The following is a 288,358-nucleotide window of genomic DNA, read 5'->3' on the forward strand; positions in this document are numbered from 1 at the left end:
GTCCTAGAAATATTGAACACCCTAATGATTACTGGAATGGAATGTCCTACGCATCTAGTTCCAACTACTATTCCATGTTTAGTCTGTTAATTCCCATTGTGTGGCCATAATTACATCAGAAACCATATCACATGAATTACCTGAGTACAAACAGCAGCTCACCAATGCACGGCCCTTTTATACCTTATGTACATGATACCACTGCCATCTGTACATGCGCATATTGCTATCCCATGACTTTTGTCACCTCAGTGTATGTTGGACAGTGAACCAATCCATTCTATTTATTTCCCTCCCCCTCTAAATGTTTTTTTCCTTAGGCACTAACATCGATGTTCGATAATTTGTGTATGAATGAAAAGGAAGGGCCTGTTTTTGTTATTGAGGTTGTTGTACCTACTACTACTGAATGTGGAATCCCAAAGGCACCCCTTACTGCAAGCAAGTAGTTAGCAGTACCCACTACTATCGCATGTGGAATCCCAAAGGTACCCCTTACTGCAAGTAAAGCCTGTTTAATGGGTATGATAGTACAGACTATCAGAGCTATTATCACTGGTGTCAGCAATATGGCAAAATTGAGCCTAAACCATTCCTGAGTCTGTCCACTTGGAATGCCATGGTATGCTGTCACTGTGTGCAACCAGCTCAAACAATATTTGAGGATTGAGTATTGTTTCTAATCCAGGTAACGCTTAACATGAAGAGCTTTTTTTTTGAAGGTTGACACCATGGGGACAAAATTTGCTCATACCTTTGTCACGTTTTGTACAATCCTACATTAATTTTTATGGTGAATATTTAATTGGTCATACCCAGGGAAGATTCCAATTTTTCCTTTCATACCTATGGAAGATACACATGAAAAGCTTCCTTTGTCACTGTAGATACCTCACTGGCATTTCATATAACAGTTTTAATGAATAGATTGTTTGTCTGCTGCAATGCATTGAATAGCTGAACAATGAATTGCCTTATATTTTTTTCCATCGAAAATGATTGAATTGATTTGCTTATTTTTATGAAGAAGAATTTCATCATTTTTGCACATGATGAATGTAACTGAATTAATCAGAGCAAATGTGAACCTGTATACATATGGTTTATTTGAGACCTTCAGCTGCATTGTTCATCTATACTATCATAGATAAGATGAATGACTTCTTTCTGTAATCACTGTACAACAACTTTAATGTTAAAAGTTTGTTGGAATAGAATTCGAATCATTGTCTGACTAATTTGGTATCAAGGTGAACATGATTTGCATAAATCATGACAATATATTGGCAAACTTAAGGCAAACAGTACCATTGATTGATTGATATCGTGCCTCCATTTGCATATTAGTTCATATGACCTCTGGGTAATTTAATATCTAGTGGGGATCATAGTTTCTTTAGATTATGTTTTGTTGTTGTTGTTTTTTGTCTGTCTGAGGTATTCCTTTTGGGTTTTGAGCAATGAAGAGATTGTTTGAGCTGTGCTTGACATCACCCACAAGTACTGGAAAGAGATGACTGCACCATATGCTGCTCTAAGGTGTATTGGTGACCCAAATGTCTGATGGACAAGAATATCAACAAATTTAAGGATTCCTTGTACGTTCATGTTAAGAGCATGTGTGTAAAATGCAATGAGAGTGAGTTGTATAAAGATTGAAGACTAAATAGTGTTCTATCCACAAGTTCTTGAGTTGCTCCTTCAGTAGAATTATTAATAACTACTGTAACGGGTAACTAATGAGATGTTATCGGGAGTCCATCAACTTTCACTGCAACAGAAGAGTCTGATAGACATGGATTCTTGCAAAGTTAAAATACCCATGGTCAGAGCATGCCATACATTGCATATGTGTTACATTGCATGAAACTCTGGAAAATATCATGAAAAACTTGGTCATTCCATGCCAATGTAAAAATTAGATTTTCATGAAAAGCAAAAAAGTTTTACATATTAGATTCTTACAAAGCAAACCATTCATTAACTGACACAACTGACAAATGTGTTAATTGACATTTATATAAAAATTAACTTAAATACTCTGGAGTAACAAAATAATGAATTTTAAACAAAATTTGATTTCTTATAGCTTCAAAAAGTACTCATTGATAATATCTTCAAACACCACATTGAGACAAACTTATTTCGTAGATTTTTATAAAAATTTGTGTAGGATATTACAACAAACATCTCAAGAGTGAAATATATGAAAAAAACATATGGCAAGTAAGTACGTGTACATATTTACATCTATACATGTGATGTAAAGCAAATCGGTGAAAGCTCAAGCATCTCAGCTGACATGGTGCAAAAATTTTTATAAATTATGATTAGTGAATGAGTACTGTACCTACTTTTATACTCATTCACTGATCATATTTGTGCAGTATGTCAACTGATAATTGAAAAATTCATTAGTAATTTATCATTTGCATTGCATCACATCTCTTAAGTCACATGGACACAATAACTTGAACCTTTAACAAAGCATGCAAAATATATGTAGTTAAATGTCTTTACAATATAAACTTTAGTCACATTTTGTGAGTATTTGACTTACAAAAACAGGTTACTTTACTTTTTGCCCTCTCTTTCCTGTAAGTCTGGATTTCTCTGTTTTTATTCCATGTTTAGTTCACAAGATAGTTTCACCTCAAATTTGTATCCATACATACCTAAAACAGTTCCATTTCTGAGTTAATAGTTGAGTACTGGCATGTATAAATGTCTTTGAGTTCCAGAGTGGCCTTGCATTAATATACAAAATTAGATAGAGAATCTACTGCTGAAAGTTTCCCTAAGACATAAATACTGAATGACACAAAGTAGAAGTTTCAAAATTTTTGCAACACAGAGAAATTTCACTGTGAGAAACATAATTACCCTACTTCAGTTTTAACCTAATAATCATTTGCTTATACTAACAGCAGCAATTTACTCTGAAGAATAGAAATATTATACAACCTATATCATTTTTAACCCAACAGTGATGGTTATTTTTCATCAGATTAGACCATGTCTCATTTACAGAGAGTAACAGGTAAGATTTAGGATTAAAGATTCACCTGATTTTTACGTTATTGGATAAGCCTTGGATAAATCTAAACCACACTAAATATTTATTTGGCAAACAACAGAGGAACAAAGTGGCTTGAAGGTTCCAGTGAAAAAGAAGGGCATCTTATAATATGTCATGCCAGTTCTGCTGCCTCGAAGAAAAATTGTATTCTGATCCAAATTGAAAACCGACTCTGATACCATTCTGAAATGAATGCAGAAACATTTTGAGAATGATCTGAGAATCAGCTGTTATCTTATTTGCATCTTGGCCCTGCAATAGTTATTCTTGATAGGCCTCCCACTACAAGCACAAGTAAAGGTGATATTCTTTCAAGGATGTGAAGTAATAATATATGGCACAATTAAACACAAACAAGAGCAGAGCTGTTGGACCTTGTTAAGATTTTAAAAGGCAGCAGTAAAAGAATATGAAACTGACTATAGCTGTCCAACTTGGTCACAGAGTGATACAAGTATTATCTTATCATTGCCATTATAATCCAATAGAACTGGTTTGGGCACAGGTAAAGAGGTATGTGGCAGACAAAAATACTACATTTAAAGTAGCCAACATTGAAAGACTAATCCATGAAGCAATAGACAAAATCATTGTCACTGACTGGGAATCATGTGTACATCACACTGACAAACTGTAAGAAGAAGATTACTAGATAGGAGTTGTTAGAGATGAAATAATGGATTCATTAATTGTCGATCTGGCACCCGAATCCAGTGATTCGAGTTCTGAAGGCAGTGGCAATGAAACATCTCAATATAAGGGTATGTGAATGGAATTTAAATTTATTTTGTAATTTTGACACAACATTTACTTTCTTGTCAAGCTGTCTGTGCAGTAGAAAGCATTCAGAGCGTAATCTGCTATACTTATTTCGCTTTTCTGACTACAATGCAATGTAGTTTAAGATGCTTTTTCTCCTGCTGTGAATACTTTAGAACTGATTGTTTCATTAATAAAATAAGAGGAAGCAGAAGGTATAATCCATTTTTTAAAGTACGGTTTATTATAGAATCCATTCTGCAGTGTGAGAAACTGTACCACTCATTTCTCTTCATGTCATTATGGCTGGAAAAGATTGAATAAATATTCCATTCTCTAATGTGTATCTCATACTTACTGGTTACACTTAGTACATTTATTACAAAATGGTTTTTAGTACACTATGAAGCAGACAGTATCGACCTAGGTTAAGCTTCCACTATTGCAGATATCTATGTGCTTTCAACTGAGTTAACAATGCAGTATTTCCTGTCAGCTGCATGGTTAGAGGCCATTAACACTGTCGCTGACTTTAAATGAAACAGTGGAGTGAAATCTGGATGAAACAGTGCTTGTGACTGAACTAAATGTATCTTTATTCTGTGAATTCCTTCTTGCAATACGCGTACCAGTTTCATGGAAGATTCAATTTTAATCATGTTAATAATAATAAATTTAATTTTAATAATGCATTGAGCAATGCACCACATTACAAAAACCTACCATTCTTTAATAGGACTCGAGTTTCTTTTCATTTGATGGTTCTGCACAAAATGTAATCACATCTAATCTACGTGGGCCAGGTCAGATTCCTATTGTATTTAAAATGTGTCCCAAAAATTTTTCTGCATTTATACCAAATTGCAATTTTGATCATTTAATTGTAATGCCTTGTGAAAATAGACTAGGAAAAAGTCATCTAGAGTTTGAAGATGTTCACTCCATGGTACAGATAAAAGTATTATGTCATCAACATAAATTAAAACTTTCTCTCTTAACTCGTTGCCTATGGCTCAGTCTAAAGTTCTTATAAACACTGACACTGATACATTTAGTCCAAAAGGCAATACTTGAAACTGGTACGATCTACTCTCAGATAGAAAGACTGCATACTTTCTGGAATTCTTAGCAAGAGCTACTTACCAGGTCGAGAGATCCTTTGTGATAATGTATTTGGTCCCTAGAAATTTCATTAACATTTCTTTTGTTATAGAGGGTCCATCTGTCTCAGGATCAATTATTTTATTAACAGCTCTTGTGCTTAGTACCAGTCTCACTGACCAGTCTGATTTCTTAACAACTACTACTGAGCTGCTGTAAGAATTGACAGAGGGCTCAATGTTATTCCCTTTAATCATTTTGTCAGTCTCTTTTTCAAATGATACTCTCTTAGTTACTGGTATTGAGTATGGTCTTGACATAGAATGGATCATTTGGCTTAATTTTTAGAGTACAATTAAATTCTTTATTTATTCCAGGTTTTATTTAGAAAACATCTCTGTTTCCAGAATGAGATTTTCACTCTGCAGTGGAGTATGCGCTGATATGAAACTTCCTGGCAGATTAAAACTGTGTGCCGGACCGAGACTCGAACTCGGGACCTTTGCCTTTTGCGGGCAAGTGCTCTACCATCTGAGCTACCCAAGCACGACTCACGCTCTGTCCTCGCAGCTTTACTTCTGCCAATACCTCGTCTCCTACCTTCCAAACTTTACAAAAGCTGTCCTGCGACCTTGCAGGACTAGCACTCTTGAAAGAAAGGACATTGTGGAGACATGGCTTAGCTACAACCTTGGGGATGTTTCCAGAATGAGATTTTTACTCTGCAGCGGAGTGTGCGCTGATATGAAACTTCCTGGCACATTAAAACTGTGTGCCGGACCGAGACTCGAACTCGAGACCTTTGCCTTTCGCAGGCAAGTGCTCTACCATCTGAGCAGCCCAAACACGACTCACGCCCTGTCCTCACAGCTTTACTTCTGCCAGTACCTCATCTCCTACCTTCCAAACTTTACAGAAGCTCTCTTGCGACCTTGCAGGACTAGCACTCCTGAAAGAAAGAATATTGCGGAGACATGGCTTAGGTACTGGCTTCAATTCTGCCAGTACCTCCTCTCCTACCTTCCAAATTTCACAGAAGCTCTTCTGTGAGACTTGCAGAACTGGTGAAGTTTGGAAGGTAGGAGACAAGGTACTGGCAGAATTGAAGCTGTAAGGACGGGTTGTGAGTCGTGCTTGGGTAGCTCAGTTGGTAGAGCTCTTGCCCACGAAGAGGCAAAAGTCCCGAGTTTGAGTCTTAGTCCGGCACACAGTTTTAATCTGCCAGGAAGTTTCATATCAGTGCACACTCCGCTGCAGAGTGAAAATCTCATTCTGGAAAGTAATCCACATGTTTCAGTTGCTGAACTAGGCTCACACTATCAGCATTCCAAAGATACTTGAATGGGTTTAAGGTAAGTCTCCAATGCCTTTATTCGTTTCCATACCCTCTCTGTTGTAGAATGTCTTGTCAGAACCTGAGGCCACTGAGCATAGAAATGTTCGTTACTGCCCGGCCCACCACCGGCAACACATGGAATTATGGGTTTCATACCTTCACAAAAGGTTCATAGCACACTTACAGTTGTTAGTTCACATATGCAGTCCTGGAAAACATCTTCAGCTTTACATTGCATCATATACATAGCTTTTACATTTCATCATTGTTACGATAACCTAAGTATTTACATTTTAAAATATATTAACACCCCAGGTTTATGTATTTCTTACTCTGTATACATACACATTTTCACATAACAATTACATTTCTTTACATAAATATTGTGCAAAAAATTAAAAAAAAACACTGTACAGAAATTATGCATACAAGACAGTTAATATTACATACATTTCTTGTGATTTTATGTCATGTAATATTTTTCAGTTTTTAAATTATGATTTTTATCACATTTTGCTCTTGGGCATTACCCTTTTGAATGTCCATTTGTGAAGTCTGTATTCACAGTCTCATCTTAATTTAAATTACATAGGTTGTCATTTTTTCAATCTCATTTTCCAGTACTGACAAAATATTTGCTGTCAACATTATCACATGATGTGCATGAGTTGTGTGTTCATACATCACACCTGAAGCAAATATCCATAATTACAGAAACTGACAAAAGAAAGCTTCATAACACAGAATTGCGATAATCCTACATAACTATACTGAAGAGCCAAAGAAACTGGGACACCTGCCTAATATCATATAGGGCCCCGTGAGCATGCAGAAGTGCCAGAACACAGTGTGGCATGGACTCCACTAATGTCTGAAGTAGTGCTGGAGGGAGCTGACACCATGAATCCTGCAGGGCTGTCCATAAATCCATAAGAATACGAGGGGGTAGAAATCTCTTCTGAACAGAACGTTGTAAGGCATCCCAATTATACTCAATAATGTTCATGTCTGGGGAGTTTGGTGGCCAGTGGAAGTGTTTAAATTGAGAAGAGTGTTCCTAAGGTCACTGTGTAGCAATTCTGGACGTGTGGGGTGTCACATTGTCCTGCTGGAGTTGCCCAAATCTGTCGGAATGCACAATGAACATGAATGGAGGCAGGTGATCTGATAGGATGCTTACATGCATGTCACCTGTCAGAGTTGTATCTAGATGTATCAGGGATCCCATATCACTCCAACTACACATGCCCCACACCATTACAGAGCCTCCACCAGCTTGAACAGTTCCGAGCTGAAATGCAGGGTCTATGGATTCCAGAGGTTGTAAAGTCCATCCGTGCAATAAAATTTGAAATGAGACTTGTCTGACCAGGCAACACGTTTCCAGTTGTCAATAGTCCAATGTCAGTGTTTATGGGCCCAGGTGAGATGTAAAGCTTTGTGTTGTGCAGTCATCAAGGGAACACAAGTGGGCCTTCGGCTCCGAAAGCCCATATTGATGATGTTTCGTTGAATGGTTCGCGCGCAAACACTTGTCCAGCATTGAAATTTGCAGCAGTCTGTGGAAGGGTTGCACTTCTGTCACACTGAACGATTCTCTTCAGTCGTCATTGGTCCCGTTCTTGCAGGATCTTTTTCAGCTACAGCGATGTCAGACATTTGATGTTTTACTTGATTCCTGTTATTCACAGTACACTTGTGAAATCGTTCTATGGGAAAATCTCCACTTCCTCAGAGATGTGTTGCCTCATTGCTCATGTACCAACTATAGCATCTCTTTCAAACTCACTTAAATCTTGATAATCTGCCATTGTAGCAGCAGTAACTGATCTAACAACTGCATCAGACACTTGTAGTCTTATGTAGGTGTTGCCGACCACAGTGCCATATTCTACCTGTTTACATATCTCTTTATTTGAATATGCATGCCTATACAGTCTCTTTGGCACTTCAGTCTATGTTTAGCTATGCCTCTGACAAGTTTAGTTGGATTGTGTCTGCTAGCCTACAGAAAATCTTATGGACAGAAAGAAGCATTATTTTTTGCTCTACTACTGCAGTCCTTCATTCAACATGAGAGAACTATTGAGTACATCATTTCATAACTATCTACTCATGTTAATCTACTTACTTCAGGTTACTATCTACTGGTACATTCTGACAGTACAATATTGTGTTATAGAAGTATCATCATTAACTGTAAATGGTATACTTCAGGTCAGTGACTTTTATTTCCTTCTGCTACATGAAATCACTCTTGTGTATTCTGTTGTGCATAAAAATGGATTTATGAGAATTGTGCCAATGAACAAGTGTAAAACAATGTTGAGACAACTTTTGTGCTTGTGCAAATGTACTGTAATAACTCTTGCTTGGCACTCTTTTCAGTCACATGAACTCGTAATGCTTGGTCTGACCACTTCTCATTTGGTAGCACAAGGCCTAAGTTCAATCTTTTTATACACCTAATGTGCAGTAGCTTTTTCATACACATATTCACACCATCACACTCACACATATTTTTATACATATAATCATTTATATATTTTTATACATATACATATAATCATTTATGTCACCCTTACGCTTTGGTACCAAACACCTAGCTATTGTGTTCCCTATCTTACTAAGGCCATAACTCTGCATTGTTCACTGGAAGGACATTTAAATACTAACTTAATACTACGTGTGTAGTTGCTTGATGGATACTGATGCATTACACTTTCAATATTGATATATTCTATTTCTATCAGTATGCAGTTGATTCTTTATCAACTTTTTATGAGTGGTAAGTGTGCATTTGTTTGCAGTGTGGTTGTCATTTTGACTTACCTTTTTGCACCTGGAAAGGAAAGTGTTGTTGTAGGTGAGGCACAATCCCACCTCTCATAATAAGTTCAAGACCTAGTTTATATTACTTCACACCTCATTTAGATATCCCCTTTTGTGTAGCATGTAAATAGCCGCTTGTATAAATGTACACTCCTGGAAATGGAAAAAAGAACACATTGACACCGGTGTGTCAGACCCATCATACTTGCTCCAGACACTGCAAGAGGGCTGTACAAGCAATGATCACACGCACGGCACAGCGGACACACCAGGAACCGCGGTGTTGGCCGTCGAATGGCGCTAGCTGCGCAGCATTTGTGCACCGCCGCCGTCAGTGTCAGCCAGTTTGCCGTGGCATACGGAGCTCCATCGCAGTCTTTAACACTGGTAGCATGCCGCGACAGCGTGGACGTGAACCGTATGTGCAGCTGACGGACTTTGAGCGAGGGCGTATAGTGGGCATGCGGAAGGCCGGGTGGACGTACCGCCGAATTGCTCAACACGTGGGGTGTGAGGTCTCCACAGTACATCGATGTTGTCGCCAGTGGTCGGCGGAAGGTGCACGTGCCCGTCGACCTGGGACCGGACCGCAGCGACGCACGGATGCATGCCAAGACCGTAGGATCCTACGCAGTGCCGTAGGGGACCGCACCGCCACTTCCCAGCAAATTAGGGACACTGTTGCTCCCGGGGTATCGGCGAGGACCATTCGCAACCGTCTCCATGAAGCTGGGCTACGGTCCCGCACACCGTTAGGCCGTCTTCCGCTCACGCCCCAACATCGTGCAGCCCGCCTCCAGTGGTGTCGCGACATGCGTCAATGGAGGGACGAATGGAGACGTGTCGTCTTCAGCGATGAGAGTCGCTTGTGCCTTGGTGCCAATGATGGTCGTATGCGTGTTTGGCGCCGTGCAGGTGAGCGCCACAATCAGGACTGCATACGACCGAGGCACACAGGGCCAACACCCGGCATCATGGTGTGGGGAGCGATCTCCTACACTGGCCGTACACCACTGGTGATCGTCGAGGGGACACTGAATAGTGCACGGTACATCCAAACCGTCATCGAACCCATCGTTCTACCATTCCTAGACCGGCAAGGGAACTTGCTGTTCCAACAGGACAATGCACGTCCGCATGTATCCCGTGCCACCCAACGTGCTCTAGAAGGTGTAAGTCAACTACCCTGGCCAGCAAGATCTCTGGATCTGTCCCCCATTGAGCATGTTTGGGACTGGATGAAGCGTCGTCTCACGCGGTCTGCACGTCCAGCACGAACGCTGGTCCAACTGAGGCGCCAGGTGGAAATGGCATGGCAAGCCGTTCCACAGGACTACATCCAGCATCTCTACGATCGTCTCCATGGGAGAATAGCAGCCTGCATTACTGCGAAAGGTGGATATACACTGTACTAGTGCCGACATTGTGCATGCTCTGTTGCCTGTGTCTATGTGCCTGTGGTTCTGTCAGTGTGATCATGTGATGTATCTGACCCCAGGAATGTGTCAATAAAGTTTCCCCTTCCTGGGACAATGAAATCACCGTGTTCTTATTTCAATTTCCAGGAGTGTATATAGCTTGTACATAGTATCATAGTATGTAGCTAATTTTCTGTAGTTAGTGTTTACTTCTTGTTTATTCCTTAGCTTAGTTCTTCCTAATTTCGTAACCTTAGTTTAGTTCTGTAATGCAAAAGTTTTACTTTCTTAGTAGTCAACTCATATTATAAAGTTTTTCTCGTAGTGTAGATTGCTTGGCGTTTCTTTGCTAAGCTGCAATTGTCATCTGGCAGCAATCCGTCAGCTTACACTGTGCTGTACCCATGCACACAGGTTGTCAACCTTAAAGCTAGCTAATCCGTATGCTCAGTTCTGTCCTCATTGCACTTTGCCACTTCCATGCACTGTGTCTCAGTTGCAAGCCTACTGCACCTTTAAACAGTACAGTGTCAAATTAAATAATTTCTTGCACTCAGTGAGGGTAATGTTTCCTGAGCGTCTCTGGCTCATAAACATATAACAAAAATCTAACATAACTAAAACTTACATCCTATTAAGGCAACACACATGGAATAGTCAAAATAAAATTCTCTTTAATACTCAACAGCAATTGCAACACACAAATCTTTCTGTGGGTAAAGCCTTTCTTCCTTACCACTGTCTAGGTATACTAACTTATAGGCTCCTGGGGGAGTTATTTTTTATATAACAAACAGCCTGCATACCACAGTTGCCACTTGTAATTCAACTTGCCATACTTCATTAGTTTTGGATTAGTCCTGAGGAGTGCTTGTTGTCCTACATGGTGCTCTACACTGTGTCCCAATTTCTTATCATACAACTGTTTTCCATACTCTGACTTTTCTTCAGTGCCAACCAGTGCCCGGCGTATTTTCTCCTCGTGCAATATTTCCTACCTAGGGCCATTGGGTAGAGGTTTTCCCCAATCATCTACTTGAATTTTGAAAAACAGAAATTCCATAGGTGTGCAGCCAGTTGAGCTAAGTGGGAGATTGTTAACATCTTGCTGAAATGCGGTAACATATTTGATCCTCTTTGTGTATTTGTGAGGGGTGTAAGTTTGGGTAAATCTGTTAAATTCCTTAAATATCGTCTTTACGGGACTAGCTTCTGGGTGAAACCTGGATACAAGTATATATTTAATGTTGTGAGTGTTCATGAAGTCTTTACATCGGTTGCCTGTAAAATATGACATTATCCATCATCAGTATTTCTGGCTTGCATACTCTGGATAGATAATCCATTGTAATTATTCAGATGATGATGCTCGCAATCACTGACCGCACAGAACACTATTTCACACACTTGGAGAAAAAATTGTATAGAGCAACAACATATCTTACACCTCCTTTCCCTTGTGGGTACGGTCCAGCAGTGTCCAAGGAATCTATCTCCAAGGTCTTTTATGCGATATCGGGTGTAGTTCAATTAGTTTTGACTTATTTGTGTGCTTAGCCTTCTGACACATTTTAATATTACATGCAGAACTTTTCGTCTTAACTTTCGATCATAACAATAAGTGCTTATCTTACTAAGGCATTTGGGTATGCCATAGTGGCCCCAAACATTGTGAGTGCGTAATATAAAGTTGTTAATGTGATTCTCTGGTAAAAAAAAATACACCACTGGCTCTGCTCTGAGTGATGTCAGTGAAACAATAAACCTTGGTAAACCATAAAAAAAATTTCAACTGGTCATCATTGTTCTGTGCATTTTTAGCCATACCTTTTGCCATCTGGGATCCTTCTGCTGTAGTTGGTCCTTGCTTTTACACATCTTAATGCAGTATGGCTGTCAGATTTTATCTTTAATCCACAAAACTTTGATTTCTCAATTGTTCTGCACAAATTCCTAGAATTTGTGTGACCTTGTGGAAGCCGCAATAAGGCATCAGCAATTACAATTTGATTACCTTGGATGTACATGATTTCAAAACCAAATTGCTGTAAATACAACCACCACCTAGCAATCCTCCTGTGTAAGAGTTTACTAGTGAGAAGGAAGGACAAAGACCATTGGTCGCTATACACCTTGGTATGCTTTCCCAACAGGTAATATTTGAAATTTTTGAACTTCCATATTACCACAAAAGCATCCAATTTGGTCACGTGCCCAGCTCTTGGAAGAATGTGCCTGCACAGACAAAAATCCTGGGTCATGTCAGGATGATGTAAGATGTTGGCATTCAAGAGAGCTGCTTTAATGTTGTCAAAATCAGTTTGGCACTGCTTGGTCCATAACCAGGGCTGGTTCTTCCGTAGAAGATTCAATAGAGCATCACGTTTTAAAATCTGCTGTGGTATAAATTTTCTGAAGAAGGAAAAATATCCCTTCAAGTGTTTCTTGTTTTGAGGTATAGGGCAGAGTCCGATAGCATTGAGCTTCTTAGGGTCTTTAAGTATGCCTTTAGCTGATATTATGTGTTCAAGGAATTTAATCCTTTTCTTTTCGAAATATGACTTCATTAGGTTGGCTGTGACTCCATATTCTGAAAACCTGTACAAGACTTGAGCCACGAGCCCTAAGTGTTCTGACCACAATCAGTAAATCATGAACTTACATAGTGGCTCTACTTAACAATTCAGGTCCTAAGACTTGATATAAAGCAAAAATAAATATGCCTGCACTGACATTTAAATCAAAAGGTTGAAATGGAACTCATAGCTTCTGCTCCCACATACAAAGGCTTCATGTAGTGTGATTTGCCAGTAGGAGGTCGAAGATCTATTACGGTGAGGTATTTAAAGTTATAGAATTTTAGAAGTTGTCCTTCCAGGTTGTAAGACCATGTCCTGGCAGCCATTGAGCACCATGTGGACACTACCATCTGACTTGCTAATGGCCAAAAGGGGGCTACAGTATGTAGACAAAGATAGTTGTATTATTTTCCAGTTTAGCATTCGATTGATCTCTTTCCTCAGAGCCTTCTTCTAGGTTCATGAAATGGGGTAAGAAGTTTAAATGTGGCCATACCTCCATTTTATATTTGTATCCTTTGATAATGCCAGGACGTCATTCAAAAACATGAGCACAATGTGTTAAAAGCTCCTGCAGTTCTTCCTTTTGTTCTTCTGTAAGACACACTAACTCACTCATCCTGGCGTGCCCGATCTCAGGACCAGTTTCTTTGCTCAATCCCGCGTGTATTTACCAACATGACAGAAGAACTGTATTCACACATCAGCAGTGTGTTTGGGTTTGCTTTCTCTGGCGCTTGACTTGACTAGGTCTACTGAATACTGTTGGTCGTCCACAATGAAATGACACTTCCCCTCACCAATGTCAATTTGTGCTTGTTCCTTCCTTGAGGTGCTGATATGGGGGCTTCTACTAGTCTTTCAGCCACAAGAAAAATGCATTGTAAAGAGAAACTATCAATCTGAATAGGAATCCATGCCTGCAGTTTTCTGTCTTTAGACTTACCTCCTACAGCTGATTGGATTTTACAGTTTTGGACAGGAACCGTCAGTACGGGTCCTCTTTTTTGTAATTGGGCAAATGGACCCTGTGAAATTATATTTGTGGAAGCTCCAGTGTCCAGTACCATGGGTACCCTCAAACCAAGTATTTTTGCATTGATTACTGCCTGTACTGTGTCTTCATTTTCATCTGCACATTTGGTAATATCTTCCTGACACGGGTCATCTTTGATATCACCACAGTTGTTGGCTGTAAGAAAACCACTTTTAACTGGTTCCACACCTCTACCTCTATTACTGGTCATCAGATGGGGGCCTATTGAGACCAGTTCGAGCTTTCTGAATTAACCCGAGCACTAACCTCCTCATTACAGGTAACCTCAACTACATGCACTGTGTGTGTCTGGTTCCGCCAGTTAGTACCTTGTACAGCTGTCGATTCGAAATTTTGTTGATCCTAGCTGCTATTCAAAATGTAATTTTGATTATACTTGTTATAGGCAGGTGGTGGTGGTGCATTATTTTGTTGCCCAGTTGCGTTCTGCACCTGCCAGTTGTCATTTGAGTCATTGCTCCCAGTTGGCAGCGCATTGTATGCTTGCTGACTAGAATCTCTCTTGCCATTAAATCCTGCCAGATTGGAATTCTGTCCTTGGTTATTTTTATATACCCATTTGAATTTTTGCCCCTTCCCTTTACCAAATTGGTTCATGTTGGTATTGTTGTGAGGGGAATATAGTTGCCAAGCATGTTGGTTGTTATTGCAATCACACCTTATTGTGCATTAGTTCTTGTGAGGGCTGCCTGTGCACTATCACTTTGTGGTTGTGCACATCTCTCTTCACAAATAAGATCAATGGAATCGAGAACTGAGAGGAAGTTCTCTATATTGTGCTCAGGAATGGCAACTGATTTCTCACATATGTTAGCCAATAGTTGGCTTTTCAAAATTTTTTGCACATCTACATGTGTTATTGGGTCTGTCCAGTAATGGGTTTTATTTAGATATTTCTTGAAGCATCTTCTGAGCCCACTGTGTTTATTGCTGAATGACACCAGGTTAAACTCTTCACGCCTCAGTGTCTCTTGTACTGCGATGGACCTGAACTTTTCTAGGAATGCCCTTTAAGACTGTTCGTAGGTGTGACATTCCTCTGCCTTGTCAGTGGCCCACAGGAAGACATCACCCTTTGCGCTTTGGTCTAATTCCTTGGCAAAACATTCCGGAAGGCTCTTGTTCGCTTACCTTTGGGAGAAAAAATCGGAAACTGCCTGTGTCGTAATTAAGTCTTCATCTGCGAGCAGTGCAAGGCATGTTGCACTGCCTGTTGCCAGAGTGGCATTGTTTTGATGTATCAGATTGTATTCCCAACACCTCTTTACAACAGGGACAGAAATCAGCAGCACCTGCTAGATGTTATAGTTGTGACCTATTTACCTGACGGGTTAGGGTTCGAGTGCAGATAGATGTTCAGATTATCTAACCTGTCTGTTGACACCTGACAGCTTGGGGTTGAATGCTTCCTTTCCTTTTCAGTGTTACTAACGATGTTAGTCTGCAATTTTTCCTCCACTGCTTTCAACCTCTGATCTATTTCAGCTCTTAGTTCTGCCTTCTGTACCTTTATTGCTTCCTCGATCACATACACATAACCCTTGTGTAACTAGACTACTTTGTGCATCAGAGTACTGCCTTGGTCTAGCATACATCCTTGGCTCTATCTTTTTTTCCCTTAATATCTTTATCTATTCTTTCTTGCTCCGTTCTCATGAACTGAGTATTTAAACTTATGCTACCTAGTTGCAATGACATGTCTTGCATTTGTTCAGGCAGACCTTTGTACGCTGTTTGCAACCCATAACGATACCTGCGAGTGTATTTATATTCGGGCACAATTGTGAACACTCCTGGTGCACTTTTGCCTGAGCCTTAGCTACCTCCTTCACATTTTCCACAAGGTGTTCTTGTGTCTCACCTACTGATGACACTTTTTGGCTTAAATTATTTATATCTTGTGACAAATCAGTGAGCAACTGTGTTTTTAGAGGTTTCCCCATATTTACAGGTTTGTCCAGTAATTCATTTGAAAGATCTGCATGCAAATCTTTTGTCAAGTCATTGAACTGTTGTGTTATGTTGCTTTTGAAAGCATCAAGACTTTGCTTTTGCTGTTCAAGTAATTTCTTTTGTGCATCTGCATGTTGTTTTGTAAAATCATTAAATTTTTCACCGATGCTTTGCTTAAGTGTTTGATTTTGCTCATTAAGATTTTTAAATTTTTTGGTTTGTTGTTATGAAAAATCCTTAAATTTTTCATCAGTACTTTGTTTGAGTGTTTGTTTTTGCTCTTCCTTAAACTTCTACTTGAAATCATTGAAGCTTTGTTCAATTAACCGTTGTAACATTTGCATCATGATCAGGTTTCCGATCTGCGCAGTGCACCCTGTCCAATAGCGTTTGCATTAGGTGTAAGTGTGGCAGGCAAAGAATGATTTAGGAAGTCCGTGCTATTGCACATTACATTTTCACCAGGGGAAAAACTACTCCCTGCAGAAAATTGTGACCCTGTCTCATCTACTGTCATCATTGTATCATTTTGAATGATAATGTTACTACCATCTGTGTTCATGTTAACTGAAAAATGTAATCGGTTGTCATCACTGTGACCAACATATTCAGTTTTGATTTCATTTGTTGCCACACCCATTTAGGCAACATCTTATGCCTGGCTATCCAGCAATGGACTGGCAACAATGTGCCTAACTTAAAAAAAAAAGAAAACAGATGAATACTTTTGAAAATGAAACACTGTATTTGTAATAGTGAAGATGCTACTACAAAACCTATTCAGTGTGCCTCGCTAACATGCGTCAAAATACATTGTTAGCGTAACTCAATTGTATGCACTCTCTTCTCTCCCTAAAATTAATTTTCTGTCTAAATGTCTTTGTAATTAAGAGAATGCTTCAATTTGGGAATTAGATTAGGAAAGGTACTATGATAACTATTGACAAAGACGCTACTAAGTGCAGTCGTGCATGCAATGGATCATGAATTTTCCTACCTTTTGGTTGGCTTTTTTGCTCCTTTTGGAATTAATTCTCCCATTGATTATGTGTAATCTTTTGCATATTGAGTGATTTCCATCCTCATTGCCATAATGTAGTAGCCGATTCATGAAACAGTTATTACAAACATGCTAAATCTCTCCTGATGTCGGCAGTGGTTAGCACACTGGACTCGCATTCGGGAGGACGACGGTTCAATCCCGCATCCGGCCATCCTGATTTAGGTTTTCCATGATTTCCCTAAAAATCTCTCCAGGCAAATGCCGGGATGGTTCCTTTGAAAGGGCACGGCCGACTTCCTTCCGCATCCTTCCCTAATCAGATGACCTCGCTGTTTGGTCTCTTCCCCCAAACAACCAACCAACCAACCATCTCCTGATGTCGATGTCCTGGTATAGGTCACCTGATATAGTGGTTAGAGAGAGAGATAATGTGAATTGTTCAGAGCTGACGTAGTTATGATAATGCATGTTTAGCCACAGCCCCGCAGTGTCTCTTTAAGCATCCCAAGGAGATGGAAGTCAGAGTGTGCTGGGTCTGGAGTGCTGTAGGGTGGATGAGGCAATGATGTCGTGACAGGATGTCCAGAGTGTGGCCAACCACGGAGCTCTGTTCCTACATTTCCTGAGGCTGTAAATTTCATTACCCGTCGCCAAACTGTACTCCTATTAACTGCAACATCACCATACACTGCACACAAACGTTTATGGATATTCATCATGGTTCTTTTTTTTCTGCACACAAGAATTCAATAACAGCATGCTCCTTATAATGTGATTCATATGTAGATGCCATGTTGACACTGTACTACAGCTCTGCCACTTGCCAGAACGGTCCGAAACTTCACTGGTGCACAGATCAAACATCAAATGTGAAGCACCAACAAGGACATTTATCTGTGTATATTAATGGCTTTTTAAAAAATGTGGGGCATTACTTATTGAACGACCTTTGTTTATAGTACTTATCAAAGTTTATCTCTATCTTTGTAAGGAGTTCGTAGTTTAGTCATTTCCATTAATACTTTTTGTTAGAGGATTGCGCCAAAAACAGGTGAGCAAAAGTTGGTTGGGTAGTTAGCACTTCTCAAAATTGCCGTGTTGTACAGCATATATTTTACATATTTGTGTAGGGTTATTCGAAAATGTGGACACAATTTAGCTGATTTGTATTTGATGAAGTATTAACTGTATTTGAAAACTCTACATACCAATAAAAGGAGGAAGTTTCAAAGCTGTTTTTAACACAGGTTATAAATGTTCAACGTATCTCCCCTCTGCTGCATGGCAAACGTCTAAGCAGTTGCCAAGCTCATCCCGCACATGAAGAATCAGGTCGTGTCTTGTGGAGTTCACTGCAGCAGTGACACGGTTCTGCAGGTTAGCCAGAGTTGTTGGTAGAGGTGGTATGTGAACTTCCTGAACATAGCCCCCACAAGAAAAAGTCACAGGGCGTGAGATCTTCATTGCCAGATCTTAATTCCCCACGCAACTTATCCTTGGCCAAGGACGGGAATCATTTATAAATCCTTGACATGATGCTGCCAATGGAGTGGAATTAAATCCTGTTGGGAAACGAAGTCTTCTGAATCTTCGCTAAGTTGAGGAAAAAGCCATTGTTTCATATCCAGGTATGTTATTCTACTTACAGTGCATTCCGCAAAAAAATAATCATCCATGAACTTTAATCTGTAATAGGGCACAGACCATGTTTAGCTTCACAGAGTCAGTCTCACGCTGCAGTGTTGAACAGGGATTTGCAGATCCCATATGCAAACATCGTGTCTATGTACTTTTGCAATAAGATGCAATGTAACTTAATCATTAAAAATTAAATGTGGTAGAAATGCGTAATTTTTCTATTTCTAGCATATCACCAAAACGTTAGGCATGCTGTCTTTATCGTTCTTAAGGAAAGCCTGCACAAGTTGCAAGCAGTAGGGATTTTACAGCAAAGGCCATTTCACAACTCACTGTACAGTTGGTTGAGGTATTCCTAGTTCCATACTAGCTCTGTTGTTTCACTTATACATAATATGAACAAAATTTTCTTGCCTTTTTCTAACATCATCCTTTCACACATGTGGTCAACCTGGGGAATTCTCATTTGGTGAGACATCAAGTATCTTGAAAATCCTTAAACCAACAGCTTATGCTTTCCTTAGTTGGTGGTTAAAGGCCAAATTGGAGATGAAATTCCTGCTGCACTGTTACTGCTGACTCTTCTTACAAACTCAAGAATGCAGAAAACCTCCTGCTACGTTGTAGCCATCTTACTCACAACTGCCTATTCGTTTAAACACCCTAGCAGCCGTTTACGCAACTATCACTGTCCTAGAAGCTGTTTACACTATTATTGGTTAACAAAACAAAGTTTTGGACCTCCTTCTTTTCTTTTGTATGAAGAATGTTCATGACCCATTTATATGTTATGAAATGCAAGTTAATTTAATTGAGTCCACCTTTTTGAATAACCCTGTGTTTACAATCTGTTCATACGATTTTGGTTGTCTAAAGAATACAAGTGTGTAAATGCAACTCGTAATAGCATATTTGTATTGATTTGAAAATAACATGGAGTAAAGTATAATTCTATTTTTTGGAAAAATGAAGATTTATTATTGCAATCTGGTATTAAAGCACATTTGTCAACTGCTGGAGGAAGATTGGTGTAAAAAAAAAAACTGGAAACAAGAGAAAGATAAGGACAGACACTGAGTAAAGTAATGCAACAGTCGTCAGTTGGTCGCAGTCTGGTCTCTGGTCATAGACAGTGGTCATGCATGTGTGAGTCGCGTGTGGGTGAATGTGTGCTTTTTCTAAGTAAGGAGGCGGCTTTTTGGCCGAAAGCTCACATACGTAGCAGCTTTTTTTTCTTGTGCCTGTCTACAATTCAACATCTCCTCTATATGGTGAGCAGCAATTGATTCTTTTCATACTATTGTCATTATTCTGTCTTGGATTTTCCAATGTTCAAGTAGAAGTTTTATTATTTTGTACAGTCTGTCTCACCCATGCATGTTAGTTGCACTGAAATAAGTGTTATTTCTTAAAAGTGTGCACTTAAAGCAAACGACAGTTTTAATTTTCATAACTGAACAATCATCATTTAAAAATTATGGCTGAAGCATTGGTTATGATGGGAACGTGAGGACAGCCTGGGAGTTATTGTTGCATGTGTTTTCTACCATTAACACTGCAACAAAAACAGATGCATTTGCAATGGTGCCACAACCAGGAAGCACAGACAGCTGATGGTGTCACAGTGCGTTCAGCAATGTATTGCAATTGCACATTACCCCAGATGACCATTGTCTGCAAGTGTGGCAGCGACATGGGGAGAAGTCGCATCCTTGTGATATTTTGGAGAGGCATTGCAATGTTATCACACACATCATGGTACAGGAAGCCATCAGGTATTATTTCAGATGATGACAGAGTATGACTGTTGCAACCCTGAGAGTACAAAGGTACATCACAGATATCCTGCGTCCTCACCTATTACTTCTTATGTAACAATATCATGGCGCCATTTTTCAACAGAACAATGCTCATCTACAAACGGCATGATCTGTCTTTGTGATGTTGAGGTACTACTGTGACCAACAAGATCTTCAGATCTGTCCCTGACTGAACATGTTTGTTTGGTTGGTGGATTGATTGATTTGGGATAGGGGACCAAACAGTTAGGTCATCGGTCCCATGATCTAGAATGGAGAAGGTGAGGGAGGAACAATACAAACATCACAGCCCAATCAAGGGGAAGGGATAAAGTGCAAACAAAGAGGGAAAAGGGACGTCGGGGCTGCCAGAAGAGGAAAGAACAGGGGGGGGACGAGTGGAAATGGGGAGAGCAGGGATGCGCCAGAAATGTTACATTTGGTGGGGCATCAGCATCACCATAAATGCGGGAAGAATCTTGCCAGTGTATGGGCAAGATCAAGACCTCTGTTGCCAACGCCTACACTGAGAGGGTCAAATATCAGACGAAAATTCAAGGACTTATAACAGAGTACAAACCACTTTCCTGAAGAAAACTGAGGGCAGACATAACCATGCAAGGGTCATTCGCTAACACCCACGGCAGGGAAGGTGGGAGGGCATATTTAATGTGAAGTGCCAAAAGGTGGGGGTAACCTAGAAACATATGGATCACCTTGAGGGGAGCCCTACAACTACGAAGGGGACTGCTCATTGTGGAGTAAAAAGCCAAAGGTCAACCTAGTATGGCCAACACAAAGATGGCAAAGGATGGTAGAATCCTGCCAGGAGAGACAGAGGGAAGAATGTCTCATGGTGGGTCTCCTTGATGACATGAAGTTTATTAGAAAGGGGAGTCAGCCCACGACTGAGCAAAGAGAGATATGACTAGACAACCACAGTCGAGACAAGACAGAATTAATGCCCAGTAAAGGCGGAGGATTTAACGATCTGCACCCCAAGAGGTGTGGGCAAGGAAGCAAAAAACACTAAATTTACAAAAACAGACAAACTTCATATGCCGGATGTGGAGCAACCAAGTAAGCTTGTTGTCAAAAAGATCCAAACAACAGAACTGGAGGACCATGGTCAGACACTGGGTGTCTAAGTAGAGCTCCAGACCAAGATGGACTGTAGTATGTCAACAGAAATGCACCACCCTCAATTTAAGGGGAAAGAATTGAAAACCATGTGTGTCCATACGTAAGCATGCCTGATGGCATCCTAGAGCCGTTGATCCACAAAGGCCACCACGTGGAATGTAGCCCAAATACAGAAATTACACACATACAGAGCAGGGGTGACCAACGGTCTGGCAGAGGTCACAAGTCCATTAATCGCAGTGAGAAAAAGAACACTTAATAAGGAGCCCTGCAAAATGCCATTCTCCTGGGACAACAGAGAACTGATAACAGTGTCAGCCTGGACTCGAATGACAGGATGTGGTGAACAAAAATTGTGAAGGGACCCCGAAGACCCCACTCATGGAGGATAACGAGAATGTGATGGCGCCAAGCCGTTGTAGGCCTGACAAAGAGCGAAGAAAATTGCGACAAGATGACGGCGCTAAGGAAAGTCCTGCTGAACTGCAGTTTCCAATTGAAGCAGATGACCAATTGGAGACCATCCTCCTGAAAGCAGCACTGGTAAGGAGATACAAAGTCCCGAGATTCAAGGACCCAACTGAGCCGACAAGCCAACATCCATTCCAAAAACTTCCAGGGGACATCGGTCAGGCTGATTGGTTGGTAACTATCAAGTGATGACGGATCCCAGCCAGGCTTAAGGATAGGAACCACAATTCTGTCTCTCCATTGAGAAGGGAAAATGCCCTGGAGCCAAGTACAGTTATGAAGCAATTGGTTATGGATGGAATCAGGGCCAGAAGCTGAATCGTGGGAAGAGAGGGCAGAAGCGCTCCCACTCAGTAAAAGTTTCAGTGTAGGATTCCACCTGACAAGGTAAAATGTAAGTGAGGAGCTTCAGCCAACTGTTTCTGGAGGAGAAAGATAGGTGGATAGGAGGCTGACGCCGATGCTGTCGCCTGAGAACTGATGGATCTGTATGAGGGCCATCTGAAAGGGCAAGGCCCAGAATGGAAGACTTCCACTGATAAACCTTGGTGGGTGCAGTGTTAGCCCACACTCACAACAAAGGGACAGAAGAACCTGTAGAAGAGAGAAAGCGTTAACAGGTGCCGCTTAAGATGTTGCAAGGCATGACAATGATCATGAATATAGGTGGCAATGGCTGTGCTCCACATCGGAGCTGAGTGACTAAACGGGGCCTGTCAAGCAGGGAACAGCAATGCTGGCAGTGAAGATTATCTTATTGAACAGATCGTGGACATGAACACAACCAAAGAAGGTGGAAAAACAACCTGGGAGGTATATAGAGGCCAATCAGCATGACGGAAAGCCCAGTGGGGTCATGAATGGAACTAGAGAATAAACGGGAAGTAGTCACTATAACAGAGGCCATCCCATGGCAACCAGTATAAAGAAGCAAGAAGGGGAGGAGAAGAGAGCGAAAAATCAATGGCAGAGAAAGTGCCGTATGCGGCACTAAAACAAGTAGGGGAACCTTCATAAGGAGGCACAGGTCATGGTCCGCAAAAAATTAGTCAATGAGTTGCAGCTGACTAGATGGCAAAGCACTGCCCCACAGAGGGTGATGGCATCAAAATTCTCGAGGAGGAGGGATTGCTGGAGGGCAGCAGATGTAGGTGGCCTGTCAGGAGGGAGACAGAGATTGCAAATTGTGACTGCAGGGTCCAAGTGGACCTGAACAGTAACTGCTTCCAATGGGGTACAAAATGGAAATCATGGACTAATAACAAATGTACAGACCACATGCAGACATCACCAGTAGTCCTCAAAGAGCAGATCCAGTTCCAACAGAAAGCATGAAACCTCCACACGGTCAATGAGCAAGCATCAGTAGAGCGAGATACCTGGAGAATAACACAAGTTGTCGAGTAAAAGGCAATAAGGGATTAAACTTTGGGAGGTGACAGTAGTATCCATTACAGTTCCATTGAATAAGCATGGGGTGGGTATCCAAATGGAAGGCGAATGAGCTGGAGCCAATCATGCCGCCAGGTCATTATCCATCACCAACGAGGATGGGTTGACATTCGTAAGTAAGAGGTCAGACACAGGTGGCATATGGCACCTCCAAGGGCATCAAGGGACCCTTGTCCTGGGACTTATATTTCTCCTCCAACTCTTCCTTAGAGTGAGAAGGGCAGGGTACACAGGGAGAGCAAGTTTCTGCAAGATGTGGATCCAATTGAGAGCAGCCTTGGGGAGCACAGGATGAATTCGGTGAAATTTCTGATGAGCCTCAGTGCAAGGTAAATGATCCAGGGACTTATACTCTAATAAGTTCTTTTCTTTCTTATAAGCCAGGCAATCTGGTGATCATGGAGTGTGATGATTGTGACAATTAACACACAGAGGTGCCAGAACACAGGAGCTCCTCTCATGATGGAGTGGGTATCCAGTCACCACACAGAAGGTCCACTGTAATTTGGGAAGAAGGTTGGGTTGGGTTGTTTGGGGGGAAGAGACCAAACAGCGAGGTCATAGGTCTCATCGGATTAGGGAAGGACAGGGAACGAAGTCGGCCGTGCCCTTTCAAAGGAACCATCCCGGCATTTGCATGGAGCGATTTAGGGAAATCACGGAAAACCTAAATCAGGATGGCCGGATGCGGGATTGAACTGTCGTCCTCCCGAATGCAAGTCATTGGGAAGATATGTTCCCAAAATGCAAATACTAAAAGCACCTCACAGGTGGCAGGACATACGCCTTCATGTCACATCAATAACACGTAACCTTAATCTTCTCTGAGAAGGTATCTCCTCAAAAGCCAGAATAAAGGTGCCAGTATTGCTACAATTTCCTTACGACCTTTCTGGACACATTTAACAAAATGATCATCCTGTCAGTCCAGAATGGCCAAGAGTTCATCAGTCTGAAGAATGAGGTCCCCATGAAAAATTACTCCCTGGACCTTATTCAAAGACTGGTGAGGTGTAATGGACACTGAGACGTCGCCACGATCAAAAGCATGAAGAGCTGCAGATTGGGCAGCAGAAGCAGTTTTGATCAACTGGGAACCTGACCACATCCTACTAAGGAACTCCACTTCACCAAACATGCCTTTGATCTTTTCCATAAAAAATAACAGTTTTGTTGCAGTGAATGTGTCCCCATCTATCCAGTACATACTAGGTAACACGGAAAGTGTTTCACCCCAAGTCGGTGACCCTGGTCCTCCTCCCATGGTTTAGCCAGAGATGGGAAGGCCAGTGTCATAAGATGCAGCATTCAACGATCCATAACCAAAGAGACAGCCATAGAAGAACAATCAGATTTTTGTAGCTTTATACATTCCATAAGCAAAGAATCTGCCCTGATACCACTCACTCCAATCAGGGGCTCTCCCCATGGGCACCACCCAGCCACAGCAACGGCTATCTGGCATAATGGCCATTGCCAGGAGTGCCGATGCTCTGGAATGACAAACAGCAACTTTTAGGCATACATGGGGAGGCAACAGTTCCTGTATCAGAAGTGTGATACCAGGGGGCTCCGCCAGATAGGTACACAACAGTCCCAGCACATTGACTGGCTACACGTGCTGGTGACCTAGCAGTGCAGAGGGGGCTACGAAGGAGAAGGAAGAGAAGCTGGAAAAGGGGAGAGGAATCCATGCCGTAGATGCTAGGGAGGGAGTTCTTCCCAAATAACTCTCAATACGCAGAGAAAATTTGGAAGAAGAGGTCATACGCCAAAAGGCGACAACAAATAAAGAATGAAAGAGAAAAGGCAAGGGCAACAAAATTGCAAGAGATACAGAGAAAGCAGGTGGAGAGCCAGGTCGACATAAGTAAGAACACCAAGATATGGGTAGTAGGGGGCAATGGGGAAGGAGAGAAGGTGGTGGCGGCGGGGGGAGGGCAGTGGAGAAGGAGTGAAGGTGGTGAGGGGGGGGAGTTGGGAAGGAGCGAAGGTGGTGAGGGGGGGGCAGTGGCGAAGGAGGTGGGGGGGGGCAGTCGCGAAGATGGTGAGGGGGGGGGGCAGTGGCGAAGGAGGGAAGGTGGTGAGGGGGGAAGTGGGGAAGGGGCGAAGGTGGCGCAGTGGGGAAGGAGCAAAGGTGGCGCAGTGGGGAAGGAGCAAAGGTGGCGCAGTGGGGAAGGAGCAAAGGTGGCGCAGTGGGGAAGGAGCAAAGGTGGCGCAGTGGGGAAGGAGCAAAGGTGGCGCAGTGGGGAAGGAGCAAAGGTGGCGCAGTGGGGAAGGAGCAAAGGTGGCGCAGTGGGGAAGGAGCAAAGGTGGCGCAGTGGGGAAGGAGCAAAGGTGGCGCAGTGGGGAAGGAGCAAAGGTGGCGCAGTGGGGAAGGAGCAAAGGTGGCGCAGTGGGGAAGGAGCAAAGGTGGCGCAGTGGGGAAGGAGCAAAGGTGGCGCAGTGGGGAAGGAGCAAAGGTGGCGCAGTGGGGAAGGAGCAAAGGTGGCACAGTGGGGAAGGAGCAAAGGTGGCACAGTGGGGAAGGAGCAAAGGTGGCGCAGTGGGGAAGGAGCAAAGGTGGCGCAGTGGGGAAGGAGCAAAGGTGGCGCAGTGGGGAAGGAGCAAAGGTGGCGCAGTGGGGAAGGAGCAAGGGTGGCGCAGTGGGGAAGGAGCAAGGGTGGCGCAGTGGGGAAGGAGCAAGGGTGGCGCAGTGGGGAAGGAGCAAGGGTGGCGCAGTGGGGAAGGAGCAAGGGAGGCGCAGTGGGGAAGGAGCAAGGGAGGCGCAGTGGGGAAGGAGCAAGGGAGGCGCAGTGGGGAAGGAGCAAGGGAGGCGCAGTGGGGAAGGAGCAAGGGAGGCGCAGTGGGGAAGGAGCAAGGGTGGCGCAGTGGGGAAGGAGCAAGGGTGGCGCAGTGGGGAAGGAGCAAGGGTGGCGCAGTGGGGAAGGAGCAAGGGTGGCGCAGTGGGGAAGGAGCAAGGGTGGCGCAGTGGGGAAGGAGCAAGGGTGGCGCAGTGGGGAAGGAGCAAGGGTGGCGCAGTGGGGAAGGAGCAAGGGTGGCGCAGTGGGGAAGGAGCAAGGGTGGCGCAGTGGGGAAGGAGCAAGGGTGGCGCAGTGGGGAAGGAGCAAGGGTGGCGCAGTGGGGAAGGAGCAAGGGTGGCGCAGTGGGGAAGGAGCAAAGGTGGCGCAGTGGGGAAGGAGCAAAGGTGGCGCAGTGGGGAAGGAGCAAAGGTGGCGCAGTGGGGAAGGAGCAAAGGTGGCGCAGTGGGGAAGGAGCAAAGGTGGCGCAGTGGGGAAGGAGCAAAGGTGGCGCAGTGGGGAAGGAGTAAAGGTGGCGCAGTGGGGAAGGAGCAAAGGTGGCGCAGTGGGGAAGGAGCAAAGGTGGCGCAGTGGGGAAGGAGCAAAGGTGGCGCAGTGGGGAAGGAGCAAGGGTGGCGCAGTGGGGAAGGAGCAAGGGTGGCGCAGTGGGGAAGGAGCAAGGGTGGCGCAGTGGGGAAGGAGCAAGGGAGGCGCAGTGGGGAAGGAGCAAGGGAGGCGCAGTGGGGAAGGAGCAAGGGAGGCGCAGTGGGGAAGGAGCAAGGGAGGCGCAGTGGGGAAGGAGCAAGGGAGGCGCAGTGGGGAAGGAGCAAGGGTGGCGCAGTGGGGAAGGAGCAAGGGTGGCGCAGTGGGGAAGGAGCAAGGGTGGCGCAGTGGGGAAGGAGCAAGGGTGGCGCAGTGGGGAAGGAGCAAGGGTGGCGCAGTGGGGAAGGAGCAAGGGTGGCGCAGTGGGGAAGGAGCAAGGGTGGCGCAGTGGGGAAGGAGCAAGGGTGGCGCAGTGGGGAAGGAGCAAGGGTGGCGCAGTGGGGAAGGAGCAAGGGTGGCGCAGTGGGGAAGGAGCAAGGGTGGCGCAGTGGGGAAGGAGCAAAGGTGGCGCAGTGGGGAAGGAGCAAAGGTGGCGCAGTGGGGAAGGAGCAAAGGTGGCGCAGTGGGGAAGGAGCAAAGGTGGCGCAGTGGGGAAGGAGCAAAGGTGGCGCAGTGGGGAAGGAGCAAAGGTGGCGCAGTGGGGAAGGAGCAAAGGTGGCGCAGTGGGGAAGGAGCAAAGGTGGCGCAGTGGGGAAGGAGTAAAGGTGGCGCAGTGGGGAAGGAGCAAAGGTGGCGCAGTGGGGAAGGAGCAAAGGTGGCGCAGTGGGGAAGGAGCAAAGGTGGCGCAGTGGGGAAGGAGCAAAGGTGGGAAAGGGGACAGTGGGGAAGGAGCAAAGGTGGGAAAGGGGACAGTGGGGAAGGAGCAAAGGTGGGAAAGGGGACAGTGGGGAAGGAGCAAAGGTGGGAAAGGGGACAGTGGGGAAGGAGCAAAGGTGGGAAAGGGGACAGTGGGGAAGGAGCAAAGGTGGGAAAGGGGACAGTGGGGAAGGAGCAAAGGTGGGAAAGGGGACAGTGGGGAAGGAGCAAAGGTGGGAAAGGGGACAGTGGGGAAGGAGCAAAGGTGGGAAAGGGGACAGTGGGGAAGGAGCAAAGGTGGGAAAGGGGACAGTGGGGAAGGAGCAAAGGTGGGAAAGGGGACAGAGGGGAAGGAGCAAAGGTGGGAAAGGGGGCAGTGGGGAAGGAGCAAAGGTGGGAGAGGGGCAGTGGGGAAGGAGCAAAGGTGGGAGAGGGGCAGTGGGGAAGGAGCAAAGGTGGGAAAGGGGGCAGTGGGGAAGAAGCAAAGATGGGGAGGGAAGGCCGGAGAAGGAAATACAGCCCTGGAAAGAAGAATAGGCTGCACTAGGTCTGGTATGAACTCATGAAAGAACTGCAAGCACCCTTGGGGAATAACATGTTTGGGACCAGCTCAGATATCAAATCAGTCCCAGTACCATATCAGGATATCAAGAGCCAGTTACAACAGCTGTTGGCCAGCTTGCCTTGGGAAAGGATACAATGGCTGTATTATGTCCTTCTTAACCAAATCAAAGAATACATCCAAGCCAGATGGGGTGCAAAGTCACACCAATAAGTGGGCTGATATTGCAAAGCCCTTTGCAAATTTGACTCAATTTTATAATCACTTTGATAACATCACATATCCTCTCAACCTGTGAAGTTTCATTTTGTTTCCTCCTCCTCCTTCAGGATGCTTCACTTTTTTGTCGGACGGTGTACTTAATTTCAACTATTTCAAGTCCCAGTTTTTTGAAGTTGTCTTAAATGTGGCATCAAATACTGCCTTCCTTTCTTTTCCTCTGGTAGTCATCTTTCTATGAATTACATCGACAACAATTTAGCTGCTGATAAAAACCGCAAGTTATTCAAACAGTTAAAGATATGTAAGATTGGAAGTCTTTCTGTGTGTGGTAAAAAACAGTAATTTCAACATTTTTTAAAAATATACTAGCTGTGCGTCATACTTGCTAGAATTTTTTACAGTGCATTTCCTTGTACCAAAGGCTGTGTCACAAATTTCAGGGTAGATTCTGACATGTTAGATTGCACCCTTATGCAAGATGAACAGGCCCATAGCAAAATATAGCCACTATACCAACTGAAGTTATCATTGCACGATGTTTGTGGAGTGTGGAAACAAGATCTTAACATTGAAGAATTATGTATAAATCAAGAATTTTAGTTGTGCATGTAAGTGGGATCACAATATTGAAGGAAAATGTCGAAATTCACAGTTTACAATCAAATATGTGTCACGAGCATGCCTGAGGAACAGAGAAACAAAATAGGCAATGCTCTTTCTAGGGAACTAGTCCAGCACTTGCCTCAAGCAAATCACAGGGAAATTACAGAGTACCTCATTTTTTTGCCTCCCACTTACCTCTTGTGAGTGAGAAAAGAACAAATACAACAGCTCCTTGATAAGGAAATAATGTAATTCTTTATATACATTAGCAGATAAAATCAAATACAAAAGCATAAACCAAAACAGAAATTATTTTGGCTCCAAATTTCATAAACATGCTCTGTAAATCTAACATGAAATACAAGTATTAATGAAAATTATTGTGAAATTGCAACAAAACTCAGTAATCCGTTATCACTTTACAAAAACTGTTAACATACAGAAACATTCATAAATTAACAACTCTATAAACAGGATACATTTTCTATCTGTATATAATTTATCTATTTATACACTTCTATAAAATAATATACACCCACTGTTTGAATGCAGATTAAATAAATGACATACAGAAAAAGTTACATGTCCAGCATGAACAAAGCTGCCAAAGATTAGCTGAATAAAAGTTAAATTTATTACCGTTAATGGATATAATCATTTGTTATACAAAGACAAATATATTAGAAAGAACAGAAAGGCAAGCATAAGAACAGCAGTTCTTTATGTCACATGTTGGGCGTGTTACATGAAAGCCCAGTACTGAAATGCCAGGAGTAAAATTACTTGAAGAATATACAATAATAATTACACATTTAATTTTCGGTGCTGCATCTGTAATTCAAATCGGCGGTTCAATCTTACTCCTTTCAAAATGTTGCGATTCTCCAGTCTTTCAGCCTCTCTGAAAATAAAACGTTAGCCATCAGTTTTACAAAATGAGAAAAACAGGTGCCTTTATATATCACATACACAAAATTTTATGCCTACTGACTGAAGGACAGACATTAAGAGGGCAAACTATTTACCTTCACTTTTCTTATAGTACGTTTTGTCTTTGGTACAAAGATAGAATTACACAATTCAGGAAGTTGAGACTTGTTAACTACCTCACATTCCTCTTGGCTGGATAAAAGCCAAAACATATCTGCACTCACCTAAAATTTATCTGTGGACTACAAATGGGGTACTATCCCATTGTGTATTCAACACAAGTGAAGATCAGAAAGGAAAATGATGAGTGTTATCATATTTTCCTGTGATGATTTGAGAATATGTGTATAGCCTATTTCCTTTTATGTAACCATGTAAATAAAGCTTAACAGAGATCATACAATGAAATTTGTTTGTGAACTTTTGATTTGGGTCTTTAAATATCAGCAGTCTGTCTTAATACAGCCATTAGTCATACTTGACTGTGCAATTATCACGTCTACTGTCAATAGTTACATAAGGAATGAGTGGGAAAAGTGGTTTTACTACTGGCTGAATCAATAAAAACAGAAAATTCTGAGCTTGAACAAGAGTATGTTATTTCAGTAACATGAGTTTTAATATGTTCAAGAACTTCCACAGCTTTTCAGCTGCACTGGCATTTTCGACCCATCTCCTTTCACGAAATGACATAGGTAAGGATGAAGATACAGTTACCTCAGTGCAGACAAATCACGAAATAAATAATAATTCTTTTAGTTCCTACTCAGAGCCATTCAAAAGTTTTAAATTCACATTTGGCTCGTCCACTGATAAATGAGGAAGAAGGGGAGGGGAGGAGGAAATGTTTTCCAAACCATGTTTGATATAATTTGATTGCTTATCGGGTATGAGCAGCTGGATGGCTCAAAGCTGGTCACTGTGTCACTACTGTGGCCACAGTAATGGGTTTACAGAATGAGATTTTCACTCTGCAGCGGAGTGTGCGCTGAGGTACTGGCCGAAGTGAAGCTGTGAGGACGGGGCGTGAGTCGTGCTTGGGTAGCTCAGATGGTAGAGCATTTGCCCACGAATGGTGAAGGTTCCGAGTTTGAGTCTCGGTCCGCCACATAGTTTTAATCTGCCAAGAAGTTTCAGTAATGGGTTTGTCCAAAAATGTCATCTCACAATTAAAAATGGCTTCTGAAGGTGGAACTGCTACAAAAAGGCATGCGGCTGGTTGTACACAGACCACCACACCACAAGAGAAGCAACACGTAGCCCTAGTGGCAAAAAGGAACAGACATTTCACTCCTAGGCAGATTGCTGCAGACTTTTCAGCCACTAACGGTGTAAGCTTCTCTGCCAGAACCATTTTATGGTGACTAAATCACGTGGCTTGTATGCTTGGAAACCTGTTAAATGCTTCCCACTTCAACCACACCACCACTGAGGAAGAGTTCATTGGTGTAACGAGTGCGTTTGTTGGTGTCACCAACAGTGGTCCTGAGTGATGTTTTCTGATGAATGTAGTTTCGATGTGGCATGTGATTCTGGCCACCAGTTAGTGCTGAGAGAGTTGGTAACACATTAAACACCACAGAATGTTCACGAGTGTCTTCGGTATTGTCGAAGCATTATGCACAATGGCCGAACACTACCACATATCTTGGTATGAGATACTGTTAAAGCACAGCAGTATTGCAGGAAGATTATTCTGTATCATTATATCTGATGTCACGTTCGATCACATCCAAGATGTGACTGATTGGGTACAGCTTTGACTAGTCAGGTGGGTGGGTGGGGGCAGCATATCAATCGGAACCTGCCAGTGTTCCTTGAACATCTCCGTTACACGCCTGGCCTTGTGACATGGTGCTTTATCTTGATGAAAAATGCTGCTTCTGTCGGGAAACATGATCACCACAAAGGGGTGCAAAAGGTCTAATTAGTTTACAATACTCCTTGGCCGTCTCGGTGTGTTATACCACCTCCACTGCATTCATGGATGCCCACGTGAATGTTCTCCAGAGTATAATGGAGCCGCCACCAGCTTGTTTTGTCCTACAGTACAGATGTCAAGGAGCTGTCCCCTGAAAGACAACGGATTTGCAGGCTCCCATCGCCATGATGAAGGTATTGCATTAATCGACCATGCAACTGTCATTGTGCGAAATTCCGGTGCTGATGGTCACGTGCCCATTTCAGTCGTAGTTGCCGAAGTCACTGTGTTAACATTGTCACATTCATGGGTCATCAGCTGCAACTGCGGAGGCCCATCATTAGTAGTGTTTGGTGCACTGCGTGTTCAGACACACTTGTACTCTGGCCAGCATTAGAGTCTGATGTTTGTTCCGACACGCTCTGCTGCTTGTCCTGTTTTAGCAGTGTGCTCAGCTTACAAAGTCCGAGATCTTTACTGAGGCCGCGCAACCCACAGTACATGGTTACGGTTTCACCTTGGTTTTGCTACTCACCACAGAACGCCTCAAACATCCAACAAGTCATGCAGTCTCCTAAATGCCCATGTCGAGTCTCTGGGTCATCACAATCTGCCCTCGATTGAACTTAGATAGATCGCGTGTATTAGCCATTCTACACACATACAGCGCTCTCTTTGATACTGCATACATCACTCACATGTGTGACTAGCAGTCATACCTTGCCAGGTGCCGGCCAGTGTGGCCGAGTGGTTCTAGGCGCTTCAGTCTGGAACCGTGCGACCACTACGGTTGCAGGTTTGAATCCTGCCTCGGGCACGGATGTGTGTGATGTCCTTAGGTTGGTTAGTTTTAAGTACTTCTAAGTTCTAGGTGACTGATGTCCTCAGATGTTAAGTTCCATAGTGCTCAAAGCCATTTGAACCTTGCCAGGAGATGCTGCTACCGCCTGGATTGGTTCACGTCGATACTACGTCATTGGTCATAATGTTGTGGCTGATCAGTGTAAATCTATGTATATGGCCATACATTTATGACAACTTTTATCGCAAACCTGTTCAAATACAACAAAAATTTGTAAGATGATAGAATTTAACGCTATGTTTCCCCTCATTAAACAAAACTGTCAATTTTTAAGGTAAGCATTAGATTGTTGCAGTTGCTAGTCATAGTTGTAAGATTGTTTGAGCAAGGTCAGTACCATATCGAGCGTTTCGGCATATCAGGAAATCTCCAGCCTATTCAAACGAAAGCATTGCTACGCCCTACTTTTTCGAATCTTCATAAGAAATCTGTAAGAAACCTCAAAACCAAAGCATCATTCGTAAATGTAAGACAACCTAAATGTTAATCAATCAAACACCATACAAAACATTGACCTCAACAGCAATAGTTTAATGTGGAAAATATAAGATGACACTGTATTTTTCAGATGATGAATTTGGGAAAAAACCTCATCTTATAACTGTGTAAATACGGTAGATCTCTTGAACAAAGAACCATGCCCAGTAGCTATAAGAAAGCACAGATTACACCTGTGTACAAGAAGTGTATCAGAAATGATCCACTAAACTACTTATGTCCTTGACATCAATTTGTCGTAGAACATATTCTTGGCTCAAACATAATGAGATATCTTGGACAGAATGACCACCTCCATGCCAACCAGCATGGATTCCGAAAACAATGATCATGTGAAACCCAACTTGCATTTTTCTGACATATCCTGGAAGGTGCAGATCAAAACAGCTAGGTATATGCAGTGTATCTCAATTTCTGAAAAGCACTTGACTCAATACCACACCCATACTTATTATCAAAATATGATCATAAGGGATATCAGGTGAAATATGTGAATGGACTCAGATTTTCTTGGTAGAGAGACAAAGCATGTTATCTTGGATGGAGAGTCATCTACATATGTAAAAGTAACTTCGGGTATATGCCAGGAAAGTGTATTCCTTTCCTTGCTTTTGATGTTATATATTAATGATCCTACAAACAATAATAATAGTAGCCTCAGACTTTATGCAGATGATGCATGTATCTATGAGGAAGTACAGTCTGAATGAAGCTGTACAAATATTCAGTCAGACATTGATAAGATTTCAAAGTGGTGTAATGATTGGCAACTTACTCTGAATGTTCAAAAATATAAAATTTTGCACCTCACAAAACAAAGGAACATAGTATGAATATAACTCAGTGAGTTGCAGCTGGAAACTTTGCAAACACTTGGGTAGTAGGGATATGAAGTGAAATGATCATATAGGCTCAGTCATGGATGGGTAAAGTAGGTAGCAGGCTTCAATTTCCTGGTAGAATACTAGGGAAATTCAGCCAGTACAAAGGAGACTGCTTGCCAATCACTCATGAAACCAATCCTAGACTACTGCTCAAATGTATTGGGCTTGTACCAAATAGGTCTAGCAGGGTCGGTTGGTTGTTGGTTGACTTTGAGGAGGGGACCAAACAGTGAGGCCATTGGTCCTATCAGATTAGAGAAGGATGCGAAAGAAAGTCTGCTATGACCTTTCGAAGGAACTATTCTGGCATTTGCCTGAAGCAATTTAGGGAAATCATGGAAAAGATAAAATCAGAATGGCCTGACACAGATTTGAATCATCATCCTCCCGAGTCCAATGTGCTAAACATTGTGCCACCTCACTTGATCTAGCAGGGTATATTGAATGTATACAGGGGAAGGGTAGCAAAAATGGTCACAGGTTTGTTTGACTCAGGGAGAGTGTCACTGAGATACTGAAGAAACTGAACTGGCCAATTTTTGAGGACAATGGAAACCATCCTGAGAAAATTTGCAAATGAAGTCTTAAGAAATGACTTTAAATGATGACTATACATATATACAAAAAATCTCTATAGACCACTTCCATAGTGATCATCAGGATAAGATTAGATTAATTAAAACATGTCCAGAGAGGCTTTTAAACAACCATTTTTCCTGCATTCCAAATGTGACGAACAGGAAAAACCTCTAGTAACTGGTACGTACCCACTGACAAGTGCCTCACAGTGGTTCAAATAGTATAGATGTAGATGCAGATGCAAGTGCCGGTGACCACAACGGTGAAACTATAGTCGAGTCATCCTAAGCTACCTGACAGTTACTGGCTGAGTACCAAAACTTCATGCAGCTACCTCAACAAATCAAATAATGCGATTTTGTAAATGTCTCTATGGCAACGCCTCAATGTTGTCACAGCTATGTAGATGAGTGAACTACAGTTTGAGAAGAATAAAATTAGAAACTCTTAGCAACTTGTGACAGTCATTTACAGCAAAATGTCTCTTATGAAAGCTGTGAAGCACAATTTTAGGAAGATTTTAAATATCAACCACTTTCTTAAGCATGCATTCAATTCAGTTGTGCTTCAAACCAGTTGTCATCGAACAGCATCCCACGGGCTGCATGTAACCTGAGTATTCATGTGGTCCCTGGTTCTGAAAAGTATTTTATCAAAACACGCAACTAGCGACATCGGAATCCAATTACATGAAGATCATTTTAAGAGTGTAGGTTCTCTGCACAGTAACAAACAAAAACTCTTACTATTCATCTTCCAGTGCTGATGACTCATGTGGGTGCGTATCTCACACCGATCAGCTGCTGTGGTTATAAATTTCATATGGAAGTAACATGGATTTGTGAATGCACATTACGGAGACATTCATCTTTACATGCGGTACGTATATGCAGCAAGGAACATGTAATTAAATTAAGGCTACTGTAACACAATGCAATGAGTAGAAGGAAAATGACATTCATAAGTTCTACCAAACATCTAAGATTGTGTCTGATATTGCATAATGGATTTAAATATAAGTACAGTACTGTTAGAAATCAGTTAATCATACACACACAGATAACCCAACACTTTGCCTGGCAATTACAGTGTCATAGCTTTGGGGTCGCTGAAGTTGGCAGCAAACTACATCTGTAAACCATCACTTTCACCCCTTTCCTGTTCCAGTGTTAAATAGTTCGTGGGAAGAATGGCACTATGTTATACTGGCATAGATGATTAAAGAATTGAGGAAATTTATCTTTTTGAGGGAACATTCTTAGCAAAAGCCTCAGATTTAGGATAAACAAAAAACTTATTGACAATATACTTGGTACTTTGAAGTTTCTGAATAAGTGAGCCTATGATGTTCCTTCAAAATTCAATTTTCCAGCTTGTCTGCATATTTTCTCAAACTATATTAACTTAACTTAATGATATGAAATAGTGACACCAGACATCGAAGTCAGTCTATAGTCATAAACAAAGTTAATGCCAAGGTCTTCTTTTACTTTTATGTTCACAGCATACAGCCATGATATACATCCGTCATGCACATTAAAACAATACTGAAGTCTGGAGAACAATCTAAAAATAAGTAATTTTTATGGTGTAGTTAAGGCGAAGCACACAAAAACTTTTAGGTGATGCTGTAACAATCAAGTACTATGAAATACTTATATAAAGTAATAAAACATGTACCGAAAAGAAATTTTATGATTTAGTGAAAATTAAAAGAAATATATGTGTTGGTCTTATTATGTATGATTACAGAGTACGTCTAGTTTTGCCAGTCTGTGTATTTTGTTTGCTATTTATTAATTTGATGGAGATCATACCTTTTAACAGCTGCCAAAGGTTTCTTGTTCTGTATTGTTGCTTTAGCTTGTTCATAAGTAATTCGCTGTGGCTTGAGGTTACTCAAAGGCTTTGGTCTAGAATTATTTCCCATTTTTGCAGAACTGGGCCTTGAATTGATTGTATGTGGTGCACTGAGACGTGCATCAAAATTCTTTTCTTTCAAGACATGGAAGCCGGCAACAGGAATGTGACTGCTGGACAATGCTCTTGGTGTCCCATGTCTGCTGGTGTTCTGTGGAGCCACAGGTATTCGACCTGTGGGTATAGTGCAAGTTACTAAACACACTTACTGCACATTACATAGAAAACTGAACAGGTACAAAACAAGTTTAATGAAATATAAAGTGCAGTGTTCCTGTTCAGTTTTATCAAAACATCTATCTACAGTAGCAAAATTTATTAAGTAAAGACTATAGGAAAAACATGCGAATGAATCAGGTAACAGAATGATGTAACACCGTATATACTCTAATAATCTGCGCACCCCAATTTTGAGGGGAGTGGGGGTGGGGAAAATGCTTTAATTTGTTTTATTTGAAAAAAAAAAAAAAAAAAAAAAAAAAAAAAATTGTTCCAACATTATGATGTGTTCAAAAGTATGTATAATAACTACTGGTTTGAAGCAAGGCTGCTGTACAGGTTGATACATCGTTAAAACGCAACCGATTCAGCGGCGTGCAGCTGGCCAGCTGGCGGGTGGGCGGCCGGGGAACATTATCACCACCAGCCGGGACTCTACGCTTACCTACAATAGCAAAAAAAGAAATGTGAATTATCTTGTTTAAGAATTTGTTAATACAGTATGGGCAATAAAATATTTTAGTCAATACCGGTACGTTTCCTCTCTTACCACTCTACTCATCACTTTCATCGTCATCACTAGCGGGAGAACCATTGTCGTCTTCACCATCTTCCCACAGAGCGTCGTCCTCTGTTCCATCCAGTGAATTTGTGATTCCACATTTTTTGAAGGATTTTTCCACCAGAGGTTGCAGAATGGAGTTCCATGCACTTTTCACTCATTCACAAATCTGGGACAAATCCGGCCGTTTGATTTTCTCACTAAGTGTGAACTTATGGTTTTCATCAGCCATACATTGTGTATATCGCTGTTTAAGTGCAGCTTTGACTGGCCGATTTATACACACATCTACTGGCTGTAGGATGGATTTAGGCCTCCAGGGATAATGATCAAGTCAGTTTTCCCTTTTTGTAATTTGTCTCGCACTTCCTTAGTTGTAAGTCCACGGAAGCTGTCCAGGACCAACATCTTGCGTAAATTCAGTAACGCACTGGGACGACGTTGCCAAACGTGTGTCACCCAGTCAATTGTAAGTTCATTGTCCATCCACCCTTTCGGATTCGCTCTCACTAATACCAGTATACCTTTTACTGATATTTTCGGAATAGTTTTCCCTTTAAATATCATGTAAGGTGGTAGCTTTCGTCCATCGCCAGTTACACACATCACCACTGTACATCTTTGTTTCTCACTGTCGCCAATTCGTATCATGATGCTGGATTCTCCTTTCCTGTTCACTGTATTGTCGAGCGGCATCTCAAAATAGACTGGCGTTTGATCCGCATTACCAATTTGCGATAGTATATAGGACTGTTTACGGCACAGATTTATCACATAACGATGAAAATTCACTATTTTTTCCTCGCAATCACCTGGAAGCCGCTGAGCGATAGTAGTTTTCCTCCGGAACCCTAAGCAATTTCGGTTGAAAAATCTTGATAGCCAGCCCCGGCTAGCTTTGAAACTGGTAATGCCTAGTTCTTTGGCTAAAGACAATGCTTTAAGTTGGCACATTTCACTTGTCACTGTGCATCCGTATGGTCGCTTCTCATCTACATAATCGCAGAGCCTTTTCTCGAGGTCCGAATGCTTCGCTTTTTGGCTGCGAAATGCCCGACGATTACTATTAGTTCCTTGAAGCTGCGTTTTATTTTTTTGCCAGTCGCGAATACAGCTCTCACTCACGTCGTACTTTCTTCCTGCTGCACGGTTTCCAATATTCTCAGCTTCTTCAATAATTTTCACTTTTTCTTTAGCAGTGTACGAGCGATAACGAGAACTTGTTGCCATAATTAACAAGTTTGAAGACGTTAATACTTCACTCCTAACGTGCTACTGATGTGTCACAGACTGAGGCCACAACAATGCAATAGTATAATGGGATGTATTGTTGGAGGCGAAGCAGTACCAACAATGTTTCGAATAATCCGCACACCCCAGTTTTTCGCCCTAAAATTCAGGAAAAAATGCGCAGATTATTCGAGTATATACGGTAATTGTGTCTGTAGCGATAATGAAATGGAGATTAATAGGACAGAGCCAGGTGAATGGATGATAGACAGACTGAGAAAGTTTTTTGCTGGATTGCAAGAAATGATAGACTGGGAGAACAACCTAATGCAAGTGGGGTGAAGACATTGGAAAACATGCCGGATTAGCTTAGATGCACATTGCTGATGATCAGGGAGCTGAAAAATTTGCATTTTTTGATAAATGCAAATAACTGATGAACTATTTTGTCAGAGATAGTTGCAAATACCTTTATTTTATGCATATAAATATCCGGGGGGGGGGGGGGGGGGGGAGGAGTAGCACCTCGTAAAAAAAAAAAAACCTGGGTCCATCTGGCTCCGGATGGAAGCACCCTGTGAGGGCCCCTGCATAGGGTAACATGCGAAGCCCCAAAATCCAGACACGTCTGCGTGGCAGCCACCGGTACTCTGGTCAGCGTCTGTTGGCTGTGTGAGCTCGGCTGTAAGTTAATCTTCTGGAACTCAAAACTCCAGTCGAAATTATGTGAGATCCTTCGTGATTTCACCACCAATACCTCAACCCAAACCAATAATCATGACAGAACAACGGGAGAGAATCCACTACCCTGGGCCCCAGTCAGTAAGACTGGGTAATAGACCTGATCATTGGATTCCAGGGGATCAGGCATGTCATGAAGAGAAGAATCGGAGCCTTTCAAAAACCCTCAAGATGAAGAAAGTATTTTACATGGGAACACTCAACACCAACACACTACTGAGGCCAGGTAAACTGAAACAATTAACAAATGCCATGGATAAATACAACATCAAAGTTATGGCAATACAGGAGACACGATTTGCAGATGAGAACCACTTTGATTCTGAAAATTACAGAATATATAAGGGGAAACCAGCCATAAACATCCCAGGAAGAAATCTCAAACTCTTCAGAAGTGGTTTTGTAATACATAAATCGATACTGGACTCCGTAATAGATTTCACCTCAAAAGCAGAAAAAATGTCGACACTCACGATAAGATCTGGAAACAAAGCCTATACATTAATCAATGGACATGCCCCCACAAACAATTATGACAAGAAGAACCCAGAGATGATAGAGGAATTCTGGGAAGATCTGGAAGAAACTACCAGCAAAATCCCCAAGAATCACATAAAAGTGTTGCTAGGAGACTTCAATGCCCAGTTAGGCAAGGAAAGAAAATTCCGAGACATGACAGGGAAACACACGGCCCACATGAAAACAAACAAAAATGGAGAGAACTTGATAAACTTCTGCAGGAATTTTGATCTGAATATCATGTCAATGCAATTCCAGAAACCACACACAAAACTTGTAACTTGGAAATCCCCCAACCATGCTCTAGGAGAATTTCAGATAGACCACGTAGCAATATCCACAAAAAACACCAGAGAAATAATGAATGTAAGAACAAGGAAAGGAGTTTTCGAATCTGATCATCACCTTATCCAAATTAAAGTAAAATTTATACCCAATAGACAAATCAAGAGAACGAACAGACCTTTCAGAACAGATCCACAGTACCTACAAATAAACAAGAAAGAAATAACAGAAGAAATTACGAAAATCAATAGCAACAACTGGACAGAACTGTCAGAAAAAATAAAAGAACTGATAAAATTGAGGCAGCCACCAAGAAAAAGGAAACACCGATGGTGGAACATGACATGTGACAGGGCCATAGAAGACAGAATACAAGCCTGGAAAAAATTTAACAGCCATAAAACACAAGAAAAATGGGAGGACTTCAACAGGATACAGAAAAACACTTCAAAAATAATCCGAAGAGAAAAAAGAGGTTACGAAAACAGCAGGTTGAAGGAGATAGAAGAAGACTTCACCAGAAACAACACACGAAATTTTTACAGAGTATTCCGAGAAAATATGACAGGATATCAGCCACCAAGCTTATGCTTCAAAAGACAAGATGGAACACTGGAGACAAATCCGAAGAAAAACTGTGAAATATTAGCCAGATACTTTGACATGTTACTTAACTGTGATAAACCAAAACAGAGATTACAGTTTACAAAACCAGAACCCAACCGGGACTCCGAACCCCCAACATATGATGAAATCGTGAAAATAATAAAATCATTGAAAAATAACAGAGCATCAGGTGAAGATGGACTGATTGCAGAAATCTGGAAATTAGACCATGAAAACATTACACCCAAAATTCATAGTACAATCAAAAACATCTGGGAAACAGAAAAGATACCAGAAGAATGGAAGTCAGCCCTAACACACCCCCTCCACAAGAAAGGAGACAAAACAGACCCTAATAACTATAGAGGAATTTCGTTACAGCCGGTGGCATACAAAATTCTATCAAAAGCTCTGTTAAACCACCTAGAACCTCAGATAGATCCACAGATCGGAGAATACCAAGGAGGGTTCAGGAAGAGAAGATCATGCAGTGAGCAGATCTGGTGTCTGAGAACATTATTAACAACGAGAAAGTCCAGAAACACCACAGTAACATTTGTTGATTTCAAGAAGGCTTACAATTCCACAGACAGAGAAACACTTTTTAATACACTAGAAGAAATGAAGGTAGACAATAAGACCAGAAAACTTATTCAGGAAACATTAACAAATACAAAGTCAAAAGTGAAGTTCATGGGCGAGATCTCAGAATCTTTCGAAATCAAGACAGGAGTAAGAGGGAGATGGCCTGTCACCCATTTTATTTAATGCTGTTTTAGAGAAAATAATCAGGACGTGGGACAAAGGAGTCAATGGGGTAAAGATGGGGAGAGAGAAAAATAGAACCGTCAACATGAAATGTCTGGCCTTTGCCGATGATATAGCCATCATTACAAATGACAGAAAAGAAGCCAGAGAAGCCCTAGAGATATTGCATGAAATCGCAGCCAGAACAGGACTACAAATATCATATGAAAAAACCCAGTACGTGGACACAAAATCTACAGACAGAAGCCCATTGATAACAAAGTACGGAAAGATAACACAAGTAGAAAGTTTCAAATATCTGGGAGAGATTATACAGAAAACAGGACTGAATTCAATAGCCAATGAAGAAAGGGTTACAAAACTACAAAAAGCATACAGACTTACATGTAACCATTACAATAAAAGAAATATTTCCGTCAATGCCAAATTAAGACATTACAAAACAGTCGTCTTACCTGAGGCCTTGTATGCCTCAAAAACAACAGTAATCAGAGGAAGAACTAAAATCAAGGAAATGGAAAAGCAAGAGAGGAAAATTCTGAGAAAGATCTATGGGCCAGTTCAGAGACAGGGGATCTGGATAAAGAGACCAACAAAGGAATTGTACAAACAGGCAGAGACAATTACAGACAATATCAGAAAAAAAAGGGCAAAATTGTATGGGCACATTCATAGGATGAATGAAAATAGGCTGACCAAGAAGATTTTTAACATAGTGGTGACGAATAAGGTGAAAACTAACTGGGTAAAGGAAACCATGGAAGATCTCAAAAATCTAAACATCTCCACAGAAGAAATATCAAAGAGAGGAAAATACAGAGAAAATATCAACAAACAGAAATTCGAAGAAACACCAAAAGAGAATAAATCAGGAAAGAAGTGGACAGAAGAAAGGAAGAAGAAACACAGTGAATTTATGAGAGGTTTTTGGGAAGAGAAAAGAAAGAGACAGAAAAAAGTGCCATGAATTTGAAATGTACCAATTTATGTACCATATCGTCATTGTGAATATTGATTGTGTTTTAACGCTCTCCTCAATGGGGAATTAACAATAATAATAATAATAATAATAATAATAATAATAATATTAATATTGAAAATGGAGCCAATTTTTTTATTACTGCTATCAGACATCATCTGGCTCAGTCCAATTTGGAAAGTATGTGCATAAGAGTGTGACTGTGGAATAGAAAGTGTGAGCACAATGATGTGTCAGTGGACTCGATGCTCTGCTGCCACACCAAATGTGGGTTGTGGCATGGAGTGGACAAGACAGATGCTGTGGAATGCAACTTAGTACTCAGATGTGGGACTTGACATCTTAGAACGAAGAAACACTTTTACTTGTCTGCTATCTAAAGTTTAAAAGTTGATGTAACGTGGCTGTTTGAGGTGGCAGGATTTTGAACTGTTGTTGCATCAAATACTGCTAGAGTTCACGCCTATTTACCATGTTTATAATGCTCAGCTTGTTTATAACGCTCAGCAAACAACTGCACAGTATTCATTCCCTTGCTCATAGTTTTCTTTTTTTATTTTGAAATGAGTGAAAAGACTAATTCTCGCCCATTACAGATTTCGATTACAACCTCCACAACACCAGAAGAAACTGGTGATCCTGGTGACCACGTGTCACTTCTGCTTTTGCAGAAACTGGTTGTCGGCTGTTGCTTTTAGAGAGCGAGGCTGCACTTCTTTCCCAGTACTACTCATGCGCCCTCTGGCGATCAGAATTTTAGGCTTTTTTTTTTTCTTCTGACCCCTGCTGGTGTCTGTCAACATATGGTGGCTGCACTATGCACTAAGGCGAATGGAAAACCAAACCTGTCAGCATATTTTGACAGTGCCAAAATTCTCCCCCCTACCATGTGGATAGTTATTTTTGTTTCTCCATCTACACTAAGTACCTTGCCTGCTCTGCCTGGAGCGTTGTCAAGTAACTATCAGCATTATTTAAGCTAAGGTTACCAATGTATCAGTAAAGAACCATTATTCTTTCCATGTATTTAGAAATTCTTTCACAGAACACAAAAATGCATTTTTTCCCTTTCTTTCAGAAATGCCTTTTGTTTTATAAGCATAATCCGTACCACTTCAGGTGGTGGAGGGGTTGGGGTTTATCTGCATAGTCTCGGATGGTATTGAATTTGGCAATTAAAGAGTAAGTAAGAAACACGTATTTATTTATTTATTTGTTTTCTCCAAAAAAAATTCCTGCCCCTAGATACAGGCCTTCAAACATGACACTGCGAAGATACGAATTTTGGATTTTTTTTTTTAAATGCTGTATCTCTAACAGTTCTAGATATTTTGTTACAGGTTTTTTTAAGACAATTGCTTTATGATTACAATGGTATCCTCCATTTGTACATATCTATCAAAGTTCTTTTACTGCTGCCTTTTGATTTTTTTTTAATATATTGTGGTCATCCAGTACTAATTTGTTTACTGAAGAGGCTTCTAAGAAATCTGAGACTATCCAGTGAATTCTGTGTTTTCATGAGGAATTTTCCAGTTGACACAGTTGCAGTGTGTTTTGTGAAAAGGACTGTTTGAAATATCGTCTGACTGGGGTCACAGGAGAGTGAAGTGGGCTGACTAACAGACTTTGTTCAGGTTGGGAATAAGTATTCTCATTTGAACACACTGTTTCAAAGTGAAGATGTTTCCAGTGACGACTTTTTGAGTTCTAAGTGTTTTGACAGTATAACAATCTGAACAGTATCTGAACAAGGTGAAGCCTCCCATGATGCAGATTTTGCATCAGTAGAGAAGAATTAAATACTATGAATCAGTCAACTACAAAGGTAGGTGTTAGTCATGTTAAGAAAGTGTGGTCAGTGAAGTTGAGTCATAAACTCTACACAACAAGAAAGTGCAGAGAAATTACTACAGCTATGGATGAATACAGTACAGCAAAACTGATCACACTCTTCAAAGTAGAAATTCCATCTTCAAAAGAAAATGAAGCAAAGCACTCTTGCACCTCTTGCCAGGAATTTTTCACAAATATCAATTCAGCTGTTGAATATTGTGCATCCTTGAATGAAAAGGTGCAAGTTGACATTTTCAAAGAATAAATTTGAATCGCGTTTCATCAGTATCAAAGTACATGGCAGGCAAATCAAGAAGTGTGAGGTCCATAAAAGGAGTCTTTAGAAGACCAGATCCCTATCAAGGTCACCCTGTAGAAGCAGCTCAAGTTCAAATAGTGCAGTCATTTAACTGGAAGATAAATGGGACTGTTCTTGCCAGAGTGCCAACAAAAAAGAACTATAATTGTAACAGCTGAAGGTAAAAAAGTTGCAAAAGTGAAGAGGTACACGACTCATAGTATTAAAGAAACTTTTGCAATTTATAAGAGCAACTATACAACTTCACATATTGGAAGATCAAAATTTTATGCACTACCACTTAAGTGGGTAGTTCCACACCCACCTAGAGATGTCTGTTTAAGTATGTACTGCAAAAATTTTGAACTTTGTGTGGTAACTTTGAAGAACTTACTGGAGCACGTGACACACAACATCTTGGTTGGGCTGTGAAGTCATTAGTACTCTGTGATGTAAAGTGAGAGACTTGTTTGTTTCAGGAATGTGGTGACAGCCCTGAAACAGAGGACTGTCTTTACAGACACTTGGCCTGGAAGACGTAATTGATACCTCTGCAGAAATTACATATGCGACATGGGAGGAAAATAAACTAATTAAGAAAACTGTTGCCTTTGACAGTTTCATTGATGAACTTGGTAAAAAGTCAGTGAAAGCAGTAACACATCAGCATCTGAAGAAATTGCAACACATTGCAGAAGTGAAAGGGTGTGTACAGGCTGAAGAACTATGTTTAGTACTTCACTGTGATTTTGCTGAGAACTGGTCTGTAATACGACCCCAAGAAGTACAGTGGTATCATTGGAGTAATGACCAGGTTTCACTTTTTACAGAACTGACACATTTTCAAAACAAGACCACAAGTGTTGCAGCTATAAGTGATGACACAGGACATGACTCAGCACATGCTTTGCTAGCAATGCACGAAATTCTTCAACTGCAAACGGGGACAGAGCAAGATCATCATTATTTCCGATGGTACTCCTAGTCATTTTAAAAACTGTTACCAGGTGTAAGTTACTTGTGCCAACTGACTGGGTATACAGTGCTACCGGTCACGGGAAGCGGCTTTGTGGTGGTGTACGAGGCCTGCTGAAGCACTATGTTACAAAACATAATCTTTCCAGACCAAATGTGATTCAGAATGCTGAGGATTTTATCAGAGTCGTGAAATCTTGCACATCCACAGCCCTCATTCTTTTGTCCAAAGACTAAATCGAAGAATTCCATGAGTAGAAAAAAGGAGAATGGTCCAAACAAACGACCCCTGTGAAAGGAATTCGGAAGAGACATTTCTGAACTCAAAGGGATGGGCGAACTCATATTGCACACACTTTAAAGAGCAAGAAAGAAGAAATTTCATTCATTCTGCCAACACCTCAGAAAGGGCAGGATAATATTCAGATTCACAACCTGAGGAGGGGGATGATTGTGGCGTGTGTGTATGATTGTAACTGGTGGATTGCAGAGATAATAGATACCAGTTAGGAGTTAAACGAAATTGTAGTGAACTTTATGCTACCACATGGACCAGCTGCTGGATATAGGTTTCCAGCTGAAGGACAAAAACAATGCCATCAGTGCTCACTTCTTGTTCACAATATTTTGAAGGTTGTAGGTGTTCCAGTTCCTATTGGTTCAACAGGAAGGCATCATTCTATATCAAAGGAAAATACTGAAACAGTGGAACACATTTTTAGTACATTAACTAATTTCAGTACAAAACAGAGTGCACAGGCGTTGTATAAATTGAAACCTTTAAGTCTTTGGACCTTTCACATATATTTTGGAACCATTTAAAATGCTTGAAAAATGAGTCTCTTACTCATATTTCAAAACTAAAATTATGTTAAATAAGGCTAAGTTTTGATTTTTATGAGCCTGTTATGTGATAAAGTGTTAATGTAACAGGTTTTATGTATGGCAAAAATTTCAATTGTTTATAAAACCTGTTCCAACTAAGAGTGGAAGCTCTCCTTTTCAGGGAATGCAGAACTATATGGTACTAATTAACAGAAAGAAAAAAAAAAAAATAAAATAAAAAAAGAAAAAAATAAAAAAATCAAAATTTTTATGGATTGGCATTTTTTAAAACAGGTTTTTTCCAAAAATTATTAAAAAGTTGAGAACGCTATAGTAAAAGAACTTTGACACATTAAGTCCAAATAGAGGATTTCTTTGTAATCATAAAGCAATTATCTTTCAAATAAATAATAATAATAAAAAAAACAACAAATATCTAGAACTTTTCTAGAGATAGAGCATTTGAAAATGTATTCCAAATTCGCATCCTCAAAATGGTATGTGCAGTGTCATCTTTGGAAGGCAGAAATTCGGAGCAGAAATTCTTTTGGAGGAAAAAATGTACATTCCTTACTTAATCCTTCATTTTAACATATGCTAAATTCAATAACATCCAAAACTACAAACGTAAGATTTTTTTTCCTAGCCTGCCTGAATTGATATGGACTATTGAATACTAAATAAGTTCTTCTGATACCTTACTGTGTTGGTGACAAAATTGAAGTATGGCCTTTTTCTGGTAGAATAACCCGGAAAAGTTTCAATACATTTCAGTATTTTTTTACATTCAAAAAGTGGTTTCTTCACTAATGTTTTTTGTCTTTATTGTGCATGTCTTGTATCATTTTACTGCAACAATGCTTTCCCTTTTTCATTGAAACAATTTCACGCATAGCTACTGAAAGGTGGTAAGAATTGGTCCACGTATTACTACTATCCGCCATGCTGGAATAGCACCACTAAGAGGTGGTAAAGATACAGGGAGCTCTTGTATAGAAGACCAGCAGAAGAGTGTTGCACTACTGAATTGTGTGGTTATCAACAACAAGTTATGGTGTACATTCCATTAAATATAATACCTGCTTCTCAATTTTCATATTACCATGATAGTGCTATCTGTACTACGAACTAATCATTTGCAAAGGCTGTCAAACTGCCTTTTTGACATCACAAAACTCGTGTCTCTTTCTGACCTACTAACATTTTTATGAACATAGAATATAAAATCTAATATTGATGCACTTACTGACAGCATTTCGTGACATTTTCTCCACTGGCTTGACAACTGCAAATGGCTTTAGTTGTACCTCTTTGTCGTTGCCATCAACTGCCTACAAATTGACAAAATAATTAGAATGGTATGTAACTTATTAAGTATAAGGTACATTTGTAATTTGGTTACCTAAAACCCCAAATGAATTAAAGAAGAAAAGCAAAATTGTAGTTCCATAAATGAATTATTTGGTTGATATGTAAGTCCATAGTGTTTTTCCATATTTTTAGTAAATACAACAGATACACAGAACAGAGACATTAGGCATCAATAATATATTCTCCTTCACTATTCACAACAGTCTTCCAATGCTGGGGTAACTTTTCAAATCTGCAACTGTAGAAATCGCGTGGTCTTCTACATCTACATCCATACTCCGCTAGCCACCTGACGGTGTGTGGCAGAGGGTACCTTGAGTACCTCTATTGGCTCTCCCTTCTATTCCAGTCTCATACTGTTCGTGGAAAGAAAGACTGTTGGTATGCCTCTGTGTTGGCTCTAATCTCTCTGATTTTATCCTCATGGTCTCCTCGCGAGATATACGTAGGAGGGAGCAATATACTGCTCGACTTCTCAGTGAAGTTATGTTCTTGAAACTTGAACAAAGCCCGTACCAAGCTACTGAGCGTATCTCTTGCAGAGTCTTCCACCGGAGTTTATTATCTCCGTAACGATTTCGTGATTACTAAATGATCCTGTGACGAAGCGCGGTGCTCTCCGTTGGATCTTCTCTATCTCTTCTATCAACCCTATCTGGTACGGATCCCACACAGGTAAACAGGATTCAAGCAGTGGGTAAACACGTGTACTGTAACCTACTTCCTTTGTTTTCGGATTGCATTTCCTTAGGATTCTTCCAATGAATCTCAGTCTGGCACCTGCTTTACCGACGATTAATTTTATATGGTCATTCCATTTTAAATCAGTCCTAATGCCTACTCCCAGATAATTTATGGAATTAACTGCTTCCAATTGCTGACCTGCTATACTGTAGCTAAATGATAAAACGATCTTTCTTTCTATGTATTTGCAGCACATTACACTTGTCTACATTGAGATTCAATTGCCATTCCCTGCACCATCCGTCAATTCGTTGCAGATCCTCCTGCATTTCAATACAATTTTCCATTGTTACAACCTCTCGATATACTACAGCATCATCCGCAAAAAGCCTCAGTGAACTTCTGATGTTATCCACAAGGTCATTTATATATATATATTGTGAACAGCAAAGGTCCTACGACACTCCCCTGCGGCACACCTGAAATCACTCTTACTTCAGAAGACTTCTCTCCATTGAGAATGACATGCTGTGTTCTGTCTAGGAACTCTTCAGTCCAATCACACAATTGGTCTGATAGTCCATATGCTCTAACATTGTTCATTAAACAACTGTGGGGAACTATATCAAAGTAAAGTGAAGAACTCATCGAGCCATGTTCAGAGCGCATTGTCATCCGGAAAGGAAATTCTTTCAACGTTATTTGACAGAGAGAGGAAAAGGTGAAAATTTGAGGGCATAAGATTCGGTGAATAAGCTGGGTGCAGAATGACTTCCCAACCCAACTTCTGTATAGTGTTTTTTGTCAGTTTAGTGGAACGCACATGAGTATTATCATGGAAAAGCATCACTTCATGCAGTCTTCCCAGTTGTCGTTCTTGAATTGCATCTGCAAGACATCTCAGTTGTTCACAATAAATCAGCAATGATGATTACACTTTAGCCAAGTAATTTGTAGTATACCACACTGTTTCTGTTCTACCAAATGCAGAACATTATTTTTTGTTGATGCGCTCAGGTCTTTTTAGGGGGAGCTGCTCCATTGTTTGGACACAACCATTCCTTTCTTTTCCTTATGCTACCATAAAAACACCATTTCTCATCATCAGTAACAATATATGACAGGAGCAGTTGAGACTGTTCATGAGCCAGCTGATGATGAGCAACAGACGCATGTATGGCCACCTGCTGATTTTTGTGATTTTGGCTTTGAGCATGCAGTAGCCGTGCACCTGATTTTTAAATCTTCTCCACTGCATGCAAATATCACACTATAGTGAAATGATCAGAGTTCATCACATTTGCCAGTTCTTGGGTACAATGATGCGAATTAATGCATTTAAACAATTTTCATCAAACTCCAATCATCATCTTGAACATGAGAAGTCACTGATGTTAAAATGATGCTCCTTAAAATGAGAAAACCATTTTCTTGCCATGCTCTATCCAATGGCGTTATCCTCACGCATGGCGCAACTGTTTCCAGTTGCCTCCACTGCTTTACTTCTCTACTGAATTCAAACAGAAGAATATGTTCCAATTTCTCAATCTGGCACTCCATTTTCTAGCTCCACTGACTATTTAATATGTGTGTGTTGGGGCTTATGGTCGCTCAACATCGAGGTCATCAGCGCCACTATTTAATAAATACACCCAAAGCAATCCGAATACCAACATGCAAAACAAAAATGCTACTAACCTACACACCAACCTATAGTATTTTTTCAATTTGAATTGTCACATTGCATACGAATAGCCAATAAGATTCAGATATTCATGACCATGAAAGTGGATGCTTTGTTTCCAATATGGCCATTCACAATGTAAACAAGAGCAGCATGGCTGCAGAGAACACTCCATTTGTGTTCAACTATCCTTAAGATATAAGCTGCAGAAATTTTGAGAAAATGAATAGTTTTCTTGGTGAATCAAATTTGAAGCACTACCAATCTACTCACAAGAAAAGAAGCCAGTGATGCTTTTCTTAGCCCTGCATCATCATGTAGCACATGGATATCCTACCCCAAAAAAAGAAAGACACCTATTGTCTTATATTTTCTACAACTTAGCATATTTGTTCCTTTCATGATACTAATTAAGGAACCAAAGTATTTCTGCTCCATCACAAACCATTTAGATTTTACAGCCTATTAAATTTTTTGGAATTTAACAAATTTTGGTTGCTGAGTGAAGGAAATACAGTATGTTAAAATATACAAAATAATGTTATTTCTTCCGTATTCACCCACAAATACTGATAAAAATGTTTACTATAAATCAATATGTAAAGAGTTCAGAGAAATGTGAATTAAAAAGTTATGAAATTTCTTCACACATCCAGGAAAAAATATTTAGCTGGAGTGTTCAAATTTTTTAAAACCAAATATGGAGACCCACACTAAGAGCAATATCATTGCAAGGGAAAAGTATAATAAAAAAACCATTTTTTATTCTTGTTCTAATCAATATACTTTATCAAACGAGAAAATGAAATGAATGGAATGTTTACTCCTTTGTTTTTATGTAATGCTTTGAATTGATTATCTATTGCTTTACCCGTATGAGTTTTGGAATCGAGTATGTTGCAGCTTTGCAGAAGTGCATAGCATCATACCACTGTTCCCTCATTTCCGCAAACTGCTGAACAACATTCATTTATACTGTGTACAGGCATGTATAGTTTAACTATTTTAGTAAGTAATTCTCCAGTTTCATATAGGAGTTGGTTGGTTGGTTTGGGGAAGGAGACCAGACAGCGTGGTCATCGGTCTCATCGGATTAGGGAAGGATGGGGAAGGAAGTCGGCCGTGCCCTTTCAGAGGAACCATCCCGGCATTTACCTGGAGTGATTTAGGGAAATCACGGAAAACCTAAATCTGGATGGCCGGACGCGGGATTGAACCGTCGTCCTCCCGAATGCGAGTCCAGTGTCTAACCACTGCGCCACCTAGCTCGGTCATATAGGAGAAAAAGATATATTAAAACAGTGTCGAAGTAGCTGTGAATGACATATTCCAACTGACAACTGAGCCCAGCCTCTAAATAATACAGTGGACAATAATTATTGTGATAAGCCTGACTAGTTACAGTGCTTTCAACACTTTATTTTATTTTGCTGTGTAATGGAGAAATGCAGTGTTGGGACAGCCATACAATCTACTGAACTGTCTGACATTAATTTAATTCTCTTAAAACTGAGAATGGAAGCGGGTGTAAAGTTAAAAACGTCTTCACCATCAATGTGTGCTTCTGAATAGTATATGGTTTTAAAAAAGGGGTTACTGCCACTCCATCAAGAAACATAAATTGTCAATTAAAAAAACACTTGGAATTATAACCAGATCACAGAGTAGACAAATTTCATCAAAGGGCTACAAAGTGAAAATAGGACAAAAACTTTACATCCTGCAAAAGGTGGGTGGGTGGGGGAGAAGCTTAATTCAGCGAAATTGGATGTTCCCCTATGGAACTGAATACCCTCGACAAACATAGTAGATTACCCTGTGGCAAAGAAAAATTAAAACGAGTGCGAGTGCATGAAAACATAAAACAAAAAATGTTAACTGTTCTTAAAGTTTATTTACCATGTCTGGGGGGGGAAAGAAAAGAGAGACTAGGAAATAAATGTGTCGGAAAAATCTGAAGGTATGGACAAGCTTGTTGATGTCACTAACAATGAATTATTCACTACATCACAAAACAAACAGCTTCAGATGCTGACAATTCCGGCTGCACTTAATTGGAGCTCAAAAACTATTCGAAGAGAAGTGTCTTTTAGCAGCATTTTAACACAGAAAATTTGAGTCCTGGAACTACCGAGTTAATAACTATGTTTTATCAGAATAATGAGCAGTACAGCACTTGCCTGGTACGAAAGACGCTGTGAGTATAGGAAGAAGCAATACAAAACAAAACAATTGATTTCATATAATCTTCATGGGCTCTACTCAGTTTTTTCGACTGGAATATCCTGACTTAAAAACTGGTTTTTCGAAATTTTGTTCTCTGACATTTAAGTTGCACATTTTGGTTGGCATCAATAGCACACACTTAGTGGCTTACACACAGTACATCAAAATGTTCTACTGATTCATGGAGCTATACAGGAATGAATTACAAAGACCTTATTTCATGCAATGTTTGTGAAGGAGCAGGAAGAAAATGTATGCTGAGGAATTGTGACAAGTGTCCATTAAAAGATTGTATTGTCAGTTTTCTCCACTCAAAATTCGAGGAAAATAATTCAGACATTAAATGAACAAGATTCTATACAGTGCAGTCAGTGGCTTTCAACTGACACAACTGAAATTATACGGTGCTGAAGGTCAGTTGGGGATTTCACTGATAAGTTAGTGTGGCAGCTGAACAAGTTAATACCACATTAAAACACAGCAAAGTCACAAACTTTTTTTTCCCAGTGATGGCTGAGGTGGCCAGTATAAAAATAAATATAATTTAATGAATCTGTGTTTGCATCAGAAAGAATTTCAGCTCGAAGCACAGAGGACAGTTTTTTTGCAATTAGTGATGGTAAAACAGAGTGAGGTATAGGTGGTACTATAAGACACTTAGGTAAGAAGGACTCCAGCGATGTCTGGACAGGCAGATAACAACAACAACAATAAATGGACTTCTCAAATTTTTCTAAGCCAATATTACAAATATTAACTTAAATCTTATCTCTAACATAATGTTTGATTCAACTTCCTGGCCTTTGCAGAATAGCATGAAAAACATTCAGACTGCTAACAACAGGAAAGAGTAATGACCCAGAAACAGCCAAATATTATAAAGCTACTGTGCTACATTAACAAAGGTTACCGTATTTACTAGAATCTAAGCCGCACTTTTTTTCTGGTTTTTGTAATCCAAAAAACCGCCTGCGGCTTAGAATCGAGTGCAAAGTAAGCGGAAGTTCTGAAAAATGTTGGTAGGTGCCGCCACAACTAACTTCTGTCGTCGAATAAATGTAGTGCTACACAGGCATGCTTTGCAGGCACAAAGATAAATACTGGCGCCAAAACCTCTGTGTCAGTAAATAAATTAAAAAAAGGTTAAAGACGAGCATTTTTCTCCGCCCCGAGTTTCGATCACTGCATTTTCATACATTATCCAACAAAGTAAATACAAATTAAGTATTGTTCATCTTCGAATTTAGCATCATTTCAATGTACTATGAAAATCCGACTGGCAAGACTGTTTGGGATGTTTGTCAATATGGCCAACTCTATGTTCTGAATGTTTTCTTACCTGTGAGAAGAGATGGTTGCTAATAGGAACTTTTATGAATTGTGAATCACATGCAATATTCTCTTCACCATAAGAATAATACGAATATAAACATTTTGCCACGTATTCTTTCGTGTTTGCTGCTATCTCATTTAAAATCTGTCTGCCTAATAAACTACGAAACTAGAGTGAGACAACAGCAAACGTGGAAGAATATACATATCATGTCATGTTTATATTCGTATTATTCTTGTGCCTAATAGTGATACAGTCAGAAATGAAGCACGGCAATTGACTAGATTTTTAAATCTAAGATGACTCTAATTTTTCTGTGCAGAATGTAATGTACTAAAGAGGCGTCTGCAAAAATTTTCAAACGGAGAAAAATTTTCGCTAAACTCTCGTTCAGAACATATTCATCATACGAATTCTATTATTTGGTTCCTGTTGATCATTATCAAAGAAAGCAGCAGTGTAAGTAACAACAAATAGCAGTCTCTTGCCATTGTTTCGCTAATGAGACGATTCCTCTCTTTTTTTTTCTTAATTGTAAGCGGTGGTAGCGTGCACAAAAGCAAGCCATGTCGCGAAGGTGAGAGGCCGTAAACACAGAATGCAACAAACAATGCATGACACAGTATAGTAATACATTTTTAGCTTAGAGTGACGTAAACACCTATAACAAAGAGAACGGCATTTATCATATCAAAGAAAAATAAGCAATCAATTCAAACCAGACAAGCATGTGAAAAAGGAAGGGTACCCGTATAAATACGCACGGAGTGCCTGACGCATAGCAATGGCTACCTGGTATAGCTTAACTGCTAAGCTTACGACTCTAACCTAACTACTGTAGCTGTATCGTCATTCATTCAACCTAAATTATGTCTCATATTACAATGGACCAACATTGTTTCGATTTGGAGGTGCGGCCTAAAACTTCTCTCTCCCCTTGAATTTCGAGTCTCAAATTTCAGGTGCGGCTTAGATTCGGGATATTTATGGGGAAAAGGTATCAGTCAAGAAGACGTGTAAAAATCAAATTTTAGGGCCAAATAGTTTTTGTGAAATCGAATGATGTGTGTGTCAAAGCAGTGGGAACACCATGTGTCTGCACAGGCGAGCAGTGCAGTGACGACAAAATCGCGCACAGCGCGGAATGCGGGGAGCACGTGTCTGCAGCAGCGAAAGGGTTAATGAAGAGACAAAGCACTAGAAATTTCGAAAAATTGCATTCAAACGAATTAAATTCGTTAAGCATGGCACTTCAATATTGTTTTTAAATAAAGAAAATATTATGTACCTCACAAGGATTGAACTCATAACCCTTCACATAGAAGCCGAACACCTTCACCATTACGCTAACGCAGCTCATTTGTATTCGCTACTCCTTGAGAAATATAACACGTTACGCAAAATACTGATAAACACCGTTGGTATATACACGCTTCGTCGAAGTACAATAGGAAATAAACAATTACCGCTGTTCTTTATTGTGAAAAAGCAGTTCGTGAGATTGATACAAACACCTTTCCTTGCTATCGCCTGAATTAGGAGTCTTATTGCTTGTTTTGTTTAATTAATTAATAGAATATGAAGCAGTTGGTATAAAGAATGCTTTTTCCAAACTTTCTATAAAAGAAAGTCTGCTATCAAGAAATTGCTTTTGTTCTATTACTTTATTTATTAGTGAAAGTTTCTAAAACTGAAGACACTCGTCCATGCTCTGCACTGCAGACGTCAGATGCGCAGAACGAACCTAAACTCGGCCGCCAACATAAATGACGCGCACTTCAGGAGAAAGGATGATCTACACTACTCAAGGTTAAATCTAACTTTAGCTCAGAAGGGGGTAAATTATGCTGCCACAAAAGTCATTGGTCACTTACCTAATAGCAAATTAAAAGAATTTATTAATGGCAACTCCTCCTACTCATTAGAGGAATTTTTGGATATAGGAAGTGGGTAATTTCCCAACCGCCCCCCCCTCCAAAATATATATATATATATATATATATATATATATACACTCCTGGAAATTGAAATAAGAACACCGTGAATTCAGTGTCCCAGGAAGGGGAAACTTTATTGACACATTCCTGGGGTCAGATACATCACATGATCACACTGACAGAACCACAGGCACATAGACACAGGCAACAGAGCATGCACAATGTCGGCACTAGTACAGTGTATATCCACCTTTCGCAGCAATGCAGGCTGCTATTCTCCCATGGAGACGATCGTAGAGATGCTGGATGTAGTCCTGTGGAACGGCTTGCCATGCCATTTCCACCTGGCGCCCCAGTTGGACCAGCGTTCGTGCTGGACGTGCAGACCGCGTGAGACGACGCTTCATCCAGTCCCAAACATGCTCAATGGGGGGCAGATCCAGAGATCTTGCTGGCCAGGGTAGTTGACTTACACCTTCTAGAGCACGTTGGGTGGCACGGGATACATGCGGACGTGCATTGTCCTGTTGGAACAGCAAGTTCCCTTGCCGGTCTAGGAATGGTAGAACGATGGGTTCGATGACGGTTTGGATGTACCGTGCACTATTCAGTGTCCCCTCGATGATCACCAGTGGTGTACGGCCAGTGTAGGAGATCGCTCCCCACACCATGATGCTGGGTGTTGGCCCTGTGTGCCTCGGTCGTATGCAGTCCTGATTGTGGCGCTCACCTGCACGGCGCCAAACACGCATACGACCATCATTGGCACCAAGGCAGAAGCGACTCTCATCGCTGAAGACGACACGTCTCCATTCGTCCCTCCATTCACGCCTGTCGCGACACCACTGGAGGCGGGCTGCACGATGTTGGGGCGTGAGCGGAAGACGGCCTAACGGTGTGCGGGACCGTAACCCAGCTTCATGGAGACTGTTGCGAATGGTCCTCGCCGATACCCCAGGAGCAACAGTGTCCCTAATTTGCTGGGAAGTGGCGGTGCGGTCCCCTACGGCACTGCGTAGGATCCTACGGTCTTGGCGTGCATCCGTGCGTCGCTGCGGTCCGGTCCCAGGTCGACGGGCACGTGCACCTTCCGCCGACCACTGGCGACAACATCGATGTACTGTGGAGACCTCACGCCCCACGTGTTGAGCAATTCGGCGGTACGTCCACCCGGCCTCCCGCATGCCCACTATACGCCCTCGCTCAAAGTCCGTCAACTGCACATACGGTTCACGTCCACGCTGTCGCGGCATGCTACCAGTGTTAAAGACTGCGATGGAGCTCCGTATGCCACGGCAAACTGGCTGACACTGACGGCGGCGGTGCACAAATGCTGCGCAGCTAGCGCCATTCGACGGCCAACACCGCGGTTCCTGGTGTGTCCGCTGTGCCGTGCGTGTGATCATTGCTTGTACAGCCCTCTCGCAGTGTCCGGAGCAAGTATGGTGGGTCCGACACACCGGTGTCAATGTGTTCTTTTTTCCATTTCCAGGAGTGTATATCAATATAATAGAGGGAAACATTCCACAAGGGAAAAATATATCTAAAAACAAAGATGATGTGACTTACCGAACGAAAGCGCTGGCAGGTCGATAGACACACAAACACACACACAAAATTCAAGCTTTCGCAACAAACTGTTGCCTCATCAGGAAAGAGGGAAGGAGAGGGAAAGACGAAAGGATGTGGGTTTTAGGGGAGAGGGTAAGGAGTCATTCCAATCCCGGGAGCGGAAGGACTTACCTGACTCCTTACCCTCTTCCCTAAAACCCACATCCTTTCGTCTTTCCCTCTCCTTCCCTCTTTCATGATGAGGCAACAGTTTGTTGCGAAAGCTTGAATTTTGTGTGTGTGTTTGTGTTTGTTTGTGTGTGTTTGTGTGTGTTTGTGTGTCTATCGACCTGCCAGCGCTTTCGTTCGGTAAGTCACATCATCTTTGTTTTTAGATATACAACCAATGTATAACCAGGAATAACTGGGGCTACAAGAATCAGTAGTGATGCAAAACCAGATCTAACATCCATTTTGCATAACAAGAGGCAAACTTTATTTGCAGAACTAAATGATTTATGTTCTGTGTTTTTTTTTACTTTTTACAGCTCACATTTTTGCCAAGTTATGGTATTTTCATATGGTTGGTGATATATACGGCAAAGAGAAAGATCTGCCTATAAAATTTCTACATCCTCATAGTCCATCAGACATTTTTCTGGTCTGAGAGAGAAGATTCATGTGTCCTGCATGTCACTACACTTGTGGACTCTCTGAACACAGTGAATAGGAGAACTTACAGTTTACTCAAGCATTCATGGCATATGTTTATATTCAATTTTCGAAAATACCGAAGGCACTTAAAGAACAATGACCTAGATTCTAGAATTATTATTTTTTAAATAATATTCCCTCAAGCAATATAATCAATCTTGTTTGAACTACTCAATACTGTTGACTCCTCAAGTTTTTAAAGCATAATGGATGTTGTTAAAGAAAACAATATGTAAATTCAGTACCTTGTAAGGAAGCATGTGAATTTTGTTAAGTAATAAACAGTGAAGGAGTGAAAAACCCATTAATTTTGTTTCTCATTTGGTTGAGTGCTTTGGAATAACAATAATAATAATAATAATAATAATAATAATAATAATAATAATAATGAACTGGTAAATAAGGATGATATAAATTAATTTATATATTTGAAAACATTTAGTTCCTCCACCTGACAAGCTACGGCTGTGAAATTCCAAAAACTTTAGCTGCCTGTAAAACACAAACCACTTGGAACAGAGCAAAAATATTTTAGGTTCTTACTTAAATCCATAAATGGAACAAATATGCGATAATATACCAAAATCTAAGACCATAGGTACCAAGGTGTGGTTGGAATGACCCACATATAAACTATTCACTGCAGCATGTAAATGGGAAATAAATAAATAAAAAATCAGAAATTTGTAACTGTCATACCTGATCTTCCAATTTTCTCACACACTTCTGGCGTCTGTGACTGAAGTCAACAATAGACTCCATCTTTTCAAACTGGGCTTTATGAATGCTGTTGAAATCTGGCATTTTGCGAGCTGAGCCTTTTCCTTTCAATGACGTATCCTTCGAACTGGAAGGAAACTTTTTACTGGATGAAGTTTTCAGAATACTGGCCGGACGCTTCTTGACTGAAGGATGTGGAGCTGTGAATCACAAGATTTTCAGTTCACATTCACTAATTAAGTGTCTTGTGATCATTCTTACATTATTGTTAGTATTTGTAGGCATTTTTCATCAGTTGCTGGTTTTCAATGCTGTCCATTGTTTGTAGAACACTATATCCTGTCTTTTACAACCGAATTTTATTTGGTTACTCAACAAATGTGTGAAGCCTCACAGCTTAGACTACTATTCAGTGGTGAACAATACTACTACTACTACTACTACTGCTGCTACTAGTATTCTAGAAGTCTATGCCTCTAGCAATTGAGAGAAACGTGTTATGTTAAGAAATAAAACTAATTTGTAACTGACGAGTAACAATTATTATTCTCTACAAAGGGAACAGCATTTGCAACAGGTTTTACATGATGCAAAGCAATTTTCCTCAGAAATAAATTATGCAGAACATGATTATAATTTTATCCTTAAAAACATATCAGAAACAGACCACATGTATATGATTCTCCCAAACAGAATATTGCTATATGTGTACAGCACAATTCTGTCTCGATTTTAAAAAGTCAAGTACTTTTTACATGTGCATGAATGTAAGTAAATAAAATTAGTCAGTTGGCTGTACTTCACAAGTCAACCTTTTACACATGCAAATAATAAAAACAAATCAACTAAGACAAGACTATATCAGTGTAAGTGATTAATGATGAGTGTAATGCAAAGTGGTATTAGCATTTAGTTATCAGAAAAAATTTCAATTCAGGTGTGCAACAATGTCCATAAATAAAAAGTTATATAACTGATTGATGCAATTCTAAGGTAAAATTTGTGTTATGGCTATGTAATGAAAATTTCTTATGTTCTTTAATTGACATCTTTACCAATGATCTGGCACTGAGCTGAGGACAGTGGGAAGACTTACTTCCTTTGTAGTGGCTGCTTCTCTGTTTACTATTCACTGAAACTGGAGTTGAAAATTTTGGAGTACTGTCCACAGAGCTAGAAAAAGATGCTGTTTCTACTGCAGCTGCAAACCTAACTGAACGTTTGCGAGCAGGTGTCTGAAGAATGGAATCTTGTTCAGCCACTTCAAATGTACTGTTCAGAATTTCGGCAATATCCTCCTCATTCTGATCAGTAATTGGCACTAAAAGTTCATCATTTCTTTCTATATTTTCTGTCATATGTGTAGAAGAAGTCCCACATTCTTGTAATGGCGGTGCAAGATCACTAACCTCTGAAACAGAAAATAAAGGAAACAAATAAAAGTGGCATGAAAAATTACATAAAAATGTAGAAAGAATAATACTGTAGCTTGGACCTGAATTGTTTCTATAATTAACATGTACAATAAAAATACTGGATATATGTGCCCTATCATGGTAGTTAAAATAAGAGTTCCATGACATCCAGCACGATTGTTTATACGCTGCAGATTTATTCTTGTTACTTGTGATGCAATAATATCAGACTGTAGTAAATAATTTGACAAAAGTTCGAACTACATGTCCTGCTACTTGTATTAAAATCTGAGACATTAAACACAGTAAACATTTCCTTGTGTGCAATTAGTGACATTCACATTAAACACATGTTAACTTTGTAAAAAGGAGAAATGAGAAAATTAAATCAGCTGCCAAAATATTCCACCAGTTACTACATTAAAAACAGACCTCCTCCTCCATAACTTACCATTTCACACAAATGTCCAACATTATATGAGAACTAATGAGACTAAATGAAACCAACATGCATGTTATTCTGAGGAGATCAGTAGTTCAATTAAAATCTAAAACCTTTATTGTAGCCTCTTTTAATGTATCTTTCATGAGCACTGCATAAGTGCCACAGAGAAAATTGCAAGTCAGTGGCATAACATTTTGCTAGTTTCCCTTTGTTGTTGGTATGTGCTTCCGATGAAATGTGATAGTGTCCAGGAGGTAAAAATTATAGTGTGCTCTATCAGCATTATATGGTGTAAAAGTGTCAAAATGCCCACCAAATTACAAGTATTGGGATACAAACATTGCAAAGGTATTAATATATTATTTACAGAAACCACAAATAAAGAAGAAAATAAAATTGGGCAAAAATCAAATCTCCTTGTGAACCAGACATTTTACTTCACCATCGGATTCAATTTTAGTTTTATGCTTATGGAATTAAACAGTTTTTGGGTCTGTAATAATTAAGTTAGGGCTGGAATGAGATTTTCAGTCTGCAGCAGTGTGTGCGCTGATACGAAACTTCCTGGCAGACTAAAGCTGTGTGCCGAACCGAGACTGGAACTCAGGATCTTTGTCTTTCATGGGCAAGTGCTCTACCATCTGAGCTAGCCAAGCACGACTCACGGCCCATCCTCACAGCTTTAATTCTGCCAGTACCTTGTCTCCTACCTTCCAAACTTCACCAGTTCTGCAAGTCTCACAAGAGAACTTCTGTGAAATTTGGAAGGTAGGAGACGAGGTACTGGCAGAATTAAAGCTTTGAGGATGGGTCGTGAGTCGTGCTTGGGTAGCTCAGATGGTAGAGCACTTGCCTGCGAAAGACAAAGGTCCAGAGTTCGAGTCTCGGACTGCTCGGTCCGGCACACAGTTTTAGTCTGCCAGGAAGTTTCAGCTTAGAGCTGCTTATGCTCAAATAATCTGTTCTACTATTTCTAGAAATTTACGATGATGTCTCTGAATATGGGTGCGATTACATTCTAACAAAAAATGAAAATTGAACACCAATTACAGTGAGAGCAGGAACGTAAAATATTTGTTGGTTTACAAAGCATCCACAGTGTAAAAACCAGTAAAGTATGGGTAATAAACAAGAGAGAAGAATATTATAACAGATGTAAATCACAATGCTAACAATAAGGCAACTATATAAACACATAGGGCATAGGCTTCTGCTGATATGCCAATTCAATTAAAATACTTTTGGCCATACTGTCATGTCACAACATAAAATTCTTATCACAATAAAGTGAATTGATGTATCAGCATTATTTTAGCAGACTTCTTCAGGGATAGACTTGTTGTTGGAAGTATGTACTTCTTATATTACATCAATACTGTTGTCGTACCACCACCACCACCAAAATTCAGTCTTTCTTGGCTCTAAAATATATTTTTTCCATTGTAGAACAGAGAGAGGGGGCTTATGGCAGAATATTTGTGACACTCAGGAGAAAGATGACTCTGTAATGCCAAGCACCAACCAGTGAGACAGTGGCTGTCAGACTTGGTATGGATTTTTTACACCTGTCCAGAAAAAATGAAACTACTGGTAAAGATACTAAAGCACTACTTTGAGCCATATCATTTCCTTTGTTGTTTTGTGGACGTCACATATGAAGTCTAGGATTATGACCCTCCATCAAGATGATAAATGCACAGAGACTTCATGTATTCCCTCCGAATGAAGCCCTATTACAGTCCTGAGGAGCAGATCAATGATAGTGAAGTTTCTACGGGACAGGTTACCTTCAACACTTGTCTCAGTGAATAGGATCTGCAAGGACTGCAATACAAAGGACCGATGACAAAATCTAGATCCAGAGTGCTGTAGTCAGCTGCAATGTGTACTTCTGAAACATGGGGTCACTGATCAGGAGAGGGAGCAATGCCAGGAGTTGGGCTGCATGTAGTGCCACACAGTGGTTAGAATTGTCAACTGGTGTGCCGTGCGTGGACAGGTTGAACTCAACCACCAGCAATAATTTGTTATTTAGTATTTATCATTTCTGTAAGATTTTAGAAATTTCTTGATTTGTCTAAATTGCAGCATCCATTTAGGAATCAAATTCTGTTCTGGCAGTATACTGGGACTCACACTAAACATGTTTTTGTGCTTTGTGTGGTACTTTACAGACAACCCTGCTTTTGAATTTAGACTTTATTGTCGATACACTGTATTAAGAAATGGAAAGGGGGGAGGGGGGGGAGGAGACACTCTACATTGGTGCATATTTGGTGCTCTATGCACTTCAGAAATTTGAAGTTTATTCAGGGGTGACCATTTCTGTGCAGCACTATGGGTTTTTGAGTTGGACAACATCATTGTAGGAGGTTAAATCCATTTTCATCCATCTCAATACAGATGGTACAGCTGCATTTTATGTTGACAAATTAAACTAACTTAAAATATTACTGTGAAAGTACACTTATAATGAATAAAATTTAAAGTAACGTATTTTTGAGTCTGTATGTCAGAAATATTTTTATACTTTAAAGAGAAGTGCACGACAAGATGTAAAAAACCCATCTCTCAGCTCCTTAGTTTTAATGATATTCAAGGAGACTTATGACACTAAATGAGGAGAGCTATTACCCAGGTTTATTGGCTTGCTTACATTGTATTGTTTACTATGCAAAGTTCTGAACAGTTACAAAGCAACAAAGACTGGGATTATAACAGGATGACATTGAGTGAAACTCATTTGTGGAAGCGATGACTCAGTTTCTTTGAAATGTGATAGAGACGTCATAAAATCTGTGTAAAAAATGTGAAAAGAGGTATATCGTACACTGACTGCAAGTGCTGGTACAACAGCAAATGTAAAAGTGAATCAGAAATATATAAAAGATGAACACAAGTGGATATGCAGTCATTGCGTAGTAAGTGCCACAAAAAATGATATAATGAACACACTAATTCCAAAAGAAAACAATGTGTGTGGTAACAGATAATTTAGAGACAGTGAATTCAAAATATCAAGAGCTTGTGAGGAAGTCAAGAGCCGGATATGAAATATAAAGCACTCTCAGGAACATCGCTTAGCACGAGACAACTTTGTTACTAACCAGTCATTCCGTACAGGAAACATGGTGTGTACCAAACAAAATGTGCAAATAACCTCCAACATGATAAGTACAGGCCCCAAAATAGTGCTGTCAAATTTTCAGCACTACACACTAACTATGGTAATAAAACCAATGTAGACAAACAGAAAAGCAACAACAAAAATTCTGAAAATAAAATTCTGAAATGAGCTTCTTGATGTGAAGATGCACTAAAGGACTACTCCTGTAAGCTGACAGTCATGAGAAAGACCCCTCCACAGGTTTTAGAGAGAGAGCAGACATTCAAAACATTAGATTTTCGTGAACATAAAACCAGATGTCAAGGTAAATGAAGTGGTAGAAATATGCCTGCCGCAGCCTTCGTCAAATCTCACCCATCCAGTGCTAACTTGGTAGTCCTACGGCAAACCCGGTACTTCGTTTCCCCTCACATCCTTTCTTCACCTGTCCTCCTCCTAGCATACAAACTACATATCCCACCCATTGGATTCTTTTGCTCTTCAGCTTCTGCAGTATTTTCGGTTGTTGCATCAAGAGGTAGATTTCCTTATTCTTTCTCCTTCTTCATTCTCCTTTATAGAAGATTGGTCTGCATATCTTCCCCATTAATTTTCTTTCAAATATTGATGGTTTATCCTTTTCTTGTTTAGTCATGCTCCAGGTTTCTGAACTGTACACGACTCCTGGGCATATTAAAGTATCATATTTTCATATTAGTATTTGCTGAAGTGTCTCACTGAGCACACCAATATCACAAGTATTTGAAGAGACAAACTCTCTTGAATGTCATGCCATCCATCTCAAGAAATTATTGCTGCTCTTGTTTTCTTCCTAAACGCATGAGCTCTGTTTTGCCTTGATTCACCTTTAGCCCAACCTCCTGTGCATAGTTTTACATTTTCTAATACATTTCCCTAACTCATTGTGGCGTCACAAGCACAGCACGCACCACCAGGCAGCACCACAACCATCATTAGTTTGACAAGCCACTGCAGAGAAGGCACACAGCCCAGCGACTTATGCACCAAGAAGTCTCTCAGCACTAGCGCCACCAGAGACGTGATATGCGCCAGCACCACAGCGGAGCGGGCAGTTACAAGTCAAGTGGCCACGAAAGCCGTAACAATTTTGTAGTTACAAGTCAGCTCGACTATCAAGAAGACTGCCTGTGTACTTTGCAACTCATCTGCTTCTAGCAAGTCCAAACCCACCTGACTTCAGTGAATATTTAGTGTGACAAGAACTGTTTATTATCAAGCCTTAGCTTCTGGAATAGTAGTTGAACTTCAGTATCTGCTGTCGGTGCCAATTTGTATTCGCAAATAAATGCGAGCGTTCTTGTCACTAATCATTATCACTGTTCTCCTCATTCTCCTCTCACAGCAATTCCCTCAACGCACTATAAGTAGTTGTGGGTGGTGACAAGTAAAATCTCCTCCTGTGGTTGTATCAAAAGTACAGTACACAAGATGGTACCGAGAAAGGAATGGATTTGCACAAGTTACATGATTAGTTTCTGGTTTTGTCCACCAACCAACCCTTATTACTTGTTATTTCCTTTTATATGTCTAGTATGTGGACTTTGGACGCGGGACAGACACTACTACAGAGACATGTGTGTTATTTTGTGTGTGGTGTCTAACCCAAATTCGTTACAGGCATGGCTTCTTCATCACAAGACATTTCTCCAATGTGTGTTATTCAGTTACAGGTTGGGCAAATCAAGCAGTTGCTGCAAGCTGTCATGCAGCTAACACAACAACAGCACAATCTACAAGTGACATAGCCGCCTCAGCTGCAGCCTCCATCAGCCATTCCACCATTCTGCAGTTTCAGCAAATTGCACAAGGACTGGTCAGAATACTTAGTTCAACTGTGAATCATATGGAGGTACATCAACTGTAGCATACAAACAACAAAGCATTTTTTCTTTCCATAGTGGACACAGAAGTTTACAGGCTCACAGTGACATTGTTTCCTGACAAACAACCAGAATGGTTAGTTTTTGAAACTTTAGTTAGCAAGTTAGCAACTTACTATGATGAACCAACACTCGTGGCTGCTGCAAGGTTCAAGTTTTTCCACCTTCAGTAGGCAGAAGGTCAAACTCAAACAGTGGATCACTGAATTACAGGGTTTAACTAGGCACTTCAAATTTTTGTGTTGTCATGGACAATCATACAGTGATGTCATGCTGCATGACACTATTAACTCAAAATATTTGTGACAATAGAATTTGTGCTGCTATTTTGAAATAACCTGATCTTTCTTTAGATGTAGTGTTACAATTAACTAAGGCTCAGGACATTAAGTGTGATACGCAGATATCAAATATTAACTAATTCCATAGTGTTAGTGTTAGTAATGCTATAGAATGTAAACAGTCCTAAACAGTCCCGTGCCCATTCTACCTGTGTGAAAAAGCATGTGACGTCACATACAGAGATTAACAGTGACATGCCACACTAACATAACACTGGTAGACAGAAAAACATTACAAAGTCTTGAGCAAAGTGCTTTAGTCGCCGTCAGCGTGCTCAGTGCTCAAGTTGCGATACTATCTGCCATATTTGTAAGACAAAAGGTCATGTTCTGTCAGTGTGAATGAAAAAGCTGCATGGACAGAAAATTCCAAGCAACAGGCCACTAAACAAGTTAAAATTCTTAACATTGTCATGGTGCAGCCATCCACGGAACAGTATGAACCATTTGCTGTAGTAAACGTTGTGAAAGGTTGCCCCAGAACAAAACATTGCGAGCACCAGTCAGGTGATTTTCATGTACCAAACAAGTCACGCCGACGCAAACACAGATCCACTACTAAATCTTTGTCCACTTCACCTGTTACATATTGTAGTAGCTCAAAGCAATGGATAGGAAGTGACAGTTCTCTCTTGAATATGGAATGTAGTTGGACAAGGTGTTTGTTACATTGACAGTAGCTAAGAAAGCTGTCAAATTGCAACTGGACACTGGTGCTTCAGTTACACTTCTGAACAAACTTACTTATGAACACTTAGGTTCACCAATAATGAGTCCAGCTGTGCTCGTGTTAGGTTATAACGAACAGGAAATTCTAGTTTTAGGAACTTTCCGTATGCCAGTTATGTTTCAGGTATAATGAAGACAGCTGTATTCACAGTGCTTTCTGCCAAGTCTTTGCAGAATTATTTTGGCTTAGATTCTTTTGACATTTTTGGATTGTCAGTCTATAAATCAGTGCCGCAAATTTCACCAGGTCTGCCTACATACAAGCTTCAAGACAGAACTTTTTAGCAATAGTCTGGGCTGTGCGCACAATTTTTTAGTGAGCTAAGCAAGTGCCCATGGCCATTAGGGAACAGGCCTATGAACAATTACGACGATGGGAAGCTGATGGAATCATGAGGCCAATCAGTGCAAGTCAGTGGCCTAACCCATTATTCATCCTTCACAAACCTTCAGGAAATCTTCGGCTTTATGTTTATTTTAAGTCGAGTGAACTCTCAGACAGTGACAGACACGTACCCTTTGTCTCGCCCAGAGGAACTGGTCGACAGACTATGAGAGGGACCTTGCGGGCTGAACTCTTGCGAGGTCGTTGGCATCGCACCCTGCTTCATACACTGTGCCCACCAACGAGGAGTACCACTTAGTACAAAGATTCTCACTTTCAGATCCAAGATCCAGGGCGCAGTACTATTCAGGGCCTTCCAGCCTGGACAGTGATGGCAAAGGGGGACCGTTTCATGTGCCACTGGACAACAAGTTCTTAGTTTCACCCATTAGTGTCACAGCTCAAAAGACACCAAAACCAGGTTCACTCTTTGACATTTCATGATTCAACCATTGTGTTTCGATTTACTGATTCAGCATGCAATTAGGCGCCAGGGTCGTAGCTGTCTGCTATGGACCAGATGGCATCTCAGCCCGAGGCGGTTCCCGTGGAGGTGGGCATGCCCTCATTCCTGATACCATCATCACAGCAGCCCATTTCACAGTGCGTGAAGCCTCTGCACTTTGCTGCCTTCCTCTTGAGGGGTGTCCTCCATCATTCGAGACTATGGCCCTGGACGTAGGAGGGCACCCTCCCTGCGGTTTGTCAGGCATTCATGTGGGTGCTCAGGGCGAGGCAGATGGGAGCCTGTCACCAGCTTCAGTTCCAGTTCCCGTACCATCTGCTGCACCTGCACCCAGGCCTCGCCCTTGCCGTCAGTTCTACTGCAATCATATGTGACCAGGGCCAGGAGATCTGAGGGGGACCATTGTGGTGTCGTAAGAACAGCATGCACCGCCAAGCAGCAGCACAGGCGTCGAGTTTGGTGACACCCCACTCCAGAGGTGGTGTATAGCCCAATGATTGTTGCACCAAGAAGTCGCAGCAGTGGCACTGCCAGAGAAATGATATGCGCCAGTGCCACGGCAGAGCAGGCAATTACAAGTCAGCTCGACTACTGAGAAAATCGCCTTCTACTTGTATAGTTCCTGCAGCATCATTTGCTTCTAGGGAGTCCATACCAGCCCGTCTTGAATGAACATTCTTGTGGGACAAGAGCTGTTTACCATCTAGCCTTAGCTTCTGGAATAGTAGTTGAACTTAAAGATCTGCTGCCTCAGCCGATTTGTACAAAGTAGAGTATTTGTCAATAAATGTGTGTGTGTTCTTGTCACTAACTACTATCAGTGTATAGCACTGGTCCCCTAAAGTGTAATCTATCTGACTGGCAGTTCTTCCATTTGGGGAGCACCAGGTTCTTTATGAATTCTCTTGTGTTTGAAGTTAAGTCAAACTTATTTCAGGTTCTTTCCGATAGCTAAGTTGATCATCCTCTGACCATTCTCACTGGTCTTGTCGTACAAACTGCATTCCTACAGTTGGTACATAGAGTAGTTCTTTTACTCCTTTTCCATTAAAACCTCCAGGAGCTATCTTGATATTTCTAGTTGATGTGCTCTCAATTGTTTGTTCTAGTTGGTAATAAAGTGTGATGTCTGACACTGTTTCCAAGAACTATGTAGGATGTTCTCTTGTCAACAGCTTTTAAGTCTTTAATCAGATTTGCTACTTTGTTATGTATTACAAAACCAGCTCTGAAGTTATATTTACCGTATTTACTCGAATCTAAGCCGCACTCTAATCTAAGCCGCACCTGAAAAATGAGACTCGAAATAAAGGGAAAAAAAATTTCCCGAATCTAAGCCGCACCTGACATTTGAGACTTGAAATTCAAGGGCGGGAGGGGGGGGGGGGGGGGAGGGGGCGCACCTCCAAATCGAAACAAAGTTGGTCCATTGTCATATGAGACACAATTTACGTCGAATGAATGACGATACAGCTATAGTAGTTTGGTTCGAGTTGTAAGCTTAGCAGTTAAGCTTTATCAGGTAGCCATTGCAATGCGTCACGCGCTCCGTCCGTATTTATACGAGTACCCTTCCTTTTTCACTTGCTTCATCTGGTTTGAATCGATTGCTGATTTTGCTTCGATCTGATAAGTGCCTTTTCTTTGTTATAGGTGTATACGTCACTCTAAGCTGAAAATGCATTTCTGTACTGTGTCATGCATTGTTCGTCCCATTCTGATAGTGCGTGTTTACGGCCTGTCGCCGCTAGCGGCATGGCTTGCTTTTGTACGCGCTACCACCGCTTACAATAAAAAGAAAGAGAGGAATTGTCTCATTAGCGAAACAATGGCAAAAGACTGCTATTTGTTGTTACTTACACTGCTGCTTTCTTTGATAATGATCAACAAGAACCAAATAATAGACTGCGTATGATAGAACATGTTCTGAACGAGAGTTAGGCGAAAATTTTTCTCCGTTTGAAAATCTTTGCGGCCGCTTCTTTAGTACATCAAATTCTGCACAGAAATTAGTCATCATCTTAGATTTATAAATCTAGTCAGTTGCTGTGCTTCATTTCTGACTGTATCACTACTAGGCATAAGAATAATACGAATATAAACATGACACGATACGTATATTCTTCGGCGTTTGCTGTTGTCTCACTCTAGTTTCGTAGTTTATTGGGCAGACAGGATTTAAATGAGATAGCAGCAAACACGAAAGAATACATGGCAAAATGTTTATATTCGTATTATTCTTATGGTGAAAAGAATACTGCATGTGATTCACATTTCATCAGGTTCCTACTAGGAACCATCTCTTCTCACAGGTAGGAAAAAATTCAGAACGTAGAGTTGGCCATATTGACAAACATCCCGAACAGTCTTGCCAGTCGGATTTTCGCAGTACATTGAAATTCTGCTACATTCAAAGATGAACAATACAGAATTTGTATTTACTTCGTTGGATAATGTATGAAAATGCAGTGGTCGAAACTCAGGGCGGAGAAAAAAAAGCCCGTCTTCCACCCCCCCCCCTTTTTTTTTTTTTTAATTTATTTACTGACGCAGAGGTTTTGGTGCCAGTATTTATCTTTGTGCCTACAAAGCATGCTTCTGTCGCGCTACATATATTCGACGGCAGAAGTTAGTTGTGGCGGCACCTACCAACATTTTTCAGAACTTCCACTTGCTTTGCACTCGATTCTAAGCCGCAGGCGGTTTTTCGGATTACAAAAAATGGAAAAAAAGTTCGGCTTAGATTCGAGTAAATACGGTATCTTCACATTCTCCATAAAATACTATACCTTCATCTTCTTTGGCAATATCCTCACCCAACCATCTCATCTCTTGTACTGCCATCAAGACCAGTTTATTTCCCATTTCTGGGACCATAGTCTGGATGATTCCTGGTCTATACAGACTTTGAATACTCCAAGATCCAAAATTAAAATTTCCAAATCATAGGCCATTTTTCCTTATCACTTTTCATCTTCCATTGTATCCAACTGTGCCCAAGGCAAATTTGTGTCAAGTAACAAAGACCTTTTTATGGGGATGGGCTGTTAGCCCAATGCCCAACCCCCTCTTTCATTCAGGCTTGGGACCAGTAGTGGCTGTTGCAAGGCAACGGACATATTGTCAAAGCTATTTAATAAAAATATTGTCATCACAACTCTGCCGGTGCAAGATGATCTGCTACAGTGGTCGTGTGTTAAAGAAGAACAATTCTACAGTTCTGAGCAAAAATAACTGTGTGACAAATTTAACTATGTATGCTTGCTAGACTCAAGTAAAATGAACTGAGATGAACACAGCGCATTTACACAGAACAGGAAAGGCCAATCTAGTTTCCTATTAAGTAACTGTGCGACAATTCCCTCGAAGAGGAGGATCCTATTGTCCTACATTACAACCATGTGACTTTTGTTACAATAAAGGACCATCACAGTAGGGTCCAGGGATGTAGGTCAAATGTGCCTGAGACCTGTTTACTTGACGAAATGACATGCTGTGAAATAAATGACCAATTACTGAAAAACTCTACTGGTACTACAGACACAGTTAATGCTATAGGTTATTGTAAAAAATGTAATATAAATAAATGTGATTCATGCAAAGTATTAAATAAACAAGAAGCACCCTTAATAATGATGCATTTAAATGTTAAATATCTCGTAAACAAACTCGATTTACTGTAAATATTCATATGTTGGTAATAACGACATCAGTGAAATAGTACTAATTTACCTCAGAATAAAATGACCCTAAATATAAGATGACCCCTTTTTTCAAGAGGCACCTTGAGAAAAAATTATTTTTAACGTATTCTGACAAATTAAAATTACAAACTTTTTATTAATGTAAGGAATCTGCCTCAAAATTAACATGACACCTATTCTAAATTCATGCAATTTATTGACTTATCTACATTTTGATAAACAAAGAGAAATAAAATAAAAGAGAAATTGTTTACATTAATTTTTATCTTAACTGCCCTTCTTGTTTACTTAATGTGTTATCTGTGGCATCACCATTTTTAATTGTCATAATGTTCATGATCATTATCATCCTAACAGCACAGCTGCAAAACGTATGGGCACTATTTTCACTGTCAGAAATCATTGTATGTTTCTTCCAAGCCAAGCATGTTGTGATTTCTGAGGTTGTGGTTACAGTGGGCCCTAAGAACCCCCCCCCCCCCCCCCCTCGAGCCAACTCAAATGCAGGTATTCCTTGTTAAGCCCTACCCTCCAGAATTGTTCAAACTAAATTTGTGCAGAATCTAAATAGCCAAAGCTTCATCTGACAATGTACGACAACCAAAACAATGCAAAAACGTTGACCTCAGCAGCAATACTCTAAAACTTTGAAGACCGGCAGCTTAGACACACTCTTGGTCCAGTGGACCGGCCATTTTTTGAAATGTCACTGGCAAGTTTCTATTTAAGATATCTTGAAACAGAAAACATATTATGAAAGAACAGTCTTTAAGGTTTATTTTAATTATATTGGTTGATGATAAAATTAATAACAACAAATACAAAATGTATGATTTCGGTTTCACAAAAAAGCGTGTTTTTTAGTTTTGTGTAAATTTACAGGTAATTAGCTTCAGTGTGGAAGATTTTGAAGCATTCTGGCATCCAGAGTGATACATTGCAGTCTGGACATCGCCAGCTAGTTTCCTTCCTAGCTGCTTTACCACTAGATTTTTTCGTTTTCTCAGAGCAAACTTTACACACTGTAGTTGGATGCTCCTTCTTCTCACTGGCTGGAATTTTTTCTGCAAAGTGTTGTCCTAGAAGTCTGCTGCTGTGAGTTTCACTAGGTACATTGTCTAGTGCCAAATTTGTACAGCTCTTTCTTTGAGCAGGAGTCCTGGCGTCCCAGTATAAGACAAATGCATTTGTTGCAGCCATTATAACATGTGGAAGAACAAGTTCTTCCACCACTTCATCTGTTTCCTCCTAAATGCATATTAAGAAATCATCTGATCACTCCTATCGACCCCGTTTTGTAAATATTATAGTCAAGAATGGTATCTGTTTTTGATTTTACTTTGCTACTTTCCTTTGTATGAACAGAAGTGTCAGAGCTGGTCATTTTGGCACAGTGGACAGGCATAGCACATCTCATGTGTCTTTCCACTTCAAACAAAGCAGATGATCCCTCCTCATTGACACAGACTCATATCTTTTCAGTTTTGTGGAACCAATTTCATTTGGTAGTTCTTTCCAGTTAGTCATGCATGTACCTACAGCTTTTGTTTTACGTTGCCACAGAAAATCGAATACTACTGGTGAACTGTAAAATCTGTCCATGTAAATAGTGTGGCCTTTTCCCAGGTAATCTCCTAGCAACCTCTCAAATAGTGGTATTATGGAGTTGTCTTGTGTTCCTTTCCTTGCATATACCTCCAATCTAAGAACATAACCAGTTTTGGAATCACACACAATAAACATCTAGATTCCACAATTATTAGGTTTATTTTTTATGTAAACCCGAAATACCACTCTTCCATTAAAATCACACATGCCTTCATGAATAGTGAGGTTTTCTGATGCGTAGAATGACTTTTGTGATTCTAATAGGAAATGATCCAGGTTTGGCCTGATTTTATGCATGGGGTCATGCCGCGGTTGACTTTTCGGAACGTAAGTTACATTGTCATCCAAATGCAGGTTTGATAATATTGCTCTGAATCTGTTTCTGGCCATAACAGAACCAAGGAAAGGGGTTGAAATATAGTTGTGGGTAGAACAGTAATCTGTCAGTTTTGGTTTTTTCACAAGACACATATGTATAAATATGCCAGAAAATAAATCCATTTCATGTAGCTTTACTCCCACCAACAAAGATCCAGGCAATCACAGAGGGTGAGATTATTGGTGGTTGGGAGCTCCAATGTTAGGTGCATAATGGGGCCCCTTAGGGATTGGCAGAGAAGAAGGGTAAGAAAACCAATGTGCACTCCATGTGCATGCCGGGTGGAGTCACTCCAGATGCGGAAAGGGTCCTACTGGATGCCACGAAGAGCACCGAGTGCAGCCAACTGCAGGTGGTTGCTCACGTAGGTAGCAATGATGTGTGTCACTTTGGTTCAGAAGAGATTCTCTCTGGTTTCGAGGGGCTAATAAAAGTGGTAAGGGCTGCCAGTCTTGCTTGTAAGATGAAAGCAGAGCTGACCATTTGCAGCATAGTCGACAGGACCGATTGCGGACCTCTGGTACAGAGCCGAGCGAAGGGTCTGAATCAGAGGCTCAGACGGTTCTACGACCGTGTAGGCTGTAGATTCCTCGACTTGCACCAAAGAGTGGTTGGGTTTCGGGTTCCGCTGAATAGGTCAGGTGTTCACTATATGCAGGAGGCGGCTACACAAGTAGTAGGGGCTGGTGGCATGGACTGGGCGGTTTTTTGGGTAGATGGTCTCGGGAAAACTCAAGAAGGGCTTCAGTCACAAAGTGTGCAGGCTGAACACAGGAAGAACGTAGATACAGGAACCATTGGTGTAACAGTGGTAAATTGCATTAGCTGTGTTTGGAAAGTACCAGAGCTCCAAGCGCTAAGAGAAAGCACTGATGTTCAAATCATTATAGGCACTGCTAAAGCCGGATATATGTTCAGCCAAAATTTTTTGAAGAACCTAACTGTGTTCCAAAAGGATAGGCTAAACACAGTTGGCGATGGCGTGTTTGTTGCTGTTAGAAGAAGTTCAACTTGTTGCAAAATTGAAGCAGATACTTCCTGTGAGTTAGTATGGACAGAGCTCATTGGCAACCGGAATAAAATAATAATTGGATCATTTCACCGACCTCCCAATACAGATGATACAGTTGCTGAAAGGTTTAAAGAAAACTTGAGTTTGATTTCAAACACGTACCCGAATCGTACGATAATAGTTGGTGGTGAGTTTAATTTACCCTCGATATGTTGGCGAAATTACATGTGTAATTCCGGAGGTATGCATAAAATATCATCCGAAATTGTGCTAAATGCATTCTCTGAAAATTATTCCGAACAGTTAGTTATGAGCCCATGCGAATAGTAAATGGTTGTGAAAACACTTCACCTCTTAGCAACAAATAATCCTGATTTAATAACGAGCATCAAAACCAATTCAGGGACTTATGAACACAGGGTTGTTGTAACGAGATTGAATATTGTAATCCCCAAATCCTCGAAAAATAAGCGAAAAATATACCTATTCAAAAACGCAGATAAAAATTCACTTGACGCCTTCCTGAGAAACTACCTCCACTCATTCCAAATTAATAATATAAATGTAGACCAGATGTGGCTTAAATTCAAAGAAATAGTATCAGCAGCAATTGAGAGATTTATACCAAATAAATTAACAAACGACGGAGCTGATCCTCCTTGGCTTCAAACGGGTTAGAACACTTGCAGAAACAACGAAACAAACATGCCAATTTAAACAGATGCAAAATCCTGAGATTGGCGATCTTTTACAGAAGCTAGAAATTTAGCACGGACTTCAATGCAAGTTGCTTACAACAGTTTCCACAACAAAACTTTGTCTCGAAACCTGCCAGAAAATCCAAAGAGATTCTGGTCGTATGTGAAGTATATTAGTGGCAAGAAACAATCAATGCCTTCTCTGCATGATAGCAATGGAGATACTATTGAAGACAGTGCTGCCAAAGCAGAGTTACTAAACACAGCCTTCCGAAATGCCTTCACAAAAGAAGACGAAGTAAATATTCCAGAATTCGAATTGAGAACAGCTGCCAACATGAGTAATGTAGAAGTAAATATCCTCGGAGTAGTGAAGCAACTTAAATCACTTAATAAAAACAAGTCTTCTGGTCCAGACTGTATACCAATTAGGTTCCTTTCGGAGTATGCTGATGCATTAGCTCCACGCTTAACAATCATATAAAACCATTCACTCGAAAGATCCGTACCCAAAGACTGAAAAGTTGCACAGGTCACACAGCTTGATAATAAATTCAACTGGGAAAAGCACACCGCAGAACTGCTGAAGCGTCTTAACAAATCTCTATTTGCAATGCGAATTGTGTCAGACATAGGGGATATAAAAATGAAAAAGCTGGCATACTATGCTCACTTTCATTCCATAGTGTCATATGGGATTATTTTTTGGGGCAATTCATCAAGCCAAGCTAAAGTTTTCCGTGCACAAAAACATGCAGTAAGAGTTATATGTGGTGTAAACTCAAGAACATCCTGCAGAAGCCTGTTTAGGGAACTAGGGATACTAACTACTGCTTCCCAATATATTTATCACTAAAAGTATATCACTTTTTCAAACCAACAGCTCAATTCATGGAATCAATACTAGAAATAAGAATAATCTTCACAAGGATTTAAAGTCACTTAGTCTTGTACAAAAAGGTGTGCATTATTCAGGAACACACATTTTCAATAACTTGCCAGCAGTCATAAAAAGCTTAACAGCCAATGAAATTCAGTTTAAGAGAAGCCTAAAGGATTTATTGGTGGCCAACTCCTTCTACTCCACTGATGAATTTCTCAGTAGAATCAAATGATTTGTGTGTGTGTATATGTGTATATAAAGTACAATATAACTTCTGTACAATTTCAGTTCAGTAATGTGTTCATTGTAAATAAGTATTCTAGTAGTTGTATTACACGTTTATTACCTTATAAATAAATAAAAAAAACTTTTTTATTTTAAATTCAGTGCATTAGTATTTGTAAAATGATTCTTTCATATAGTGTTCATAAAAAAAATGATGATCATTCCACTTGGGACCTGTGGAATGGTACATTAGCTTATTTGTTTGAGTTGTAAATATTTGTCATGTATTATTGTTTTTCTGACATGTTCTACATCCTGGAGGACCTCCTCACTACAGATCAATTGGAATGAAAGTAAATCCAATCTAATCTCTAAAACCAATATTCAAGAAAGGTAGAAGGAGTAATCCACTAAATTACAGGCCCATATCGTTAACGTCGATATGCAGCAGGATTTTGGAACATATATTGTGTTCAAACATTAAGAATCACCTCGAAGAAAACGGTCTATTGACACACAGTCAACATGGGTTTAGAAAACATCGTTCCTGTGAAACACAACTAGCTCTTTATTCACATGAAGTGTTGAGTGCTATTGACAAGGGATTTCCGTTCGATTCCGTATTTCTGGATTTCCGGTAGGCTTTTGACACTGTACCACACAAGCAGCTCGTAGTGAAATTACGTGCTTATGGAATATTGTCTCAGTTATGTGACTGGATTTGTGATTTCCTGCCAGAGTGGTCACAGTTCACAGCAATTGACGGAAAGTCATCGAGTAAAACAGAAGTGATTTCTGACGTTCCCCAAAGTAGTGTTATAGGTCCTTTGCTGTTCCTTATCTATATGAACGATTTGGGAGACAATATGAGCAGCTGTCTTCGCTTGTTTGCAGATGACGCTGTCGTTTATGGACTAATAAAGTCATCAGAAGATCAAAACAAAACTGCAAAATGATTTAGAAAAGATATCTGAATGGTGCAAAAAGTGGCAGTTGACCCTAAATAACGAAAAGTGTGAGGTCATCCACATGACTACTAAAAGGAACTCGTTAAACTTAGGTTACACGATAAATCAGTCTAATCTAAAAGCCGTAAATTCAACTAAATACCTAGGTATTACAATTACGAGCAACTTAAATTAGAAGAAACACATAGAAAATAATGTGGGGAAGGCTAACCAAACACTGCATTTTATTGGCAGGACACTTAGAAAATGTAACAGACCTACTGAGGCAACTGCACACACTACGCTTGTCCGTCCTCTTTTAGAATACTGCTGCGCAGTGTGGGATCCTTACCATATAGGACTGATGGAGTACATCGAAAAAGTTCAAAGGTCAGCATGTTTTGTATTATCGCGAAATATGGGAGAGAGTGTCACAGAAATGATACAGGATTTGGGCTGGACATCATTAAAAGAAAGGCGTTTTCCATTGTGACGGAATCTTCTCACGAAATTCGGATCACCAACTTTCTCCTCCGAATGCGAAAATATTTTGTTGACACCGACCTACATAGGGAGGAACGATCACCACAATAAAATAGGAAATCAGAGAGAGCTCCTACGGAAAGATATAGGTGTTCATTCTTTCTGCGCACTATACAAGATTGGAATAATAGAGAATTGTGAAGGTGGTTCAATGAACCCTCTACCAGGCACTTAAATGTGATTTGCAGAGTATCCATGTAGATGTAGAATTACAAAAGCTGTGCGGCTTTACCCTGGTAGCTGCTTTGAGTTTGCCATAAACAGACTTTGCCTATCTGTTTGTTTCCAATTTTGTGTGTTTCATTATGGAACCGGGGAAAAAGATGGAAAACACATTGAGAGAAGTGGAATTCTCATGAACAACTGCCATTACTCCACTTTTCTCTACAAATTGTGGCACAGTAGGCTGATCGTCAGCAAATTTCCAGCCTAATTCAGCATCAGTAGTTTTTTCTGTGAAATTTGTTGCCTCTTTGTTGGAGGTACAGAGAGCTGTGATGCAGAGGATGTACTTTGTTCAGTAAACACCGGCTGCACAGATGCAGGCTCATCAGATTTCTCTGCAAGATAGATGAGACGAACAGAAATAAATTTTAAGCTAACTGAAGCAACTCGAGCAATATAAGTCGTAATAATAACACTGAGGGAAAACTGCACTAGACGGCTCGTTACTTTTATCTGAATCCTATTCATTTTCTTCACATTCAGACATTTCCCATTCAGAACCAGAATCTTCAAATTCTTCTTCTAAGGCTTCTAAAAATTTCTTTCTCACTCAGAAAACGTGACATATTTGAGAGAAAAATTAATAAGAAACGGCAAACAGTAACGAGAATGTTTGAAACTCACGGCTACACCAATGTACAATGGCGCAGCGTGTCGCGGAAGCTGCTATATGTGTCTTGCCGTTTGTTTTGACGTAGTTGATCTTACCATATTTGGTAACTAAAACAGGTGTAAATTCAAATAGTACAATAAATCTGAAGCTTGCTGATGTATTAAGCTTTTATAATCTTGTAAAAATAACAAGCTCAGACACTAGTGTGACTGACATGTTACATTAGAAAAGATTTTAGCATAATCAGCAGAACTTTTATAGATAAGGCTAAATTATAATAGCCTAGACTTTCATCATTCTGATCAATTTTCCCAGGTGATAAGAGTACATAAATTCAGATGTGCCAAAAATAAGGAAGGTTATTCGGCACAAACGAACACTGAATAGATCGAACATTAATGCTTTTAAACATAAACTAGCAGAGGAGGAACAGGATCCTACACACCAGGTGAAAGGGTCTCATGATAAATGGAATGAGTTCTATTTAACCCTGTTGAGACATCGTGATTACTGATGCCAAAATGGAGGCAATCCTAGACCAAAGCTCCCACCAAGTCTGATCAGGCTCAGCCATAGTACAAATGATACAAATGTGCTTTATAAAGCTACTACTCTACAGATTTTTAACAAAAAATACATTCAGGTAAAGAAAACTCCTAAAACTGGAATTACTAACATTAGGGAGCAGATTAACCCATTAACTTAAAACCCGAAGTTCTCATTTTTATTATTTTGATAGAAACTTAAAATTCCGAGTATACTTGGCCAATTTATATAGGAATAAAAATTCAAAGAAGTTTATTTTTAGTTCAGTGGCAATTATAATGGAAACTCAGTGCTAACAAGATAGTTAGTTTAGGGTATGAGCGCAATACAGAAGGCTTCAAAAACATGCAGGTATTAAGAAGAGCAAAGATCAGGTTCAATGGAAAATGAGGAAATTTCTCTCAATGCCGCATTTATAAGTGTTAAAAAAAGGAGGTAAAATTAGGCAAGCATCTCGTAGCGCAGATAGTTCATATTTTTGTTCTTAATATAGTATTATCACGTTTGGACAGCCAGATGCAACTGAACAATGTTTAAGAAATATTTCCTACAAAACAATTTTACAATACTCCATTCAAAAATAAGATTGTGTAAGTAACAAAATAAAATAAAAAATTATAGGAAGTCATTCAGCCTCCACTGACAGTACATAACTTTTTGCTTTTAGAAAAATATGACAGTGCATAAAAGAGAAACTTTTGGTTACTTTATCGTGGACAGCTGCACACAACACGGCAAAAACATATAAAGACTCAGACTTCAGTATGCACAAACATTCTTTGAAATTGTTTCATATACAAAACAAACCACAGCTAACAAGTTCAGGGCTATGGGGTTTTGCACCCAAAAAATATAGTAACAAATTTGAAAGAAAGAATAACTGCAGATATAAGAATCTTAAAACGCATAATGTGTAGTGTTCATCCTTTGTATACGTATTGAGCTCCAAAACCTTATAATATATTTGACATGTGGTTCTGTATTAAAACGCACAACCATTCTGAAGCATTTCTCCAGCTACGCATTACCAATATTGTTTTCTCTCTTGTCAATTAGCCCATAAAAATGGCATTCGATAAAACAATGACATACCTGTCCCTTCATTGTGTTCCTCCAACTTGCTCCTCCTTTTATTCGTTTTTCTTTTACCTGATTTCCCGTCAGGAGAATCTTCAACCAAGTTACAGGGTATATCTGTAAAACGAAAAGAAAAAATATTAAGACTGTTATATTACACACAAAGAGAATACCGCAGCTTTCACGATATCTTTAACTCTGTAAATCACAATGTAACAGTCAATAGAAAAACTACAAGATAAAGTAAATGGGTGTTCAACTACAAGGCCAATCTGAACAGAATATTATTTTGCTGTGCACGGTCTTATTGGAGGGTGACTGCAATGCACTGAATTAGTATTCCATTTTCTGAATGTGCTGCCTTGCTACTACGATGGATAGAACATTCACCATTCAAGAGTATCCTGCTGAAGGTTGCCACGTTTCACACAGTCGGCGCAATGTTTTACACAGTACGTATATTTGGTTAAGCAGAAAAATAAGAAACACCAATTTTTTTATATTATTTTTAATGAACATAAGATCACTTACTCAAGAGTTCAGACACTCAAAGACCTAAGTTATATACTGAATTAATAAACAGTGAATCAATATTTTGAAAATATGAATAACATTTAACTACTATATCGAAGTCCTTGTGTATTTCTGATAGCAGCAACATTTTTTTCCCCCACAAAATTAAAAGATTTTAATCTTTTTCTTTTAGTTTCTTGCAATTAAGGAATATGTAAAGATGATACTGTCACTTTTCCTCTTGAATTTAGATGTAAATGCTGATACAGTCACTTTTCTACTTGAGTTAGGGTAGTGTTGGCTATTAGTGTGTGTTTCCAGAATGTGATTTTCACTCTGCAGCGGAGTGTGCACTGATGTGAAACTTCCTGGCAGATTAAAACTGTGTGTGTGTTTTAGAAATGTAGTCAAACTGTAGGTTTTGCCATGATAAAAAACTTAAAAAAATGCTATTAGTTCTCTTATTCACCTGCTCTGATAATTTTTGCCATGCTGTGTATTCTTTCTTGCCTTTATGATTTGGCAGAAATACCTACTTATGGGGACCAACAGTTCAATGCACAACCTGAATCATAGTGCAATCACATGCACAAACCACTCTTACATCAACATCGCCTTGAGCGAAGTTTTATTTCCCAAGACATGTAAGAAGTAGAATAGTTTATGTGTGAAATTGTTCTCTGAGGGCATTCTGAAGCTCAAGTTCCCAATTCTTCTTCAGGAATATTATTAATCTGCATCTCCAGTCATTTTACAAAACAGTTGTTCAAAAGGCTTACATACCTGGTTCGTCATTCTGCTCTTCCTTCCCTACACTTCTTTTAATATGGATAGATTTCCTTGTTGGAGTCTGTGTCATTTCTGTTGAAATAGTGGGGGTACCTGCTTAACAACAATAATATATAAATCTTTCATGAAAGTTCTTGTAGAACATAATTACTTTTGGATTAAAGGAGACTACTTATCGAAAAGCTGAAGCAATGAGCTGCTGACACATACATACAAAAGAAAAAGGCTTACATACCTGGTTTGTCATTCTGCTCTTCCTTTCCTACACTTCTTTTAATATGGATAGATTTCCTTGTTGGAGTCTGTGTCGTTTCTGTTGAAATAGTGGAGGTACCTGTTTAACAACAATAATATATAAATCTTGCATGAAAGTTCTTGTAGAACATAATTACTTTTGGATTAAAGGAGACCACTTATTGAAAAGCTGAAGCAATGAACTGCTGACACATACATACAAAAGAAAGCGCAAAGTTGCTAGCTTCCTGCATCCACACACGCACACATGCTCCTATGGCCCTCTACCTTCATCCAAAAGTAATATATAAATCTATAATGCTTCATATACAGACCAACTGAAAACAGTAAAGGAACAGTTGCCATAGCTATGAATATGAAAAATAAACATACAGTTTTTAAGGGCAACTATATTAATGTTATCGAAGAAAACTGATAATGTAAAAATTAGGTTCAATCTGAAATCCCTATCTGACATCTTACCAGACAGAAAGCAAGTCTGGTCCTACATGTGATGACATTTTCTCACATAATAAAGTAAGTAGCCATTAAAAATAAAGACCTAACGGGTAAGAGTCGGGTGCAGATGGCCTACCACCTAGTGGCAGAATGGGCAAAGCTGCGATTTTAGCAGACAGGTTATCCACTGGGGAGGAACAGCAATCATTCTGTTTTATTGTGGATCTGTGCATGCACAGCGGAAGGTGTCTATGTACAAATGCACAGAAAACATCATTTTGAGTGGGGTTTTTGTTTGTTATTGTTTTCCTTTGTGGTAAGCAAACGAGAAATGTGAGAGTTCTTGAGAACCCTTCTGGCTACTGCACAAGAGATTACACACATTTTCCAGGGAGTGATTTTTTCATAAATGCGGTAATACAATATATGAAAATTCTCTTTTTGTATTGCATTTAAAAAAAGTTGTGCATCTAATGACAGCTGCTTCTTGTAGAAATGGAACGAAACAAAGGAAGTATAAGCATAATTATCGAGACATACAGCAAAGAGAGGTATGATCCTTTAGCTATGCTGTACCATAATAAGGTACAATTACGGATGTTTATGTCTCAGTTTATATGTTTTATGTAAATCTGCATATAATTTTACTTTCAGGATGTGTACGTATCACCTTAATTAGTGAAAGTATTACATGTATTTGATTTGCTTGCACCTTTTGTATCATTTCAGCATGGCAGGAAGGATAGTGTCAAGAGAATAGCCACAAGAGTCAGAGCATTTGTGACGACCAAGACCAGTGAGGACTAAAAGCCATTTTGCATCTTAGTGGTCACACTATTGTGAATTAGCTTCCAAGATTAATGTCAGTTGTACGAATCATGTCATGTACAATCAACAGCAGCTTGTTAAAACTGTGCACATTCAATCTGACAAAATTCCTTAATTCCTGTGGGCCCTTGGGCCTCAACCCTTTTATTAACAGGAAGTACCGGGTGATCAAAAAGTCAGTATAAATTTGAAAACTTAATAAACCACGGAATAATGTAGATAGAGGTAAAAATTGACACACATACTTGGAATGACATGGGGTTTTATTAGGGGGGGAAAAGTTCACAAAATGTCCAACAGATGGCGCTGACAGCAAAACGTCAGTGACTGCGCATGACAATCGTGTATAAAAGGAGCTGTAATGATAGAGAGAATCAGATGCTCCAGCAGTCGCAGCATGTTGACGTTATCTGAAAAGGCGCTTTTAGTGAAGCTGTATTATCAGAATGGGGAATGTGCTAGTTCAGCGTTATGATACTATCGCCATAGGAGGGGATTCGAACGGGTAAAGGTCCGTTGACAAATGCAGCTGTGGCGAGAATGATTTCGAAGTTCGAAGCCACGGGTTGTTTAGACGATAGACCCCGTAGTGGGTGTAATGCTGCTGAGACAGTTCAGGAAGAAATGGAGACTGTAGCGGGTTCGTCTATGCCCAGGGACATCAGCGCTTGTGCAGTCGCACTGGCATTCCAGACACTATTGTTCGGTTGGCACTCAGGCGTACCCTCCGATGCTATCCATACAAAATCCATCGGCATCATGAACTGTTACCTGTTGATTTAGTGAAGCGGAGGGCATTTGGAGTGTGGGTGTTTCAAAAGATGGCAGAAGATGACGATTGGTTGAGTAATGTGTTGTGGACCGACAAAGCTCATTTCATGCTCCGATAGTCTGTCAACGCCCACAACTGCAGAATTTGGGCTACCGAAAATTCTAGAACTGTCGTGGAAACTCCATTGCACGACGAGAAAGTCACGGTATGGGTTTGATTTTCCACATCTACCGTTATCGGGCCTTTTTTCTGTGAGGAAATGTGCGATTCTGGTTTTGTAACTGCTACTGTGACGGGTGAGAGGTACGCCGATATGGTACAGAATCGCATCATCCCCAGCCTGGCTGATAAACACCATCTGGAACGCACGATGTTTATGCAGGATGGCGCGCTCCACCCCATATTGCTAGACATGTGAAAGATCTCCTGCCCGCATCGTTTGGTGATGATCGTGTGCTCAGCCGACAGTTTCGTCATGCTTGGCCTCCCAGGTCCCCAGACCTCAGTCCGTGCGATTATTGGCTTTGGGGTTACCTGAAGTCGCAAGTGTATTGTGATCGACCGACATATCTAGGGATGCTGAAAGACAACATCCGACGGCAATGCCTCACCATAACTCCGGACATGCTTTACACTGCTGTTCACAACATTATTCCTCGACTACAGCTATTGTTGTGGACATATTGAGCATTTCCTGTGAAGAACATCATCTTTGCTTTGTCTTACTTTGTTATGCTAATTACTGCTATTCTGATCAGATGAAGCGCCATCCATCAGACATTTTTTGAATTTCTGTATTTTTTTGGTTCTAATAAAACACCACGTCATTCCAAGCATGTGTGTCAATTTGTACCTCTCTATCTACATTATTCCATGATTTATTCAGTTTTCAAATTTATACTGACTTTTTGATCACCCAGTATATGTCCATGCCTTGACCCCTTCTTCCCAGCCAGTGTTGAAGTCATATCCTACTCCTGGTATTACGTTGTCATTCTGTCCTTCCCTTAATGACAATGGCGCTTGCCATGGCAAATGCCCAATAAATAATTGTGTCTGCTATTTTTAAAATGCTGTGAAATGTAAAAATAGATAATGATTTGTCTGTACCAGCATGACACAAAACAAACACTTTAATCCTTAATTCTGTATAATAATAATGTAATTTCTTACTAGCTGCAACCCTGCTGTTCCTTGGGGTGCTGGTGAAAATTAACAGGTTAAATGTATCGTCTAACAGGGCTAACAACAAAGATGACGGTTCCACACTTTTACACTTGGTCTACTGGTGCACACTGTATACAATAGGTGTGTCATGTAACACCAGCTTAAAAACACTTTAGACACTAGTTCAAAGCACTTTCACAAAATGATTGCAGAGGTTAAGAGACACCTTCTGCATCTATAGTCTACAAGCCACATTATGGTGTGTGGAAGGGATGCTTCTGATACCGCTATAAATGATGTAAATCTTATGCCACCATCCCCCTTACATCGTGAATGGCGCATACGAATAATGACTGTCAGCAGATATCCGCATTAGCTCAAATTTCTCTAATTTTCTTGATGCGGGCAATTCATGAGACATTTCTTTTTGGAGCATACTCTCTTGGTATTTCAATAGTAAACTTCTCCATGATGCACAAAGCTCCTATTGCAGTGTCTGACCTGGGATTTCTTTAACCTCAATGTAGCACTGTCACGCCAATTAAATGATCATGTGAGGAAACATATCACACTCCATTTTTTCTTTTATCTCTTTTCCATTAATCTGTACTGGTGAGGCTGCCAGACTTATGCACAATAAAAAAATTGGTGAATTTGTAAGCCATTTCTTTCCTGAATGAATTACACTTCAGTAAGACTTTCTATAAGCCTGAGCCTAGCATCTGCTTTTCCTACTATTTGCTTCATGTGCTCAATCCATCTGAGGTTGCTCTAGATGGTTAACTCCACATATTTTACTGTAGTTACTGTTTCCAGCAAATTTCTCACCAATAGCATAATTTTACAGTAGTGGACTTCTTCTGCTATCTATGTCCAAAATGTTACATTTATTTATATTCCAGTTCAAAGGCCAATCCCTGCACTATTCGTCAATCTGAAGCACGTCTCCCTGCAAATCGTCAGTCATCTGGCATTGCCACCTTCTTACTTACAATTTGCAAACAGCTTCAAGGAGCATCAAACATTATCCACCAGACCGCTCATACACTGATGTTTCAGCAGATATTTGCAAGTTCTCTTTTGCAGCATATTAACAGGAACAGTAAAACATGAAGCATGATCAATAATCTAGCAGTGCTTCCGCATGGCCGTAGCAGTCAGCGAGAGCCAGGGCAGGACTGCTGGAGTACTCGTTATTCTTCATGTTTTAGTTTCCCAGTTAATAAACATTGATGAAATAAATAATGCTCTGGACTAATTTGGAAATGCTCTATCGAATGGAGATACAAAATTCTGTTTTAAAAATAATTTTGTTTGTAACAGGAAATCAACCAATGCTAGGTAGGCACTGTATGAAAGACGTGATGAGCAGGATTTGTTTTGGCTGACTTCAGGTGCACATTACAAACATAAAATTACAAATAATTGCCGAAACGCAGTATACAGGGAATGTTGTGCTGAGAATTAACTGTAAAGGAAAAAAATTGATAATGTTGCACTGTTTCTGAATTAATTAGCACTGAAGTTAGTCAATCGGACAACTGTGCGTGGCCAGTCAGATATGGCATTACAAAACTTGTTCTTAGTTTAGTTACCTAAAACCGAACAAAACAATGATACAAAAATTGGACATGGGACATTAGTAAAGACTGAACCTGAACCAAAGGCTGAGCAGACTTGTGCTCTGTCATCTACAGTACGAGAACAACTGACACTAATCGTATCTGGTGGGCTGCTGGAATTTGTACATGCAGCAACTTGATTGATTAACTTCAATACCAATTAACTCTAAAACAGCGCAATGTATTGAATTTTTACCTCAACAATTATTTCTTAGTACAACCTATCATGCAACAACCTTACAAGCTTTTCAGATCATCCTATGCATTGCAAACAGTAACAGTCTTTCCTTGCTTCCCCTTCTACTCCTGACATTACTTTTACACCTGCCAATTGTGTGCCATTAAGAATTATATTTGCAAGGAAGTCTTGAATCCAGCCGCAAATCCGGTTTGGTATTCAGTAAGCTTTTTTTTTTTTAACACTAAATGACAGTTTGACTGTCTTTTCTGAAGTCAAGGAACACTCCATCAACCTGAGTGCCGATGTCTACAGCACTGTGAATTTCATGGAAGAACAGTGTGAGCTGAGTTGCATCTGTTTGCAGAATCCATGTTGACTTTTTTTACAGGACGTTTTTGCTCTCCAACATCATCACAATAAGTGGACATACAACATGCTTCATAATTCTACAACAAACTGACATCAGCGATATAGGCCGATAATTATGTGGAACTGTCCTACGACCCTTAATGAAAACGGGAATTACCTGAGATTTTTTCCATCACTAGGCACCTTTTATTGCTCCAGTGACCCATGATAAACTACAGCTAAAAGGGAAGCAAGTTCTTTCTCATAGTCTCTGTAGAATCATACAGGTATCTCATCAGTTCCGGATGACTTCCCATTACTAAGAGATAGTCCATACTTTTCTATTCTTTAATCACTTCTCAAAATCTGCCATTTTCGCATTCATCCTTTCTGCTACCAGAATAACCACTGAGTACTCAATAGATGATTTTGATCCACTTACTGATTTTACAAAGACCACAAAACCTTCGGTTATTAGATCTGTTGACAAAATTTTACGCTCAGTCACTGATCACTTCTCTCATTGCTCTCCTTATGCTCATTCAGGTTTTACTTGTCAACTGTATTTTGACTGCTCTTACATCTGCGCTGAAATTCTCTTTGTTTATATAGTAACTTTTTAATAGTGGATCACAGTTGCTCTTTCCCAATTCTTAAAGCAACACTTGCACAATACTTGTCTAAGGCATACTGAAAAATGCTTCTGAATTTTATCTATCTGTGCTCTATCTCTTATTTCTCAGCACTGATATTTATACCTTTCTTAATATAACACCTACTGTCACTGATATTATTACAGCAGTATGATTACTGGTGCCCTCCTCTACGTTAACCAATTTGAAATGTTCAGGTCCGCTTGTTGCTAGGATGCCTAAGACATTACCCTCATGAACTTGTTCTTTGACTAAATGCTCAAAGTACTCTGTGGACAGGTCATTCAAAATAATGTCACATGAATCTCTGTCTATGACCCCAGCTTTGATGTCGTGAATCCCCCCCCCCCCCCACTATCATCATTAAACCAAAGAGTAAGCTGCTTACTAAGTAATCTCTCTGAATGTTAACAGTAAACCTCTCCATGATGCATTAGGCCAGCTTCGCATGGGGCCACTCTGAAGCACTGCTCAGTGGTTCACAAGCAACACTTCTGCTGATGTTATTGGCACTGCTACGGAGCACGAGTGGCAGCTTATTTATTATCTTCTAGATCTTGTGTATGAAACAGTGAGAGCCGAGTAACATAAGTTCTCCGTTTGATTCCAACAGAGGATATTTATGTTCTCCATATAGTCATAACATATATTCCATTATTCCACAAGAAATTTATGTCATCAATACAGGTCTATAGTTATACGAATTAGTCTAAATCCCTTTTTAAAATGGGAATGAAATATACTTCTTTCCAATTGTTTGGAAATGCTCATTGCCTAAATAACCTGAAGTTTATTGTTTCACATCTAGGCTCTCGTGCTCAATACTAATAACTGCCCTCGCCAACAGCATCACTGAATGCAAGACATTCTCTCTCTCACTGTTCTATTTTGCAATAACATCTGCAATCTCATGACCATAGATTACTTAGTGTTCCCCTACCCAACAAAATAACACATATTAGCTCATCTTTTAAACAATAAGAGGTCCACAGTTAATTCAATTAAAGACATTATAGTAACAGTTTTAATGGCCCACACCTCACTGCACTGGCGACGGGAAATACATACCTGGTTGTTCATTAACAATTTGCATGCTCTTCCTTCTTTTCTTGGTCAGGCTCATTCTACTGTTTGGAATCTGCGCATTTTCTGCCAAAGGGCTAGTTATAGCTGCAAAAGAAATGACCGACATATTCCAGTCAAAAATATTTAACATAGCAAAATTTTCTGCGTTGACGGTACTGTCAATACAATCCTATAAGGCTTAGATTACTAAAGCATGTTGATCAAAGACAATTCATTTTAGGAAAAGAAATTTTAATTGTGCTCAAATTTTTATTTCAGTTATTTGGATAGCAAAAGTTACTAGATTACTGGGATATCTAGAAACAAAAAATACTGCTATTTACAGGCACATACATTTTCTGACAAATGAAAAGCAACTGCACAACATAGCTACAATGCACATAAGTATGTATTTGGAAAAAAAAAAGACCTTAACTGTGTTCCACACTGTACTTTCACTTTTTTAGTACAGAAATATCACTTAAGAAGGCTGTCACAGTTTATGCCCCACAAATGTCAAATCATTTTAAAGTGCTTCAAACCCTCTTTTTGATGCAACAAACTCCCCTGCTGCACTTTCGTTAGCAAAAGACTTTTTTGCTTCCCATTCAACATCTTTGCTGACTATCTTGCAAGATTATCATTAAATGCAAATTAATCATTGTCTGCCTGAACAAAACAAAAAGAACTGCACCATCTTCAGGATTGAGGAAATTATTCAACTTTGACTTTAGGAAGCTTTCCCAAATTTATTCCAAGCTGTATTTGCTATATATGTAGCGTACTTTACATGAATGGCAATGGAGTCCTTTCTGAAGCAGTTTTTTAAGGAACAGTTCCTGATATCATTTGCAATTTTTTATAATTCCCTGGTCCAGATGTTGAATTAAGATTGTAAAATGTGTGAGAGAATAGTCAGAATTATTATCCCCACTTTTCAATTAAGTTTTCCTCTAGGTGAAATACCACTGTCCTGTAAGATTCTTCAGCAACCACATGGACAATAGACAGCCTTCAGCTCCGAAGACAAAATTGTGAAATCATTCACAAAAGATCTGCATACATCTATATGTTTGAACGATTTTTGCTTTATAGAATCCCTGACACATAGTGATATCATAAATCATCATTGACCTGTGTAACTGTCAAATCTTGTGGGGATGCAGTGACGTGTTTGAAGTGAGCCGTGTGGCCACATTCCATGTAAGCCAGTTCGCTGGGCCCAAAGAGGGCCATCCACAGCTTGCCACTTGTGTGTTTATATATTTCTGTATCTTGCAGGGACATAATGAACTATGTGGACCTGAGTACTCTGTTTTGCTCTGTGAACTTTATGTCTCTCTTCTGCTGCTGCTGCTGCCGCCCCTGCTAGACTCTTGCTTGGGCTGTGACTGTGTCAGTTCTCATGACTTGCTCGACACCTGTTACCATATTAATTGTGTCACATTTATTCCATGCAAGTCTACCACATTTTATGTAGTTGCAAATGACAAGTGCTGTCCACAAAAACTGTGACAAATGACTTGTGACATCAGGTATCTGCAATTGTGTAGGACAATCATAAAGTACTCCTGGTATCACATCCAATGAACCTACATTTGAGGAGCATTTAAGTCATTCTTTGACAGTTGCTGGAACAGCAATAGCAGTAGCTGCAGTAGTCACAACAGGTCGTAACATCAGTATTCTGCTTCACACACACACACACACACACACACACACACACACACACACACACACACACACAGACAGACAGACAGACAGACAGACAGACAGACAAAATCATTTAGCACTTGTAACACAAATATTTCTGACATGGGAAGCACTATCGATAAGCAATTTCTCTCAGAACTGAATTGTCGAGAAGGGCAAGTCTCTGCAGCCTAAACACAGATTTTGAAACATTTACAAAGGTGCAGTCCGCAGCTCGTGGTCGTGCAGTAGCGTTCTCGCTTCCCACGCCCAGGTTCCCGGGTTCGATTCCCGGCGGGGTCAGGGATTTTCTCTGCCTCGTGATGACTGGGTGTTGTGTGATGTCCTTAGGTTAGTTAGGTTTAAGTAGTTCTAAGTTCTAGGGGACTGGTGACCATAGATGTTAAGTCCCATAGTGCTCAGAGCCATTTGAACAAAGGTGCAGTTATTAACGACAGCTATCTTGATTGTGGAAGCATACACAATCATTAACCCGGCTCCAGGGAGGTAGGGTCCCCTTCTCTATTCTTCCACTGGGGTAATTCCTGCCTGCCGCGTCCATGTCACGGGGGTGGGCATCCTTCACTTCAGTAGGCCAAAGTGATAGGATGACTGAGTTCAGGCAGGGACCCAGTCCTGTCAGATATAACACGGAACCCATGCCCAGGGTTACGAGTGAAGACCTCAACTGCAGCGACGGCGGAGAAGAAGGACTTCGGAATGGCGAAGCTTGCAGCTGAGGCAACCCTCCTTTGTGGGGATTAAATGAGAAGGGAAATACCATTTAGCTGTAGCCTCTGTACTCCAGAGGGGTGGCTGCAAAAGGCTTCTATTCTCCAGGTTAGGGGCAGCCTAATTACATGATGGCAGTAGCTATAAAATGCCCTCAGCGATTGACGAAGTGACCCGTCGGTTGAGGAATCTTTTATTGCATCGATGGCTACGTCTATTCTAAATTCGGAGCATGCTAGTGCGTCCCCCACAAAGCGACTTGCACCTAAGTGACGTGAGAAATGAGTGAGGGTTATCTACTCATGGACAGGGTAGGTTAAAGAAGTTAGTCCAACCTAAACAACTAATGAGATTTGCTACCCTCAATATTGGTTCATTGACCGGCCGACATCGTGAACTAGCAGAAATGCTTAAAAACAGATGTGTCAACATTGCCTGCATCCAGGAGACCAAGTGGAAAGGTTCAAAGGCAAAATAAATCTGACATGGCTACAAACTCATCTACCATGGTACCAGTACACGAAACGGCGTATAAATAGTCGTCGACCAGGACTTCCGTAACAATGTCACCATTGTCAACAGGGTGTCAGAAAGGCTTATGTCTATCAAGATTGATTCAATAGCTATCACTGCCCACATTGTATCTTGCTATGCACCTCAAACTGGATGCACTAAGGATGAGAAGGACAAGTTTTGGAACAGTCTGGATGCCCTCCTTCGAGCAGTTCCTCAGGATGAGTCCATCATTGTTGGAGGAGATTTAAACGGACATGTCAGGGCTCACAAAGAAGGATATATGCGGTGCCATGGAGGACATGGGTTCGGTGTGCGGAACGATGATGGATGTCGGATACTCGATTTTGCAGAAGCTCACGATCTCATTGTGACCAACACATACTTTAAAAAGAGGCCAACACATCTGGCTACTTATACAAGTGGAGGTCATGCTACTCAGATCAATTATTGGCTAGTTCGTCAACAAGAAATGAAGCTGGTAACAGATACCAAAGTAATTCCATATGACTGCATTGTCCCTCAACACCGATTGCTTGTCCTCAACATTCGTTAAGTGTGTTATACAACCCAAACCTAAAACTGGGCCTGAGCGAATTAAGTGGTGGTGAATGAATACCCAGCAAAACGAGTTGATGGCAGCCTTGGCCAAGTTCTCCGTGAAGACTGATCAGTTGGTTGAAGATATGTGGAAAGATGCTGTGGAACAAATACATCAAGCAGTGACTGGGAAAAACCATACCTGGAAGAAAATAAATTGATAAACAAACCTGGTGGTGGACAGATGAAGTCAAGCAAGCAATCAAGGAGAAAAATATGGCGCACTAGACTTAGTGGAACTCACGACTTGACACTGATCTCCAGAAATATCGAAACCTGAAATTGGCAGCAAAAAGAGCAGTAGCTGCAGAAAAAGACCAGTATTACCAGACACTGTATGACCACCTTGAAACACCATCGGGAGAAAACAACATCTACCGTCTTGCTAAGCCAAGTCACTGTTCAACTCATGACATTGGACACGTCATGCACATCAAAAGAACGGATGCCAAACCTCTAAGAGATAACAATCTATTCTCCAGTGTTGGACAGACTCCTTTCATAACATCAGCAACAAAGAGTTTACGCATGCACCAATTACTAGTCCTGATTCCACCTTAGGACCTGTCCCCTCAATTACACTTGAGGAAGTAATGCTTGCCATCAGTGAGATGAAAAATGGAAAAGCAACTGGCCCACATGACCTACCAGCGGAAATCTGGAAAATGCTCGGAAAGCCTGCTTCCGAATTCCTTGCCTCAGTCTTCAACTGAATCACATCACCGAAAAACAACTTCCACAAGCATGGACAACCAGCATAACAGTTCCAATCTGGAAGGGAAAAGGAGACGTGAACAATTGCTCGACTTATCGCCCTATTCGACTCCTCTGTCATACTTTAAACATATTTGAATTGGCACTCGATAGCAGACTCAGAAGTATTGTCTCTGTAACACCAAACCAGTGTGGATTTGTTAAGGGACACAGCACCGTCGACGCTGTCCGTGCCACGCGTCTTTTGATGGAAAAACACAGACAGACCAGTGTACACGTGGCATTTATAGACCTAGAAAAGGCTTTCGATCGTATCCCACACGATCTTATCTGGTGAGCTCTTCGCTGCCACGGCATCCCTGAAGAGTATGTGAGCTGGGTGAAACTTTCGTACTGTAATTCCATTAGTGCCGTTCGGAGTCCTGCTGGAATTTCTCCGCCCTTCGATATCACTGTGGGTGTTCATCAGGGTTCTGCCCTTTCACCATTGCTATTCATCCTTTTCACGGATACAGCAACAGCTGACATACAGACTTCACATCCCTGGACCCTTCTTTATGCAGACGATGTGGTACTTACCAACCAAGCCCGCCCTTAACTCGAGCACCAGGTTCAAACGTGGAAGGACAGACTGGCTGAAAATGGACAGCACGTCAACGTCCAGAAGACAGAGTACTTAGAACGTGGCTCCCAAAACAGAGGCACCATAAGCATCAGTGAAGAAGGCATGCAGAAGACCACGCATTTTAAGTCACCACCTCAGACTGTGACACAACTCTCGATACTCGGACGAGGGTGAATGCAGCTCGGCTCAAGTGGAGACAGGTCACTTGGAGTCCTCTACGATAAAAAGATGCCTCAGTATCTAAAGGCAAAAGTATATAAGACCACGGTATGCCCAGCAGCAATGTGTGGGACTGAGTGTTGCTCTATGATGAAACAACAGGAACAAATGTTACACACCATGGAGATGAAGATGCTTCAATGTTCCATAGGGCTGACATGATGTGACCACGTAAAAATTACAGACGTTCGCCAAATGTTTGGTGTTCTGGCGATCGTAGACAAAGTGAGGGAAGCCCGGCTCCGCTGGTACGGCCACATCATGAGAAAGCAAGACAACTCAGTCGCAAAAACAGTGTTCTACATCAACCCCGGTGGAACAAGACCACGAGGAAGACCGGCAAAGAGATGGATTGACGTCAGGGGAGACATGCACGTTGTTAGCTTAAGACCACAAGATGTTAACGACAGGGAGAAATGGAGGAGATGTAGCAAACCACCAGACCCCGCAAGTCGGGATTAATGCTTGGAAAGAGAGAGAGAGAGAGAGAGAGAGAGAGAGAGAGAGAGAGTTATTAACGACAGCTACAAATATTTAAATGGGACAGTGTCAGTTAACAGTAAAATCCAAAAAGTAGCATAAATGAGAATGCTCTTGGTATTCTCCGCAGGATGATAGTGCATGTGGTTTACAAGTTGTTATATTGTGATTATTAATTATTTGCAGGTGGTAGTGTAACACTTAAAATATGTAACAGAATGCATACACGTAAGTGGTGTCTGTTCTGTTGGACACGTCCAAACAGAAAAGACACAAGTCATATCTGTAATTGTAGGGGTGCGGCAGCTGTTTGGTGTAAAATTTAAGTGTGGATGCACAACCAATGTCCAATCCCTTATGGGAATCGGAATTCTGCAAGTAAGGGTTTAATGGGCGTGAGTCATTGTGTTGCGGCAAGTAGGAAGATGAGAATTTGGGTCTGACAAAGTGTTTCTGGTTACCATCACATTTCCTTTCCATTCCCTTCACCCCCATTATTCACAGTATGAAACGGTGACTCAAGAAGAGGGTGAAATTGGTGTTCTGGTTTCTATACCAGTAGATTCACAAAGTAGTTCTCAAACAATTGGACGAGAAAGCAGTACTCATTAGGCAACATGTACTATGCATTCTAATCATCATGAGTTCCGTTCCTTACGTGTCTCTTTGTATTAAGTACAGCAGAGTCTCGCTAATCCAAACCCCGGTAATCCGAACGTTCAGTTAATCTGAAACATGACAAATGTTATGCCTAAGTATGGAAAACTGTGCGGTAAACTGCTGTACATACACGCTATTTTAATTTACACAGTACAGTAAACATGTATTAGAAAATTGGCAAGAAAACGTTAGGTTTCAACAATGCATAACAATGAAAGAAAAGCTGTCAAATTACTAAAATACAGTGGACATTTTATCCCTACTTTTTAGATGACAAAAACTCAGTCATTGTTTTCTGGCGTAATGAAGACAGTCTGTCACATGACGCATAGTTCAAATGGCTCTGAGCACTATGGGACTTAACATCTGAGGTCATCAGTCCCCTAGAACTTATAACTACTTAAACCTAACTAGCCTAAGGACATCACACACATCCATGCCCGAGGCAGACTGTAGCGCCTAGAGCCCCTGGCCACACCGGCCGGCTGAGGCATAGTTGCGCCATCGTCTCATAAACATCAAATCAGCAGGTGTAGCAGTGGGCTGCTGCTCCAAATAACGTAGCGCGAGGTCAAGGACTTCTGCTGTGTCACTGTGTGGCATCAGCTCTCCTTTGTTGCTTTCAGGCTCATTGTCACTTCTGTCACAGCAGTCCACTTCTTCCTGGTCTTGAGTCACAGCAGCAACTAAATCAATGTCAGTAAAGTTCACCACACATGCCCCATCTGCTGCCATCCACTCATCTACGTCTTCTTCACTAGCTTCTTCACATCCTGGGATTGTATCATTTGTAATAGATTTTCCTCTTCATTTTCAAATGAGTTGTCGTGAAATTCAAGTGATGTCAACAATTTTTTCCACGATTTTCTCAGAGTATTTTCTGAAATATTCTGCCATGTCTCAGCGGCCCAATAAACAACATCCTTCACATTGGTCTTTTTTATTTTGCCCACTAAAGGAAAGCTATCATCTTGGATCAGCATTCTTTACAATTGTTTTCTGTAAATCAGTTTTAAAGTTTGCAGTAGGTCCTGGTCCATTGGCTGCAGAAGTGGTGTAACATTCGGCAACAAAAACTTCGCCACAATTTCTCCATCACATAATTCCTCAGTGCTGGGGTGAGAGGGTGCGTTATCAATCAAAGGGACTGCGCGGGGAGACAAATGATTTTCCTTAGAAAACTGTCGAACAAAGGGAACAAACTGGCCATGAAACCATTCTTTGAACAGCTTACCATCCAACCATGCTTTTTTCTGGCTGCGATAATATACGAGCTGGGACTTCATGTTGCAGTTTTTAAAAGCTCTGGGCTAGCAGATTTGCCAATCAACATTAAATAGGCAACTTATGATTACCAGCAGCATTGCCACATGCTAATAAAGTCACACGATCTTTGCACATTTTAAAACCAGGAGCATGGTCTTCTGCTTTTGATGCCAGGCTTTTTGTTGGCAATGCCCTAAAATTAAGGCCAGTCTTGTCAGCGTTATAAATTTGTTGGCGAAAATATTTTCTCTCTCATCATTTTTTCGAACTCACCCAAGTATTCCTTCGCTGCATCACGGTCAGAAGAAAGCTTCTCTCCAGCAATTGTTAGCTGACGGATTCCATGACTTTTTTTTAATCTGCCCAACCAACTCATACGCACACTAAAACGCTCATTACAATTCATTAACTTGTTCAGGTAAACAGACTTTTCCTGAACCAGTGCTCCACTCAAAGGAGTTCCTCTTTCCTGTGTAAACCAAAGGAAAAGAGCTTCATTCACTTTATCATACTGGGACTGTTTCAAAGTCTGCCGAATTTCGAGTGTTTTTCCCAAAGACATTGCGCAGGACTGTTCAAGCTTCACTTGGTTCTTCTTTCAACCACAAACGGTTGCTTTACCAAGACCCAGTTCCGTTGCCAGTTAAGATACATTCTCACCATTGTCTATCCACTTCAAAGCATTCAATTTTTCTTCGGGAGTTAACATTGTATGTTTCTATTTAGTCGTGGCAAAAATACGTACACCACTACACCTGAATGAATACAATACAACTGTTACGCTTGCCAGCGATCGATAACTAACATAACCAAGCACTGGGCGAGACAACTGGCAGTGCACTGACCTCAGACACAACAATGCACGACAACAAGGGCAGGGAGTGAGAGTGACCCATTGATCCCAAACTTGTTCCCATTTGTTACCATGGTGTACCTACTTATCTGCTTGGTAAACTTCATTCTAGAAACTCATCACCGTAATTCCGGCTAATCCAAACATATCGGTAATCTGAACAAGATCTGGTGCAATTAGTTTGGATTAACGGGACTCTACTGAACTGCATGGAAATGATTCTGTGAATTGTGAAATTTGTACCTCGGCAGTAACACATGGCACCCCAGACATGTTGTGATTCTTGTTTACGGATGAACCAACATTTACTAATCACAGCCAAGTAAATCTCAGAAACATGCACTTCTGGTCTATTGATAATCCCCGTTGGCTTGATTAGGTGGAATGTCAGTGTTCATGGAGTTTAAAGATACGGTGTGGAATAGTGCATTGCCTCATAGGACCCTTGTTTATAGAGGGAACATTGCATACGAACAAATATCTCAACCTTCTAATGAGCCATCTTCTACAGATGGTAGAAAATGTTCCCACTCAGAATATGAGGAGCCTGTGCTATCAATGTGATGGTTTTCTGACCCACAGTGCATAAATTAAGACTGTGCGTATTCAGAGACTGTTTCCAAATTTATGGATTGGACGAAGAGGCTCTGTATCTTGTCTGGCCTGTTCCCCCGACCTGACACAACTGGATTTTTTTTCTATTGGAGGAGGGAGGGGGGGGGGGGGGGACACGATGACGCTGTCTACATGGATGTACTAGTGACACCAGATGATATGAAATGGTGTATTACTGCTGTCTGCACTGCAATTTCTGCTGAAATGCTAGAACGTGTGCAGCAATTATTGCATGGCATACTGCATTCTTGTATTGATGCTGGAGGTGGTCATCTTGAACAATTGCTTTGAGGGTGCATTGGTTCTTTGTGTGTCAGACTTCACAGAGGTGGTGTGTGCACTTTTGCTTGTCTTTCGTTTGTCTCATTTAACAGCATTGCACCTCTGGAGACGTATTAACGTCTGTGTAGGGCTGCACATACCACCTATGTGCCATCACATGGAACAAACAACTGTCTGTGTTTATCATGTTTAAACTATGGTATCTCAAACTACTTGTACTAGACTTCTATAATGACAAACACTGACGTTGTCATTTATCCTACTTTGTGATAATGTCAATAGTCACTGTACCACCGAAATATTTGTACCTTTTTTAAATACACACATTCGAAACTGATAACACACAATGTATGGGCTGCAGAGGTTGGCCCTTGTCTATCATTTCAACCTGTGAAATCTGTACATCAATGGTGCCTTCCATTCACAAAATATTTGCAGTGCAACTTTTAGGTGACTCACCCTTTAGAATCACCTGGTAACTGCTAGATTGTAGTTCCATCAGAATAGCAAAGAACAAACATATTACTACGCACTCTCGATTCCAGATCTACATGGACTCTGCTATAAATGGAGCTGCAAGTCTGCAGTATGACAAATCCCACATCGGATCATCAGGAAGTACCATAACAAGATGTTTGTTCAATGGCATTTCACAAGTCAGATCCATAATTAGAAGAAGAAATGTATTTTGTTTTTGTTTTAAGGCGCAAAAACAACTGGGGATCATATGCGACCAAGTCAAAACCACAGAACTCAAAGACAGAGAGGAGTTAAAAAACAACTATATGTCAATCCCAACTGACATAACAGAAGACAGCTAAAAACAGGCATGTGGAAAAAGAGCTAAAAAAGACACTGTAGGTCCAAAATTAAAAATTAAATGGCTTTCGGCATATTGCTTTGGCAGATAAAAAGTGCGTCATTTGCTAAAACAGCCGATAACTCAGACGGCAAACCCAAACGGGAACGTAAAAGGTCAAAAAAATGGACATTCCATCAGGAAATTGCAGACAGTAAAACTTGGGCACACCGTGTACAAAATGGTGGGGTAGCGCCACTTAGCAAATGATGATGGCTAAAAAGGCAGTGCCCAATACACAGCTTAGTTAAAATAACCTACTCCCAGTGCGAGGGCCGAGAGAAGGTCATCCAAGCTGCTGGGAGAGGCTTAAAAAGCCGGATCTTATTGCCATGAAGGGAGGACTATTGGCGATGCCAAAGGGACACCACCTCCTGACAGATGGCAACACAGAGGTCATCAGAGGGAATATAGGTACTAGCAGGCTGAGGTACTAGGACCGCAGCTTTGACAGCAGCGTCAGCAGCCTCGTTTCCTGACAGACTGAAATGACCAGGAACCCACAGAAACATCAAAATGGCAACAAGAGTGGGCAGGTGCCAGTTTTCCTGGACCCACTGCACTAAGGGATGGGCGGTGTACAGTGCACATAGACTATGGAGGGCACTGAGTGAGTCTGAGCAGAGGACACAATTGAAAACGCTGTGAGCCGGATGTACTCCGTGGCCTGATACAAGGCGAAGAGCTCGGCTGTAAATACTGAGGGGTGTCCCGGAAGCTGATATCTGAAGACACGTGTGCCAATGATGAAGGCACAACCGACCCCCGAAGTTCCATGCGATAGACCGAGAGCAAGGTTAACATAGGTCACTTCACATAGCCAAGGTGGCAAAGGGTTCACCCACCGGGAAAGGTGCAGGTAGTGCGAAGTTAAGCCGCTGTAGCAAGTGCCGAAAGCAGACTCCAGGAGGTAACAGAAGGAGGACGAGTCCCGTACTGATGATCAAAGGAATCATCAAAAAATGAGGCATAGGATGGGTGGCCACGCGTGGCAGACTAATGGCATGCATACCTGCTGAGGAGAAAGTCACGGCCGTAGGGTAGTGGTAGTTAAGCAGCTTCAGCATACAGACTCTCAACTAGGTTGGTGTAAAAGGCGCCCGTGGCCAAACGGATGTCACAATGGTAGATAGTGTTGAGACAGCATATGAGGGATGGGCGTGCGGACACATAAATGAAGCACTCATAGCTGAGTTTCGAACGGACAAAAGATGGTACAAACGGAGGAGAGTGGTTTGATCGGCACCCCAGGAAGTACCACTGAGGACACATAGGACATTGAGCACATTGAGGAACAACGTACAGCAGGCTGCCAGGTAAGAGACATGGGTGGACCAAGAGCGTTTCCTATCGAGCACAAGCCCCAGGAATTTTCTAGTTCCAACGAACGGAAGGGCAACAGGCCAGAGATGTAAAGAAGGTGGGAGAAATCATTTGCGCTGCTAGAAATTCATACAGATGGTTTTGTCAGTGGAAAAGTGAAAGCCACTGTTGATGCTCCAGGAGTAAAGACGATCAAGACACCACTGAAGGCGCCGCTCAGTGAGACAGGTCCACGGAGAACTGCAATAGATGGCAAAATCATCAACAAAAAGGCTGCTGGAGATGCCTGGTGGGAGACAGGCCATGATAGGATTAATGGGGATAGCAAAGAGAACGACACTCAGAAGGGAACCCTGAAGCACACCGTTTTCCTGGATAAAGGTGTCCGACAAGGCAGAACCCACACACACCCTGAAAACTCGATCTTTAAAACATGCCTGAAGGAAACAGGGCAGGCGGCCATGGAAGCCCCACGTGTAAAGAGTATGGAGGATACCAGTTCTCCAGCAGGTGTCATAGACTTTCTGCAATTCAAAAAACACTGCCACAGTCTGGGATTTCTGCAGAAAACCATTCATGACATGGGTGGACAAAGTAATGAGATGGTCAACTGCAGAACGCCGTGCTGAAATACACAGTGTGCATTCGTTAGTAAATGGCGAGACTCGAGCCACCATACCAGCCTGGCATGAATCATATGTTCCATCACCTTGGAAACGCAGCTGGTAAGAGAGATGGGGCGGCAGCTGGAAGGAAGGTTTTTGTCCTTACCGGGCTTAGGTATGAGTATGACGGTGGCTTCACGCCAGCGTCTGGTAAATGTTCCCTTTGCCCAGATGTGGTTGTACGTGTTAAGCAGAAAGTGCTTGCCCGCAAGAGAAAGGTGCTGTAACATCTGAATGTGGACTGCGTCTGGCCCTGGGGTGGAGGATCAGGATCAACTGAGAGCATGATTGAACTCTCTCATAGTAAAGGCGGCATCGTAGCACTCCCGATTCGGAGAAGAGAAGGGTATCACCCTAGCCTCCTCTGCTCGTTTCTGATGGAGGAAAGCAGTGTGATAGTGGGAAGAGCTCGAAACTTCCGCAAAATGGTGGCCCAAGGTGTTGGAGATAGCAGTAGGGTCCACGATAACATCGACTGCTACTGTGAGGCTGAAAATGGGGGAATGGATCTTGGTCCCAGAGAACCATCGGAGGTTGGCCCACACAACAGAGGAACTGTTAAAAGAACCAGTGAATGAAATCCAGCTAGCTTGTTTGCTATCCCGAAGAACACGACAATACTTTGCACGCATCTGCTTATAATGAATGTTGTTTGGCACCAAAGGATGATGGTTAAAAACGCAGAGAGCACATCTCCGTGTGCAAATGGCATGCCTCAGTCCACCAAGGAAGTGCGAGGAATGGAATGTTCTGCAGCAGTAAGGATAACATTTGTGATATAGTCCACCTGGTCATCACAACTGCGGAAGTCTTATTCTTTGAAGGTCACCAGGGAGGAGTAAAGTTGCCAGTCAGCATTAGTAAGCTGCTATTTTGGCATGCACATCGATGGGGTAGGAGTCAGCAAACAGAGAGCACAAGGGAAATGGTCGCTCGAGTAGGTGTCAGAAAGAATGGACCACTCAAGATGATGGAGAAGCTGGACAGTGCAAAAGGATAGGTCCAAATGGGAATAGGTGTGTGAGGAGTCAGAAAGGAAAGTGGGTGTGCCAGTGTTAAGGCAGAAGAGGTTAAGTAGGTCAGCTAAAAGGGCACCTCTCTGACAGGTCCTGGGAGAACCCCAAAAGGGATTATGCGCATTAAAGTCACAGAGTAGCAAAAATGGGGGACGTACCTGCCCAATAAGCTGAAGGAAGTCTGCCCTGGTGACAATGAATGACGGAGGTACATAAATGGTACAGAGGGAAAAAGTCAGGCGGGGAAGGAAAAGCCGAATTGCAACAGCTTGAAGACGGGTAGTCAGGGAGATGGGATAACTATGAAGGTCATCCCGAATGAGCACCATGATGCCTCCATAAGATGGAATGCTCACCTCAGGGGGAAGGTAAAAATGAATTGGTAAGAATTGTGAAAGCTTGAAGCCATCATAAGGGCACAATTTCGATTCCTGAAGGCAGAGTACAATGGGATGCTGCAATGCTAAAAACAGCTGTAAATCCTCTTTGTGGGACTGAAGACAGTGAATGTTCCACTGAAGGACAGTCATGAGGAGGAAGAGATGTAGGGGGGTCAACTCGGCGGCCGCTGAGTGACAGCCGGTGTAGAGTCACTACTACAGAGCACATAAGCAGGAGGCTCCTACTCCATGGGGTCCACAGAAGCACTGTCTTGCTTGTGTGGACGGTCCGTGGAGTCCAATGATGAAAAACGGTTGGTGGTGCGCACTGGCGAGACAGAGGCCCGCTGGGCTACGGTCACAGATGGCGAAACCATTGAACAGGATCTTCAAGTTGCCAAAGGAGAACATTTGCCTTTGGTGGACTTCGAGACTTTCCGGTTAGAGGAAGACTTGGGTGTTGTTTGGCTGGAGGGACGGAGGAAGTGTTCACGGGAGTACACCTTCTGTCCTTTCCTGCCTACTTGTTATGTAGCTGGTGGCTTCGCCCCTTGAGGCGAGAGTTTAACGGTTTGTTGCACAGCAGTATGAGGGAATGGCAATGCTGACTTGACACTTGGTGATTTCACAACCTCAGAGCTGAATTTGAGGTCGCATGTCTGTGTGGCCATGTCCTTCATGGAGTGAGGCGCAACAAAAACAGAACTATAGGTGCCAGATGGTAGAACACAAGGTTTGTGACTACCCAGTAACTTTTGAGCTACTGGGTAAGGCACTTTTTCCTTTACCCAATTCTCTTGGACAGCCTGCTCTCAAGATACACAGGACAATCCCGAGAGAAGGGTGGCATGGCCACCATTGCAGTTCATACAGCGGGGAGGAGGCGATGGACAGTCGCTCCCGTGTGCATCCCTACCACAGGTTACACATTTGCCTGGGTGTCGACAAGACACTGGTAGCAATGCATTGCGTTCGGGAACGTACGGCCGGACTGTGATAATTTCATAGCCTACTTTGATCTTGGATGGCAGCACCACTCTATCGAAGGTGGGGGAAAAAGAGCGCGGGTGGGCACTAAGGAGGAATCTACCTTTTTCATTACACAATGGACGGCAATTACACCCTGATCAGAGAGGTAAGACTGTATTTCGGCCTCGGTTAGACCATTGAGCAGCCTAGTGTAAATTACACCACGGGAAGAATTTGAAGTTCTATGGGCCTCAACATGAACAGGGTAGCCATGGAGAAGCGAGGCAGCAAGCAGTTGTTGTGCTTGAGAATCAGAAGCTGTCTCCAAATCCAAAGTGCCATGGCGTAAACAAGAGCATGATTTCACAGGGCCAGCATTTGATTCAACATTTTTATGAATAATAAATGGATTTACTGTGGCAAAGGACTGACCGTCTTCAGTATGTGAGACCATGAGGAACCGTGGTGCAGCGGGAAGGGTCTTTGAATCATTAGCCTCATCATGTTTATGTTTCGTAGATGTTGATTGGGAAGATGATCGACTCGTTGCGAAAAAATGCCCCATGGCTGCCAGCGTCTCCGATGGCGCACTCCTGCATTCGGTTATTGTTCACACCTCAGGCCACACTTCCCTAACATTTGACAGAGGGACCAAAGACAATTTGGGAAGGTTGCATCTCAGGCAATCACCCCTTCCTGGGCCTGGCCTGTACCACAAGGTACGTGTAAACCCTACCTGTTAACCCAGGGCTGGGAATTGCATGTTACCCAGTCACCTGTTACGTGTCAGATGCATAGGCCAGCTTTCAGGAGCGCACACGGAGGAAGAAGAAAAAGAGGAACCTGAAACACCGAAGCGGAGGAACGAGAGGAGAAGGGAAGCGAAGAAAGGAAAAGGGAGTGAAAAACAAAGATGAGATTGTTCTTATGTCAGCGACAGACAATGCAGAACATTCCCAACAACATCCAAGACATGTTATCCAAGGGAGGGAAATGAACAGCAAGAGGATAGACATGCAGCACCGGAAGGGGAAAAATGCTGCAATGGCTGGGGCCCCATGGTAGCCAAGCGTGAACTCACCAAAGAGTGGCGAGCCCCCTGGGGGAGAGAAGAAATGTTAACTGTCAAAGCTACTGAAATAACCCAAGCAGCACAAGCTTTTTCAACAGATTGAGAAGTTTCCAAAGTTTGTCATGTATCACCAAGTACACGCACCACACCACAGTAGCACATTATAACACAACCACTTTGGAGAAGCACAAGCCACAGCTGCATCAGCTTTGCCTTGAGAGGATTCTATTCCCCCAGCCCAGCAAGAAGTAGAATAGTTTATGTTTCAAGTTGCTCTCTGGGGGCATTCTGAAGATTCAAGTTCCCAATTATTTTTCTGGGATGACCATATACTGCCAATATTATTAATCTTCTCTCCAGTCATTTTACACAATAGTTGTTAAAAAAAGCTTACATACCTGGTTCATCATTTTCCTTTTCCTTTCCTGCACTCCTTTTAATATGAACAGATTTCCTTGTTGGAGTCTGTGTAGTTTCTTTTGAAACCACGGAGGTATCTGTCAAACAACAACAACATATAAATCTAATGTCAAAATGTTTCTTCAGTCATTAAGAATGTTACTGAAGAAATCTAATAATTTGAAACTACTGATCACATGACAACAGCAGCTCTCAAAATTTCTTTAAAAAAAGAACAGGTACACAATGTATTTTAGAACTGCACTTCAGATATGAGCTACGGGCATCACATCATATGAGACAGAAAGCAAGACTGGTCCTATAACAACACCACCATTGGCGTACTTAAATAAATATTCATTTGCTTCACAGTATTTTCACACAGTGAATGTAGTTTGGCAGAGACTTTAATAGTCATGCACAGTGAAGACTTCTACCTATCAGCCTGGTAAGCTGAATGTAGTCTGCCTTGTCAGGGACAGCACCTTAAATGTACAGCTCATCAGCTAGTCGAATGAATGCCACTACACACTCTACTTATTGTACTAATCACCGAATTCCATCCTTATGCTGTATCATACCTTGCAATGTTCGGAAGTTGTTCTTGTTGCAGACTACAATCAAAAGACCGATTTGCTGTAGGTCTCCACACTAGTACATCAGATTCAACCCTCTCCATCTCTGCCTATCTACTGAAACTGACCTCCATTTGAACATTCATACATTACTCAAGCTTTGGCCTCTCCCTACAAGTTTTACTTACAACACTTCCTTCCATTAAGGAACTCTCTTTTCTTTGATGCCTCAGAATTTGTCCTATCTATTAATAGGACAAGTCCTCCTTTTAGTCAAGTTGTGCCATAAATTACCATTCTCCCCCAAATTTAATCTAGTACAGTGAGTCCCAAAGTGGTCTATATCAATCCTAACCTGCAAGGGATCTATATCAGCAGGGGAGGAGGATAAAAGGTGGTGCATTAGACACAAGAGTGGATTCCATGTAGGCAGGTCACAACCAAAATTCCCAACTATTGTCACAGAGCTGAAGCTTGATCCTATTTATGTCACTGTTTGTCTCATTGGCTAAGAGAGATTTCTTTTTTTTGTTTGGGTTTAAGGGCGCTCAACTGCTGAGGTCATTAGCGCCCAGTCACTGTTGTGAGAGCACATGGAATCTGGTAAAACCCAAGGGGATGGGGGGACACCAGAGGGACCTGACAAATATGCAGATAAAATAAGTAAAAAGGTTAAATGTCTTTGGACAAGCCAGTTAAAGTTATAAAACGCAGAATACAAGCAGCTGCTCGAGCGTCATCAGCTAAAACATCCGGTAAAGTAGATGGCAGGGACAGGACAACACGAAATTGACTAAAACGGGGACACGACAATAAAACATGGCGCACTGTTAATGCCTGACCACAAGGGCACTGTGGGGCTGGGTCACCGGAGAGCAGGTAACGGTGGCTAAACCGGCAATGCCCAATCCGCAACCTGGTCAGAAGGACCTCCACGCGCCGAGATGGTCGGGAGGATGTTGTCCAAGCAGTTGGGAGCGGTTTTACTGCCCGGAGCTTGTTTCCTTGGAGGGATGACCAAGCATCCCACCACAACGACACAAGCCTCTTACATACATCCCCACGAACGTCAGATGATGGGACACAATGGGAGGCTGGCCGAGGCAGGAGGACTGCAGCCTTGGCTGCAGCCTCATTCCCAGGCACTCCTACATGTCCGGGAACCCACAGAAAGCTGACAGAACCACCATTATCAGCGAAAGAATGGAGGGACTGCTGTATCCGTTGAATCAAGGGATGGACCGGATAGGGAGCTCCAAGGCTCTGAAGAGCACTGAGTGAGTCAGAGCAGAGTACATACAATGAATGGCGGTGGTGGCGGGCATACTGAACGGCCTGATGGAGAGCAAAAAGCTCGGCCATAAAGCTGGAACATTGGTCGAGGAGCCGGTATTTAAAGGTGGCGGCCCCGATGACAAAGGCACAGCCGACACCATCTCAGTTTTGGAGCCATCGGTGTAAATAAAGGTGTGACCAGCAAGTCGAGCACGAAGTTCGACAAACCGTGAGCAATACACTGCAGCCGGAGTACCCTCCTTCGGGAGTGAGCTGAGGTTGAGATAAATACGAACCGGAGCCTGGAGCCAAGGTGGTGTCGGGCTCTCACCCTCTCTGAAGGTGGTAGAAAGGGCAAAATCCAATTGTCGAAGTAGGCGACGGAAACGGACTCTGGGGGGCAGCAGGGCAGACACATACAACCCGTACTGACGGTCGAGAGAATCGGCGAAGAAGGACTTGTAAGAGGGGTGGTCGGGCATAGACAACAGCCGGCAGGCATACCGACACAGCAGTACGTCGTGCCAGTAGGTCAATGGTAACTCGGCAGCTTCAGCATAAGGACTCTTGACAGGACTAGTGTAGAAGGCTCTGGTCGCAAGACGTATCCCCCGATGGTGGATGGAGTTGAGCCGGCGTAAGAGGGATGGCCGAGCGGACGAGTAGACGAAGCTCCCATAATCCAGCTTCGATCGGACTATGGACCGATACAAGCGAAGCAGGACAGTGCGATCCGCTCCCCAAGATGAACCGCTAAGAACTCTGAGGACATTAAGGGAACGTGTACAACGGGCCGCCAAATAAGAGAGATGTGGAGACCAACACAGTTTCCTGTCCAACGTGAGGCCTAGAAACTTAGTTGTGTCCACGAATGGGAGAACAACGGGACCGAGATGGAAGGATGGCGGAAGGAACGCTTTACATCGCCAAAAGTTGATATAAACCGTCTTCTCTTCAGAGAACCGGAAGCCATTTGCCACGCTCCATGAGTAGAGGCTGTCTAGACAACGCTGAAGGCAGCGCTCCAGGAGGCATGTTCTCTGGGCACTGCAGTAGATCGCGAAGTCATCGACAAAGAGAGAGCCTGAGACATTAGGTGGAATGCAATCCATAATTGGATTGATCGTGGTGGCAAAAAGGGCTACGCTCAAGACGGAGCCCTGAGGCACTCCGTTCTCCTGGAGGAAGACGTCTGACAATACGGAACCCACACGTACCCTAAACTTTCGATCCGTTAAAAAGGAATCAATAAAAAGGGGCAGGCGACCGCGTAGGCCCCACCTGTGCATAGTGCGGAGGATACCTCCTCTCCAACAGGTATCATAAGCCTTCTCCAAGTCGAAGAACACGGCTACCGTTTGGCGCCTTTGCAAAAAGTTGTGCATGATGAATGTCGACAAGGTCACAAGGTGGTCAACAGCGGAGCGGCGGCGACGAAAGCCGCATTGGACATTAGTAAGTAGCCGTCGAGATTCAAGAATCCAGACTAACCGAGCATTAACCATGCGCTCCATCACCTTACAGACACAGCTTGTAAGAGAAATGGGGCGGTAACTAGAAGGAAGGTGTCTATCCTTCCCGGGTTTGGGTATAGGAACAACAACGGCGTCACGCCAACGCATGGGGACTTGACCTTCGGTCCAGACGCGATTGTAGGTACGAAGAAGGAAGCTTTTGCCCGCCGGAGAAAGGTGTGCCAGCATCTGAACGTGAATGGCATCTGACCCCGGAGCAGAGGACCGGGACAGTGCAAGCGCACATTCGAGTTCCCGCATAGTAAAGGGGACATTATAAGTTTCCAGATTCAGCGAGTGGAAGGAAGGTCGCCGAGCCTCTTCTGCCTCTTTCCTGGGAAGGAAGGCAGGATGGTAATGGGCGGAGCTTGAAACCTCCGCGAAAAAGCGGCCAAAGGCATTGGAGACAGCCACAGGATCAACAAGGACCTCATTACCTGAGGTCAGGCCAGGTACCGAGGAGTGGGCCTTAATGCCCGACAGCCGGCGCAGGCTACCCCAAACGACGGAAGAGGGAGTAAAACTGTTAAAGGAGCTGGTGAAAGAGGCCCAACAAGCTTTTTTGCTGTCTTTGATGACTCTACGGCATTGCGCTCGGAGTCGTTTGTATTCAATACAATTCGCCAACATAGGATGGCGGCGAAAGGTGCGTAAAGCACGTCGTCGAGCATGGATAGCGTCCCTACAAGCCTTGTTCCACCAGGGGACGGAAACGCGACGTGAAGAAGAAGTAGTACGAGGAATGGAACGTTCGGCAGCATTGATGATAACAGCCACGAGGTATTCGACCTGACTGTCACAACTGGGAAAATCGTGGTCCGGAAAGGTCGCCAGGGAGGAGTAAAGTCCCCAGTCAGCTTTCAGTATGTTCCAGCTCGAAGGACGTGGGGATGGGGTGTGGTGCAGGAGACGAACGACACAGGGGAAGTGGTCGCTCGAATAGGTGTCAGAAAGGACATACCACCCGAACCGATGGGCAAGAGTGGTAGAACAGATCGAGAGGTCCAAGTGGGAGTAGGTATGAGTAGAGTCCGAGAGGAAAGTCGGGGCGCCAGTATTGAGGCAGACAAGATTGAGATGGTTGAAGACATCCGCCAAGAGTGAGCCTCTTTGACAGGATGCAGGACAGTCCCAAAGGGGATGATGGGCATTGAAGTCGCCAAACAATAAAAACGGCGGGGGAAGCTGAACGATCAGGTGCATCATGTCAGCCCGGCTAACAGCAGATGACGGTGGAGTGTAGATGGTACAAACTGAAAAAGTCAAAGCAGAAAGAGTAATGCGGACAGCTATTGCTTGGAGTGGGGTGGTCAATGGGATGGGATGGTAATAGACATCGTCCCAAATGAGCAACATGACCCCACCATGAGCTGGGACACCGTCCACAGGGGTGAGGTCATACCGCTCCGAGGTATAGTGGGTAAAGGCAATACGGTCAGTCGGGCGCAACTTGGTTTCCTGGAGACCAAGGACGAGCAGACAGTGCAGGCGGATGAGCTGTTGTAATTCCTCCCAATTAGATCGAATACCTCTTATGTTCCAATGAAACAACGCCATCGCTAGTCAAAAAGTTGGGGGAACGAGACGGGGGAAGAGCTGGTCACCTCGACGGCCGCGGAGGGCCAGGTTGCGAGGGAACAACGCTACAACCGACGGGAGGCGAATCCGGTTCCATCGACTCGTCGCCAGCTGCGGCCGCTGTCCCTGGTTGTGTAGGAGGGGCAGCATCGCTTGCCGACGAAAGGCCAGCTGAGCGCCTGGCAGCAGAGCGTCCCGGCGAAACTGAGGACGGCCGGGAGCAGCGACTCACGGATGGAGTGTCAGATGAAACGCGCCGGGGTGGAGAGGGGGATAGAGACTTCTTCTTGGAGGCCTTCTTGGAAGGCCGAGGAGGCATAGGGATGGTGGGCTGGACCCGAAGAAGGTCCTCACGCGCGGGGTCCGTTTTGGAACGCCGGACCTCGGAAGCTGGGGTCCGGAACGTTTCCCCGATGGACGCCTGAGAAGAGGATCGCTTCTCAGGTGGCGTGGGGGCAGGAGGAGGAGGAAGGGTGGCCCCTGGGGCAGAGGGGGAGGGGGCCACGGGGGAGGAGGATTTGGAAGGGAGGGATTTGGGAGGCGGAGGCAGAGCCCCCTGATGGGCGGAGGAGGCGGAGGGGGGACAGGATAGGGGTGAGGATACCGCGGAAGGAGTGGACACAACTCAGGCAAACGAAATGGTCAATGGCACAGGATGGAGGCGGTCATACTTCTTCCTGGCCTCAGAATAAGAGAGCCGATCCCAAGTTTTGATTTCTTGTATCTTCTTCTCCTTCTGATATGCGGGGCAGTCTGAGGATCTAGGCGAGTGGACGCCAGGACAATTAATGCACCGAGGTGGTGGGGTGCATGCATGTTCCTCACGAAGAGGACGTCCACAATCGCCACAAAGGGGCTCAGCCTCACACCGTGACGACATGTGCCCAAAACGCAAACACCTAAAACAGCGCATAGGAGGCGGGACGTAAGGTCGCACGTTACACCGGTAGCACATCACCTTTACCTTCTCCGGGAGAACGTCCCCCTCGAAGGCGAGGATAAAGGCTCCGGTGTCGATGCGACGGTCTTTGGGGCCGCGCTGGACTCGCCGGACGAAATGCACGCCTCGGCGCTCCAGGTTGGCCCTGAGCTCCTCATCAGATTGTAGCAGGAGGTCACGATGAAAAATAACCCCCTGCGTTCTATTTAGTGCCAGATGTGGGACAATGGATACTGGGATGTCCCCTAGGCGGTCGCACGCCTGGAGCGCCGCCGACTGTGTGGCGGAGATGGTCTTGATAAGAATGGACCCTGAACGCATCTTGCTGAGAGCCTCGATTTCCCCGAAGATGTCCTCAATGTGCTGAACAAAGAACATGGGCTTGGAGGTGGCGAATGTCCCCCCATCGGTTCGAGAACAGACCAAATAGCGGGGGAAGTACTTCGCCCCAAGCCGGCGGGCCTGTCCCTCCTCCCATGGAGTGGCCAAGGGGGAAAGGGCAGGAGAACCAGAACTAGAAACGGTACCTTTTCTTTTGAAAGACTCTGCCGCAGAGCGACCTGATACGTGTTGACGTTTCATCTGCGGAACGTCCGCCCCGATACCACCCACTCCGACCAGGGGCTCTCCCCACAGGCGCCACCCAGCCGCAGCAAGGGCCACCTGGCAGGATGACCATTGCCGGGAGTCCTGATGCCCCAAGGAGACGGGCATCTACTCCTTGGCCGACGTGGGGAGGGTGCAGCTCAGGTATCGGCAGTACGATCCCTGTGTTGTCAGGGGGCTACAACCTAGAGGGTACATGACGACCCCACCACAACGGGCTGGCTACCGTGCTGGATTTTTGGTGCCATGGAAAGTCCATCATGATCGCTGGTGCAGATGGAGATGCACTATGGGCGTAACTTGGACAACCCATCAGGCGTTTAGGCCCAATTTGAGGAATAGTGGGTATGGTTACAACGCCGGTGCAATGCTGAGTGCCAAGGTCTTAGTGCACTTAGGACCAGTGGTACACCACGTAAGGTGTCCTTCCCCAAAAGGCTCGTACTTCTGTAGAATTTTGAAAAATGGAGGTCAAACCCCAAGGGGGACCATCACATGGAAGGCCGAAACGGTTGAAACTCCTTTTAGTCGCCTCTTACGACAGGCAGGAATACCTCAGGCCTATTCTTACCCCGGACCCGCAGGGAGGGGGGGCTAAGAGAGAGGATGGAGCAACTTTTAATTTTTGCTCTCCTTCTCGTAACACTCAACAGCCATTAATAATAATAATAATAATAATAATAATAAGCTTCACTCCATAAAGTATTGCCCTCCTTGGAGGATTGGAAAGAGTATCTGCTGCTGCCCATGATGGGCCAGGAAACACTTCATCACCCATCAAAGACGTATTAATTTGCAACACAGCACAGTATGATACAAAAATCACTTTGCAGTGGATACATATGCAAGGTTTTATGTTACATTGTTGCAACTGCCAGGAACTGAACACCAAACATCAGTGAGCCAAAGTAGACAGACTTCTTCCGATCCACCACTAGGGAGCCCCTGTTCATCTCTTTAGGGAAAGATTATAGTTCAGTACCAAAAAAGTAAAAGTGAATCCGTGTCATGTTTGGGAGTGCTGGAGGTAAGCAAATGAATTACTTTTTCCTCAAATTTTCTTTTCCTTTCATTGGGTAGATATGCGCTGATTATGACTTGAGGCTGATTGCTATCTTATCATATTTACCTTAATAGCTTTACCTTAATAGCTGTCGACAGATAACTGATACTAAACATGACAATCTAAACAGAAACAGAGACAGAGGCAGTACAGTGTTGTTTATTTCAAGCTTGGGCTCACTATCAGATGAATATCATCTTAGAGTGTATCACCCTGATAAAACAGATAAAGATTTGAAATATGTAATACAACTTCAAAGAGAGACCCACAATGGACAGTACGTTCGCTTTGAGGTCCAAGGAGACAGTGATTTGGTGGCATCTTACAATAACTTATAGCAAAATCTGGAAAACTGCATACTATCAGGGAACAGTTAATTTTGCAAGCTAATTAAGAGGTTTTAGAAACTATTCTACACAAACCTGCTTATAATATATTCAAAAGAATTCTTCTGAGTAACAATGCAGTTCAAAGAACATATTCATGAAATGTGTTATGATATTGAAAGCATCTTGTGTAATTATCTGCAAATGACCACCTCTCCAAACAACTGGAAGAGTAAACTTTACCTGGGAATGAAGCATTATTAGTTGTATATGTTAGTCCTGTTAGTGTTTTGAAAGATTATTTCATGGAAAAAGCAATACCTTTATCAAACATAATGCCAGGGGCAGTATATGGAGCACCTGCCATGTCTGGTAATTATCATGGATTGATAAGCCATTTGAAACAAAATGCACATGGGATATCAGTAACAGCGCCATTCATCAACATCATTTACTTGTTAAAAAAATCTGAGCAGTAACTTGATGCAATCTCTTCAACTTATAATTAATCTAGTAAACAAAATTCGAAGCAGCACATTGAATTCTAGGTTGTCCGTGCAGTTATGTCAAGAAAATTACACGAACTTTCATCAATTACTCTTTCACACTGAAGTACACTGTCTGTCAAGAGGCTATGTTTGACAAGATTTTTCTCACTTTTCAAAACTGCTTTAAAGATTTTGAATGTTAAAGATCCAATTTTAAAAGAAAATTTTAATCAAGTGGAAACCAGACATTTCTTATTTAACATATTTGCTTACTAAATTAAAAGAGCCACACTTGCAGTTACAACATGACAATCTATATTTGATAAAAACAGAGTTCATCATTCCAGGTTTTCTTCTCAAAATTGAACCAATGAAGAAAATATTGGACAGTGTAATTTTCCCAGTTTCCCAATTTGTCACAGAAACTGACAGGATGATGATTCATTCACCATTCAAATGTCCCAGACAGAGATTTTGAGACAAGGTTTGAGGACATTTTTACTGTCAAAATACCACACTGGGTTATCAATGCATACAGAGCAGAGTAGGCACTAATAAAGAAATTACGATAAAGTTTGGGAAGGCATATTAGCAATTCAGGATTCAGGGGCTTGTTACTTATCCTTCATTATGGATAATCGCAGGAAAGTTTTTGATAGCTTTCCCATTTTCCTACCTCCTGGAAAGTATTTTCAGCATGGTTACCATTCTTCTTACAAAAAAAATGAAATAGATTGGAAATCAGTGACTGAGGAGATGTTAGGTTAAACCTAACTGAAATGAAGCCAAATATTACATATTTGCTAATGAAGTATCAGGCTCAGTTCTCTCATTAAAAGCATTTATGTACTAATTGCAATAGATAAGCATTTTGTGTCATTTAAATTAATAAATGTATAAAACTTAACATTTTGTTTTCCATTCAACAATTATGCATACGACAGTTAGTAGCACTGTATCAGATGTCGAAATTACTTTCAAAGTTAATGAATTTGATTTGTAAAAACTCAATGTATAAAAGACAGAGACAAAAATATTTGGGGATCTCTGATGTAGTACCTCCCTATGTCATTCCATGTAACCACTTAATCCTCAGAATTCTTCTGTAGCACCATGTTTACAAAGATTCCACTCACCTTTGATCTTAGAAACTTAGTGTCCATGTTTCACTTTCATATAAGGCTAGGCTCTAAACAAATCGCATAAAAAAAAAACTCCCTAAATTTTAAATTTATACTCTGTTGATCAGAAATGCCTTTCTGCCTACAGCCAGCCCACTTTTTATACCACATCTACTTTGACCATCCTCATTTAGTTTGTTGCTCAAATAGTAAAACTCGTCTGCTACTTTTAGTATCATTTCCCCATCCAACTCCCTCAACACCACCTGATTTAATTCGACTACATTCCACCACCCTTGTTTTACTTCTTTTGATGTTCATTTTATAATCTCTCTTCACAGCACTACCCATTCTATTGAGCTGCTATTCCAAGTCTTTTGTACGGACTGAATAACATTGAAGACAACCAACAACTCTGACTGAACCCCATGTCAGTCAGTCTCCCTTTCATGTCCTGCAACCCTTGAAACTGCACTCCCTATATTTTATCCCTGTAACCCTCAAAACACATTCCTTCTACTTTTCAGGTATCCCTTCTCCACTTTAATCCGATAGGTGGCATTTAATCATATCTTTCTCCCAGTTATGCAAGGTTCTATACTCTTGCATTTGGCATCTAGTCATTGCTGCTTAGACATTTTCTATCAATCTCATTTTTTAGATGTGTCTACTCCTTTTCACCTACTTCATTTTTAAATATTATTTTCTTGTCAATTAAATTGAATACCTTCTGTGTCCTACAAGTATTTCTGCTAGACTTTGCTTTTTTTACCTATGTGACTCTCTGCTACCTTCAAAATTTCACCTCTCAACTAACCAATCATCTTCAATGGCTTTCTTTCCTCTGTTGTAGTCCAACATAGCACAATGATACAACAAACTCTCAACAACCGCACAGTCTTTCATTTTGTGGAGGAAACACCCTCCGCCTAGATTTCGCATCTCGTTGAGAAGCAAGTGGTGAGCTGCCTATGGAATCCTGCTACCAGGTGCTGCAATACTGATGGGGAAAGTGTGCTGCAAAACCCCAGTCAACCACAGCAGTGTGCTGAATTTCCACATGTTGTGATCCAATGTTGAGCTATCTTGGTCGCCTAAGTGACTCAAGGTGGGCCCTATCGCAACAAAACTGGGCAGAGCAACTATAAATACTTGACACTTGGACACTAGGGAACTTGTGTTTGAGCACTGCTGATGCCATGGCAAACCAGATGCCAGCCAAGGTCCCATGTGAGCCAAGCAGCTCCAATTGCATCTAGTAGCAAGATCAGCTAGCTGCGGCTCTATGAGCCCCTACCCAGACTTGATGGCTCCAGGTTTTCAGGTACGCGCTACTAATGGAGGACTACCTCTAGGGTATCTTTAGTAGGTCTTTATGTTTCCCAATGGTCCTGGGTTTGGTGCCAGTGCACCTGAGTGTGCAATGAAGAGATAGCAGCTGCTGCCTGGGATACTATGCAGGCCACCAGTCTTCGACCACCAACCTTTGTACAAGTGTCAACAGAATAATTGGTGACCGAGTTCTCGTGATTCTGTGTCCGCCATGGTGCTGGTAGTAGGCAACCCATCATCAATCGCCATTCACGGACAGAGATGACCATCCTGGCATTTAATGTTGCCTACACACTCAACACCATTACGTATTTACCCAGATGCCATCTCTGCCTAAATTCCAACATTTTTGAAATTTCTTCAATTTAAATCTGTTGTCCATAACCAATAAATTATGTCCAGAGAACACATCTGCCCTGGAAATGTCTTACGGTTTAAAATCTTGTTTTGAAATACCTGCTTTACCATGATATAAGATCTCTTCCACGTATACAGCTTCTTTCATTATTCTTAAACCAAGTGGTGACAATGATTAAATTATTTTCTGTACAAAATTCCAGCAAACAGCTTCCGCTTATTTCTATTCACCAGTCCGAGTTCTCTTCCTTTTCCTTTCATCGAATACCAGCCACCCATCACAAATTATTGTGTCCTTTAACTATATCAATTTCCTTTACCTCATGATGCTTTCAACTGCAGAGCTAGTTGGCATATAAACTTGCCCTACCAGGGTGAAATTTCCTGGTTTCCGGACAAGTTTTAGCATTTTCCCCTGACAAATGTTGAGATCTCATGGGTAAGTTAAGATGTAAGTTGACAATCTGTCTTTGCAGCTACGGTACAAGAAACAATAGTGCAGAGGAGGAAATATCTTAAAAATCAGATGGTGTTTCCTGATGTGAGCAAAAATCTTAAGTACTATCATCAACATCTTTCGTAATGAACTGTTTTTCGGTGGAGATAGCAAGCGAAATGGTATGTGTGTTTCATTAAGACCACTGATGTTATTTTATTTCAATAAAACGAGGCACATTTAGTGACAAAAATATATATTTCCTTGGAGTCTCAAGACAGATTTAAAATACCTTCACTGATTTCAGAAATAACCTCAGAAAAAAGTAGGCCCCTTGAAAGAAGTGTACAAGGCAGAGAAGAATTGTGTAAAACCAACACTGTAGGTGACTGCTAATAAAATGTTGGTTCTACTATGTTCGTTATTGTCGATTATTACTCACTGTGTTGTATCTATTATATTGTAGGTAACGTGTGAATTTTCTTTCGAGAAATATACAAGTATATAGCGTCCAAAGCGGCAGCGACTGACAATTTTCTTCTTCTTATTGTCCATACATTCTTAATATAAATCACTTTTGAAGTGCCAAAATATGCTAGAACAAATAAAATACCCATAAAACACCACACTGTAAAACATATTTGTGATGAGACAGTCACAATTCCTGAAACCCATCACCTATGCCTTCGGTATGCTGAGGAGCGCCGCAGTCCTGGCTCCAAAGATAAACCATGAAAATCTGCTTCATTGAGCCACACACACACACACACACACACACACACACACACACACACACACACTGAGGAGCGCCGCAGTCCTGGCTCCAAAGATAAACCATGAAAATCTGCTTCATTGAGCCACACACACACACACACACACACACACACACACACACACACACACACACACACACACGACCTGCAGGCAGATTTGTGAGAATAGATCCAACAGACAGGGCTTGCACATTAGTGGGAACTGAATGGCTTCAGATCAGTAGGCTCGATCCATTACATATAGCCGCAAAAATGGCCTCATGTTGTGGCCGATTGTGGAAATCCACTCATGTGGCCAGCTATTCGTGAACCACAGACAGCATGTTCATGACAAGAGACCACAGTGATCAATCCATGCAACAGATAACTTGGTCAAATACTCTGAGAATCAATCATAATAAGGACAGGTAGCAATTCACCATAAAGATGTCTGCTGAGCCGCAGACAGGCACAAGAAAAGACCATCACAACTAAATTTTCAACCATAGCTTTTGTCAGAAAATGAGACCACAAACACATTCACACAATTACTCAGATACAACTCATGCAAACATGACCTCTGACTCTGCATTCACCGAGACTCAGATCCACATAAATCACTCCTCATGCCTCCCTGCCTCTTGTTGGCAGCTGCTAGGCTAGTGGCAAGATGTTGTGGCAGCACTGACTGCAAGCTGAAGGCTGCGTTAGGAAGGAAAGAAACAGCAGAAATGTGGGAGTAAGGAAGTGGTGCACGTACTCAGCTGCACACAGCCAGTGACGATGTATGACACTTCAGTAAACAAACCATTTCATCTACTGAGGCGAAAATGAGATTTTTCCAGTTTTTTTCTTTTTTTTAGTTTCCCTGATATTTCCCCAATTTCCCTGGTGTGTTTGAAATTCCCTGAACTCCAGAACCTGTTGCAACCCAGGCTAGAGTGATGTGTGTTTGCTTTGTGTCTATCTTGGTTACAATTATGTGTTCACTATGCCATTTATAGTAGTGTATGTGTATTTCCATTTTCTTTTTGATTATTAGGACTATTCTTGCATTACCCGTACTTGATTTTGTGTTGGTAAACTCGTATGGACCTGATCACAAGTCCCATTCTTCCGGTCACTGATCTTCATTAATTTTGACTATATCTAACTTCAACATAATCCATTTCCTTTCTAACTCTCTAACCCAACTACCTTATGAAGGAATCTACAATTACCAATTTGAAGATTGCCAGTTTCTTTATCTGAATAGTCCACATGCAGAGGTTCAAGTAGGGGTGCCGCCATCATTACGCCATACAGTAGAGTTGCACAAACTCAGAAAAACAGCTGTAGTTTCCCCTTGCTTTCAGCCACACACAGTACCAGCAAGGCAAGGTGATGTTTGCTAATGTTACAGGTCCAGCCCCAGCAACTACTGAATGGACTGCTCTTCAGAATTCAAGGGTTAGTATGGCGTTTCCACAGATATTCTTTCATTGTGTTTGCACCTGCATTACAACTATCCTTATCACTGAGACACTGGAGCTACCCACCTCATCAAGGTTCTTGATGGTGACAGGGGTCTAAAATTTATGAGGATAAATTATTATTATCTGTCACTGTATACTGCATCATTTCTTCTACACACATCCCATAATAGTTGCTGGTGCCCCATACATTCTTCTTATCATCATAATAAACACCTATATGAGTAGTGGGGGCCAGGGTGGGTGGAGGGTGGGGGGGTTGGCAGACGAGGAGGGGGGGGGGGGGAGGTAGAGAGGGGTAGGGAGGAGGGAATTGAGAACAGTACAAATAACACTAAAGGATACTAGAATGTCTATTTTTGCTTGGATTAACTCGAAGCACACGGCATTGAATGCATATTTAAGATGTTCCTTCCCCTAATGCATTTGACAATCTGTGCGCTTCTCTTTTGTTCCATATTCTTGACATTTTAAATGTTGGAGCACCAAAATGTTGTAAGAAAATATTCATCCTGAATACATATTTTCTCATTCAGCAAATATCTGTTCTTCATGTAAGAGTTGGTCTCTTTCTAAAATATAGTCAGACTTAATAATAATATTCTTTGACAGCAATAAATGTAGAATCAATTGTAATACCTACCAAGAACACTAATTCTATATCAGCGTGATACCAAAACTGGTGCTTCTTTATTGAAATACTTCTGTGAAGCCTCAAAATTTGTAGCGAATGTGAATCAATGCAGCAACAAGTTCCAAGGTTCTAGTCAGTGCATTGTTTCTGTTCTTTTAATGTGAAAATGATCTCGACAGCATCTGCCACAGACTATCAAATCAAACAGAGTGTACCAGTGTCATCTTTTTCAGTTTCATGAGATGTTTACTTATGTAATTTTATAAATAAGTAAGAACACTCCTAGCAGATGTAATCCATTGCCAGTCATCTGTTGACATCTTAAGCTGTTGAATGTTCTGCTGGGTATCAGTACTGACCTTGTAGAATATTTCAACATGACTCGTCTGCATCAGGTGCTTTGGTGATGACAGTGAATCACATTGTCAAAACATTGTACATGGATGACACTGATATCCAGCAGAACACGTGACACCTCAAGATGTCAACATATCACCAGGGAAGCCTGAAGAATTACATCAAGAGACTATGTGAGGAGGAGGAGAAGAAGTTCCAAAATATCAAGAAGTTGGACAAGCTTCGACAGCAGAAATGGAGAAAGCTGAGTTCCCTCAGCTTCATGCTGGATGGAGACATAGTACCAGTTTTCACCCTGATCAAAAATGACATCTCCAGAGCAGCAAACAAAGTAAGACATCCAGCAAGCATGGCACTTGTTAGGGAAAGGATTCAAGACATGCGCCACAAACTAGATTTTGGGGCCAGGGTGCTTTTATACCTTAACCTGTACATGGCAGCCTCCCTAACACAAAGATTGGGACTGGGTTGACAGTGCCTCTTCATCCCTATCAGAGTGCATCAGGAAGAATGCCTAAGTGTGCCAGTCTGCGAAGTCTGACTGTATATGTAAGAAAGCACAGCAGGTGTAGGATACTCTCACTGTGATTAACTTAAGTGGCAAGCTGTTTGATGACACCACCTTGAAAGTACTCAGCAGGGTTCTCAACTTCACACCTATGCCTTGGAATACGCCTATTTCAAGTTTCATCAGTACATTGGAGCAAGTACCCAACACACTTCTACCATGTGTTGCAGACACAATCTGCTGGAAGACCTGAAAGGCAATAAGAAAGACAAAACTTCAAAAACTGAGCATTTTCGGAGACAAGAGTGGCCCTCAAGAAGCTACATTTAGAGAGCAGCACTGTGGTTTTGTCAATGGACAAAGGGAACTCCATAGTTGTTAGTCAACAGATTGATTATGATGAGAAAATTCATCAACTTGTGGAGGACCATGCATACAGCTTTTTGGAATGTGAACCTAAAGACAGAGTGGACAAGAAAGCCACAGATCTCTTGAAGGCAATAGACATGTCACATAAAGTGATTAAACAATTATGACCCAGAGTGCTAGATCCAACTAGACTGCTGAGTCTCCCGAAAGTGCACAAAGGGGTTATACCACTTCAGCCAATTGTCAGTAAAATTGGTGCATCATTGTATCCAGCAGCTAAATATTTGAAAAAACTGCTGGGCCCATTGTGTATTCACTATACCTGCAACTCTGAGGATTTCTTGCGATGTTTCAAGCAACTACATGTCACGGAATCCGATATAACTGTTAAGTTCTGATGTGGTTTCCCTGTTTATCAAGTTACCACTGAAAGACTCACTGGGACCGATAGCAGAAAAATTTGGCGATGCTTATATGGACCTGTTTAGCCACGTACTGACTGCAACATATTTTCTGTATAGGGGCACATATAAAGAGGAGACAGAAGGAATGGCCATGGACAGCACCCTTTCTCCATTGGTTGTCAATCTGTTAATGGACAAAATGAGGATAAAATATTAGAGACGGCTAGATACAAATCCACATTCTTCTTCAAGAATATGAATGTGAGCTGGACTCATGGAAGCGAGAGGCTCCCTGAATTTATGAAACATTTAACTTGTACAATCCATGGAACTCGGAAAGGATCGTCGACTGCTGTTTCTCATGTACTGATCAAAAGGAGAGCAGATGAGTATGTTGGCTACAGTTTGTATAGCAAACCAACACACTAATTTATACCTACAAGCTAACAATTGTCAGCACCGATGCAGAAGAATTGAGTTCTAAAGACACTTGTACGCAGGGCAGATACCTTGTCACACAAAGACAGTTTGACATCAGAAACAGAGCACTTATGCTCAGTCATCTGCAGAAATGGATTGGAAACCACACAGATTCAGAAAGTCATTAAACCAGCCGCTCTGCTATACGACAGAGAAGAGCAAGATGAAGCAGAGACTAGTTTACCTACCCTACGCAAGATTATTTCCACGGAGATAAACATAGGATTCTCAAGAAGTATAAGATACAATCTGTGTTCTCTCCACTTATCAAAATAGGGCAATTAATGGGAAATGTAGAAGATGACTTCAGTTAACGAAAACCAAGAATCTGTCTATGTACAGTACCTGACAACTTCAGTTTTCTAATCCATGGTGATTTTGAAAGTTTCTTGTAGAAAAGAGAAATAGCATCATATTTCCTGACCACACCAGTTTGCTCATTACTGTAGCTATTGTGTATCCCAGGGAGAGAGGTTTTCTCCAGACTGGACGCCCCATTAGATAGTGATCTGGGCATAAGAGAGAGGCTCACGGTCATGTGATTTCTCTCAGACGACCATTGCAGAGGAACTTGTACAAGTCCACTCAGCAAGTAGCACCTTCCTATAAATGGGAGCAGAAGATGGCCAGTGAAAATGCCTCCATTACACTCCTGGGTCAAAAGGCCTACCGTATTTACTCGAATCTAAGCCGCACTTTTTTTCCGGTTTTTGTAATCCAAAAAACTGCCTGCGGCTTAGAATCGAGTGCAAAGCAAGCGGAAGTTCTGAAAAATGTTGGTAGGTGCCGCCACAACTAACTTCTGCCGTCGAATATATGTAGCGCTATACAAGCATACTTTGTGGGCACAAAGATAAATACTGGCGCCAAAACCTCTGCATCAGTAAATAAATTAAAAAAGGGGGTAGAAGACGAGCTTTTTTTTTCTCCGCCCCGAGTTTCGACCACTGCATTTTCATACATTATCCAACGAAGTAAATACAAATTCCGTATGGTTCATCTTCGAATGTAGCAGAATTTCAATGTACTACGAAAATCTGACTGGCAAGACTGTTAGGAATGTTAGTCAATATGGCCAACTCTACGTTCAGAGTTTTTTCCTACCTGTGAGAAGAGATGGTTGCTAATAGGAACCTGATGAAATGTGAATCACATGCACTATTCTCTTCACCATAAGAATAATACGAATATAAACATTTTGCCATGTATTCTTTCGTGTTTGCTGCTATCTCATTTAAATCCTGTCTGCCTAATAAACTACGAAACTAGAGTGAGACAACAGCAAACACGGAAGAATATACGTATCGTGTCATGTTTATATTCGTATTATTCTTATGCCTAATAGTGATACAGTCAGAAATGAAGCACGGCAACTGACTAGATTTTAAATGTAAGATGACTAATTTCTATGCAGAATTTGATGTACTAAAGAAGCGGCCGCAAAGATTTTCAAACGGAGAAAAATTTTCGCTAAACTCTCGTTCAGAACATGTTCTATCATACGCAGTCTATTATTTGGTTCTTGTTGATCATTATCAAAGAAAGCAGCAGTGTAAGTAACAACAAATAGCAGTCTCTTGCCATTGTTTCGCTAATGAGACGATTCCTCTTTTTTTTAAGCGGCGGTAGCGCGCACAAAAGCAAGTCATGCCGCGAGCGGCGACAGGCCGTAAACACGCACTATCAAAATGCGACAAACAATGCATGACACAGTACAGTAATGCATTTTCAGCTTAGAGTGACATAAACACCTATAACAAAGAAAACGGCACTTATCAGATCAAAGCAAAATAAGCAATCGATTCAAACCAGACAAAGCACGTGAAAAAGGAAGGGTACCCGTATAAATACGGACGGAGCGCCTGACGCATAGCAATGGCTACCTGGTGAAGCTTAACTGCTAAGCTTACGACTCGAACCAAACTACTGTAGCTGTATCGTCTTTCATTCGACCTAAATTGTGTCTCATATTACAATGGACCAACTTTGTTTTGATTTGGAGGTGCGGCCTAAAACTTTTCTCTCCCCTTGAATTTCGAGTCTCAAATTTCCGGTGCGGCTTAGATTCGGGAAATTTTTTTTTCCCTTTATTTCAAGTCTCATTTTTCAGGTGCGGCTTAGATTCGAGTGCGGCTTAGATTCGAGTAAATACGGTATTTAATTTCATAGCATTGACTGGTCCTGACGAAATCAAAGTGGTGGCTGGCAACTTTTTCGTGGGGATGAAGTGGGCCCTTTGCAACAGAGTGTTTATTGTAAAGTGGTAATCATTTCCAAATTCTGGAGTTAGTATATTTGTGATCAATGAGGCTACTTCTCAAACGTAGAAAGCCTACAATGCATTGAATAGTGGTCCCTGTGCACGGGCGTCCAGTTCTGCTTGGACACTTTTCTGTCTTCTCTCAACGAGTTTTGCAGACTAGTGAGAGTGGAATTGTTCAGAAAAAGAAGACTCTCAGCAGAGCTAGTTACCAGTGGTGTTGAAAAAAGTGTCTGCTCAGCTAAGCTTCACCCCTCTATATCAACAGACAAAGCCACAGCTGCAGGACTATAAGGGAAAGCTGAAAAGTAACGCCTCCAAATTTATAAGAAAAACTCAAAAGATTTTTTCCTTTCTTTTCTTTTTAGTAAAACATACATTATTAATATTCTACATCTTTACCCTTCGTGTCTTACATATCTGCAGAACCTGAGAGAAACACCGTGCTGTAATCAAGTTTCAAATTCGAAGTGTTTGTTCACACATTGAGGACCTTCCCCTTCAACATGACAATGCAAGACCACACGTGAGCACTAGGACATCTGCAACAATCTGGCACTTCTGTCATTGATCCTTCTTCATAAAATCCCAAATTGGCCCCACCGATTTTCATCTGTTTCCAAAACTTAGAGAAAACTTTCCAGGACTTCATTTTGATAGTGATGGAGCAGTGCAAGGAGAGATGAAGTTGTAGTTCCATCAACGAAGACAAAAATTCTAGTGATGGGTATCAACAAACTGGTCTCTTGTTGGGAGAAATGTGTTTGTCTCCAGGGTGACATGTTGAGAAATAAATTTGTAGACACGCACAATAAAGATGTGGACTCTTAATAATGTTTCTCTCATTTAAAAATCTTTATGAGTTTTCATGTAAAAAAATTGGAAGCATTTCTTTTCAGCACACCACGTAAATGGCACTGAATTTATACTGGTCTTAAATATTGATTGTTGTTTTAACTTCTGCTATAAGGAGTGCTGCTGGGACAAAATCACATCGACAAAACATTGATGACTTACCTTCTAACCCTATATAAATTTATGCAGCACAATAGAGGCTACCAGTCACCTATAGCTGACTGATATCTGGTGCACAGAAACATGAAACGGAAAACTTTTTATACTAGTTTCTGAGCTCTTATCCTTTCTGTAGTAAAAGCACACATATGCACAAGTGCATGGAATCAGCTGCAAGTAAACTAGTGCTTCAGATCAACAAGAGAAAGACAATATTTGAGTCTATATAGATGCCAAAATGGGTCCCAGGAAACACTACCATGCTTACACATTGGAAGTAAATCATGTGCCTACATTCTGAAGTCAAATATCAGGGTGCTATATTCGGACAGGAACTTTCCAGCCATGTCTAACTACAGGTGAAATTTAGACCGGAAATCAATCATTGCTGCAACAGCCTACAGCTTTCTTCAAGATGAGAAGTCTTGACAACAGAAATTAAATTAGGCATCAATAAAACATTAACCTAACACTTCTTTATGGATGTGCTAACTGGGTCTCATAAAACAAGACTGTTCATGTTTGGAAGAAAAGTTGTTTATAAAATCTATGGATTCGTTGATGCAAAAAGTGGAAAATCCATGGTAGTGTTGACCTCTACACCATGTATAATTTTCCTAACCTTATGGATGTAAGAAAATATCTTCTACACTAGGTATGTCGAAGCCTGTGGCCAGTGTTAAATACTGAAATTATTGGCATGAGACCTACTGAAAGACACAAAACACTGTGGTACAGAAGAGAGACGACAGAGAAGAGCAGTGGGCAGACACAATGATGCACACGGCTCACTAGGCCTGATCACGACAAGTAATTTACACTGAAGCTTGAACATTAATTGAAACTACTTTCAACCTGGTCTCTGCAAAGTAAAACAAATAATGAAAGAGGATAAAAGACAGGGTTTTGCAGATGCATGCAGAATGTTACACAGCAGAGTAATCAATGCATGCAACTCGGAGGCTGGCTATAGTCGAGTCATTGAAAAAAAAAAAAAGAGTCCTGACAGTCACAGTAGGCTGGGTGCAGCAGCTCCACTCGCCTACTGCAACCTGTTACGCTATGCGATTTTGTAAATATCTCTATGGCAACGTTGTTGGGGATATGTGAACAAACATTTTCCAGCGTGCATAGTGGTGCACGAGATATGAAGTGCAGAGTGCATTAGACTCTGTGGAATATACATGTTCCGTGTTTGTTGATGGGCAAAATAATATATTTGCGTAGCGTAATGTATTAATATGTGTTGTGTGAATAAAGCAAAAGTTTATTCTGTCCATTAAATAGTTGTTACTTGTCATTTAGCTGCGTTAATCTGCATAAACTACAACAAATGTCTCAGTGTTGCCAGAGCTCTATTGTTTTCGCCTACAGCCATTAGGGCTTCATAATTGAACACTGGCAATAGTGTAGCCAGCTGTCAGGGATCAACTTACGCCGACTCATCTATAGGTGCACCAATACAGCCAGGCTCGCTCAGCAGGTAATGCTACTGTCCAAAGTGCTGTGAGACAGTCAGTCTGATCTTCGTACCGAGACATTATGTTAAAATCTACATTTACATCTTAATAAGTCACATTAGTGTGTGTAGTGGTATTTACTTTGTGTATCACTCATTTAAAACCTCCCTGTACCCCTCAGAAGGAGTGAGTGCAGGAAGAATTTCTGCCAATAAAATAATCCTCTATACTTGCTCTAATGTCTCTGCTTTTACTTTGGTGATAATTTCATGTTTACTGGTCGCCTCCTCTTGGAATATTAACTGTAAACTCCCCATGATGCATAATGCTCCTATTGCAGCATCAGCTCATGATACTTGATATGCACCTCTCCAACAATTTAATGCTTACAAAAACAAATCCCCAAACAAGATACATCACCTCATGAAATCAACAGTATCACCTCTATTAATACTGCCTGATAAATGTCCCAAGGAGATTAGCAATATTGAAGAATATGTCAACAAATGTTAAACATAAAGAGATATGATGTCATAAACACTGAAATGCATGGGATGAGGAGGGGATGGGGAAAGAAAATGCTGCATCATGCCTGAAGTTTTAATACATTAGTTCTTCACTACTGAAACACTTCCACAGGGCAGGTCAACTGAAGGAAATCCCTGACACCTGGTAGCGCTTTTGACAGCTTTCAATGGTGAAGCACAAACAGCTGTAGGCAAAAACAATAGCTGTATATAGAACTATGAAGAGGAGATGCCATAGAGACCTTTACAAAATCACGTTGTACACACGCAAAGCAGCTGTGCTCAGTGTACACAAACTGTCTCGAATACTGTACTTAAACCTTTGTAAGCTATGCATATTTCTTTGTATGACTGTTTTAGAATTTTAAAGATGTTCCCACGAATAAGTGGGAATTAAATTTTTTCAATGTGACACCAAACAGACAGGTCATTTTTTGTTTTCATTTGGGGCAATTACTTGCTTTTGGTTTTTTCTACGAGTAATTACCCCTACTTGTTTCCAGATGAGTAGAGCACTTGCTCGTGAAAGGAAAAGGTCCCCGAGTTCAAATCTCTGTCTGGCACACAGTTTTAATCTGCCACAAAATTTCATATCAGTGCACACTCTGCTGCAGAGAGAACATTTCATTCTGGAAACATCCCCTAGGCTGTGGCAAAGCCATGTCTCCGCAATGTCCTTTCTTCTAGGAGTGCTAGTTCTGGAAGTTTGCTGGGGAGCTTCTGTGAAGTTTGGATGGTAGGAGACGAGGTACTGGCGGAAGTAAAGCTGTGAGGATGGGTCGTGAGTCGTGCTTGGGTAACTTGGATGGTAGAGCACTTGCCCGCAAAAGGCAAAGGTCCTGAGTTTGAGTCTCGGTCCGGCACATGGAGTTTCACCTCTACTTGTCTCCCAACAGTATGCAAAGCATCAATCAAAGGCAGTGGTCAAGTGCTGACACACAAAAATGTGTGCGGGTTTCCCTCTCAGTTTTGATCATGACCAATGGTGTAAACAAAATTGGAAGCAGAAGTCTTTCGTATAACCACATTAGAAAGATATTCAAGTTCTAACGTGAGATTTATTATCGATAATTGTTATAAAATTAAGGAAAATAAAACTTGTAACACAATACTGGTTGAAACACTAAGTTAAAAGTCTTTGTAAACAGGACAATAAGCACAAAATCTACAGCTTGTTGCCAACAAAGAGGTCTCTCGGTTCGAGGATGTCCTTGTCATCATTATATTACGGAGTGTCTTGGAGGAGGAATGTTTGTGTCTGACAGCGTATCATACCAAACTAAGACTAAGCGCCAAGTACGGATTAATGTATTTCAAGCAGAAGTAACTATGCTTTGTGAAAGCCCATTATAGAGCTGGCCATCTTCAAAAGCAGTGCTTATTTTTATATATGACTGTGAAATTAAATTAAAGCTGTTGCAATACTACAAAATGAGCACAGGGAACTTTGCCACTAGAGTTACTATCATCAGAATGTGATCATTAAGGTAGTGACTCCTCATACTTTCTCACCCTTCCAAACACTGTGAACCTATAACATAGGTGGCTGTGACCCAACATACCAACAAGAAAATCTTGCTTACTGCACTAGCATTACATCACATGAGCAGTAACTTTTTGTATAGTCTGCGTTTTCTGCTTTGTTTCCAAGGCTGACTCTGAGCACGAATATGAAGCACTTTTTGCAAAAAACTGTATGAAAAACAATGTTAAAGGTTGTAATAACATCAAAGAAAACTTACAATGCGGGAAAAGTTGTAACCTGCAATTGTTAATTATGGGAAAGCACCTTGAGAGAATAAGAGTTCTGTCGGGACCCGCAAAAACAAATGTAAAAAGTGGAAAACGTAAAGTGTGCAAATGTAAAAATGGGGTTTTACTACAAATACTGATATGCATATTATTTAACAATTGCTCTTTGAATACAATAGGTGAATTAAATAAAAGCTTAGTTTCTACAGAGAATCATTTACCTCTCTCAGAAATATGGATTTCCAGGACTGCTATATGCGATATGCTTCCCTGGTACAAACAAGGTGGAGATTGAGTCAATAATTAAATCACTGAAGACTAGCAATTCTCATGGATATGGTGGGGTATCTAGCAGCATATTAAAGCACTGTGCTGCACTTAACCACACTTGCAATTTCTCCGTTAGGAATGGTAAGTTCCCTGAGTGAGTTAAGTTCTCAGTGGTGAAACCTTCCATAAAAAAAGGAGAAAGGGGTAATGAATACAATTTTAGAACCACTTCTATGCCATCAGAGTTTGCAAAAGTTGTTGAGTAGACTATGTATGTAAGTTTAATCTCAGTTCACGTAATTTGTTGTCGAACACACACTTTACTTCTAGAAGTGATTTAGCAACTGAAAACGCTATATTCTGCTTGCTTTCCGAGACACTGGAAAGATTGAACAAAAGGTTTCAAACTCTGGCCATCTTTTTTAAACTGATTAAGGGGTTTGTATTGATCATAAAATATTACTGCAGAAGTTAAATTTATGGAAGTAGCTCAACAATGGTTCTTCTAATACTTTAAAATCAGACAGCTATAATTCATTATCCACAGTAATGAAAAGGGCTCTGAAATGGCATCTGACTGGAGCACAGTTACAGGGAGTTGCCCCAGGGGGTCAACACTGGGGCCACTACAGTTTCTTATATATGAAATTCCTTTTAATAAGACAGGTGATACAAAAATTTCTGTTGGCTGAGGGCACTACCTTGGTGGTGATTGATGTTGAGTGTAACATTGGCAATGTATCAAATATTGTAGTCCAATAGAGAAGTTTATGGCTTCTAGGAAATGCATTATTGCCAAATCACAGTAAGACTAAGCTTTTTACAGTTTGTGACACACAATTCAGCTAAATCTGACACTTTGACTACACATAATGGACATATGGTTAGTGAGTCAGCAAAATTTAAATTTCAAGGTGCTCGGATAGGTGGTAAGCTGTCACAGAAGCCAGTTTTCAAGATCTTGTCCCAACACTGAATGCTGCTATATTTACAATTAGAACAATATATGCTACAAATTATATTCTAACATGGAAATTAGTTTACTTTGTGGGAAAATAATAATAATACCCTTGAGGATTCTAGGTTAATCATGACAAAAGCAGTTCCTGATAAATTAAAAGGGTGGGACATCTCAAATTACAATGAATTTTCTTTCTTCACAGAAGAGACATACCAATGAATAGGCAGTAATTCAACTGCTGTTTTTAAACATCAATAATTTATAAAGAATAATATTCACATAATTAACACACTTTAAAACACTAAGCATTTCATATTTGTGATTTATGAAGCTGTATAAAATTAAAGTATAATGCTAGGATGAAAACACAAATTTCTCTAAGATTTCGCCGAATTTTACTGGAAAGTCTAAATTCCCTGAGAATGCCTGGTTTTCCAGGGGGGGGGAACACACTCTTGCTCCTTGACTCTTGTGCATCATGGTGAATAATATTGTGCTGCATCCATGTTCAGTAAGCTACCACAAGAAACAAACTATATTAGCAGTAATCCTCTTACTTTCAAGTCTAAATTAAGAATTTTCTCATTCTTATTATCAGGCAGCCCTGGAAAAAAATTAAGCAAATTTCTATGGTACGTTGTCCGATATGCTAACATATTCTCAGCAGCTTCTTGGCTGCATATGATTCATATAAATTTTATTTTATTTATTAATTTCTCATCCTGTTCCATAAATCCCCACAGATCCGAGATTCTGGGCAACTTTCCCCAATTCCTAGAGTTCACCAGTCCTTTCCGTTCACTCGTCTTCCTCCCCATTCAACCATCGGCAAGGACCCACTGGCTCAAATGACCTGACCTTTATATATGCATTCTTCTGCTACCAGTTGGTAAGTAGATTTTTTATCCATCCAATTACACTATATTTTCAAAAATTGATTATTTTCATTGATATTATAACCATAATAAAACACTTCTTCAGCAGCATTTCATAAATCACATCCTCTCTTACAAGAAGAAATGTGAAATGCCAAAGCTACTGAGATAGCACAAGCTTTCTCAACACATTGTGATGTTTCCAAACCTTCTCATATATCAATAAGCACTCAACCACATCACACAACACACTAGAACGTTAAGTTATAACAAACCACTTAGCAGTAATAGTTTTACAACAACACTGCAATAAAATACATTTGATAAAAGGATGACATACCCATTCCTTCATTTTCTTCTTCCAACTTTCTTTTCCTTTTATTTGTTTTTCCTTGGCTTGTTTTTCCATCCAGAGAATTTTCAACTGATTCACAGGGTACAGCTGAAAAATGGAAAGAAAAAATACCGGTACTGACTAATACTGTTGTGTTACGCACAAAGAGAACACAGCATCTTACATGTTATCTTTAAGTCTGTAAATTGCAATGCAACTGTTAACGAAAAAACTGCACAGCTGCAACAAATAAGCGTTCAACCACAAAGTCAACTTGAAAAGAATAACACTTTTTTAAGAATGGTCTTATTGCAGGACGATTGCAATGCAATGAATTAGTATTCCATTGTTGGAAAGCGCAATACCGGCCTTGTTCCTATAATGGAGGAGGAGAACATTCACCATTCAAAAGGATCCTCCTACGAGTTACCACGTTCCACACAATGGGTGTAATGTTTATATGGTACACCTAATGGGCTACACAGAAAAATAACAAACATGCAGTTTTTTATTATTTCTAATGATCAGAAGACTACTTATGAATCGAGGTACTAAAAACCTTAACTATATACGGAATGCATAAGCAGTGAATTAATATTTTGAAAATATTAATAACATTAAATTAGTGCATTCCAGTCCTGGTATATTCTGACAGTAGCAACATTTTCCTCTTCCTTCCGAGAAATCCAGCGATTTTGATTTTGTTCTTTTAGTTTCTTGCAATTAAATAAGATGTAAATGCTGACAATGTCACTTTTCCTCTTGAATTAGTGTGGTGTTGACTAGTAGTATGTGTTTGTTTTAGAAATACAGTCAAACTACGCTTTGTCATAATACGAACTTAAAACATTGCTGTTAGTCCTTTTATTCGTCCACTCTGATAATTTTGGTCATGCTGTGTATTCTGTCTTGGCCTTGCACCAATCATCAATTCTCTCCAGGTCACTCCGCAAATTCTTACTATCTTCTGGTGTTGCTACTTTGGTACAGACAACTACATCATCTGCGAAAAGACTTAAAGAGCATCCGACACTTTCTACTAGATCATTTATATGTATTGTAAACAGCAACGGTCCTGTCACACTTCCCTGTGGTACTCCGGATATCACCTTTACATCTGTCAATTTTGTTCCATTAAGAGTGACGTGTTGAGTTCTATCTGCAAGAAGGGCTTGAATCCAATCGCAAGTCTGCTACGATGCACCGTAAGTTCATATTTTTTTCATTAAACAGTAATGCGGGACAGTGTGAAATGCCTTACTGAAATCGAGGAACACGGCAGTAACCTGAGTGCCGTTGTCCACTGTGCTGTGCATCTGATGGAGGAACAGGGCGAGCCGGGCTTCACAGGATCTCCATTTGCGGAATCCATGTTGATTTTTTATAGAAGAGATGTTCATTTTACAAAAATGTCATAATTCATCTGGTCCTGACATCTTTTCACTACTAAGCGATTGTAGTTGCTTTTCAATTCTGTGATCAGCTATCTCAATATCTGTCGTTTCAATGCCCGCACGATGATTGAAAGGAGAGACTGTGTTACAATCTTCCAGGGTGAAACAACTTCAGAACACCGAATTCAGTTTTTCGACCTTCTCTCTGTTATCTTTCATTTCGGTGACGGTGTGGTGGCTGAGAGAATGAATAGATGATTTTGACCCACTTACTGATTTTACATACGACCAAAATCTCTTAGGGTTTTTACTCATGTCAGTTGACAACAGCTTATTTTCAAAATCATTGAGCGCTTCTCTCATTGCTCTCCTTATGCTTATTTTCACTATGTTCAGCTTTTGTTTGTCAGCTAGGTTTTTTCTCTTCTTGAATCTGAGATTAAGTGCTCTTTGTTTACGTAGCGCTTTTCTAACATGGCTATTAAACCATGGTGGATCTTTCCCATCCCTTAAAACCTTACTCGGAGCATACTTGTCTAGAGCATTTGAATGATGTCTTTGAATTTTTTCCATTTGTTCTCCACATCTTCATCCTCGTCACCGAATAATGCTGACTGCTGAGATAGTCTGAAATTTGTAACCTGTCACCTTTGCTGAGCAAATATATCTTCTTACCTTTCTTAACATTCCTTGTAGGACCCAGCGTCATAGATGCTGTCACAGCCTTATGATCACTGATACCTTCCTCTACGTTGACTGATTCGATAAGTTCAGGTCTGTCTGTTGCCAGGAGGTCTAAGACATTACCCTCATGAGTTGGTTCTCTAACTATCTGCTCAAAGTAATTTTCAGACAAGACATCCAGAACAAGATGTGCTGGCCGTGCACCAAGGCATGTTTGGCCTAAGGATCACCCTGTGGCTAAACATGCCTTGGTGCACGGCCAGCACATCTTGGCACAGTGTTACACCGTCCGGGTTATATGGATACTTCCCACTAACACCAACCTATCAGAACTCCGGAGATGGGAACTTGCCCTTCAATTTATCCTCTCTTCCCGTTACCCACCAGGCCTCAAGCACCGCTAATTTCAAGTTGCCGCCGCTCATACCTAACCTGTCATTCAACAACATCTTTGTCTCAGTACTTCCGCCTCGACTGATATCTCTGCCCAAATTCTTTGCCTTTACATATGTCTGCTTGTGTGTCTATCGACGTGCCAGCGCTTTCGTTTGGTAAGTCACATCATCTTTGTTTTTAGATATATTTTTCCCACGTGGAATGTTTCCCTATATATATATATATTTTCCACGTGAGAAAAATATATCTAAAAACAAAGATGATGTGACTTACCAAACGAAAGCGCTGGCACGTCGATAGACACACAAACAAACACAAACACACACACAAAATTCAAGCTTTCGCAACAAACTGTTGCCTCATCAGGAAAGAGGGAAAGACGAAAGGATTTGGGTTTTAAGGGAGAGGGTAAGGAGTCATTCCAATCCCGGGAGCGGAAAGACTTACCTTATGGGGAAAAAAGGACGGGTAAACACTCGCGCACACACACATATATGCATCCACACATATACAGACACAAGCAGACAAATTTAAAGACAAAGAGTTTGGGCAGAGATGTCAGTCGAGGCAGAAGTGCAGAGGCAAAGATGTTGTTGAATGACAGGTGAGGTATGAGTGGCGGCAACTTGAAATTAGTGGAGATTGAGGCCTGGTGGATAACGGGAAGAGAGGATACATTGAAGAGCAAGTTCCCATCTCCGGAGTTCGGATAGGTTGGTGTTAGTGGGAAGTATCCAGATAACCCGGACGGTGTAACACTGCGCCAAGATGTGCTGGCCGTGCACCAAGGCATGTTTAGCCACAGGGTGATCCTCATTACCAACAAACACTGTCTGCCTGTGTCCATTCATGCGAATGGACAGTTTGTTGCTGGTCATTCCCACATAGAATGCATCACAGTGTAGGCAGGTCAGTTGGTAGATCACGTGGGTGCTTTCACACGTGGCTCTGCCTTTGATCATGTACACCCTCCGGGTTACAGGACTGGAGTAGGTGGTGGTGGGAGGGTGCATGGGACAGGTTTTACACAGGGGGCGGTTACAAGGGTAGGAGCCAGAGGGTAGGGAAGGTGGTTTGGGGATTTCATAGGGATGAACTAAGAGGTTACGAAGGTTAGGTGGACGGCGGAAAGACACTCTTGGTGGAGTGGGGAGGATTTCATGAAGGATGGATCTCATTTCAGGACAGGATTTGAGGAAGTCGTATCCCTGCTGGAGAGCCACATTCAGAATCTGATCCAGTCCCGGAAAGTATCCTGTCACAAGTGGGGCACTTTTGTGGTTCTTCTGTGGGAGGTTCTGGGTTTGAGAGGATGAGGAAGTGGCTCTGGTTATTTGCTTCTGTACCAGGTCGGGAGGGTAGTTGCCGGATGCGAAAGCTGTTGTCAGGTTGTTGGTGTAATGCTTCAGGGATTCCGGGACTGGATCAGATTCTGAATGTGGCTCTCCAGCAGGGATACGACTTCCTCAAATCCTGTCCTGAAATGAGATCCATCCTTCATGAAATCCTCCCCACTCCACCAAGAGTGTCTTTCCGCCGTCCACCTAACCTTCGTAACCTCTTAGTTCATCCCTATGAAATCCCCAAACCACCTTCCCTACCCTCTGGCTCCTACCCTTGTAACCGCCCCCGGTGTAAAACCTGTCCCATGCACCCTCCCACCACCACCTACTCCAGTCCTGTAACCCGGAGGGTGTACATGATCAAAGGCAGAGCCACGTGTGAAAGCACCCACGTGATCTACCAACTGACCTGCCTACACTGTGATGCATTCTATGTGGGAATGACCAGCAACAAACTGTCCATTCGCATGAATGGACACAGGCAGACAGTGTTTGTTGGTAATGAGGATCACCCTGTGGCTAAACATGCCTTGGTGCACGGCCAGCACATCTTGGCGCAGTGTTACACCGTCCGGGTTATCTGGATACTTCCCACTAACACCAACCTATCCGAACTCCGGAGATGGGAACTTGCTCTTCAATATATCCTCTCTTCCCGTTATCCACCAGGCCTCAATCTCCGCTAATTTCAAGTTGCCGCCACTCATACCTCACCTGTCATTCAACAACATCTTTGCCTCTGCACTTCTGCCTCGACTGACATCTCCGCCCAAACTCTGTCTTTAAATATGTCTGCTTGTGTCTGTATATGTGTGGATGGATATGTGTGTATGTGCGAGTGTTTACCCGTCCTTTTTTCCCCATAAGGTAAGTCTTTCCGCTCCCGGGATTGGAATGACTCCTTACCCTCTCCCTTAAAACCCAAATCCTTTCGTCTTTCCCTCTTTCCTGATGAGGCAACAGTTTGTTGCGAAAGCTTGAATTTTGTGTGTGTGTTTGTGTTTGTTTGTGTGTCTATCGACGTGCCAGCGCTTTCGTTTGGTAAGTCACATCATCTTTGTTTTTAGATATATTTTTCCCACATTGCTGAAGAAAAAATATAGGAAGTCCATTTAAAAAACATAAGTTTGTGTTAAAAAACACATATGCTTTCGTTTTAGAATGTTTCCAAATATGTGCATTCATGGGCCCCAGCCCTACATTGATACCAGTGAAAGTCATTTTCCAATAGCTGTTATTGTTCCAGAGATGTTTTGGGTGGACAAGATAGCTGGGACACCCTGTATACAACTACAGAAATCTGTAATTATTGATACATGTTCAATTACCCGAAAGTTCCTAAATGCAATTTAACATATACCGTACAGTTAAAAGGAAGTCACGCTTGATCAAGGTCCGCGTCACTTTCCATTTTTAACCAGACATAACGTCTAAGAAAGGAAAGAAAGAAATAATGATGATAATAATAATAATAAAATATAAATCTATAATGCATCATCTATAAAACAACTGAAAACAGTAAAGGAATAGTCGCCATAGCTATGAATATTAAAAATAAGCATACAGTCTTTAAGGACAACAAAATTAACGTTATTGAAGAAATCTGATAAAGTAAAAATTAGGTGCAATCTGAAACCCTCCAATAAACCATAAGAATAACAACCCTCAAAATTTCTTTAAATATCAGATGCGGTACACAATATGTTAAGAAACAGAAATGCAGATATGGCAACTCTGGTCCTACATATGCTGTCACTGTGTCCTACATATGCTTTCCCGTCTGGCATATTAAAATAAGTATTCATTAAAAGAAAAGAACAATGCTCAAAACTTTAGACACTAGTTCACAGCAGTTTCATACAATGAATATGGAGTTTGTAAGCCACATTACGGTGTGTGGCAGGGGTGCTTCTGTTACCACTATCTTATGCCACCTTTCCTTTTCCATTCGCGAATGGCACACATGAACAATGACTGTCAGTAGATCTCTGCATTCGCTCAAATTTCTCTAATTTTCTCAATGTGGTCAATTCGAAAGACAGATGTGGGAGGAAGTAATATGTTGTCCTACTCTTGGCAGAACCTACGCTCTTGGAACTTCAGTAGTAAATCTGTCCATGTACCCCATAGCTACCTTCTTACAGACAATCTGCATAACGCCTCATGGAGCATCCACCATTCCACCGGATCACTTGTACACGAGGTGGTCAGAAGCTGTTCGAAAAGCTTGTAAGGGCGTTGCAGGGTTGGTTGTTGAGAAAAAGCTGTTGCGAAAAATATTTGATATGTTGCACCGTGTACTGTTTCTCCTGGGTGGACTTGGGTTAAAAAAAAGTAAACTAAATATTATGATAGATTTTATAAATAATCGACAAGTACGCCAAAGAAGAAGAGATAGAACTACAATGGACATGTTATTCCATGGGCTCTTGCACTTGTATGCATGAACTATCTTTCTTTTGTCATTCGCTTATCTTATCTGCTTGGATTCGGACCTAAGAGGATGTTCTTGTGTAAAGCTCATCTTGCTTTACAAGCTTATAATGTAAGTTGTACTCAAAGCCCGAAAAATATAATGTTTATTTTGTCAAAAGAATTTGTGTATGTGGTCAATTAATTGATCGTCTGATACCTAGACTGTCTTAAGTAGATATGGGCCTTAACAAAGAATTTTCATTGTTAGGCGCCATCTTAGAAAAATCTTTAACATTCTTCTTTTAGCTCATCTACAAGACGTGCCGTCGGTTAGGACAATTAATTCTATTTCAGATCCCACGAGACCAGAGGTAGCTACTAATTATTTAACGATTTTATTTACAGATTTTCTTTATATAAAGACATAACATCCCAGGCAGAAGAGGTCTAGTCACAGGATTCCAATTCCATTACAGGATTTCATTTGTAGATACCACTCTTGTTATCTTGTATTGGGGAATTGAGACGAAACCACAACATTAAGTTATGTACTACAGTAGTGTACATTGAACAGACTTGGCAAATATTCTCTAGTACAATAAGCACACGACTTCTCGCGAGCCTAGTGTTGGATAAATAAGAGAAGTACAATTAATTATAGACGATTACGTAACTACCCTTAGAACTGAGCTAGTTTACCGAGTGCTTATACACGTTGGGCTAAATTAAACAACATATTACACTGTTAATAATATTCCTACATTAGTTATTTCTCTTTTATGCTGAGCCATTGCATTAAACTGTGTTTCTTTTTTGTATAAGTCACGGCTCATGCTTTATTTTATTACATTACACTAACAGTCACAAAATAATAATAAAAATTATTTTATTACATTACAACTGCTTTAGAGTTAATTGGCACTGAAGTTATCCTGTTAGGCCGCTGCGCACACAAATTCAAGTGGTCCACCATAGACCCTGTCACCAAATGTGTTCTTCATCTGGTTCTTAAAACTAAATAAGACAGGAATACAAAAACTGGCCTGGGGACAGGTTAAGGATTGAACCCGAGCCAAAGGCTGAGCAGTCTCGTGTGCAATCATCTAACCTATGACACAACTGACAGTAACTGCATCTGGTGGGCTACTTGAATTTGTGCATGCAACAGCCTGATTGGCAAACTTCGATGCTAATTAGCTTTGCAACAGCAGCATGTATTGAATTTTTTCTCAACACAACATACCCAGGAACACCATTACAAGTTTTTCAAACTTGTTTCTGACTGCCATGTATATGATTTTGTTCCCTTCAAGAATGAAGTGTTGTGTTACGCAAAAAAGTCTTTAATCCAGTCACAAATCTAGTCTGATACTCTGCAAGCTCCTATTTGTTTCACTAAATGACAGTGCAACTGTCTTTTCTAAGTCTACGAACATTGCACCAACCCGAGTGCTGATGTCTACAGCGCCATGGATCTCATGGAGGAACAGAGTGAGGTGGGTTGCGCAAGACTTCTGTTTGCGGAATCTACATGAATTTTTTTGAGGACATTTTTGCTCTCCAACACCAGTGTCATAATAAATGAACATAAAACATGCTCTGCAATTCTACAACATATTCACATCAATGACTTAGGCCCATAAATATTTGTATCAGTTCAATAATCCTCTGTGAAACCGGGAATTACCACAGCTTTATTCCTGTCACTAGGTATCCTTTGCTACTCTAATAATCAACGACAAACTGCTGCTAGACAGGGAGGAAGTTCTTTCTCGTAGTCTCTATACGATTCTATAGGTATCTCATCAGTTCCTGATACCTTTCCATCACTAAGAGCTCCCATTTTGGCATCTGTACTTTTCGGTGCCAGAATGGCCACTGAGTTACTGAATAGGTGATTTCGATCCATGTTCTGATTTTACAAAGACCAAAATTTCATAGGGTTATTAGATCACATGTTAAAATTTTATGTTAGAAGTCGCTGATCACTTCTCTAATTGATTTTTTTTTCTCATTCAGCTTTTGTTTGTCAGGTATGTTTTGACTACTCTTACATCTGTACTGAGGTCATCTTTGTTTGTTTAGCAACTTTCTATCATGGCTATTAAATCACGGTTGCTCTTTCCCGAACCCTAAAGCACTGCTCGAACAATACTTGTCCAAGGAATATTGAAAGATGCTTTTGAATTTTTTTCATCTGTGCTCCACTACTACTTCCTCAGCACTGATATTTTCCTACCCTTTTTAACATTCCTTATAACACCTGAAATCATTGATGCTATTACAGCTGTATGATCATTGATGCCCTGCTCTACATTATCCAGTTTCATTCAGCTCTGTTGCTAGGATGTCAAGGACATTGCACTCGTGAACTGGTTCAGGCTCAAAGCGATCTCCAGACAAGGTATTCGGAATAATGTCACATGAATTCCTGTCTCTGGTACCGGTTTTGCTGTTGTGAACTCCCATTGTACAGTGGACAAGCTGAGGTCTACACCCCCCCCCCCCCCCCCCCCATTACAGTGAGATCAGGAAAATTATTCACAAAATGCTGCGGCATCTGTCTGAATCACTCTGCTAGTAAAGCTACTGATGCAGATAGTCTATAAAAGCATCGTTTTTACCCAACTTTTACCAAATTATTGCACATTCAGAATCTCTAATAACCTCACTAGCCATTACCAAATTTTGCACTGCAATAAATCTGTTGCCACAGCTGGCTTCTAACTGATCCTTACAATGAATATTTTAATATGTATTTGGGATTTCATTGCTATTCACTTCCAGTTTTATTAACATCCTGTTCCCGATACTATCTGGCCATTATTACCTTCAAGAAGTGATATTAATTATTAGATCTTACCACATATGCTCCTGCAGTTTACTAATATAATATTAAACTTTTCTATGCTCAATCTGCCAGGACCGCATAATGTGACTGGTTTATCTTCAATTTCAGCAGGCAGTTCACATGCATATGCCACATGTACTCCGATGCCCTAGTAGCTGCTTCCTGTTTGTCATTTGTGACTGACGTGTTGAGAAGCAAACGGGGAGCTCCACCTGAAAGTGGAGGTTGACAAATTTGGATCAGATGTTGTTGGACCTCTGGTTTAGACTTTCCACTTTGTTCCAGTGCAGAGAACCACAACTGACTCTGTGAACAATGTTACAAATAGTGAGCTTAGCCTGAATCCTGTGTCCAATGCTAGCTGCATTCACCAAATCAGCCAACTGCTGATAGGAACTGAGGATGGCCTCAAACCCAAGTGGCAGGCTTCATTTGTGCCAACATAAGCCACAAATTTCAACTGGTTGCATCCAGGGCATTCATTAGCAACTGGCAGAACTGCGTCCACATATCTGACAAGACCTCCTGACAAACATAATGAGTGCATACAGGCACTTTTTCCTGACCTGCCTGCTAGTTCCCTGAGAGGTTCCGTTACCTGCCTAATGTTGGATCTTCCATGATATAGCCCAACTGTCCTTTACACTTGACAAACTGGGCAGGAAAATTGACCACAGGTCCAAAAGGAGAGGCATCCTGGGCTGGTTCTGATATGGTACCACCAGGAAGCACCTGGTACCTGTTCTTACGAGATACGGATCCAGCCATATCTCACTTTTGCCCTGCATCTAGAAATATGCGAACTCACCACTGATCGCCACTTACTCTCAAGTAAAGCCCAACTGGACTCTTGAGGTAAGAAGTAAGAATTCAGGAGTGCGGAAGCCTTCCAATGCACACGTCCTGTAGGATCGTAATCAATTTTCCTAAGGATATAATAAATCTTATCAGCTTACACACTATGAGGTAACAAGCCGTTGCTTTACCTTTATCAGCTTTCAGTATCACTGTCTCAGGGTACTATCGAAGACGTCACATCATATTACTGCTCTTTCTGTGGAAGTTAAGTTACTGCAATGAGGAGCTTTTTATGACATATCTTGACACATCAAGGAATAATCAGTCTGGTAATGGAAGAGAGTATTGAGTTAAGCTTGTAGGTGGAGACCAACGTTTGAGTACGTATGTATGCCTGAATGGATGTCGGTTGCAGTAGTTACCCAGAGATGGAGAGGGTTGCACAGGATAGAAAAGTGTGGACTGAAGACCACAACAATAAGTAGTTTTAGAATGTTGCAGACAGGTGCAAGGTATGGCGCAGCACAGGAATGGGCTACGAAGATGAATATTACATGGCAGAGCACACAATGTAGTGGCCTTGAGTCAAGTAACTGATGGGCTGGATTGCTAGTGTATTCTTGCACTTGCGCTGCACAAGTCGAATTCATGTGATTGTTCGAACAATGACGATAATGTATCGAGAGCTTTGGTGTATCAGGAAATATTGAGCCCGTTATTTATTTTATTTACACATCATGTTCCGTAGGACCAAATTGAGGAGCAAATCTCCAAGGTCATGGAACATGCCAGTACTTGAAATTACAACATAAAAGTAATAACAGATAAAAATAAAATGTTTATGAACCCGAAAAAGTCAAGCCATGCCCATCTGAATTCTTCAAAATAAATCTGTACGTGACCTCAGTAGCCAAAGCTTCATCGCTAAATGTAAAATGATGCCTATGAATTACCTCCACATACTCTACTAAACAATGTAAAAATGTTGGCCTCAGCAGAAATAGTTTAATGTGCAAATATAAGACGACCTGTAATTTTTGAATGACAATTTTGGGGAAGAAAAACATTGTCTTGTAATCAGGTAAATATGCTATTTGCTTTGAAGTACTGAATCCAGCCAGGTTTAATATTCCATAAAATCTTATTTATTTCACTAGGCAACAGAATGGAAACACTACCTTACAGATGTCAAGGAAAAGAAATTAAATCTTGACGGCTTACTTGCGGTCTTTCAGTCTTGAGGATGAAATAGTGTGAGTTAAGTTATCCAAGTTCTCTGATTCCAACAGAGTATACCTACGTTCTCCAAAGGAGGTCATAACACACAAGCATGAAATATATTCCATTATTCTACAAGAAATTTATGTCCTCAATACAGGCCTATGGTTATATGGGTTAATCCAAATCCCTTTGTAAAATGGGGATGAACTGCATCTCTTTCCAACTGCCTGGAACGGTTCATTGCCTGCATACTCTAAAATTTATTCTTTCACATTCAGGTCCTCACTCTCACATAGTAATAACTGCCCTCAGCAATGATATCATTGTATGCAAAATGATGTTCTCTCACCATTCTGTTTTGCAGCCTCATTACCACAGACTATTTAGTGTCCCCTCCCAAACAGAATAACAAACATCATCCTGCATTTTCAGCAATAACAGGTTCACAGTACATTTGACTGAAGACAAAATACTGACAGTATTTAATGACTCCTATTTCACTGAGCTTGTGATAGGAAATACATACCTGGTTGTTCATTTAAAATTTGCATGCTCTTCCTTCTTTTCTTGGTAAGGCTAAATTTACTGTTTGGAGTCTGTGCATTTTCTGCCAAATGACTGGTTACAACTGCAAAAGAAATGACCAATGTATGTGTTATTCAACTCAAACCTATTTAATGCAACAAAATTTTCTGCAGTTATATAACTACATTAAAACTGTTGACAATACAATCCTCCACAGCTGAGACTGCTTACTCAAGATGGTTCACAACAATTCGCTTCAAGAAAACAAATTTTAATTATGCACAAGTTTTCATTTCAGGTATGCTGGCAGCACAAATTACTAAATATTTAGGTGCAAATAATGCTGCTATTTATAAGTATATACATTTTCTGACAAATAAAATGGAACTACAGAATAGAGGTACAATGTAAATGAATACGTATTTGGAAAGAAAGACCTTATCTTTGTTCAATATTGTACTTTCTCTTTTTAATACAAAAATGACCCTTTAGGAGGCTGTCAATTTATGTTCCACAAATGTTATGGCAGTTTCAAGTGCTTCAGAACCTCTCATTGATTTAACTAACTCCCTTGCAGCACTTTGATTACCACTAGAATTTTTTTCCTCCCCTATGAACATCTTTGCTTACTATCTCTAAGCCATTGTTTCTCAACCTGGCAGTTACGGTCCCCAAAGGGGCCACAGTGATATTAAAAGGGGGTCGAGAAGTAACCTAAACAATAGTGAAATCACTTTATGAAGAAAAAGTTGTTACTGTAAACATTTTACTTACAGTAAGTACAAATATAATGAAAAGAAGTTGATGGCTGTTATGGTTGATTTTATTTTTCACTTAAAAGTTTCCCCTTTTGTGGATCTACATTAGAAACACACAAAAGTGAATTGTTTTTGAGTGATAAAAGTCGATTTCTGTATTCAGATTTTAGCACAACCGTAAATGTCTTTTCCATAGACACAAGACATTGCAAAACAGAGTAATATTTTCAATGCTTCTGTGACAAAATTTTAATGGTCATTTTGATAAGCAAGCTAAAACTTATTTAAATCTGTAGATGTAAATTGCAGTTTTAGCGTTTTGTCAGCAGGCCCTTCGATGACCTGGTCGTGAATCTCATATGATAACTTAGCAGCAGCTGCTGCAACAACACTTCCACTGAACAGATTCAGAACCCCTCACATTGAGAACTCATTTTTATCTTATTGGAAATACTCCATCAACAGAGTTTTTAGCTCATGGAAATGCATGTGTATGCAATGTATACTGTGGTTAATAATTTTATCTTATTCATTTAAATTTTTCTCAATATAATCCAAATTGAGTGGGAACATGTCCAAATTTTTGCTTTGAAGGCTAATAACCCAGATATTAAGCTTCATAATGATAAAAGCTTGTCAGTAATAACATGTTTTTGTTACATTCTTGTAAACTCACATTCACTGAAATGCAACAATATATAGTCTAACACTGCCTCCCAGCGTCCAAAATTGGCTGACTTACTTCCAATATCAAATCAATGAAAACACGTCGAACCACTTTCACAGATGATAGAGAACAATATTTATGATAAAAACACAAAATGTTAATTATTTTCATGAACAAATTCCATATTTATGTAGTGAACATTATTTATGGAATTACAATTCACAATTTTTGCATTCAGGACTACTGGTAATTTGATCACAGAAGCTGTTTTGAAATTTCTCTACAATTAATGTGCATTTTAAAGTCAGTTTTCCTCAGAACATGACTTTTTTAAGAGCTGTTTATTAAACTGACAGTGTAAGAGCCAACAAAATACACTAATTATCTTGTAAAAGTATTTTGTAAAACCAATGAGAAAGGCGTTTGTTTATCCTCGGAAAATATTATTAATTCATCTTGCAATTCCAATATCTGGGGGACACTTCCCCTTCACATTACCATATAACTGCCACATGGGAAAGAGATTTTATTTTCGCCCATTATATTGTATAGTTCAGCAACCAGTGTGCTACATAAAACTTAATGAAATTAACCATTTTTACAGCTAAACAAAGAATTTGAGACTTTTTGGCATGTTTTTGTGACAAGATCATGTCTGAAGGAAACAGTGCATCCATTCTGTGCATGGATGATCTTTTAATATTTTCATTAATCCACTTTTCTTTTCTGTTAATGCCTTTGTACCATCACTACGTATTGCAATATGTTTTGGTCAATCTATGTTGGTATACTTTCTAGTAGCCTCACAAAAAATCTAAATAACATTGTCCAGTTGCAAGACCCAGTACTGTTTTGCAAAACAACATATTTTCTTCGAGTGATGTGTCTATTACATACATACCTCACAAAACAGAAGAACTGAGACATGTTTACACACACACACACACACACACACACACACACACACACACACACACAACTTGCACGCACGTCTGCAGTCTCAGAGAGCTGAAACTAAACTGCGAGCAGCAGCACCAGTGCATGATGGGAGCAGCGATTGGGTGGGGGTTAGGAGGAGGCTGGGACGGGGAGGGGGGGTGGGATAGTATGGTGGGAGTGGCGGACAGTGAACTGTTGCAGTTTAGACGGAGGGCAGGAGAGAAGGTGTGGACGTGGTAAGTAGCGGAAAGGAGAGAAATAAAAATAAAAAGAAAGAAATTAAAAGACTGGGTGTGGCGGTGAAATGACGGCTGTGTAGTGTTGGAATGGGAACGTAGGATGTATTGCAGGGAAAGTTCCTACCTGCACAATTCAGAAAAGCTGGTTTTGGTGGGAAGGATCCACATGGCACAGGCTGTGAAGCAGTCATTGAGATGAGGGGTATTAGGGGTATCATGTTTGGTAGCATGTTGCTGAACACGCTGCCAAACATGATACCCCTCATCTCAATGACTGCTTCACAGCCTGTGCCATATGGATCCTTCCCACCAACACCAGCTTTTCTGAACTGCGCAGGTGGGAACTTTCCCTGCTTATACATCCTATGTTCCCGTAACCCTCCTGGCCTCAACCTTCATTAGTCACTGTCTTCACCCATCCAGCCCCCTTGCTGTTCCCATTCCAGCACTACACAGCCATCATTTCACCGCCACACCCAGTCTTTTAATTTAGTTTTATTTTTATTTCTCTCCTTTCCACTACTTACCCCCCTCCCCCCTCCGCACCTTCTCTCCTGCCCTCCATCTAAACTACAACACTTCAATGTCCGCCACTCCCACCGCACTATCCCTCCCCCTCCCAGCCCCAGCCTCCTCCTTACCCCCACCCAGTCGCCACTCCCATCATGCACTGGTGCTGCTGCTCACAGTGTAGTTTCAGCTCTGAGACTGCAGACGTACGTACGTGTGTGTGTGTGTGTGTGTGTGTGTGTGTGTGTGTGTTTGTGTGTGTGTGAGAGAGAGCGCGCGCGCGCGTCTACTGCTGTAAAGGATTAATGGCTGAAAACTATTGAGTGTGTGAATCTTTTTATTGTGCCTACCACGACTCAGCATCTCCGCTATATGGTGAGTAGCAACTTTCCTTATCTGGTACTCCAATACTGAAAAATTCACTTTAATCCACTTGATGAGTTATCTGACTCCAAAAATTATCAACCATTTCATTGATATGCCTCGATATTGTGTTATTAGAAAGCAGATTTTTTTCTCCGTTATTTTGCTTCTTCCACACCTCCAAAAATACTGACATATCAACAGCAGCAGGCAATATGTGATTTTTGGTAACTGAATGGGGTTTGGATATCTTAGTATTCTTAATGCTACAACATAAAACATTTCAACTATACTTTTATCAGCACTGCCAGCTTACAAATAAAAGGTTGCTGATTTCTCCAAGTATGTAATTATCTTTTGAAAAATTCAAGATATTTACTATTCAAGTGTCTGTGCATCCAATGAGGTAAAATCATAATTCAAATGTCAACTGTCATTGTACACCCTTGTCTTCAACACTGGATGTAGATGGCTCACTCCATTTTTCCACAAATTTATCTATTTTGCATAAGAGAGGGAAAAAGAAGAACCAAACCATTTTCACAGTTAACCGCAGGCTAAAATAAAAGCACCAGATGCACGCTACGCATTCAAAATTTAACTGAAGTTGTGAAATCTTAAGCACCAAGTTTATACTGGCGACATCTTTTTCAGACACATTCATATGCATGTTCAAACATGCTCTCATAGTGAATATCATAAAAGAAGAAAAAATTACTAAGAGCACATACAGATCAACGTGGAAATTTCGCATGAATGTATATGTCAAACACAAATGTTCTTACACTGCCCCAAAAATACAGCAACCCAAATAGTTTTATTACATTTTATACTGTTGTTATTCTCTTAATGTATAAAATTAGTGTAATGTGTTTATATAATATTAAATAATTTTTTCATTCAGAATCACAGTCAAAATTCTATTAGCAATAGTGCTGTGAAATAGTAATTTTATTTATATTTGCTTTTTTTTTGTGGGGTGGTGGTGGTGGGGGGGTGGGGGTGGTGATGATGTAGAACTAAGAGGTTGAGCATCACTGCTCTAAGCTTACCATTATGCACAAATTCATCATTGTCTGCCTGAACAACAACGACAACATCATCTTCGGCAAGTTTGATTTTAGGAAGCTTACGCCAATTAACTCAAAGCTTCAACTGCCCTATATGTAGCAAGCTTAATGTGAATGGTAAAGGGATCCTATGAAGAAGGGTTTGAAGAAACTGTTTCTGATATCATTTGTAATTTTGAATAATTCCCTGAGTCATGGATTGAATTAGGCTTGTAAAATTTTGTGAGAGGATATTCACAATTATTTTCCCCACTTTTCAACTGAGTTTCTCTAGATCAAAAAGCAACTGTTCTACAACATCGCCTGTTAACCACACAGCCAACAAATATTCTTCAGCTACAAAGAGAAAACTGTGAAAACAACCAGGAAAGATCTGCATACATGCATATGTTTGAATGATTTTTCTTTTCTAGAAGTTCTGCCAGACAGTGACATTGTAAATACATCATTGTCTGCCTGAACAACAACAACTGATCTGTGTAATTGCCAAATCAGGCAGGGATGCATGTTTAATGCAAGATAGCTCCCTGGGCCACAAGAGCATCACCCAGAGCCTGCCTTTCGTGTTTATATGTATCTGAGGCCTGCAGTAACACCAGTGTGCCCATCTTAATGGACTGTATAACCTGAGGACTGATTTGCTCTCTGAACTTTACACTGGACCAAGTTTTATATGATGCCAAATGACAAGTGCTGTCTCTGAAAATTGTGACACATGACTTGAGACATCAGACACCTGCATTGCTATGCAGTATGTAGGACAACCATGAAGTACTCCTGTTATCAGAGCCAGAGAAGTTTCATTTGAGGAGCACGAAAGTTGCAGAAACAGTAACAGCAGTAGCAGTCACAGCCACTCACACAATCACCATTATGTTGATTGCAGATCTACATGGATTCTGCTATAAATGGAATTGCAAGTCTGCATACAACAAATCTTACACCAAATCCTTCGACACAGTGATCCATTTGGCACTAGAATAAAACGTTTTCAATGGCATATTGTAAGTTAGATCCTTCCCTGGAAGAAGATATGTGAATCACCAAAGCTACTGAAATAATCCAAGCAGCACAAGCTTTATCAACAGACTGTGAGCTTTCCAGACTTTCTCATGTACCATCAAGCACTCAAACCCACTGCACATCATGTGGTACATAAGGGCAGGAAGTTATAACACAACTACTTTGCAGCATTAGTTTTACTGGTACCTGACAACAAAATATTACCAACATATTTTATCTCTAATTTATTTAGCCCCTAACACTGGCATTTGACAAAAGGATGACATACCCATTCCTTCATTTTCTTCCTCCCATTTGCTCTTCCTTTTATTCGATTTTCTTTGGCTTGATTTTCTATCTGGGAAATTTTCTACTGAGATAAAGGGTGCACCTGAAACATGAAAAGAAAACTACCAATATTGACAAACACTGATGTTACACACAACGAGAACACTGCAGCTTTCATGGTTCCTTTAACTCTATAAACTGCAATGCAACAATTAATCAAAAACTAAACAGTTTATGCAGACAGGTGTTCAACTCCAATGTCATTTTGACCAGAATAATGCTTTACTGTGTACGGTCTTATTGGAGGGTGATTACAATGCATTAAATTAGTTTCTATTGTCAGAACAAAATACCTGGCTTGTACCTATAGTGGAGCAGACAATACCAGTAAAACTACCTTGGGATGGGGGGAACATTAATCACTCAAGATGAACCTGCTGTACTTTCACATTAGGTATAATATATTACATGGTACTTCTTTTTGGTTACATAAAACAATAACAAACACACAATTTTTAAAAAATATTTCTAATGATCAGAAGACTACTTACGCTAGAGTCATATACTAAAAAATCTTAGTTATATACACTATGCAAATAAACAATGATTAATATTTTGTAAGTATAAATAGACTGATTTGTTATATTCCAGTTCTTGTGCATTTCATCATCATCTTTACTCCCAGCTAAAACACTGTGTATTCTATTATACCACCACTTTTTAAAAAATTCAGTGATATCGATTTTGTTATTTTAGTTTCTTGCAATTAACAAAGATGTAAATACTGATACTGACACTTTTCTTCTTGAGTTAGAGTGGTGTTGGCTAGCAGTATGGGTTTATTTTAGAAATGCAGTCAAACTGTAGGTTTTGTCATAATACGAACTTAGAAAAATTGCTGTTAGGCCTTTTATTCACCCACTCTGACAATTTCTGTCATGCTGTGCCTGTATTTGGCCCAAATAACTAGTTAAGGGGGACCAACAGTTTAACACAGAACACATGTCACAGTGCAATGAAATGCACAAACTACTGATACATAAACACTGGCATGATAGGAGTTAAACTCACCAAACCTTGAAACAAGTAGAATAGTTTGCCTTCAAATTGTTCTCCGTGGGTATTATGAAGTTCACGTTCCTAATTCTTTTTCAGAGATAGTGCCAAAAATATTAATGAATTCCTCCAGTATTTTTACAAAATAGCTGTCAAAAAGGCTTACATACCTGGTTCTTCATTTTCTTTTTCCTTCCCTATACTTCTTTTAATATGAAAAGATTTCCTTACTGGAGTCTGCATAGTTTCTTTTGAATTGGTAGAGGTACCTGTATAATAACAACAAACAAACAAACATATAATGTATCACATATAGACTGAAAAAACAGTGAAGCAACAGTCATCATAGTTAAGAATATTAAACTAAGCATTCAGTCATTAAGGACAACTTAATTAATGTAGAAGTACTAATTACCTGACAACAGAAGCCGTCAAAATTTATTTAAAAAGCAACTGTGTTACAAATAGTTACAGAACTATACTTTAGATATGACCTGAAGGCTAAAAAGAACATTGTTATCAAACAACACAGAAAGCAAGATTGGTCCTACAGATAATACAGTTTGTTGAGCTAAAAGATAGAGTTGTAAAACTACCGGAGACTGCCATACTTTCCTAGTATCTTTGGTCAGTTAAGGTTGGACCCGCACAACAACTGCTTTCTTCATGTATATGATTAGTGTCTTACTAGATCCCTCCAAAAAATGAACATAGTGAACTGAGTGAGGATATATAAAGGGCCGAGTAACCTATGGAACATTTTTGTTCTACAGAGTCATCCTCCTGTCTGTTAATTAAGAATAAATAATATTTAAGTAATACTGAAATTTTAATGTTTAATAAAAGTTTTATTCGAAAATCATTGATTTGCAGTGTGAAACAGAGGGAAGTTGCAGTAAAAATAAAGAAAACAATACAGGTTTATCATATAGCATTAGGAAACAATTTCCTTTAAAAAAAAAAAAACACAAACACTGCTTCAATACTTCAGCAAACTTATATACATGTTTCTGTTGCCTTTGATCATGAAGAAGAATGTTCTATTGAGTATAAAATAACAACAATAATTATATGTACGTTTTATGTTTGTGGGTATAAACTATACTTGCATCGAAAGTAATAGCTTTGGTCATATAAAAATGCAGAAGTTGCATGATCAACTAATTTTTATCACCCACGAAATACAATTTATATTCTGTAAGGATATAAAATACACAATGAATTAACACCTCAAGCCACAGAATGTGCTCAAAGAAATGATAACAAGGACCATGAAGTGTTGAAATAAGTCATAGCTGTGTATGTGGTGCATTTACAGTCTGTTCTTTACATTCTAGTTCTAATTTCACATTAATTGCAAACTTAACAACTGTCAAACGATACTTGTCAGTAGCCTACATATGGAGAATTTGTGAATTGACATTAATAACAAATAAAGTCATAAATATTAATTAATATGTCATATCATAAAGTGGATACATAATTTTTTGTATGAAGTATACAGTGTTGAGATCATTAAAAAACAATTCAGACCTATGAGACTAGTGGTTTGTTTATAAATCTGATTTTCACAAATAACTATTTTTCTAAAAACTTTGTTTCCATGCTTTGGGCCCTTATGGTTATCAGTACCTCAAATTGTACTACTTTCCATTACCCTTGTTTTACTTTCTTATGTTCATCTTATAATTTCTTTCCAAGACACTAACTATTTTATTCAATTGCTCTTCAAAATACTCAGTCCGTATCTGACAATAGTACAATGTCCCCGGCAAACATAAATGTTTTTATAATTTCTCCCTGAACCTTAATTTCATTTCCAAAATTCTTCTTTGTTTCCATTACCACTGGCTGAATGAACAAATTGGACAACAGGCTACAATCCAGTCTCTCTCCAGTCTCATTCACTGCCTGCCCTTCATGTGTTTCAAACTTTATTACACCATCTGGTTTTTGGACAAGCTGTTAAAACATTTTGCTCCCTGCATTTTACCACCCCAGCTACCTACAGAATTAGAGAGACCATAATCCAGTCAGCAATGTTAAAAGTTCTCTCTAAATCATATATCCTATAAATATAGGTGTTCCTTTCTTTATTCTGTCTTCTAAGATAAGGCGTAAGGTCAAGTATTGCCTCACATGCTCCTACATTTCTCCAAAACCAAAACTGATCTTCTCCAAGGTATGAGGGTGGTTTGAAAAGTTCTCGGCACACCATGAGAGGTCAGTGCTAGTGCAACAAGTTGTTCTCATAATATTCACTGGACTGTTTCTAAACATGTGCCATGTCAGTGCACTTGGAAAAGAGCTGTGGCAGTGACATGGCTCTGTTGTTGTTCCCGTGTAGTGATTTGTGAAGCTGGAGAAAAAAATAAATAAATAACTAAAAAATAAAAAATATCGAGATTCGATTGGTTGGTTGATTGGGGTTGAAGGGACAAAACAGTAAGATCATCAGTCCCTTGTTTCAAAGGTGGTCCATTTGGGTGGATTTACATCTCAGAAGAGTCATAATGACAAAAGGTAAAAGGCTAAAAAATGTAAAAGTGCAGTTGTGTTGTCAATGGTGAAAACCAAAGGATGGAAGTCAGCAAGTGGGCAACCCCAAGGCTATGCTACAGGCAGGAAAGATCCCATCTCTGATGCAGTACAGGCAAGACCACCTGCTATTCAAAAGTATTCAACCGCTAGAATGTAAAAGTGTGTATTGTAAAATGAGACTAACCGAATCTACAAAAAGAGTAAAAGGGAGAGAAAAAAGGAAAAAGGATTTGGCCAGGGAGGGGAGTCAGGAATCTCCAAACACAACTTACAGATGGAGGCACCACAACCATCAACGCCCTGCCCTTCCTCCAGAGAGAGATTAAAAACCTTAGAACTGAAAATAAAAACCTCTTTTATGGAGGAAACTGAGAACCAGTTCAACCATCCGGGAGTCATCTGCCAATATTAAAGGTAAAGTCCGGGGAAGTCCATACTTAGTACACAGAGCCAAAAGAAGGGAGCATTCCACCAAAATGTGGGCTACTGACTAGAAGGCCCCACAACCACAAAGTGGGGGTGGCTCATTACGCAAAAGAAAACCATGGGTCAGCCTGATATGGCCAATGCGGAGACAACACAGGGTGGTCGAGTCCTTTCGGGAGAGGTGGAAGGAAGAACGCCAGGGGACACATGTCATCTTAATAGCGCGAAGTTTACTAGATAGGGAGGTAGCCTCCCAAGAGTTGGCACGATTGCGCAAAATGGGATTTGATATAAGCCGTAAATCCACCACAGGAGGCGTTACAGGGAAGGGGAGGTAAGTGACACCTCCTCCAGCCAAATGATTAGCAAGCTCATTACCTGGGATACCCACATGGCCAGGGACCCAAAGGAAGGCAACAGAACAAGTAGCATGGAGAAGATCGGTGAGACGGTCATGGATGGCCGAGACCAAGGGATGGTGGGAATACACCGGTCAATAGCCTGAAGGACACTCATTGAGTCCGTACATAACAAAACGTGGTTGAGTTGGGACTGTTTAATAAAGATAAGGGCCTGGGAAATTGCCATCAATTCTGCAGTAAACACACCACATGCAGCTGGCACGAGATGATTTTCCACACCAACCGAGGACGTGAAGGCATATCCCACATGATAGGCAGATTTAGAGCCATCGGTGTAAAAAACAACAGCATCCTGAAACTCCCATAAAATTCGTCGGAAAAAATAATGGAACACCATCGGGGGAATGGAATCTTTCTGACCTCGGCGGAGATCCATCCGAATTCGGGGCAGAGGAACTAACCAAGGAGGGAATGTGGGAGACGGGACAAATAAGGAAGCTGAAAATCACGGCGAAGAGACGCAAGGCGGAGCCCAACCGGTAAACCCACTGAGGGCGGGAATCGGGTGGGCGACGTTCTTGGTCTGGGAACAGGATAGAATACGAAGGATGAGAGGGAGACGAACGGACAGTGATTGCATAAGAAACCAGAATCTGGGACCGCTGAACAGGAAGAGGGGGGAGGATCCCAGCTTCAACCAGGAGACTATCAACATGGCTAGTAGGGAAGGCACCGGTGGCCAAACGGATACCACGATGGTGGACAGGATCCAGGAGGTGCAATGTGGAAAGAACAGCCGAACCATAAACTTGACTACCAGTCCAAGCGAGACAGCACTAAAGCCCGATGAATGTGGAGAAGAGTGGAACAAGAAGTGTGGGCAAGGAAGCGAAGGACACTGAGTTTACGGAAATAACCTATCTTCAGAAGTCTGATATGAGTCAGCCAAGTGAGCTTGTTGTCGAAAAGAAGACCCAGGAAACGAAACTGTGGGACCACAGGCAATCGTTGTGCATCGAGGCAGAGCTCCGGATCAGGGTCGTTCATAGTTCAGCGACAGAAGTGGTCCACCCATGATTTTAAAGGAGCGAATTGAAACCCGTATGAGAGTGTCCATGCAGAGGCACGCCGTATAGCACCCTGGAGCTGCCGCTCTGCAGAGGCCTTCGAAGAGGAACTAACCCAAGTGCAGAAATCATCCACATACAGAGCAGGGGTGACCAAAGGACCGATGGAGGCCACAACTACATCTATAGCAATGAGGAAAAGAAGTACACTCAATACAGAACCCTGCGGGATGCCATTCTCCTGGGTCTGTGGAGGAATAAAAACAGTACCAAACCGAACCCTGAATGACCGATGGAACAGGAACGGGCGAATAAAAAACGGAAGGGGGCCCCAAAGACCCCACTCATGAAGTGTAAATAAGATATGAAAGTGCCAAACCGTGTCATAGGTCTTGCGTAGTTCAAAAGATGATGCAACCAGCACTGGGAAAAAGCCTGCTGAACGGCGGATTCCAAGCGAAGTAAATGATCGATCAGAGACTGCCCCTCTTGGAAGCCACACTGGTAAGGGGACAATAGATCCCGAGATTCGAGTACCCAATTGAGCCGAAGGGCTACCATCTGTTGAAGTAACTTGCAAACAACGTTTGTCAGACTAATTGGCTGATAGCTTTCGACAAACAGGGGGGTCTTACCAGGCTTATGGACGGGAACCACATTACTATCAATCCACTGAGAAGGGAAGTCACCCTGGAGCCAAATACGGTTAAGCACACAGAAAAGATGTTGTCGTCGTGGAGCACTGAGATACTGAAGCAATTGGTTATGAATGGAGTCTGGGCCAGGGGCTGTATCACGAGAAGAAGACAGTATGGAAAGAAGTTCCCATTCAGTAAAAGGTTCACTGTAAGATTCTGACTGACAAGGGGTAAAACATAAGGCGGAAGCCTCGGTCAGCTGTTTCTGGTGAAGGAAAGCAGCCGCATAGGAGGTTGATGCTGATGCTGTTGCAAAATGGGTAAAAAGATGTTTCGTGAGAATCAACAGGTCTGTGAAAAGGCCATCTGGGAGGGTAATGCCCGGGAGGGTACACTGCCGATGGCAACCTTGGAGAGAGCAAAGTGTAGCCCATACCCATGCCATCGGGACAGTAGAACCGAGGGAAGTAACAAAGCGTTCGCGACACACCCGTTTCCTCCGTTTGATTAAGTAATGGGCTTGGGCGCAAAGGCGTTTAAAGGTAACAAGATTGGCAGCAGATGGGTGCCTCTTAAGGAGTTGCAAAGCTCGACGGCGATCACAGAGGGCAATGGCAATGGCCGTACTCCACCACAGGACTTGTCAGCAGCGAAATGGCCCAGGTGAGCATGGGACAGCAAGGCTAGCAGTGTGAACAATCGCATCAGTTACGTCAAATAGAACGTAATCAATACAACCTGACAAAGAGGGAGAAAAAACGACCTGTGCAGTGTATAGAGGACAATTGGCACATTGGAAAGACCAACGAGGTAACCTGCCCATTGGGGAGTGGGGAGCGAGCGAGAGAATCAATGGGAAGTGGTCACTATCGCAAAGGTCGTCGTGTGGCAACCAGTGTGACGAAGGGAGGGAGAAGAAAGAGAAAGATCAATGGCAGAAAAGGTACCATGATTGGCACTGAAATGGGTAGGGGCACCATCATTAAGAAGGTACAAGTAGTAGTCTGCAAGAAATTGGTCTATGAGGAGAACCCGACTAGATGGAAATGCACTGCCCCCCCTAAAGAGATGATGAGCATTAAAATCCCTGAGAGGAAGGAAGTTGCTAAAGAAGGGCAGTTAAGGCAGCAGGAGTAAGAGTCCTGTCAGGAGGGAGATAAAAGATTGCAAAGTGTGACCCCAGAGTCCAGGTGGACCCTAACAGCAACCGCTTTCAATGTAGTTTGAAGAGGAATCCATGTGCTAGCAATGTCCGTACAGACCAACGTACAAATGCCACCAGAGGCCCGCAGGGGGCTAAAGATTGAAGCAGTGATTAAGTACTTCGTAAAGAAAGATATGAAAGCAAAGGACATTCCACCAATTCCCAGAATACACTGGGGGACTCTGCTCCTTAATATTCAACTGTTGCCAAGTGGACAAATGAATTTAAATTTGGTCGGAAGAGCTTAGATGATCAGCGCAGTAGTTGGCCAAGAGGTGTCACTATTCCAGAAATCATTGCAAAAGTACACAAAATCACATTTTAACTGAAGAATTAGAAATGAAAAAATTACCTGCAAGATGGATGCCGTGACTTGACGCTGGATCAAAAATGTGCCGTTGCCATGGCAAAATTACAAAACTAAGGTATGAATTGTTGCTGCACCTGCCTTATTCACCTAATATGGCTCCATCAGACTTCCATCTCTTCCCAAAACTGAAAATTTTTCTTGGTGGACGAAGATTCGCCACAAACAAGGAATTGATGGCTGGAGTTGACAACTATTTTGCAGGCGAGGAGGAAACTATTTTCGAGGTGGGATCAAAGGCACTGGAACATTGTTGGACCAAGTGCATTAATCTACATTCTACAAGGAGACTATATTGAAAAATAAAAACATTTCAGTGAAATCCGTACTTTTTTCCTATTCCATTCTGAGAACTTTTCAACCCACCCTCATAGGCTGCTCCCAGATTTTTCATTCTTCTGTAAAGAATTCATGTCAGTATTTTATGACAATGACTCACTAAAATGAGATGTCTGTAATATTGACACACATCAGCATGTTCCTTCTTTGGAATTAGAATTATTACCTCATGCTAGAAGTCTAAGGGTATTTCAGCTCTCTCATATTTTGCACTCCAGGTGGAATATTTCAGTCATGGCTCGCTGTTTCAAGGATCTCAATAATTCTCTTGGGATGTCATCTGCTACAGAGGCCTCTTGTTCCACTTAGATCTTTCGATGCAATGCGAAATTCTCGCAGTATCAGATTTTCTATCTCATCTCCACCTACTTCCTTTTCTTTTTCTATATGTACCTGAACTTAGATTCCCTTATAGGCACACACTTTATATTCCTTCTACCATTCAAAGGAGGAGTGGAGATTAGGGTTGAACATCCCAACGACATTGAGGTCATTAGAGACTGAGCACAAGCTCAGAATGTTTCAAAGGTGGGGAAGGAAATTGGCTGTGGCCTTTCAAAGGAATCACCCAGGCATTTGCCTGAAGCAATTTAGGGAAATGACGGAAAACCAAAAAGGATAGCTGAACGTAGAGTTGAACCGTAGTGCTCCCATATGGAGTACAGTATGCTGAACACTGCACCAACTTGCTCAGGTTCTACCTAGCACATTTACTTTTTTGCTTGTAGTGGCTTCCCAACTGAGCTCTTTATTTACCTTTTCTCCAAAAGTTCTCTCTAATTTTCCTATAGACTGCATTTATCATTCCCCCACTCAAGCATGTTTCTACACTAGTGCATTTGTCCTCTTAGTCATTGCTACTACACTATTTTCTGTCAATCTCTTTCTTTATGCATCCATGTTCCTTTCTGGCGGCTTCACTTTTATATTTTCTCCTGTTGTTAATTAAATCCAATAGTACTACTAGGCTCTGTCATTTTACCTAAGTGATCCTCTGCTGCCTTCACTATGTCATCTCTCTTAGTTATCCAGTCATCTTCAATTTTATTCCTTTCCCCTGTTTCAGTCCAACATCACCTAACGCCCCTTGAACTCTCAACAAGCTCAAATTCTTCATTCTGTTGTGCTAACACCCTTGTTCTGGGCTTCAAAACCAATTGATAAACATGCAGGTGACATGCATGGGGAATGCTGCTGCCAGGTGCTGCAATACTGGAGGCACAGCATGAAGCAAGACACCAGTCCATTGAAGCAGTGAGTTGAATTTCCATATGCCAAGGTCCAACAAAGCACTATGTTCGTTGTTTACATGACCGAAAGTTTGTCTCATCACACAAAAACTGGGCAAAGCAGCTACAAATACTTAGCCCACCAGACCCTAGTGACCCTGCCTTTGACTTCTGACAGTGCTGTGACATACTCCACAACAGCTGTCTGTCCCACATGGGCCAAGCAGCTTCAACTAGTTTAGCAGTGTCATTAGCTAGATTCTGCTCTACAAGCCACTACAAGACCTGATGGTTACAGGCCTCAAGTCAGTGCCACTAAGGGAGGACTGTCTCTAGAGTGTTTTCAACAGGCCTCTGTTTGTTTCCAATGGGTCCTGGGTTCGATGCCTGCATCTGCGTGTTCTCACGCCTGTCTGACTGCTGAGAGAGGGGCCAGATGTCCAATGTTAACCTTGTACCTGCAAGGTCACACCACCCACTGCTACTTTGCTTGGGAAGCACCTGTGTGATCATGTACTGCGAGAGCCAATCAAGCTGCTGTGTCCTATTGTGTACCAGTTGGTTGGTTGGTTTGGGGAAGGAGACCAGACAGCGTGGTCATCGGTCTCATCGGATTAGGGAAGGATGGGGAAGGAAGTCGGCCGTGCCCTTTCAGAGGAACCATCCCGGCATTTGTGTGTACCAGTAACTGCTGCCTGGGAGACTACACAATGCCACTGCGCTGCCACCACCAAGCATTGTACTTTACAGATTTATCCATGTCCCATTCATTCCAGAAACCCTGCAGTTTTGCAATTTCTGTTTTGAAATTCTTGTCTTGCCATTATATGATCAATCTGAAATCTTCCATTGCCCCTAGTTCTCTTCCACATATATAGCCTTCTTTCATGATTCTTAAACTACGTGGTGACGATGATTAAATTACACTCTGTGCAATATTGTAGCAAGCTGGTTACTCTTTCTATTCCCCAGTTTATGTTCTCCAACTATTTTTCCTTCTCTTCCATTTCCTACTTTGAATCCCAATTACCAATCACAAATTATAATCCCCATTAATTAAATAATTTCCTTTATCTCCTCTTTGTCTTTCAATCTCTTCTTCATCTGCAGAGCTTGTTGGCATATAAACTTTGTGGTGAGTGTCTGCTTTGTGTTAATCTTGGCTATGATAACATGTTCATTAGGCCATTAATAGTTAGTTCACGTGTATTACTATTTTCTTATTCATAATAAGTCCTATCCTTGTGTTAGCCCTGTTTGATTTTGTGCTGGTAATGTGTACTGACCTGACTGCAAGTCGTGTTGTCCTTGCCAACCCACTTCACTAATCTCCACTATATCTAACTTCAACCTACATATTCCCCTTCTTAAATTCTCTAACCTATCTACCCTATGAAGAGATCTAACATTTCATACACTCTGATTCAAAGATTGCCAGCTTTGTTTTCCTTGATGATTATGTTCTCCTGAGTAGTCCCCATCCAGTGATCCAAATGGTGGACTATTATAATGAAGAGGATGCAATCATCACTATGCCATACAGTAGAGCTGCATGCTCTCAGAAGAAAGCCTGTAGTTTCCTCCTGCTTTCAGCCATTCACAGTACAGCACAGCAAGGTCATGTTGGCCAATGTTACAAGGCCAGATTGATTAGTCAGTTAAACAAACTGTTGCCCCTGCAGCTACTAAATAGGCTGCTCTTCAGGAACCATAGGCTAGTCAGATCTTTCACAGATTTCCTTCCATTGTGGTTGCACCTGTGGTACAGCTACCTGTATTATTGAGGCACGTGAGAGTGGGTTTAATATTTATGAGGAGAAATTGTTGTTCTCTGTCATTGCATACTATGTCGTTTCTTCCGGGTACAAACAACCCAGAAGTGTTAATGGTGTCCCATACGTTGTTCTTATCGCAATAAAATACTTGTGTACATAAGGGAGGGAAAAGGTGAGAAATGGCAATAGGAATACAGTAGAAATATGATGAATGGACACTGAAATGCATATTTATCCTTGCATTAACCTGAGGCTCATGGCACTGAATGTTCATTTAAGATAAGTACTAAGGCATTTCACAAGCTGTGCACTTCCTCTCCTTTCATTTGATTTTATATTTTGACATTTTAAATATTGGACACCATAATGCTGTGACAAGATAATCATCTTGAATCTCTACTTTTCTCTTTCGGAAAATATTCTGCTCTTCATGTGGAAGATACAGCCTCTGTCTAAAATATAAAGCCAATCTGAATAACAATATTCTTTGGCAGCAACTAATGGATGTCAACAAAATATCTGCTGAGATACCTACCACGAACATTTAGCTCTGATGATCTTGTTAGTTATTTTCCCACCAGAGCATTGAGTGAGCATACCTTAGTATGTTACCAAATAAAAGGAAACAGGTACTGAAATTTACTAAACAATTCAGAATGGTTCTCTTAAGAACCGCGAGTTGTTTTTCATTGATAACAAATGTGTTGTGTACATCTTGCCTTCCTGTATTTTGATAATACATCTTCAGTCCTCAATTAATTTTCGTCTATTAATCTTTAAGTTCAGCTGCTGATACGTTCACAATTGCTTTACAATCTCACCCCAAACATTTCAATTAAAATAACCATTTAATATTATCTCAGTCTGTTTAGAAACGAAAACTTTAAAATAATCTACCTACATGCTTCACATATAAATCAAAATTAGCAGCTGATTGCCAGTAATTGTTTCTATGAGCTTCCCATCAATTTCTACTCACACAGCACAAGAATCAAGTTACTGTTTACAGTATCATTGTTCCTAGACTTTTATTCTTTCATAATATATGTGACAACTCCACCCTCAACATTTTCATATTGTCCTCGAGTGGGGGTGGGGGGGGGGGGGGGAGGTAACAAAGTTTTCACTTCAAGTGGCATAGTCAAAAAAACTAGTTGCAGCCTGGCAGCCATCTTGACAAACACAATCAATTCATCAGATTTGTTTTAGAATTATGAATGACTACTACAAACAAATTGAAGCTGACCCATCAAAAACTTGGGTACAGTCTTCCATCAAAAGAACAAGCAGGATTCAAGGAAAGTGGAAGCAGTTTGGAAGGATGTTCAGTTAGTCCAGTGCCCACGAAGTACATGTTTAGGTGCAACACTGGATTGCAACCCTAAGCACTGTGAAAACACCAAAGAGAAAGTATCAGTTAAGGATAACAAACTTGCTGGAAACAACTGGTCTATATAACCAGAGAGGTTGAGAACTACTCTGGTTATGACACACCTGCAGAGTATGCTTGCCCTGTGTGGTACAGATCCAGTCATGCTAAACAAGATGACCCTTCTCTGAATGAAACATGCCGACTCATCACTGCTTGCTTGATACAGACTTCATCTGATAAAAGTTTACTGTCTGACAGGAACAGCTCCACCAGATACTAGAAGAGAAGCTGTGTCCACGAAAGAGAAATCTAAGGTGCTTGTCTCATATGTGCTTCCATTGTATTGATATCAACCGGCCCACCAATGACTGAGACCTGGGAGGAATTTCCTCCATACAGCTGAAAATCTGTATGAACCTCCTCAGACTGTAAGGTTAGGATTACGGAGGGCAATAAACACTCACCTTGCTGGCTGGATGCTACCAATCTAACAACTCCCCTCAAGTCAACCTGAAAATTGTTAAACAGCCTTCACACTGATATTGGCAGATCCTGACAGAATGTTAAAAGTGGAGTTTTCCCTAGCCCATCTCATCTCTATGAAAGTGGTGAAGATCAAACCACAGTCCATTTCATGCACTGTGGCAAGTATCCTTTGAGCTGCATATGCAGCAGCACCACCTAACACCAGTGATTTGGCAAAGTTGTTGGCAGCAATTATTTTATATGTTTTGTCATTAAATATCAACATAACATGTAATGCAATTTGCATGTTTATTACTGTTTGCTTCTGATATGAATAAACAAATAAAGTGATTGACCACTGTGATTTGCTCACAAAAAAGATCTGCAGACAAACTGCATGACATTGCAAATGACTGTTGTGATACATCACTAGTGTGTGGTACCCTCCACAGTGGAATCAGTAAGCCCGTGTGATTTTCAAAATGGAATATGCAGTCCTCAGGACTATTCTTCTCTTAAGACTTTGCCTGTATCCAGTGCTGTTGGACTCTTTCGACACTGACTGCAATGACTGTTTTCTTCATAACTTGTCTGCCTTAGCCTATGATGAATTTATAACTGTTCATGGTTCACAATACCAACGTTTATTTTAAGTGTTTGTTACAACTGTAATGTAGAGGTAAATGTTGAGTGTTGCCTTCAGAATTTTTTGTTGGCAGGGATTCTACTGGGGCAATTTTTTTCTTAATTCTTGTCTTAGCATATTTAGCAATAATTATAAGCAGTGAACAGTGAGTGCCTGAATTATATGACATGTTATTAAATTCGAATCATCTTCATTTTTTGGAACCAATGGCACTCTGTCCTTTTATATTGCTAATAGTATTGTGGGTAACAATTTAATACTAAAAGCCCCTCTTATCAGCACTATATAATTGAAAGAGTATAATTTGTTCCCTACAAAATCTTTAAATTTGTCACACAACATAAGATCTGTTACATCGTACACTGACGATAATTTTAAATGCAATATTCCACACACACACACACACACACACACACACACACACACACACACACACACATATATATATATATATATATATATATATATATATATATATATATATTTTTGCCTACGCTGCTCAAAAATGTTTTGCATCATCCTCATGACTAGCACCGCTTGTTACATTTTTTGCCAAAAACATCCATCTCAATACTAGTTTGACTACTATATATCATTGCGTACAGACACCTGTTATCAAGAGATAAATGTAAGCTTATACTCTCAGCGCATTTCAGAGGAATGTGCAGTGTGTCTAATCATGAAAACAACAATGCAGTACAGTACACTGTACCAACATGCTTTGAGGATCATTTCAAACATATACCTGTGCACAGTGACTATGGTAAGCAGAAATGTTAACACAAATGCTGGACTGACACACACCATAGTGACATCATTTAAACATTCAGCCACCTACACAGGTGGTAACAAACTGAGTTATTTGTTACGTCATCTTTCATTTGTCAATAATTCTTTATTATTAAACTTTCAACATAGTATCTTCACATTAATAAAATTACTGAACCCAAACTGCGTACACCTCTACTACAATGCAGTTGGAATCGGGCAGGAATGGCTTTATCTGTTCTTGAGAAAATCAATTACATCATACGTTATCGCCAGGAACTGACACAAATTGTTCAGTGAGATAAAGAAATGGAGTACTGGCTCATTTACACAAAGACAGATGGTAAAAGGAAATGAAGGAGCAGACGTGTGTGTGTGTGTGTGTGTGTTGGGGCAGGGGGGGCACAGAAAGCAACAGGTAATCCACATTTGTTAAAGACTTAGCCCAGAATAAAATTTGTTGAGTTTATAATCCAGTGGCAGTTATGATTGGCACCCTCCTGTTTCACACTTACCAGCAAGTTCCATGGAGTCAGCAGCTGCACATTTTACAAGGTTTCTCCCTGTAACAAGGAAAATGAAATTCTATGAAATACAACATGTGTGCAAGAGTCCCAGGAATAAGAGTGTAAGAGTGTTAATTAACAGAAGAAGGAGAATAGGCAGCATGTTCAATGAGGTTGTCCAGTATATTTAAGATGGCCATCGGACCAACAACATTAACATAATTTATATTTGTTTCTGAAGCTCACTTCAGTAAAACATTCCCCCCCCCCCCCCCCCCAATACAGATATGTTTCAACAGTGATGAGCTGCTTCCTGTGAGTACCCATTTCACAATGCAAGTTACTTCAATCTTGAAAATCTTAACTAATAATTTAAGGGAGAGAGATCGATACTCACCATAAAGATGATAAGTTACGTTTCAGACAGGCACAATTAAAAGAAATTAACACACAAGCTTTCGGTCAGTCTTTGTTACACACACACACACACACACACACACACACACACACACACACACACACACACACAGAGAGAGAGAGAGAGAGAGAGAGAGAGAGAACCATCATCTCTGACTGATTCAACTGGTGTGTTTTATTAATACATTTTGCATCTTTTCAATTCACTGTGTAATGGATATTATGGAAACATTGGCAAATGGTAGACTACCACATCCAGAAGATTAGACTTTTTTAATTTTTACATGTAGCTTTCAAATGCCTTTTCTTAAATAATGTGGTATAAGAAAGGCACCACAGTTTTATGCTCTGGTTATTATACTACTTTGTTTTGGTATTTGTTTAAGTTTGCAGCATAATTATGGTAGGTAGGTCAGGGTGTTTGTGTCTATGATGATTGTGATTTAGAGGTGTACGGAAAGTTGTTATTAAAATAATTAATGGTCAATTAAACAATTTAAAACTAACATCAAAGCAAGAACTGACTGAAAGCAACAATTTTTATAGGGCCTGGATATAGTGGGGTAAAACAAGCATGAACAATATTTTTTTAAAAAAATAAATCCTTTACTATTAATATGTATCTGAAAAATTTTTCACATGTGTGCATCATCATTTTATATGATGCTATACTAAAGTTATGTTGGCAACACATAACTTGAGAGAAAATCTTTTGTTTGTTTTTTTACAACTGACAGAGTAAACAAGACCTGCAAGAACCGAAGTTAAAAATTACAGTATGCACATACTGTATGTGTCCATTTTAAGTTTATATTAGTACAGAGATTTAATTTTTAATGTTTTTATGTCCAGATCAAGTTTAAGTGGGAGTTCAGTTTATGCTGTAAAAAAGAAACAAACAAACACTGAGGTGTTGGCGTAAAAATCCTCCTAAAGGTCAATGCTATGGGAAAATAACAGTGACATCAAAAGAAGAGGAAAAGTTTGTAGTAGAGGCTCCTGTATTTACAGCCAAGTTGGAGTATCCAGAAAAGATTTAAATTTATGGTGTGTAGTTATGTACATTCAATGGGTAGGAAGACACCATTTAAGTATGATATGCCAGTCTATGACTTGATAGTAGGTTTCAAAAAAAAGCTGGCAAGAGGAAGTCTCAAGGCAAAAACCTGAACTACTGGCACGAGCATGGGCTGAAAGACTAATTTTGCAGTATATGAATTTTTTAAATGATATGAGAAAATTCTGAAGGACAACAATTTAGCAAACCACCCAAAAAGGATTTTCAACTTGAAACTGGCTTGGGCACAGATCCCTGAAAGTATAAGGGTAGTCTATTCAAGATCAGGTGCGGAAAGACTTTAGTACAGTGTTCTATTTGTAGGTAGTATATCTGATGACCACTATCACCCTTGTGTTAGTTTTAAAGGACAAGGAGATTGAAAAACCAGTTCTCATACTCTGTGGAAGTCATCTCACTTATAATGTAACCTGTGTAGCACGAGTAAATAAAATCATCCTTTTATGTTTTCCACAAAACACCTCTCATGCACTTCACACTTTGGATATTGGTGTATTTGGCCCTTGCATGGAGAGAGATTTTAAAGACATGGTACTGTGAGTCATGTCTCAAATACGTAGACAAAGCTATTTTTCCAAGCCTTTTAACAAGCAATAAGGGAACAGATGACCCAGAAGTGCAATCTAGCAATTCACAACATATACTAATTGTAACCAGCCCATCAACTGAAACTCCTAATTTCCTTACATTGAGTCCATCAATTTCTGGAGTAGGCCTAGGTGAAGTTATTCCTTAACCAATGAAGAAACTAAGACCAGCTATTCTGAATACAATATCACCAAAACAGTCTTCAGATGTCAAAACTCCGCTGGCGAATTGAAAGAGAAGAAGAGTTCAAGGAAGTTTCAGGGAACAAGTAAATATCCAGGACCTTTGTAATAAAGAATGATATTCCATTAAATTTTTGACAAAAAGCAAAGGAAAAGGTGAATGTTATGTTTTCTCAGACAAAGACAACATTGAATGGGCTGATGAGGGTCAAATTGCTGACATTTCCTATTCTCGACTACAATGGAAGATTTTTCAGGTTTATGTGAGAATGACTTTGATCAGAAATCAGCTAATGTTTTTATTTGCATATCTCACAGTATAATATATTTCAATAATTTTCAATATTACATCCTTTATTTATTATTATACCTACCTTACATATACAGTGGGAACAGGTATAAAACTAAAATGGTAACCCTCTAATAACTAAACAGTTAATTAACCATTAACATACAATACAGTATTCTGAAATATAACAATAGTAAGTGGAGAAGAAGAATCAAAGAACATTACTGTAAGATGACATAGTTAAAAATGGGTTATTTTTATACTTGTTTTAACCCAACAGGCCCTAGAGGAATCAAACAACAGTTTAGAAGTACTGCAAATTAGATTTATGGAAATTGTGCAGAAGTGTCATATGATTTAAATTTCCACAGAAAAATACAGGATGAGGGAAAGTTGACAAGAATTCAAAACCAAGGAAATGGATGAACTGGAATGGGGTCTTTATTAGTGAATTGAAAGAAACATTCCGGTAAACACCAGCTAAGAGAACTGAAATCACACATCTACTACCTGTGGATTTTGTAGACAGATGCCCTGACTCAGAAGTTTGTTAGGAAGTACAAACAAATGGTGGAAGGAACTTCACCTACAACATGGAAGTCATCTATCTAATAAACTTCAATGTTTGAAGTGTGTAGGTGAAGTACATGCAATACTCTTTTTATGAAGATTCTAAGATGCTTTTTCACCAACGTGGAATAGTAAAAAGAAAAAAAGGATAAAATTTTTAACAGAATATCTAAAAGGTGAACCTGGAGAACGGGGAGTCCTTAATGTAAAGGAATATTCCGAGAAGCTATTCAAATAGAAATATTGGCCTACAAGAGAACAGCAGAAAATAAACCAGGAATTACTGGATCCAAGACCATACAGCCCTAAATGTGGAGGGTTCTGTAAGTATTTTGAATGTCACCTAACAAGGGTAAAGTTCTTACATGAACCAATAATGGAGACCCATCTAATGAGAGTATTAACCAGTAGAACATCCAAAATATATATGGGAGAAAATTAATGGGAAGGAGTGGTCAAAAGATAGTTCAACTGTAAGTTACTTGGAACAATTGGGTTGTTGTTGTTGTTGTTGTGGTGGTCTTCAGTCCTGAGACTGGTTTGATGCAGCTCTCCATGCTACTCTATCCTGTGCAATCTTCATCTCCCAGTACCTACTGCAACCTACATCCTTCTGAATCTGCTTAGTGTATTCATCTCTTGGTCTCCCTCTATGATTTTTACCCTCCACACTGCCCTCCAATGCTAAATTTGTGATCCAAGAATGGTCAGATTCACAAATGGAGACTTAACCTAATGAGGGATTGACAGTAAGTGAACGTACTTGCTACTGCACATTAAAGAAACAAGAGACTGACGGGCCATACAGGGTATCAAATATCAGGCAAGAAGAACAAGGGTCAGGTCTAACGAAGGGGAACAATGAAAAAACAGAATTGTTAAGTTTAGAAAATGGACTGTATACTGCAGAGCAAATCAAGAGGTATATTGGTGAAATGCAACAACACCAGTTGACCTGGAGGAACTGCCATCTGTATATCATAATGACTATACTAATCTTTACATTTTTGTAAGCTCTGTACTGGTTCTTGTTTCATCTTACCAGGAAAGGTTTTCATCTCTTCTGAAAAGTCTTTTACTGACTGTAGTTAAAGTGGTGGTGTTAGTTGGCAGCAAATTCTCGTAACACAAAACTTTGGCTCGATCCGCAAACGATAGCGGTTCACGCAGTTTGAGACAAGGTTCGGAACTGCACTGCTGTCAGTTCCAAGTGACAGTTGCAGTACGTGTCTACATGTACTTTACACTTGATGAAAGTGTGTATTCCACAAATTACGTGTCAGCCACGACAACTCGAACCAATGGAATAAAACTTCACTAACTAACTTGTTACATCATGTATAATGCTTGGATTGAATACAACATTCACACTATGAAACATTCATTGGCCGTTTCATAGCACCTGGCACAGGTGTGTAGAACAAATCAAAACTCCACCATCATTCATGACTCGCATTATAGTGCAAAATATGATAATATAACTGTGTTTCTACAACATATACTAAAAGAGACTATTGCCTGCTAATCATTTCAGGATTCTTCCAATGAGACGAGAAAATGGAGGAACATGCTTTGCAGGACTGTCAACAATGAAACCAGGGATGTAGCTCCCCTGTCACGACAACTGACTGCTAATACTTAACACTAGAACAGCAGAAGGAGTCAAAATGACCTACCATTCTTTTCTTCAGTGTCATACCCAATTTTTTTGACTTTATTCATGACATCATATGACTTTCTCCCCTTTATAATGATGTATTAGGATTTTCAAAATATTTATATTTTATTGGATATTTCTCTCGACGTACCTAGAATGACAGGAGGAGTCAATTTGACACAGCTGTAATTTCTTATCTGAATATGTATAAATAATCCAAAAATGAAGCTGCAACAATTAGCAGAGTGGTTGCCACTCCCTGTTGTGTCTGTGTGTCCCACACTCCAATCTGCCAAAGTTTATACCGTGTAATTCAGGTAATATCATTTGTCCATTGTAATGGGACACCCTTTTTTAACATAACTTTTTGCTTATAGAACTATCCTATATCAGGATTAATCCCGAATCTGGTACAGTGAACATTCTCAGCTGTTTCACTGAAAGAGTTTCTTTTGATTTTTGTATAAGATGTATTACATTTCAGACTAAAATATATAAAAAGAAATTAATTTGTTATACTTCGTATGTGCGGTTAAAATTATTCTTCTTTTAGAAATATTTTGAATCACAAAATTTCTGGTATACTTAAAATTCATATTATTAATTGCACAATCTAACACTAATTATTAAATTTATTTCTGGATTAATTTATAAAATAATGTTATATCTTGGTGATGATTCTTCTTTTGTCAAGAAAGTTTATGAAGTCTTGCTTTGTAAACTCTTTGGAATATTGTGAGTACTGCAGAAAGTTAGCAGTAGTGGGCATGCCTCTGATGTAACTACACATTTTTTCTTTTTTAATTTTGTCTGCAACAATGTAATTGATGATTGTATGAAAATGTAGATTGTGAGGTCAGTGTGATACACTTACCTATTTGATCCTCTGCTGCTTTCACTATTTCATCCCTCAAAGCTACCCATTCTTCTTCTACTGTATTTCTTTCCCCCATTCCTGTCAATTGTTCCCTTATGCTCTCCCTGAAACTCTGTACAACCTCTGGTTCTTTCAGTTTATCCAGGTCCAATCTCCTTAAATTCCCACCCTTTTGCAGTTTCTTCAGTTTTAATCTACAGTTCATAACCAATAGATTGTGGTCAGAGTCCACATCCGCCCCTGGAAATGTCTTACAATTTAAAATCTGGTTCCTAAATATCTGTCTTACCATTATATAAACTAACTGATACCTTTTAGTATCTCCATGGTTCTTCCATGTATACAACCTTCTTTCATGATTCTTGAACCAAGTGTTAGCTATGATTAAGTTATGCTCTGCGCAAAATTCTAACAGGCGGCTTCCTCTTTCATTTCTTACCCCCAATCCATATTCACCTACTATGTTTCCTTCTCTCCCTTTTCCTACTCTCGAATTCCAGTCTCCCATGACTATTAAATTTTAGTCTCCCTTCACTACCTGAATGATTACTTTTATTTCATCATACATTTCTTCAATTTCTTCATCATTTGCAGAGCTAGTTGGCATATAAACTTGTACTACTGTAGTAGGCGTGGGCTTCGTGTCTATTTTGGCCACAATAACACGTTCACTATGCTGTTTGTAGTTTACCCGTACTCTAATTTTTTTATTCATTATTAAACCGACTCCTGCATTACCGCTATTTGATTTTGTATTTATAACCCTGTATTCACCTGACCAAATGTCTTGTTCCTCCTACCACCGAACTTCACTAATTCCCACTATATCTAACTTTAACCTATCCATTTCCATTTTTAAATTTTCTAACCTACCTGCCCGATTAAGGGATCTGACATTCCACGCTCCGATCCGTAGAACGCCAGTATTCTTTCTCCTGATAACGATGTCCTGTTGAGTAGTCCCTGATGTTATCAGTGGCAAAATATTAAAGGAAATGCATATGTTAGCGCATTTACATTTAGGATGGTTGGAATGTTAAGTTGACATAAGAACAACTATGATTCATGCTACAAAGCAGTCAACCTTACTCCTTAAACATCACTGGTTTCTGGAACTTTCGCAGCTGAGCTCACCTTTTCCTGGCAGGGCATTGTCTTGCTATTTGACATCAACAATGTCCAAGCATTACTGGTCTCATGCACATACACTCCTGAAAATTGAAATAAGAACACCGTGAATTCATTGTCCCAGGAAGGGGAAACTTTATTGACACATTCCTGGGGTCAGATACATCACATGATCACACTGACAGAACCACAGGCACATAGACACAGGCAACGGAGCATGCACAATGTCGGCACTAGTACAGTGTATATCCGCCTTTCGCAGCAATGCAGGCTGCTATTCTCCCATGGAGACGATCGTAGAGATGCTGGATGTAGTCCTGTGGAACGGCTTGCCATGCCATTTCCACCTGGCGCCTCAGTTGGACCAGCGTTCGTGCTGGACGTGCAGACCGCGTGAGACGACGCTTCATCCAGTCCCAAACATGCTCAATGGGGGACAGATCCGGAGATCTTGCTGGCCAGGGTAGTTGACTTACACCTTCTAGAGCACGTTGGGTGGCACGGGATACATGCGGACGTGCATTGTCCTGTTGGAACAGCAAGTTCCCTTGCCGGTCTAGGAATGGTAGAACGATGGGTTCGATGACGGTTTGGATGTACCGTGCACTATTCAGTGTCCCCTCGACGATCACCAGTGGTGTACGGCCAGTGTAGGAGATCGCTCCCCACACCATGATGCCGGGTGTTGGCCCTGTGTGCCTCGGTCGTATGCAGTCCTGATTGTGGCGCTCACCTGCACGGCGCCAAACACGCATACGACCATCATTGGCACCAAGGCAGAAGCGACTCTCATCGCTGAAGACGACACGTCTCCATTCGTCCCTCCATTCACGCCTGTCGCGACACCACTGGAGGCGGGCTGCACGATGTTGCGGCGTGAGCAGAAGACGGCCTAACGGTGTGCGGGACCGTAGCCCAGCTTCATGGAGACGGTTGCGAATGGTCCTCGCCGATACCCCAGGAGCAACAGTGTCCCTAATTTGCTGGGAAGTGGCGGTGCGGTCCCCTACGGCACTGCGTAGGATCCTACGGTCTTGGCGTGCATCCGTGCGTCGCTGCGGTCCGGTCCCAGGTCGACGGGCATGTGCACCTTCCGCCGACCACTAGCGACAACATCGATGTACTGTGGAGACCTCACGCCCCCCGTGTTGAGCAATTCGGCGGTACGTCCACCCGGCCTCCCGCATGCCCACTATACGCCCTCGCTCAAAATCCATCAACTGCACATACGGTTCACGTCCACGCTGTCGCGGCATGCTACCAGTGTTAAAGACTGCGATGGAGCCACGGCAAACTGGCTGACACTGACGGCGGCGGTGCACAAATGCTGTGCAGCTAGCGCCATTCGACGGCCAACACCGCGGTTCCTGGTGTGTCCGCTGTGCCGTGCGTGTGATCATTGCTTGTACAGCCCACTCGTAGTGTCCGGAGCAAGTATGGTGGGTCTGACACACCGGTGTCAATGTGTTCTTTTTTCCATTTCCAGGAGTGTACGAGTACATGTGAGGACAGTAGTAGTTCGGGTTTCACAAGAAGTGGCGACATGTAGGTGTGTCGAGCATGAATTGTTTGAAGAATTTGCTGGAGCTGAAAGTATTACATTGGTTCCCATGGTGCAAGTAATTTAAGAATGTCTATTGGCAAAAAGGAGCATACAATAATTTATTAAGTCTGTGGACAAAAACGGCATCATGATTGTTAGTAACTTACGTTGGCACAACATATCGATATTTGAACATAAGTGGAAAGGTCGCCTGGAATAGTGATAACCTATTCTATTAATATGAAAATGCAATGCAGCAATGTTTTCTTCAGCATGGAAGTGGAATAAGCGTTAACTGTTAAGACAAGTGTAGACGTGTAGGCATTGTTAGAGAGCACGTTACATGTCTGAAGGTCAATAAAACTAAGTAACATGATCTATGATGTTATTATTTCAAAGTGACAATTTCCCATTTTATAACTGAGGCATAAGACACATGGGTTCGTATTAGGCATACGGTCCCGTTCATTTAGTAGTGAAGTGTGTGATCAGTGGTAAAAATTAATGAACAAAACACATTAAGGAGGTTTACTGTTGGCTTATGGTGCAAAGACTGTTGCTTTTTGGGGAAGACTAGAATTGGCATGCAAAAATGAGAAAAAATAGTGAGGAAGTCCATATGCAGACACGGTAAAAAAGTGTGTCGCCACCAAAGAAACTGTGTGTGAAATACAAATATTCAGCATCTAGGATAGCAATGGTTTGAGATGACCAGTTCGATGATGCATAGGGTTCAGCGTAATTTCAGCACCACACCATGACACAGCAACAACAGTTGCAGAAAGAGTTAAGTGTTGCAAGAATGACAGCTGAGCATAGTCTGAATTTGCTGCTGCATGTGAAACTTGTTGAACTATTTATCATGTGACAAATAGTGTGTGAGGAAAGTTAGTTAGGCTTGTGTTTTGTACTTTTGATACAAAGTGTAAAAAATGTCATCAGTGAAAGAGCAAATACCAGTAATTACATTTGTGGGAGCTCAGCTCGGTAAAGAGGATGAATACAATAGTGTAAGATTCAAAGATTCCAGTTTTGAGAATATGACTAAGGGAAAATCCGTAGACAAGGAATTAAAGGCAGAATTACAGGCAAGTAAAACAACACCGGAGACATAAAAACAGTCACCCCCAGATACTAGTCAGTTGAATACAGATGGATTATTCAATGAGAGATTGGAAAATCAACAGAAATTTGTGAAGGAAAAGGAGGAAATGAAATTGATATTTAGAGAGATTGAGAGGAAATGGCAAAGGTTTTTAAGAAGAGTCGAGAGGAAATAATATCAATGTTTAATCAGAATGGTGAGGAAATTGTGAAGATGTATGTGGGTCGAGAGAGCCGCAAAGATATCCGAGGAGACACAGAGGGCGAATGTTTGTACAGAAATGCAACACGAAGGTTCAAACAAAGCATGCAAAGATTATTGTTACAAGAGCTGAAGCAGATTGTCATTAAACCAAAGCAAAATTTAGAAGAGAATTGTCAGCTCCTTAGATAGTGAAGAGAAACTAAGATCCGTTGTCTTAAGCAAGACAAAATTTTAAATTTGATTTGCAACTGCCAGTACAACTGGAGATATGATGGAATGTGCTCTGAATTTTCGGAGAATGAATTAGATAAATTGGTATCAGTAAGCACCATATGAAAAAAAAGCCACATTACTCACTGGGTGACCACACTTGCCATACAAAGTTCGTAGTAATTCGATTGGCACAAAAATTGAAACTGAAGAGCAGATACAACAATATCTGTACCAGAAGAGAGTGAGGAGAAATGACAGGAGTCGAAGATGAAATACAAGTGAAAGTAGTAAAAGAAGACAATTAGAACCACTAATGCTCACAAGATGATTATAGCTCACCTAGTTACAGACACCAACACACAAGGAGACGGAAACAAGGTTTGGCGCTGTAACATCATAGATTAAGGGTCCTCATTTCGGCATTTCACTTTTGCATATTTCTCATTTTGCTAATAATATGCTCCTTAGCTTTTTACAGTTGAATTGATTAACAAAGTCTCATGTACTGTTTGTTCATTTCAGCCTGTACATATTTTGATGTTCTTTAAATGCTGTAATAATTATTGGAAGCATTTCTTCCCTTAAACTTCTGTAAAAAATTCTCGATGTAGAATTTGTTCTGTGACACAGTTGTAAAGTTTTGAATATAAATTATATACGAAACTGTGCTTTAAAAGGAATTTATTTTTTCAGTTTGTACTACATCAGACGACAATTTTGTTATATGAGGGAGAAATTTGAGGGGTGAACCCATGAAAATAGTCTGAAGTGATCCCCCTTAAAAATAAAAATTGGTGTGACACTGAAAGACTTGACACTGTATGCACCAAAAAATTTACACACACACACACACACACACACACACACACACACACACACACACACACAGCGCACGGCCAGAGTCTGCCTTATGTGAAAGGACCTATGCAAAGTACAACAAGTACATCTGAAAGGCACGATTCCACCTGAACATTTACAAAGACGTAAATATTACACAATGGAAGAAGAGATGCAAGAAGAAGCAGAATAAAATGGCAAGGTGGTCAACAACAATGCGATTCAGCATGTTGTAGACTCACAACAAGACCAAGTGCCAAACGCAAAATAAGAACTGTTTCATCATTATGAACAGTTATTTATTCTATGTTTTTGTTAATGTGCTGTGTGTGTAATTCTAACAACAAAGCAGACTCGTTTTTGTGTACTGTTGAATTCTTTTTTTTCTTTACTTAGCATTCACAAATATAGGGATTGAGGAAATAAGTGTGTTACATGCAGCGCACATTTTGATTTTTATTGCACATATGGGCATTATGCTACTCTGTTATTCACATGTCGAGACAACAGTGAAGTGCAGCTATGATGTGCTGTAGTCCAGCCCCAGTTTGGCTCGTTCTCCGCCAAGGCCAACTGCAAAAGTGGAGGTGCTGCACACACACCCTGTTCACTCTACACTACTACTGGGCAGCTAGAAGGTCACTGACCCCACCCCCATAGTTGACTGCCGACAACACTCGCTGCTTGCTGCCCTGATGCTGTAGTTTGCATCCCAATCCATTTTCTGCTGTAGTACACATAAAAATTAGCTGCCACTACCCTCTATCAGTGAGTGTGCATGTAGTTTTGTAGTGTTGCACAGCAAAGTAAAAATGCCAATTACGAGTGTTTCTGATTAAGCAGATTAATTACAACTTATTCCTTGTATTTTTCAAACGTTTTCTAACCCTAAGTATCACACTTTCTGTTTATTTTTCATTTACTCACACAAAAGAATAAACTTACCTGTTTCTTAATGTCATGCCACCTAATATATAAATTATGATTACAACATATTGTGTTTCTGTGCCAATAGATGTGGTGATATACAATAGAATGTTTTTTCTCTTTGATTAGAAAGTACTGACGTAGACAGCAAATATTTTTGTTTTATTTTTCTAGTTCATCCTACTGACATATCCTAAGTAATTGGTTTGACTTTCACTTGAGAAAGGATGCTCTATTTTATGTAGTCTCAAAATGCTTTACCATGTCAGAAACATTTAACTTATTAGCTTCCAGTTTGATGAATAAGTAAGTTGCCTTTGATTGCTTCAATGTACTAAGCTACATTAAACTTCATGAGTAGATTCCTTTTGCGTAGACTCAGCTATGTTCATGTAAATGGGATATTTTAATTACTGTAATTGATGAGCTTGTAGAAATATGTTTGAAGGAGGTAGAAGCCTTGAGTCATATTTTTTAGTGATCCCAAGCTGCATAATAAGAAGGTAACCAATGTTTTGAGGAGTCTAAGTACTGATGATTTTGTAATGACTGTTTTTTCACACAGACTTGCACATGTTATATGTTTATTTATATGAAGTTGTCTTTACAGTAATGAAGTATGATCTTATGCATAGAAGAAGTTAGTGATCAGGATAAGCATTATGATACAGAGATTTAACTGGATTGCCCCCAGTACCTTTACACATTATTTTCATCGATACTCATTACGTATAACTGTACAAGAGAAATTTTAATATTTTTTGTTGTTTAGATATATGACCAATTTCACTTTTATACATATTTTACGCCTGCTTATCACATCTATAAAACAGATTTAATTATTGGTGTAGGGACAAGAGCATGTGAAGTGTGTGCGATATTTCTATTTTATTACAGTAGGACATCTCAGGAAGTAGCCACTGCTATGTTATTCATTACTGTGTGATCATTTGCTCCTCTGATAAGGTTTGGCTTTTTTTTTATATCTCTAGTTTGCTTTTGGGTACTGAAAAGCTTTGGCATTGAAAAAAGCTACTGGGGAGCTGCAAGGAATAGTATTATCACTGATATCATGCACAAAATAAAATTTACAAAGTCATATCACTAGTATTATTTAATGTCAACCATGTCAAATTGGGACTGGTGTCAAGCACGTATGTGTAAGGATACTAGTTCAGGTTTTGTAAAGAGCTGCTGCATGCAGTTACGTTGCACATAAATTGTTTGAAGAATTTGTTACAGTTTATTAACAATTTCAAAGTATTACACTAGTTCATGGGATAAAAGTAATTTAGGACTATTGGCAGAAAGGCATGCAGAATGATTTATGAAGTCTGGAAGAAACACCATCATGGTTATTATTAACTTCCATTGACGCAACATACTGATATTTGAAAATAAGTGGAAAGTTTGCCACGAAGAGCGATAACCTGCTAATTTAGTGTGAAAATCCAAAGCAGCAATGTTTTTGTCTGCATTAAAGTGGAACAAGTTAAACTATTAATACAAGTGTTGATGAGTCTAGGCATTGTTGGGGGGCATGTACATGCCTGAAAGTTAATAAAATGAAGTATCATCATTTGTACTTTTACTTCAAAGAGAGGATTTCCTGTTTTATAAGCAAGGAATTTTGATATTTGTGAAGTATAAGAGACACAGGTTCATATTCGACACTTAGTCAAGTTCATTTAGAAGTGCAGCACATTCGCTCTGTCTAAGTTCCCATAACAGAGCGTGATAGTCACAAAAATCAACAAAGTAGATTAAGAAGCTTTTAGAAGATGGCATTCCAATTCAGGGTTGCATATTTGTTTAAATATATTCTTTGGAGGTGCTTTCTAGATGAAGATGACATAACATTAGTGTTACTGAGCGAAATCTACTCAGTATGACATTGTATACTTATGAGAGAAAAAAAGTACAAGTTTATTTGTTCTACCTGGAAATGAAACTGCTTTGCTGGAAACAGTCACTAAAGAAACATTATTAATGTACTTAGTGCCTCTTATAAGGCTTCTGAAGACTCCCCCCCCCCTCCCCCCCCACAAGTAAAGCTTTTAATCTCGATTGTGAACCATTAACACAAACTGAACACTGACAAAGAGTTATAGCAGGCTCTCATAAAATACTCAAATGGTTTTGTTCTATACAAACAAGACTGGGGTTTCCAAACCATTCCTCTGACAGAACACTTTGAGAAATCTGCCACTCTGATGGAACACCTTTATTTTGAAGGTTGATAGGACTTTAAAAATGTGAAAATTTGTTTTGTTCAGTGATTGCTTCAATTTTAAATCTTAGCTCATAACAAAATCTTAATGAATTTTCAAAAATAATTAGTATCTTTAAAATAACGGGGGACGGGAGAATGTTAAGACACCAGTTGCTACATTTAATAGTTTATCATGGAGCACTTATTGACTTTTCGCAGAATACCAGTGTTCGGGGAACAGTTTGGGAAATCCTAGTGTTAGATACACCCATACCTCTTAATGATGATGATAATGTAATAAATACAGATCAATCACAGATTGGATTTCTGATATGTTGCTGCCACAAGAAGTACACGGATGGAATTTTAACTAGCAAGTAGGATAAAACGTGCACTAATTGACTGCTTCATTACACATACAAGGTCTGTCCAAAAAATTCCAGAACTCCGTGCACAAATTATTATTATTATTTTTTTTTTTTTTTTGTGGGGTTTTATGGCGCTCAACTACTGAGGTCATTAGCGCCCAGTCACAAATGTAACTGCACGTATAAATTGGTAAAACTCAAGTGGGGGACACAAGAAAGTGCTTACAAAGACGCAGATAAAATAATTAAAAGATTTAGATGTTTTTGGATAAGTCCGTCAAAGTAATAAAACGAAGAACACGAGCAACTGCTCGAGCGTCATCAGCTAAAATTTCCTGTAGGGTAGAGGGCAGAGACAGGACAACACGAGATTGATTAAAACGGGGACATGACAATAAAACATGGCACACTGTCAATGCATTACCACAAGGGCACTGCGGGGCGGGGTCACCGGATAGCAGGTAGCGGTGGCTAAACCGGCAATGCTCAATCCGCAACCTAGCCAAAATGACCTCCTCTCGCCGAGATGGTTGGGAGGAGGTTGTCCAAGCTGTTGGGAACAACCCCACTAATGTCAGACGATGGGACACAAAGGGAGGCTGGCCGAGTCAGGAGGACTGCAGCCTTGGCCGCAGCCTCATTCCCAGGCACTCCTACATGGCCTGGAACCCACATAAAGCTAACAGGAGTGCCATCATCAGCAAAAGAATAGAGGGATTGCTGGATCCGTTGCACCAAGGGATGGACCGGATATGGAGCTCCAAGGCTCTGAAGAGCACTGAGCGAATCAGCGCAGAGCACATACAGAGAATGGCATTGGCGGCAGACATACTGAACGGCCTGAGAGAGAGCAAAAAGCTTGGCCATAAAGCTGGAACACTGGTCGAGGAGCCGGTATTTAAAGGTGACGTCCCCGACGATAAAGGCACAGCCGACACCATCGTCAGTTTTGGAGCCATCAGTGTAAATAAAGGTGTTATTGGCGAGTCGCGCACGAAGTTCGACAAACTGTGAGCAATACACTGCATCTGGAGCAGCCTGAATTTGAACCGGAGCCTGGAGCCAAGGTGGTGTCGGGCTCTCACCCTCTCTGAAGGTGGCAGGGAGGGCAAAATAAAATTGTCTAAGCAGGTGACGAAAGCGGACTCCAGGGGGCAGCAGGGCAGACACATACAACCCATACTGACGGTCGAGAGAATCGTCGAAGGACTGATAAGAGGGGTGGTCGGGCATTGACAACAGCCGGCAGGCATGCCAACAATGCAGTACGTCGCGCCGGTATGTCAATGGTAATTCAGCAGCTTCAGCATAAAGACTCTCGACGGGACTGGTAAAGAATGCTTCGGTTGCAAGACTTAACCCCCGATGATGGATGGAGTTGAGACAGCGTAAGAGGGATGGCCGAGCAGACGAGTCTCCCATAATCCAGCTTTGATCGGACTATGGATCGATATAAGCGAAGCAGGACAGTGCGATCCGCTCCCCAAGATGAACCACTAAGAACACGGACGACATTAAGAGAACATGTACAACGGGCAGCCAAATAAGAGACATGCGGAGACCAACAAAGTTTCCTTTCCAATGTGAGCCCTAAAAACTTCGTTGACTCCATGAAGGGGAGAACAACGGGACAGAGATGTAAGGATGGTGGAAGGAATGCTTTACATCGCCAAAAGTTGATGCAAACCGTCTTCTCTTCAGAGAACCGGAAGCCATTAGCCACATTCCATGAGTATAGGCTGTCAAGAAAACGCTGAAGGCAGCGCTCCAGGAGGCATGTTCTCTGGGCACTGCAGTAGATCACGAAGTCATCAACAAAAAGAGAGCCGGAGACATTAGGTGGAATGCAATCCATAATGGGATTGATCGCTATGGCAAAACGGGGCTACGCTCAAAACAGAGCCCTGAGGCACTCCGTTCTCTTGGAGGAAGACGTCGGAGAATACGGAACCCACACATAACCTAAACATTCGATCTGTTAAAAATGAATCAATAAAAAGGGGCAGGCGACCACGTAGGCCCCACCTGTGCATAGTGCGGAGGATACCTCCTCTCCAACAGGTATCATAAGCCTTCTCCAAATCGAAGAACACCTACCGTTTGGCACTTTTGCAAAAAGTTGTTCATGATGAACGTCGACAAAGTCACAAGGTGGTCAACAGTGGAGCAGCGTCGCCGAAAGACGCATTGAACATTAGTAAGTAGCCGTCGAGATTCAAGAATCCAAACCAACCGAGCGTTAACCATGCGCTCCATCACCTTATAGACACAGCTTGTAAGAGGAACGGGGCGGTAACTAGAAGGAAGGTGTCTATCCTTCCCGGGTTTGGGTATGGGAACAACGACAGCCTCACGCCAACGCGTGGGGACCTGACCTTCGGTCCAGATGCGGTTATAGGTACGAAGAAGAAAGCATTTGCCTGCCGGAGAAAGGTGTGTCAGCATCTGAATGTGAATGGCATCTGGCCCCGGAGCAGAGGACCGGGACAGTGCAAGTGCACGTTCTAGTTCCCACATGGTAGAGGGGCACTATAATCTTCCAGATTCAGCGAGTGGAAGGAAGGTCGCCGAGCCTCTTCTGCCTCTTTTCTGGGAAGGAAGGCAGGGTGGTAATGGGCGGAGCTTGAAACCTCAGCAAAAAAGCGGCCGAAGGCGTTGGAGACATCCACAGGGTCCACAAGTACCTCATTACCTGAAGTCAGGCCAAGTATCGAGGAGTGGGCCTTAACGCCCAACAGCCAGCGCAGGCCACCCCAAACGACAGAAGAGGGAGTAAAACTGTTAAATGAGCTTGTGAAAGAGGCCCAACAAGCTTTTTTGCTGTCTTTGATGACTCGACGACAATGCGCCCGGAGCCGTTGGTAATTAATACGATTCGCCAGCACAGGATGGCGGCAAAAGGTGCGTAAACCACATCGTCGAGCACAGATAGCGTCTCTGCAAGCCTCATTCCACCAGGGGACTGAAACGCGTCGTGAAGAAGAGGTAGTACGAGGAATGGAACGTTTGGCAGCATTGATAATGACAGCCGTGAGGTATTCGACCTGACTGCCACAGCTGCGAAAATATTTGTCTGGAAATGTCGCCAGGGAGGAGTCAAGTCCCCAGTCAGCTTTCGGTATGTTCCAGCTCGAGGGACATGGGGATGGGGTGTGATGCAGGAGACGAACGATACAGGGGAAATGGTCGCTCGAATAGGTATCAGAAAGAACATACCACTCGAACCGACGGGCAAGAGTGGTAGAACAGATCGAGAGGTCCAAGTGGGAGTAGGTATGAGTAGAGTCCGAGAGGAAAGTCGGGGTGCCAGTATTGAGGCAGACAAAATTGAGATGGTGGAAAACATCCACCAAGAGGGAGTCTCTCTGACAGGATGCAGGAGAACCCCAAAGGGGATGATGGGCATTGAAGTCGCCAAACAATGAAAACGGCGGCGGAAACTGAGCAAACAGGTGCATCATGTCAGCCCGACTAACTGTGGATGACGGAGTGTAAACAGTACAAACAGAAAAAGTAAAGGCAGAAAGAGTAATACGGACAGCTATTGCTTGGAGTGGGGTGGTCAACGGGATGGGATGGTAATAGACATCGTCCCAAACGAGCAACATGACCCCTCCATGAGCTGGAATACCGTCCACAGGGGTTAGGTCAGATCGCTCGGAGGTATAATGGGTAAAAGCAATACGGTCAGTTGGGCGTAACTTTGTTTCCTGGAGACCAATGACGAGTGGACAGTGCAGGCGGAGGAGCAGTTGTAATTCCTACCGATTAGATCGAATACCTCTTATGTTCCAATGTAACAGAGCCATCGCAAGTCAGAGAAAGGGGGAACAAAACGGGGGAAGAGCGGGTCACTTCGACGGCCGCGGAGGGCCAGGTTTCGAGGGAACATCGCTACAACCGTCCGGAGGTGGATCCTGTTCCATCAAGTCATCGCCAGCTGCGACCACATTCCTGGGTTGCGCAGGAGGGGCAGCATTGTCCACTGGCGACAGGCCTGCTGAGCGCCTGGCAGCAGAGCGTCCCAGAGAAACTGAGGACAGCCGGGAGCAGCGACTGTCGGATGGAGCATCAGACGAAATGTGCCGGGGTGGAGAGGGGGATAAAGACGACTTCTTTGAGGCCTTCTTGGAAGACGTATGAGTCACAGGGATGGTAGGCTGTGGGGGCTGGACCCGAAGAAAGTCCTCACGCTCGGGGTCCTTTTTTGAATGCAGGACCTCGAAAGCCAGGGTCGTAACGTTTCCCCGATGGACGCCTGAGAAGAGGATCGCTTCTCAGGCAGCAGAGGAGGAGGAGGAGGAGGAGGAGGAGGAGGAGGAGGAAGGGTGGCCCCTGGGGCAGAGGGGGCAGGGGCTGCGAGGGAGGATTTGGAGGGGAGGGATTTGGTAAGCGGAGGCATAGACCCCAGATGGGGTGAGGAGGTGGAGGGGGGACAGGATAGAGGTGAGGATACTGCAGAAGGAGTGGACACGACTGAAGCAAATGACGTTGTCAACATCACGGGATGGAGGCAGTCATATTTCTTCCTGGCATCAGAATAAGACAGACGGTCCAAGGTTTTCAATTCTTGTATCTTCTTCTCCTTCTGATAGGTGGGGCAGTCGAAAGATCTAGGCGAGTGGAGGCCAGGACAATTGACGCACCGAGGTGGTGGGGTGCATGTATGTCCCTCACGAAGAGGACGTCCACAATCGCCACAAAGGGGCTCAGCTTCACACCGTGACGACACGTGCCCGAAGTGCAAACATCGAAAGCATCGCATAGGAGGCGGGACGTAAGGTCGCACGTCGCATTGGTAGCACATCACCTTTACCGTCTCCAGGAGAACATCCCCCTCTAAGGCGAGGATAAAAGCCCCAGTGTCGACGCAACGATCTTTGGGGCCGCGCTGGACTCACCGGATGAAATGCACGCCACGGCGCTCCAGGTTGGCCCTGAGCTCCTCATCAGATTGCAGCAGGAGGTCCCGATGGAAAATAATCCCCTGCGTCCTACTAAGTGCCAGATGTGGGACAATGGACACTGGGATGTCCCCTAGTCGGTCGCATGCCTGGAGCGCCGCCGACTGTGTAGTGGAGGTGGTCTTTATGAGAATGGCCCTGAACGCATTTCACTAAGAGACTCGATTTCTCCGGAGATATCCTCGATACGCTGTACAAAGAACATAGGGTTGGAGGTGGCGAACGTCCCCCCATCGGTCCGAGAACAGACTAAATAGCGGGGGGAAGTATTTCGCCCCAAGCTGGCGGGCCTGTCCTTCCTCCCAGGGAGTGGCCAAGGGGGGAAAGGCAGAAGGACCAAAACCAGAGACAAAGACAGAATCTTTTCTCTTAGAAGACGTGGCCGCAGAGCGACCTGATGCATGTTGACGTTTCACCTGCGAAACGTCCGCCGCGATACCACCCACTCCGACCAGGGGCTCTCCCCACGGGCGCCACCCAGCCTCAGCAAGGGCCACCTGGCAGGATGACCGCTGCCGGGAGTCCTGATGCCCCAGGTAGACGGGCATCTACTCCTTGGCTTACGTGGGGAGGGTGCAGCTCAGGTATTGGCAGTACGATCCCTGTGTGGTCAGGGGGCTACAACCTAGAGGGTACATGACAACTCCATCTAAACGGGCTGGCTACCGTGCTGGATTTCGGGTGCCATGGGAAGTTCATCATGATTGAAGGTGCACATGGGGACGCACTACGGGTGTAACATGTGCAACCCATCAGGTGTTTAGCCTCAAATTGATGAACAGTGGGTGCAGTTACAACGCCGTTACGATGATGAGTGTCAAGGTCTTAGTGCACTGATACACCACATAAGGCGTCCTTCCCCAAAAGGCTCGTACTCTTGCAGAATTTTGAAAAATGGAGGTCAAACCCCAATGGGGACCATCACATTGAAGGCCGAAACTCCTTTTAGTCGCCTCTTACGACAGGCAGGGATACCTCGGGCCTATTCTTACCCCGGACCTGCAGGGTTTTTTTTACATTTACCTTCTACTCACTATGCATGGTCTCCTTTGAAATACTCTCCTCCACAATTGATACACTGCTCCTGACACTGTTCCCACTTGCAGAAGCAGTCTTGGTATGCCTCTTGCTGGACTGCATGAAGTGCCGTCGGCAAATTTTCTTTTATCTCGTCTATTGTTTCAAATCTTCATCCTTTTCGACAGGGTTTTCAGCTTTGGAAATAAAGTAAAAAAGAATCTGCAGGGGCCAGGTCAGGTGAGTGCAGAGGATAAGGCAGCACAGTTATTTTGTTTTTTGTGCAATAGCTACACACCAACAGGGATGAATTCCCAGGTGCATTCTTATGATGCAACAGCCATGAATGATCTTGCCACATCTCATGCCGTTTCCTTCTCAAATTTTCTCGCAAACGTTGCAACACATCCAGGCATTACCATCAATCAATGGTTTGTCCTTGTGCAATGAATTCATGATGAACTAATTCTTCAAAGTCAAAGAAAACTATCAGCACAGCTTTGCAATTAGACCTGACAGGACAACCTTTTTTTGGTCTTTGAGATCCTTTCCTGACCCTTTGTGAAGACAACCTTGGTCTCAGCACCATAACCCTAGACTCACATCTCATCGCCAGTTATGACTCTCTTATGGAACATCTCTTTCTCATTTGTGTGATCCAAAAGCTCTTCACAGATTGCTACGCAAAGGTCTTTCTCATCCTGACTCATAAGCAATTGGACGAACTTGGTGGAAACTTGACACATTTCAAGATGCTATGTCAGGATTTCCTGACATGATCCAACTGGAATGTTACATTCTTCTGGAATCTTTCCAACAGTTTGTCTTTGATTAGCAGCACAATTTCACTGGTGTTCCTCACATGAGTGTTGTCGGTAGACTTCGTAGGGTGTCCAGAATGAGGGTGATCTTTAACTTCTGTCAGGCCAATTTAAAACCGTGTGAACCATTTGTAACACCAAGTACAGCTTAAGCACTCATCACTGTAGGCTTCCTGGATCATTTGGTGTGTCTCTGAAAAGGTTTTCTTGAGTTTCACACAGAATTTAATGCAGATATGTTGCTCACCGAACTCTGTCATCTTGAAATTCGCACACTGTGTGACAATGTTCTACTCAATAGAGCACTGAACAGTATCTAACACACATACAACAATGAAGCATCCAGTAGGTACACATTAAACACAGGTGTGTGCTGGGATGGCAACAGCATTTCGCTCCAACACACCATTGGTGCAAAATTACCAAAGTTCCGGAGTTTTTTGAAAAAAACACACACACACACACACACACACACACACACACTCTCTCTCTCTCTCTCTCTCTCTCTCTCTCTCTCTCTCTCAATGAATTAACGAGGTGGGAGTGTGATCTGATGTAATCCGTGTTTCAACAAGTAACAGGAGAAAAACTAAATACACTCCTGGAAATGGAAAAAAGAACACATTGACACCGGTGTGTCAGACCCACCATACTTGCTCCGGACACTGCGAGAGGGCTGTACAAGCAATGATCACACGCACAGCACAGCGGACACACCAGGAACCGCGGTGTTGGCCGTCGAATGGCGCTAGCTGCGCAGCATTTGTGCACCGCCGCCATCAGTGTCAGCCAGTTTGCCGTGGCATACGGAGCTCCATCGCAGTCTTTAACACTGGTAGCATGCCGCAACAGCGTGGACGTGAACCGTATGTGCAGTTGACGGACTTTGAGCGAGGGCGTATAGTTGGCATGCGGGAGGCCGGGTGGACGTACCGCCGAATTGCTCAGCACGGGGGGGGCGTGAGGTCTCCACAGTACATCGATGTTGTCGCCAGTGGTCGGCGGAAGGTGCATGTGCCCGTCGACCTGGGACCGGACCGCAGCGACGCACGGATGCACGCCAAGACCGTAGGATCCTACGCAGTGCCGTAGGGGACCGCACCGCCACTTCCCAGCAAATTAGGGACACTGTTGCTCCTGGGGTATCGGCGAGGACCATTCGCAACCGTCTCCATGAAGCTGGGCTACGGTCCCACACACCGTTAGGCCGTCTTCTGCTCACGCCCCAACATCGTGCAGCCCGCCTCCAGTGGTGTCGCGACAGGCGTGAATGGAGGGACGAATGGAGACGTGTCGTCTTCAGCGATGAGAGTCGCTTCTGCCTTGGTGCCAATGATGGTCGTATGCGTGTTTGGCGCCGTGCAGGTGAGCGCCACAATCAGGACTGCATACGACCGAGGCACACAGGGCCAACACCCGGCATCATGGTGTGGGGAGCGATCTCCTACACTGGCCGTACACCACTGGTGATCGTCGAGGGGACACTGAATAGTGCACGGTACATCCAAACCGTCATCGAACCCATCGTCCTACCATTCCTAGACCGGCAAGGGAACTTGCTGTTCCAACAGGACAATGCACGTCCGCATGTATCCCGTGCCACCCAACGTGCTCTAGAAGGTGTAAGTCAACTACCCTGGCCAGCAAGATCTCCGGATCTGTCCCCCATTGAGCATGTTTGGGACTGGATGAAGCGTCGTCTCACGCGGTCTGCACGTCCAGCACGAACGCTGGTCCAACTGAGGCGCCAGGTGGAAATGGCATGGCAAGCCGTTCCACAGGACTACATCCAGCATCTCTACGATCATCTCCATGGGAGAATAGCAGCCTGCATTGCTGCGAAAGGTGGATATACACTGTACTAGTGCCGACATTGTGCATGCTCTGTTGCCTGTGTCTATGTGCCTGTGGTTCTGTCAGTGTGATCATGTGATGTATCTGACCCCAGGAATGTGTCAATAAAGTTTCCCCTTCCCGGGACAATGAATTCACGGTGTTCTTATTTCAATTTCCAGGAGTGTATGAAGGATTTTCTTTGATACAAAATACACAGAATTTACATCTTATCTATTTACAATAACATTCAGTCACTTAGCAATGTGTTTTGAAGTTACTATGGACTACATATCTACACCAAGGAAATGAAGCAATGTACATTAATCTATGTTCTTCCTTATTCATTTCAATGGGTGCTCCAGACACATCTTGCATATTAAGAAACTTAACCTAATTCGTTTTACCACCCAGCTCTACATTTTTTTCAGGCAATGAATAATAAACGTTAAGATTTCAAATTTTCTTGTTAGTGATATAATGCTAACCTAACTGCTGTTAAATTATGTGTGTATAAAATCCTTGGCTGTTGTTTTATTGACATTGCTGACTAATCAGTGTAGCTGTTCCTTCCAGCAAATCAACAACAGAATTCAATTACTGCAAGTCAAACCCTTTTAACCAACGTCAGCCATCTAGGCAAATCATAGCAAAAAGTACATTTCAGTTTAAAACTGGTCTGGGTAACAAAAGTAATCAGATTCAGTACAGTGAGTCTCAAAAATTTAGCTGTACTAATTACAAACAAAGGAGAGCAATTATAAGTATAGCAAAAGGAAAGTACAGCTCAGTAAATTTGACTCCATTGAATTGTACAGAGATTATAATAACAACAAAAGTCTCTCAATAATGAAATCATGCTCTAGTATTAAAGTTCATCATCTATGTCTATTTATTAGGGCAAGAAGGAAAGGAAAATTTATGTAACAGTAATTCTGCATCATCCAGCTACTGAGAAATTGTTTGCTAAAGTAATAAATTTCACAGGAGATTAAAACTAACCAGATCTTAATTCCATTCGGTTCATTTCCAGTAGTGCATCACTCTCCATTTTGAGGTCCGATGTGGAATGCCTTCTCCCTGAAAAATGGTTAAGAACATTTAAACAGTATCTTTGAAAGAGAGAGCAAGAGCTCTAAATCGAATGACAGAATCCTTCCTTTATTTAATTACATAAAGATTCAGTTTTCGTTCCATACATCCAAAAATGATATGATTCTCGTGGATGTGGAACCTGTTAAAGAGTAACACGGAAAACACAGAACATTTGAATATAATACTTACTACCCAGATTATTTGTCAGGAGATTGTCAAAATATGTGAATATGTTAAACTGGAACTGCTAATTTTTACAGAATACATGGTCAGAATGAAACACAGTTACGCTTGTAATAAATTTATCATACACAAAATACCTAACCAAGGCTTGTGACCATATGCTGTGAAAACTTAAAACTAACAGGCATTTTTACTTAAGCTGATCTAACAGTCCCTGATAAAGATATCCAACTACAGAGAAGGAGTTGCCTATCAAAAAGTCTTTCAAATGCTGTTTAAACTGTGCTTCACCTGAAACCAAGTTTTTAATGGTCGCTGGCAATTGACTAAAAATGTGTGTTCCTGAATACTGGGCCCGTTTTTGGACCAAGGTAAGTGATTTTGGGTCTTTATGTAGATTGTTCTTATTTCTAGTATATGTATTGAGCTATTGGTTGGAAATAGAAACATGTTTGAAACAAATTTCATTAAGGAATAAATATACTGGGAAGCCGTGGTTAGAATACCCAGTTCCTTTAACAGTTTTCTACATGTTGTTCTTGAATTTACACCATAAATAAGTATTATTGCACACTTTTGCACTTCTCAAATTCCTAATCAAATGAAGATTGATTGCTTATTCTACACATATTTTACAATGATACCTGGTTTCCTGTTATAACAATGAAAATTATTGACAATTTAATGTAAACGGATGGATTTAAAAAAAAAAAAAAAAAAAACACTACTCACCAAGTGGTGCCCGGAGAACACACACACACACACACACACACACACACACACACAGAAAGGTTTAACTTTTACAAGCTATAGGAGCCAATGTCGTCTTCTTCTGGCAGAAGAGTTGAAGGGGAAGGAATAGGGACAAAGGAAAAGGACTGGAGAAGTTTTGGTGAACATGGTACAGTTCAGAAAGTCACCCAGAACCTCAGGTTGGGGGAGACTTACTGGATGGGGTGAGAAGGAAACACTGATTATTGGGGGCTGCACTAGCTCAGATTTGAAAACGTGAGAGCTTAAAGATGGAAGACAGGGTAATATGCAAAACAGATTACTGCTAAAACACTGTGCATGAGTTAACAGTGAGTGATAGGCTGTGCGCTTTGTATGTAACAGGTGGGAGTGGGTGGCGGCAAAAAATAGACAGGTCAGAAAATAAAAGATGTAGAAAAATAAAACTGAGTGAAGAAAGGGGTAATTACTGTCAAGAAATTCTGACACAGAAGACATTAACGTAAATTAAGGCCAGGTGCATGGCTACCAAGGACACGTTGTAGCACTAGTTCCAACTGCAGAGGTCTGAGAAAATGGTGTCTGGGGGAAGAATCCGGATGGCACATATGGTGAAACAGGCACTGAGGTCACAACTGTCTTGTTGTAGAGCATGCTCTGCAACAGCATATTGTGTGTTGCCAGAGTACACCCTCTGCCTATGACTATTCATCCTAACAGATAATTTGGTGGTAGTCATGCTGCTGTAAAAGGCAGAACATTGTTTACATTGGTGTGAGTACCACCCAGTTATCATTCAGGATGAATGGGCATAGACAAAGGGTGTATACTGACAACATACAACATGGTGTTGCAGAGCATGCTCTACAAAAAGGCAGTTGTGACCTCAGTGCCCGTTTCACCATATGCGCTATCTGTATTCTTCCCCCAGACATCAGTTTCTCAGAACTCTGCAGCTGGAACTAGTGTCATGACATGTTCTTGGTTCTCATGCACCTGGCCTTAATTTATGTTAATTTCCTTTCTGTGTCAGAATTTCTTCACAGTAACTACTCCTTACCTCACTCTGTTTTACTTTTCTGCATCTTTTATTTCCTGACCCGTCTATTTTTCACTGCCACCCGTTCCCACCTCTGTTACATACAAGGCACTTAGCGTATCACTCACTACAAACTCGTGTACGATGTTTTAGCAGTAATCTCTGTCTTGCATATCACCCTGTCTTTCACCTTTAAGCCCTCAGGTTTTCAAACCTCGTCTGGCGCAGTACCCTACACTCAGTCTTTCATTATCATACCATCAGTAAGTATTCCCTGGCTTTTCTGAACTGCGCCCTTTTCCTTCATCCCTCTTCTTCCCCTTCAACTCTTCTGCCAGGAGGAGGAGCCAATGGCTCTGAAAGCTTGTAGCCTACCTTTGTGTGTGTGTGTGTGTGTGTGTGTGTGTGTGTGTGTGTGTGTGTCACTACTTGGTGAGTAAATTTTTTTACCTATCCATTTGTTTCCTGTCACTCCATGGAGTCGCCAATCAATAAGACCAACCCGTTTTTCAGCACTGCTTGTGACACTATAACATTCTAATTTACTTTGTGATTATTCATATTCCACTGAAAGGGTTTCATTGTGTAATTTCTCTGATATCACTGAAACAAAAGATTTAATGAAGACAGAATTTCCACCGCTTAACTGATCAGTTTGCGGCAATCTCAAGAAAGCAGTTGTCACAGCACTTTGCAAATACTGGAACTCACAATACTTTATTATATTCTATCATGGCATTTGTACAAAATTTATCCTGAGCAAAGTTCTAAATGCCCAGACACACTGCCTCCATGCTAATTATCAAGAAAGAAAAGGTAATAATACAGTTGGGAAGGTAAACAATGAAGAGCAAAATACATCTTTGTTATGGCCCATAGGACCAAAAAAGTCTTTCAGATGTGAACAACAATAACCAACATTTGGTAAGCATAATTTATCTGCCTTAAAACTGTTTGATAAGCAAGCAACTCTATATGAATGTTCAGAGCGGCATTAAACCAAATTCTGGAATAGGTGACTGACCTTAATGCCAAGAGATGAAGTGAATGGACATGTTTCCTAAAAGTTTTAATTCCACATTCAATTAGATACTGCTACAATAAACCTAGTGGATAATTAAGAACAAGCTGACCTAGACCTAAATTTCCTTGAAAGGGGGAACAATGAAACTATCTTGGGCATGCTCTGAGTACAACATTTTCCCATGAGAATCCAGATTACTCCTAAGCAGTATTACCTTGCATGCTTTCATTTCCTTCATTCACTGAGAGTTCGGGACAAACCTGTTTATGATGATGCCTACCATTAAAATCATACTTGGTCTTAATTAAAAAATTTTATGTACACCGCTTTTTAATATGCATCTTTTCAGCAAACAAAAGGCAAATTGTAGTGAGAGATCTCTGGTTCTGTAAACGGGACATAATCTATTTCAAAAAAAGCTTGTGCCAAAATTTATGTGAAAAACTATTTCAATCCCAACTTTGTGGCTCTTAACATCTTACACTTTAGGAATATCTGAAGCCACAATGACAGGGAAATATATCTGTACACTAAAAAGAACTAACGCTCATAAATTCAGTGACCACGTTTTGTTTATGTGTATCATGGAATACCTCCACAAAATTGGGAGTTGTTATATTTACAGTGTTTCCTTTTTAAAAGAGCATTATGTGTGACCATTTAAGTAACTTCTAGTAGTAGTCATTGAGAAAAGACTGACAGCTGTCAATGCAATGACTTCTTTCACTAAATCTATTATGCGAAAAAATATTAGTGGAATAAGCACCCAGCACTAATGTTTCTTGGCACTGCCATACTGATATCGTTTCTTCCAAATCTTTCACTAAATTCCAAACGTGGGCAATCCCAACTGATAGCATTAATTGTTTGAATTTGTTTCAACTGTTTCTCCAAGTACATATTTAATTTATGCAACAACGCCAAATTTAGTAGCAAAGATGCACAGAAAAGTGAACACTTTCATATTACTGGACAGTGATGTCAACAGTTTAACTGGGAAACTTTAGTACAGAACTACACAGCTCTTGTTATTATAGACACTAACTGTTGTCTGTTGGCATTAACTTTGTTTTTCTGATTATACTACACAAATTAACATGGTTTTAATGAAGTTCCATAGCTGGCCAACACAGGTTAACGGAAACGTCCGATTCCACCTGTTCCGTTGACCATATGTGAAGTACTCCAATGACATGAAAACTTTGAGCAATATATGTTTTGGACACAATTATTGCAGCCCGTAATTTAACCAAATACACCAATAGATAACGTCACTTGACGGTGACTGAAGACTTCACACTTCCATAGACAGTTGTCCACAATGGTTACCTTATGCCAGAAGTACTGAATCATTAGTTGCACATCTAATTCTGCAGTTTCAGTACTGAATGGGTGACAATGTTACGGAAAACCAAACAATACCACTGTACACATCATTGACCAAAATGTTAACATTGAAAGACCACACCCAATACTCTCAGCTCAAACACTTCATTAAAGTGCTTTGAAGTAAGTGCTAAGTATGTTTGGGTTCCCACCTGGCCTCGGCATGCCACAGTTCAGATCAAGTTTACATTATTTGTAGCACACCTGATTTCCCACTCTGTCCTTAAAAAAAAATTATCCTGATTCCAGTCTTAGGTTAACGCTGATTTCAACCTTGCCTCTGCCCGAGAAACGTTTTAAACGGGCAAAAATACCATCTAATATGGACGCAGACAAATAACTATACACAAAAGGAGAAATAACAATTACGTTATCGTTAGAAAATGAGGATCAGCTTATTGGGCTTCTCACTGCATAAAACACTGAACTGTATACAATTATTAGGGATTACAACAGCAACACCATCTAAATTTCTTCTAACACGTAAAACTCAGAGCAGGAGGATGTACCGGTATTATTTCGCCAATTACTGGGCAAAATACATATTACAAAATTCATTCATATCCGACTCCAGGTGAATAACAAGTTTGTATTTGTCATACGTGCGCTAAGCAGTAGGTGTAACAATGATATCAAAAACAACCGCTACCAATTCATCTCCCCCTCGACATGCATTTGGTTCAAGCTTTACTACCGACCAAAAGCATCTTATATTTACGTGTTATATATCCTTAACTTATCCATAGAACGTAGTATTTAACATGTTTTGAACAGAAAGTCAAGTATTTTATCTTGCGGATGCATATTCACAAACCGTATATTATAAGTGTATTTAGAAACAAACATTTGGTACCTCTGTACACAGAAGTTTTACGCACTGACAACTTCACGAGTTCGAACACCCAAATCTAACATCAACCAACTGACATGTAAACAGCAACGGTCACTAACACGTAAAACCCGCCTTTGATTCAAACACACACATTTGGCCAATACGGAAACGAACGACAAATGCATGCGCTTAGTACCAAATACCAACATTGAAATAGATATTTACTTTAACCTTAAATAAATATGCAAGTAAATCGCAAATTCAGTACAAAAATTCGAAACTAGCAATAGACACGCAAGTTACAAAATGATTTGGCAGAGTGAGTCATAACTTTTTAAATAACAAACGATTATGTAGTGTCGATCGGAAATATCTATATCTGAAAAGTTTGCTGTTCGTCAGATTCTCATTTTAGGTTTCGGCCGGTAAAAATATGTAAGACACTATACTACCAGCAGTATTAATTGCTTTATTGTGTGGAGAGAGCTTCAAATAATATACGATAGATGTGAATTCGTCTCATCTGAGGTGAGTTGTAATTCCTGCGACCATCTTAAGAGAGTAAATCGATGTCTGTTGTGCAATATGTTTATGTACGATAATATCATAGTCGAAATGTATCGACACATACTGCATAAATTGATTTCATCTGCAATTTTTTACATGTTGCAGCCCTGTCAGCAATTGTGATAAATTAATACTCAGTTGCGAAACTGAGGCGGATCTTTGACGTATTTATTTGCTTCATTTGCATCCACTGAAACCGGTGATAGATCGCGAATACGTATTTAAGAACTAAAATGTCAGTTAACTAAATGTTAAATGATAACGTCGACGTCAAATGAGGACCAATGAAGGTATGCTCATTGAAATGGAATCTTGGGCAGCCCGTAGTGATCGTAAGTTTACATACGTGACAACAGTACCAGTAGCTGAATTGCTTGAGGTTTTCTTTCGATATGGTGATGTCAATCTTTGAGACTGTTGTCAAAACCAAGTATAGGCTACGAAAGGTAGCCTTGTTTCAAAAGCGTTAAATCGGAAACGTATTGCGGTAAGGCAAACAAGTGTATGCGTACGTCATACTTTTTAAAAAATATAAACCCTGCCACATAAACTTACAGATGGGTATTTGAAATTGTCGTATCAGCTTCGGCCCGAGAAAAAATAAATAAAATAAAACCTAGTATTGTTGTCGGGCTTTCCCGTGCTGTCAAAGGTTCTCCCATGATTCATCCATTTTTTCATCTAACATACATGTGACAAAGTTACGCAGGAGGCAGGCGACCGTTATTATAGTAACCAGTACTTCTGCATTCAGGCAGACTACTGTCTGTGAATGTTTGTTTTACGTACAAGTGGAATTGCTATATCTACATGCAGCAATCGCTCCTGGATATCAGATGATGGATAAATTCCGAAACGCTTCATGTAAAAAATAAAATAATTCCTTTCGTGATGTTTGACTCCTAACATTGCAATCCTGTCAATCTGAATGCAGAACTACTGTGTGTATTTTATGTAAGGTGTTGAGAATAATATAGAGTTCGTCATGTTTCTCTCTGGGCCCTAAAATAATTATACAAATCATGCACAGGGCCGCATTTACGGGCAGGCTACAGTCGACAGTTGCAGCGAGCAGACCTAGGCAGCTTCGCGCGCCTACTTCAACCAGTCAAGTAACGCGACTTTGTAAGCGGGTCTCGCCACAGCTTTGTCGCAGCTATTTGGACTATAGGAGACTACCGTTTTTGCCTGCAGCCTTTAGCGATATGCAGCTGAAAGCTGGCATCAGTGCTGCTAATTGTCTGGGATCTGCCTATGTGCCGACTCGACTATAGCTGGGCTGCAACTTAGTGGTCTGCACCACAAGACTTGGAAAACAAAAATTTAAAATATGATGTTTGGTTTGTTTTAATAGTATGTTGTGGTCCAGTTTACAGTTATGATTCCCAAGTGGTGGCTAGTCACACACGCGGCACTTAGGTTAACGGAATTTTGGAAGTTTGAAAGGAGTTTGGATTTCGCAATAAATTTCTGTCGTATCTCATTTCATCCAAATCAGCCACCATATAATTCTCTACTTCCTGTAGAAAGACACGGATTCTTGTGTCCTTGAAGCTGGGGAAAATCATTTTCAGATAACTTTATTCGTTAAAGAGATATTGCAAGAAGGGTACACACTATCTTATTATCCACGTAATTTAACAGATAACTTACTGATTCGCGACACTGCAGCGAGGTCAAGCAATCATCATGAGTTACTTAGCAGGAAAATATTTCTCCACGCAACTATTTGAAGTGGTATTTCAAGACAGCTAAATATCCACGATATTATACGTAGCTTTCGGGGGCGCCGACTTATAAAAAATATGGGGGGGGGGGGGACCATATGGGGGTCTTGCCCCGGGAAATTTTCGATGAAAAGTAGTGAGTTTTAAAGTTTTTTTAAGCATTTTAGAGACATACGACCAACTTTAGAACCCCGAAAACTGGACTCTCGATAACTCACACTCCGGGAAACTCGGCAAGCCTGATATTTTTTGTCTTTGAAAAAAGAAACAAAACATAACAGGCACGGTATTTTCGTAAAAAGCTAATTTAATTTACAGTAATAATCATGCTTATAGACTTTTACAGAGCAGTCAATATATAGCTCTGAAAAGACTAAAATTATATTTAAATGAATCCTAAACCATCAATTCAAGAATAAAACATAAAATACTGCTGTTGCACAGTAATAGCACTTCGATTAATAAGTGAAATAGCTAATTTAAGCTTACTTTGACTAAGGCTCAGGGTTCATTAAATAAAAACAATACCTCAAAGTTAATGCTTCAATACAGTTTATAAAATTAATACAGTATGCCTAATACTTTCAGTCGAAAAGTATGTAAATAGCAGGTTTTAATTGGGTCTTACACCCTAAAAATATTTAAGTATTTGAAAATAACTAATACAGTGCTATAGTAATACAGTACTGAAGTAGTACGAATAATGCATTATTAGGGCTAGTGTGTCTTTGGAAAGGTGCTAATGTCGGCCGTCTGACTGGATTACTGAATATGTAATCGTTCATAACAGGTCGGATATCCAAAATATCTCGGTGGGCATGAAGAACAGTCAAGTTGTTCAATCGCTTCTGTCCCATTGTTGACCGGACATAAGACTTCAGACGTCTAAGGGCTCTAAATGACCGTTCTGCTGCTGCTGTCGTGATTGGAACTATTTGGAGAAGCTTAATGCACTTTTTTACATCACGCACGTTTTTTAAGACCAGTTGTTTTTATTAGCGATATTGGCTAACATATTCAGATGTAAGCGCAGTCTCTTAATGTCCAGGTCATTTTTGAAAAACTCAGTCGACTTCTCCAAATTTGTTTCACCTCTGTTTACTAAAAGCAAGCACTCTTGTTCAATTGCAATGACCTGTGTGAGTTCAGTTGAAGCAAACCGCTCAGTAATACTAGATTGCACCGTTTCACAAACTTCAATGTAAATAGCTTTGTAGTATTCCTTTGGGGTTTTGAAAGTGCGCAGTGAGCTGGCTTCGTTGTTTTCATACTTCTTTGGTATATCCCGATTCTGAGGAAGTGAAGGATCATCAACTTGTGAAGGTTTTTCTTTTAAACACAATTTCCAAAAATGTTCAAAACTATCACACCTTCCACTCAATATACAAATCAAGCCCTCATATATTTTTTCCAGATCAGCAACACTTAGATGAGGGCATTGAATTTTTTCATTGACATCCTCTACTGGGTTCATTACATGGCAATAAAGATGTAAAAAGAAATAAGTCTTGAATTGTAACATTGACTCAAGGTAGCCTGGGCATTTGTAACCTACCTCTGTTTTGTCCTCTGCAGAAAATGTTTAAAAAAAAACTCTAGAATTTCTTCAAAGTTTTTCAATATTCTCAAGATACTAGAAGCTCGCATAGTCCATCGAGTCGAACAAGGAATCTTAGACCAGCTTGGTCGCTGGTGCTCTCACAGCGTATGCTTCTGAGAAGCCCCATCCTTTTATTGGATTTCCTTACGGTGTTTGTTAAGTCCTTAGCTAAATCCATAATATCCCTCATAGACGTAAGAAGGTGGAGACCGTCTACAACTGCCAAGTGTAAACTGTGAGCAGTGCAGTGCACATAACATGCTTATGGTTGTATATCCAAAACTAACTGTTTTAGTCCTTTGATCTTATATCTCATATTCGAGGTACCATCATAGCATTATACTCCTAAGTTATCCTTTGATAAATCAAGACGAGCAAAAAGTCTTTTAAAATACTAAAAAAAGTTTGTTATAAAGTGTTGGAGGTCTCGTATAAGCCAATAAAGTCTTCGTTGACGATTAAGGAATCGTCGACACTACGAATACAAAATGACACTTGTTCGTGAATCGAAGAATCAGTTGTTTCGTCAACCCTAATAGAAAAATGTTCAGTCTTCTTGACTGAAGCCAATACCTTTCTCAACAAAGACTTTGCTAATACATCAATGATCTAGTTTTGAATATCGTGGGACGTCCACTTATACCCCGAACGCCCTAACCAATCTTTAAACTCAGGTATGCCATTCTTTCGGAGTTCCAACAACTAATAAAAAAAATAAAAAAATAAAATTAAATTAAATTAAAGAAAATAAAAAATTGAGTTTACATCTTCATGCCCTCTAATTGCTAGTCCTTGTCGGCATAGAAATTTCACGGTAGTAAAAATTATCTCAAGAGCTAAACGGCCTTTCTTCATATCACTATCTAACTGTTCATTCAATTGGGAGGCCACACTTCGGTTAGTGATAGAATTTAGTTTCAGAACGCCTTCTTTATGTGTAAACGTATTTTCATAAAGACAGAATTTTTCCAAAGCTCTTTTCCAATTAGAAAACCCAACGGAAGTAAATGCATCTTCTTCTTTTGAAGAAAGTTGTAATAGATTTTTAGCATCTGCCTCTTTGCAGGTTTTGCAAAAAACTTTTTCAGTAGATGCTTCATATTCTAGCCATGTATATTTGATCAACCAAGACTTCTGAAATGATCTTCCCTTACCGGACTGTCCAGGTTTCGGCTGTGAACAGTTCTCGCCTGAAGACGATGAAGCAGTTGATGACAATAATTGTTGGAGGCTGACTTGCAGTATCATCAACTTCCAAGCATGCCTTTTTGGTAACAAATTTATCCAGTGCAAACTTAATTCACAGTACACTAAGAGACTAAAGTAAATGAATAAAATGGAGTCATATAAAATACACTACTGGCCATTAAAATTGCTACACCACGAAGATGACGTGCTACAGACGCGAAATTTAACCGACAGGAAGAAGATGCTGTGATATGCAAATGATTAGCTTTTCAGAGCATTCATTCACACAAGGTTGGCGCCGGTGGCGACACCTACAACGTGCTAATATGAGGAAATTTTCCATCCGATTTCTCATACACAAACAGCAGTTGACCGGCGTTGCCTGGTGAAACGTTGTTGTGATGCCTCGTGTAAGGAGGAGAAATGCGTACCACCACGTTTCCGACTTTGATAAAGGTCGGATTGTAGCCTGTCGCGATTGCGGTTTATCGTATCGCGACATTGCTGCTCGCGTTGGTCGATATCCAATGACTGTTAGCAGAATATGGAATCGGTGGGTTCAGGAGGGTAATACGGAACGCCGTGCTGGATCCCAACGACCTCGTATCACTAGCAGTCGAGATGACAGGCATCTTATCCGCATGGCTGTAACGGATCGTGCAGCCACATCTCGATGCCTGTGTCAACAGATGGGGACTTTTGCAAGACAACAACCATCTGCACCAACAGTTCGACGACGTTTGCAGCAGCATGGACTATCAGCTCGGAGACCATGGCTGCGGTTACCCTTGACGCTGCATCACAGACGGGAGCTCCTGCGATGGTGTACTCAACGACGAACCTGGGTGCACGAATGGCAAAACGTCATTTTTTCGGATGAATCCAGGTTCTGTTTACAACATCATGATGGTCGCATCCGTGTTTGGCGACATCGCGGTGAACGCACATTGGAAGCGTGTATTCGTCATCGCCATACTGGCGTATCACCCGGCGTGATGGTATGGGGTGCCAGTGGTTAAACGTCTCGGTCACCTCTTGTTCGCATTGACGGCGCTTAACAGTGGACGTTACATTTCAGATGTGTTACGACCCGTGGCTCTACCCTTCATTCGATCCCTGCGAAACCCTACATTTCAGCAGGATAATGCACGACTGCATGTTGCAGATCCTGTACGGGCCTTTCTGGATACAGAAAATGTTCGACTGCTGCCCTGGCCAGCACATTCTCCAGATCTCTCCCCAATTGAAAACGTCTGGTCAATGGTGGCCGAGCAACTGGCTCGTCACAATACCCCAGTCACTACTCTTGATGACCTGCGGTATCGTGTTGAAGCTGCACGGGCAGCTGTACCTGTACACGCCATCCAAGCTCTGTTTGACTCAATGTCCAGGCGTATCGAGGCCTTTATTACGGCCAGAGGTGGTTGTTCTGGGTACTGATTTCTCAGGATCTATGCACCCAAATTGTGTGAAAATGTAATCACATGTCAGTTCTAGTATAATATATTTGTCCAATGAATAGCCGTTTATTATCTGCATTTCTTCTTGGTGTAGCAATTTTAATGTCCAGTAGTGTAGTCCACTAGACATTAAAGTCACAACACTAAACATGTCTGCAGCATACACTGAACAAAACTATCCACACTGAATGACTGCGACAGCAGGGTGTGATTTACATATCCCCGGCGGCGTAATGTTTCGAAGCGTCAAGGCGAGGCGAGGCGGAGGGTTCCAGGCGCTTCTGCTCCAGTCCTTTTGATGTCGCCGCGACCGCAGCGCTGGCCTGCCGGCACCAGACTTTACCCAAAGGCTCGCGCACCGGGACAAATTCTGAGTGTGCCCGCAGTACCGTAACACTATCATGATTCACACCACTTGTTTTCAGTTAACCTGCTTACTATCATGATAATTATTTGTTTTAACTCATTACTGAATTTATTTTAAAAGGTAACTATCGTTAAACAAACAATTTTGTGATTTTACAAAGCATAACTAATAATTTTCTTATAATTAAATTATAAGGGGGGGGGTAGCTCCGCCCCCCCACTCCAAACGAATTTTTGAGGGGGCTCGGGCCCCCTCAGGCCCCATGGTGGAGTCGGTGCCTGTGGTAGCTTTATTAATATGCTGTACAGGTGCAAACCAGTTAGCCAACAGAATCGTTTAAAACTTTAATTTTGAGGCTGACTGTTTGGGAAAATATTGTGTTTAAACTACTAGTAACGATAAATAAAATTGCTAAACTGTGCTGAAGTGCTAGTTTTGCATGCTACTTTTCACAAACGTACCCACATTAGGACCTGCTCCAACGATTCAGTCAAGGGAACTACAGGTCCTAAATATGGTCCTCAGCATATTTATATAACATCAACACTGACTGATTAATTAAATATGGGAATATGTTTTTCGTTTTATTAACCAGCCTTTACCATACATTTCATGTTTTAGTTCCTACTTTTTTGCACCGCAAAGGCAAAGCTGGCAAACACAAACTGATGTTTGTAGTTTGTACAAACATGCTTTGGCTATGTTGAGGTAAAGGGGGTTTGTGCAAGCTTACACAAAACGCTGAGACTCAAGCACAAGCTTACCCAGGCAATTATGTGAGAACCTAGACCTAAATTGCCACAAGGAAGACTTTATACTAAATTTGCAACATCCTTCAACAATTTCGTGAGTGAATTCGATTGTAAGAAACGGTGTATGTTCTAGAAACAAGTTATTAAGAATACAAAGTGTTTAGAACTTGCTCAGAGGCAACATCTTTTGTGTGACTAGAAAAGTCACCTCCAAACGAAATGAAAACGTAAAAGTGCCAGTAGGCAACATCTACGTTAAAAGCGTCTATATTTATGTGTGAATGAGTTCGAAGGGGGCGGAATGAGCAGTCTCTGAAGAATGAGTTTGTCCTACCATGGTAATTCGAACAGGGAATATTGCTACAACAGTGACTTATGTGGGAAACTAATGTATGCGGTAACGATTAGGCACTGGACCACGAAATATTATCACATCCTGGGATTATTACTACCATGCCCACGTACCCAAAACGGAATGCTGCAGCTTTGTTCACAGTGATGGAATGACGCTGAAGGACTGTAATGAGTGTGAACTTGTGATCTGTCTTCTAAAAAGGTGACATGTATGACACTGTGTCAGAGCTCATTGCTAGAAGCAACAAACACCTCCAGCCGCAATGTGAACGCCGTGCCTGGCGTGCGGAATAGAACGTAATGGTGTTTTCAGAAGAGTCCCTCTTTGACTAACACTACACTGTCGATCACAGATGTGTTAGATGCTAGCTACAGCCTAGCAGCCGGCATTGTTGTGTCACATGCTGCTAAAAATGCTGAGCTTGGCGATTTGAGGCGCTTTCGGTTACAACGTGCACTGTGGTTTCCCATGTACAGAGAGCAATCTGGATTGAAACACGTATGTCATCGAAGTTGTAAAGCCTGAAGAACTGCTCCTCCTTCTGGCATCTTCACATACCATATTTCAACAGGACAGTACTTCGTCAGATATAGTGAGAAATATGCAAGCCTTCCTTCCTGAATGACAAGTACCACTGCTTGACTGACCCAGATATTCATTTGATATGTCACGCATTGTACCTGACTGCTATATTGCCACATGTAAAACGAAATCAAGTGCATATCCAAAGCTAGGATCGTCAGTGGCGAACCACACTTAGAACTGAGCACATTTATTGCTAGCACCAACATATATCCAGAACAGGTCTGAACTCTTGAACGAAGAGTGCAGCCACAGATATTTGTATAAAGACCGAATATTCCAGAATTCTCGATTTTATACAATAGCGAATATTACATTACTTTACAAACATAAGAGTTTTCAAGATAATTCCAGAAAAAATAAACAACAAATAATTGCTTTTGATGGGTCTGAACTGGCGACCAGCAGCACACAAACCAGCTCACTATGCCACACTGCGTGCACCATAGCTTGTGGCACTGCTCCCCCTCTTGGAGAAACAGTGATCCCCTGTTTCAGAAACTCTCAGTGGAGCCGACTACAGCACCCTCTATCTAGGTCTTGTGGATCTCTCTATGATGGCACTGGTGGCTTTTGACATTCTGGTCATGTTGTTACATCCTCTTCACAGTGATGAGCTTCGAAGAGGTCACCTCCTAGTCAAAGCTTCACGATTGTCGAATGGATCTTCAGTTTTCTTGAACCTCCCATCACCGACCTGTGCTTGGACTGTAGTAGGGCTTCATATGGAGGACATGAACAATGTCTGTGTGTTTTATCTTCTTGATGAAAAGTTGTAATCCTCAATGTCATATGTGACGTCCAACAAGCTACGAAGGATGCAATACGAGGTGTGGCTAGAAAAAAACCGGACTAGTACTGGTGAAACAATAAAACGAATGCAATAAGGCTGAAAGTCGCGTGGCCCGTCACGGGACTCTCGCTCCGCCTACTGCTTGAGTTTCATCTGCCTCCTGCACTCAGTCTGCCCGTGGCGTCTGTTTTAAGTAGTTGACGTTTTGTCTGTGCGTCGGAAAATGTTGAGTGTACAGAAAGAACAGCGTGTCAACATCAAATTTTGTTTCAAACTAGGAAAATCTGCAAGTGAAACGTTCGTAATGTTACAACAAGTGTACGGCGATGATTGTTTATCGCGAACACAAGTGTTTGAGTGGTTTAAACGATTTAAAGATGGCCGCGAAGACACCAGTGATGACACTTGCACTGGCAGACCATTGTCAGCAAAAACTGATGCAAACATTGAAAAAATCGGTAAACTTGTTCGACAAGATCGCCGTTTAACAATCAGAGCAGTGTCTGAGTTAAAATGAGTTGACAAGGAAAGTGTTAGGCAGATTCTTCATGAAAGTTTCAACATGAACAAAGTGTGTTCAAAAATGGTTCCAAAGTGTCTCACAATTGAACAGAAGGAACGCTGAAGAATGATTTGTACTGACATCCTGGAAAACATTGAAAGTGATCCCACCTTCTTACAAAATGTTATTACTTGCGATGAATCGTGGTTTTTTACTTACGATCCCGAAACTAAACGCCAATCGATGCATTGGAAAACTCCTGGTTCTCCACGACAAAAAAAAGCACGAATGTCAAAATCGAAATTCAAGGCAATGATGATTGTTTTTTTTTTTGACATCAAAGGGATTGTGCACATTGATTGGGCACCAGAGGGACAAACAGTGAATCAGCATTACTACATTAGCGTCCTGGCTACCCTACGTGAGCGAGTACGGAGAAAACGGAACGATTTGTGGAGAAAAAAGTCATGGATCCTTCACCAAGACAATGCCCCAGCTCACAGTGCGTTGTCAGTGAAGACGTTTTTGGCAAAACACAACATTCCCATCTTAGATCATCCACCCTACTCACCTGATTTGGCCCCCTGTGACTTTTTTCTTTTGTCTAAAGTCAAGTCAGCTTTGAAAGGAACTAGATTTGAGACTGTTGAAGCAGTAAAAGAAAAAGCGACGGAAGTAATGTATGGACTTACCGAAAATGATCTGCAGCATTGCTATGAACAGTGGAAAATTCGTATGGAGCGGTGTAGAGACCGAGGAGGAGAGTACATTGAAGGAGATAACATGAAATTGTAAATAATTGTAAATAAATGTTTTTTCCAGCATCAGTCCGGTTTTTTTCTAGCCGCACCTCGTATGGCCCAAATCAGCACTTTAATAAATTTTCCAGTTCTCCTACTTTCCCCACAAACATAAAAATCTAAATCACGTCTTTCGGGCTGCATCTGACCTGTCGGTGCTTTGCACTATAATGTTTGTCAGTACTTTTCCTGGGCGTCCATCTTCTGTATGTGAGCCAACTGTTTTGCTTCTTCATTTCTGGTGATGAGGTGTTTCATGTAGTCATCTTGAGTATGGTCTAGTTGAAACGTGAAGTGTATCCATGATCGTTTTAACACTGTGATTGTGGAGCATAATGAACAGTGTGAAGTGTGCAGTTTCTGCTTCAGTGTGTTGCATACGAATGTCATGAGAGGCAGTGTTGTATTCCAGTCCTTCTGTTTAAACCAATGTTCACCTAGAGCATATAAATGTGTCTTATTAAATCGTTCTGTGAGGCCATTCATCTGTGGATGATAGACAGTTGACATCCTGTGGGTGATGTCGGACTGTGAAATTACCTCTGATCTGAGATCATCATATGGGGCACTCCGTGCTTCAGAATGATGTATTCTACAATTAACTTTGTAGTTTCTGGAGCCTCAGCAGAGGCATATCTTTAGCGACTGCAAAGCAGGTGAAGTAGTCATGTAGACTATTATCTGTTGATTCCCATTTGTCGATTTCAGAAACTTTCCCCAGAGGTCGATTCCAGTTTGATGGAATAACGCTGGTACCAGATTCCCTTACAGTGGCATTCCTTACAGTGACTCACATAATGCCTAATGGATCAATAGAAACCTGGCCAGTAATACTGATCAGATTCTGTTTAGAGTCTTCGCGAATGTTAGGTGATCAGATGTTGAAGTGTCGTGGAAAATTTCAGGATAACTGCCTGTAGATGAGCTGGGATGATGAGCAACAATTCCTGGCCCACTGTATCATAGTTCCTCTTATATAATGCTTCATTAATTGGAATTTTCTCCTACTTTAAGCCTTCAGTAGGGGCCAACAAGTCCACCTCGTACCCTTGCTGTGTTCAGGACGGTCGTGGCAGGTTAGTGGACGCGTCGGCAGATGCAGTAACAGAAGAATCAGTTATAAGGCATGTTTATTCAGTAATTTTACAACCCTGATGGCGTCTTCCGTTCTCTGCTAAGTCCTGGGGGCGGACTCACGTCCATCTGCTGCTGTGGTCCTCTGACTAGACCTCTGAGAGGACGTGAGAGTGCTCGGTTCCTCCTCTGGCTCCTCTCACTTCCCCACACCGCATTGTGGAGTTGTCAGGTGCTGTGATGCCCGATGCTGTTTCCCTATCAGGCACTGGATGTTACCGTGTTGTCGCACTGGCCCCACTGCGGATGCAAAGTTCAGCTGGTGAACTTCGAAATTTTCTGTGTTTCCAAACTGAACTGTTCTGCTGTGCAACATTCCTGTGGTTACCAGCAAAGTAGGATTTTCCTTCTGTTCAGCAGCAGTGTCATTTAATGCAGCACTGACAGATTTCATTCAGGCTGCTGTGGAGCATTCCTTGAAAGGCAATAGGTGCCCTTGTGCGTGTCTGCTTTTGTATATCACAGTGAAGTCATACTCCTGAAGTCTCAGTGACGATCTCACCAGTGATGGATTCTTCAGGTTGGTCAGCAAGCAGAAGGAATGGTCGTCTGTCAGGGCGGTGAATGGTTTACCTAATAAATAAGGCCGGAACTTGTTGATGGCTCAAACAACTGGAAGGCGCTCTTACTTGGTTGTAAAGTATTTCATCCCGGATATGGAGGGAACTCTGGAAGCATAAGCTATCACCTTTCAGCACCTTCCTGACTTGATACTAGATTACCCCCATTCCAAAACTTCTAGTATTGGTTTGAATTCTGCCTCGCCATCTTCATCATACAATGCTAGAACTGGAGAAGATGTCTCCTTAAGGGCAAGTAAGGATCTTTTTTGCGTCTCGTTTCGGGAAGATTTGGCGTCTCCCTGCATTAGACCTTGCAAGGGATATATCTTGGTATATAAGTCCTTTATGAATCTCCAGTAGTACAAACACGTTCCGAGAAAGCTTCTCACATCACAAATGTGTCAAGGAGTTGCAAAAACTGCGACTGTTCTTATTTTTTCTGGAATGGTACGAACTCATCACCATTTACTAGGCGCCCAAGATTTTTATTTTCTGGGCTACAAAGAGCAACTTTTTCAGGTTCTAGTGGAAACATACACTCTGAACACACTTCACCACGGTTGTGAATTTGCTTAGGCGTTCTTCAAAAGTCTTCGAGAAAACGGACAGTGTCATCCAGGTAGGACAAAAACACATCATCCATTTAAGGTGTCGAAGCAGGCAGTATATCATCCTTTCGAAGGTGACTGGAGCACTATATAGTCTAGATGGCGTAACTTTGAACTCATACAAGCCATCAGGAGTTATGAAGATGGTCCTTTTCCAGTTAGCCTCATCAACCTTGATTTGGCAGTAGCCTGTCTGTCCGTCCATAGCTGAAAATACTCTGCTCCTTTGAAGCTGTCCAATGTGTCATCAATGCGCAGACATGGATAGATGTATTTCCTCCTGGTTTTGTTCAGTCATCGGTAGTCGACGCAGGAACACCATGAGCCGTCCTTGTTCATAAGGACCACTAGAGAGGACGAGGGACGCTCTGAAGTTTCAGTGATGTCAACTTACATTTTATCCACTACCACCCAGATTATCCATCGTTCAGCCAGCGCACTCTAAATGCATACTGTCTAATTGATGGATGATACCCAGTGTTCGTACAGTGTTTTATAAGTCGTCTCTTGGTCGGCATTTTCTCCACTCCGGATTTGAAAGCATACAGAAACTGGCTCAGAAAGGCTCTTACTCATCGATGCTGTTCCTCCATCAGCCCACATCTTATAGGCAGTTTGATAGTAGCTTTCTCCCCTGTGTTGTCTGTAGTGGTAGTTGAGCATGATTCTTCACCGATGATATGAAACTGTCCTTCCTGAAATGGTTCAGCTGTCCCTAAGCATATACCTTTAGGGAGGAGTTGTGGCTTCTCGTCACAATTGGTGATCCATAGTTCTCTTTGGCCACCCACAATGCTCATGATCGTTGCTGGCATATAGATTTCTTTTGTTAGTCTCAGTATCTTATTGCGTTTGACAAATGCTACATAGTTGATCTGTGTGTCTTGACTCACGGCTGGACCTCGTCTCGTTGATAATGGTAGGGTAACAAAGTTTTCAGATTTCTTTCTTCCTGGCACTTTCGGCGTTTTATATTACGTCCAGACATATCGGGTCGACATTCATTGCTGCTGTCCCTTGTGTAATTGGTTCGTAATTTCGGCTGCCAAACACAGCTAATGTCTTTTTTCAGCACCTGGCTTATGAGAGATACAAGATGGGGTGGTTTTCCACAACTGCCACAGAGACAATTTTCGTGAGTCGGTCATACTTCTTTCGTCCGATTTTTTTCTGGTGCGTTTCCCCAGTGCTCTGGCACCACTTGATCAATTTATCGGTTGTTGTTACATACTTTACCACTCTTTTCATCAAGTATGAGATTTTGTCGGCTTCTGTCATATTTGGATTAACAATGTTGCGTGGGGCTTAATCATTCTGTATGTAGGATTGTGTTGTCTTCCCATGTGTTAGACCTGTTCTTGAATTTTTCTACCTATAAGTCGACTTACTGCTGATAGCCAACGAACGTTTTCTTCAGTTTGTCCTGATATTTGTCTGAGCTATTGTTCTCGAACCACTGATGGGCTGTGGCGTCTAAATACAAGAACATATTTGCCAAATACATCATGTCATTCCATCTGTCGTATTTGGTGACCTGGTAGAACTTTTTCAGCCATTTTGTCACGTCCTGACCAGCGTCTCCAGAAAACACTCATAGATTCCTGTTGTTCAGCTGTCTTGTTGCTGTTTTTGAATTGATCTGTCTCTTGAATATACAGATCTCAGCAATGGTGTAAACCTTTTCTTCTGGTTCCTATCCATGTAGGCGTCAACGTTTACTTTACCTAAATGGAGCTACAGTGACGTAGATCTTCTGAGGTACTGGCGTCTCCACCAAATAATTTTACGTTCAAACCACATTCAAGCCGAAATCCCAAGGCTGTCAATGGAGTACCACAGTTAGAATTAAAAGCTTTTTTATTACTGACACTAGTGTACATGCAGGATAGAACTGCAATCTTGGACGGAGAGTGCAGCCATTTATACAAACAGTGAATATTCCAGAATGCTGGTATTTATATAAACATTGAATATTCCAGAATATACACTGATGAGCCCAAAGTTTATGACCACCTGCTTAATAGTTTGTTTGCCCGTATTTGGAATGAAATACATCACTGATTCTGCATATCACGGATACGACAGTTTGTTGGTAGGTTTGTGGAGGTATGTGGCATTATATGCATTTGCTCAGGTCAAGTAATTTCCGTAAATAACGGGGCTGCTGATTTGCAAACACGGTGATGGCACCCTATAGCGACCAAGATGGGTTCCATAGGATTTACATCAAGCGAATTTGATCGCCGAGACAACAACGTGAGTTCACTATAACGCTCCTCAAACCACTGTAGCACGGTTATGGCTCCGAGACAGCAGTTATGTTGCTGACAAGGGAACCTCCCCATCGCACCCCCCTCAGATTTAGTTATAAGTTGGCACAGTGGATAGGCCTTGAAAAACTGAACACAAATCAATCGAGAAAACAGGAAGAAGTTGTGTGGAACTATGAAAAAAAAAAGCAAAATATACAAAGTGAGTAGTTCATGTGTGATATAGGCAACATTAAGGAAAGCGTAAGCTCAGGAGCTCCGTGGTCCCGTGGTCAGCGTGAGCAGATGCGAAATGAGAGGTCCTTGGTTCAAATCTTCCCTCGAGTGTAAAATTTATTTTCTTTATTTTCGCAAAGTTATGATGTGTCCATTCGTTCAGTGACGTCTCTGTTCACTGTAATAAGTTTAGTGTCTGTGTTTTGCGACCGCACTGCAAAACGGTGCAATTAGTAGACGAAAGGACGTGCCTCTCCAATGGGAACCGAAAACATTTGATCGCAAGGTCACAGGTCAACCGATTCTTCCACAGGAAAACACGTCTGATATATTCTATACGACACTGGTGACAGATAATAATTGTCTGAAAATAAAAAATTAATTTCAAGGGAAGACTTGAACCCAGGACCTCTCGTTCCACAGCTACTCACGCTAACCACGGGACCACGGCGTTCCTGAGCTCGCACTTCCCTTGATGTTGCATATCTTGCGCATGGACTACTCAGCTTGTATATTTTGCTTATTTTTTTCATAGTTCCACACAACTTCCTCCTGTTTTCTCGATAGATCTGTGTTCAGTTTTTCAAGGCCTATCCACTGTGCCAACTTATAACTAAATCTGAGAGGGGTGCGATGGGGAGGTTCCCTTGTGAGAGATGACATCGCCGTTGGGGAAGACACCAAACATGAAGGAATGCAGGTGGTTCGTAGCTGTAAATGTCTTCGACTGCTACCACAGGTCCTATGCAAGCGCAAGAGAATGTCTCCCGTAGCATAATAGTGCTCCCACCAGCTTGCGTCCATAGCGCACTGCGCGTTTCGAGCCATCGTTCACCTCTTTCGGCAGAGATGCCACAGATCACAATCTATCCTACGTTACAGAGCAGGCAAGTCGCCAAACCCCACGTTCTGTGAAGAGTCGTGGACGTCCATCCATTTAGCGCCTAGTGGTAGTTTCACAGTCCTCGTACCTCTTTCCGTAGAGGCTCAGGACAGTAGCACGTAACCGTTTGACCAGCTTCACCGTTTGCGAGATACTGGTTCACAGGCTATACTAAAAATTATCTGTCCTTCGTCAAAGTCGCCTATCTCAATGGAATTCCGCAATTGCAGCCCATATCTTCGCTAGGGTGATCCATCGTTCGTGTGTGCTCCACTTACATACTTTTGTTACCATGTCACATGCCCACAACTCCACCAGGTGGCATCCAACGTCGCGGTGGGCAGTGGTCATAATGTTTTGGCTTATCAGTGTACAAACATAACACACATAAGATTTTTCAGGAACATCCCAGAAACGAATACTAAATAACAAATAATTGCTTGTAATCGGATTTGAAATGGAAAAAAAAATTGGAAATTTGTGGTAAGTTCCTATGGGACCAAACTGCTGAGGTCATCGGTCCCTAGGGTTACATGTTAATTAATCTAACTTAAACTAGCTTACGCTAAGGACAACACACACACCCGTGCCCGAGCGAGGACTCGAACCTCCGACGGGTGTAACTGCGTGAACCGTGGCAATGCCGATTTGAACTGACTTTCAGCAGCATACCAATCAGTGATGCTCAGCACTACACCACACTGTGCACCATAGCTTCCAGAATGTAATTGGCCTACAGTTTAGTAATCACGGTCCTTCTGTAACCAACGCTGATGCTTTGTGGGTTTGTGTACAAACTATGTGGAAAAAGAATTCCCAGGAATAAATCTTAGCCATCTTTGAAACCATGATATGACAAGTTGAAATTTTCTTCATAGTGAATTCAGACCATACTGAATTCTAAGGATCATAGAACTCTACAATGCTGTAGCTGCGTATTACCATTGATCTCTATGTATGTTTATGTTCTGGAAAATAATCCAGCCCCCATTAGTAGATACCCAATTTCACACCCTCCATGATTATTGTTAATAGGTGTTCTTAGGAAGGTGTGGGCAAGTGGCTCCCTGCCAGGTTGGTGGAGGTGCAGACTGTGTAAGCAGCCCACTTGTTGCTAAAACACTTTATTAAAAATGTTAAGCAAAGCTAGAGCAGTGTGTTGACAACAGCCAGAAAGGAGGTAATGGGTGATGTTCCTTGGGTATGAATGGGCTGTCATGGGCATGCCGACGCTGGCATTCTTTAAGGATGGCAGTGTACGGTTTTCTGCTACCTTGGCATTTTAGCAGGCGATGCTGGCTACGCAGAACAATGGGGCAGCTGAGTGACTACACGTGACCAGGATTAGACAGGCTCGGCCACCAGGACTGCCCCAAGTATTGAACTCAGGCAGCGCAGGCTGGAGAATGGTGCTTACTGAGCTGGTTGGACCTCACTGTGTGTCTCAGACCATGTGACAGCATCTGTCAAAAACATGTCTTCTCTTCCTGCAGTGGCATACAACCTGTCCAGGGCATCCACAGTGGAAACACACCGATGTGATGTCCTATGTCCTGCAAATGCATTTTCTTCTACAGGTATAGGAGTTAGTTGTGCCTGCACAGGACTGGTGCTGGGTTGTCATTTGATGGCTGCGGCATAAGTCCGAGTTGGCAGAGTTCTTTCTTCTGGCGCCTTCGGCTGGTGATGGAAATTGATGCTAAAGATCGACATGGCTAACTCATTCTCTATTACCTCCTGGTGTATCAAGTCGACATTCATGGCTGCTATCTCTTATGTCTCGGTCTGACATCTCTGGCTGCCAAACATAGCTCAGTACCTGGTGTATGAGAGAGTCAAGAAATGCCACAGAGACCACTTTCGCGAGATGCTCATACTTTTTTCGTCCGATGCTTTTCTGTTGCGTTTCCCCGATGCGCTGGCACCACTTGATGAATTTCTCGGTTGTTGTTACATCCTTTACCGCTCTTTTCATCAAGAATGAGATTTTGCCAGTTCTGTCATATTTGGATTAATAATGTGACGTAGGGCTAAATCATTCTGTGCGTAGGATTGTGTTGTTTCTCCATGATACTTGACCCTGTTCTGTTGTCCTTCCGATAAATGGACTTACTGCTGATCGTCGCCGAACGTTTTCTTCAGTTTATCCTGAAATTTGTCCCAACTATTGAGCTTCTCTTCATTGTTCTCAAACGATTACTGGGCTGTGGCGTCGAAGTAAAAGTACACATTTGCCAAACACATCATGTCATCCCACCAGTTGAGGCTGCCAGAAGCTCATGCAGTCAGTCAGTGGTTGGTGGATTGTGTGCTGGAGAGGGCAGTGGTGGATGCGACATCAGTACGGTGCTGGCTGACACAGACTGGAAGTCATTCTAAGAGCCTGCTCTTTGATGATGATGGGCTGGTCCTGAGGCCTTTAAATATCACTGTCCGGCACTGAAATTTGCGGAAGAAGCCGTGTTTCTGCGTCACACTGAAATGTCTCGAATGGGACCAGTGCTTTAGGTGCGAGTGTCGTCACTCGGAAGGTGGTCGACGCAAAAGTGACTCACCCCCGAACGGTTGCTGCGTCGACGGGTCTCCCTCTGTGACTGAATCCAGCGACTGTGGCCTGATAATGGCTCTGGACAGTGGCAGAGTTTTATGCTGTTACAATATCCTTATATTAGTCGATGTCGTTTTGCGTGAGTTTCTGGTCCTTAGCTTCATTTGCAATGTGAGGTGATACTGAGCTTCTATTACTAAACAAAAACATTACAGAACGAATAATGAATAAAAACATTACAGAATGCTTGTGTTTCATCAGTGTTCAGTACCAACAAGAAACATAATTGAATCATTCCAGTATGGCTATCAACTGTGTTGCCACTATGCAATGATTCAGTACGAAAATACAGTGACCATAATAGCATCGAAATGGAGGATGACAGAAAAATTCGAAAAGCTAAACCTTTTTTTTCCAAAACTGTTTCACTGAGAAAACTGACACTGTAGTTCCTCCTTTAAATCTTCGAATACAGTTCAGAACTACAGGCATCTAAATAAGTGACCGCGGGGCGGAAAAGCAGCTGAAATTGCACATCAGAGGAAAAATGTGGCGGCCGCACCGCAGAAACACGTGAAGGGTGGAACGGCGGCACAGCCGACAAGCAAACGGTGCCCGGCATTCACGCGGGCCGCGCGCACAGATTTCACATTATTCCAAATTTTGGCAACGGTCCGCAAGGGACAGAACAGACGGGCAGTGCGAGCTGGTCAACGCGACGCGACACGTCTCCGACTTTTCTCGTCGCAGACCACGTGGGTCGAGTTAATGCGACTCCGCACAAACGCGTACGCAAAGTGTTGCGCATTCGCTCATTTCACGGCGCGCATCCGTTCGTTTCGCAGTGATTTTTCTCCCATCCGCGAAAGCCAAGGTGCTCCGCAGGTCGCGCCGAAAACTGAACTTTAGGAGGCGCCGCCTGTCCCTCGCGCGGTCCACGCGGTCGCGTCACGGCTCATCACCGGAGTGTATACCCTCCAGGACTGGTCATCGAGCCGAACCGACAGTGCAACGCATCTGTACGGACGGACACTAATGATAAAAGTTATTTGTAACAGCTTGCAAAGCATGGAATTGTAAACGTGTGTCACTGACAAAAACGACTCTTTATCGTTTCCCGTCACCAAGCCTCTCCCTTGCGCATAGTCCGTAGGCGCGTCAGAAAAGCTTGTTCACTGTACCTGTATGAGTGTAAGCGGCGGTTATCACCACATCCCCGCTTCAAAAAGGTCACTGGACCTGACGCGATACAAGTACGATTCCACATACATTTTGCGAAAGAACTTGCCTGTCTTCTACCAGCAGTCTACCGCAGGTCGTTGGAGAAGTGAAACATTCCTAGTGATCGGAAAAAAGCGCTGGTTGTTCTCATTTTCAAGAAAGGTCGTCTAGCAGACGTAAACAACTATAGGTCAATATCTCTGAGTTCTGACTGTTGCAGAACTTTGAAACATATTTTATGTTCGCGTATTATGATATTTCCGGAGACCGAAAATCTCCTCTGTAGGAATCAATATGGGCTCCAAAACCGATGATCGTGTGAAACCCAGCTCGCTCTTTTCTTCCAAGATACCTAGAAAGTAGTATATACCGGCTCCGAGGATGATGCTGTGTTTCTTCGCTTCAGTAGGGTGTTCCGTACAGTTCCAAACGATCATCTAATGAACTATCTAAGTACGAGGGTATGGAGTATGAAATCAGCTGAGTGACTCGACTGGAAAGTTTCCAGCAAGTAGAACATAGCATGTCGTTCTCAATGGAGAGAAAGCAAATTTGGCCAAACCTTAAGGGAGTATTATAGGATCATTACTTTTCACAATATACGTAAATGGCCTAGTGGATAACGTTGGCAGTTCCATGAGGCTTTTCATGGATGATGCTGTTGTATACAGAGAAGTCGTAACGCTACATAATTGCAGCAAGATGCAGGAAGGCCCACATGGGATCAACACCTGGTGCAGCAACTAGCAGTTGACCCTCAATACAAAAAAATAACGTATTTTGTATAAATAGGCAGAAGGACCCATTATTTTATTATTACCCGATCGCAGACAGTCACTGGAAGCAGTCAAATCCATAAAATATTTAGTTGTACGCACACAGGACGACTTAAAGTACTAAAAAATACATAAAATTAATTGCAGGTAATGTAGATGTCAGACAGATTCTCTGGAAGAATCCTCAGGAAATGTACACTATCTACCTCTACATCTACATCCATACTCCGCAAGCCACCTGACGGTGTGTGGCAGAGGGTACCTTGAGTACCTCTATCGGTTCTCCCTTCTATTCCAGTCTCGTATCGTTCGTGGAAAGAAGGATTGTCGGTATGTTTCTGTGTGGGCTCTAATCTCTCTGATTTTATCCTCATGGTCTCTTCGCGAGATATACGTAGGAGGGAGCAATATACTGCTTGACTCTTCGGTGAAGGTATGTACTCGAAAGTTTAACAAAAGCCCGTACCGAGCTACTGAGCGTCTTTCCTGCAGAGTCTTCCACTGGAGTTTATCTGTCATCTCCGTAACGCTTTCGCGATTACTAAATGATCCCGTAACGAAGCGCGCTGCTCTCCGTTGGATCTTCTCTATCTCTTCTATCAACCCTATCTGGTACGGATCCCACACTGCTGAGCAGTATTCAAGCACTGGGCGAACAAGCGTACTGTGACCTACTTCCTTTGTTTTCGGATTGCATTTCCTTATGATTCTTCCAATGAATCTCAGTCTGGCATCTGCTTTACCAACGATCAACTTTATATGATCATTCCATTTTAAATCACTCCCAATGCGTACTCCCAGATAACTTACTGAATTAACTGCTTCCAGTTGCTGACCTGCTATTTTGTAGCTAAATGATAAGGGATCTATCTTTCTATGTATTCGCAGCACATTACACTTCTCTACATTGAGATTCAATTGCCATTCCCTGCACCATGCGTCAATTCGCTGCAGATCCTCCTGCATTTCAGTACAATTTTCCATTGTTACAACCTCTCGATACACCACAGCATCATCTGCAAAAAGCCTCAGTGAACTTACGATGTCATCAACAAGGTCATTTATGTATATTGTGAATAGCATCGGACTATGACACTCCCCTGCGGCACACCTGAAATCACTCTTACTTCGGAGGACTTCTCTCCATTGAGAATGACATACTGCGTTCTGTTATCTAGGAACTCTTCAATCCAATCACACAATTGGTCTGATAGTCCATATGCTCTTACTTTGTTCATTAAACGGCTGTGGGGAACTGTATCGAACGCCTTGCGGAAGTCAAGAAACACGGCATCTACCTGTGAACCCGTGTCTATGGCCCTCTGAGTCTCGTGGACGAATAGCACGAGCTGGGTTTCACACGACCGTCTTTTTCGAAACCCATGCTGATTCCTACAGAGTAGATTTCTAGTCTCCAGAAAAGTCATTATACTCGAACATAATACGTGTTCCAAAATTCTACAACTGATCGACGTTAGAGATATAGGTCTATAGTTCCGCACATCTGTTCGACGTCCCTTCTTGAAAACGGGGATGACCTGTGCCCTTTTCCAATCCTTTGGAACGCTATGCTCTTCTAGAGACCTACGGTACACCGCTGCAAGAAGGGGGGCAAGTTCCTTCGCGTACTCTGTGTCAAATCGAACTGGTATCCCATCAGGTCCGGCGGCCTTTCCTCTTTTGAGCGATTTTAATTGTTTCTCTATCCCTCTGTCGTCTATTTCGATACCTACCATTTTGTCATCTGTGCGACAATCTAGAGAAGGAACTACAGTGTAGTCTTCCTCTGTGAAACAGCTTTGGAAAAAGACATTTAGTATTTCGGCCTTTAGTCTGTCATCCTCTGTTTCAGTACAATTTTGGTCACAGAGTGTCTGGACATTTTGTTTTGATCCACCTACTAAAAGTATCCGGACACCGCCAAAAACATACATTATCATATTAGGTGCATTCTGCTGCCACCTACTGCCAGTTACACCATATCAGCGATTTCAGTAGTCATCAGACATCGTGAGAGAGTAGAATGGGGCGCTCCGCAGAACTGACCGAGTTCGAACGTAATCAGATGATTGGATGTCACTTGTGTCGTACGTCTGTACGAGAGATTTCCACACTCCTAACAGCGCTAGGTCCACTGTTTCCGACGTGATAGTGAAGTGGAAAAGTGAGGGGACACGTACAGCACAAAGCCTACAGGCCGACCTCGTCTGTTGACTGACAAAGACCGCCGACAGTTGAAGAGGGTCGTAATGTGTAATAGGCAGACATCTATCCTGACCATCACACAGGAGTTCCAAACTGCATCAGGGTCCACTGCAAGTACTATGACACTTAGGCGGGAGGTGAGAAAACTTTGATTTTATGGTCGAGCGGCTGCTCATAAGCCACACATCACGCCGGTAAATGCCAAACGACGCCTCGCTTGGTGTAAGGAGCGGAAACATTGGACGATTGAACAGTGGAAAACGTTGTGTGGAGTGACGAATCACGGTACACAATGTGGCGATCTGACGGCAGGGTGTGGGTATGGCGAATGCCCGGTGAACGTTATCTGCTAGCGTGTCTAGTGCCAACAGTATAATTCAGAGGCGGTGGTGTTTTGGTGTGGTCGTGTTTTTCATAGAGGGGGGCTTGCATCCCTTGTTTTGTATGTCACTATCACAGCACAGGCAAGATGTTTTAAGCATCTTGTTGGTTCCCACTCTTGAAGAGCAATTCGGGGATGGCGATTGCATTTTTCAACACGATCGAGCACCTGTTCATAATGCACGGCCTGTGGCGGAGTGGTCACACGACTATAACATCCCTGTAATGGACTGGCCTGCACAGAGTCCTGACCTGAATCCTATAGATCACCTTTGGGGTGTTTTGAGTCCCCGACTTCGTGTCAGGCCTCACCGACCAACATCGATACCTCTCCTCAGTGCAGCACTCCGTGGAGAATGGGCTGCCATTCCCCAAGAAACTTTCCAGCACCTGACTGAACGCATGCCTGCGCGATTGGAAGCTGTCATCAACCATACGGATGGGCCAACGCCATATTGAATTCCAGCATTACCGATGGAAGGCGCCACCAACATATGTCATTTTCAGCCAGGTGTCCGGATATTTTTGATCACATAGTGTAGCTTAGAAAACTCTCGTTCGACCAATACTTGTGTATTGCTCGTATGTCTGGGATCGATATCTGATAGCACTGATAAAGGAAGTAGAGAAGATCCAAAGAAGAGCAGCATGTTTCGATACAGGTTCATTTAGTAAGCACGACAGCGTCACAGAGATGCTCAGCCACGACCAATGGCAGATGCTGCAAGAGAGGCGTTCTGCATCATTTTATGGTTTACTGTTAAAGCTCTGAGTGTGTACGTTTGTAGGAGAATCAACCAATTATTGTTTCCCCCTACCTATTCTCGCGAGAAGTACACTAAGGTAAAATTAGAGACACTCGAGCTCATTCAGAGGCTTGCCAACAGTCGTTCTTCCTACAAACCATTCGTGAGTGGAACAGTAAAATGGGGAAGTGACAGTTCTTGACAAAACTGCCTCCGCCACACACTGTAAGGTGGCTTGCGGAGGTCAGATCCACGTTGTTATATCTCGCGTAACTTGACGATAGCATTAACGAAAAACGCTGGGCATGATCACAGTGTACCACGACTCTTGGCGCCCACTAAAACAATGTGAGTCAACCTAATAGGTGAACAGAGAGTCCGAAGGCACAGTCAGGAACAAACATTGAAACTGTAAAAGAATGACATTGTAAAGAATTTGCAACACTTGTGGAGGGTGCGCGTAGGTCGAGTAAACAAGAGCCGAGATTGCTAGTATGCTAGTGACTCTAGAGTCTTCATGGTCGAACTAGGAAAGCTCTGATTCCAGAGACACTGACGCCACTTATTATGAAGTCGCAAATCACTCTGACTGTCGACCGCGAACATCTTCTCGTCTGACATACGCGCATCTGATAGGAGGGATAGGTGCAGAGGAATGCCACAGGAGATAGTTATGCAGTGCTGACTGTAGATTTAAAGGGAGACATGTCTCAAGGTAACAGAATTTAGAGAGACAGATAACGTGATTTAAAGGGATAGATAACATGATGTAAACGGACAGTAGCTACCCAGTGTAAATTCTGACTCAGATAACGATCCTATTTCAAATCACTGTAAGATAAGGGGTATCAGGTTACATTTCTGTTGTCAGGTTACACACTTGGGCTAGTAATATTCAAGGTCATCTCCACTCCCCTCCCACCAGAGAACCACCAGCAAATGTATGTGGTAAACTCCAAGTCACGGACGCCCTTCCTACCCACACACCTTAGGAAACTGTATGGGATATACTTAAGGTCATAACATAACTCGATACTGGTTACGTGGTCTTGTGTGGTATAAAATTGGTGGAAACGAAAAAGTACAGATTTTTTTTTAAATAGAAAATTGCCCTTACTAAGTAATGATTCTAACTCCTGTCGAAGGAGTCTCCTTGGCTATCCATAACAGTCGCCAATGTCTCTGGAGGTCTTGGAAGAAAACAGGGAAATTTTCAACTGCCATGCTTGTAAGCTCGTTTGTCACAGCCCGTTGGACGTCTGCGATGTCATGATGAAGCTTTCCGTCAGTCGGCTTTTCACTCACAGAAACAAGAAAAAATCGCAACGTGAGAGGGTGGATGAATATGGCGGAAGTGGAATGGCAGTAATAGAATGTCTGGCCAGATAAAGCAATACAAGGTCTTGCATTGCCGAGTAGTAAGAAGTAGTCCTGAGAATGCCACAAGCCAGGGCGAAGATGTTGAATTGCTTTTCACAAACGTTTCAAGACTTCTAAGTAAAGAATTTTGTTCACTGTTTGACCTGGCGGAACGTACTTCTGGTGAACTAATCCTTAATATCAAAGAATGCGATCAACGCCGGTTTTGTTCTCAAGTGTTGTAGTTTGACATTTTTCGAGGCTGGTCCTCTAGAACTCGCCATTCAGCACTTTGATGCTTCATGTGAGGGTCATACTGGTAGCACCAACTTTCAACCTCAACAATAATCTTTGACAAATGTGGGATCAAGTCTGGCTCCATCCAGTAAATCATCAGAAATTCTTTGTCCTTCTTCCGTCTGTTCGTCTGTTAGTGTGTAAAGGACGAGCTTTGCAATAAGTTGCAAATTCCCTAAATCTTCGCGTAAAATCTTATGACACACACCATGATTGAAATTAAGTTCTTCTGATATCGCACACACAGTTACACGATGGTCTTCTTGCAATGACTGTCTTACACGTTCCGTGTTTGCATCGATATGTGCTGTAGACAGGCGACGAGCTCTGTAATCGTCTTGCACTGAATCTGTACCGTCACAAAACCTTTTGTGCCACTCGAAAACACGACTTCTTTGAAATTCCTTGCCTGCATATGCTTGCTTAATCATCGTCCGCATTTCACTAGGGGTTTTTCTGAGTTTAACACAAAATTTAATTTTCACTCTTTGCTCACAGTGAGCATCCATCGTGTCACTGTAATTAATGCGCCAAAAACTCTATGTGCTGCTAAGCACAACCTTGCCTCCTAACGAGATTGTGTGGAAACATGGCCAAGGCCGTTTCAAGGACACAAACGTGGCAGGTACACTCTTTGACATAAAACTTGACCGGCGGCCGGCCGCTTCAGAGGCTAAGTCCGCGCCGATCGCGACATGGGACAAAAAAACTGGCCAACTCGCTAATTCTCTAAGTCCGGTTATCTGCACAATCTGGCAACACTGTAGACTGCGGCACTTCCTGGAGGAAAACTTGTCCCATGATAGAGAAACTCTAGGCTGATTGCGCCTGTGGGCTAGCGGTAGCGTGCGTTGTTTCTGTTCATAATGTCAGTGGATCGAGAACAGCTGGCATAAAATATTTTTATAGCCTCTTCTTTCTGAATGCTGAAGACGTGAATGTAATGGTAGCGCAGATTCAATCTATTTCGCTTTGTGACACACCGATATCAAAATTTTATCCAGTAACGATTTTGCGGCAGATTTCCTGCAGACTGTCCTCCTCTGGACGCCGTATGCGGCAAAGCTCCGGGATCCATTTGCTGGCTACTGGCAGCGGCCGTGGCGACAGCAGCGGCGCTGCACTTCCCCGTTATTTATCGAAAGCGCCTGCTACCGCTCATCGCTTTTGATGATTTAAAACGCTTTATTATTAAATGTTGCTCCACAGAAAATTTCTACAATTTCCATTCACGCTCAAAAGCAACGGAGACAGACGCCCTGATTAGTAGGCGGGTATTATATTACATTAATCGGCAAGAGCTGAGTATGGCCCGAAATTAATTTTATAGACTGGGACGAAATTAAACCACCTCACTACATTCGATGAATTTATAAATGCTTCATACCTCGTTTCTTTTCCTTTCAAACTCAATTATTTGTGCAACTTTTGGTCAATGTTTGGATGTTTTCGTCAAGCCAGAGTGAGCGTCTGTGGTGTAAAGTGTATTACAGTTCTTGTTTCATTCCTTATGGTAAGTCTATGCGATAAACTGTGTGAATACCTTGCAATGCATGCTCTGTAGCAGTGCAGGAACACTGCACATTTGGAGTTCCATGTATGGGTTCATGAAGTATTTATTGTTGATCGGAAGTGATAGTTAAGGTCATCAGATTTAAACCAGAAAAATTTGTCGTTTTGAAGGTTTCAGAGAACGGAAAGGAATTGCTAACGCCGGTGTTAGAAAACGTCTACAGTTAAATGCTATTGCAAAAATTTAGAAGAAGGGAACTACATTAATGAACATGTGCACTTCATAAACAACCTTCTGACATGTTAGACCTATATGACGAACAAAGCTCAAATTTATATCGTTGACAGTCGGTTTGAATCTTTTCAGGGTCTATTTTACAGTGAAGCACCTTGGAATTTGCAAAGCAGAAATCCATGATATTAACTTAATTTACTAAGTCGAAATCGGACGAAGATTGATGTTTAAAGGCATTCTTCAGATTTCGCATAAGAAATTTTTACTAGCAGTTTGCAACTCCATTAATTAAAATGGAAAATAAAAGGTTGTAGTCAGCGGCTTCTACCGTGATTCGAACTGCTATGTCTTATAGTACAAGCACTGCAACGCACAAGGGAACCTCTGAGCTAACGACACACTGGCGGCCAGAGGCGGAATATAGTCACTGCGATGTTGCCTGAGCCTCAAAACGCAACCTTAAACACACGAACAGAGGAGGTGGAGATTACTGTTTTAACGTCCCGTCGACAACGATGTCATTAGAGACGGAGCACAAGCTCGGATTAGGGAAGGATGGGGAAGGAAATCGGCCGTGCCCTTCCTAAGGAACCATCCCGGCATTTGCCTGAAGCGGTTTAGGGAAATCATTGAAAACCTAAATCAGGATGGCCGGGCGCGGGATTGCACCGTCGTCCTCCCGAATGCACACACAAACAGGTGTTACTTATGTGAAGAACGCCGTTCTTGGAGTCCAGAAATTAAATATACTTTCTAATTGTGTCATCTTGCAGTGGATTATATCGTACGAGTCTTCGATGTGGAAAATGAATGTCAAGTGAATTTAGCGAGGTAACGCCGACCTACACTCGGAAGTAAATGCACTATCAGAGTGTTGACAAATGCTTGCTACGACGCTGCCATTTCTAGACTCTCTGACGAGGCAGCTCTTCAGCGAAATGCTTGCCGTGATTCTCCGATACGGTTCTTCAGAGTGGAGACGCGCGCGCACGTTTGGTTTTTATGCGGCGTTCTCCCCTGATGGTTTCTGACGTCGCCTTGTGGGCTATGTATACATATGAGACATTCAATTATCATTAATCCAGAATGATACAAGTTTCAGCTTCCGGCGTGGAAGAAGGCTGTTGACGCCGACATTATATCATTTCAACGTAGGGAAAGCAAAACGGATCATTCAATGTTTCTCATTCAACATAAAGCATGTGAGATAATTTTCCGTAACGTTCATAATCATCTAAAAATACAAACGAAGTAAAAATACACCGGAAGCTTATTCGAATTGAATATAACGCTTTGCACCTCGATGTCGAATTTGTCCACTTGCAATCTTTTGCAGCATGCACATAGAATGTCATGATTACCACGAGAATGAAGAAATATGTTGGTAAGGATGGAAGCAAGAAGAGACGCAGTCAACAAATATTCTATTCCTCATGGCATTCATTTCATTTGACACGTAAGAAGAGGTAAAGCGGGAATTTACTTTCGTTAACACGAAAGATATGCCGCACATATTGATAACGAGGAAGTCTGCGTCTTCATACGTTTCCTCCTTGAAATCTGTATGCTCTATTATATACTAAGTAGCCCGATCATTGTTTCAGTAATGTTACCCTCTTGTTTGACCCCGTAACGATGAACAGATTCCAAATGTATGTCTCCCTTCCTGGGTTGTTTTTTGTGTTTTATTGCTTGGAATTCCTGAAGCAGACCACTGTGCTTTCCCCCCTCGTGGGTTAGGTCTCAAAACTAAACCGCTTTGTATCCAATGGCATAATTTATTCAGACAGCATCAGCATAAGACTATCAAACAAAGCCTTCCATTTACAGTTGCAGCACTCTAACCAGCACTGACCAAAGTGTAATCCACGGTCATGGTCCTAAATTACCAGCTGTCTGCTACTGTGGCAAAGTCCGTACTACACTGTCGATTCCGCAGCACCATTTTATCTGGTAACACTGTGTAGTTGCACAGTTGTGCTACCAGGTCTGTCCTCACACTGTCAACTTTATGTATCTCACTTCTCCTGTAGCGTAGATCACGAGGAGCCGAAGTAAATGAGTGTATTCTGCATGACGTAACATTCAGTATTCCCTTCTTTCATAGCCACTCTTCATGTGCATCGATACCAAATAGGAATGCGAAAACTCTTGCGAGTGAGAGAATGACAATAACAATCGTAACAAGAACAAGCAAATAACGAATGATGTTTATTCCAACGCAGAACGAGAATGGCTTTAAATATAAAAATCTGTATCTATATCTATATCCATATCTATTGATCTTTGAGTTGGCACAATGCAAATATATTCTTAGCATTTAGTTACTGAATTTAGTTCTGGATGTTTGCAGAGAAAAGGAAAAGTCGGTACTTCTCGCTAGTGCAATATAATGTGAACCAGCAACTACCCTTTCCTTAGAACACGACTCAAGCAGGTCCTCAAGTAGGTAGCAAGGCACTGCTGCATTCTGTTCCCTGACATTGCTCTGATGACGGTTAATGCAGATAGTTCCGATTATGAAATACAAAACGTATTGCAGGTTAGTTCCTAGGATAGTAACATTAAATTTGCGTTGTAGACGGCACATGAACGTGACGACTATCCATAATACTCATCAATATAAAAAGACAATATTTTGGGAATTTAGCAGGATTACTCAAAATGAATTCTGAAATTGGGTGACTGACTGCACAGGTGCTAAACGTCGTCAAGAGTATACGATGTCCTAATCGCATTAGGAATATGAAGATCGTCTTCGACAGCTCGCAACTTTCACATTGCTATCTCCACCCTACTCCAGACAGCCCTCGGTGGAGTTGCACTACGTTGCCGATGTTATGGAAGGCCTTCAAACCGACAACAGACCACATATTGAAAAATACAAGCGAATTCTCTTGCAGCGTAAGCTTATTGTAACTAATCTAAAAATTATTGGAGAGGAACATTGTCCTATTCAAAAAAAGTAAAATGTTACACACTGTTGACGTCAAACGGACATTATCTATGTCCTGTCTTGTGTCCTACTCATCTATAATATCAAGTGTACTATGAAAATGATTATATATAATAGATGATAGGGTAATGCATTGATACCAGATGGTGGGGGCCGGCCGGTGTGGCCGTGCGGTTCTAGGCGCTTCAGTCTGGAACCGCGTGACCGCTACGGTCGCAGGTTCGAATCCTGCCTCGGGCATGGATGTGAGTGATGTCCTTAGGTTAGTTAGGTTTAAGTAGTTCTAAGTTCTAGGGGACTGATGACCTTAGAAGTTAAGTCCCATAGTGCTCAGAGCCATTTGAAACATTTGAACTATTTAACACAAAATGACATTAAAAATTAAAGTTATTCACGAGCAGCTAGTTGAGAATATGTATGAACATTAAATGACACGACGAACTGAAATAATATGACGAAGAGTTCAGCGCTCACTGGGAATAGAGCCCCACACATATCGTTGTTGACTACACACAAAGAGACGTCAGCTACCGAATTTTTCTCCACCAGCTGCTCAGAATAGCATCTTGAACTTACAGTCATCTCGCAAATAGTTCTGTGTCTCACTGGGAGTTAAAAACGTCAGATATCGTTAGTGTTGACAACGAATGAAAATACATTAAAAATCAAAATTATTATCCACCAGCAGATAGGTGTTCTCATGATAGAGCTTGATAATACATAATTAAATCTTTAGTGCCGGGCCAGGATTCGATCCCATTCACGCGTAATATGTGAAGGTGTTGAGGAATCTGCAGTTTTGAACAAACAACAAATTGTAGCCGAGCTGTATTGCCACGAAGGGATCAAATTCCGCGTTAAGGGCGGTCTGAGTTGCATTCCCAGTTTAGAACCAATTTTATCGACATACAGAAGCTCAAATAAAAGATGGAATAAGTGTCCTGTGACCATACATAGCGTTTGTGTCGTCACTTGAAATAAATAACTAGTATAAGAAAGGTTACTGGTGATAGAGTTTCTACATGTCGCCACTCCAGACTTTATTGTGGTTCAACCTACCGTCTACTTGGTAAAGAAGGAATACCATCTTTAATGTGAATTTTCAGACCACGCAGCCATTATATCTCCTTCACTTGGTGTAGCCAGGAGAGAATGGAATCTGTCTCTCCCTATCTAAAATCATTGACGGAAGTGGGAATCGAACCCAGACCATAGGTATAACAACCTACCATCCGTCCAACAGACCACGAAATCCTCTTCTCTGCGAGGCATTTTTCTATCGTAACGCAGTTGCGCCACACTGGATGAGAATTCTGACACACAGGCTCCCTGTAGTAATTTGCAGCATGTTCAGTAAATTCATTTACTTGGTTGACCGAATCACCATGAACTAGCTGCCTCGGCTACCCAGTGCATACATTCGACTATTTTGTAATCACAGAAATAAAATCACGTAACTGCCACCTACACACAACTGCCAACAGTGTAGGATGCAGAAGTTTAAATAGGAAGTGTTCCTTTCCACTTGAGCTATTCTATTGCGCTATCTGTTACTAGAAAACGTCGTTCAGTCCAAAAGAAAAGCTGTAACTGTTTGTCTCTCAGAAGTCAAGACCTGGCCATATGCATAATCTCACAGTGCTTCACAGTGGATTTTCTCGAACTAAGAAATTTGCTGAATTTGTGAAAAATCAAAATGGCTTCACATCCAGCCTATGATGCCTAGAAGAGTCTTTACATCCTGCTGACATGAGAATAGCATAATCTCTGCGTCAGAAGCTTGCTTCTACTTGACCATTTAATAGACTCGCATTTTTTCCACCGTGACTAATTTTGTAAGCTAAGCACATCATCCGTTACAGCACACTCTTGGGGCTGGGTAATGTGGCCACAATGGTATGGTGGAACGAGCTATCACAGGTGCAATGCGTGGGTTCAGGCATTTACTTTTAACAGGCACAAACAGATTTATTTTACCTCTGGTAACCTCAAGAGAAAGACGTTATAATCCAGAATCCGCATTAAACATCACGTTCCTTCATTACCAACTGGGCAGAGCCGGTTTACGTTGGGAAATGACACAGCGGAAGCCATGGTAAACACAAATACAGTCGCCAGTAAGCTTACTTACATTAGAAAATTTTATTTTATTTGATGAACCGATAGCCATTTAAAGGGACAGGGAGGTGCTGGACTGTGATTCGAATTCGTATCTCCCCTTTCGAGGATCTGAATCTCTCGGAACAGTATAGTTCAGTCATTTCGTTCCTTTTCCCAAGACTGCAATCTTCTCTAGGTCTCCTCCAAAGGTAAGTATGTGGGTCTGAAACCTGATCCAGTACAAAAATAGTCATAATTTCATTTCTAGCTTTATCAAGTGCACACCCACCTGCTAGTGAAAATTAACGCGCAATTTCAATGTCTGTTCATGTGTTTCCAACAATCGCAACAGGTGTCGTTATTTCTGGTCAAACACGCACACATCTTACTGTTCATGAGTAAGCAACTGATACTTAAGCTATATTCGTGGATGCACGGTAGGTGTGCAGTTCGATTGTCGCTTAGGCACAAAAGTTTGTATCCTTATTTTAGATTCAGACACCTAGCGGCTCGTAAGAAAAACCGATACGTAACATTTGATTTTTCTTAGTTAACAATCGGATTACGTGTTGGGTTCGTATCTCCGTCACAGAACTTCACATCATGCACTTCATCTTTAAATGCATGCACACTTTGTTACTTCAGAATGGAGGTATATCAGACATCTTTCGTGGTTAGATAACAGGAACGAAAGGGTCTTGATAGGAGTCACGGTTCATTACAAAAATTGTCGTCTTTTATTTTCAAGTTTAGATTTGGTTACTGGTATTGGCCAAAATTTCGGTAATTCATGACTCTTCATGGCTAATCATCAATATGATGTGATTAGATTAGATTAGATTACATTAGATTAACTCTTGTTCCATAGATCATGAATACGACATTTCGTAATGATGTGGAATGTGTCATTTTAATGAAAGATTTCTTTAAATACCATGATTCAATTTCTTTACAACAATTTTTTACACTCTCTCTCATTGCTTTTTATTTATCTCTCTCTCTCTCTCTCTCACACAAACACACACACACACACACACACACACACACACACACACATTCTTTTTTATTTTTATTTGTATGTTGTGCTCGACTATCGGCGAGGCACGAAAACGCCTGTGAATGACTTTCTTAGTTTTGAGTACACTTACGAAAGAAATATAAAAACAACAATGAGAGTTACTGATTTATGATGCTCAGTTTGCAGTCAGTTCTGAGTATTATTAGTAACTACGCTCCAGTCCCTAAACCTAGTTACAGAAAGCGAATCAGACGCATTACGTATTCCAGGCCGTAGCAGCCGTGACTTGGAGACACCAGCTATGGTCACTTCCCAGACCGCTGTAGGATCACATCGGTTCGTCTTCTTCCTGCTGGTACTGTAACTGAGATTTGGCAACAAGGCAACGTATGTTTGGCAACTCTGTGATCGACGAGTTACTTCCTGGTGTGCACGGAATTAAGCCTCAAAGTTCACTTGATTTTACCTGTCATTTCCATTGAATAATCTGAGTTATTATCGCTTGAAGGGTAACAAAAGATTGAAAATTTACGGTTTTCAGCCCAGGAAAGTCGTTGCAGGTGGAAACCGCAACTAATCTCGACCTTCAAATAGCGGTTTACGAGTTCTAGTTACAATTGCCGTCGTAATAGGAAGCTAAGACCCACACCTCCTCGCCAGCTCTGTGGTAACGTGCTGACCTGTGAAAAAGGTGTCTGTTACAGTTCGCAGTTCCAGTCTCACTGACTGTAACGTTTTTATCCCTTCTGTGAAAGAGCTACAAGCAGTCAGATCAAACATCAATAAGGAAATCGCAAGAAAATGCTTTCAGCTCATAGTGCAATGTTGAAAAACTTACAATGCTGCACAACAGGTAAGGCCTCTTTCCGCTGCTGCCAAGCGAATTTTGGGTTTCTAGGAATACGTAACTATATTTATGAAATGCCACATTTGCATACCTCTTGAGCATGACACAGCATACCAATTAAACACAGACCCAATCAAAATCTAAGTGAGTAGTATTTTACTAATTCGTGTCGATAGAGGCACGCTTGTGTACAGATACTTTCGTCGTAAGGTTATCATGGTTAGTTTTATTTCATTTCTTATAATACAGCGCACAATTTTCGTAAGGTTTCCTTTAGTGTTGTTAAAACAATAGTAAACATGAGAGGGAAATTAATCATCAACGATATATGCGAATTCTCTGATGTTACCTATGACAGTCTGACAATGCACATGCAGTTTATTGATTACATGCATGTAGAAAACTTGTTCTGAGTTAAAGCTGTCAAACAAAGTTTTAAGAAGAATAAAATATCACTACCACACGACGGCTAATGTAGAAAATACTTTTCTGACATATTGTGGCACGATGCGCTCTCCCTGCACATCTTCGAGATGCATCTGCTGCCTGCTGTCTATTAAACCTGAATAGAACAAAATGTCACAGTAGTTAGCCCTTTTTCCACATGCGACTACTTTGGGTTGAGAAGTGAAGGGAATTATGTTCAAAGTTCCATTAGATTGATACCTTCAGCAGAGAGCAGAATTGCGTTTTAAAAAATGTAGCACTGAATGTATTCGAACTCGCGACAGCAGCTCCAGAGCTCGGCAACTATTCTTCCAGAACTTTTGGATTCCACAGCACTGTGAGATTATGCATATGGCCAGGTCTTGACTTCTGAGAGACAAACAGTTACAGCTTTTCTTTTGGACTGAACGACGTTTTCTAGTAACAGATAGCGCAATAGAATAGCTCAAGTGGAAAGGAACACTTCCTATTTAAACTTCTGCATCCTACACTGTTGGCAGTTGTGTGTAGGTGGCAGTTACGTGATTTTATTTCTGTGATTACAAAATAGTCGAATGTATGCACTGGGTAGCCGAGGCAGCTAGTTCATGGTGATTCGGTCAACCAAGTAAATGAATTTACTGAACATGCTGCAAATTACTACAGGGAGCCTGTGTGTCAGAATTCTCATCCAGTGTGGCGCAACTGCGTTACGATAGAAAAATGCCTCGCAGAGAAGAGGATTTCGTGGTCTGTTGGACGGATGGTAGGTTGTTATACCTATGGTCTGGGTTCGATTCCCACTTCCGTCAATGATTTTAGATAGGGAGAGACAGATTCCATTCTCTCCTGGCTACACCAAGTGAAGGAGATATAATGGCTGCGTGGTCTGAAAATTCACATTAAAGATGGTATTCCTTCTTTACCAAGTAGACGGTAGGTTGAACCACAATAAAGTCTGGAGTGGCGACATGTAGAAACTCTATCACCAGTAACCTTTCTTATACTAGTTATTTATTTCAAGTGACGACACAAACGCTATGTATGGTCACAGGACACTTATTCCATCTTTTATTTGAGCTTCTGTATGTCGATAAAATTGGTTCTAAACTGGGAATGCAACTCAGACCGCCCTTAACGCGGAATTTGATCCCTTCGTGGCAATACAGCTCGGCTACAATTTGTTGTTTGTTCAAAACTGCAGATTCCTCAACACCTTCACATATTACGCGTGAATGGGATCGAATCCTGGCCCGGCACTAAAGATTTAATTATGTATTATCAAGCTCTATCATGAGAACACCTATCTGCTGGTGGATAATAATTTTGATTTTTAATGTATTTTCATTCGTTGTCAACACTAACGATATCTGACGTTTTTAACTCCCAGTGAGACACAGAACTATTTGCGAGATGACTGTAAGTTCAAGATGCTATTCTGAGCAGCTGGTGGAGAAAAATTCGGTAGCTGACGTCTCTTTGTGTGTAGTCAACAACGATATGTGTGGGGCTCTATTCCCAGTGAGCGCTGAACTCTTCGTCATATTATTTCAGTTCGTCGTGTCATTTAATGTTCATACATATTCTCAACTAGCTGCTCGTGAATAACTTTAATTTTTAATGTCATTTTGTGTTAAATAGTTCAAATGTTTCAAATGGCTCTGAGCACTATGGGACTTAACTTCTAAGGTCATCAGTCCCCTAGAACTTAGAACTACTTAAACCTAACTAACCTAAGGACATCACTCACATCCATGCCCGAGGCAGGATTCGAACCTGCGACCGTAGCGGTCACGCGGTTCCAGACTGAAGCGCCTAGAACCGCACGGCCACACCGGCCGGCCCCCACCATCTGGTATCAATGCATTACCCTATCATCTATTATATATAATCATTTTCATAGTACACTTGATATTATAGATGAGTAGGACACAAGACAGGACATAGATAATGTCCGTTTGACGTCAACAGTGTGTAACATTTTACTTTTTTTGAATAGGACAATGTTCCTCTCCAATAATTTTTAGATTAGTTACAATAAGCTTACGCTGCAAGAGAATTCGCTTGTATTTTTCAATATGTGGTCTGTTGTCGGTTTGAAGGCCTTCCATAACATCGGCAACGTAGTGCAACTCCACCGAGGGCTGTCTGGAGTAGGGTGGAGATAGCAATGTGAAAGTTGCGAGCTGTCGAAGACGATCTTCATATTCCTAATGCGATTAGGACATCGTATACTCTTGACGACGTTTAGCACCTGTGCAGTCAGTCACCCAATTTCAGAATTCATTTTGAGTAATCCTGCTAAATTCCCAAAATATTGTCTTTTTATATTGATGAGTATTATGGATAGTCGTCACGTTCATGTGCCGTCTACAACGCAAATTTAATGTTACTATCCTAGGAACTAACCTGCAATACGTTTTGTATTTCATAATCGGAACTATCTGCATTAACCGTCATCAGAGCAATGTCAGGGAACAGAATGCAGCAGTGCCTTGCTACCTACTTGAGGACCTGCTTGAGTCGTGTTCTAAGGAAAGGGTAGTTGCTGGTTCACATTATATTGCACTAGCGAGAAGTACCGACTTTTCCTTTTCTCTGCAAACATCCAGAACTAAATTCAGTAACTAAATGCTAAGAATATATTTGCATTGTGCCAACTCAAAGATCAATAGATATGGATATAGATATAGATACAGATTTTTATATTTAAAGCCATTCTCGTTCTGCGTTGGAATAAACATCATTCGTTATTTGCTTGTTCTTGTTACGATTGTTATTGTCATTCTCTCACTCGCAAGAGTTTTCGCATTCCTATTTGGTATCGATGCACATGAAGAGTGGCTATGAAAGAAGGGAATACTGAATGTTACGTCATGCAGAATACACTCATTTACTTCGGCTCCTCGTGATCTACGCTACAGGAGAAGTGAGATACATAAAGTTGACAGTGTGAGGACAGACCTGGTAGCACAACTGTGCAACTACACAGTGTTACCAGATAAAATGGTGCTGCGGAATCGACAGTGTAGTACGGACTTTGCCACAGTAGCAGACAGCTGGTAATTTAGGACCATGACCGTGGATTACACTTTGGTCAGTGCTGGTTAGAGTGCTGCAACTGTAAATGGAAGGCTTTGTTTGATAGTCTTATGCTGATGCTGTCTGAATAAATTATGCCATTGGATACAAAGCGGTTTAGTTTTGAGACCTAACCCACGAGGGGGGAAAGCACAGTGGTCTGCTTCAGGAATTCCAAGCAATAAAACACAAAAAACAACCCAGGAAGGGAGACATACATTTGGAATCTGTTCATCGTTACGGGGTCAAACAAGAGGGTAACATTACTGAAACAATGATCGGGCTACTTAGTATATAATAGAGCATACAGATTTCAAGGAGGAAACGTATGAAGACGCAGACTTCCTCGTTATCAATATGTGCGGCATATCTTTCGTGTTAACGAAAGTAAATTCCCGCTTTACCTCTTCTTACGTGTCAAATGAAATGAATGCCATGAGGAATAGAATATTTGTTGACTGCGTCTCTTCTTGCTTCCATCCTTACCAACATATTTCTTCATTCTCGTGGTAATCATGACATTCTATGTGCATGCTGCAAAAGATTGCAAGTGGACAAATTCGACATCGAGGTGCAAAGCGTTATATTCAATTCGAATAAGCTTCCGGTGTATTTTTACTTCGTTTGTATTTTTAGATGATTATGAACGTTACGGAAAATTATCTCACATGCTTTATGTTGAATGAGAAACATTGAATGATCCGTTTTGCTTTCCCTACGTTGAAATGATATAATGTCGGCGTCAACAGCCTTCTTCCACGCCGGAAGCTGAAACTTGTATCATTCTGGATTAATGATAATTGAATGTCTCATATGTATACATAGCCCACAAGGCGACGTCAGAAACCATCAGGGGAGAACGCCGCATAAAAACCAAACGTGCGCGCGCGTCTCCACTCTGAAGAACCGTATCGGAGAATCACGGCAAGCATTTCGCTGAAGAGCTGCCTCGTCAGAGAGTCTAGAAATGGCAGCGTCGTAGCAAGCATTTGTCAACACTCTGATAGTGCATTTACTTCCGAGTGTAGGTCGGCGTTACCTCGCTAAATTCACTTGACATTCATTTTCCACATCGAAGACTCGTACGATATAATCCACTGCAAGATGACACAATTAGAAAGTATATTTAATTTCTGGACTCCAAGAACGGCGTTCTTCACATAAGTAACACCTGTTTGTGTGTGCATTCGGGAGGACGACGGTGCAATCCCGCGCCCGGCCATCCTGATTTAGGTTTTCAATGATTTCCCTAAACCGCTTCAGGCAAATGCCGGGATGGTTCCTTAGGAAGGGCACGGCCGATTTCCTTCCCCATCCTTCCCTAATCCGAGCTTGTGCTCCGTCTCTAATGACATCGTTGTCGACGGGACGTTAAAACAGTAATCTCCACCTCCTCTGTTCGTGTGTTTAAGGTTGCGTTTTGAGGCTCAGGCAACATCGCAGTGACTATATTCCGCCTCTGGCCGCCAGTGTGTCGTTAGCTCAGAGGTTCCCTTGTGCGTTGCAGTGCTTGTACTATAAGACATAGCAGTTCGAATCACGGTAGAAGCCGCTGACTACAACCTTTTATTTTCCATTTTAATTAATGGAGTTGCAAACTGCTAGTAAAAATTTCTTATGCGAAATCTGAAGAATGCCTTTAAACATCAATCTTCGTCCGATTTCGACTTAGTAAATTAAGTTAATATCATGGATTTCTGCTTTGCAAATTCCAAGGTGCTTCACTGTAAAATAGACCCTGAAAAGATTCAAACCGACTGTCAACGATATAAATTTGAGCTTTGTTCGTCATATAGGTCTAACATGTCAGAAGGTTGTTTATGAAGTGCACATGTTCATTAATGTAGTTCCCTTCTTCTAAATTTTTGCAATAGCATTTAACTGTAGACGTTTTCTAACACCGGCGTTAGCAATTCCTTTCCGTTCTCTGGAACCTTCAAAACGACAAATTTTTCTGGTTTAAATCTGATGACCTTAACTATCACTTCCGATCAACAATAAATACTTCATGAACCCATACATGGAACTCCAAATGTGCAGTGTTCCTGCACTGCTACAGAGCATGCATTGCAAGGTATTCACACAGTTTATCGCATAGACTTACCATAAGGAATGAAACAAGAACTGTAATACACTTTACACCACAGACGCTCACTCTGGCTTGACGAAAACATCCAAACATTGACCAAAAGTTGCACAAATAATTGAGTTTGAAAGGAAAAGAAACGAGGTATGAAGCATTTATAAATTCATCGAATGTAGTGAGGTGGTTTAATTTCGTCCCAGTCTATAAAATTAATTTCGGGCCATACTCAGCTCTTGCCGATTAATGTAATATAATACCCGCCTACTAATCAGGGCGTCTGTCTCCGTTGCTTTTGAGCGTGAATGGAAATTGTAGAAATTTTCTGTGGAGCAACATTTAATAATAAAGCGTTTTAAATCATCAAAAGCGATGAGCGGTAGCAGGCGCTTTCGATAAATAACGGGGAAGTGCAGCGCCGCTGCTGTCGCCACGGCCGCTGCCAGTAGCCAGCAAATGGATCCCGGAGCTTTGCCGCATACGGCGTCCAGAGGAGGACAGTCTGCAGGAAATCTGCCGCAAAATCGTTACTGGATAAAATTTTGATATCGGTGTGTCACAAAGCGAAATAGATTGAATCTGCGCTACCATTACATTCACGTCTTCAGCATTCAGAAAGAAGAGGCTATAAAAATATTTTATGCCAGCTGTTCTCGATCCACTGACATTATGAACAGAAACAACGCACGCTACCGCTAGCCCACAGGCGCAATCAGCCTAGAGTTTCTCTATCATGGGACAAGTTTTCCTCCAGGAAGTGCCGCAGTCTACAGTGTTGCCAGATTGTGCAGATAACCGGACTTAGAGAATTAGCGAGTTGGCCAGTTTTTTTGTCCCATGTCGCGATCGGCGCGGACTTAGCCTCTGAAGCGGCCGGCCGCCGGTCAAGTTTTATGTCAAAGAGTGTACATAAAGACAGCATTTGTTCCTTTTTTGTATCGCAAATTCAGAAATAAAAAGAAACTTGTCCTGGAACGTTTTTGGCAAAGTTTGTATATACTTTGAGCCCTGACATGTTGCACAGGCTTCCAGGAGGAGGAGGAAAAATTGATGAAGAGTATATTGCTGAGTGACTGATTGAGAAAACTGAGAGATAGATCACATTTTAACAGATGAAGTGATAATGAAAAGAGTGCAGAAAAGTAATGATGAAGGTGATGAATGAGAGGACATAGGAAGAGAGCGCATGAAGATTTCTCACATCTGTTGGTGCTGAAGCTGCGGCCATCTTCCTAGAGTACCATCTGCAATAACCATATACGTGCAGTACTGATGTAATGCTTGTAAAATGGTTACATGCCTGCATCACATATCACATTGCAACAACTAAAAATTGCGACATGTTTCATAGTGAGTCATACTACCGCATATGTACACACTCAAGAACTAAGTTTCCTATGAAAATGAATGTATCTTTATATTCAATAAATTATAGTCCTGACGCGTTTACACTAAATTTCAGACAGTCAAAAATATGAAACTGGTAATTCGACATACATATTTGCAAGGAATGGCCGGATTAGTGTTAGTCTGATGTACAATATTTACAAACAAACATAGTATGCAGATAACTTGGAAGCACACACAGTGTACTGTCTGCCAACCATACTCACATACACAACTCCGACAAGTGGTTCATCCAACTTTTCTACACACGCTTGTGGATACATACAACCACTACTCACAAATCACTCCATTGATAGTGTGAGAATGGAAGGTTCCGACCCCGTCCCACAGATGAATCATTTGTCATCATGATGAGCCAGCCCAACTTTCAGCTGCAGTGCAGTAAGTAACTCATGGCCTCATGATCAAAAGACTACAAGGTGCACCATACGGGGAGTGGCGCCAACATCCTCTAGCAGGCACCTCTAGTAACTGTCGACCATGTCCGGACACGTCTAATTCTTCGAGATTGTACATAAGTAATTCATATGGAATCAGTTTTTCATGTAGTAGGTGCAACTGCCTTTATCCATATAAAGTAACTTGGGATCAGTGAAGTTTGGCGTCACAAACTCATAGTGAAATCGGTAATGTAGTGTTTGGATAGGTCCATACCACAAATACCGATATAAACAGGTTTGTGAACTGCACTGGAACCGTGGCTATATTCTGAGCGACTAGTTCGTTTGTTGAAGGTTGTGATCCACTTGAAATTTGATACGACAATGTAATCTCTTGTGGTTAAACGATCACCCACTTGTAAATTAAATGAATTTCACGGTATTCTCTAACATTTTCCATGGTTTATCCGAAAACTGTTGTTCATCAATTCTTTTCAAAGTCACATATCGTAAGAACCTCACTGTTCAGTTTCTACATCAATGTACTTCTTCAACCAGTGCTGCTGCTTGAAAGAGATGCTGTGTGTGATTCCCACAAGTTTCATCTTAAAACTGAGACATTGCTGGAGGATTCTGTAGTGCAGAATACATCCCAGCAGTGTCAACGGCTTTGGGACAGGGACTAGGCGCTGCAGACACAGCGGTACATCGCTGTGCATGTCATGCAAATGGACAGGATATGTCAGTTCTCCCTCCAAAACCTATCGCTTACAAGAATCAGTAGCCACATCATGGATCCCTTCCTTCAGTCAGATGATTTACCCTTTGGACATTCACTGATGAGCCATAAAATCTTGACCACGTACCTAATAGCTGTATTTCCACCTTTGGCATTGATAACAGCAGCGATTTGTCATGGCATGGAACCAATGAGGCCATGGTAGGCCGCTGGAGAGAGTGGGCACCACATCTGCACACACAAGTCACCTAATTCCCATAAATTCTGGGAAGAGGGCAATGAGCTCTGATGCCAAGTTCAATCACACCCCAGATGTGTTCAATCATGTTTAAATCTGGTAAGTTGGGGGGCGAGCACATCAACTGTAACTCACCACTGTGTTTCTCAAATCACTCCACCACACTCCTGGCCTTGTATCATGGCACATTATCTTAATGAAAAATACTGCTGATGTCGAGAAACATGATCGTCATTAAGGGATGTACATGGTCTGCAACCAGTTGCAACCTTGGCCATCATGGCGCTTTGCTCGAACACCACTGGACCCGTGGATGCCCACGTGAATGTTCCAAACAGCATAATGGAGCCACCGCCAGCTTTTCTCTGTCCCACGGTACAAGTGACAAGCAGCTGTTCCCCTGGAAGATGACAGATTCACGCCCTCTCATCAGCATTAAGGTGAAGGTACTGGGATTCATCAGACCAAGCAATGCTCTGCCACTGCACCAACGTCCAGTGCCAATGGTCATGCAACCATTTCAGTCGTAGTTGCCGGCGTTGTAGTGTTAACATTGGCACATGTATGTGCCGTCAACTGTGGAAGCACATTGTTTTGAGTGTTTGGTGCCCTGTGTGCTCAGACACATTTGTACCCACATTCAAGTCTGATGTTAGTTCAGCCTCAGTTCAACACCTGTTCTGTTTTACCAGTCTGTCAAGCTTACAATGTCTGACAATTGTAACGAGGAGTGGCCGCCCAACCCCATGATGTTTGGAAGTGGTTTCACCACAGCATTCTTTGAACACCTGACAAGTTGTGCAGTTTCCGAAATGCTCATGTCTAGCCTTTGAGCTATCACAATCGGCCCTCAGTCAAACTCAGATAGATCATGCACCTTCCCCGTTCTAAACACAGACAGCATGCTCACATATTACATGCACCATGTGTTTGACTAGCAGTCATTCCTCAACAGGTGATGCTGCTGTCGCCTAGATGGGTTTATATCAACAGGAGGTCGGTGTACATCGGAACCTTCCAAACTGCAGATTTTGCTTTATGGCTTACCTGCAGGCCGAGCGGTTCTAGGCGCTTCAGTCCGGAACCGCGTGGGTGTTGTGTGATGTCCTTAGGTTAGTTAGGTTTCAGTAGTTCTAAGTTATAGGGGACTGATGACCATAGATGTTAAGTCCCATAGTGCTCAGAGCCATTTGAACCATTTTGAACCGGAACCGCGCTGCTGCTACAGTCGCAGGTTCGAATCCTGCCTCAGGCATGGACGTGTGTGATGTCCTTAGGTTAGTTAGATTTAAGTAGTTCTAAGTCTAGGGGACTGATGACCTTAGATGTTAAGTCCCATAGTGCTTAGAGCCATTTGAACCATTTTTGAGCTTGCCTGTAGAGTTTGTTTACATCCTTGTAAAGGATGTACCTTAAATCGTCATATGGCCTGTACACCACGTCACTCATTTACGGATTGTTCTCTGTGGCGTACCTGTGTATGCACTGGCAAAGCCCCTGCGAATCTCACACCCAAAGAAGAACAATATATCAACATCGATCAACAGTCCGATGCGGATAAACATCTTTTTGAACGATGCAGCCCATGAAAGCTCTGGCACGGTTTAACAGAAGGTAGCATGTTCGCCTAAATCAGAGATGCTGAATTCCTGCCAAACATTTAATGCATGCTCACAATCCACATCTGTTATGGCTGTGCCTGTGAGTTTACTTTAGAACGTGGTTAGATCAGGTAGTCCGCTTTCATGGAGTCTTTTCATTGATCCAGATACTCACATGGGAAGACCTTGTTCTTCGTCACAAGCTGAAACTTTGAATTATCAGGATATGCAGCTCTGATGATATGCATATCCTCCTGTCGCGTTGTCTCAGCAAGTTTATGAAGAGATCCTTGTACAAAATGTAGCGAATACAAGAAGTGGATAGTTATTTTTGGCATGTCTCATTTGGAATATGAAGTTTACTTTTCAACTGGCACTGACCTTATTATCTATCAAGCCGAAATTACCCACGTGTTCAACAAGGAAGCAAGCATAATATCACTCAAATTATGGAAGAAGACACGTATGTGTCATAGCAGTTGGTGTTTCAAGTTGCATGCATTGTCAGATGCACCGCAGAACTTCCCTATCAGATGACATTGGTCTATGAGGTGCCTCAGCTTCTAAATCCAGTGGCAGCTCACAAATATGACAGTCAACTGCCTTCTTGTATAGCATCTTTCTCCTGTGAGTCTGTCATGGGAATATTGTTGCAATAACTCCCATCAACTTCCCACAAGTTTTGTGAGCTAAGACAGCCATCTTGCGGGATTATCCTTGACATACAAGACGAATTTGTTGAGGTTACAGTCATATGAGCATACAGCTTGATATGACGTCACATACAGTATGTGACATTTTGTAAGGCAGTATGAGAGGCATTGGGATAACTTTCAAACGCGCTACATGAGCTAGGAAGCACTTGAAGTCAGCGAATACGACAAAGGGACATCGCTCCTGGTGGTGGTAAACAATACTCAGCTTTAATAATGTCCCGTGTGCTCCAATACAACATTAATCGTTTCGCATTGAAACTTGAAGCCGTCTGAATGTAGCATGAATAATTAGTCTGAATACATTAGCGAGTGCGGCCAACCAATGCGAACTCACTGCCACAACTGTCCATTGCTGCTGCAGTGCTATGGCAAGCGTGCAAAGGAAGCAACAATCACAATTTAAAAAGCCATTGTCAGTGGACAAAGGCTACTCTTAAATAGTGGACACTGCTAAACCATTGGTAGCTGTAGTAATGTAATCCACACACTGTAGTAACACTAATCAATAACATTAGAAAAAAGGTCACAAAATATAACAGATATTCTGTCATGGAACAATATAGGATCTTCTCACATCCACAGACCTCAAAAAATAAATTTTCCTGAAAATTTATCGTAACATGAAGTTTCAGTTTAATCAAACAAGAAGGCTCCTAGTAGCCAGGTACGAAACAACAGCGAAATATTACATGATAATAAATTAACAATTACATAGATTATGTACACTTACCAAGTTTCACTACATGGAAACATAACTTCAAAACACGACAACAAAACAGTATGAGCGAAAATCTCCAAAATATGGTGTTAAGAAAATATAAATGGAAACAAGGCAAAAAATACAACTATTTACAGAATTTTTCCATAATATGGAACTGTAGAAATTAATGTGAAAGTAACTATAAATGAAAAGTCACATATTAGTGCTAAAATCATAAACTGTCTCTTCATAAAAACAAATGCGTATAATAAATAAACTTCTAATAAATGTGTTATTTACATGATATATATACAACAAAATTATTAATGAGGCATATTAAATTAATCCCCTATCTGTTTATTACCACATAGTATACAATCGTCCTTCATATAACTTGTATTTTCTAAGAACTTTTCACAGAGAGACTGAAGAAACTATACATCATCTTAGTCCTTCTTATTAAACAAAATTCATTATGTTTAGAAAAATATATAATGAGTGAAAATGGTTCTGTAATCGCCATTATCATTGTACACGACATCAATTAATTACATAGCCATGTAGCAAGAGTAACCTGATCATCTATAAAATGCACACACTAGATGCATTTTCTTTCAAAATTAATCACATAAATATTAAAAGTAAGTTCACAAGTTAAGAAAGAAAATCAGAGGCAGGCAGAGACAAATTTTTGGCACAGAATTTAGGTAGAAAAATATTGTTTGTACATAAATACCTGTTTGTACGTAAATACCTGCGGACTTTGAATATCAAGATACGAACACACTCAGCATCACACTATTTCATTTTAATTATTCACTGCAATCGAGGGTACCCTGCTTTATCTCTCAAAGTTCCAAAAGCCATGTGGATTTGTTGGCAAACACACCAGCTGTAGCACCCAGCTCATTTCATGCAGTTGTGGTCGGTAGTTTCACACTGCAGAAAGCATCCCAACTCTTGGTATCACTTGATCTTATCCCAGAACGTCCCTGTGGGCTATGAGCCACTTATCTGCACTGGAAGGCGACATGGTGACGTGTCATTGTGCTCTGGCGTCTTGTAAATAACAAAACGAAAACGAACAGCAGTCACTCAAACACAAAACTTGTGCTTCCCACTGCATCTTACATGTAAATAATCACATGCAATCAACGTGAAATGGTACGAAAACATGATTTTATCTACACCATCACACCTTGTCACTTACGAGAAAATGTATTCGTAGACAGAACTTACATACACTATTTCACTGGCAGTGATGTATAGGTCACTAACCTAATCATGGAGAACATGTTCAACCAGTTTCTCATGCTAAATCATTGCGAAAGGTTCTAAGCCAGCTTGTGATGTCCTAATACAAGAACATGTTGTTATTGTTGTTGTGGTCTTCAGTCCAGAGACTGGTTTAATGCAGCTTTCCATGCTACTCTATCCTGTACAAGCTTCTTCATCTCCCAGTACCTACTGCAACCTACATACTTCTGAATCTGTTTAGTGTATTCATCTCTTGGTCTCCCTCTACGATTTCTACCCTCCAGGCTGCCCTCCAGTACTAAATTGGTGATCCCTTGATGCCTCGGAATATGTCCTACCAAGCGATACCTTCTTCTAGTCAAGTTGTGCAACAAATTTCTCTTCTCCCCAAACCTATTCAATACCTCCTCATTAGTTATGTGACCTACCCATCTAATTTTCAGAATTCTGCTGTAGCACAACATAAAATATTTATTTCTACATCACTATATACTGTTGAGGCAAACCATTATGACCACCTATTTAATAACATGTTGTTCCACTTTTCAAACACACTACAACAGAGATTCTGCTTGGGAAGTGTTCTACAGGTCCTTGACAGGATTCCAGAATCATGTGGCATCAGATTGCTACGCACAGGTCAAGCAATTCCCACAAATTACGAGATGGTGGTTTATGGACATGCAGCTGGTGGCCCATATATGTTCCAATCGGAACAGATCAGGCACATTTGATGGCCAAGACATCCATGTGGGTTCACTATAATGCCCCTCAAACTGCTGTAACACGATTCTGACCTCAGTCGTCCTGCGGGAAGATGCCATCGCTGTAGGAGCAGGCTTCAATCGTGCAGCAATGCAGGTGGTCCGCAGTAACGTTCACGTAATTCGCTGCTGTCGTGATGCCTTCGATTACCATCACAGATCCCATGGAAGCCAAACTCTATGTACCCCACAGCATAATTCTGCCCTCGCTGTGGCACAGTGCACGACTCGTGCAGCCATCTGCCTGAATGATGGTGTATAAGGACCCAAACATCGACCTGGTGTAACAAAAAATGCGATTCATTCGACAGGCGACACGTTTCTATTTTTCCACGGTGAAAACTTAGTGATGCTGTGCCCACTGCAGTCTTAACTGACGATACCGTTGGGTTAAGACGGGAACACGCAGGTGTCGTGTGATGTGAAGCTACATGCTCAACAATGACCTTTGAACAGTGTGCTCAGAAACACTAGTCCTTGCACTGACATTGTACTTTGTAGTCAGATCTGCCATAGATCGCTGCCTACCATGAATTACACAGTGGGGGAGCCACCGACCTCCACGTTTTGTGATGAGACGTGGTCTTCTGATACCATACGGCCTGTTCGATATTTCACCATCCTTCAACCACTTTCTGCAGGTGCTCACGAAAGTAGTACGGTAACAGGCGACCAGCTTCAGAGATTCTTGTTTCCAGCTGCAGTGCCACAATAATGTTCCCTCGGTCAAAAAATGTTTATGTCCGTAGATGTCAGAAATTGTGGCCTGTATCTTCGCAATAATGATTGCTTATTCTTCTCTCGCTTACTTTCTTTCCTTACTGCGTCACGTGCCCGCAACATCACCAGGAGGCATTCAACCTCACGATGGGCAGTGGTCATACTGTTTCGGCTCGTCAGTGTAGACTTCCATCTAAATGGTCTCCACATTGTGAAGTGCAAAATTTTTTTCGCCATTATGCCTATCCAACTCGACAGAATTTGGATGCACTACTTCTAGTATTCCAAACAGTCATAAGTAGTAACTCGGAAATTCCTTGATTTCATGCTTTGCCTTTGGATATTTGTTATGTGATCACGTCAAGACGTGATTTCCGACTTTATGTGCAGAAGGTTTCACTAAGTGGTCGTGTTTTAATATTCCAGATAGTGCCAACTTCTCCATGTGCCGTAATGCTACTCACTGTTTTTCTTTATCAGTCAACACAGTTCATGGTAGACAGTCAATGGTCTCATCGAAAAAGTTGTTAGGCTTTTTGCCGTGTAAAATGGTTTAGGGTGTTGGACCAGTAATATCATGAGGTAAACTGTTCATCACAGTTTCAGAATGAGACAAATTATTTATCCCTCGCGTTTCTTTTCCCTGCATGTTTGGAACCGTCTTCTTAACTCTCGCTGATATGTTCAGCAAGATCGTGTGCTGGATAATAAATGGGTTCCACATTTTACAACGAAATTGTGGTCCGTTAAACTCAATTTTTGACATGAATAGTCCTGTTGGGGCTATGTACATACGTAGTTGTATGTGATTTAACTTAAATTTGCTGATCTAAGATGATCACACAATGACCAAAACCTTGATTTGCAATAAACGTTATTTGCGACTGATTGCTGTACTCTTTGCTACTTAAAATTAAAGCATTCTCGAAAATCTTGAAATTTCGTGGACTGATATCTTGTCAGTATCGATATAAATAACCGACAAAAATCGTCGAGATTTTAGATTCCTGGGATGGATGAACTGTCCATACACATACATAAATTTGTGTGTAACCCTCAGAGAATGAGTCCTACTCGCTCTTGGCCATTATTTTGTTATTATCATCTAGTTTTTTGTTCAAATTTTGATTATTTTGCCATCAGTTTTTGTAATAATTTTGTTATCCCCTTCCTACATTATCTACATGATTGTTGTTTATTCCTGCCTCTTGCCGTACAATGTCTACATTCAAACATTAATTTTCATTTCCAGTTTCTTCTTCTGTTTGGTTTCTCTAATTAGTCCCAATTCATTAACAACATCAATATTAATCTTATCCTCATCAATACTGTCCTCCTTATTAATCATCATGAATCAAGCCATTGTTACTGAAATATGTTCACTGTACACGCATTTTGTAACTGATATAATAATTCACTGTCTGAATCTTTTCCCTTTCCAACGTTGCCGGAAAAATCTAGGCACTGCTGAAAATTTCGAATTCACTCACCATTATGTGGCTGCTGGGTGTCGGACTCCACATCCAGAGGTTGTTGCAGGATGCGATGTCCTGTCACGGTCCACAAATATAATACAGCCGGTTGTGTATTATGTCAACCGATGCTGTCTCACTCCTCTTCACCTCAAGGATCTCATTACATACTTTCTTTTGGTGACAATTTCTAAGAACCAGACAATGATAAAAGTTACTGGCGGGTCGCTTGACTCTATAATTAATTACCGATATTATTATTCATTTCAAATCAGTTTAACTACACCAAGTTTTAATAACGTCCCATACACCACACTATAACATTAATAGCTTCACAATGAAACTTTAAGACCGTCAGAATGCGGTGCGAATAAATGGACCACATTAACGAGTGTGGCCGACTAATGCCGATTCACTTATCGTAACAGTCAACTCGTATCGCAGTGCTACAAGTGCGCACTTGAAGCAACAATCCCACTTTCAAGACGTATTGTCAGTGTGCAACATTACGCTTAAATGCAGGGCTCAGCTAAACCAGCAATAGCTGCAATAATATAACACATACTCTGCAGTAATGCTAATCAATAAACTTACGAAAAATGTCACAAAATATAACAGATATTCCAAAATGGGCCATTGTAGGATTCTTTGCAGAATCGAGGAGAAGGGCAACAGGTGGAGAACACGAACAAGAGGCAGCGACAGAATGATGGGACATTTGATAAGATATCAGGCAATAACTCCCAAGTATTAAAGGGAAAAAACTGAAGGCAAAGGCAGAGATTAGAATATGTACAAAAAATAATTCAGGACGCTGGCTGTAACTGCTAATCTGAGATGAAGAGGTTGGCACTGGAGAGGAAATCGTAGCAGGCTGCATCAAAGCAGCCAGCGAATTTAACGGACGGTGTATGAGCCGCTGTCACTTAAATGCCCCTTAGAGGCCGTTGTGCGTTTTGAAATGGAAGACTGCGTGTAGGTGCTGCTAATTTCTGCAACCAGTAATGGCAGGGCCGTAGTGTTGACACACAGCTGGGCAACTGTATTTGCCAGTAGGATGTTCTATTTGAGTTCCAGTCGTCATCTGGAATTTCACCAGAACTGGTCAGTGCGAAGCCATCGATTTGCTGCAGTGAATGGTGTACTATGCCAACAAAAAATTTGTTGTAATTGGCATCTATTTGTATTCTTTTTAAAATAAAAATAATTTGTACTTTACCAACATCTTCGCTGGCAACGGCCTTGCCGCAGTGGCTACACCGGTTCCCGTGAGATCACCGAAGTTAAGCGCTGTCGGGCGTGGCCGGCGCTTGGATGGGTCACCATCCTGCCGCCATGTGCTGTTGCCATTTTTCGGGGTGCACTCAGCCTCGTGATGCCAATTGAGGAGCTACTCGACCGATTAGTAGCGGCTTCGGTCAAAGAATACCGTCCTAACGGTCGGGAGTGCGGTGTGCTGACCACACGCCCCTCCTTATCCGCATCCTCCTCGGAAGATGACACGGCGGCCGGACGGTCCCGGAAGGGCCACTTGTGGCCTACAGACGGAGCTTTTTTAACATCTTCGCTGCCACTTATGACTCTCTTTTCTTGACCACATATTTATTTATTTAGTTTCTTCCATAAGCATTTTGGCATTCCGCAGTTGTCAAAGGAACTGAGTTAAAAAGAGTAGCACACAATGAGAACGTATGTACATTAATACAACAGTACAGACAGCAGAACGACACCTAACGAAATATCTTTGACACAAAGTATCGTGTCCTTCTTACTCTAACAATGTATAAAAGCAAACTGTTTTGCATGTAGCCGCGCAGTCATATGGGGCGACGTCCAGTAGATGGACTTGTGAAAGGAATACGTGTTTTTTGCCGTTCAAAAACGGTCAAGTGTAGACTTCACAGTCGTATAGAAACACACTTGCATTCACTCTGCTATTCACAGAGCTACTTCCATTCCACTTTCGAAAGAAAAGTTCAACGACGAAATCAATTTACTCAAAACGATAGCAGTTAATGTCGAGTATAAACCTGGCGTAGTACATGACATCCTTAGAAAGAAAACTGTTAAAAGAGTTACTACCCTCGGCACCTCTATCATTGAATCCAACACAAAAATACTTTTCTATTCCTTTCTTGGGGCTCATCTTCTATTAGATCCAACGTCTTCTGCGTAATAAATACAACTCCAACGTTGCCTTTTCTACCAATAATAACTTGAAAAAAAAAACTTCATTCATAATTTAAAATCGATTCGTTCCCCTTTAGAAATTTCTGGCGGTATAAGATTTTCTGCGATACCTGCTCTTCTTACTACATAGGACAAACAGTACGTGCCTTTACAACCAGCTATAAAGAACACCTTTTAAGAAAACATGGCACTAGCCCCCAAAATTCGTCTTTTGCCGACCATCTTCTGATTACAGATCACGCGCCTAAAGCTATTTCCGATATCAACATCTTGCACACCGAGAAGAAAGGGCGTAGATTAGATATTCTTGAAGAATTAGAGATTTTTAAAACATATTTATCGAAATGATAGCCCCATTGTCAATGAGCAGCAGCAGTTGCGTAACAAAAGTTTCTTCAACGGTATAAAGCCGTTATGTTATGTTAACCGGGGACCTAGGAACGACGGAGAGGCTCTGTACCCGCCGCAGCCGCAGTGGTCCGCAACCCCACGACGACTACCGCAGTCCACTTCTCCCCTCCACTGCCCCACACCGAACCACTCTTTCAGGGTCATTGTACGGTTCGGCCCCCGGTGGACCCCCCATGGAACGTCCCACACCAACTGAGTGTAATCCCTATGTTTGCGTGGTAGAGTAATGGTGGTGTACGCGTACGTGGAGAACTTGTTTGCGCAGCAATCGCCGACATAGCGTAGATGAGGCGGAATCAGGGGAACCAGCCCGCATTTGTCGAGGCAGATGGAAAACTGCCTAAAAACCATCCACAGACTAGCCGGCTCACCGGACCTCGACACAAAGCCGCCGGGCGGATTCGTGCCGGGGAGCGGCGCTCCTTCCCGCCCGGAAAGCCGTGCGTTAGACCGCGCGGCCAACCGGGCGCGCTATTAAAGCCGTTACTTGACATTTAATCTCGGCTCTCCTCGTGCAGTTCACCGAAATGTTTTTTTCCCCATCTAGATCATCTCATAATTTTTCCTTTATTAAAAGGTTCATTGGCTGTATTTCATGTTATATCGTTTTCTACAGCCTGTGTCATTGAGCCCTTTCTGTATTTTCTATAATGAAGTTCTTATGCTTGAAACTGTACTTCTAAGATCTGATGTACGCAAAATGTTATTTTATCTGTCACTCTTGAACAAAATATTGCCTTTTACATTATGTACTGAACTATATTCATTATAATTTTCGCTTGTCTACATTCGAATGTTAAGTAGCCAAGTTGTACCTGCAGCTGCTAGATGGCGCTCTCGCTGCAATGTCATGTTCACCTGCCGCACTTGTTAACGCGGGCGCCCAAGTCTGTTGCAACCTGTGGGCTGTACAGGTATCAGCAGCCCTTAGAGGCTCGCCTTCACACATTCCTTTTAAATATTTTGTGACTAAAGCCCGTCTGGCCTTTTATTTATTTTATGCGTGACATGTAAGTACTGCCTCTGTCTTGTATTGTTAGTCAGTACTTAACTTTTTAATATTAAAATTTTTTCTTCCCATAAATTTGTAATGATATAGACCACTTTAAATGTCCAAATTCTGATGAAGACACTCTTAGAAGTGTTGAAACCTGGTTAATAAGACTAAAAAATTGTGACCGAGGGCTCGTTTGTTTCAATTTTAATTTATAACCGGTCACTGAACCAAGCAGCCATGTTCAAAACTAGCTTTTCCACTTATCTGGCAGCTTCAGAGATATTTTTTACGAGTTAACCCTACTTCCCTAGCGCAGTGAGCTCTCTTAGCTGCAAGGTTTTGGCACACCTGCGTCTTGCAATTTATATGCTAAAATCCCTGATCTTGTGCCCAAAATCCAGGAGATTCACCACCCATAGCAAACTATATATAATATAATATGGCTGAAGAGCACATATGTAACAGACAAAAAAGATTTACTGTGGGATGAAATTTTGCGGTTGGATTTTTTCCTCGTTGGGACACAGAACTTTTTTTTGTTTCAGGGTGTGGGGGTGGGGGTGATTTTTTCCCTGAGGGGGCCATTTTTCCTTCAGCCCACACCCTTTTACATGTATGGCGCGGGTGTAAGAAGAAATAAACATAAATTTGTCTGGTTCTAGAGAGTGGGGCGCCTCTACAATTTGAAGTACCTATAAAGGGAGTACAGTGGATGCATCCTAAACTTTAATGACACATTGTGCCACATTGCACGACACGACAAATGCCATGATGCCATGTGTCATGATATATAACATTACATCATGTATCATTGGTTGACACGATGTGACGTATTACACGTTTTGGGTACTAATGCTAACAATTAGACAAGCGCGAATATGTCATGATGTTTTGATATAAATGTCTGAAGCTTTTAGATAAGACGAAAATCTAATTCCCTTCTTTTACATCCCTAACTCTACCCAGGACATATTCGCCTTTTTTGAGCTATGATAGGAGCATTTTTCACTCTGGTCGTTCTATAACGGCTACGGAACACTTTTCACTTACGCTTGGCAAAAGTCAATTGGACGCGATATTTGTGTCAACAGTGTCCTGTTAGGTGCAAATTCTGCTGTCTGCATGACTGCATTCAGTTTTTGATGTTGATATTTTTCTCATTCTGTGTTTCTTCTTTTACGCTCAGTTCCTTTGAGAATAACGAAATTCTGAAATGCATACGGAAGAAACAGAATCAATATAGTTTGTTCAAAACGAGAGTTTCACTGTAAGTGCAGAAAAAGACCGCGACGTCTCTTTGCTGGCTCAGTGCATCCCTCACTAAAGCTGCTGAAAGGCACGTACGCTACTGCTGGCAGCGGTACGTCAATTACCAGACTTCGGACGTGGCGAAAATTATGCGCCGACCACGTTCTTCCTAGACTATGGCCGGTGTCTGTCCACTACAGCGCCCCAATATGTGTGATTAATCGTGCATGTCTGGATAGAAAAGCAACCTTTGCTAAGGGATCACTGCTGGCGTTGGAAGGACAATAAAGTTCCAGTAAGGACTGGTGACGACATCCGTGCAATGTCTAGGGAGGGCTGCGGACCTGTGTCGGAGTAGAACGGGAAGATGCCTAACACTTCGAAAGAACGTCCACTCGATATCCTTTCTCCACAGATTTCGTTTTTCATCTGACCTTATCACTAGTTTTTCGTTTGCACCGCCCAGAATATTGTAATACTACTGTGAAGGAATTGGAAAGTGTTACGCCATGAAACACCCGCATGATATTCAACACAGTATAGGAGAAACATGTCACGACTGTGGACTGGTGTTTCATTGGAGAGACTGTAGCGTGGAGATCAATAAAGTAAGAGATGAGGCTCTCTGATGGACTTACAGATTATGCAGTCGAGGTAAGAGAGTCGTGGAACAGGGGAGGAAGATTTCTACCTTCCTGGCAGAATTAAAGATAGTGTATTTTGAATTATGTAGCTTGAATGAGGAAAAATCAACGAGAGCTGGAGAAAAATAATGAGGAATAAGCAGTAGGAAAAAACCTCAAAAATCGCATTTCAAATTAACATTAAGAAAGCAGTCTGAATTGTTAACCGAAGTAGGCTAAGGGCCTCAACTGGATTTTGAGCAAAGCAGAGCGCAGCAGACTCTTAGGAACAATTTTAAGAATACGTCGGTAGAAAAGTGAAGTAGAAAGGAAAGAGTTCTTCTGCTAGGCAGCGGTCACACCAGGCGTGTAGGGCAAATGCTACAGGAAAGGCTAGGTGTACAATACCACGCCACAAGTAGCGTGAAACCTAACGCAAAGTTTAGCCAGGTGACAGATGACATTGGGACCTTGTGCAAAGATTGTGATGAAGAAGATCAGGTAGTTATAGAAGAGGGGAAAGAAACAGCCTGGCTAGCAACATAGAGTATAGTGATGAAGCTGACCTGGAAGAAATATGAGCAGCAAAAGAACACTCATGTGAGGCTCGTGGAAGTTTTCTAGTGGAATGACTCGTCCAGTGCTAACACAGCTTTCAACCATGTAAACACAGAGCTGAGTGGATTGCTTTTGACTGAAACAAAATCTCATATCTGTACTGTACCTGTTGCAGCAATTGGGAGATAGGAATGCACAAATCATGGCTTGCTCCTGAATAGGTGGGAGAGGGACTGAGTAGATGAGAATCTTGCAAAGGAAGTATGGGGGGAGGGGGAACGGGAGCACAAGGCAAAGTAACCTGTGTTTAAACGTATATACTTACGTACCTACAGGACGTATATACAGCCACTTCGGTTGCACAAAATTTTGTCAACTGACCACGGTTTCGATTGTACTAGGGCAATCTTCATCAGAATAAAAAGTCACATGGAATACATGGTTTAACTCGTCTGAGCAAACCATGCTGTGATTACATATATTCCATGTAACGTTTTATTCCGATAAGATTGCCCTCCCCCTCCCCCCTCCCCCCCCCCATGAACTATGGACCTTGCCGTTGGTGGGGAGGCTTACGTGCCTCAGCGATACAGATAGCCGTACCGTAGGTGCAACCAAAACGGAGGGGTATCTGTTGAGAGGCCAGACAAACGTGTGGTTCCTGAAGAGGGGCAGCAGCTTTTCAGTAGTTGCAGGGGCAACAGTCTGGATGACCGACTGATCTGGCCTTGTAACACTAACCAAAACGGCCTTGCTGTGCTGGTACTGCGAACGGCTGAAAGCAAGGGGAAACTACGGCCGTAATTTTTCCCGAGGGCATGCAGCTTTACTGTATGATTAAATGATGATGGCGTCCTCTTGGGTAAAATATTCCGGAGGTAAAATAGTCCCCCATTCGGATCTCCGGGCGGGGACTACTCAAGAGGACGTCGTTATCAGGAGAAATAAAACTGGCGTTCTACGGATCGGAGCGTGGAATGTCAGATCCCTTAATCGGGCGGGTAGGTTAGAAAATTTAAAAAGGGAAATGGATAGGTTAAAATGGTTAAAATGGCTCTGAGCACTATGGGACTCAACATCTTAGGTCATAAGTCCCCTAGAACTTAGAACTACTTAAACCTAACTAACCTAAGGACATCACACACACCCATGCCCGAGGCAGGATTCGAACCTGCGACCGTAGCAGTCCCGCGGTTCCGGACTGCAGCGCCAGAACCGCTAGACCACCGCGGCCGGCAGGATAGGTTAAAGTTAGATATAATGGGAATTAGTGAAGTTCGGTGGCAGGAGGAACAAGACATTTGGTCAGGTGAATATAGGGTTATAAATACAAACTCAGATAAGGATAATGCAGGAGTAGGTTTGCTTATGAATAACAAACTAGAAACACGAGTAGGCTACTATGAACAGTATAGTGAACGCATTAGTGTAGCCAAGATAGATAGGAAGCCCACTCCTACTACAGTAGTACAAGTTTATATGCCAACTATCTCTGCAGATGACGATGAGATTGATGAAATGTATGATGAGATAAAAGAAATTACTCAGATAGTGAAGGGAGACGAAAATTTAATAGTCATGGGTGGCTGGAATTCGGTAGTAGGGAAAGGAAGAAAAGGAAAAGTAGTAGGTGAATATGGATTGGGGGTAAGAAATGAAAGAGGAAGCTGCCTGGTAGAATTTTGTACAGAGCATAACTTAATCATAACTAACACTTGGTTTAAGAATCATGAAAGAAGGTTGTATACATGGAAGAAGCCTGTAGGTACTAGAAGGTATCAGATAGATTATAGAATGGTAAGACAGAGATTTAGGAACCAGGTTTTGTATTGTAAGACATTTCCAGGGGCAGATGTGGATTCTGACCACAATCTGTTGGTTATGAACTGTAGATTAAAACTGAAGAAACTGCAAAAAGTTGGGAATTTAAGGAGATGGAACCTTGATAAACTGACTAAACCAGAGGTTGTACAAAATTTCAGGGAGAGAATAAGGAAACGATTGCCAGGAATGGGAGAAAGAAATGCAGTAGAAGAAGAATGGGTAGCTCTGAGGGATGAAGTAGTGAAGGCAGCAGAGGATCAAGCAGGTAAAAAGACGAGGGCAGGTAGAAATCCTTGGGAAATAGAAGAAATATTGAAATTCATAAATGAAAGGAGAAAATATAAAAATGCAGTACATGAAGCAGGCAAAAAGGGATACAAACGTCTCAAAATGAGATCAAGAGGAAGTTCAAAATGGCTAAGCAGGGATGGCTAGAGGACAAATGTAAGGATGTAGAGGTTTATCTCACTAGGGGTGAGATAGATACTCCCTACAGGAAAATTAAAGAGACCTTTGGAGAAAACAGAACCACTTGTATGAATGTCAAGAGCTCAGATGGAAACCCTGTTCTAAGCAAAGAAGGGACAGCAGAAAGGTGGAAGGAGTATATAGAGGATCTATACAAGGGTGATGTACTGGAGGACAATATTATGGAAATGGAAGGGGATGTAGATGAAGCTGAAATGGGAGATACGATACTGAGTGAAGAGTTTGACAGAGCACTGTAAGACCTAAGTGGAAACAAGGCCCCGGGAGTAGACAACATTCCATTTGAACTACTGACAGCCTTGGGAGAGCCAGTCCTGACAAAACTCTACCATCTGGTGAGCAATATGTATGAGACAGGCGGAATACCGTCAGACTTCAAGAAGAATATAATAATTCCAATCCCAAAGAAAGCAGGTGTTGACAGATGTGAAAATTACCGAACTATCAGCTTAATAAGTCACGGCTGCAAAATACTAACGCGAATTCTTTACAGACGAATGGAAAAACTAGTAGAAACCGACCTCGGGGAAGATCAGTTTGGATTCCGTAGAAATATTGGAACACGTGAGGCAATACGACGTATCTTAGAAGATAGATTAAGGAAAGGCAAACCTACGTTTCTAGCATTTGTAGACTTAGAGAAAGCTTTTGACAATGTTGACTGGAATACAATCTTTCAGATTCTGAATGTGGCAGGGGTAAAATACAGGGAACGAAAGGCTATTGACAATCTGTACAGAAACCAGATGGCAGTTATAAGAGTCGAAGGGTATGAAAGGGAAGCAGTGGTTGGGAAGGGAGTGAGACAGGGTTGTAGCCTAACCCCGATGTTATTCAATCTGTATATTGAACAAGCAGTAAAGGAAACAAAAGAAAAATTCTGAGTAGGTATTAAAATCCATGGAGAAGAAATAAAAACTTTGAGGTTCGCCGATGACATTGTAATTCTGTCAGAGACAGCAAAGGACTTGTAAGAGTAATTGAACGGAATGGACAGTGTCTTGAAAGGATGATATAAGATGAACATCAACAAAAGCAAAACGAGGACAATGGCATGTAGTCGAATTAAGTCGGGTGATGCTGCGAGAATTAGATTAGGAAATGAGGCACTTAAAGTAGTAAAGGAGTTTTGCTATTTGGGGGGCAAAATAACGGATGATGGCCGAAGTAGAGAGGATATAAAATGTAGACTGACAATGGCAAGGAAAGCGTTTCTGAGGAAGAGAAATTTATTAACATCGAGTATAGAGTTAAGTGTCAGGAAGTCGTTTCTGAAACTATTTGTATGGAGTGTAGACATGTATGGACGTTAAACATGGACGATAAATGTTCAAATGTGTGTGAAATATTATGGGACTTAACTGCTAAGGTCATCAGTCCCTAAGCTTACACACTGCTTAACCTAAATTATCCTAAAGACAAACACACACACCCATGCCCGAGGGAGGACTCGAACCTCCGCCGGGACCAGCCGCACAGTCCGTGACTGCAGCGCCTAGACCGCTCGGCTAATCCCGCGCGGCGGACGGTAAATAGTTTGGGAAAGAAGAGAATAGAAGCATTCGAAATGTGGTGCTACAGAAAAATGCTGAAGCTTAGATGGGTAGATCACATAACTAATGAGGAGGTATTGAATAGGATTGGGGAGAAGAGGAGTTGTGGCGCAACTTGTCTAGAAGAAGGGATCAGTTGGTAGGACATGTTCTGAGGCATAAAGGGATCACCAATTTAGTATTGGAGGGCAGCGTGTAGGGTAAAAATCGTAGAGGGAGACCAAGAGATGAATACACTAAGTAGATTCGGAAGGATGTAGGTTGCAGTAGGTACTGGGAGATGACGAAGCTTGCACAGGTTAGAGTAGCTTGGAGAGCTGCATCAAACGAGTCTGAGGACTGAAGACCACAACAACAACAAGATTGCCCTAGTGCAACCGTGGTCAATTTACAAAATGTTGTGCAACAGAAGTGGGTGTATATACGTCCTGTAATTAAGTAGCGTACGGTTGCTGGATCACAGCAAAACAAATGTTTAAAATTTCTCAACAATTATTTCCCAGCATAACCTTCCTGCAGCACCCTTACAGACTTTTCAGACTGTTTCTGATAACCCTGAATAGACACACGAAGGGGAATTTTTCGGTTTCTCTTCATGTAAACAAGGATGTAGATAGCAAATTTCAAGCCAAATCAGGCTTTTATTTACTACTCTGTAGCCGAGGTTGCTAATACACGTCTGTTTGGTGGCGTCTGAACTGGAGGTACCCGGTTCGAATCCTTGGATTGGAAGAAATTCTCAACATCAGTATTTGGCCGGAAAGAGGAGAGGTGGAGGCGTAAAGTTCCTGATCAGCTGACGTTTCGCTAGTGTTCTGGTTTAAATTCCAAACCAAGACGCAGTATGTTCTAGTGTGAGGACACGTGACGTAGTTGATGGAGACGGGTCCGTCGGCTAGCGGGTCCCATTGATGTGGTGTTAGCCGAGAGGGTGAGACGTACGAACATGGCACCACACTGTACCCATAGTAAGGTCACCTTCTCGAAACAAGCCGCACCTACGACGCAAGTATTATCAACCGCGTGGAAAGGGGCCATTGTGGTGCAGATGCAGAAAATGCTATCCAATTAGGCGGTTTAAAAACCTTCGGGGTTTCTCAGGAGACAATGGCGTACGACTCTTCCTTTTCTTCCTCTAAACGTGGGTCTTACACTGCATATGCCAATAGAATTAGTAGCGGAGTGAAGCTGAGGTGTGGCAGGAGAAATGGACACTTCAGGCCACGTCCTAAGGGAATGTCCCCTAACTGGAGAGTTAGCTAGTACTGCGAGTCACGACTCAAGAGACAACAATGTAATTGGAACAGGCGATGTTTCTGCTCCTTGAAGTGAAGAACAGGAGGAAGAAGAGAAAGATAATGTCTGTGACATAACTTTAGTTGAAACAGAATTTTAATACTCTAAATCTGCTAAGAGTTTCATTCTCCCAAAAAGTAAGTCGTATACACAATCGAGAGACAACACAATAAACACGAAAAAAGCTTACAGTCGAGCCCAAGGAACGAGAAATGAGCCACATAGATGTATGATCGCCTGGCCAACAAACGGAACAATGAAGCGAAGCAAGTAAAACACAACACGAGGAATGAGTAATATGTAGTGAAAATTGAATTGATGTATTGATGCGTTCTGGAAGCAGCTAAATGTAGCTGAATCCAGCAGTACAGAACACATACCTCCTTTGACATGAGCACAAAACCTATGTAGTGAAGCAGGATAATGTACTATTAAATTTTATGTCAGTGATTAAAAAAATATAAAATAAACAATAATAAGGTAAAGCAGCTGTAGAAGGGGTATAGTACTAGTATTAATAGTCTAACTGTTAATAGTGATTGTTGTAGTAGTAAATTCAATATGGTTATTGTATTAACAGGATCTTCTAACAACACTTTCGTAATACTTGTAGTTGTAATAGAGTAAACAGTTGTACTTATTACGAGAACAATACTGACGGTAGTAGAATAGGACAAAATTGGATGTGAGATAAGAAAAAACCGGATAGGGCACATAGAAACTCCATGGCTCCATTTTTGTGACACTAAAATGACACTAGCCTGGGAATAGAAAATAATGTCGTGGGGAAACTGGATCCAGATTAGCTTGCAGGTAGTCAACAAGGTATTAGAATGACAACTGTACGCGCCGGCCGGGATGGCCGAGCGGTTCTAGGCGCTACAGTCTGGAACCGTGCAACCGCTGCGGTCGCAGGTTCGAATCCTGCCTCGGGCATGGATGTGAGTGATGTCCTTAGGTTAGTTAGGTTTAACTAGTTCTAAGTTCTAGGGGACTGATGACCTCAGAAGTTAAGTCCCGTAGTGCTCAGAGCCATCTGAACAACTGTACGAATAAGTAAATACAATGCATTTTATCTGAAGAGTATTGTAAGTTTGGGTTGAGGTTTAACACAGAAGGACTACATTAAACAGTAAATATAGCATTAAATGTATATATAATTAGAAATTTGAATGTTACAGTTGTTAGGAAATTTCACTAGAATGAATGAATGAATGTTATTTTGTTGCATTTCTCGTACGACGCTTCAGCTTGTTCGATATTATTTACTCGCCACACGAATTTAGAAGCCATCCCTGCGACAATCTCGTTCTCCTCTGCGGCAGATTTTCTCATTAACGCAGCTGCTCCTCCCGCAGCCTGTGGCCGGATATTTGCTGAGACCCGCGAGTCTCCTCGCGGAACGTAATTTATTCCGCCACAGGTTGTTAATAAAATTACTGCATGCAAAACTGAATTTCATAGCCACTACCAAATTAAGTTTAAATGCACTTCTGGAGCTCTAGGTACTCTTGCATTCTGATTGCCAGAGCACAGCTTTCTTTTTTCTTTTAATTTTTTCCTGTTGATTTTAGCAGTTGCTGTAAACGGAACACCGAGTTTCCTTCAAACACATTATAAGTAACAGCGGTGTATAAACAGCGAAATTGCGTCTGTGACCGGAATATATACTGAAGAACCAAATAAACTGGTATACCTACCTAATATCCTGTAGCGCCCCCGCGAGCACGCCGAGGTGCCGCAACATGACTTCGCATAGACTGGACTAATGTCTGATGTAGTGCTGGAGGGAATTAACATCATGAATCCTGCAGGGCTGTCCATAAATCCGTCAGAGTACGAGGCGGTGGAGATCTCTTCTGAACAGCACGTTGCAAGGCATTCCAAATATCCTCAATAATATTCATATGGAGAGTATGGTGGCCACCGGAAGTGTTTAAACTCTGAAGAGTGTTCCTGGAGCCACTCTGTAATAATTCTGGACGTGTGGGGTGTCGCATTGTACTGCTGGAATCGTCCAAGTCCGTCTGAATGCACAATGGACATGAATGGATGCAGGTGATCAGACAGATATGTGTCACATGTCAGAGGCGTATGTAGAAGTATCAGGTCCCATATAACTCCAACTGCACGCGCCCAACACCATTACAGAGCCTCCATCAGCTTGAAAAGTCCCCTGCTGACATGCAGGCTCCATGGATTCATGAGGTTATCTCCATACCGATACACGTCCATCCGCACGATACAATTTGAAACGAGACTTGTCCGACCAGGCAACATCTTTCCAGTTATCAACAGTCCAATATCGATGTTGACGGGCCCAGGCGAGGCGTAAAGCTTTGTGTCGCGCAGTCTTTAAGGGTTCATGAGTGGGACTTCCACTCTGAAAGCTCATATTGATAATGTTTCGTTGAATGGTTGGCACGGTGATACTTGTTGATGGTCCATCATTGAAACCTGCAGCAATCTGCGGAAGGGTTGCACTTCTGTCACGTTGAACGATTCTCTTTAATCGTCGTTGGTCCCGTTCTTGTAGGATCACTTTTCGGCGGCAGCTATGTCTGAGATTTGATGTTTTACCGGATTCCTGATATTCACAGTACACTCGTGAAATAATCATACGGGAAAATCCCCACTTCATCGCTACCTCGGAGATGCCGTGTCCCATCGCTCGTGCGCCGCCTGTAACACCACGTTCAAACTCACTTAAATCTTGATAACTTGCCATTGTAGCAGCAGTACCCGATCTAACAACTGCGCCAGATACTTGTCTTATATAGGCGTTGCCGATTGCAGCGCCTTATTCTACCTGTTTACATGTCTCTGTATTTGAATACGCATGCCTATACCAGTTTCTTTGGCGCTTCAGGCTCGCAGGTGAGCTTTTATTTTCACAGCATCGTGGAGCTATTTTTAATTTGCTTCTACTTAGGAATAAAGAAAGTGATTCTTGTAACAAATATAAAGCTGCGGTAGTTTCCTTATTAAATGTAATGATTGCTCACCCCCCCCCCCCCAAAAAAAAATAATTGGGGCAAACTGGTAGGTCCTTCAGTAAAAAGTTCCAGGAAAATCTTAATCTAACAGGTTCCAAATCTGCATTAACTTCGCACTTACGGGAAGAGATGAAAGTCTTGATGAAACACGTTCACTCCTGCACAGAAAAGAAAAAGTCCAGGTTTTGAGTCTATTGGAGGAAGTGGAAATTTTTAGATACAAGAAAGATAGTACACAGAACACGTTACAGCATCATAATATTTGAATAAACTTTGATTGCTTGCACGGTTAACACTATTTCAAGGGAATAACCCAGCGCTGTTAGTGGTGGCGCGTAAAAAAAAAAAAAAAAAAAAAAAAAAAAAGAATGGCTCTGAGCACTATGGGGCTTAACATCTGTGGTCATCAGTCCCCCAGAACTTAGAAATGCTTAAACCTAACTAACCGAAGGACATCACACACATCCATGCCCGAGGCAGGATTCGAACCTGCGACCGTAGCAGTCGCGCGGTTCCGGACTGAGCGCCTAGAACCGCTAGACCACCGCGGCCGGCGTGGCGCGTACACTGCGACGCAGCGTCCACGTGATAGTTATTATTTACCTGGGGAGTCGGTGTTCCCTGGTGGCCACTGAAGGTAGCGCCAATTTTTTGCAAACCGCGCCTTCCATGACAGGTTTGAGATAGATGAGAAAACGGTGAGCCTGTAAGTAGGCTGTTTAGGTTTTTATGTTGGTAACGCCACATAGTGCTCTATGTGAAAATTACTGACTGTGCTGTGTGAAGTCTGTGGCTGGTTTGCATTTTTGGAGTGTTTGCTATTGTAGTGTTGCGCAGTTGGATGTGAACAGCGCATAGCGTTGCGCAGTTGGAGGTGAGCCGCCAGCAGTGGTAGATGTGGGAAGAGAGATAGCAGAATTTTGAGAGCGGAGGTTCTGGACGTGTGTCCATCAGAAAGAGTAAATTTGTAATACTGGATATCATGAACTGATATACATATATTTTGACTTTTGAATATTATTAAGGTAAATACATTGTTTGTTCTCTATCAAAATCTTTCATTTGCTAACTATGCCTATCAGTAGTTAGTGCCTTCAATAGTTAGAATCTTTTATTTAGCTGGCAGTATTGGCGCTCGCTGTATTGCAGTAGTTCGAGTAACGAAGATTTTTGTGAGGTAAGTGATTCGTGAAAGGTATAGGTTAATGTTAGTCAGGGCCATTCTTTTGTAGGGATTATTGAAAGTCAGATTGTGTTGCGCTAAAAATATTGTGTGTCAGTTTAGTGTTGATCAGAATAAGTGAAGAGAGAAATGTCTGAGTACGTTCAGTTCTGCTCAGCTGTTTGAGAATCAAATAACGTAAGAGGTTTATCAGCACAGTAATTCACTAATTTTTCTAGGGGGATGTTTCAAGTCTACTTTATTCTGTTTTGTACGTACTGACTTGCACTATTCCACCGATAAGTACGTTATGTCCTGTAGCTTCAAAAGCGGTTTAAGAGTGCAGCACTGTTTCTTTTTCTTGCAGGTACTTGCGCAGCAGTGATTGGTCAGTATATCACTTCACTCTAGCTGGCACATTATTAGAGAATATTACATGGACCACGTTCACAATTATGCTTTGTTCGTCTAGTTTTTTAAACGCTGACAATATACTCAGAATAGCAGTACCTTGACTAAGAGCATTGGGTTCATCTATGATGGATTAATGTAATATTTTTTGTGAGTTTCAGTCCTCAAATGATTTGTTAGTACAAATTTGCAGTACAGTTTATAATTATATTTTAATTCTTAAATATGTTGGTTGCACCTGACGATGCGGCTGTCTGCCGCGAAACTGGTAGTGTGCTCAATTAAAACCAAGTTTACCAGCTGTTTTTATTCATCATGACCTACACTTCCAGTTTGTGCTTTATTCTTGAAGGAACGCTTATTTATCAATAGGACCTGGAGGTAACGTACACAGCGCTGTAAGTACCTTTTGTACGATACTACTGCCGAATCCATCCCAGCATACCTGTGTTCTGTACACGTTGGCTCAGAGTGTGACGTCTGGTACTTATGTATCTGTCGAATGCGTTACCTTATGTAACATCGTATGGGACATATTACCTGACATTTATACACTACATACGGTACGTGTTCTTATTCGTGCAGTGGTGCAATTCGGTTTGAGTGTGTGTGTATGGGGCGGGGGGCTTAGGAGCAAGTACCATATAATAAATCATAGGTCTGATATCCTATCGGATTTTTTTCTGTCATTTATCATTTCTTTCGGTTCTGGAAACGATAGCAGCGTGGTTTGAAGTCTACGTGAAACTGTAGGTCCTGTTGTATCTGACTGGATAAGTCAGTTCAAAGATCGGATGAAGGGAAAAGCAAATTTACCTATCTACCTACTTCTCGACCTCTATCCACCGCAAGCCACCTTACTGTTTATGGTGGAGGGTAGTTTCTGTACGAGTGTCACTTAACCCATTTACTGTTCCAGTGGCTTATGGTTCGCGGGAAGAACAATTGCTGGTAAGCCTTAGTGTGGGCGCACTTGTAATAAATATTAGTTTTGGATACAGACATCGCACGGCTAAACGTTTAAATTTTTTTAATTTGTCTTTTAAGCTTGCAAATGGGGCTACGGTCCCGAAACCAGTAGAAAGAACCAAAGGCAAATAAGTCAAATGCATACAATATAACTATGGGACGTCTACAAGAGTTGGACAAAAATGTGGAAACTCCACTAGAAATTCTTGCTTGAATATAAATGCAGACTACCCAAGCCTGCAGGTTGCGCTGTTGTATCTGACCTCGAGCGCTGCCTGTACAATGTCATCAGTACGCTGAAAGTGTCAGCCGTGGTCAGAATAGTTATACTATAGTCCGGAGTTCATTATGTCGTGAGCAAATTGTTGGTCCTCCTGTGGCCGGTGCTTCCGTTACCAAGGGATTCGAAGTGTTTGGTGTTCAAGAGGCACCATATCGAAGATGTATACCGCCTGCAGCGAAAGCGGAAAAACATCATCCACCAAGTCACAACGCGGATTAAATTGTGGGCTGAGTGACTGTGATAGGCCGTCGTTGAGGAGGATTGTGGCGAAACGTAAGAGGACGACAGCTGCAAAAGCCACTGCAGAACTGGATATCGCATTCGCGGACCCTGTCAGCCGGCCGCGGTGGCCGTGCGGTTCTGGCGCCGCAGTCCGGAACCGCGGGACTGCTACGGTCGCAGGTTCGAATCCTGCCACGGGCATGGATGTGTGTGATGTCCTTAGGTTAGTTAGGTTTAAGTAGTTCTAAGTTCTAGGGGACTGATGACCTAAGATGTTAAGTCCCATAGTGCTCAGAGCCATTTGAACCATTTTGGACCCTGTCAACACCAAAACAACACGAAGGGAGCTCCATAATTGCAGGCTGAGCTGGAATTCGAAAACCAGTCATCAGTGATGAAAGTGCTCGTAACAGAAAGACGTTGTACCAAAGCCATTAAACTGAACTCTTTAACAAGGGAAGAATGTCATTTGGTCTTGTTTCACATTGTTTCCAACTTCTGGCCTAGTTTACGTCCGAAGAGTTAAATCATTCGGTGATGATTTGGACAAGCATATCGTGGTATCTCATGAGCCCCATCTTTACTCTGCAAGGTTGCATTACCGCCAAGGATTATGTGACCACTTTGGCTGATCGGGTCTATTCCGTGCTGCAATGTTTCCTTCTCAGTGGTGGTACTGTGTTCCAAGAAGACAGCGACTCTGTTGACTCAGCTCTCATCGTCCAGGACTGGTTTTGTGAGCATGAGGATGAATTGGCGCATCTCCCCTAGCCACCACAATCACCATATCTCAATCTTATTGAGCCTGTGTGGTGGAGAGATGAGTGCGTCATTGCTGTCTGCCTCCCCATCATCATTACCTGAACTTGCCACTACTCTGTAGGAAGAGTGGTATAAGATTTCCTTGAAAACCATACAGGACCTGTGTTTATCTGTTGCGGCACGACTGTAAGCTGTTTTGAATGCCAACTGATTTCCTACACCGTATTAGAGATGATAATGTCTCTATTTTAGGTGTTTAGATATTTTTGTGCAACTCCTATTTTTGTATCCCGCATGGAAGGCGGCGCGTGGGTTGGATCAGGAAAAGCTAAAACACGTCGGTACTGTTGTATGAATTGTAATCCCCTTTACTCAAGCAATAAGAATATGTAACTTGGAATGAGGTGCGAAGATGAAACGAAGTGTCCTGGCTGACTGCACCTGATGGATTGGGCTGAAGCAGTCGCGGAGCTCGTAGACCTCGACAGCACCGGCTAGAGGGCGCTGTCGTCTGTGTCTCGTGTTAGTGCCAACCTTTGAAACTATGTGGCATCGTTACTATCGATACCACACCTATATTTCCAAAACAAATATTTTATCAGCTAAGGACCCACCGCACTCAGCCTCGTGATGCCAATTGAGGAGCTACTCGACCGAATAGTAGCGGCTCCGGTCAAAGAAAACCATCAAAACGACCGGGAGAGCGGTGTGCTGACCACACGCCCCTCCTATCCTCATCCTCCACTGAGGATGACACGGCGGTCGGCTGGTCCCCATGGGCCACTTGTGGTCTGAAGACGGAGTGCTTTAAGGACCCACCAGTCAATAATCTCTTTAAAAAGTGTTGAAGAAGAACATGACTTCCAATAGGACCAGGACCAGTAAAGTACTGTGGTGTGTAAACCAACCTTCTGATTGAGAACACATTTGCCCTTTTGTGTGTGTGTGTGTGTGTGTGTGTGTGTGTGTGTGAGTGAGTGAGTGAGTGAGTGAGTGAGTCAGGAAGAGGGGGTGGAGGGTATGAACAGGAAGAAATAGGGATTAAGGAAGGAAGATTAGAGTTCATATTCATGTTGATATGATTACAGACACACTACTAGCACGGAATGGAGAAAGACGTGGAAGAAAAACGGTTATGCCCTTTCATAAGAAACAATCCCAGAAACCGGCTCAAGTAATATACAGAAACTACACGCTACTCCGTGACAATTTAAAAAAAAGTGTGTGAAATATTATGGGACTTAACTGTAAGGTCATCAGTCCCTAAGCTTACACACTACTTAACCTAAATTATCCTAAGGACAAAGTCACACACCCATGCCCGAGGGAGGACTCGAACCTCCGCCGGGGTGGTGACAATTTCGAAACCCGCTTCTCCCGAATGGTTTAGAATACTTGTGCCGAGTGACACTTCTGAGGAGAGGCACTTCTGCAGAGTCTTGATCTTCTGCCGTGACTCTTCGCAGACAGCCACACCGAGAATTTGCACAGCAGTGCAGCGCAGCGTGATGTAGTTCAAATGGTTCAAATGGCTCTGAGCGCTATGGGACTTAACTCCTGAGGTCATCAGTCCCCTAGAACTTAGAACTACTTAAACCTAACTAACCTAAGGACATCACACACGTCCATGCCCGAGGCAGGATTCGAACCTGCGACCGTAGCGGTCGCACGATTCCACACTGTAGTGCCTAGAACCGCTCGGCCACTCCAGCCGGCCCGTGGTGTAGTCTGTGACACGTGTTTCTAGGAATTAATTTTAATATAAGTTGGAAGGTTGGAAAGAAACTGCGACAAGTCACTTTTTTATTTTACTTTTACCAGTTTCAGGCAGGTTTGCGCATCTTCAGATGAAGTCTAGATTGTGTTGAAATACGACAGTTTGGTTGTGAGATGACGAAGTCAACGAATGTAAAAGCAAAAAAACTTGGTTGTGGTGACAGACTGAGCTGCAGCTGAGCCCGAGCGTGGAACGTGACAGTCTGGTTCAAAAATTGTTCAAATGGCTCTAGGCACTATGGGACTTAACATCTCAGGTCATAAGTCCCCTAGACATTGAACTACTTAAACCTAACTAACCTACGGACATCACACACATCCGTGCCCGAGGCAGGATTCGTACTTGCGACCGTAGCAGCAGCGGCCGGCCGTGACAGTTTAGTTGTTAGTCGGCGAATCCAATGAATTTGAAAGAAAAAAAAAACTTGCTGAAGTGTGTTAGGCCTCGCAGAAATGATGCCAGTTCATTCCCTCTCCGAACAACTCTGGACAACTGTCACAGACTCGTTCCCGAACACGAGTGCCGTTCCTCAGTCGCAGCGCCAACTCACTGCCGATTAAGGGTTAAGAAGACAATGTGCAAATTACATATGGATGGAAATAGGCCCTTTTTGTTGAAGTTAGACATGCTGTTGACAAGTCGGCTAGTTGCCGTGGAAGGAAGCCTCGTGTAGAATGAATGGTTCGAATGGCTCTGAGCACTATGCGACTTAACTTCTGAGGTCATCAGTCGCCTAGAACTTAGAACTAATTAAACCTAACTAACCTAAGGACATCACACACATCCATGCCCGTGGCAGGATTCGAACCTGCGACCGGAGCGGTCGCTCGGTTCCAGACTGTAGCGCCTAGAACCGCTCGGCCACTCCGGACGGCCTTCGAGGAGAAATGTTCAAATGTGTGGAAATATTATGGGACTTAACTGCTAAGGTCATCAGTCCCTAAGCTTACACACTACATAACCTAAATTATCCTAAGGACAAACACACACGCACACCCATGCCCGAGGGAGGACTCGAACCTCCGCCAGGACCAGCCGCACAGTCCATGACTGCAGCGCCTGAGACCGCTCGGCTAATCCCGCGCGGCCCTCGTGTAGATTTGAGATGTGTGGCAGGAAGTATAATTCCGACAGTTACCTGGAGAGCCGGCCGTGGTGGCCGAGCGGTTCTAGGCGCTTCAGTCCGGAACCGCGTGACTGCTACGGTCGCAGGTTCTAATCCTGCCTCGGGCATGGATGTGTGTGATGTCCTTAGGTTAGTTAGGTTTAAGTAGTTCTAAGTTATAGGGGACTGATGACCTCAGATGTTAAGTCCCATAGTGCTCAGAGCCATTTGAACCATTTACCTGCAGTGCTGTACGATACCACGAGGTTATTTACATCAGATTTGTTGGACTGAATTACACCGTTGTCGATATCAGCCGCCTGTTGTACGCCATTTCTCTTGGTTTAACCTAAGTACATCTATCTTCCCTGTATATTCTGTGCTAACATCAGCTGATACATTTCTTTCTTTCTTCACAGGATTTGGGAATGCTCGCAACTGATACGGGTAGTATCTCAGGTAAGTGACCCCCAGACTCAATATCGTCCATAGATACAAATTTTGCCTCGTTGTTTATAAGCAATTTCTTCTTCGCAGTGATCATTCACCCTGGCTGTTTCGGTTGAGGCGACAGTGTACCCTCATAACATCATAACCCAATGGAAGCGGAATCCGTTGAGGAAATGTACAAGAAACCGTTCCACAATTCACACGAACTGATCCACTGAAGCCACTCGAAACTTAAATCGGGAATTGGCCATTTGTTTGAAAGCGGCTTCTCCAGAATCTGGGAGATATGGAGCATCATCATCGTTGCTATCCCCCTCCTTCTCATCCCGAACAGGACTCAAATGTTTTGTCCCTGTGCTACTTCGTACGGTGTATCTGGTTGATTGCAATATTTTGAAGCAGTGAATAGTGCTCTTCCCGTCAATAAAGTTCTTCAGGGTATGTGACTGCATTGTCAATATGTACATAGAATTCGCCGACTTTTGGGCCACTGCGTTCTTTCTCTTCCTCAAGGGATGAGTTGGTGAGGGTTATTACCTTGTGATACTTTCTTCTCTCCCATGAATATTCAGGACTTGGTTTTCTTTTGATTTTTTTTAAACTGAGTTTCTTCTGCGGCAGTCTGGGGAGTAGCCATCTGTGTACTTTGTAGCGATCATTTATTTGGTCTAAATGGCGTGTGTGATTGCCTTGCCGTAGAAAGTATCTACCTGCGAGCAGAATCGCATCCTAAGAAGTTCGATATTTACAGCTGCTTGAAGACCTGTCGTGAGAAAAAGCATGGGGATGTCAAAAGCTCATCTTAAAACTCTGTTCTGGACTTTTGCATCTGTTCTATGGTGATTACATTACCCCGTACAAGGCATCCAGTTCCCCATATCGGCTTCGACAGACCCAGTTCCAACGGAGACAGTTAGGACAGCGTAGCTTTTAAGGTAGGATAAAAACTTTCAACATACGAAAGTTTCAACCTGGCCTTTTTACGAAGTCCTCCACTTCCACGTCAGGCGCGATCGAGTATGATGCCGACGTATTTCGCGGTGTTTGAAAGTGGGAGATTTTGACTTTGTAGTTGTAGAAGTTAAATTGGATTCCTAAGTGGTGGTCGTTTACCGAGAGGTTTTGTGAACATGTTGGCTGTTGACATGGGTTTAATCAGTATCAGAGCAGGGTGGTTTAATGATTTCCACTCTCAAAAACATAGACCACAAGAGGACTGAAGCAGTTGACGTAACAGGAGAATAATTCGACAAAAGAACAAGTCAAGAAAGAGACATCAAGATGAAAGTTGGAGATGGTGCTGCAGAACGTGATAAAGTACACTGACGGAAAAAAACCACAGCACCGAAAATAATTAATGTATAGTAATGGAATTTCAGGAATACATTTGCCTAGTTAACATATTTATGTCATTAACATTGCAAGATCACAGGTTAATGTAAGCTCAGGGATAGCCGTTGCAAATGTGAAGTCTTGGTACATTAATAGCCAACGTAGCCATCAGACGGTTGAATGCAGGCAAGCAAACGTTGGTCAATACAGGGACGGTTAATACTGTTCGTGGATGACGCTGAAGCTGTTGTCTGATGACGTCCCATATGTACGCGATTGGAGACAGACCTGGTGACCGAGCAGCCCAATGCAACATATTAACGGTCGTAGAGCATGCTGGGTTACACCAGCGGTATGTGAGCGAGCGTTATCCTGTTGGAAACCACTCACTGGAATGCTGTTCATGAATGGCAAAATGGTTCAAATGGCTCTGAGCACTATGGGACTTAAGTTCTCAGGTCATCAGTCCCCTAGAACTTAGAACTACTTAAACCTAACTAACCTAAGGACATCATACACATCCATGCCCGAGGCTGGATTCGAACCTGCGACCGTAGCGGTCGCGCGGTTCCAGACTGTAGCGCCTAGAACCGCTCGGCCACACCGGCCGACCCATGAATGGCAGCACAACAGGTTGAATCACCAGACTGACGTACAATTCTGCAGTCAGGGTGCGTGGGACAACTTGGAGAGTGCTCCTACTGTCATACGAAATCGCACCCCATGTCATAATTCCAGGTGTCTAGCACGCAGACTGATTGGTTGCATATCCTCATCTGGCCTCCTTCCAACCAACACGCGGCCATCACTGACACCGAGGCAGAGCCAGCTTCCATCAGAAAATACAACAGACCTCCCCCCCCCCCTTTCCCCGCCCTCCAGTTAGCTCTCCCTTGACACCACAGAAGCCGCAAATGGCGGTGGTTTGGGGTCAGTGAAATGCACGCTACAAGGCGTCTGGCTCGGAACTGTCCTTGAAGTAGCCGATTTATAACAGGTTGTTGGGTCACTGTGGTGCCAACTGCTGCTCAAATTGCTGCTGCAGATGCAGTACGATGCGCCTGAGCCATTCGCCGAACTCGATGGTCTTTCCTCTCGATAGTGCCACATGGTCGTCCGGAGTCTGATCTTGCGAGTGTGCATTTCCATGGTCAACGCTGCCAGCAATTATGTATCCTGCCAAGTCTTTCTGCAGTATCGCAGAAGGAACATCCAGCTTCTCGTAACCGTATTACTCGACCTCGTTCAGACTCAGTGAGTTGCTGATAACGGCGTCTTTGTCACCTTCTTGACTAATATCAACTTACCGCGTCCAGTCTCAGTGGTAAGTAGCACTCACCACCGTTACAGCGTGTATTTAAAGCAAACCTGATTTGAATCCTCTACTACTATGTTTCTAGTGCTACTCTTACGCGACTGATGTGAAATGTAAACAGACATCATCTTTCAGATTTAGAAATACCCCTACTAACTCTCATCTGTGTCGCACAACCTCTTCTTGGTGTTGCGATTTTTTTCCGTCAGTGTATATCGATATGGAAAACTCCGAAACACTGGATGGCTAATAAAAGTTTTCTAGAGTTACAAATATATTTCCCAGCAACTTAAATTTTCTTACATTCGTGAACTTTCACAAAAAGCGCTGAAGATACTGTATTCAAATGCGGCGCACACAATTAGTGGCTCATATACACTGAAGCTCCAAAGAAACTGGTGTAGGCATGCATATTCAAATACAGAGATATGTAAACAGGCAGAATACGGCACTGCGGTCAGCAGCGCCTTTACAAGACAACAAGTATCTGGCGCAGTTGTTAGATCGATTACTGCTGCTACAATGGCAAGCTATCAAGACTCAAGTGAGTTTGAACATGGTGTTATAGTCCGCAAACGAGCGATAGGACACCGCATCTCCGAAGTAGCGATGAAGTGGGGATTTTCCCGTACGACCATTTCACGAGTGTATCGTGAAAATCAGAAACCCCGCAAAACATCAAATATCCGACATCGCTGCGGCCGAAAAAAGATCTTACAAGAACGGGACCAACGACGACTAACGAGAATCGTTCAACGTGACAGAAGTGCAACCCTTCCGCAAATTGCTGCAGATTTCAGTGCTGGGCAATCAACAAGTCTCACCGTGCGAACCATTCAAAGGAACATAATCGATATGGGCTATCGGAACCGAAGTCTCACTCGTGTACTCTCAATGACTGCACGACAGAAAGCTTTACGCCTCACCTGGGCCCAAAAAGACCGATATTGGACTGTTGATAACTGAGAAGATGTTGCCTGGTCGGTCGTTTCAAATTCTATCGAGCGGATGGACATGTACGGGTATGGAGAGAACCTCATGAATTCATGGACCCTGCACGACAGCAGGGCACTGTTCAGGTTGGGGGAGGCTCTGTAATGGTGTGGGGCGTGTGCACTTGGATCGATATGGGACCCTTGATACGTCTAGATACGACTTTGATAGGTGACACGTACGTAAGCCTCCTGCCTGATCACCTGCATCCATTCATGTCGATTGAGCATTCCGACGGACTTAGACAATTCGAGCAGTACAATGCGACACGCCACACGCCCAGAATTGCTACAGAGTGGCTCCAGGAACACTCTTCAGAGTTTAAACACTTCCTCTGCCCACCAAACTCACCAGACTTGAACGTTATTGAGCATGTCTGGGATGCCTTGCAAACGTGTTGTTCAGAAGAGATCTCCACAGCCTCGTACTCTTACGGACTTATGGAAGGCCCTGCAGGATGCTTGGTGTCAATTCCCTCCAGCACTACTTCAGACATTAGTCGAGTCCATGCCACGTTGTGTTCCGGCGCTTCTGCGTGCTCGCGGAGGCCTTACACGATATTAGGTAGGTGTACCAGTGCCTTTGTCTCTTCATTGTATCCATAAGTAAATCAGATTTTTGAAATTTGTGAAATAATTAAAATATATGAGAAATATTACAAAAATTGACATTGTCTTCAGAGAAAATCCTCAGTCGCCCATTTGTAAAATGACTGGTTTCGGTTCTCCATGAACCAACCTTGGATTTGGTTGTATTGCATATAAAAGTAACCCGTCCAACTTATCAGCAAAATTTACTTACTACGTCACAGGATAATACTATCCTTTTGTAAACCACACAATCAAATACATGAAGATGATTCATGTGGAACGTAAACCGGTCATTTTGAAAATGAAAGCAATCTAGACGGACAGTAATTTCTGTAATATGAGAAATATTCTGATAGTTTCAATCAAATTCAAGTCCAGAATATTCAGGTAGTTAAGTAAAACAAATCAAAATGGTTCAAATGGCTCTGAGCACTATGGGACTTAACATCTATGGTCATCAGTCCCCTAGAACTTAGAACTACTTAAACCTAACTAACCTAAGGACAGCACACAACACAGCCATCACGAGGCAGAGAAAATCCCTGACCCCGCCGGGAATCGAACCCGGGAACCCGGGCGTGGGAAGCGAGAACGCTACCGCACGACCACGAGATGCGGGCAAAACAAATCATTAAATAACTGTATCCAAATACGTTTGCGCACAAACAGTTAATCGTACCTGATAAATATGCAGTTCGGTTTCCAAATGATAATATTGTATAGGTTTGCTAAAAGCGGTACAAGAGTGATTTCAATTGTTTAAACAATTCGTACGATGGAAAATTTCATATTTTTCACTACAGAAATATGAAAATTTTGGTTTAAGGTAAAGGCAAGTATTTTACATCATGCCACTAAATTATAAATTATAAAGCAGACGGACTTAAAAACTACGTTTTCGAGGCGGCCCCTTATCAGAGGTCGCCTCGACACCCTTGTAACAACACAAATCACAACGATAATGCGTGCTGTGGACGGTGGCCTGGCAACACAGCGAGCTGTGACACAGCGACAAGGAAAGAAGCTGGATTGGAAGAACGAGCCGGCAGGGAGAAACCATTACTGTTCGTGGCATTCCTCCGCTTGCAGCATAAAGAACGACGATGTGCGTTATGATGGCTTTGCGTAGCATACATCGTGGACAGCAGCTCTCCAAGCAGTGGCCCAGTCAAAACCAGCACGGGTTGTGGTATTGTCTCACACTGCCGGGCAAGCGCTCTCTACAGGTCACTAAAAGACCATGATTGCGCTGTAGGATTCACAGTCTTTCGGTCTAAAGCGTCCGTGGAGCGAACTGCCCAGTGTAGTAGTGTGTTGTCCTCGCTGTGCGGCTACTCTTCCACCAATCCAACCCTGTTTTTTCAGGCCTTATTACTCATCTGATAGAACTGAGGTGCAAATGCACCACGAAAAAAGCACACACATTGTTTCAGAATGTCATCCTATTTGACTGTAGGCATTGCAGTAACATAACGAAATATGTGCAGTGACATATCACTAGGAAATATGTGCAGTGACATATACTGATCAGCCAGAACATTATGACTTACTATCGACATAAGCCCGTCTACACGATACCTGTGTCATCTGGCGAGGATGTCAGATACACGCACGGTACGTGTGGTACCGATGAGCGTCCTGTTCGTGTGTAGAATGGGGAAGGCGCTCGATCTATCTGAGTTTCATTGAGGGCAGATTGTGATGCCCAGGAGGTTCGGCACGAGGATTTCGGAAACTCCACGACTTGTTAGGTGCCCGAGGAGTGCTGTGGTAAGTGTCTCAACGCGTGGCGACAGGACAGGCGGCGAACTGTGGCGGACCTAGCATCAGACTTTAATGCTGGCCAGAGTACAAGTATATCTGAGCACTCCTAATTATGGGCCTCCGCAGCCGACGACCTATGCATATACCAATGTTAACACCATGACATCGGCAACTACATTATGTGATCAAAAGTATCCGGACACCCCCCCAAAACATACATTTTTCATATTAGATGCATTGTTGTGCCACCTACTGCCAGGTACTCCATATCAGCAACCTCAGTACTCTTTAGACACCGTGAGAGAGCAGAATGGGCCCTCCGCGGAACCCAAAAGGACTTCGAACGTGGTCAGGTGATTTGTTGTCACTTGTGTCATACCTCTGTACGCGAGATTTCCACACTCATAAATATCCCTAGATCCATTGTTTCCGATGTGATAATGAAGTGGAAACGTGAGAGGACACGTACAGCACAAAAGCGTACAGGCCGAACTCTTCTGTTGACTACAGAGACCGCCGACAATTGAAGAGGGTCGTAGTATGTAATAGGCAGACATCTATCCAGACCATTAAAAGAAATTCCAAACTGCATCAGAATCCACTGTAAGTACTACGACAGTTAGGCGAGAGATGAAAAAACTTGGATTTCATGGTCGAGCGGCTGCTCATAAGCCACACATCACACCAGTAAACACTAAACGACGGCTTGTTTGGTGCAAGGAGCGTAAACATTGGACAATTGACCAGTGGTAAAACGTTGTATGGAGTGACGAATCACGGTACGCAATGTGGCGATCCGACGGCAGGGTGTGGGTTTGGCGAATGCCCGGTGAACGTCATCTGCCAGCGTGTGTAGTGCCAACAGTAAAATTCGGAGGCGGTGGTATTATGGTGTGATCGTGTCTTTTATTTTGTTGTTTTGCGTGGTACTATCACAGCACAGGCCTACATTGATGTTTTAAGCATCTTCTTGCTTCCCACTGCTGAAGAGCAGTTCGGGGTTGGCGACTGCATCTTTCAACACGATGGAGCACCTGTTCACAACGCACGGTCTGTGGGGAAGTGGTTACACGGCAATAACATCCCTATAATAGACTGGCTTGCACAGAGTCCTGACTTGAGTCCTGTAAAACACCGCCGGCCGAAGTGGCCGTGTGATTCTGGGCGCTATAGTCTGGAGCCGAGCGACCGCTACGGTCGCAGGTTCGAATCCTGCCTCGGGCATGGATGTGTGTGATGTCCTTAGGTTAGTTAGGTTTAATTAGTTCTAAGTTCTACGCGACTGATGACCTCAGAAGTTAAGTCGCATAGTGCTCAGAGCCATTTCAACCATTTTTTGTAAAACACCTTTGGGATGTTTTGGAACGCCGAATTCATGCCACGCTCACCGACCGACACAGATACCCCTCCTCAGTGCAGCACTCCGTGAAGAATGGGCTGCCATTCCCCAAGAAACCTTCTAGCACCTGACTGAACGTATGCATGCGAGAGTGTAAGCTAGCGTCAAGGGTAAAGGTGGGCCAACACCATACTGAATTCCAGCATTAACGATGGAGGGTGCCACGAACTTGTACATCATTTTCAGCCACGTGTCCGGATACTTTTGATCACATAGTGTATGTGTGAAATGAGCACGTGGCCATCGGCACTAGATGTTGACGCAGTGACTGAACGTTGCATGGTCTGATGAATCCCGATACCTTCCTCATCATGACGATGGGAAGGTGCAAATCCATCGTGTTCCAGGGGAACAGCTCCTTGACATCTGTGCTGTGGTACGGAGACAATCTGGCGGCGTTTGCATTATGATCTGCAGAACAGTCTCGTGGGCATCCATTGGTCCAGTGGGTCTCGTGCAAGGCACCATGACGGCCAAGGAGTACTGTATACACTGGTTGCAGACCTCATAAACTCCTCATGATGCTTATATTCCCCGAAGGCAGTGGCATTTTTCAGCAATATAATGCGCCTTGTCACAAGGCCAGGGAGTATGTTGGAGTGGTTCGAGAAACACAGTGGCAAGTTCTCACTGATGTGCTGGGCCCCCCAACTCGTCAATCTGAACCAGATCGAACACATCTGGTATGTGATTGAACGTGGTGGCAGAGCTCATCGCCCACCTCCTCGGAATTTACGGCAGGTAGCTGACGTTTGTTCAAATGTGGCGCCAGCTCCGTCCAGCAATCTAACTATGCTTCATTGTTTCCACGCCACGACGCGTCGCCGCTGTTATCCGTGCCAACGATGGATGTGTCAGCTATAAGGCAACTGGTCGTAATGTTCTCGCTGATCTGTGTATGTGATCGTAATTCGATGCCACCTCAGAGGATAATACCGGCACCGCCATATTGTTTTCTTTCCACACTGTTGATAGGGTCCTAAACTGTTCCATGGGCCGTCACATGAGCACATAGTCAGGATCACATTCCAGCGTAAACTACTACAGTACGGTACCCTACTGTTCGTGGGTCCACACATGGTCTGCGTGAAACTACATTCGCCATTCCAAATTGGACCTCTGGCCGAGGACACTGATTTTAACTGATTTTGGGGCCAATAACAGACGGCCTAATGGCAGATTTCTGCTCCAGAGGCCGTCACGATGTATCTAACCAGTGCAGGTGCTATCAGCAGGATTATTATTATTCTTCTACTTCTTTCGAATGGGCCAGCTAAGGACCACGATATTGAACTTTTCAACCTGGAGAGAGACTTCATGTTTGCCCAGTAACCCCGCATTCTCTGGCTATGTTTCTCCTTTCTCTCCTTTGTCTAAAGGGCGCCGGTCTTTTTAGGAGTGATCTCTCCTGCAACCTCTTTTCTTTTAGTATCCTTGTGAGAAGTACTCGGTTTCTAATGTCTCTTTTAGTTATGTTCAGTTCCTGGATGTCTTTCTTGAGTTTTATCAGCCATGGTGTCACGGTCTTCCTACTCTTCCAGTAGTTGAGAAATCGGCTGGTTAATCTTGTTTGATCCATCCTTTTGATATCTTCGTAGAAAGCGAGACGTCTCTTCCTGGATACATGTGTGATTTTCTCGGTATGATTGTATAGCTCCTGGTTTGGTTGTCTTCTGTACTCACCATCTATTTTGACTGGGCCCAGAATTTTTCTCAGGATCTTCCTCTCCTGAACTTCTAGTTTATCTGTCAAGCATTTCCCGTCCAGATTCAACCATTCTGAGGCATACAGGGCTTCAGGGCGGATAACTGTTTGGTAATATTTTACTTTGGAATTGTGAGATAGGCATTTCTTATTATAAATGTTCTCGGTTAATCGATAAGCTAATTGTAAGTTATTAATCCAAGTTGTTAGTGCTGTTCCTTCTGATAGATTATGCTCCAACCATTCTCCTAGATACCTGAATCTGTCAGCTTTCTCAATTTGACCTTGTTCCAACTGTAGTTCACTGGGAGTATCACTGATGTTGGTGAGGTATTTTGTCTTTTCTAGTGACAATTGAAGTCCTGCCTTGGCAGCCTGGAGTTTGATCATATTGAGCTGCTTTTCTGTTACTCCCACTGAGCTTGCTATAAGTGCCAGATCATCTGCGAAAGCTAAACAGTCTACTACTAGTCCCTTCCCTTTGTGTCCCAGGTAAATACCCTTCAGTATATTTTGTATTTCCATTTCTTTTCGCCAGTCTCTGGTCACCTTATCCAGTGCACAGTTGAAGAGAAAACTCTTGTCTTTATCTCAAAGCTTTCTGAAAGTGTTCCCCTGAACTTTACTCGTGATCTAGTGTTACTCAGGGTCTTTTGGATAAGGGTGTGGGTTTTCTGGTCCAGGCCATTTTCTGCAAAATTCTCATAAGAGTATGTCTGTCGATGTAATCGTATGATTTCTTGAAGTCAACGAAAGTAGCTGCGTACTGTTTATTCACTGATTTAATTTGACTTAATACTGACTTCAAGTTATGGATCTGTTCAGCACAAGGACGTCCTTTTCTAAAACCACCCTGACAATCTCCAAGTTTTGGGTCCAATTGGGGTTCGGTTCTGTTTAATAATGCCTTAGATAATATCTTATAGGTGACTGGTATCAATGAGATCCCTCTATAATTGTTGATGTCAATCAAATCACCCTTCTTGTGTAAGGGGTGGATCAGAGCAGATGTCCAGTCATCTGGTAACTTCTCAGTATCCCAAATGTTCTGTAGGATCTCGATCAACTTGTTGATTGCTTTGTCTCCAGCCTGCTTCCACAGCTCTTCAACTATAGCGTCTTTTCCTGGTGCTTTGTTATTCTTCAGGAACCGAATGATGTTTTTCATTTCTTCTTTTGTTGGAGGCTGAGAGTTTGGTTGTCTGGGACTGTGAGGTTTTAGGGGACTAACAGTTGAGGAGATTCTCAAAATATTTGGCCAATATGCGGCAGTTGTCTTTGTCATTATAGGCTATGTTTCCATCTGGTCCTCTGAAGTGTAATCTGGATAGGACATAGCTTCTAACGTTTCGCTTGAAAGTTTGACAAAAGTTTCTAGTGTTATTCTTCTTGAAATCTTCATCTGATTCAGTCAATTGGTCCTGAGTGTACTGACGTTTAACCTGCCTGATGGTTTTGGGAGTTACCCGGCGCTGTTCTATGAACTTCTCCTTATTTGATTCGGACTTCTGTAAGCTCCATCTTAGTCAGGCTGCTTGTCTCTTTGCGACCGCTTGGTCGCGGGTACTTGTCCACCACTCATGTTTCTTCTGTTTCTTTAGTGGGGCGACGTATTATTATTATCGTCCTTTTCCTGACTGGTTTAATGTGGTCCGCCACGACTTCCAGTGCATTTCGTATCTCATCATCACAAAGTAGCACCCACATCCAGTGTCCTCGATTATTTGCTTAATTTCTATCTCTGTCTTCCTGTACAGCATTTGTCTTCTACGGCCCCTTGTAACACCTTGGAAGTTATTTCCTGGTGTCTTAACATACGTCATATCACATTGAATCTTCTTCCAGTTAGTGTTTTCCGGAAATTCGATTCCAAGCTGATTTTGCGGAGGACCTCATTTATTATCTTACCTATCCACATAATTTTCATCATATGCCAGACGCTTCGATTCTCCACTTGTTCTGTCTTCCCACAGTCAATGATTATCTTCCACCCAGTGCCATGCTCAACACGAAGAACCTCAGAAAATTCTTCGTCAAATTAAAGCGCATGGTTGATACATTCTTCACTGAAGTAGTTTGCTTCTTATATCCTTCTTGCTTAGTCCATCTTGTGCTTTTTTGCTAATAAAGTAGCAGATTTAATTCACTTCATCTCCTATGTGGTCCTCAGTTTGGTATTAATTTCATCCCTAATCTGATTTATGATACTCCTCATAACAGTAGTTTTTCTTTGCTTCAGACTCATCCCATACTCGGTGATCATTAGATTCTTAATTCAACATATCTTGTCGTTTTTCCTCACTTTCACCGAGGAAAGCAGTGGTATCAGTGAATCTTGTAATTGATATCTTTAACCCTGAATTTTAGTCGCAGTCATGAACCTTTCTTTTATTTCCTTCAGTGATTCTTCGATACACAGAAAACCAGGGGGAAAGGACTACGTCCTTGTCTTACACCCTTTTACCGTGAAACGCGTATTGTTCAGCAAGAACTGTACCAGATCAATGGTTTGCATTAGATTATCTCTAGCCGGCCGGTGTGGCCGTGCGGTTCTAGGCGCTTTAGTCTGGAACCGCGTGACCGCTACGGTCGCAGGTTCGAATCCTGCCTCGGACATGGATGTGTGTGATGTCCTTAGGTTGGTTAGGGTTAAGTAGTTCTAAGTTCTAGGGGACTGATGACCATAGATGTTAAGTCCCATAGTGCTCAGAGCCATTTGAACCATTTGATTAGATTATCTCTAATGAAACTACCTAAACAGTGCAATTATTTATTTAGATACACTATGTGATCAAAAGTATCCTGACGCCCCCCAAAACATACGTTTTTTATATTAGGTGCATTGTTCTGCCAACTACTGCCAGGTACTCCATATCAGCGACCTCAGCAGTCATTAGACATCGTGAGAGAGCAGAATGGGGCGCTCAGCTAAACTCACGGACTTCGAACGTGGTCAGGTGATTTGGTGTCACTTGTGTCATACCTCTGTACGCGAGATTTCCACACTCATAAATATCCCTAGATCCATTGTTTCCGATGTGATAATGAAGTGGAAACGTGAAAGGACACGTACAGCACAAAAGCGTACAGGCCGAACTCTTCTGTTGACTACAGAGACCGCCGACAATTGAAGAGGGTCGTAGTATGTAATAGGCAGACATCTATCCAGACCATTAAAAGAAATTCCAAACTGCATCAGAATCCACTGTAAGTACTATGACAGTTAGGCGAGAGATGAAAAAACTTGGATTTCATGGTCGAGCGGCTGCTCATAAGCCACACATCACACCAGTAAACACTAAACGACGGCTTGTTTGGTGCAAGGAGCGTAAACATTGCACGATTGAACAGTGGAAAAACGTTGTGTGGAGTGACGAATCACAGTACATAATATGGCGATCCGATGGCAGGGTGTGGGTATGGCGAATGCCCGGTGAACGTCATCCGCCAGCTTGTGTTGTGCCAACAGTAAAATTCGAAGGCGGTGGTGTTATGGGTTGGTCGTGTTTTTCATGGAGGGGGCTTGCACCCCTTGTTGTTTTGCGTGGTACTATCACAGCACAGGCCTACATTGAAGTTTTAAGCACCTTCTTGCTTCCCATTGTTGAAGAGCAATTTGGGGATGGCGATTGCATCTTTCAACACGTTCGAGCAGCTGTTCGTAACGCACGGTCTGTGGGGGAGTGGTTACACGATAATAACATCCCTGCAATGGACTGGCCTCCACAGGGTCCTGACCTGAATCCTATAGAACACCTTTGGGATATTTTGGAACGCCGATTTCGTGCCAGGCCTCACCGACCGATATCGATACCTTTCCTCCGTGCAGCAATCCATGAACAATGTGTTGCCGTTCCCCAAGAAATCTTCCAGCACCTGACTGAACGCATGCCTGCGTGAATGGAAGCTGTCATCAAGGCTAAGGGCGGGCCAACACCATACTGAATTCCAGCATTACCGATGGAGGCCGACACGAACTTGTAAGTCATTTTCAGCCAGGTGTCCAGATATTTTTGATCACATACTGTATGTGCGCTTATAATTTCTTTGTGGCACTGCTGTTTTCAGAAAATGTGGTGAAAAGAGGTGTTCATGAATAGCCTGTTTTTGGTTAGCACAATGTAGTTTTTTTAAGAAACAGAGACTGCTTAAGTGTTGTGTGGTCTTCAGTCCAAAGACTGGTTTGATGCAGCTCTCCATGTTACTCTATCCTGTGCAAGCCTTTTCATCTACGAGTATCTATTAAACCTATATCCTTCTGATCTGCTTCTAGATTCATATCTTGGTCTCCTTCTACGATCTTTACCCCCACTTGCCTCCAGTACTAAATGGGTAATCCCTTGATGTCTCAGAGTGTGTCCTACCAACGGATCCCGTTCTCTAGCTAGGTTGTGCCATAAATTTCTCTTCTCCCCAATTCTATTCAGTACTTCCTCATTAGTTATGTGATCTACCTATCTAATCTTGAGCATTCTTCTACGGCACCACATTTCAAAAGCTCCTATTCTCTTCTTGTCCAAACAGTTTATCGTCTTTGTTTTACTTCCGCATATGCTACATTCCATACGAATACTTTCAGAAACGACATTTTGACACTTGCATCTGCATCCGACGTTAACAAATTTCTCTTCTTCAGAAATGCTTTTCTTGTCATTTCTAGTCTACTTTTTATATCCTCCCTACTTCGACCATCATCAATTATTTTGCTTCCCAAACAGCGAAACTCATCTATTACTTTAAGCGTCTCATTTCATAATCTAATTCCCTCAGCATCACATGATTTAATTCGACTACATTCCATTATCCTCGTTTTGCTTTTATTGATGTTCACCTTATATCCTCCTTTCGTGACTTTGTCCATTCCGCTTGTCGATTCCGCTCAACCGCTCTTCCAAGTCCTTTGTTGTCATTGACAGAATGGCAATGTCATCGGCAAACCTCAAAGTTTTTATTTCTTCTACCTCGTCTTTAATTGATACTCCAATTTTTTTTCCTTTACTACTTGCTCAGTTTACAAATTGAATAACATCGGGGACAGACTACAGCCCTGTCTCACTTACTTCTCAGCCATTGCTTCCTTTTAATGCCCTTTCGTGCCATCTGGTTTCTACACAAATTGTTAATAGCCTTTCGCTCCCTGTATTTTACCCCTGCCATCTTTAGGATTTGAAAGAGAATGTTTCAGTCAACATTGTCAAAAGTTTTCTCTAAGTCTACAAATGCCATAAACGTAGATTTGCATTTCATTAACTTGTATGAGAAGTCCTAGGGTCAGTATTGCCTCGCGTGTTCCTACATTTCTCCCGAATCCAAACTGATATTCTCCAAAGTAGATTTCTACCGGTTTTTCCGTTCTTCTGTAAAGGATTCGAGACAGTATTTTGCAATCCTGACTTATTAAACTGATAGTTCGGTAATTTTCACACCTGTCAGCACCTGCTTTCTTTGGAATTGGGATTATTATATTCTTCTTGAAGTCGACGGTATTTCGCCTATCTCATACGTCTTGCTCACTTGACGGTAGGAGTTTGTTATGGCTGCCTCTCCCAAGGCTGTCAGTAACACTAACGGAATGCTGTCTACTCCCGGGGCCTTCTTTCGAGTTAAGGCCTTCAGTGCTTTGTCAAATTCTTCACGCCACATCATATCTCCTTTCTCATCTTCATCTATGTCCTCTTCCATTTCCATAATATTGCCCACAACTACATCTCCCTTTTATAGACCTTCTATACACTCCTTTCACATTTATGCTTTCCCTTTTTGCTTAGGACATGTTTTCCATTTGAGCTGTTGGTATTCATATAGGTGGTTCCCTTTTATTCCAAGGTCGCTCTAACTTTCCTGTACCACCATCTATTTTACCCCTAATTATATATGCGTCTATATCCTTACATTTGTCCTCTAGCCATTCCTGCTTAGCCATTTTGCACTTCCTGTCGATCTCATTTTTTGGATATTTGTATTCCCTTTCACCTACTTCATTTATTACATTTTTATATTTTATTCTTTCATCGATTAAATTCAGTTTCTCTTGTGTTACCCTCGTCTTTTTATCGACTTGATTCTCTGCTGCCTGTACTATTTGATTTCCCAATGCTACCCATTCTTCTTCCACTGCATTCCTTTTCCCTGTTCTTGTCAATTGTTCCCTAATGCTCTCTCTGAAACTCTCTACAAGCTCTGGTTCTTTCAGTTTATCCAGGTCCCATCTCCTTAAATTTCTTTTTGCAGTTTCTTCAGTTTTACACTGTAGGTCATAGCCAATAAATTGTGGTCAGGGTCCACATCTGGCCCTGGAAATGTCTTACAATTTAATGCCTGGTTCCGAAATCTCTGTCTTACCATTATATAATCAATCTGAAACCTTCCGGTGTCTCCACATGGCTTCCATGTATACAACCTTCTTTCATGATTCTTAATCGAAGTGTTAGCGATGATTAAGTTATGCTCTGAGCAAAATTTTACCAGAAGGCTTCCTCTTTCATTCCTTTCCCCAGCCCATATTCACCCACTACTCTTCCTTCTCTTCCTTTTCCTACTATAGAATTCCAGTCACCCATGACTACTAAATTTTGTTCTCGCTTACCTATCTGAATAATTTATCTCCTCATACGTTTCTTCAATCTCCTCCTCATCTGCGGAGCTAGTTGGCATATAAAGTTGTATTATTGTAGTGGGAGTGAATTTCGTGTCTATTTTGGCTACAATAATGCGTCCGCTATGCTGTTCATAGTAGCTTACCCGTGTTTCTGTTTTTTTTATTCATAAATAAACCTACTCCTGCATTACCCCTATTTGAGTTTGTATTTATAACCCTGTATTCACCTAGCCTGGCGCGTGGTTAGCCGAGCGGTCTGAGGCGCGACAGTCATGGACTGTGCGGCTGGTCCCGGCGGAGGTTCGAGTCCTCCCTCGGGCATGGGTGTGTGTGTTTGTCCTTGGAATAATTTAGGTTAAGTAGTGTGTAAGCTTAGGGACTGATGACCTTAGCAGTTAAGTCCCATAAGATTTCACACTCATTTGAACATTTTCACCTGGGCAGAAGTCTTGTTCCTCCATCTACCTAACTTGACTAACTCCCACTGTATCTAACTTTAACCTGTCCATTTCCCTTTTTAAATTTTGTAACCTATCTGTGCGATTAAGGGATCTGACATTCCACCCTCCGATCCGTAGTACGCCAGTTTTGTTTCTCCTGATAATGACATCATTCTGAGTAGTCCCCGACCGGGATCCGAATGGAGGACTATTTTACCTTCGGAATATTTTACCCAAGAGAATATCACCATCATTTAACTATACAGTAGAGCTGCATGTCCTCGGGAAAAATTACGGCTGTAGTTTCGTCTTACTTTCAGCCGTTCGCAGTGCCAGCACAGCAACGCCGTTTTGTTTTATGTTACAAGACCAGATCAGTCAATCATTAAGATTGGTTGGTTGGTTTTGGGGAAGGAGACCAGACAGCGTGGTCATCGGTCTCATCGGATTAGGGAAGGATGTCGGCCGTGCCCTTTCAGAGGAACCATCCCGGCATTTGCCTGGAGTGATTTAGGGAAATCACGGAAAACCTAAATCAGGATGGCCGGACGCGGGATTGAACCGTCGTCCTCCCGAATGCGAGTCCAGTGTCTTACCACTGCGCCACCTCGCTCGGTAATCATTAAGACTGTTGCCCTTGCAACTAATGAAAAGGCTGCTGCCCTCTTCAGGAACCACACGCTTGTCTGGCCTTTCAACAGATACCCCTCCGTTGTGGTTGCATTCTCTGACAACTTCTGGAAACGACAAGCATCTAGAGGCAACAAGTTTTTCGAACAAGGAAAGAAAGCTTGGTCTTCAAGATAATGGCGTTATAGGGCAATGAAATGAGCGTCGACTAGAGGAGTGACCTCTATCCAAATACAGTACGGAATCATTTCGTGCCCACGGATGCTGATACTTTAGTAGTCTTCTATCTTCCCTGTATATACAAATATGTTTTAAAATTCTGAGAAGTATGCTCCTGTCGACTCTATCGAATGCCTTCTCCCAGTCGATAAAACAATTACATGCTGAGTCAGGAGGAAAGGTACAGGCTGTGAGGGGTGATAGCATTGGTAAGTCTAAAAAAAACTTGACATGGCCATACGAATGCCCTGTTCCGAACGGTTCCCGAGATAAAACGTATTTTATGTCAATTCTGTGCGTTTTTCCTGAATAACTCGTAAACCACAGCCTCTTGCGAAAACGTGTCTCATTACAAAATTAAATTATAATAAATTTCCTACAAAAATGTCCTATTCTTGTTTTGTCTAGGGCTGGTAGTTTGCGCGTAGAGAGGGAGAGAATATTGAAAATCTCTTAAGACGCGTATGCGTTGTAGCTTAGTTTTTGTAGGGCAATTTGAGGTAGTCTGTCGACTTGATAGACCACAAGTGTCCTATATCAAATTATTTGTCTCAAATTTCTCTACAAAATGACAATGTATTGTATAATACAGGAAATAAATAACAGTGTACATCAAACGTGTTCCATCTCCGAGATATTCGAAAAAAATGGCTCTGAGCACTATGGGACTCAACTTCTGAGGTCATTAGTCCCCTAGAACTTAGAACTAGTTAAACCTAACTAACCTAAGGACATCACAAACATCCATGCCCGAGGCAGGATTCGAACCTGCGACCGTAGCGGTCTGGCGGTTCCAGACTGCAGCGCCTTTAACCGCACGGCCACTTCGGCCGGCTCCCGAGATATTCGGATTAAGGCATCTGTCCATATGAAGTATTTTGTTTAGAATCAGCAGTCCTATCACCCCTCAAAGCATGTACCTTTCTTCCTGATTCCCTGTATACATCTCCTTCCTTGTTCATTATTCTCCCGTCATCCTTCGTCAGTCTACAGCGTCTCTCCATCCTTTACCATCTCTGAACCCGAACTGGTCTTCCTCAGTTCTCTTTTTAATTCAGCATAATATGATTCTTTGTAACATTGTAAGCTACCGCTTCTGTTTTGCTCTTTTCTGCTGATGGTTAAGCCTGAGAGCCGAACGTATAAGTGAAAAATTTTGCACAACGGATTTTATAACGCTAATTTGTCGCCCTGACACTTATACGCTCTCCAGAAGGGTAAGCTTATCCTTTGCTCTATATGTGACGTTAACTAGTCGTATGCAAATCTGATTAGTTTATAACCATATCCTCAGTATACGCTATAATGTTCAGATGTGCTGACCTACAAACACTGCCTCCACCAGGTGGTTGCAAACATGAAATACACAAATAAGGACATAATAAAATGACAAAGGAAAGTACTAGCTACGAAATGATACTCAGTAGTGTTAAATTCTTTACTCTTCTGCAATTCACTCTATTCAAGATTACACAGTACGAGCAACATTATAGTTCTGCCTATTCACATTTGGTAATCGCTCTGTCTGGCACTGTCCTGTGATATATAATAGCGGTTGTTAATTCAAGCACGGAATACTGACATCAGCTATGGCAATTGCAATTATATTTAGAACTACACTCGTGACTAGCAACGTGAAGCCTCAGCACAGAACGAAAAAGACACGTGATCAGCAATTTACTTTACTTCCCTAACCGCCGTTGCGAACGCACGACCACTACAGTGATCTGACGCTTATCGCTGCAAAGGTTCTCGGCTCAGCGAGATAACATAAATTCTGCCTCACCAAAAGCCTCACCGTGGAACACCAGACGATCCTCAGGCTCTCGCTACAAGTAATCTGTCCCAGTAACGAGGTTGCACACCTCGCCAGGACCAAACTCTCTCCTCGACGCTCCAGGAACAAGTGTTTCTTAGTCGCTACGCTTTTTCGTAGCTCCTGTTCTTTTTTCTTCCCCCTTTTAACGTGTGTGGCCAATCATGTTGCTGGAAGGCGTTCGTTTCCGAGCGCCGACCAATCTCATTTTTGCAACCGACCGAAGCTTGTAGAAGCTTCCAGACTGTTCCAGAAGCTTCCGCTCCGGCCGTTGGGAAAACCACCTACACGCCGCCACGCGTTTTGTGAGCGAGCCCCTGTGTCTTCTCCTTGTCCTCGGCCACGTGGTTCCCGCTAAGCCGCGGTCCACCCGCCCGGGGTTTCCAGAGTAGCTTACGGGCGCTGTTGTCTTCAGCTCTCAGGCCTGCCTGCCACGCTTGTATCTTTCCCGTTCTCCTGCCAGCCTCCCGTCTCCGTCCGCTTCACTATCGCCCAACGTGCAGATATTCTGCTACAAATTAAGATCCCTAGCCGATGTCAGTATCGTTAATGGTTTCCTGTCTCGATGTTTATACTTCCGGAGTGGTAGTTGTAATGTCGCTCAAAATGATGCCACCTTACAACATGACTAATAAAACCAATTGTTCCAAGGTTGTTTTTGGCACTTGACAGAAGGGATCTCGTTATCCCATAGGTATTCATAGGTATTCGGTCCCTGCGTCGTTAATCGCTTGTGTTACGAGCGTTGCCCCTTGTCTACGAAGTGGAGGTGACGTCAGGATTTTTCTTTCGTTGGATATAGAACGAAATGGCTTTTCCAGAGACTCTCAAATATACATAGAAGAAAGTGACAGAGTAGGGAATGAGGAGACGTGCAGATGAGCATTGGACGGAGTGTAAGGCAAGGAAAGGATACTCATTGTCACAGAAGCCGTTCGACAGATGTGAAGAAAGACTGATAGGTAATTCCACAAAGAATGCGAGAGGAATTGTAATTGGTAGATAAAGGGTAAAGACTGTAACATACGCCGATGATCAAGCAGTGCTGGCGAAATGAGAGAAGTAGCTTCAACAGATGTAGAAGGATACTGCAAGAAGGGGCGAGGAGTACGGAATGAAGGTAAATGTAAGAAAGATAAAAGTGATGAGAATAACATGTTCTTGCACGGAATAAATATGGAAAAATGTAAGATCCTTTCTGTACGTGGGAAGTTCAATGACGTGGAACGGAGGCTGTACAGAAGAATAAGGAGGAAGATATCTATGAGAAAGAGAGCATTTGAAAAGTTGAAGCAGTTATTAACTACTAAAAGAATTCCAATGGAGCTGCGAAAAACAGTAGCTAAATGTTGTGTGTGAAGTGCACCGTTACACGGCAGTGATTCATGGAGAGTAAAAGAAGAAAAAAAAAAGAAGGGGAATGCTTAAGTCGAAGTGGACCGACAGACGTATGAATGAAGAAGTAATAAACAGAATAGGGGGAGAAAGAAGGTTATTGGAAGTAATCAGAAAGGGGAAAGAATCTTTATTGGCTCACATATATCTTGCCTGCAGCAAAGAATTGTAAAGAGGGATGGGAGGAAGGAATGAGAAAAAAAAATTGGAAATTTGTGCTATGTTATTATGGCACCAAACTCCGGGAGGGGGGGGGGGGGGGGGGCAGCCGCGCTGACAGTGACAAGACGCTGTAGACTGCGCGGCTACCCCGCGCGAGTAAGGAATGCGAGAAAGAGGTAGAAAGAGAACTGGAATGATGGACATTAGAAATGGAGGAACATAGAAACAAATGAAGGAAGATGCACAAAACTGTGTCCGATGGAGAGCCTTTAGCTGCAACCTGACATAAGACAAATACACTAAAGAAAAGGATACTGCTTTCATGTACAGCTTTCTAGGCACAGCCTATACCGGTATGTTCTGTCCTTCCGTACGGTTTACTATATATATATATATAAAAGGCCATACACGAATATCAGCTATATGTATGAACTCGTATGGAATACGACAATAGGGCGTCAACACATTCTTTGGGCAACGAAATGAAAATTGTTCTGAGGTAACGGAGTTTTCGAAGTGTTATAACGAGTCTCTACTGTGAATGTGAAACCTAAAGAAAAACGAGGTATACTGCCATCTGGTGCGTTACAACACTATCTACTTTTGAGTCAGGAAGTCATTAGGCACTCACCCTATCGCTACGGTGCGTGAACCGCAGCGCAAACCGTGCACTCGTGCTTCGGCGAATCTGGTTCAGTGGACTTTCGGCTATGTGATTCGCCTCCGCGTACTCTCGTGCTGAACCGGCCACGTCATTAATTCCAGGCAACTACGCTGCTGGCGCCTGCGAGAACAAATCACCGACACGGGGACGCGCTCGGCGCATAAACCGCGCGGGGGCCGGCCGTGTGCGCTGGACCGGCGGATTGCTGGCGCCGCTGCTGGCCGCAGGTGGCCGCTTTGTTACCCGTGGCCACTACTAATTGCGATCTGAGGAGTTACGAGGCGAGGGCACGAAGGCCGCAGCGCGGCACCGACAAGTACAAACGATCCTTACCTCTAAAAGCGCTGTTACAGTGTGACAGAGCACCCGCTTCTTCTCTTTCGATCACACACGCAGTGGAACTAAACGAATGTTCTCACACAGGGATATTGTGAACGGCTACTGCGACATGAGATATAGCTATGGAGAATGCAGTTTGCTTCCAGAAGTAATTCCAGTATTTCTGTACCGCCTGAGGTAAACTTCACTACTGGCCATTAAAATCGCTACACAACGAATAAGGCGTGCTACAGACGCGAAATTTAACCGACAGGAAGAACATGCTGTGATATGCAAATGATTAGCTTTTCAGAGCATTCACACAAGGTTGGCGCCGGTGGCGACACCTACAACGTGCTGACATGAGGAAAGTTTCCAACCGATTTCTCATACACAAACAGCAGTTGACCGGCGCTGCCTGGTGAAACGTTGTGATGCCTCGTGTAAGGAGGAGAAATGCGTACCATCACGTTTCCGACTTTGATAAAGGTCGGATTGTAGCCTATCGCGATTGTGGTTTATCGTATCGTGTCATTGCTGCTCGCGTTGGTCGAGATCCAATGACTGTTAGCAGAATATGGAATCGGTGGGTTCAGGAGAGTAATACGGAACGCCGTGCTGGATCCCAACGGCCTCTTATCACTAGCAGTCGAGATGACAGGCATCTTATACGCATGGCTGTAACGGATCGTGGAGCCACGTCTCGATCCCTGAGTCAACAGATGGGGACGTTTGCAAGACAACAACCGTCTGCACGAACAGTTCGACGACGTATGCAGCATCATGGACTATCAGCTCGGAGACCATGGCTTCGGTTATCCTTGACGCTGCATCACAGACAGGAGCGCCTGCGATGGTGTACTCAACGACGAACCTGGGTGCACGAATGGCAAAACGTCATTTTTTCGGATGAGTCATACCTGTTTGAACAAACTTGTCAACTATGTCACTGGCAGCCACATACTTCGACTCTGTTGTTGACAGTGATATGAAATGTTGCCGCCTACTAGCCCAGGTAGCTGCTCCTCCAAAAAATCTTGCATCCACTCCACTAACTGAACGCCGGGTTGCTGGATCACTGGCATAATCAGGATCAGTATATATCTCCAGTCTTCTGTTTGCTTTTATACTCAATGACACTGAACCTTTTATAAACTTTAGGATTCTTTTTACCACAGACCAATGATTTTATTTAGGATTCTATAAAAATTTTGACTCATAGCTATAAAAATTTTGACTCATAGCTCACTGCAAATGCTATATCGGGCCTTGTGAGGATGAGGTCCCATAGTCCGAGGAGCGTAGGGGACGATGCGGGAGACCCGCACCACTGTACAAGGCAAGGTCCTAGTGGAGTTGGTTTGCCATTGCCTTCCTCCGACCGTAATGGGATTGGGCATTGTACCAATAAGACATAAGACAGCCAACTGCCAACTGCTTCTCGATATAAAGCCTTAGTTGGTTTATAACTGATTAACTCATTTGGCTGCAGATACTGCTCAATTGGAGTTGACACGGGATTTGCCTCTGTCAAGTTAAACCGTCGAAGAATATCTCTAGCATAACTTTCTTGATTAATCTCTATTGATCCATTATCATGACATACAATATTAGTATTTAAGATATATCCTACTGGCTGAACAGTAATTTTAAACTCATCTTGAATTTCCTTTAGGAAAACTTCAATATCCTTCTTCTTACTTGCAGATATTGATCCATCATCAACATACAGAACTACCATCAACTTGTAGTTGCAATTTTCTCGATTGAACAAACACGGATCTGACTTACTTTCCACAAGCCCAAGATTTATTAGGAAAACCTAGAACCGTTGATTCCAGCACCTTGGAGATTATTTTAGTCCATATAAACTTTTATGAAGTTTGCATACCCGATCAGTTCCATCACTAAATCCCTCAGGCTGCTCATATATATCTCTTCTTTTTAGAAGCCATTCAAAACAGCAGATTTTACATCGAATTGTGCCAACTGAAGTTGCTCTCTAGCAGAAACACTCAAAATTGCTCTAATTGTATCGTATCTAGAACAGGACTGAACGTTTCATTATAGTCAATACCGTTTTTGTTGACAAAATCCACGAACCACTATCTTTTTTTTTATAGCGATCAATTTTATCATTAGCCTTACGCTTAATTCTATAAACCCATCGGTTTGTAATGGGCTTACGGTCTGGTGGCAGAGGTTCCAAAGTCCACATAGCATTTTCTTTCAATGAAGTCATTTCTTCCTCCATTGCTCATCTGCAGTGTTCATGATCTACAGAATTAATAGCCTCTGTATAATTGTTTGGCTTATTTATTACAGCCAGCATAATTTCAATAATGCGCTCTGGTTTCTTCAGTTGTTGCCTATTTCTCAATTCTTCATTGCCTGTTTTACTTGCGAGTAACACTGTTGTCCTACCAGTTTTCTCAGGTTCAAAAACAATATCCTTACTCCGGATAATCCGTTTTCCTGATTCAATCCACACTCGAAAGCCATCAATGCCACTAGAATGACCAACAAAGATTCCTGGTTTTCCTTTTGGATCCCATTTCTTTCGCTTTTCCTTTGGAATATGAACAAAACACTTCACCCCAAAAATATGAAGTTTATTTAGCTGTATCGTCTTTCCAGTGAATACCTCAAAGGTGTTTTGCCATCCACACGACTTGTACCAGTTTTGTTTAACATAAAAACAGCTGTGTTTCCTGCTTCTGCCCACAAAAACTTAGGCAGGCTCTGAGCTAGCAACATGGTTCGAGCTAGGTCCACAACTGTTCTGTTAGTGCGCTCAGCACATCCGTTCTGCTCTGGAGTATAAGGATTTGTGATGATGAGTTGTATGTCATTTAATTTCATCAAATCTTTAACTTCTGTACTATCAAATTGAAATGCTTTTGGTAGTTGACCACAAAAATTCTTCACAATGCTCGCCATTTCTGCAATCTTCTCAGCAGTCTCAGACTTCTGCTTGAGAAAATATATCATGCGTAATCTTGAAAAGTCACAAGTGAAGCAAAGAAAATATTCTGCTCCTCCCAGTGATTTACACTCCATAGGCCCACACAGATCAGCATGAATCACTTCTCCAGGCTGTGTGGCACGCTGCTGTCGTAACTGAAAACTGCTGCGATGCTGCTTCCCCTCAACATATGCCTCACAAAATTCTTCCCCAAAGTCTTCACCTTCAACACCACGCTGCTTCAAGAATTGTTGGCCATGACGTTTGTTTTGATGACCCAAGCGTTCATGCCAAATCTGCAGAGAGTCATTTGACGCAAGATTTACCTCAGGATCACAAGGCTGAATTTGTTTTGTCACTCGAATCAACATCTTCAATACGTTGGCACTATGCATGCCACACGTTTTTACAACACCATTGTTTCGGAACTCACATTTGTGTTTCGTTGAATAAAAGTCTAATCCCATGTCCATAGCAGATGATACAGAAAAGAGATTTCTTCGCCCTTCTACAG

At 41.9% G+C, this 288,358-nt stretch overlaps 2 protein-coding genes across 2 annotated transcripts; one reads left to right on the forward strand and one right to left on the reverse strand.

Annotated features, from left to right (window-relative positions):
- The first annotated feature begins 25,664 nt into the window (after nucleotides 1-25,664).
- Nucleotides 25,665-26,930, forward strand: LOC126263330 (uncharacterized). Its single transcript, XM_049960455.1, has one exon. The coding sequence runs from the start codon at nucleotides 25,665-25,667 to the stop codon at nucleotides 26,928-26,930; it is 1,266 nt and encodes a 421-aa protein (XP_049816412.1).
- A 2,565-nt stretch (nucleotides 26,931-29,495) lies between these two features.
- LOC126257631 (uncharacterized) lies at nucleotides 29,496-192,556 on the reverse strand. Its single transcript, XM_049955579.1, has 17 exons — nucleotides 192,514-192,556; nucleotides 186,773-186,850; nucleotides 162,950-162,997; nucleotides 149,406-149,504; nucleotides 148,181-148,282; nucleotides 142,345-142,446; nucleotides 130,723-130,824; nucleotides 104,676-104,774; nucleotides 88,746-88,847; nucleotides 81,649-81,747; nucleotides 81,408-81,509; nucleotides 80,127-80,228; nucleotides 59,939-60,253; nucleotides 58,822-59,042; nucleotides 47,869-47,953; nucleotides 36,677-36,953; nucleotides 29,496-30,086 (listed from the first exon to the last, which is right to left on the reverse strand). Exons 2-17 carry the CDS (start codon nucleotides 186,819-186,821, stop codon nucleotides 29,990-29,992), a joined length of 2,001 nt encoding a protein of 666 aa, XP_049811536.1. The 5' UTR covers nucleotides 186,822-186,850; nucleotides 192,514-192,556; the 3' UTR covers nucleotides 29,496-29,989.
- Nucleotides 192,557-288,358: the final 95,802 nt, after the last annotated feature.

Source organism: Schistocerca nitens, chromosome 1, assembly GCF_023898315.1.
Source record: "Schistocerca nitens isolate TAMUIC-IGC-003100 chromosome 1, iqSchNite1.1, whole genome shotgun sequence".
NCBI lineage: Eukaryota > Metazoa > Arthropoda > Insecta > Orthoptera > Acrididae > Schistocerca > Schistocerca nitens.

Coding starts and splice junctions, on each gene's coding strand:
- LOC126263330 (XM_049960455.1), top strand. CDS start 25,665: ATGGTGAGGGGGGGGGGCAGTGGCGAAGGAGGGAAGGTGGTGAGGGGG.
- LOC126257631 (XM_049955579.1), bottom strand. CDS start 186,821: ATGGAGAGTGATGCACTACTGGAAATGAACCGAATGGAATTAAGATCT. Junction 149,505..162,949: donor TGACTCCATGGAACTTGCTG/GTAAGTGTGAAA, acceptor GTTATTATACAG/GTACCTCTACCAATTCAAAA. Junction 47,954..58,821: donor TGAGAAAATTGGAAGATCAG/GTATGACAGTTA, acceptor GTCAATTTGTAG/GCAGTTGATGGCAACGACAA.